Source organism: Meleagris gallopavo, chromosome 1 (genome assembly GCF_905368555.1).
Source record: "Meleagris gallopavo chromosome 1, MGAL_WU_HG_1.1, whole genome shotgun sequence".
In the NCBI taxonomy this organism is placed as follows: domain Eukaryota; kingdom Metazoa; phylum Chordata; class Aves; order Galliformes; family Phasianidae; genus Meleagris; species Meleagris gallopavo.
The window spans coordinates 48,747,495-48,989,545 of record NC_139404.1 but is presented as its reverse complement, the minus strand read 5'-3'; the positions used below and the strand labels follow the sequence as shown (position 1 = coordinate 48,989,545).

General features: G+C 48.5%; 17 protein-coding genes and 2 long non-coding RNA genes across 47 annotated transcripts; 9 read left to right on the top strand and 10 right to left on the bottom strand.

The window, feature by feature from the left end:
- The first annotated feature begins 4,870 nt into the window (after window positions 1-4,870).
- Window positions 4,871-26,586, top strand: TEF (TEF transcription factor, PAR bZIP family member). Of its 2 annotated transcripts, none has more exons than XM_003202295.5 (5): window positions 4,871-5,209; window positions 14,860-15,183; window positions 16,539-16,759; window positions 17,384-17,595; window positions 19,480-26,586. In XM_003202295.5, the coding sequence occupies exons 1-5, from the start codon at window positions 5,107-5,109 to the stop codon at window positions 19,499-19,501; spliced, it is 882 nt and encodes a 293-aa protein (XP_003202343.1). In that variant the 5' UTR covers window positions 4,871-5,106; the 3' UTR covers window positions 19,502-26,586. The 2 variants fall into 2 exon arrangements, with proteins under 2 accessions (XP_003202343.1, XP_085081778.1); XM_085225652.1 differs by lacking the exon at window positions 4,871-5,209 and adding an exon at window positions 9,481-9,822.
- Window positions 8,322-9,533, bottom strand: LOC146545302 (uncharacterized). Its single transcript, XR_014883761.1, has 2 exons — window positions 9,223-9,533; window positions 8,322-8,878 (listed from the first exon to the last, which is right to left on the bottom strand). It is a non-coding gene; the product is annotated as an uncharacterized LOC146545302 (long non-coding RNA).
- Window positions 11,040-12,940, top strand: LOC146545301 (uncharacterized). The gene is made up of 2 exons (XR_014883760.1): window positions 11,040-12,122; window positions 12,421-12,940. It is a non-coding gene; the product is annotated as an uncharacterized LOC146545301 (long non-coding RNA).
- Window positions 26,587-36,735: 10,149 nt separating the features above from the next.
- Window positions 36,736-43,619, bottom strand: TOB2 (transducer of ERBB2, 2). Its single transcript, XM_085225640.1, has 2 exons — window positions 43,277-43,619; window positions 36,736-40,431 (listed from the first exon to the last, which is right to left on the bottom strand). Exon 2 carries the CDS (start codon window positions 40,343-40,345, stop codon window positions 39,323-39,325), a length of 1,023 nt encoding a protein of 340 aa, XP_085081766.1. The 5' UTR covers window positions 40,346-40,431; window positions 43,277-43,619; the 3' UTR covers window positions 36,736-39,322.
- A 4,434-nt stretch (window positions 43,620-48,053) lies between these two features.
- On the bottom strand, window positions 48,054-53,795 carry PHF5A (PHD finger protein 5A). The gene is made up of 4 exons (XM_003202297.4): window positions 53,585-53,795; window positions 53,288-53,311; window positions 51,841-52,007; window positions 48,054-48,747 (listed from the first exon to the last, which is right to left on the bottom strand). Exons 1-4 carry the CDS (start codon window positions 53,634-53,636, stop codon window positions 48,658-48,660), a joined length of 333 nt encoding a protein of 110 aa, XP_003202345.1. The 5' UTR covers window positions 53,637-53,795; the 3' UTR covers window positions 48,054-48,657.
- Window positions 53,796-53,845: 50 nt separating this feature from the next.
- On the top strand, window positions 53,846-74,971 carry ACO2 (aconitase 2). The gene is made up of 18 exons (XM_010710428.4): window positions 53,846-53,998; window positions 59,331-59,473; window positions 60,561-60,819; window positions 63,037-63,129; window positions 64,837-64,995; window positions 65,383-65,533; window positions 66,814-66,918; window positions 67,157-67,248; window positions 67,507-67,612; window positions 68,890-69,047; window positions 69,800-69,873; window positions 70,561-70,672; window positions 70,867-70,989; window positions 71,178-71,333; window positions 72,440-72,631; window positions 73,511-73,643; window positions 73,948-74,069; window positions 74,471-74,971. The coding sequence occupies exons 1-18, from the start codon at window positions 53,963-53,965 to the stop codon at window positions 74,612-74,614; spliced, it is 2,358 nt and encodes a 785-aa protein (XP_010708730.1). The 5' UTR covers window positions 53,846-53,962; the 3' UTR covers window positions 74,615-74,971.
- A 1,025-nt stretch (window positions 74,972-75,996) lies between these two features.
- POLR3H (RNA polymerase III subunit H) lies at window positions 75,997-82,631 on the bottom strand. 3 transcript variants are annotated; one of them, XM_003202298.4, is made up of 7 exons: window positions 82,502-82,631; window positions 82,113-82,231; window positions 80,950-81,046; window positions 79,341-79,427; window positions 78,324-78,387; window positions 77,540-77,747; window positions 75,997-76,868 (listed from the first exon to the last, which is right to left on the bottom strand). In XM_003202298.4, exons 2-7 carry the CDS (start codon window positions 82,221-82,223, stop codon window positions 76,815-76,817), a joined length of 621 nt encoding a protein of 206 aa, XP_003202346.2. In that variant the 5' UTR covers window positions 82,224-82,231; window positions 82,502-82,631; the 3' UTR covers window positions 75,997-76,814. The 3 variants fall into 3 exon arrangements, with proteins under 3 accessions (XP_003202346.2, XP_085081732.1, XP_085081737.1); XM_085225606.1 differs by having other exon boundaries at window positions 75,997-77,747; XM_085225611.1 differs by having other exon boundaries at window positions 75,997-77,747; window positions 82,513-82,602.
- Window positions 82,632-86,350: 3,719 nt separating this feature from the next.
- CSDC2 (cold shock domain containing C2) lies at window positions 86,351-90,923 on the top strand. Its single transcript, XM_085225580.1, has 4 exons — window positions 86,351-86,569; window positions 89,037-89,284; window positions 89,369-89,491; window positions 89,718-90,923. The coding sequence occupies exons 2-4, from the start codon at window positions 89,109-89,111 to the stop codon at window positions 89,878-89,880; spliced, it is 462 nt and encodes a 153-aa protein (XP_085081706.1). The 5' UTR covers window positions 86,351-86,569; window positions 89,037-89,108; the 3' UTR covers window positions 89,881-90,923.
- A 431-nt stretch (window positions 90,924-91,354) lies between these two features.
- On the bottom strand, window positions 91,355-97,014 carry PMM1 (phosphomannomutase 1). Its single transcript, XM_019611367.2, has 8 exons — window positions 96,855-97,014; window positions 96,646-96,763; window positions 96,116-96,192; window positions 95,788-95,879; window positions 95,227-95,326; window positions 94,915-94,990; window positions 93,306-93,421; window positions 91,355-93,096 (listed from the first exon to the last, which is right to left on the bottom strand). Exons 1-8 carry the CDS (start codon window positions 96,981-96,983, stop codon window positions 92,974-92,976), a joined length of 831 nt encoding a protein of 276 aa, XP_019466912.2. The 5' UTR covers window positions 96,984-97,014; the 3' UTR covers window positions 91,355-92,973.
- A 1,229-nt stretch (window positions 97,015-98,243) lies between these two features.
- Window positions 98,244-111,521, bottom strand: DESI1 (desumoylating isopeptidase 1). The gene is made up of 6 exons (XM_003202300.5): window positions 111,289-111,521; window positions 104,437-104,458; window positions 103,868-103,937; window positions 103,157-103,266; window positions 102,249-102,371; window positions 98,244-101,091 (listed from the first exon to the last, which is right to left on the bottom strand). The coding sequence occupies exons 1-6, from the start codon at window positions 111,377-111,379 to the stop codon at window positions 100,998-101,000; spliced, it is 510 nt and encodes a 169-aa protein (XP_003202348.2). The 5' UTR covers window positions 111,380-111,521; the 3' UTR covers window positions 98,244-100,997.
- A 226-nt stretch (window positions 111,522-111,747) lies between these two features.
- Window positions 111,748-125,005, top strand: XRCC6 (X-ray repair cross complementing 6). 2 transcript variants are annotated; one of them, XM_003202301.5, is made up of 12 exons: window positions 111,749-111,938; window positions 112,036-112,151; window positions 112,313-112,451; window positions 114,969-115,223; window positions 117,348-117,531; window positions 118,882-119,068; window positions 120,290-120,458; window positions 121,026-121,187; window positions 121,429-121,558; window positions 122,793-122,893; window positions 123,841-123,954; window positions 124,530-125,005. In XM_003202301.5, exons 1-12 carry the CDS (start codon window positions 111,848-111,850, stop codon window positions 124,724-124,726), a joined length of 1,845 nt encoding a protein of 614 aa, XP_003202349.1. In that variant the 5' UTR covers window positions 111,749-111,847; the 3' UTR covers window positions 124,727-125,005. The 2 variants fall into 2 exon arrangements, with proteins under 2 accessions (XP_031410114.1, XP_003202349.1); XM_031554254.2 differs by lacking the exons at window positions 112,036-112,151; window positions 112,313-112,451 and having other exon boundaries at window positions 111,748-111,938.
- A 2,316-nt stretch (window positions 125,006-127,321) lies between these two features.
- SNU13 (small nuclear ribonucleoprotein 13) lies at window positions 127,322-130,054 on the bottom strand. The gene is made up of 3 exons (XM_085225590.1): window positions 129,898-130,054; window positions 129,197-129,317; window positions 127,322-128,283 (listed from the first exon to the last, which is right to left on the bottom strand). Exons 1-3 carry the CDS (start codon window positions 129,898-129,900, stop codon window positions 128,021-128,023), a joined length of 387 nt encoding a protein of 128 aa, XP_085081716.1. The 5' UTR covers window positions 129,901-130,054; the 3' UTR covers window positions 127,322-128,020.
- LOC100547556 (coiled-coil domain-containing protein 134) lies at window positions 130,024-171,203 on the top strand. Of its 21 annotated transcripts, XM_085225529.1 has the most exons (34): window positions 130,038-130,195; window positions 130,343-130,466; window positions 132,780-132,830; window positions 134,336-134,409; window positions 135,048-135,153; window positions 135,844-136,047; window positions 137,230-137,360; window positions 137,897-138,011; window positions 138,787-138,903; window positions 139,469-139,568; window positions 141,993-142,127; window positions 142,656-142,770; window positions 144,266-144,360; window positions 144,687-144,828; window positions 145,488-145,599; window positions 146,220-146,280; window positions 147,482-147,579; window positions 148,324-148,498; window positions 148,604-148,751; window positions 149,312-149,584; window positions 152,543-152,708; window positions 154,435-154,539; window positions 156,681-156,791; window positions 157,828-158,009; window positions 160,094-160,175; window positions 160,609-160,811; window positions 161,523-161,604; window positions 163,426-163,532; window positions 168,777-168,894; window positions 169,495-169,616; window positions 169,792-169,876; window positions 170,064-170,245; window positions 170,382-170,453; window positions 170,811-171,203. In XM_085225529.1, exons 1-34 carry the CDS (start codon window positions 130,079-130,081, stop codon window positions 170,934-170,936), a joined length of 4,236 nt encoding a protein of 1,411 aa, XP_085081655.1. In that variant the 5' UTR covers window positions 130,038-130,078; the 3' UTR covers window positions 170,937-171,203. The 21 variants fall into 21 exon arrangements, 19 of the variants coding, with proteins under 19 accessions (XP_085081555.1, XP_085081539.1, XP_085081635.1 ...); XR_014883678.1 differs by lacking the exons at window positions 168,777-168,894; window positions 169,495-169,616; window positions 169,792-169,876; ... (1 more) ...; window positions 170,382-170,453; window positions 170,811-171,203 and adding exons at window positions 164,366-164,497; window positions 164,820-164,929; window positions 166,393-166,724; window positions 166,911-167,094 and having other exon boundaries at window positions 130,024-130,195; window positions 144,263-144,360; window positions 161,523-161,581; XR_014883677.1 differs by lacking the exons at window positions 168,777-168,894; window positions 169,495-169,616; window positions 169,792-169,876; ... (1 more) ...; window positions 170,382-170,453; window positions 170,811-171,203 and adding exons at window positions 164,366-164,497; window positions 164,820-164,929; window positions 166,393-166,724; window positions 166,842-167,094 and having other exon boundaries at window positions 130,024-130,195; window positions 144,263-144,360; window positions 161,523-161,581.
- Window positions 171,204-171,437: 234 nt separating this feature from the next.
- Window positions 171,438-190,571, top strand: SREBF2 (sterol regulatory element binding transcription factor 2). Its single transcript, XM_085225538.1, has 19 exons — window positions 171,438-171,639; window positions 172,601-172,975; window positions 173,062-173,243; window positions 174,651-174,791; window positions 176,772-176,993; window positions 177,745-177,859; window positions 178,043-178,224; window positions 179,133-179,325; window positions 180,020-180,201; window positions 181,280-181,553; window positions 182,866-183,035; window positions 183,169-183,337; window positions 183,847-183,967; window positions 185,256-185,365; window positions 186,206-186,338; window positions 186,613-186,781; window positions 187,500-187,685; window positions 188,018-188,129; window positions 189,185-190,571. The coding sequence occupies exons 1-19, from the start codon at window positions 171,558-171,560 to the stop codon at window positions 189,403-189,405; spliced, it is 3,339 nt and encodes a 1,112-aa protein (XP_085081664.1). The 5' UTR covers window positions 171,438-171,557; the 3' UTR covers window positions 189,406-190,571.
- A 57-nt stretch (window positions 190,572-190,628) lies between these two features.
- On the bottom strand, window positions 190,629-197,027 carry SHISA8 (shisa family member 8). The gene is made up of 4 exons (XM_010710373.4): window positions 195,868-197,027; window positions 191,950-192,074; window positions 191,660-191,806; window positions 190,629-191,067 (listed from the first exon to the last, which is right to left on the bottom strand). The coding sequence occupies exons 1-4, from the start codon at window positions 196,395-196,397 to the stop codon at window positions 190,790-190,792; spliced, it is 1,080 nt and encodes a 359-aa protein (XP_010708675.3). The 5' UTR covers window positions 196,398-197,027; the 3' UTR covers window positions 190,629-190,789.
- Window positions 197,028-203,376: 6,349 nt separating this feature from the next.
- TNFRSF13C (TNF receptor superfamily member 13C) lies at window positions 203,377-207,255 on the bottom strand. The gene is made up of 3 exons (XM_003202316.5): window positions 206,392-207,255; window positions 205,999-206,196; window positions 203,377-205,318 (listed from the first exon to the last, which is right to left on the bottom strand). Exons 1-3 carry the CDS (start codon window positions 206,519-206,521, stop codon window positions 205,005-205,007), a joined length of 642 nt encoding a protein of 213 aa, XP_003202364.1. The 5' UTR covers window positions 206,522-207,255; the 3' UTR covers window positions 203,377-205,004.
- Window positions 207,256-215,083: 7,828 nt separating this feature from the next.
- Window positions 215,084-221,134, bottom strand: CENPM (centromere protein M). Of its 2 annotated transcripts, XM_019614483.2 has the most exons (7): window positions 220,983-221,134; window positions 220,599-220,678; window positions 219,257-219,355; window positions 218,424-218,503; window positions 217,308-217,399; window positions 216,366-216,500; window positions 215,084-215,409 (listed from the first exon to the last, which is right to left on the bottom strand). In XM_019614483.2, the coding sequence occupies exons 1-6, from the start codon at window positions 221,037-221,039 to the stop codon at window positions 216,375-216,377; spliced, it is 534 nt and encodes a 177-aa protein (XP_019470028.2). In that variant the 5' UTR covers window positions 221,040-221,134; the 3' UTR covers window positions 215,084-215,409; window positions 216,366-216,374. The 2 variants fall into 2 exon arrangements, with proteins under 2 accessions (XP_019470028.2, XP_010708659.2); XM_010710357.3 differs by having other exon boundaries at window positions 215,084-216,500.
- Window positions 221,135-223,809: 2,675 nt separating this feature from the next.
- Window positions 223,810-227,349, top strand: SMIM45 (small integral membrane protein 45). 4 transcript variants are annotated; one of them, XM_085225382.1, is made up of 2 exons: window positions 223,810-224,101; window positions 225,812-227,349. In XM_085225382.1, exon 2 carries the CDS (start codon window positions 225,814-225,816, stop codon window positions 226,018-226,020), a length of 207 nt encoding a protein of 68 aa, XP_085081508.1. In that variant the 5' UTR covers window positions 223,810-224,101; window positions 225,812-225,813; the 3' UTR covers window positions 226,021-227,349. The 4 variants fall into 4 exon arrangements, with proteins under 4 accessions (XP_085081508.1, XP_085081505.1, XP_085081494.1 ...); XM_085225379.1 differs by having other exon boundaries at window positions 225,809-227,349; XM_085225368.1 differs by having other exon boundaries at window positions 223,810-224,706.
- Window positions 227,350-229,731: 2,382 nt separating this feature from the next.
- SEPTIN3 (septin 3) lies at window positions 229,732-240,397 on the top strand. The gene is made up of 10 exons (XM_010710348.3): window positions 229,732-229,951; window positions 233,596-233,787; window positions 234,246-234,374; window positions 234,785-234,866; window positions 235,606-235,743; window positions 236,058-236,175; window positions 236,626-236,721; window positions 238,731-238,827; window positions 239,278-239,329; window positions 240,036-240,397. The coding sequence occupies exons 1-10, from the start codon at window positions 229,942-229,944 to the stop codon at window positions 240,169-240,171; spliced, it is 1,050 nt and encodes a 349-aa protein (XP_010708650.1). The 5' UTR covers window positions 229,732-229,941; the 3' UTR covers window positions 240,172-240,397.
- The last annotated feature ends 1,654 nt before the right edge of the window (window positions 240,398-242,051 follow it).

Here is a 242,051-nt window from a genome sequence, read left to right as displayed (position 1 = left end):
AGGGAGTCAGATGGCCTCTGTTTTCCTCAGCCGAATGGCTTGAAGATACCTACAAAGTTGCCGGATGTAGGGATCCAGTGCAGAAGTGGATTTTCAAGAGAGACTTTCAGCAGACTAGATTGTGTCTTGTTGGAAAAGTAGGCATTTATATCGTGGCTTTTGGGGATCAACTGTAGCCAAGCTTTCCAGGCTTCTTGTGAGACTGGCTATTTTCTTTCAGCTTGTGTTCTTCCCCAGACTCAAGCTAACTCTTATCTATCTATTGGGTTCTGATCTCTTGGGCCGCAGCGCTGCAGGGTTCCTTCTCCTACTAGGGGTCACATAGTTCCTGGGAAAGGTGAGTGAGTCTGGGATGGGTTGGCCAAGGGATGGCTGAGATCACTTACAGCCAGCCTCTCTTTTGAGAAGTGGCTGCAGGAACATGCATCTTCCTTGCCATCCCACCCAACCATCTTCCACAGACCCTGGCAGAGACCCAGCAATTGCTGTCCTTGGATTTCCCCATCCTTCCTTAAACACCCTTGTTTTTTGTTGCTCTTGGCATCTCCTGGGCTCTGCCTCCTGCCAAGGGTCTGATAAAGCAAAGGCTTGGAGAGCTCCCAAAGCCAGCTCTGCCTAGGCTCCCTGAGTATTTCTGGAACAGGGAAATGCATAAAAGCAGCTTTAGGTGTCCTTCGTGCGTAGGGCAGCACAACCTTTGGTGACCCTGAGTCCTTCTCACGTTATCTCCCTGCCTAGCACCTACTTTTCTGGCAAATCAGATCACACAGGGAAGGCCACATGCAGAACAACAAAGATGCCGTGAGCCTGGCTGCTGCGTGAGCACCCTAAGAGTTGGGCATGTCTTGGCAGCAGGGTGGGAAGGAAAAGCTCATTAGCTTTTGGCACACATTTTGGGAAACTAGTTTTTAGAAATACTTTTTGCCTCAGGCAGGAGATGTAGGCGATTCCTTCTGCTCAGCTGTGCTGTTTGCTCGGGGTTCCCAGTGCTGTTGATAGGGCTGCAGGAGGTGCCCTGGCTTGCGAAGAAAGCAAAGCTGCTGGCTGCAGTGGGCTGTATCCCTGCACTGGGGAGGTATGGGTACTGAAGGCTGTGCCAGGGCTGGGCCAGCACCAGGGGATACAAATAGAGGGGCTTGCAGCAGCAATCTGTCCTTCTTCAGGTACATGAATCACTCACCAGCCCTCCTCCATGCAGGTATACAGGCATGCGTACATGTGAATGTATGCAATGACCTGTCTGGGGAAGAAGTGGCCCATTAGAAGGTGGGAAGAGAGCTCAGCATAATACCTCATCAAACCTGCCTGTCCATATTCCACATTGCTACCATCAAAAAGGGTTTTATGCATGTATTTCATGCACCTGTCCACTAGCAGCAGCATCTTGAGACTATAGAAGAGACTCCAGGATGTGGGCAGACATTCTTTCAGAAAGGTCGTGGTAAAATTTATCCTGCCAGTCCCTGCCAAAGTGAAAAAAGAACACCTACTAAGCCCAATGCACTATGCAAAAAAATAGTTAAGTTCCCCAGTGGAGGCTCTCATTGGAGCACAGTATTTATTTGTCCTAGGAGCTAGCATGGGAAAAAAAAAATTACGGATGTCTGGAAAGAGGCAGTGACTGACCTCTGGCAAAGGGTTTGCTTGGGCAAGAGAAGAAAGAGGAAACCATTTAACAGGCTGGGTTTTATGAAAGAATTGGGGCTGGAGCCTCCACCCAGACCATGGGGAGTAGGTTTGATCTGCAAGACCTGCAAGAGAAGACCGTGTGAGGTGATATGGAAATTTCCAAATAATGGCTGTGCTGCCAAAGTGGATGCTCTCAAGTGGCTGAAAAAAGAAAGCTGTTTCAAGAGCAGCAGGGCTTGTAAATCTTCTAAGGGTTTCTGCAGGCTTTTATCCTTATTTCCAGGTATACCTCAGAAGAGCAGCAAACCTTATCTGTCACCTCAAAGTCCTCTCAGTACTGCGGGCTTTGCCTGGACCCACACTATTGCCTGCCAGGGGCAATATATGATTTGGGGTCTCAGCTACCAATACACGTTCCCCAGATCAAACAGAATAAAAACCAGCAGTTTTCTTGCTGAGGAGTCATTAATTTGACTCTCTTCTTCCTAGCTTATCTGTCCAGTAGAAAAAATATACTTAAATGTATTTATCCCTTTGTCAAAGTGGATAGTGTGTTGTGGGTAAGGGAGGGGTGAATAGATAGAGGGGATGGACTACACAACAACTGTTGTGTAAGCTTCGTGTCCTTATCAAATCAGACAAAAATGTTGTTTATTTTCTAAGAGAAAACATCCCACTGGATTACTGAGCCAACCTTTCATTTCATCTGAGGAAGCCGAGATAGCAATTAGTAATAATAACCATTAATGCTGCACTTTTGTCAAATATCCTTGCTGCTGGTGGGCTCCCCATAAGCTGTGCTCTCATAACATACAACTAAGCTCCCTTACGAAACTGCAGCCTCACAGTGTGCAGCCAGATGCCACCACACAGTACAAGACCCAAAAGACAATTTTCAGGAGTTCCTGCCCAGGGAGGTACCCAGGCATGCCACTGTCTCATGTTTTGGGACTGAGATTGGCTGTGAAAGACTGGCATGAGGGAAGGCAGCAGAAAGGCAGCTCCAGAAGTTCTACTGATGTGGCCCTTTGAAGAGACCGAGGGAGCATTCCTGGAGCTGAGGGAAAGTTGGTAACATTTAGATCTGTATAAGGAGCCTTCTCACCCAGCTCCTTGCAATAAACAGAGCTGTATCAGAGAAGTCCAAATGTACAAAATAATTCCTTGGAGCCTCAGGGTGTCAGGAAGGCAGATGACCCCTGCAGCAGGTGCTCTGCAATTCCTGCTGCACTTTGGGCCTGTAGAAAGATCCCTGCAAAGACAGCAGGAGAATTAGGGTTTTAAAATGAACATATCCCTGGCTTCTGCAATTTAAATAGTTGTTCCTAGAGTCTGGCTCTCTATGTCATGTTCAATGTACCCTTCTCTGTGGCCACCCATTTAGAGCCAGTGAAGGTTGACTGTGGCTGGTCAAGTGTGTGAGAAAATCTGCTGTGAGTGGCTGACCAGGCTTCTGAGTGATGGAAAAAGCTGCTGAGAGCTCCACTCACATGGAATTACAGTGAAAATAATGAACTGATCTGTAACAGTGCAGCCAGAACAAATTATGCAATCTATGGCCATGCCCACAGTTCTCCATGATGACACAGAGCCAACATTTCAACTCCATTCACTAAAGCAGCTCAAGCTTTCTCCATGTCAGGGACATGAGGGCAGGTGGATGCTCTGCACTGCTGTGATGTTAGTCCATAGAATGATTTCTGTTTCTCCGGGGCTGGATGTTGGGGCAGTGTTGATGCATCCTACCAGTGATGTTACCAAGTTCTTCATAGAATCACAGAATGGTTGGGTTGGAAGAGACCTTAAAGCCCACTCAGTTCCACCCCCATGCCATAGGCAGGGCTGCCCATGGCCCCGTCCATCCTGGCCTTGAACCTCCAGGGATGGGGCACCACAGCTCTCTGGGCAGCCTGTGTCAGTGCCTCACTAGCCTCTGAATTAAGAATTTCCTCTTAATATCTAATCTAAATCTCCTCTCTTTTAGTTTAAAACCTATCACTGCCCATGTAAAACCTTCTCCTGATTGACAGCTTGATTTTCAATTGGTTGTGATCAAGAAGGACACACGGTGTTGGCAGGAGATTTTGTGGACATCGCAAACACAAGATGAGATGTGCCTTCTCAGCTCTATACACAGTAACTTGTAAATGTCCACTGAAATTTAAGAATTCAAGATCTTAAGTGACAGTTTCCTCCCAACAAACCTAATTTGCCAAAGCAATAAATGTCAGCAACAGGACTAGAGGGAATAACCTCAAGTCACACCAGTGGAGGTTCAGGTTGGATATTAGGAAAAATTTCTTCTCCGAAAGAGTGGTCAGGCACTGGCACAGGCTGACAATGGAGGTGGTGGAGTCACCATCCCTGGAGGTGTTTAACAAACACTTATGTTGTACTAAGGGACATGGTTTAGTGAGGAAGTACTGGCAATAGCAGGATAGCTGGACTAGATGACCTTGGAGGTCTTTTCCAACCTTGTGATTCTATGACTCAAACCACTGCAAGACAGGAGCAAAAAGAAACAAAGGCACTTCTGTTCTGATTATCACACTCAGCAAGAGAAGACCCCAGCACATGTAAGCTGCTCCTTGCCAAGCCAGATCCCCATAAAGAAGAGCAGACTTTTTTCCTCCTGTCTCCTGTCCATCCCTCCATACTAAAACAAATCCTTCATTTATAGAAGGGGCTTGCATGCTGAAGATCTTACCTAACCAGCTGTTATCAGAGTATTCTCAGGGTACATGAACTTGCCTCACATCATTTTATTGGATTTCCAATAAAACTCTGTGTCGTTTCTGAAGAGAAATTCTGCACTTGTGCCTGATGCAGACTTGATAAGGAAGATGCCTTTCGCCGTTAATCAGTAGGGACTTAGCATGGACACACAGTAAGTGTTACATCATAGAAAAACAGGTACTATCTGCCTCCCTGACAGCTGGAAAGTTAGCAGGCAGATGCAGGCACGGTGTGTATGTCTCTGTGGGGCAGGGTGGGCAGCTCGTAGCTCCACAGATCCATTTGCTGCTGTGCTCACAGCCAACGTGTGCACCCTGACTGTGCACGCGCTTTTTTTTTTCTTCACAGCGTTTGTATTTATTATAACACCTTGGGCAAGAAAAGGGTGCTGCCTTTTCAAAGTTAGATAACTGGCCCAGTTCTTCGCAGTCGGATTGGCTGCGAGAGGCCCTGTAAAACCGTGCTGGCCAGCAGCCCGGCCCAGCCCTGCTAGGCTGCAAGCGATTTCCACAATTGGCCACTTCAGAGTGGGAGTGGGGGAGGTGAAGACAGCTGGGCAAACTGCATCTCCACCAAGCTGCTTCCCTTCCTCCTCGGGTTTTCTCAGCCGGAGTTATTTGGCAAAGCCTGCTTCGGGTGCCTCCAAACCCCTCTCGTGAGGTCCAGGCGAGTGGGTTGCGGCACTGGCGGTCAGGCTGCTGGCACTCCATTGGCCTCTCTAAAGCAGTCCCGGCGCAGGACATGTCAGTCTGCGACAGCCCTGGGGGCCCTGCCGCCCTGGACTTTCCCGAAGTCCTGAAGTCTCTGCTGGAGTACTCCTTACCCTGGACCAACAAAATGACAGGTAGGACGGAGGGAATGCTTAGGGGTCTGGTTTTTTCTCTTTAAATTGCAATGCGAGAAGGGGGCAGAATTTTGTTCACTGCAAACTTTTCAAGGGTGTGCTTTCTCACCAAGTGAGATGGGGAGTGCTGGGACTGAGTGTGGCGTGCAGCTAGGAATAAAACAGCACTGATGCAATGATTACAAAATCCATCAGGAGTGCTGAGCTCCTGATCCTTTTAATCTAAGCTACTTCTTGAAAGCTTTCTGCACAGAGAAGAATTGGGTACAAACCTTTTTGCTCACATAGGAGTAACTTCCAGGATTTCTGTCTGTCCTATCTAATAGTTAATGAGTGCTCAGTCTCTGGACACTACTGCTCCCCAGATGTGCACTGCCTGGGGTGGGGTGCCCAGCTGGCTGATTCTGTGCAAACTTTGTGCATGATGCTGCAGTTGTTTATCGGTTGGAAGCTGGGGTACAGAACAAAGCAAATGTGTTTTCTTTGCAAGAGCACTTGGGTACTCCTAGGCTTTTCCACTCTTTGTGCAGCCTCCGAGAAAACAAATGGAAATGATCCAAAAAGTTGTTTAGTCTGTGCTTCTGCCGGGCTGACCGATTCTCTCCTGTTGGGCACGCTCCAAGCGCCCATCACATAACTTACGGACTTGATGGATTTGGATGGGATGTCACATGCCCTTGGCAAACTGTTTTTTGGTTGTTGTGTTGTAATGTTTGCTGCCAAGTGCTAGTGAAGTGTGTGGGAACACCTCGACACCACACACTCATGTCCAGGCACGAGCAAGTTGAACTCACCAAAAAGAACCCCCACTGAGTTGACTGTTGGGCAGGGAGCTGCCAGAGGACAAGGCAGGAAGCTCGGCAGTCTTGAGGGGGAGTGTGACCCAAGCTGGGAGCAGAAAAGCCAGGCCCACAGTGCGAAGGGGAGCTTTCCTTTTGCCCTGATTGCCAACAGGAAAGAAGAATGCTGTGGCAATAAAGCAGCTGCCAACACCCGCTGAAATACAGCAAACTTTGTGAGAAAAGGCAAGGGGAAATGCCCATACCTTCTAGAGGCTTATTTTATTACAGTACTCTGTCGCTCCCATCTGTGAGCTTGCTTGGCTCACTCCTTTCCTGAGACTTTGACTGGTATGCTTTACCTGGTGTGCTTACATACCACATGCTGTGAAGCAGGTCATGTTTTCAGGGCTGACTGATGCCCATGTGGAAAGCAGACCTGGCTGGGAGGCAGCAGTAATGGACAGAAGTGGCTCACATGGCACAGAGCCTTGCTGTGGGCTCTGCTGAAGTATGGCTGGCCCTTTGGGACCTCTGGTCTCCACAGCTAGGTGGATTGAACTAATCCAACGGGGGGCTGCTGGCAAGATTGGTCTGTCTGGCAAGTAGGAGTAGGGGCCGTTGGGGATCAATGATTTGCAGAGGGAATAATTTCATTTTAACTGAATGTGGCTTATTTGGCAGCTGAGGTTGCTGTCTTGTGGCAGCTTTCCTCTTCAGTTCTGGGACCACCCTGCCTCTTAGCATCACCTCATGTAACCCTCAGAATTGTGATTATTATGCTGCTTCCCTCCTGTGGCCAGTGTTCCCATCACATCCCACTTCTCACAAAGTTCTGTTCTCCCTCCCAGGTCTCCATATCTACACACCCCTCTGTTTTTGCTGGGTCTTGTCCCTGTGTCTGAAATGAGGCTTCAGACCTCCCAGTAGAGCTTGCTGGACATGTCCCACCCTGTGCTTAGCACTGAGCTACTTTCTTCTTCCCTCCCTGCTGCATCAAAGCTGGGCTGTTCTGCATCATCTGTCCCCGACAGTGACAGCCAAGGCCACTGCATTCCTCTCCTCACATCTCATTGTCCCCCTCTCTTCCTCCTCGGCTGCAGAGCAAAATACCAAGTGTAAAGATCCAGGCAGATCCCAACTCAACCAGGAAGGTACAGCTGATGGAGCAACGTCCACTTTGTGCTGGCAGCAACTTGAATCCCTACTCCCCTAAAGCAGTGAGGAAAAGCTCTCAGAGCAACCTCCCTCCTTGCTGGTGGGGCAGAGCCGACGCCTGGGCAGGGTGCTGTGAGAGGGAACCCACAGGAATGCTCCCCAGGACCTCCTGCCCTCGGGCAGAAAAGCTAACATTGTGCAGGCCGAACCCTCCCCAAACAGAGTCACGAGGCAGTGGCAGTGTAGAGTGAACTTTAGCTTCAGCAGCTACTTAGCTGGGGTGGAAATGGGCTGGAGAAAGAGCGTGATCAGTCTAAAGGGAAAATCCCTGGAGGAAAGGATGCTGACTGGATGTAGCAACCTCCATTCACACAGACATCACCCAGCAAAGTAGCTGCCATTTAGATCTGTGGGGGGGGGATGCACACAGAGCACATTCCTTGAAGGAGCTATGTACTGTACTGACACATAGCATCATCCCTGGGGGCCTCCAGCTGCAACAACAATGGAACAAAGCAACCCAGAGAGCTGTAGCTGAATGGGGAGCCTGCAGCCTGCCCCACTTTGGCCAAGTCCCCTCACCCTATTCATAAGAAGCTGCTGCTTCCCAGCCTTGCTAGGTTGTGTTCTTGTTACCACCTACCATTTAGCTGTTTTCTGGGCAAAGGCTTTACTGTAAACCTTTACTTGCCCCTTGCTGAGCTCCATGTGCTGCCTCTGTCCTGTGTGGTCTGACATCTGTCTTTCATTGTCCCATGTGAAGTGCCATCCCCCTTCCACTCATATGATTATTTCTTCTGCCAGCTGAGCTTGGCAAGGCAGAAGGAGCCTGTGAAAGGCACGTGGCAGCCCTGGAGCACACCAGGCAATGGAGCATGACCTGTTCTGCATGCTTTTGCAGCTGGGTTTATCAGCTGCAATGATACGTTAACCCACACTGCTCCAGCATCCTACATTCACCAGGTGGCCTTCCATGTGAGCTGGCATCGTCAAGGAGATTCTGTCTCCAGCCTATGCAAGAGAAGCAGCTGGTATGTTGGGTAGTGTGTGCTCCATGTCCCTCTGAGTTGGACAAGGGCTTGCTGCAATGAGGTATCAGTGGGGAGCACCTACCACACGTCACTTCCAATCCTGTCCCTTTTTTCTGGGGCACGCAGAGAGGAATTCAGACCTGATTTTGTGTCTCAGTGACCGCTGAGGTTTATTAGAAAGGGTCAAATCAAGCTGTGCTTAGAAACCGCGATGTCTGAAGTTACTTCTGAAGCCTTTGCCCTGGAGGTCTGCAGAAGAACCAAGGCAGCATTACTGTCTTCTGGGAGGAATAGGGCCCTTTCAAGGTGGAACCTTCCTACCCTTTCAGCCGTGGTGCTGCAGGGTGCAGCTGGGGCTCTTGCAGAGGGGCTGTGTGCCCGTTCCTCCAGCTGCTCGCAGCACCGGGCAGGTTTGCTGCAGCCAGCCTTCAGCAAGAGCCTTCAGGAGGCAGCAGCTGCTGACAGCAGAGGCCTGTGTCTGTGGTGCTGTCACTTCTCCGAGCTTGGTTGTTCGGCAGAAGCTCCTCACGCTCTGCCTGTGCTCTGAGCGATGAACTTGGCATACACACATCTCCGTGCGCCTTCAGAAGCTTAAATCCCAGCACGAATCTCTGCTGTTGGAATAGGAGGCAGGCCCTACCAGGACCGCTGAGGGTAGCTGATGTCCCTCCTGGCTGCTCACGCTATCTGGAGCGGCCGCACTGCAATGTAGGGCAGAGGGAGATTAAATCCAGGCCGTGTGAGCACGGCGATCCCGGGCTCTAGACGAGGAATATTTAGGGATCTGCCTGCCAGCGGCGGGGCCTCGCCCCACAGCAACCATCGTTATGATACAGCTCCCCAGCGGCGGGCCTGGGCCCACGGAGATCAGGGCTAGCAAGGGCACTTCGCAGCTACACCGTCTCCACAGCCGCCAACGGTTGCCGAAGGCGAGATGCCGGTGTGTGTGCGGAGGGTGTCTCTCGCTTCTGCGCATGCGCGCCCACCCCGCGAAAGGCGCCGCTCCTCCGCCACCCACGCACGCACGCACTCAGTCCGCCCCTACCTTTAGGAGCAGCTGGCGGTGACGCAGCGCTGTACAGGAGGGGCGAGGGGCGGGGCCTCGCATGCTAATGAGCCGCCGCAGCCTGCCCCTGCACGTGCCCCGGAGGGCGGGGGACGCGTGCCCGCGCCGGCCGCGGCGGGGCGGGGAGGGCGGAGCCCGGCGGCGAGGTCCCGCCCCTAGAGCGGCACGGGCCAATCGGCGCCGCGGAGAGGGCGGGTCGAGTCGCGAGGGCTCGAGTGGGCGGTGCCGCGGCGCTCGTGAATATTGAAGCGAGAGGCGGGCGCGCATGCGCCCTTCCGCTCCAGCTGCTCGGTGTCGCTGGGTCCCGGGGTGCCGCCGCAGCAGCCTGGCGCCTCGCGCCGCGGCCGTCGGCGACCGTTGACAGCCCGTCAGGCGCCCGCCGGCTCGCGGGGAGTATGCCCGGCCGCGCCGCGCACCAGGAGGCGGTGGCGGCGGCGGGAGGAGCGGCAGCGGAGCCCACGGCAGCCGGGGGGAGCGCGGGGGCCGTCGCGCAGCAGCCGGAGCAGCAGGGCCTGGCGGGAGCCTTCCCGCTGGTGCTGAAGAAGCTGATGGAGAACCCCCCGCGGGACGCGCGGCTGGGTGAGCGCGCGTGGGCGGCGGGAGCGCGCGGCACCCCAACCCCCCCCGCTTCCCCTCTCTCCATTCCCATTCCCCTCCTTCCACCGCTCTCCCCTCCCTCTGCCACCGCCGTCCTCCCGCCTTAGGGGCGGGCCCGGTGCGGGTTGGGGGGGGTGGCGATCCGGGGGGCGCCCCCTGCGCTCGTTCTCTCCGCCCCGAGCCCCGCAGCGTGGCGGGGGTTGGGGGGGGGGGGGAGTTGGGGCCGCTCCGGGTGCGTCGGGGCGGCGAGAAACGCTTCAGGTGGGAGGGGTGCGGGGTGTGCCGCGGGAGGCGGCTGCCTCCGTTGCCGCAAAGTTGGGCTGGAAGGAGCCTTCAGGTGCCTCTGTCTGCTCTCAGCACGCTGTGTGGGCAGAGCTGCGCGCCTCGCACCGAGCCTAATCCCCAAGGGTGTGCCCGGTACCTGCGCCGTCCTGCCCGGCCGGGGCTCCTCTGCTCCTGAGGGCAGCGTTGTGCAAACAGGGCTGGCTGCAGCCTTCCCAGTGCAGAGCCGTTGGCGTTTTCTATCTTTGCACAGCACTGCGTAAACCTATTCGTCTCGTGATTCTGGCCAATACCTTTTCTCCTTTCTGCTCTAAAAAAAAAAAATAAATAATAATAATAATAGAGAGGTCAGCCTCGGGTAGAGGTTGGCCGTGTTGCTATGGCACAGGATGCTGCAGTGCATTTTGAATCTCCAACGTTACGGCAGTGCTGAGGTTATTATCCTCACCCAATACCCTTTAGAGGTGACAGTGCTATCAGAAACAACCTCAGGTGGTGTGTGGTGACCAAACAGGATATGGCCGCTTTGTTTTCTACGTCCAGCATTTGGAACTGTGAAATTTTAAAACAAATAAGGATTTTATGCCTTGCACTGCTCTAAAATGAGAAGCATTGAATTCTTTTTGCCTTACCAGATGACCCCGTTCCAGCTTGGGAAGGCACACAGCGTGACCCTGTTAAGCTTATTGGTGGGCCCGCTGAATTCTGATTACCCCTCTCTATTCATGCTGGGATGAAGTTCACACTGTTCCCATTCTTAAATTTCTCCCAGGGCTTCCTTTAATTCACCTGGCACTATGTCATTTCATTTCACGCTTCCTGAAACGTGTTGCTTTGTTTGTTTTGATCTCTCGATGCTTCAATTCTCTGCATGTTTGCAAGACAGAGAAAAAAGGCACCCCTATTAGCAGGTAACTGTTCTTAATTTTACAGAAGACCTGCCAGTACAATTGCAACTACTGACTTCAGAGGATTCTTCTTTTATTTTCTGTTCCTTTACAATGCATGGATGGAGCCAAAGTGTCAGCAGGCTTTCTAAGAAAGGCTCCCGTGTGCTTTGCTTGTTGACAATATACAATTTGGTGTATTATTCTGAGATAAATGGTATCAACTAGCTGCAGTTGTGTCCATTTATAGTCTGCACAAGCTTCCTATGGGTTTTCCAACTGCCCTGGGTAATTCGACTACCCAGTAAGCGAGCAGGCTTTCTAATCCTTCTGAGCAACAGCAGAGGACATCCAGTTCCAACTGAATGCTATCATGAATGCTCTGCCATGTACTGAGTATATGCAACAGCACTTGTTGTAAGTTGTTCTTAAGCAGAGCATAAGGGTTAAATAAAAAAAAATAGTAATTTAAAATAATGAAGTCTGTGGAGTAAGGGAAGAGGATTAATATTTTGGAGCAGGAGTGTAGGTCCTGCCTATTAATAATGAACTGCTGCATACTCTCCAGTCCAAAGGATGCCTTAATCACCAGTTGCATGCTGCTGTGGCAGGAATGCCTCATCAAACATCACAGTAATGGGCATCAGGAGTACATTACTCTACAACCTATCTTGTTGCACTGTCACAAATGGGGCTGAGGATCTGTGGAAGAATCAGCCTTCGACTATACAACATTTTTGGTATAATTTGGCAAAATATTTTTGATGAAGTAGGGCTTCCTCAAAAGTGTGGGTACTGGTAGTGGCCTAAACTTCTGTCTTGTCTTGTGGAAAAACAAGCATGAGCAATAAAGCTCTTTCCAGCTTGCTAAAATGAGTGTTTCCAGCTGTTAGTGACCTGGAGTTCTTGCTTTTCATTACCAGAATTATTTAAGGTAAACTAGTGACCTCTCTTAACAGCAGATGTACAAGCTAGTTAATAGGTCACAGTAGCAGAGTGAGAGGACTAAATTGGACGTGAGCTTTCAGCTGCAGAACTACAGTCCAGATTTACCAGGGTGACCTTGAATCACTGCAAATGGAGCCTCTTAGGATACTGCAGCTCTGCTGTCAGGTAATACCTGTTTACACTATAAATATATTTGGAGAATTAATGTTTCAGGTCCCTGAGCTGGGGCAGGCAGAAACTTTCACCTCAAGATGCAAGAAGTTAATTAGTGTTTCATTAGATATTGTGTACCCAGCAGGATGTTGTGCAGCAGGAAATAAAGATTAAATGAATTGAAAGAAAGCCAGTGGGAAAATGTCAGTGTAAAAATGATCACACAACAGTTCTCTTTTTATGCGTCATGTTTGAAATACATGGGCACTTGGTATGCCTGCTAACGGCTGCTATTTTAATTTTGTTTCAGATATTGCTGCTAGAAGTGAGGGTGGAGAAAGAGGCAGCATAGCTAAACAAAGACGACACTGGAGACTCAGTGCTTGTCCAGTTCTCAACGTGTAGCAAAAGGAAAAGAATCAGGTGGTCCTCTCATGTGAAGAAAGGATTTAATTTGATGTGAGCCAGGGACAATAGCAAGAGGAAGTTGGAAGGTCCGCGGTCTTTTTGGGGTACTAACGTACAGCAGGATGATGGTGCACATCTGTGGGGCTCTGAAAGTTCTTATAAGAGCCACACATGCCTGCAGTATGGCATCTATCTTCTGGGGGGGGAGGGAGGAAGGGAGAGGCTGGAGATACAACAACTAAGCTTTGTATTTTGAGCTGTTGCGTTAGATGTTGCAATGCCCGTGCACTACTGGCTGTGTTAAGACTTGCATTTATAATGGAATACTGATGTTTTTAAGACCAAGGGGTGATGACACTTTGATTCAACATTCACAAGTTGTTTATCATGTTGATAAAAAAATAAAGCGATTTATAAAGAAATCGTTATTGTCACTTGTTTTGTATTGTTATGTACACAAGTCCTTGCACAAATCTGGGTGGTTGTGTTGGGCAATATGCAAACCTTATGGGAATGCAATATCCTAGATTCAAAAGCTTGATGTAAAATGGCTGTTCTGATTTGGTGGAGTGTGCCTCACTAGTGACGTCATCTTTGTATGTGAAACAGAGCAGACAGCATTTCTTTACTTGCTTCAAGTACAAGCTGTTTAGAACATTCAGGCGGTTTGGATCGTGGCTGTTAACCTGAACATTTGCTTTGCCTGGGAAAAGGTAGGGAAGTTAGCAAAGGAGTTTATAGCAGGGATAGGTGTTGGGAGGTGGAAGTTCAGAGGCAGCGGTGTGAAGTTGTGAGGGGAGCACCCCATAGCTGCAAGGAGATAATGTTAGCAAAGCTTACCCTTTAGGTACTTACTGTTAGTCCCAAGTCTGTAGCAGATAAGTATTTTCTTATGTGTTTAGATTAGTAACTATCTCTTGTATAAAATATTTGGGGGATGGTAGATGAAAACGATAATTTATTTTGTATGGCAGTGCTGTTCTTTGAGCCATAAAAAGCTCTTTCAATCTCAGTTCCGTCTCAGCTAAGGCAGCAGTGGAAGGAATGCCAGTTTTATCAAATAGGCTTTATATAAATAGGCTTTTCTGATTTAGAGCACGGTTTCAACCGCACTCCCACCTCGATGAAGTAGAATACTCCTTTAGTAGATTTTAACTGGTCTGGAATATCCTATTGCCAAGGACTTGTGCGTTTTGTCAGGCTGCTGTGTGCAGATGCTGGAGATCCACAGTGCTCCAGTGTATGTTCCTGCAGCCCTTGTTCCCTCAGAGTGGGTATTTATCTGTTTCCTTGATAAGATGCAATTCCCAGTTGGTACAGCTACACCTGGTGACTGTTCCTTTTGATGGCAGCACTGGCTCCAGTAGTCACTGCCCTAACATTGCTTCTGCAGTGCTTCCTTGCAGTGCAGGTAGAATTGCATAGCTATGTGGAGATCTGGATCAGGAACAGAACTTGGACTTTTTTTTGCCGATTTATTTTTATCTCTTAAATTATGTAATTATTCCATAACTTGAGTTTTCTGCTTGGATTCTGTCCCAGACAGTTGTGAAGATTCAGTAGCTATGGGGAATGTAGAAACAGCCATTTTTCAGTATTACATGCTTTGTAGCATAGTAAATGGAGAGCTCATCAGTCTTTTCTGGCCTGGGGGTGGAGATGTGGGAGTATGCCTTATCAGACATCTCCCCAAAGAGTAAAAATTGTATGTAGGTACACTGAGCTATCTATAGTGAACAGCATTTGGAGCTATTACTTTATGTGGACATGCTGAGTCATTTTAGAAAGGAATGCATCTGAAATACTGAACAGTAGTGGTCCAGGTCTCTGATGTGCTGTGGACCCTTCCAGCTGATTTTCAAATGCAATCTGAAAACCCTTATTTACTTCTGAATGTCAATCTAAATTATTCTTCTGCACCTTCTTTCCCTCGTGCATAGAATAAACTACTCTGCTTCCTCAAAGTTCTTTAATGGCTTCCGCTGTAATTCTATGTCAGGACATTCACTTCCCCATCTTCCAGGACAAGTCAGGATAAGACAAATGAACCAGTCTATTTTGCAGTGGCTAGTGAATAATAAGCCAGATGCAGTATTATAGTGTACTTTGGTGAGTTCTCACAGCAGAGTTGATAATCTTCAAGGCTACTCAACTGTGGTCCAGCCCTTGCAGGGAAGCAAAGCACTCCATGCTGAGCTGCATACAAATGTTGCCTTTCAACATCTGCATTTCCAGATCATGTCTTAAGACAGAAATATGGTTTACTGAATTTTCTTCCATGGGATTTTTTTTTTTTTTTTTAAAGCTGCAACTTGTGCAGTGACCTACTTGTATCTTTCAGATAAAGAGAAGAAGATAAAGCTTGAGGAAGATGAGGCGGCAGCTGCCAGCACTATGGCAGTCTCAGCTTCCCTCATGCCACCTATCTGGGACAAAACTATTCCTTACGATGGAGAGTCTTTCCATCTGGAATACATGGATCTGGACGAATTTCTCCTAGAGAATGGAATTCCTTCCAGCCCTACTCACCTGGATTTGAACCAGAATCCACTCATGCCTGTGGCTAAGCTGGAAGAAAAGGAGCCAGCCAGTGCATCCACTGGTTCTCCTGTGTCTTCGTCATCTACTGCCGTCTACCAGCAATCTGAAGCAGCCTCCAGCACAGGTAGATGGAATTGTTTTGATTGTTCTGCTATCAACAGGTGCCTCTTCAGATCCAAGAGGAGGTGTGCTAACCCATTGCTGTTAGCTGTGGCAGGCTAAGTAACAGGAAAGTGCTCAGCGTAGCCTATGTGTCAATTCATGAAGATGCTGCCTCTCGTCTTCCTCAGTCTCCTTACTGGAAAAATGAGTCAGTGTTTATAAGTATTGCAGCCTTTCTCTTTTGAAATCAGTGGAGCTGGAATGCCAGCATAAAGAATTTGTTTTCTTAATTTTGCTTATTTGGTGAGAAGCTGGACGTGTTGTGAATTTAGCTGCTCAGATTGGCTTCTAATAGATTCGATAGGTTGTGCCAAGTCACTTGTACTGCCTTGGTTTGTCCCTCAAATAACAATGCTTAATTGGAAAAAAAATAAATAACAAAGCAGCATTTCCTTGCTGGCCTATGAAACTGGTAAGCTGACCTTTGGAAAAGGTCTATTAGTGGTACAGTTTAATATTCTGTGTTGCTTTGAAGAGAGAATGAAGGAACAAAGAAACAAAACTATGTACTTAAGTGGTACTGAGAGACTTCTGCTTTTCATGAGTAGTGTTGGAGTTTAAACTTCTTAGCCATTAAACTTGCACAGTGCTATTTCAGGAGCAGGGTTTACAGCAAGCATTTTGCTGAGGACCTCCTCCTGGGAACCTGTGCGAAAAGCAAAACGTGAAATTCTTTCTGTAAAGCATAAGGTGTGGTGTTTGTTTGTTTTTTTTCCAGGTGGCATATGAAAAGGTTTATTCATTGATCTCTGCTTCAGATTGCACTGACATTACAAACTTCATGAACTTGAATTGCTAAGTGGTAGATAAATATGTCAAAGTTCATGTGAACACTGTCGGGCAGCTTGTTAGGGCACTTCTGTTCCCATGTGGCACGGTAGTAGCATGTATTTAAATTTGTTTTTAAATGTACACTTCTTTAGTCCTTTGGTAATGCAATTGTCTTACCTTTGAAGGACTTAAGACTGCAGTGTTTGGGCAAGCTGTTTTCTGTGAAGTTTTCAAAGTGACAAATCTCAGGCTGATACAATTTCCATACTTAGAAACACTTGCTGTAGCAATGTTAAATGTGCTCAAGTGCAAAAAGCACTTTGAGGAAGTCTTAGCTTTTGTCCCACACCTGTCTACTCATGTCTGTTAGTCTGGCAGATGTTCCTGGATCTTGTATTACAATGGACATGCAGTACCAAGCATTGCATTAGAGAAATATCAGGTAGAGCTATTAAATGCTAGCTGCAACAACAGAGGTATCCAGTGTGGCTTCTGAGTTAATTCTCTTCATCCTGCTGAATGTGTTGCAACTTCTGTTTTTGCCAGAGTCCCCACCGCAAAATGAGAGAAATACACCCAGCCCCATTGATCCTGACTGTGTAGAAGTTGAGGTGAATTTTAATCCTGACCCTGCTGATTTAGTGCTGTCCAGTGTGCCTGGTGGTGAGCTTTTCAATCCTCGCAAGCACAAGTTTACTGAAGAGGACCTGAAACCACAACCAATGATTAAAAAAGCAAAGAAGGTTTTTGTCCCAGATGAGCAAAAGGTAACAGATTTATTACTGCAGACTTCTCTAGGCTGTGATCAAAATTTTTCACTCTTTGACCAAACACATTCACATATAAAGGTAACATGCTACATGACTGGGGAAAAGCATTGCCAGGAATAGAATTGACAAGTAAACTGCTGTTCTTGCTGGTTTAGTACCATGAGATAATTACCAGGCAGGAGCAACTGAAAATGATACACACAGAAATTAAAAGAACTATCTGGTCACATCCACATCTGCTGCGCTTTGAAGGCCAGCGTATGTATTTGCCCAGCATTATGCCTGCTGTAGCTTTGAGCAGACAAGAAAACGGGCTATTTTTCTTGGAAGTTCATTCTTGAATTGAAATTAAGTCAAGGGCAGGTTTTAATTGGACGGCTTAGTAGCCAAGTCTTTTATTCTCTCCAGTTCTAGCAGCGCATCTTGTTTATGCTAAAGCAAGACTTGTGTGTGATTATGAAATCTTACAGTGCTCTCTTGCCTGTATTTTAGCATCTGAGCCTTATGAACCAATGAAGGAAGCTCTCAAGTATGGAATGTAGTGCCCTTATAGGACGGAGGTATTTATTTGATACAAAATGTCAGGTTGGCATCTTTTTTTCTTATTTCTTTTTGCTCCAGGATGAAAAATACTGGACAAGGCGAAAGAAGAACAATGTGGCAGCAAAGCGTTCCCGTGATGCTCGACGATTAAAGGAGAATCAGATCACAATTCGGGCAGCCTTCCTGGAGAAAGAGAATACGGCCCTGAGGACGGAGGTTGCAGAGCTGCGCAAGGAAGTGGGGCGATGCAAGAACATTGTTTCTAAATACGAGACCAGATACGGACCCTTGTAAGCACACCCCTTTTCCTTGTTAAGGCTCCTTGTTTTAGCCTCTTAGACTTCTCTGCCTTCTGTAGAGACTTTCAGAAATAAAGTTTGTGGAGGCTTTCCCATTTTGCATCTTTAAAAAAAAAAAAAAAAAGTCTGTTGGCAAAACATTCAGACACATTTCCTGATTTTCATGTTGCCCAGAAACTTAATGTCCGTATTTACAACTTTAGCACTAATAGAGCACTTTCTGATGTCATACGAAAGAACAGATTATCCTGTCCAAAGGAATATATATGGATTCCTTGTGACTGGACAGAGCTTTTGCTTTCTGTTCTAATCTCTCTTTTTTTCAATGGAGGGAAAAAAGCAAAGACCAGAGTCCTTTAGGTTCTTTTCTTTTTTCTTTGTCTTTTTTTTTGTTTGTTTGTTTTCAAGAAAATCCTACTCTTCTGTACCTGTGTGCCACCTCCCTGCCCCAGTCAAATTGTGAAACATAATTTTAAGATGTTGCTGTGCAGCATCGTGAAATTCTCCTCTCCCATTTAGAGGCGCTAGAAGGCACTCTCTTCCTGTTGAAGAGGAACAGAGAATCTTTAGGACAGGGAAATGTTCAATCTCTTGTGGACACTGAGATCTCTACCTTAAGCTCTAGGAAAACTACAATCAGTACAGTGTTGGTAAAATACTGCTCAAGCCTCTTGATAGGCTCTAATTCTGGATAACTTCCAGGAGCCTAGAATAGAGAACAGCAGGGAGTCTCTCACTTTACAGATGACTACAGAATAGTTTGTTGTGGATTTTAGGCTGTAATTCTACCACCATCCTTCATTTTTTGTTCCTTGAGGGGAGACTTCTTCCTCGAATTGCTGATGAAGCAGCCTATTCATCATAACTGAGGAGTAAGGGAGAAAAAGAAGTCTGCCTTCTTATGCTGAATTTGAGCCCCATCTGTTAAGGAATTGCTTTTAAAATTTTCACAGAAAATCTTCCATAGCATGAGGAAACAGAGAAACTAGCCACTGTTACTTTGTTACACCTTACCTGTTGTACAAAGTTTTTGTTGTTTTTTTTTTGTTTGTTTGTTTTGGTCCTTTGCCTCCCTAATATGCTATGGAACAAGCTACCAACAGTACACCTCCATATCTCTTGTGTAGCAGTGTATCTAGACTCTCTGTGCCTGCTGGTTCTCTCTCTAGCATGCTTCTTGATAGAAAATTAATATACAAGACTTGCCCTCTTGAAAATAATCCATTCTCAGCACCAAGTGCTGCTTCAACAGTATGTGCTGCTAAAAGAGAACTATGCTGCGTGTGATGTTGGGACCTTCTCCATGACCTCCAGCTGCAAGAACCAGAAGCTTTAACGGAAGTATTTGTGCAGAAGTTCCCTTCTAGACAAGAGAAGCTATCTTAAGATAGCGGTTATGTCAGAACTTCTAAGCTCTGCTTCCTGGGCTAATGCTTCTATTAGGGAGTAACAAGGTAGAAGATGTTGAGGATAGTTTCCAGTTCCCCTCTTGAAATCTGAAAAGAGTGTTGAGGGAAACGAAACAGAGGTTCTGTCCTGTACTAAAGACTTTGTGCCCAGCTTGTCTTTTAAACATAATGGAAAAATTGGTATGAATTTAAACCAATTGTGCGTTGACTTCTTAAGGAAGTGAAGAAGCAGGCTAATCCAGTACAGTTAAAGTAAATGTATGCTTTGATCTCTCTTCCCTTTTTATGTTCTAATTCGACCAGAATGTCTCTTCATACTGTGTTGGTCTGATTTCTTTCAAACATGCTAAAAATGGTCACCCTTTCAGCAGGGGATTTGCTTTCACAGGGTGGTGTGTGGTGGTGGTGATGGTGGGAAGTATATGATAAATAAATTGTCACACTTAACACTTTGCTTTGTTTAAAGTGACTTATCTGATTCCGAGTGATGCAACTTTAAAGACTTTTAAAAACAAAGAAACTAAAAAGCACACATGAATCGCCAGTCTTCAGAGTGAGCAGTGAAATCTTTGAGGTGTCCCAACACAACTGACGATGACCCTGCCTGCCTGCTTGCCTGCAAGTACCCCATCTGAACTACCCAGGGCTGGGCATGATGAAAAGTGCAAAGTCTCCTTAACTCTGTATATGGCTTTCTTATCTGTCTTTCTCACTGTAACTATGAACTACAATAAGCTTACTTACTGGGGTTTTGTCAAGACACTCAAAGTTCATGTTTCAAAGTCTGTTGACAGCCTGTGTGAGTAGTGACTGTTTTGGCACTCGAGTGGATGAAAATAGAGAGATTTATATGGAAGTAAATAGAGAGATTTAAATGGAAGTGTCTGTATATATTAAGAACTGCTATACTTTAAAACTTCTTTCCCCTGCAGTAGAATAAGTTGTACCTAATGCTGCAGCTCGCTTCTGGTACAGCATAGCATCTTGTGGAGTGTTGTGAGTGCAGAATCAAAGACAGCAGTTTGTGATGTGTAAGGCTTCCAGTGCAGAGTAATACAGCAGATGTATTGAAACAATGCAGAAAGCGCCCCGGCGTGCCATATGGAGGCTTGTAAGAAATCTCTATCAAACAACCCATGTAAGAGGAAAAACACTGCTGTAACCTGCCTTCTCATTTTTTTTCAAGGCTCGCTTTCTTTTAATGGTATCTCACTGAAACAAAGCCTGATCTTCTGTTACAAATTAGCAGTCATGGACAAGGTGCTAGTCTGATCCCCGTGTCTTTTGGCAGTGTAAGGCTACCAAGTGAGTATTAGTGCCAGCAAAGCAATGGCTATGAGCTGCCGTGCTGCAATTTGCTCTCTCTTGACTACATGAGAACTGCAGTGGCAGAAGAGTATTTCATCTGTTTGACAAATCTGAAACAGCTAAAGACTTTGCAGAGGTACAGCAGATGCATTAAGTACTAAGACCCTTCCTTGTGCTGGTGTGGGAGAGTAGATGAAAGCTTAGGCAGATTGTGGAGATGATTATTGTGTGTTGAAGATGGGGAAAGTAGGTGGAAGTTCCTTTGTAATAGCTTCATCAGCCAAACAAGAATCTACCTTTATGTTAAGGAAGGTTAAGAGCTATATTTAAGTGGGAAGAACAAGTACTTACTTTCTGGGAAAGTAGCACAGAGCTGAAGCCTGTAAGACAGGAGTGAATGTTTGGTGTATTTGTGCCTGGAGATTGGTGAACAGCATACACCTCGAGAGAAATAATCCAGAAAGCTTTCAGAAGCACAAGTGCCTGAGTTATGAGGCACAACTAGTTACCAGCAAAACCTGACACAACATTGAGCAAGTATTCTGAGTTAGTATTTATCCAAGAGATACCACTCTTCAGAGCAGAAAGGCAAAGAGAAAAAGATGCAAGGCAGCAGATAATGTTGTACCTTCACCTAAAAAATAAAATGCAGGATTTGTAACTTTTTTTTTTTTTTGAAAGCATAACCTTTGTAAAGGGCATATATATTAAATGCACTTACTGACCTGTTATTTGTAATGGACCATGATCTGGAGTGGAGAAAGTATTTTTTAACTTTCATTGGTTACAAAATTATACTGAGTGCACAATCAGAATTTGTGATTCTGAGGTGATCTCTGAGTACCCTCAGATGGATGAATAGCTTAGCTCTGCGTTGCTGAAACATCAGCATATATCACTACCTGGAGCAAATATTGCAGATTCAAATGGATATTTTTGGTATGTCCAGTTTTTCTTTTTCCTTTATTTTGATGATACTGACAGCATGTAAATATAGCAACTCTTTCCATTTATCATTTCTACATTTCCAGTTGGCTTTGGCTATTCTTGAAGGTCATACTTCCTGCTTAAATCAAAAGAATATTGTAACTGGGCAAGGAGTTGCTAATCCTTCATTGGGTCTTGCTGTCTTACTGCTTTAGGAGCATGTTTTAAATGCCTATACATTGTATACAGGACCTGGTTTTGCAGTATGCCACGCTATTTTAAGAGCAAAACAGTAAGAATAGTATGTGCAATTCTGTCTTTTCCTGTCATATCAAAGGTTTATACAGTGGAAACTAACAGTGAATTATATATATATATATATATATTTTATTTCAGAGAAGACTGTTAGTAAATTCTTGTGCTTCCCTGTAGGAAACAGTGCATATCTGCACATCCTGTTTCACGTATCTACAGGTTGCAAAACTGGAAAATCACACTTCGAGATAAATGTGACTGATCTTCTATAGTTGGAGATTTTTGTTGTTGTTGTTAAGAATCAACGTCTTCAAGGTAATAACTACGAAAGGAGTGTGCGCATTGCCAGACGGCTAAGTGATGTGCAGTGCTGATTTCCATTCTCAGCTTTTGCAGTCTTGGGAAGTTGAGCTTACTGCTTCAGAGCGTGCTGCTCCTTTCAGAAAGATTCACTTACAGTCTTGTTTCTTTGACGAGGATGACTATCCTATTTGTAAATGGTAGCTTGGATAGATTTTCCGTAGTGATCGTAAGACCAATATTCTTTTAGCTCAGTCTACGTGTTAAAAGATGCTGAATTGACACTGTTAGTGTCTGAAGTTCTCTAACCTTGGAACGTGCTACATAGAGGCCGTAAGCGTGCCTATTGCCAATATACTCCACTGCATCCAAAAAGGGACCATCTCCAAGGGGAGGGAATAAAGGGAATGCATCTTGGAGCATCACTGCAGGGATTGCCATTAAAGGGAGCTGTTTTTGACAGCTCTACATTCATTAAGAAATAGATTGAAATCAAACAGCCGTTGCACAGCACTAGCTTTCAAAGTGCATAAACTGTTGATATTGGCAATTGACTGTTGTCTTATTCTACAGAAAAACTGACAATGAGTAAGTGATGCACAAAACTTATTGCAGTACTACTTTCGTACGTGACCTTCTAATCCACACAGTTACATTTCCATGCAGCAGTGCATTTCGGTACTTAGTAAGTCCCTAGAACTTTATTCTTTCACCTGATGCCAAGGTCTGCTCCCAGTGAAGCCGCTAACAAAGATCTCGTTAACTTCCATAGGAAAAAGTCTTCGTTCTGATGAGGTGAGCATCAAGCTTTAAGCAAGCACTGGAGCCCTGGGTATATTTGTGTTACTCTGGAGCGCCCTGTGCTGGGATCAGGTGGATGTATCCCTGATTGCAGGTGTCGTGTTCATAAACTGATCCTTCACTTATTTGTTCACGCAGTTTTGATGTTCAGACAGTCTGAAATCTTTTCCCTCCCTCCCCCACTGTGGACAGGGTTAAAAAGCATACTATAAACTTGTGCTGGGAGAAGGAATGTTTTTTGTTGTCTCTTTTTCTTGTTTAGTTATTTCTTTTCTTAAAAAGAATGTTATGTGGCTTTCTACAGTTCTTTTGGTAACGTTTTATGTAATTTCTGACAATTTCCCTTTTCCCTGCTGTGCTTTTTGAAAGCCCAAGGTATTATAACTGTCAAAATCACTTTCAGTGTTACCTGCAGGATTGCTACTGATTTTAACAAATGTGTTTCACATTGAAGGGTGTAGTAGAAGGCCAGCAGTAACAGCTCAATAAAACATTCTTGTGTGGGGATTTTTTTTTTCCCCCAAAACAATGGATTTGCACAGAAGAGAATATTGTTGCTTCAGCCCTGTAAACCTCTTCAGGATAACATGGCTCTGTTCCTTGTGATCAGACGCCTTCATTTTTAGTGAGAGTGAAGGTATCTTGCACCCTTTAAAACCCAGACAGGATTTCATTTGCCCTCACTGTTTTAGCTGATAAGCAAGAGATGAGAAATGCAAACTTAGCTTAATGCATAAATCCTTTTTTTCTTAGTAATCTACATCTAAATCCAAAAGCAGCAAAATAAATTTGTCAGTGCTGTTGTTTTGCCCTTGCAGTACTGGAAGATACTGGCTAGATTTCTAGATTTTCAGCTGATTACTCTGATCTGTATAGCTGCCACTGTAACAGGGTGAAGATGGATAAATTCACAACAAAAGAATGGGAAGAAGGTAGAAAGAGTAAGCATAACTTCTGTGGAGATGCTAACATAACGCTAATCGAGAAACTACAGTGGTTTAATTGTCAATAATGCAGATTTGTCATACGGAATGTTCTTTTTTAACTTGAGAGTATGCTGTCCCCTAGCAAGTCCCTTCTGGAATGCAGATTTCAAGTTGAAGCAACTATGGGGGAAAGGGAATACTTTGAGGAAGATACATATATAGATAAACATAAAAATACCTGTCAAGTAAAGCAGAAAATGGAAGTGGGGAAAACGGTACCACAGGTTACTGACCCAAATTAGGCTGCTGAAACCAAAGCCTCGCTGTTTAAATTCTGCAGCAGTTTGGATCCCCATCCTATAGAAGATTGTTTAGGTTTTAGGAAACTTGTTCAGGTTTGGGAATCTCCTTTTCTTGATCTCGTGCCCGCAGTTCAGAACGAAGTGAAAGGAATACAGAGATGGGGGTGGAGAGTTACCTCAGAAAGGCATGAACAAATAGCTATTGCTTCAACTGAGTGTGCTGTTGTGCCAGGACTTGACCTGCCCCCGTGAACTGATAGTGCTGTGTCGTGAAGAAGTTACTATCTGAGGCCCCAAGTGTTTTAAGACCTCAGTTCTGCATGGGCTGAGCCCTGTATCTATAGAGAACCACATGGACTTCACAGGATCTATTTTTGAATGTGAAGCTCTGTCCAGGCAGTCGGCTGCAGAATTGTGTCCTTAACACCGTCACTTGTAGTTATAAGGCTGTTCATATTAAATGTAATTTGGGTGCCTGTTACATAGCCAAAACCCTTGTTATGTCATTTTCCCAACCAAGGCATGAGCAGAAACCCTTTGCTGTACAACACCTGTAAAAAAAAAAAAAAAAAAAAAAAAAGTACTTCACATCCATCTAGTAAATTAAGGCATGTGATTTTGGTCTGTGGGTCTCAACAAACTTTGCTCGTGTACCTGCCTGAATGTTTCCTTAGATCTGCAGCTGTGGCTCGGTGAGAAGGTATGGCAGCATTTGTTTTCCCCAGGGAGCACAACAGCAGCTCTGATCTGTCACGCTGCAGGTGACCGCTTGCTGCTGGCCAGGATCGTGGAAAGATGCATCCTCTGCACTTTTATGTGAAGTTGTCTCAAATATGGTGATTAACATGACTATTGAAATACTGTATTTTGTATAACTTAGAACGTGTAAATACACTTTTAAAACTGATCTGTTCTATGAAGTAATAAATAAGTGCTTCCATTGTAATTCCTGAATATTGTTAATGCTTTGTGTAGCTTGATTTGGGACGATTTTATTTTTTTCCTAGAGAACTACAGAAATCAAAACCAAGATCGGTGTTGTGGAATTCTAGTCTAGTTGTGATGCTTTCTATCGAGACAAAATGTGTTTAAAAAAAAAAAAAAAAAAAAGAGCTACTTAAGCAGAGAAACTGAGAATTTGAGGGAACTGGTTCTCTTCCAGTCTTTCTTTAAGGGTAGTCACCCATGGCACCAGTAACTGTATTCTTCCCACCTCATTAGCTGAGCAATTAATTTTGTTGTGTGTGAGTAGCATTTGGAAAGTGGCAGTGTTAAATGATTCATAACACTTAGTGATTGAGGAAAATGAAAGGGTTGGTTTTTTTTTTTTTTAACTGTTCCCTCTTTTGGCTTGATCAGATCTGCCTCCACCCTTCAGCCAGACTGCAGCAAGTTGCAATGAAACAGTGAGTGACTGTTACTGAAGCTCATTTGTAACCTGGATAGCCTACATCTCTATTAGATGCGTTATGTACGTAGATGACACGAGTACCCTGTCTTGGTTTTGGAGAGGGAAAGCAATTAACGAGTTGAAGTTTAGCTGGATGCTGCACAGCTGGAACTCTCATCAGCTTTCATGACCTGTTCTATCTTGTGTTAAAAGAGGAACAGTGGAGCAAGCTGGGTTGATGGTTGGACTAAATGATTTTACAGGTCCCTTCCAACCTTAATGATTCTAATCACAAGCAGTCCGTTAGGAGACACCAACGCTTTGAGGAGATGTGGAGACTGGTCTGTCAGTCTTCAGCTAGGAGATCAGCCTGTGATAACAGCCTCTCCAGCCATAACATAACTTCTTTGTCTTCAACGCTGTACTGGAACAGACTTTATCTGGTATCAGCTGCTTCTGTGGTGTTCCATAAACAACAAAGCTACAGCATCTTTTCTAGTGAGCACAGATGATCTCTTCTTCCCCTCCACCCGTGTCCCTAGGCTATAAAATAGCTAAGCATATGTGCAGGGTGTTCAGAAAATTCTGCTCCTATAAGGCTTTTTTAAAGACGTTCAGTTTGAACTAAAAAGTCAGAGGGAACTCCTGACTGCTATATTTGGCCTAAAATTCTGTTTCCTCTTGGATAAAAATATTTTATTTGGCTTCAGACGTGGCACTGATCTGTCCCAGCCGTTCAATGGGATGGATGATAAATCTGCACACTATTTATATGAGAGACAAATGAACCTTAGTTTTACTACGTGTTAACTTGTCTAATCTCTTGGATGCCTACTCCTAAAGGTTGTCTAAATAATTCCTGTAAATGTAGCTGCTTTTCAGAGCAGCCCATGAAGTACACTTGAGATCATTCTGGCTGAGAGATTCTATAGAAACAAAAGAAATAATAAAGATTGTATAGTGGCTGGGTAAAGCTGGATCGCCATAAATGGTTTTAATTCATATATGAATCTTTTGTCCCAAACTACTTACTTTGTACATAGACCTACACACTCTTGGCAGCTGATAGAAGAAAATAAAGGTGCTTAAACAGCAATCAAATGAAGAAAGGGCATTTCACTGTTGCAGAGTTGGTATTATTTTATATTTCCATTTATTACACTTTTTAAATTGTATAAACCACAGATTTGAATTCTCAAAGTCTTCAGCTTGGATTCTGTGAGTAGTTTCAATCCTCTCACCTCTCTGCTCATAACTGGTTTTTAAGAAAAATAAAAGCTTTTGTTTAAAATGTAAAATTTTGACTGTATTAAATTCTGTTAGTACCCTTCCTTTTTAAGAAATAAAAAGTATATTCCACTACACAGAGGTTCAGTAGTTTTGTTCTCTAGATAGCAATCTGTGTGCTGTACACTTCAACTGCCAGCATTACACCTGCAGTTTGCACTGAAGTTGGTAGATGCTGAAGAGCTGATTGCCTTCCGTGACCTCACTGCTGTTCCCACGTGTAACTATTTGGTGTGCAGGTAGCTGCTGTCTGGCTCTCCCTTTCTGAATTAATTGGTTTTAAAACCTGCAAGGTTTTGAGCACAGCTTTTCCATTCCTTCATTTTCAACCTAATTTTGCTTTTTTTTTTTCCCTTCCAAGGGTTGGTAGGTAAAGACCAGCCTAGTGGGAAAGGAATGAAATGCCGTTTATACGCTCAGTGTCTGACTGACTTTCCAGAGGAAGATGCTTAGTTTCCTTGGCCTCTTGCAGTCTATAATAGTTCTATCTGAGATGTATGCTCTCAAGGAAGATGAGGTCACTGGTGTTTTAGTGCATTTGGACTATTTTAGCATACCGTGAAAATGCAGTAAGGTTGGTTTGATTCTTTGCTTTTGTTAAAAGTATCTCATGAAGAGAGTATCTTGTGATTTGGGGGGGTGGGAGCAGGTAGGAAAGAAATGATTTCAAACAGGAAACGTAGATGTTCACTGATTGTTTTCTGACATTTGAGGAAAGGAAGAGGTGTACAGACTAGGCACTATATAAAGTCTATGAAGAGCAGCTTAACCTCTTCTTGAAAAGGGTAATTCTGAAATGAATGCATGAAGACGACTGCGAAGATGACTATCTGCAACTTACCGCGGTGGATTAGCAAATGAATTGGTGTGATTTCGCAGAAGGAAGGAAGTGTAACTGAGTCGCTTTTCCCTGGCTATCTGCCTGAGCCATGATTAGCGATTAGCGATTAGCAGGAAAGCTAAAAAGCTAAACGCTGTGTAGAGGGAGGGGCCTAACCTGTGCTGTGTGTTATAGGCCAAGAACATGACATTGCCGAAACAAAGTACTGCAGTAGAAACTGAGTGGCTACAAGGGTGTGTTGGATGCATCCTCGTACTGCTTCTTGGCTTCAATGCTAGAATCTGTGGGAGATGCTTGGTGTCTGTTCCCTGTCGTGAGCGCAGCTGGCAGCAGTGCAGATGTTGATAATACAGTGCTTTCTTTCCAAGGTGATTTTACGTCCTCTTGCGTGTGTGCGGGATAAGTTTCTAAACATGCCAGCTCTGCACATTGTACTGCTAGTTCCTTTCAGGAAATGGAAGTGCTTTCTCCTACTTGTAGCCATTAGTGATCTGAAAGATGGCAATGGAAAAAAAACAGCCTCCTTCCTGCTATACGCCGGGGGGATCTGCTGACTTCGGGACTTGAACTGTACTCCATTTTCCTCTTTTCTCCTCTGATCTGCAGAGCAGCAGGGAAAGAATCTGTCTTCTGGTTTCTGCTGCTCTGAAATAGCAACTGGAATGCTTTCATTGAGAAATATGCAACAGTTGTGTACACCAAGCTCAGCGTGCTTGCTTGCTGCTAGTTGTGATAGCTGTAGTTATAGTTAGTATAGTTACATACATCTACATGTAGTTAGATGTAGCCATTGGAGAGAACGTTTCAAGGCAGAAGACTGGAGATGCAGTTGTGTAAAGGGTTCAGTCTTTCACCCCGTCCCAGTGCTTGGAGGGGAAGGCATTCAGGAGATGAGGAGGGAGATTGTTGCTGGACTAAGGATTGAAAAAGCAATGGAAGGGAACCAGGAGCAAACCAGTCGTGAGGATTTAAGATAAAAGTCGGCCATTTATGCTGGAATGAGGGGGGGGGCGGGATGTCCCCGGGAAATAATAGCAAAAGGGCAACAGGCGACGACCCTCCTTCCTTCTGAAAAGAGAGGAGGCAGAAGAGGGCTGGGAGATTGCCTCCCCCAGCGCCCGGCTGGGGGCACAGGGCCGGGTCCGGGCCCCTCAGTGCTGCCAAATGGCGGCGAGGCGGTGTCATGGCGGCGGTCTGCCGCCAGATGGCGCTGCGGCAGCGCGCAGGGCTGCTCAAGGGCGCTCCCCCGCGGCTCGCAGTGGGCTGGGTGCCCAGGGAGCGTCTTGACCGCCTCCTGGAGATCCTTCCTGCCGTGTGCTCGGAGGAGCAACAGTAACCCTCTGGCTGGAGGAGGGAGTGACCTTTCTAAGCCTACGGGGAGAGATGGGGAGGACAAGGCAAGGCGGGGAGAAGGGACAGGACGATTTAGGGGTGAGGAGAGGGACAGGTGAGGACGGGAGGCCCGGGGGAGATGGGAAAGTGCAGGGCAGGAGGGCTGAGGAGGATGCTTCCTCTGGGCACCGCCACCCTGCCCTTGTCCCACCGTGGCCGTTGCTCACGACTAGCTCAGCGGGACCACCAGAATTTCTCCCCGTGTGGCCACGCCTGAACGGCTGCACGGCCCAGCTGAGGCTGCGGGAAGAGCTGGGGAAGGAGCGAGGGGGGGGTTAAAAATAGTCCCCTTTGCATTTCTGCAGCTGTCATTCTCAGCTCCCGCCCCGGCTCCTATTTGCACAGCGATGTACGTAATGGGAGACACGTGGGCACGGCCGCTGGCTGGGAGCGGGGACAGCCGTGACATTTAACCGGCACGGCCCGTCCCCACCACTGCCGCAGCCAGGAGACGCCAAGCCGGCCGTGCTGCTCCTGGAAAGGGGCTGTAGGATGGGTTGGGGGCTTCAGAGGGCAAAGCAGCGCTCCGGGTCCCCGTGCTTGCTATGCTGGGCCTGGGCACTGCGCTGTGTGCTCCATCTCTGCCTCCGGTGCAGCCCGGAGCCGCAGATATTGCTGACTCGGGGCAATTCCTGAGCAAACGTGGCATGTGCAGGCAGGTCAGGAGGACGGAGCCTCCCAGCCTATCTCATCCCCAAACACGTCCATCCCTCCCACCTTCTGGCCAGGAACTGAGCCATATGTCTGCTCGCTGTAGGATCCTCTCTTCTTCCAGAGATCACCGGCTTTCACGCTATGTAAGCCGGCAGCCAGACTGCCTGGGGTGATGCGTGAGTCATTGCGGTGCGGTTATTTAAAGTCTGTTCTCTGAGTGCCAGCCACGTGCCTGCACCGCGCAGAAGGAGCAGAAAGCCCCGGAGGAGCCTGGGGTTGGCGTGCAGAGGGACGGCCACAACAACTGTGTCCAAACCCACAGACTCACCGCAGGAGGTGGCCGTGTCATTGCCCACCATTGGTCACTGGCACTGAGTGGTGCTGTGCTTCTCCCAGTGCTGGAACGGGAGCCAGAACCTCAGTCCAAAGCCTCAGAGCAGCTGCAGGCTTCCAACAGCAGTTAGGAAATGGATGTTCTCGCTCGTAAATATTTATGGCATATTCTAACTACTCCCTGATGTTTTCCATTAGGACTGACATCCCAGAGTGATGAGTAAGCCCCAGCCAATGCCCTTCCTGGCACAGCATTACTCTGCTGGGCCCGCAGAGGAGCCTGGCCTGTAGATGAGGCTCTCTCCCTCCTCCCTACTGGCACCACAGGGACGTGGGGTTTAGCAAATGCTGGGGTTAGGTTGGGCCTTGCTGCTGTCCTGCCCTGCTGAGGTGTGCTGGGACCTTCAGGCATCTGCTCTGGGACTGCTTATGGTGCCCCAGAACAGGGCTGGCCCTGCACCTCCATGGGGATCTTCTCACCCCTCGAGGCCACACAGCATATCTTTTCTCATTGATATCATACAGCATTTCACTGAATCATAGAATCATTAGGGTTGAAAAGACTGCTAAGGTCATCCAGTCCAACCACCAACCCGTGTCTGTGACTGCTGAGACCACGTCCCTCAGTGTCACATGTACCCATCAAAAGCATCACAAACGTGTCAGGAAAGATATTGGTGCTAATTGCTCAGTAAGCATTTCTAGAAAAAGCCAGCCCTCCCACTCCTACAAACCACATTACAGCCCCGAACACCACTTCCACCGAAGACCTTGGGCTGCAAGCCCATCTGCAGCTCAAACCTCCCTCTGCTGAGCCCTCCTACGCCGTTACGCTGCATGAGACCTCCGCTCCTTGTTGCTACAGCTGTAGAAGCAGGGGCTGACAGAGCAGGGGAGGGATCGGCGCTGCTCCAAACACGTGCTTTGTGCTCCAACTTAATCTGCTCCAGGCCCTCAGCAGCTGCTGTTTATTGGATCTGCTGTCTGCTGCCAGAAGTCCATGTGAGCCTCGGGACCTTCACTGCAGTGATGGACGTGCTCAGGGTGGAGCAGAGCTCGTGCTGAGCCTGGTCCCAGCAAACAAGCACTGAGATGTTCTCTCATCGTCTTCATTCCACCACTTGGAGAGAGCTCTGGACAGCGAGTAACTGTTGGAGAATGATTTAGGGCATGAAGAATCCTAGAATCATAGAATGGTTTGGGGCTGGAAGGGACCTTAAAGCCCACCCATTTCCAACCCCCTGCCGTCACCCAACGCCCCCATCCATTGTAGAGTTGTTCAAGGCCGAGTTGGGTGGGGCCCTGGGCATCCTGAAAATAGGGAATGCTCTGCAACAAAGCCCAGAGGTGGGTGGCGGGCAGCCTTGTGCTGCGCTCAGGTACGGTGACAGCCTGACACCTTGGTGGCGATGTCGGGAGGATTAAGTCCTGTGGTATTTTTGTAATAGCAGAGCTGTGAATCGCAGCTTCCCGGCTAAATTGCGCTTGAGTAATGCTCTCATGACTTGACTATCTACCCAACATTTTAATTAGTCATTTCTGTCTTCCCTCCCGCGACACTGTATTAAGTACAAAATTATTGTTATTAGCACAAAATGGCTACCCTCACGCCCACACCCTCACAGCTCTTTTCAAGATGGGGCTGTGTTTCAGAGTCAGGGGGTAATCTCCAAAGCATTTTTGAAGCCATTGGAGGAAAAATCACCAACGTGGTAGAAACAGGCTAGAAATCATCCCTCTACTCAACACTGTGAGGCCGCACCTCGAGTGCTGTGTTCAGTTCTGGGCCCCTCACTAAAGAAAGACATGGAGGCCCTGGAGTGTGTCCAGAGAAGGGCAGTGGAGCTGTGAGGGGTCTGGAGCACGAGACTGATGGGGAGCAGCTGAGGGAACTGGGGTTGTTTAGTATGGGGAAAAGGAGCTTATCGCTCTCTACAATGACCTGAAAGGAGGCTGTGGTGAGGTGGGGGTTGGCCTCTTCTCCCAGGTAACAGCGATAGGACAAGAGGGAATAGCATCAAGTTGTGCCAGGAGAGGTTCACATTGGATATTAGGAAACATTTCTTCTCAGAAAGATTGATGCTAGTTGGAACAGACTGCCCAGGGAGGTGATGGAGTATATAAGGAAAGGGTACATGTAGTACTTAGGGACATGGCTTAGTGGGGGGAACTGGTAGTAGGTGGACAGTTGGACTAGATGATCTTAGTGGTCTTTTCCAACCTCATTGATTCCATGAATCTATGAAATAACTCTTTTGCCCCTTTTTTCACAGCTGAGTTGGGGGCTGGCACCCACCGAAGTCAACTAAGTTTGATACTAAGTGCAAGAGAGACAGGGGCACTGAGAAGGACATCTGTGGCAGAGGTACAGGGCAGGAATTTGGCAAGGCAAAGGCCTCTTCCACCACTGAGTGCCCTTGATGCCCCTCTGTCATTGCATTGCAATGACACATCCATGATGTGTCAATGCGCCATTGCCAATTGGCTTCTGATTAAACCCCTCTGGAGTTTAATAAGATTTCCTCCTTCTCTAAACCAGTGGTCATGGGTACGGTCACCCCGGTAATCCCAGGGTAATTTTGGACATCCTGGGAGGGGTGGCAGAGCCTAATGCAGCACCCTTCAAAGGCAGAAGGGTGTTTTGGAGACTTCCAACAAAGCAAGAATCTACCTTGCAAAACCCATTGTCCCAGCGGTGAGCGGAGGCCGGTCTGAAGAAGCCGTCCATCCAGCTCCCTTCATCCCCAGTCCTGCAATCCTCGCATCTGCTGCCTGCTCTGTCATTAGCTCCTGGGCCACTGCCAGTGGCTGTGGCAACACCTGAGCTACTAATTGGGCTATTGCAGCAGCACCAGGAAGCTTGTGCCAGCCGAGCCATGTGCTGCAGCACAGCCTGAGCTCCCACAGCTGTATGCCATGCTGACATTGATAGAAACACCACATTGCTGCATGCAGGTGGCTGTGACCAACTTCCCAAGTTTCCTGGTGGGTGCATTCCCATCTGGTGAATGCTGGTGCCTGTGGTTGCTTTACCTGCTCTCATATCCAGAGAGCTGGGAAACCCTGCTGCACTCCTGGGGTCTTCTCATGGCTGTGGCAGCAGGTACATGCAGTGGCAAACAGATGGAGATGCAGATGCATCCCTTCACTTCCCTTTTTATGGCTTGCCTGGTGAAGAGCATCGGTACCAGGAGGTGCTCCAGGCAGCAGCTGAGCAGGTTGTGCCCAAGGGCAGGAAGACCTGGAGAGGCCCTGCAGACTGCCTTGCTGAGCTAGATCCACCAAGTGACAATTACCTCCTGCAGCAGTAGTTGCCAATTCCCTTGCCAGCATCATCCCCCCAAAAACAGGAAGCCTGGCACTCCAGCTGGTCCAAGCTCCTTGTATCCAGGCCTGGGTACAAGAGGGATGTTGGAGCTGTTGGAGCAGGTGCAGAGGAGGGCACAAAGATGCTGAGAGGGCTGAAGCACCTCTCCTACAAAGACAGGCTGAGGGAGCTGGGCTTGTTCAGCCTGGAGAATAGAAGGCTGTGGAAAGACTTCATTGTGGCCTTCCCTTACTTGAGGGGAGCTTATAAGCAGGAGAAGGAGTGACTTTTTACACGGGCAAATAGTAATAGGACAAAGGGGAATGGCTTTAAGCTAAAAGAGGGGAGATTTAGGTCAGATGTTAGGAAGAAATTCTCTACTCAGAGGGTAGTGAAGCGCTGACACAGCAACCCAGAGAGCTGTGGGTGCCCCATCCCTGGAGGTTCAAGGCCAGGTTGGATTGGGCTCTGGGTAGCTGAGCTGGGGGGTGGCAGCCCTGCCCACAGCACGGGGTGGGACTGGGTGGACACTGAGATCCCTTCCAACCCAACCATCCTGTGATTCTATGGTTCTATGATTCTCTGTACTTGAGACAAAAACAGTGATGTATCTTCATCCAAGACAATATCTAGGGGGAGGTAAAGACTGGATTGATCAAGCCAGCATTCAGGAACTTCTCCATCAAGACACCTTGTTCCTGCCTTTGTGGCTCCATGATGATGATGGGCAGCTGCCACCAGCCCTACGTGTGAGACAGTAGCCTGGGGGAAGGCAGTTGTGCAACTTCAGGGGCCACTGCTGGGGTTACAGATGACTATGTCCAACCCTGACTTGTTCTTGGCTATGCAGCTCTACTGGACAGGCAACAGAAGGGTCCAGTCCACACTGGCCCAGGAGGCTTCACAGGTGACTGCTGTGGTCCCTAAGCGACCCAGTATAACGAGTTCCTCCTGCTTTCCAGGAAAGTTGAGTGATGTGCAGCCGCTGGGGACTTGTGCTGTGTCCCCAGGGCAGCCAGCATTTTGTCCCCAAGCAATGCAGGGCACTGAACACCCAGGCCAAGGTCAGCATGGGGCCATTGGGGTTTTCCCATCTTCTGCCTGGCCATGGGAGGGGACAGGACAGACTCTATGAATGGGAGGACAATGAGATGTGGCGAATGGATTTCTCCTGCAGCAAATGTCAGTCTGGTGCAGCTGTTGTGGAGCAGATGTTGGTTAGATGTGCTATGCTCTGCTTACTACAAAGCTGTTGAAGTTTACTGTAGTCATTGGCTTCCAGAAGGTTTCCACCTATAGGAAGCACTAGTTGGTAAAAAATTTCACAAAGCACACGGGGAAAATACTTCTCAAAGAGTACTTTGGAGAATGAAAATGATTCACTCTAAGATTAAAAATTGACCAGATAGTTTTAATGGGCAAGTTTCTAGTCTAAAGGAATATTGATCCTTGGTAGATGCTTAGCAATGGCATGACTGGGATGGACTGGCCATCCGTCCCCAGCCGTGCCCCTATTTAGGATGAGAAGTAATGGCCTTAAGTTATGCTGAGGGAGGTTCAGATGGTTATGAGGGAAAATTTCTTCTTAGGATGAGTGGTGCTGCAGTGGCACAGGCTGCCCACCAAGGTGGTAGAGTCTCCATCCCTGGAGGTTCCAGAACGGTGTGAATGTGGCACTGAGGGACGTGGTCAGTGGGCATGGTGAGGATGGGCTGGTGGTTGAACTAGGTCTTAGATGTAGATCTTAGTGGTCTTTTCCAACCTTAATGACTCCATCCCTCAGCATCCTCTCTTTTCCGCTCAGGGGACCATGAGAGAGACCAGGAGAGGTGGACGAGTACCAGAGTGCTCTGAGTGACCATGATGGAGTCACGTCCCCTTCTTGGACGTGAACACCTCTGTCCCAGTGCTGGTGATGACAGCACTGCAACTTGGTGCTCATGTCCAGGTGAGAGTTGCCATGCTGAGAGGGCTGCAGCAGCACTGCCCATCACCCCATTACATACTGCCTCCTGTGGGCGTCAGCTTTTTCTGCTGAGAGTCACAGCTGCAACTTCTGCAAGCACTCACTAGCTGATTCACTCCAAGGAAAACTCTGCCCTCAGTGGAAACACCCTGTGGAGCAAGAGGGACGCACTCCCTCATGGAGATCTGCACCAGCAGCATGGCTCCTGTCCCAGCTCAACAAAATCAAGTGGAAAAAAAAAAACTCCTGACAGTGCCCACAGTGGCTTCCTCAGTATTTGGTGAGGAAGGTAAGGGTCCCCGAGGCTCTCCTACAGGCAAAATGCAGACATGAATTTATTTGCAGAGGTCTCACTGCCTTCACTCTCTCCATGGCGATGGGAAAACCTCACGTGTCCCTCCCAGCATGCGCCTGCCAGGCTGGAGTCACTCTTGCTGTTGGCTGTGACCACATGGATTGGCTGCCGCACAAATTGGCTGTCTCCAAGTGGTACAGATAGGAAGCAGCATTCACATTGGCAGGGGCTTTGCAGTGTTTTTCCACATCCTGGTTCTGGCCTAGTGCAAGAGCCAGGGCACAGCAAGGCACCTGTGCAAAGCGGTGTTTGTCTCCAGCTATGCTATGGCCCCAAAGGCTCTGGGGCAGCAGGGAGTGCTCACCAGCCTTGGGTTGCTCTTGGTGGGCCTGTATTTAAAACACAGGCCAGCGCATGGCTGTCTTACAGCTGCCTTTCCAAGCTTGCATAAGGCAGTTGTGCCATGATTGCTGCTGTGACTGGTTGAAAAGTGCAGGGGTAAGCATGGCATTCCCTACCCAAGCTGCCTCCTCCTTAGAGCTGACTGCCTGATGACTCAAGTATCAAGTTTTCCTCCTAGCAGCAGAGCTTCCTGCAATGAACATTTGAATGACATCCCCACACCCTTGCCTTGCTGAAACCACCCCTTGGTTCCAGCAGATGAGCCCCACCTCACTGCCACATATTGCACCCCATTTGGGAACTGACCTGCTCAGCACCCTGGCCTGGTATGACGCTCACAGCTAACACTCACACACCCTGCTAATGCAGACAGGGCAAGGGCAAACACCAGGAACAAGGTGATACCAAGCCATCACCTTAATCCCTGCTCAACTATCAGCTCTGAACTAACTGCAAGCACTGCCCCTCTGCACACCTATGCCCAAAAAGGGCCTGTGTCAGAGCCATGTAAAAAAAAGACAAGGAGCAGGCAGGCACAGCTGCCTTTTTCCATTTCCAGCAACATGGTGAAGGGCAAGAGTTGGTGCACACTTTAGATAAATGATTACAAGGGGTTCAAGACACAAAGGGGAAAAAAAACAGCGTTGTTGCTTAGCACAGCGTGACAGTCACATGGAGCGCAGCGTGCCTGGCTCCCAGGGCTTGCAAACCCAAGGGCAAAGCAGCACCAGGTTCTCCAGGAAGAAATTCAGACCCGAGGGTTGCAGGCTGCCAGGAGCTACTCCTGCTGGCAGCCTGCTGCAGGAAGCCAGCTATTTTGGCAACTGTTTGCCTGAAGGGCCTGGGGGCACTGCAGCCAAAGGCGCTGTTCCCTGCCTTCCCCCTCCCCAGGGCACTGAACCTCACCGCGAGGCAAAGCAGCCACTGCTGTTCCTGGGGAGCTGCCCTTGGCACAAACCCAGGCAGCGCCAGGTGTGCCCAGCACAGCAGCACCTCCATTAGCACATCCCACCAGACAGCAACACATGACGAGCAGTTATTATATCATGCTTTTAATACAAACTTAAAAAAATCTGGAACAATAGAAACTGTACAGATTTGATCAACTTTTTTTTTTTTGTTTTTTTTAACTAAATCTCTAGACACGCCAATGTCCCGTTCCAAAATATTGCACAACATTCTGAATACAAAACTCTGATTGTATTCCTCCTTCGCTACAGAAAAAGAAAAAAGAAAAAAAAAGAAAAAAAATGGAAAAAGAAAAAAAAAAAAAAAAGCCATCAGTCCCCCAAATCCCCCCCCCCTCAAAGCCTCCCCTGTCTCAGAAAGGAACCACCGAAGCACACACAGATCCTCCACCCAGAGCAGCATGGACCTCTACCATTCATTCATTCTCCACAGGGCAACTTCCCATTCACTGCTGGCAGTGGGGTGGGAGGGACAGGAGGAGGCTGAGCAGGGGAGAAAGGAATCTTCACTGCCTTTTTTTTTTTTTAGTTTGTTTGTTTTTTAAGATTTTTTTTTTCCTGAAAAAATATTTTTTCTCTCTCCTCTTTTTAAGAAAAAATCTTGAAAAGAAAAAAATTACAGTTTTTCTTTTTTTTTTTTTACGTTAGAAATATACATATATTATATATACCTCTTGCATTTTACAAACGTAGCAAATTATTCAATACAAACGGACATCAACAAAAAGAACACAAACCCATAAAAAATAAAAGTTAAAAAAAAAAATTTCTCTCTTCTCTCCCTAAGAAACCAGGTAAATTAGTGCAGGTTTTAAAAAATAAAATTGAAGCTGAACGCCTACATCCAAGACTAGAAAAGCCCTGAAAAGGCTGCTAGTTTTCCATCGCTGCCTGACGCCGGGGGAACGCTTCTGAAGCACACTTGTTTAATACAGAGCTTGGTCCCTCCCTCCCCTCGCACCACGGTTCCCAACGTGGCTATGGGGGCAAAGCGGCATCAAAGCTTCACACGCACAGGGTCGGGGCTCCCTGCCTCTCCCCAAAGGTGCCAAAGGGGTCCGCTGTCCCCTGGCAGCGACTGACAGGTGGCACTGCCAGCACTGGGGACAGCCGGGTCCCACGAGCGGGGCCCTGGCAGTCAGTAGCGTGCTCCCAGGGAGAGGGTGGCAGTGGTAACATCCGTAAGTAGGTTAAAAACCAAACAGAATAGGCAAAGAAAGATGCAGATGGCTCAGCTGTTCCTGAGCAGCTTGCTCCAGCCTGGAAACCCGCAGGGCCGAGGCTACGGACGCCATTTTAGGAGAAGCCAAGTGAGCCCGGCCCGCCGTGCCGGTCATAGCCCGATGGCAGCAAGCAGCCTGCTGGGGGCCCGCCCCCGCCAGGGTGGAAATGCTCCTCAGGGTTGTGGCAACGATGGCCCCCCACACCCATCCCGTTGCCTCTGCAAAGGCTCACCGGCAACAACAGGAGGGCTGGCACGCCTTCATCTTGGGTCAAGGAGAGGGGAAAAAGCACAAGCTGCAGACCACCTCCCTGAACAGGGATGTCCTGAAGGAGCACACTGGTACAGCAGCCACAGAAGCGGGTTTCAGAGTGTGCTCCAGAGGCACCGTTTCAAGAGAACTAAACCCCCAGCCTGGCAGGCAGCAAAAAGCTCATTTTTCTTTTAAACTTCAAAAACTGGAGTCTCATGACTGCTTCTCTCCTCTCCGCACTCTTCCGCACTCCCACCACAGCCTCCTTCACACCCAAGGGTCCTCCTGCCCCACCTGGGGGCCCAGACCCTGGCACAGAAGTGACCTGTAGACCACTTACCATTGCCCAAGACAGCAGCTTCAACAACATAGCCCTTTTTCTTCTCCAAAATAGCACTGCCTCTAACTACTGAAAAAAAATCCCCTCTCCAAGATGAAGACAAATCCACAGCCGGCAACAAGAGCTCAAACCTAGGACCAAAGGATCACGAGCGAACGCTCAGTCCTGCAGGTAGGGTGTCCACCAGGAGGGGACAGGATCCAACAGCTCAGCACCACCTCCTCACACAGGGACAGACCTGCAGTGTTTCTATGCTGCAGGGCTATCCTCCGAACCAACCCCAAAAGGGCACAGAAAAGCCCCTTGATTGGTGCACAAAGGGGACTGCTGCCCTCCCATAGCTGGAGATGAGACAGGGCAGCAGGTGCTTCTCAGCACAGACAGAACTGGATGCTAGCCTGGAGCAACAGCAGTGCAGCGGTGTGAACCTCCAGGCACATGAGATGCTCTCCTCCCACACACACAGCAGTAACAGCAAAGCAAGCCCCCCTCATACTGCCTGCCCCTCCTACAGCCAGGTGGGAGTGGAAAGGGAGCATTGTGACCTACACCTGTGCCGATCTGGGACTGGGGAAGGGGGAACACAACCCAAAAGACCAGAGACTCATCTAAAGAGTAAAAAAGTGAGTAGGAGAAAAAGCACAGGGACTGAGATTAAAAAAACAAGTCAGTGCTTCAGGAGCGTTGCCAGCACAGCGCAACAACACTGGGTTCTCTCTTTTTCCAAGAAGCTATATTTATAAGATTTGAATATTTTCTGTATATTTGTTTTCTCTCCCCGTTTTGTTGTTGTTGTTCCCCCCCTCCCTCCCCTGCCCCCAATACTCTCCTTCCCTGCGTTCAGTTGGCCAGGACGACGGGCTGGAAGGACTGGCTGGGATACTGCATGGCGTTCAGATTGTAGCTGAGTCCTTCCACAAAGGGAGACTTCTCCAAGAAGAGGTTGTTGGTGCTGCCGCCGAAGACCTGAGCCATATCAAAGGTGCTGCCTGTGCCAGCATTGAACTGCGACGCTGGAGGGATGCTGCTGGCCTGGCTCTCGCTGGCAACACCATCGAAGAATAGGCTGCTGGCCCCTGGCGAGGCACCGCTGTAAACGAACTCCTTGGCATTGGGGGAGAGCTGCGACTGTGGGGCTTGGCTCCCAGCGCTCCCGACGAAGTTCAGAGAGTGCATGGACAGGGAGAGACCCTTGTGCTTCAGCAGGTTGGTAGTGGGCGACCTGACCATCCGTGGTTGCTGCGTGGCCCCTGCGCCGCCACCCCCTCCTCCGGCCCCTCCGCCTTTCTTCATCTTGGTGGAGCCAAACTTCGTGGCAGCAAATGTGGCAGTGGTGAAGGTGATGGGCTGGGCAGAGCGAGGGATGAAGGTGGGGCTCGGTGACTGGCCGAAAGAGGGGGATGGAGAGTTGGACAGTGAGTTGTCCTGGCTGCCAATGGGGACGAATACCTGGGCGTCAGGGTTGAAGCTGCTCTTGATTTCTTTGTCCAGCTCAGCAGCGCTGCAGCCCTCGCTGTCATCCAGGTAGAGGACCTTAACGGAGCCCTTCTCACCGATCTGGTAAGAGACCTCGAAAGGATCGATCCAGACGCTCAGTTCTTCCGGCACATTGGCACGCACATCCTCCACAGCCAGCCCGCTCCGCTTGGCTGCCAGCTCCACTACTGGGTCCACCGTCTCTCCAATATGAACGCAGCGGTAGCCTGAGCCCTTCAGAGGCTTCTCTGGGTACCAGTGACCCTCATATTTCTTCTTCAGCAGGCGCTCTAGCTCCTCACCGAACAGGTCTGCCCGCCTCCGAGGAAGCTTGTTGTACAGGTATGAGATGATGAAGTTAAGAGCAACTTTAATCTCCAGATGCATACTCCCTTCACAGCAAGCAAGTCAGGGCAGTGTATTAAAAGAGACAAAATGACACACACATAGACAAGATTTGGCTCCAAGCAGACCTAGAAAAAAAGAAAGAAAAGGATGGATGAAGACAAGAAAAATACAGCAACTCTCCACCTACTGAGATAAACAGCCATGCTGTTTCATTAGCAGAAGCGGAACAAGCAACGATGCTCACTAGGCGTCAGCCCAGATTTGCTGGTGCTGCTGGGAAACAGCCTCCCTGGTCCTGTGCAGAAGAAACAGGAGCGTAGCTGCTCCCTGCACAAGCTACGTGTCGTGTACCCATCTTGCTGCCAAAAGCAGGCAAGCCGACTGCCTGCTGTGGCAGAGCTATTTCAGCCAACACGCCTCGCTACGCCCTGGCACCCGGTTGCTTCCAGCACAGTTCCCTGCAGCCACTTCTCCAAGCACACGAGCACCACCTGGAAGCCTCGTGACTCTCTCGGCAGCTCTGCAGGGACCTGTCTGGAGATGGCTCTCCTCGGGAGGCCAGGAGCACCATGTCCTATTGGAACAGGCAGGAGGATAAGGAACAAGAGAGGGTGCACAGGCACCAGCTGCCAGACCATGCTTACTCTCCCTTGACTGGCAGGCACACAGACATCTTATTATGTGTATTCAGTTGAGGCTCAGTCTAGCTGCAAGCCTGAAATCCCAGCTTAATTCAGAAGGGGGCAGGAAACGCGTGCAGGGTCACAAGACACACACGTGCCATCAGCCTGTCCAGCATCGCTCACATCCTTCTCCCTGGGCAGAGAGCAGGTGAGCACTGCCACGGCCAGGTACTGAATAAAAACTGGAACTGCTTGCCGGAGACTGAAGTAATCCTTTCTCTCCTCTCACCCGCCCAAGGAAGTCTTTGAAATTGAGAGAATCCACAAAAGCACCGTGTGAAATCATAACACACACCTCTCCCACAACACTCAGATTTAGGAATAGCGTTTACCTGTGTACAACCCCCAGGTAGGACTGCACCGTGTGTTGTCACCCACCCAGAGCAAGCGCATCCCACAGATACCTGACGAGGAAGCTCGCTTCCAGCAGCCTACATGCCTCTCTGCAGGTGAGCAGAATATCCAGTTTTTAATTGGCAGCTTCGTCAGAGGCTGCTCAGCCTTCAGCTACCCTCACCTTGCTCAAGCAGCCACACCATGCTCAGCTGCCTTCCTAACATGGGCTGCGGGGATGCTCTCACGCAGTGCCCAGCAGTGTTTACAACCTGTGCCAATTATCTGGGGGTGGGGATGGAGCACAAACCTCAGCTGTCAGCATTCCCCCAGAAAAGCAGGAGCCCAGCAACACAGCCCCGCACCCAGGCTAGGAGGAACTGACCAGACTTGTTGGCTTGGGCTGACTGAGTGGACAAGTAGGATTAAATAAGCACATTTTAAGAAAACCCTTAACTATTTTTAGGCTTTATTACTAAGTAAAACAAACAGTAAGTAAAAAACTGCGATTCTGTATGAATCGCAGTCAAAGAAGGCTCAGTTTAAGGAACAAATAGCAAATCCCACAGCCCAAGCTTGCCAATAGCAAGGTCAGTGCTGGAGAAATCCCCTCTGGGTTTAACTGAGCAACATGAGAAACCACTGGAATGAGACCAGGGCCTGACCAAGAATGGATGAACACCGAAGAAAATATAAGAAAGCAGAGCTTCCAGCAGGCAGAAAGGAGGAACCATTTCCAGAAGGCAGAAGCCTCAGGGCTGAGACAGAACCCTGTGCAGAGAAAGGGGCACCGAGCAGAGCCCTGGAGGAGCACAGTGACCTCTCAAAGACGGCTCACAAAGCCCTGTGCTACCCCAAGGGGAAGTTCTAAAAAACCCTGCCTGCTATGAGGCCCCCTAGGAGCGGGCAGCTTGGGACCCCAGAGAATTCAGCAGGAAAATAAACGGCTTCTTGGTAAATCTTTACATCCCGTGTGCTAAATGCTAACCCAGACCTAGCATTAGCGAGAGAGCTGTGGTCAGAGGTGGGGAATGAGGGGTCCCCCACCCTCACCAGCCATCTGCAGGTCCCTTTTCTCTTTCACCGAGTCCTCTTTATAGAGAGACACACTCTGAACCTTCCCTATGAAGGAGACGGGTTAACCAACCCCAAGTCTCACAGGGACACTCCAAAATGCCCAGAGCCACCACTCCCGCCTAACAAGGAGAGGACCCGCTTCCGGGGACCCCTCGAGCTCCTTCCGACACGTATTCACACAGCGACAAGCAAAGAAAAGCCGGGCATACAATCGCTCCGGGGCCGCGCCGCCCCACCCCCCGGGCCGCTCCCCCAGGGCCGGCTGCCCCCGTGCCACCGCCGCCATTACCGCCCAGCCCTGGGGCCGCCTCCCGCCGCGTGGCACTCTGGGAGCTGCAGTCCGCGCTTCCCCCCCGCGCCGCCCCTCTCCCCGTGACCCACTTCCCCCCCGAACTACGACTCCCGGCACGCCCCGCGCGCGGCTCCGCCCGCCGCCCCAGCGCCTCCACTGTGGGGCAGGGCAAAAAATTTTCCACAGCACATGCGCGGTGTGTCACCGCCCGCCCCGGAGCAACGCCCCGAAGCCGGGGACCGCCGGGCAGCCGCCCCCCTCCCTCCTTCTTCTCCTCCTCCTCCCTCTCCCTGTCAGCGAAGCGGTGGGGGGGGGGGGGGGAGAAGGCGACGCGGCCCCCCCTCAGGCCGAGAACCCCGAGGCGGCCCCACGAGAACAGAACTGGGCCTGACCTCCACTCCCGGCAGCAAAGGACAGCCCCGGGCCGCCGGCGGAGCCTTCCCGGCCCCCTCCCCGGCGCAGAGCCGGCGGCGGCTTTGTTAAGCGCGGCCGGGCAGAGCCTGTCGGCCCTGTTAAGACGCACGGAAAGCTCCGGGACGCCGCCCTCGGCCCACCCCGTCGGTCCGAGCCCTCCGCCCCACTCACTGTGTCCTCAGCTCCAGGCTCTGAGGGGGCCGGGGGAGCCCGGGCGCTGCGTGACGCTCTCCGCCCCGTCCCTCGGTTCTCTCTGTCTCCGCCGAGCGCTGCGCTCCCTCCGCGGGGCGGGCCCGGGGGTGGCGTCGCGGCTGTAGGGCCGAAGGTGCCGAGGGACACCCGGAGGTCTGGGTTCGAGTACGGCCGCCGCCTCACCCCCGCCGGCCTGGAGCCGCCCGCGCCCTGGCCCCGAGTGAGCCAACTCACGGCAAACTTTCACCCTTAGCAACCCCGCGCACGGATCCGCGCTCCCGCCCCGCGTGATGCGGCCGCGGAGGGGCGGGCCGGGACTACATCCCCTCCCCTCAGCGCCGCGCGGCTCGCTGAGCCCGCGGGGGAGGGGAAGCAGTTCCTTTTTTTTTTTTTTTTTTTTTTCTTTTCTTTCTTTTTTTCACCCCGTGCAGAGAGGCAAGCAGCACTAGGGAAGGCAGGGGGCGGGGGCCTTAGCGGGGATCAAGCGGCTGACCCGAGAAGGGACCCCCCCCCCTGCCCCGCGGCTTCACTGAGGGGCACACGCGGCTTGGCACCCTGGAGATCCCGCCCCCCCCACCGCCCGTGGTCGCCGATCTCCTGAAAGAACTCTGCGAGGGGAGCAGCCCCCGCCCCGCCGTTCGCGGACTATTTGTTCACAGTGCGCCTGTGCGCTTCCGCCGCCGTGAATAGGGCCGGCCCGGCCACGGCGGAGGCGAGCCGCAAGGTGCGCCGACGGCGGAGTGCTAAAAATAACTGAGGCTTGTTAGCAACAGCCTCCCCATTGGCCGGCCGGGCCCAGCGGCGTGTCCGGATTGGTGCGCTGCCTCAGCGAATGAGCCGAAGGGGGTGTGCGCGCGGGGCGTGGGTGGGCTCGGCGCGGGGTCTGCCGGGAGTTGTAGTTCCCAGCACAGCGAGGCCGGGTTCAAGGTGGTGTGAGAGCCCCAGCTCTGAGTTCTAAAGAATTCCCAAGGAACGTTCCATCGCATAGCGGCGTTTCTCTTGGAATAGGATCTTCTCAGTACACAGCCATACATGCAAACGTTTCTTTCACTGCCTATTTTCAGAATGGTCAAAGACCACCAGAGCAGTTCCCCATCCCCTGGTCAGATAACTTTCCATGGCCACTGCCCCCTGACACCAAATACTGAGCTCCTCTCCTACCCTGCTCCCACAAAGATCCTCAGCACCTTTCTGGACTTTGCTTGTCTTGCCTAAATCAGGAGTCCTTCACCTTAGAATAGAATAATTAAAGTTGGAAAAGACCATTAAGATCATTGAGTTCAATGGTCAGCCCATCCCCACCATGCCTACTGACCATGTCCCTCAGTGCCACATCCACATGGAACACCCTCATGGATGGTGACTGCACCACGTCCCTGGGCAGTCTGTGCCACTGCAGCACCGCTCTTTCTGACAATAAATTCTTCCACATATCCAACCTGAACCTCTCCAGAAGTCTCAAGGACCTGAATCTTTCCTGTATTCTCAGGAACCTGAGGTTTGCCATAGAACAGGGCTACTTTTGGAGCTAGGTTAATCACTTGGAGTTTAACAGGAACTTAGCTACAAAAGAGCTCCCTAACAATCACTTACTTGGCTGGAAACAAAATCACACAGTCAGCCAGCAATCAGGAAATTAAAAAGATGGCATTATTTTTAGCACCGTTCAGAAAAAATGGCAATTACATTGCTAAAATTCTATTGTTGTTTTAATAAGGTGTTACTAAGAGGGTGTTTACACATTAGGACACTTAAAGATATTTGCATCTTGACCACGCTCCTGTAATTACCCAGCTGCGCTGGCCCACGTGTGTGAGGAGGAATCCTGTCCCTGTATCCGCTCCTGCATTCCCGGTCCTGTGGTGTAACATCAAAGCACAGCCACCAAGTCGCACACACAGAGGACAGGAATGGCCCAGCCGCAGGGGCAAGGTAAGTCCTGCTGGGCTCATCAATGCTGAGGAAGGGCAGTGAGGTTGTAATCAGCATAATTAACAACGCCGTATACTCTGAATCCTCTTTACATCCAAGTCACACGACAACCTCAAGGAAATGGATTTCTTTTTCCTGCTATTGAAATAGGCAAAACATCTCCAGCTGATCTCCATAATGAGAAAGCAACATTTCCTCTGCAGGTACGGTTTCTGAAAGCAGGATTTCACCTATGTGCAGGGAAAGCTCAGAGGTAGGCTCAAGGCATCTGCCAGCCCTCAGCACTTTTTAAAGGTCATGTTTCAGGCTCAAGGGTTTTGTTGATGCCCTTGATGAGACGATTCAATGACAGGAGGTGCATTGGAGAGCTGCTGCTGAGCTCAGAACTGAGCTGTGACACGGTGGCTGGCCTTTGGTCGGAAGGGGTGTGTAGAGAACATCCCTGTTTCACAAGGCAGCGATGCCTTGTTAGTACTGGCAACAGAGGCCAATTACCTAATAGGCCAAGAGTTCCCATGTTTCTCCTCCCCCTCTGTATAAACATTTAAAATAAAAGGATTTTTTACTTATTACATAACATCCTTTTGATTGAAGGAAAAAAAAAAAAGCACTAACTTTACCTAGAAAAGTAATAGCAGGAAGATGTTCAGCCTCATGCACTCAGGATTTGCAGCCAGCACTATGGGAGTTCAGCCCCATGGGAAAGGCAGTATCCCTTCCACCTGTCCTTGTCCACTGCCTGCAGCCAGGGAGCCCCTGAATTGCCTGCACCAGGAGCATCAAAGCTGGTGATGCTTCTCCAGAGGCAAACAGCACACAGCAGAACACTCCTCGTCCCGTTCCCTCCCTCATCACTCCTTTACTATGTGCTCTGGGATGCAGTTCTGACAGGAAATCTACTGGACAAGAGTGATTTCAATGAGTTTTGTTCTGTTGCTCTCTTTAGGTAACAAATACTGGTAGCCCTGCATGGGTATCATTCACCAGTGAACAGAAATCATCACCATGCAAGCAAAACTGAGTTTTTCTGGGCTACCCAGCTGTATCCATTACCTTTGTCTGAATAAGCAGCTCCAGGGCAATGTCCCATCCGTGCTCTGAAAGTACCAGAAAGGCAGTGGCACTGAACCGATCTGAGCAGCAGCATTTGGCATTCTCCCCAGAGCTGTCTGAGCAAACAAGGCAAAGGGAAAAGCACCCGTCCCTCCCTCTCTCCACCTGCCCAGTGACTCAGAACAACTAGAAATGGCAGCTTTGCTCTTGCTGCTGCCAAATGCAGACCGATACACCCAGAAGAGCGAGGGCAGCAGGAGTGCCAAGGAAGTAAGTGTGCTCAGCCCTTTTTGGGGGTGAGGGAAGGGATGAGGGCTCTCAGATCTCTATAGCAACCCCTGGTTAAATGGTCAGGAACAAGGGCTGCTCCAAAATTAGATCTTCTAGGTTACTCTGCATTAGAGGCACTAGCTCTGAGAAAAAAGGAATTCAAACTTCATTTCCCACTGGCTTCACTGAATGACATTTCTCATCTAAAAAAACTTCAGGGAAAGAAAAGAAAGCAGAAAAGATATGTACCAACCTTCTGCATTCCTTATGTGATATCCCAGGCAGCCTGACTGAGAGTAACTGATAAATTCTGGTTGAAGTGATAAAGTTCGACGTACAAAAAAAAAATCTCCATGTCATGTACTGGTTTTTAAAGAAATACAGAATTTAACGCAACTGATAATGGCTTTGACATGAGCTTCCCAGTCAGGAACAAGAAACAGCCACTTACTGAGGCAGAAATACTCAAAGAGTGGGTTTGCTGGAACCAGAGAACTGGTTTGCTCCGAGTATATTGGCAAATAGCATCCACATTAGTAAAAATTAACCAGAAGGTGTGCAAGGGAACTGAGGTGCAGGGAAGAAGACATACAGGTTTTCTCAAGACAGCAAAAAGCCTGGAAGAGCAAAATAGAATTCATTGCCGGTGGGGAGGAAGGAACAGCTGAGATAGCTGTAGGACCACTCACAGCTAGAGCCAGCTACAGCAGAAAGAAATGACTTGTTGGGAAAGAAGATCACAGTTTGTCTCCTTGTTTTCTCTTAGCTGAAATACCTAAATGGCTACAACAGGTAGAAGAAACATTTTAATCAGAGAGGAGCTAGAGGAATCAGTACTAGCTTCAGGGGAATAACTGAAATCCCAAAGGTGCCTTATACAGACAGTGACTGCCCTAAATGCAGCACACACTGTGCTTTATGAAGACTTTAAGGCCCATGGGGCATGGTATAGCTCTAATTTAACCATCTGGGGCACACAGGCAGTTATCCCTCTGTGTAAAGGCACCCGTTTCCAGATCTCTGCTGAGCAAACAGACCACTTTTAGCCTGCACTGGTATTTGACAAACAAGCAGCCCCTGGTTTTCAGCATGCATACAGCTAATAGCCTATCACACAATAGTTGGTTTCCAGTTACAGCAGGGAAGGCTTTAACTTATTCACAAGAACAGGACAGCGAGTCAAATAGCTTAGTAGGTTTTAGAAAGGGATTGGATGTTTGCATGGTGAAACAACATCCACAGCCGTTTTAGCCAGGATAAGGGTTACAAGCTCAGCGATCCTCATGCTACGGGACAAAATGGTCAGTGGCTGGGATCACACACACACAAAAGCAATAGCCATTCCCTCAAGCTCCTTGTAGCAAGGTCACATGGCCATAAGCAGACACTGTCAGAAACCTGATAACCTATTGTACAGTTCTAGCTGGGCTAATCCTCTGTGTCCCCAGAAAGCTCCAGGCACAGAACGAACCAGAGAGAAATCCTTCTGTTACACAAAAAATAAAAAACAAGAGAAGTAGCTTTATTGGTATGCATCCTACAGGAGTGGTTACAGAAAGGGCCTTGGATTAATCTGTCAAAGAAAACATGGAACAGCTGCGCTCTCCCTAGGAAAGCACCAGCCACAAATGGTGCTAGCTTTTTCACAGAACAGGGCAGCATGGAAATATACTGGCGGAAGAGATGGGGAGCAGACACACAGGACTGGCCCTCTGTGCTTCAATACCAACGTGTGGGGTGATTTTTAACAGCTGAGAGGAGAGCTGGTAAGTAGGGAAGCAGAGCATTTCTCCACACCAGCAATGGCACTTGGTTTTTACTGAGCCACTCTCCTCCATATGCAAATGATTGCCCACCAGGGTATTTTTTAGCGAGTTGAGACAGCTTCTAGCAAAGCTACTGAAAAAACAAGAGCCAGTCCACATTTACTGTTTCTGATAGTCAGTTCCAATCAGGTTTCAGTCCCTTCTCAGCCCTAAAGATACTACTGAATTTGTACTGCTTTAGAAAACATAGTCAGCTGGTTTTCAATAATAGTAAAGTCCAGAGATGTTCCAAGACCCTCTTGCCAACCTGACAGGAAGTGTAGCCTTGAACAGATAGGATCACCTCTTCTTGAATCCATATTTTTTCCTTTCATAGAAGAGATCTGTCTTGGAACTGCCCAGGTTGACAATCTTAGGGCAACCATCTCTCTGCAAAAAGAAAAGAGAACATGAAGTGGGAGTTGAGCAAACAGAACACCAGCATCACATACACAGTTGTAGGAGACTCATCCCAGGTCCCTCTCCCCCCACCCTGTCCTCAACATGCATTTCAAACACCTGTGTAGGCAGACTGTCCTCAAACTCTGGTTACTATCAGCAAGAAGAAAAAGGATGGATGCCTTTTTAACACTACTCTAGGACAGTCTCCTCCTCAGGGTGAAGATGGAAAACAGCTCGTATAACGGTTTAATGAAAAGGATGCTTGGTGCCTCAAGACTGGATTCTTTCTAAATTAGGATACAGAGGATTTATGAGGCTCAGAGGAATAACCTTTCCCCTCCTTAGCCACAAAGAATCTCGTTGCTTTAGATGTCACTAAGCCACTCTTGTGTTGAGACCACTCTCAGCTGTGACAGCAAAAGCGAATCTCAGATTTCCTGCAGGTTAGATTGATTACTTCAGAGACTATGTGGTCATCTTGGGAGAGGACAGCTATTCAGAGCAGATATGTGGATTAAGATCTTGTACCTGAATTGTGATAGAAAGTATGCAAAAAACAAACAAACAACAAAACCAACAACAACAACAACAAAACATATGCAAGAAGGGGAACATGAGAGCCCCATCTCAGAGGCATAGCTGCAAACACAAATCAGAGACATGCACCTCTCTGCAAACCACAGAACATTTGTCAGTGAGCCACCTGAGCCCAGCATCTGCATAACTCTTGAGGGCAAAACGTTGTGGCTGGCAACAGCAGCTGAGGGGCCCAACAGGCAGAAGAACACGTGTCCTTGACTGTTGCATAAGGCTGAGCGGATTACATCTAGAAAGCCTCTGGGCAGATGTCAGCCGCTGCAGAAACTGCACTCAAGCTGTGCCATCAGTACTGGCTCCTGCATGGGAGAAGTGACCTGCTGGGGAAGGTCTGCATAGTAAAAGTAACAAGAAAAGAGTAGAAGGGAGAAATCAGTTGCTACAACCCATCTCTAGCTACTGTCTTGTTATTCAACTTGGAACCTCAGCAGCAGGACTCTTCCAAGCCTTGCCTCCCACAAACCAGGGTGCCTGTGACAATCTTGACAGCATTACTGCAGGGCTCTGCTTATTCTTCCACCTCCTCACAAGGAGGTAGAATATGAGCATGCTCCTGTCCCCCAAGAAAGGTTTATATTTTGCAACTCAGATCTGTCCTGGATGACAAGGCAGATCTTGGACCTTACCCACAGACAAAACTGAGGTAAAACAATACCTCAATTTCTCTCCAGGGAGGCACAAACCAAGGCTAACCAGGCCCTTTGCGTTGTGTGCCTAAGTGCATTCACCTCCATCATTTTAAGATCTGATTTCTTCCTTCCTGATCCTTTTCAGTCTTCCTCTGAGGATGAAGGAAGATAAGTGCTGTGACTGAAGCCTTAGGGTGGTAGAGCTTCAGGTGCAGAGCTGTCCACCTGTTTTTCCTATTCTATTCAGGTCAGCACCAGCTATTGTAATTGTGATGTGTACCACCTTTGGCTGTTCTTGCTCTGAGCATTCTACACCTGCGCCAGCTCTGTTCAATCCTGCAAGTCAATCTTGTCACTTGCTCTTTTAGATCTGTAAATTCACATTCGCAATAGTTCCTAATATGCGAGTTTGCTGGTACAGAGCAATGGTCTTCTACAGCAGGTTTCATCCAGCTATCAAAATACCTCAATTCTGACTTGCTATTCTGCTCCTCCAGCTCTATATTCTCTATAACCCTCCCTTCCAGAGCAGCAGGCTGTTTTACATCTGAACCTACAGATGAGACTAGATTATGAAAAATACCCATCAGGAATCACTATGAATTGGTAAAAATAAAACACACGTCTATTTTACCAAGTGCCTTGGTTTCACAGACAAGTCAATAGAACTACTGCTTCTCACAGCATTTCCAGATGTAGGAGGCAGCACCACCAACAGCATTTCTATCCACATATAATACTTAGATACTAAGAAAGATTGTGGTCCTGTCAGATCTACTGACTAAATTCAGACGAGGGTTTGCCCTGCAAGACCTCTAGAGAAAATATGAGTGCTGTAGAAAATTAAAGCAGCAGCTCAGTCGGCTGAGCACATTCTTCCAAATCAAACAGAGCTGTTTGTCAGCACACTCTGCTGACATCAAGGTGTGCTGGAGATAGTATTTGCAAAGGATCCAGCCCAAAAACTACACAACCCTTAGTAGATACTCTCCGTCAGGTCCATATTCTGGCATCATGTTTTTGCATCTCCCTATGGTCTTCCTACTACTTCACTGGCAGTCCTTCATGGCTTGCACTCACTGTGATGGATATTATTGCATACCTAGAGAGTGAACATCTGCCTTGTCGCACAGGCACAGCAAGTATCTTTCAGAAAGAGAAGATTAAACTTCTCTTTCTGATTTTTTATTGAAATAAGAAATTAGCAGAAAAGGAGGTGTTTACAATATAGGCCATTGCAGACAAGAATTTAAAAAATTCACACCCCACTGAAATTATACAAGAAATGTTAAGCTTGTAAAAGACAATTAGTGGAGAAAGGACAAAGGACACTAAGAGCTAACTTTACTGAAACACAAAGATAAACACGGGTGGTGATTCTGTAGGCCTTACGGTACCATACATGCCAGTGGCATGATCATACCATGTATGGTATGATCACAGACTCAGTAAGAAGCTGATCCTGCCACTGCCTTTGCAGCATCTAAAATATCTCTGCTGCTGATAAAACCTAGGCTGAGAGATCTAAGTAAGATAACAGCTGAAAGTGATAACAAGCAGCGTGTAGAGGAAGTGAATTGTGAGTATGCATCGCAAAGCACTCAAGGGTCCTCTGGGATGTAGAATCGGGGCACTGCTTGCTATCTCAAAATGCTCCATTAATACTGGGAACCAACAACAAAAAAAGAAAAGTGCAAGGTAATGAAAACCAGTGCCAGTTCTGAGAGCAGAAGCCAAGCATCCAACATCACTATCACTATCAAGCATCCAACACTAATATCACTAGCTTTAAAGATAAGCATCGCTATTAAACAAAGACATAAGCAATTCTACAGGAGACTGGATGACAACGTACATCTTTTTCCTGGATGGTACACTCCTTGCAGTAGTAGGCATCAGACACCCCTGGGCCCCCGCAGATCACACAGCGCCCTTGGTACGAGCCGTAGTTACACTCATCACATATGCGCACGAGGGTGCAAGGCCGCACGTACGAATCACAGATCACACATTTGCCATCACCTGCAAATACAGCAGTCTTTGGTTACAGAACGTCCTTTTTTCCACCCCACATAAAAGAGGAAAAGCCTTCTGGACAAAGAACTTGCCTGTACACTCAAAGACAAGGCACTTAGACTGCAGAACTTTAGCTTACAGGTACAAGCTGCAACATTATATTTGTATACAGACTTCAGAAGCCAACAGCCATGTCATTTGTGATTAGCTAACACTGCTTAAGTCATACCATTACTTTTACTCTGGAAACTTCCCTTAACGTTTCATTTGTGAAAAAATGCCAGATGGCCAGGACTAGCGTCCTTACCTACAAGCAGCAGTGTAAGCATCTCCCAGAGAGCCATACCAACAAAAGTCTGGTGTTACTACCCTCAGAGGAATGGGATATGAGATTGTACTTGTGGTGCTTTTAATCCTTCATCTGTGAGAAGGCCAAAGAAAGGGCAAACTGGCATAAACAGCCACTTCACAGAGTTGCTCTTGCTTTCTCACAAGGAACTGAGTGAAATTCAAGCACTCTTATCATACAGGCAAACAGCCATCAGATGCCATTGACAGACTCTGCTGTGCTGGCCCTAAGCCAAAACTCTGACCTCCAGATGAAAGGCTTCATATCTTATTACCAGTTCCCAAGGCATTTAATCCTGACTCCCACAAACAGCTCATTTAACCTGCTCTTAAATCTCCATCCTGACTGCCCTCAGTTACTACCACTGGGAATCTGTTAAACTTCTGCGTGCTCTTGAAAACAGTTCTGTTGCTTCAGACTGTGCTTCTCCTCACTTTGCTTGTTTTTAAAATTTCCTGGAGCCTAGAAATAGCTGGCTTTCTTGTACTAAGCTCCTTCGAGGATCTAATGATTGACTGTGCTCTTTCTTTGCTGCTATAGGTGAGCACTAGCATGGAACTGTAGGGGTTGGAAGGGATCTCTGGGGATCATCAAATCCAACACTCTTGCTAAAGTAGGTTCCCTGCAGTAGGTTGCACAGATATTTGTTTCTGCATATTCATCTGCTGTAGCTTTAGAAAGCACTTTTTTCCATCCATTTCCCATTCTATTAGATGATGAAGGGAACCCTTCTCAAGCTGGGGAATCAGATTCCAAAAATGTGCTTTTCTTCTTTGAAATCATCAGGCTGATCGCTCTGCATTCTGGATTAGAAGAAATCCATCAATCAAGCACTCATTGTATCCGCAGCCACTGAAACTGCTGCAGCATGAAGAGAAACCAAGCTGCAGGCTCTTACCACAGTGTTGGGTTCTCAAACAACGGAAGATATACTTACATTTTTCACAAAGCCTTCCAATTGCTGTAAGAAGAATTAAAAACAAACATACATTACTTGAGGCAGAAATGGGAACGCGGCTACAGTTAGACCACAAACACAAGCGATGCCTGTCCTCAAGGCACACCCACCCGGCCCACAGTTCCGGCGCACGGCGTCCGGCCAACGGCACCCATCGGCCATAAGGAAACCCGCACGCGGCGCCGCACCGCGAAGGTGCGAAGCTCTCCCTGAGCGGAGAGCTGCGCGCGCGGGCCCGAACGGCCGCCCGACCCCACGTCAAGGTGCGGTACTCACCGACGCCCGCCTGCTTGCGGCAGAAGATGAGATCCGGATGGTGCTTGGCCATGGCGCCGGCGACACTTCTCGGCGCTCTGCCGCCGTGCCCCGGTCCTGGCAGGGGTGTGGAGAGCGTCTGACAAAGCGGCGCTCCGAGAGGGGACGCCGACCCGTAACCGAGCTCTGCGTAGTGCTTCAAGCGCAACCCGTCTCGCCGCTCCCTTCGACCCGGGGGACGGCCGTATCCCCACTCGGGGGTCGCCGCTCTCCCCGCCCGTACCTCCCTGCCAGGACCCGCTCGGCCCCGCCCCTCGGCGCCCCCTCCCACGCGCCGGAGGTATCAAAAGGACCGAGTGACGCCATCGAGGCGCGACTTCATCTTTGTCAGTGCACAAAATGGCGCCGTACTGCGTCCTGGCGGCTCGGCTGCGGGTGAGCGCGGCGGGACGGGCGGGGTCGGGAGAGGCCGGGCGGGGTGGCGGGGTGAGGGCCGCTTCCCGACGGGACGGAGGGCCGAGGAACCGCGGGGCCGCGGGCGGAGGCGTGGGGCCGGATCTCCGCCGTCTCCGCGCGTAGGTCAGCGCGTCCCCGACGCGGCCTGACGCCCGTTTCCATGGCGATGGCGGGGCCGTACCGGCAGAGGCGGCGCGGCCGCCTCGTGGGCCTCGGTGTCGGGCGGGTCCCACTGCCTCCGGGCACCGCTGGCCCTCAAGGTGAGCGCAAGGTGACCGCGCTCGGGTAGGCCGGGAGATCGTGCCTGGGGCCGCGCTTCCTCCTTCCGCGGGCTCCTCCTAATCTCGTGCCGTTAGCTGCGGCTGCCCTTGAGGGGAGCGTGGCGCTCCGCGCCTCCTGCCTGCCCGGCTCCGGGATTGCCGCCCTTCGTGTCCAGGGGGGTCTCTGGATCCGTGTGTTAAAGGGGCCGTGCAAGGCCAGGCAGCCGCATAAATTATCGTTTTATTATTATTATTTTATTTTCTAAATGGCTTGAACCACTGTTCATAGTGATCCTCCCAGTCTTCTTCATCGTGACCTCTAAAACCCACATCTGCCTGTGCTCATCGCAGGCACTACCACACTAAGTACATTATCCCATTCACTGTCTACTCGCTAATAAATGCTTCATTGTTTTCTAAAGCTTAGAAGGCAGATAGAATGCCGTTTTCTCTTGTAGTGCTGCTCGCTGTACTGCCCTCAGTAAGCCACGTGGTGAAGCTGGGAGCTCTGACTGCTCCATTTGCCAGCTGTGACCTTGGGGAGAGTGTTCCCACTCCCAGGGAGCTGCAGCAATAACCTTATCATAGAGTCGTCACGGAATATCTCAGCTTGGAAAGGACACGTAAAGGATCACTGAGTCCAGTGCTTAGAAAGCACTTTGTGAGGAAGGCAGTGAGCATGGAACAGGTTGCCCAGGGCGGTGGGCACAGTACCAAGCTTGCCAGAGTTCAAGAAATGTTTGGAGAACACTCTCACACACTGGGTCTGATTTTTGGGTGGTGCCACATGGAGCCAGGAGTTGGATTTGATGATCCTTATGCATCCCTTCCTTCTCAAGATATTCAGTGATTCTATGATTCTAACTCGTATTTTATATTTCTCTGTTGCTCTCAGTGCAGATGTCTTAGAAAAACATTGCTTTTTTAAGTAAATGTTACAGCATGGTATCATTGCAATTATCTCAGTATATTCATCATTGACTGTTAACTAATTGCTACTTTGCACTTTGAACAGAAACAACTACTGATAAAATGAAGGCAAATCTTTTATTAGAATAATGGGTTGGTTCTCCTTTTATGGTGTGTGCAGTCACATCAGATCATCTGAGTGTGTACTAAAGTAAATATGTGTCAGCTCAGCAAATTTAGTACTCTGGGGGTATTATATGATCAGATTCAAAGTAGACTTTTTTTTCTCCATTTAAGGCACTGTTTCCGATCATTCTGGCTGGTTGCTGTAGGAAGCAAATAATAGTTTCTATCATGTGTAGCAGTTCTAGAGATGTAGTGATAAGGTGGCTCATCTTGCCAGTTGCTGTGGTAATGCCAGCACTGAGCATGGCATAACGTGCTGGTTGTGCTCATCTCACCTCCTAGAACAGGCTTTTGGAGTTGGAACTGGGTAGAAGGCTTATCTTAGAGAGAAATGAATTGGAATTAGCCCAGTTCAGGCTGACAGTCCTATTTATAGTATGGTTCCTGTAAAAGCCCCAGAGGATGGAGGTGTTTTTCACGCTGTTCTGAAAGATGCTTTTGGGAGCCATCTTGTTTCTCAAGCCAAGCTGGCCTAAGGAATGGACAGAAAGAACAGCACTGTGAAACTGACTGAAGAGTCAGGGGTTTGCTGAAGGTCTTGTAGGTACATATAAAAAAGCAATTGCATTTTGTGCTTTGTGTATGTTGGCAAGAAAACCGTGTTGGCTAGAGTTAAACCCATCTTTGGAACGCTAAATTTGGTTGCTCCTTGGAAGTGGGTCTGGGAAAACAGCTTGCATTTACATGTTGATTATACCTTATTGCTTTTTTTAGGCTGAATCGTGGTCAACGTTGGAAACTTGGCTAGTGTTCTTCGATCAGGGAGGAGGAGGAAAAATGATATTTTGGGTTTTAGTTAGAATTTCTAGAAGTGCTTTTTGGAGTAGGAGAGCATGTGGCAAAGTTTCTAGTCTTTTGACTACAGATTTTATGCTTACTGGATGTATCTACCATATTTGATGCCAAAATGTGAGTTTCAAGAATTCAAACTTGCATCTAGACGTTTGCTGCTGTGAGCTAACTACAAGACAGCTGTTTTTTTTTAGATGAGCTTTTAAAGTCCACATAGATAAGAGTAGGCTTTCTTAAGGAGGATTCAAAGATAATGATACCTTTAAGTAAGCTGTCTTTACCAATTCTAGGGGGAAACTTTTTACCTCCCAAAATACAGATAGCCACAGGAGCCCTGCAGTGGTTTCTTTTCTGTTTCTTTCTGAGTAAAGGACACTCGGGTACAGGGAAAACAAATTCAGTGCCAGGTGAGAAGAGCCCGCTGGGCAGCTATTTGCTGGGTACTCAGTCCAGAATCTAATGATGCTGACTATGTACTTCCCATGGCTGTTGTCACTACTCACCAAAAACAAACAAACAAATACCAAACAAACCCCCCGGAGCACTTCTTGTTTCAGGGAAAAGTGGGAGAAAATGAAACTGGAAACTGTCAGTCTTGTGACTTAATCTTGTAGATTTATGGAGGTTGCTCCAAAAGTAATGCCTCCATGGAAACTCCAACAGATTCAAAGAACACAATAGCACTGTCTGAAGGAACAAATTCTCAGCTACAAAACAATTTTTCAATGTAGGCACCACCATTAGCAATGTGTTTTTGCCAGTGCTCATTTCTTTTCCGTAGCTGGCATCTGGAGCTGAGGTGGGGATCAAACAGAAGTCAGCTACTTTGTATAGCTATTACTGTGATTACCATTTGAATGTTTATGTGGTATTCTAATGAATACTGCATTTCACTGAGCCATTTCAGAAAAGTAGTGAAGTGAAGCAAAAAAGTACTCAGAAACTGAGAAGATACTATCTGATTTTTGTCTGATAGGAAGTGGTAGTTGGTTCTCCAGTGGGAAAATCGTTATCTCAAGTCTGACATCTTTGATATATTCTGGAAGTTTTGAGCTTAAACTGCAGCAGGCTGAAATCTGATGACTGCCTTTCATTTGCCCTTCTGTTACAGCAATTCTCTCCCTTGTACCACCATGTTTATTTCAGATTTACTTGGACCAAAATGGTGCGTGGCTGCTAAAATGCTGCAGATGTGCATTGCTCCTACTGAGAGATGTGTATCTAATAGCTTAGGATTGTTTGGTAAGAAAACAGCCAACACCCTTACTGCTAGTGTGCTGGCTGCTATCGCAGAATCACAGAATTGTAGGGGTTGGAAGGGACCTCTAGAGATCATCGAGACCAACCCCCCTGCCAAAGCAGTTCCCTACACCAGGTCGCACAGGTAGGCGTCCAGGCGAGACTTGAATATCTCCAGAGAAAGAGACTCCACAACCTCCCTGGGCAGCCTGTTCCAGTGCTCCGTCACCCTCACCGTGAAGAAGTTCTTACGCACATTCGTGCGAAACTTCCTATGCTGCAGCTTATGTCCATTTCCCCTCGTCCTGTCTCCACGTACCACTGAAAAGAGACTGGCCTCACCACTATGGCCGCCACACCTCAGATATTTATAAACCTGGATCAGGTCCCCTCTCAGTCTTCTTCTAGGGGATATGCTCCAGGCCCTTCACCATCTTTGTGGCCCTCCGCTGGACTCTTTCCAAGAGATCCCTGTCTTTTTTGTACTGGGGAGCCCAGAACTGGACACAGTACTCCAGATGAGGCCTTACCAGGGCAGAGTAGAGGGGGAGGATCACCTCCCTCGACCTGCTGGACACACTCTTTTTAATGCACCCCAGAATGCCATTGGCCTTTTTGGCCACGAGGGCACACTGCTGGCTCATGGCCAACCTGTCGTCCACCATGACGCCCAGGTCCCTCTCTGCAGAGCTCCTCTCCAGCAGCTCATCCCCCAGCCTGTATTGGTGCATGCAGTTATTCCTCCCTAGGTGTAAGACACTAAGCTTGCTTTTGTTGAGCCTCATCCGGTTTCTTACTGCCCAGCTCTCCAGCCTGTCCAGGTCTCGCTGAATGGCAGCACAGCCTTCAGGCATGTCAGCCAATCCTCCCAACTTCGTATCATCAGCAAACTTGCTGAGGGTGGCCACTATCCCCTCATCAAGGTCATTGATGAAGATGTTGAACAAGACCAGACCCAGCACAGGCCCCTGGGGGACACCACTGGTTACAGGTCTCCAGCCAGACTCTGCGCTCTGCCAGTCAGCCAGTTCTCAACCCACCTCACTGTCCACTCGTCTATCCCACACTTCCTCAGCTTTGTTATGCTCTCTCTTGGATTTCCTTAACTTTGCATTGTGGAAAATATTAACAAATGTTATCAAAAAGACAATAAAACAAGAGATTTGGATAAAAATTGGTGACTTTGTCTCTTGGTCTTGATAATTTTAAGCACTGTTTTGAATACTGGTATCAAGAAAGCCACGGGAAAAATATTTACAGGGAGAAATGAAAAAGATGTGATCTAAAGGTTTGATTGGCATTTTTGGTAATGCAGAACGAGTGGTTGGTGCTATGATTCTGTGGTGCCCAAAGGACCTTTGCTCATTTACAGGCATACATACAATCAGACGTACACGAGGGATACCAGGCGTGATGCTGGTGTATTTACTAACCTGTACTTTCCGAAATATTGTCAACATAAACTGGAGAATGAATAGAAAAAGCAGAATTCAGATTAAATTGTTAAGAGGGGCGAGTACTCTGCACTCTTGTCTAGTGTCTGGTTTCAGACTTCCAGCAATGGCAACGGAGACTTTCAAAGGATGTTAAGAAATGCACGTGGCAAATCCTTGCAAGTTTTAGTGGAGGCTGCCCTCTGATTCAGCTTTTAAAGCTGTGTGAAAGCCTTTTAGCTCTAGCACTGACCTGTCTCTTTGAGGTCAGCTGTTGTAAGTGGTGCACAGTCTGTTCTTCTCCCATGTTCCAGAGGACTTTTGTATAGGGACCTTGAACTGAGATCTTGGTGTGTGATGGTGGAGCAGAAAAGTATCTGCTTAGTCCCGTTTGGTGTTGTTTGCTAGCCCAACAGTGTAAACTCAATACCAACGAGTGATTCCAAGTGATACCAGTTCTGGGTTCCAGCACTAACACTCTCCTTTTTCCAGCATGCCCTGAATGGTGGGATACGGCGCTACCATGTTGCATCCGTTCTGTGCCAGCGGGCCAAGGTGGCCATGAGCCACTTTGAGCCTAATGAGTACATAAACTATGAAAAGTTGGAAAAGAACATCAACATCGTCCGTAAGAGGTAAGAATGGAGGACTGAAGAGGGAAAGGGACAGGTCAATGTGCAGAATTTAGCTCTGCAGTAATGGGAAAGGAGGGAAAAGCATCCCAGGGCTCTGGCAAAGGCTGTCTTTATTTGGTGGAGCAGCTTTGAGCCGTGGCAGTTGCAAATATAGTGAAATACGGGTTGTAATGTCTCCATGTGGCAGTGGGGCACAGTGGGAGGGTTGAAGGTTACGATGAAACACTGACATGTAGAGAACCAGGTCAGTGCAGAGGAGGTGCTAGAAAGGGCTTTGTCCTCTTTTATTAACACCTTCCTTTTGGAGTATTTGTATTGGCCCTCACACCTTTCTGGGAAGCAGTGCGTGGGTCGTGGTCATTGTAGGTTAATGCTCCTTTGCGCTTTGACAGTGAATGCTCTCTTGTATTCCACTGTAGGCGTTAGGCACAAAAAGAAGGGCTAGGAATTTGTCATGTATGTAAACATGGTGACCTTAATCTGCTGATAGAGGCTTGTGTGCCTGCTGAGTTGTCATTCCTGCTCCACTTACCTTGTCAGTGGTTTGTAAGATTGTCCTTTGGTCTTTGCATCCTTTGTTAGATGTGCTAACTCTCATTTCAAGTCATAGCATCTGCTCAGTTCCTTCTCACAGGCTCTCACCACTGACAAAAATACGCTCCTCAACTGAGATAGCCAGTAGAACTCTACAGTACCTAAAGGTCTGTGGTTGTGAAACTCTCCTTACTTGTCCTTGTTCTGGTACTTGTGAATTGGGTCTGACCTCTGACTTGCTTCCTCATTCTCTGGCCTGAAGTCTGACCTTGAAAAATGAGCAGTCATTGCTTTACTGTATTGAGAGATTACATAAGAAAGCAAAAGTGACATCAGTCTGTATCCTTTCGAACTTTCTGGGCCGCGCATCTGTTTCAGTGAGCTACCAGTTGATATTTTAATTCTGTGTGATGAGCATGCAGGTGTCTGTATTCACGTCTTAGTAGTCTGAATGGTAAAAGGAAGCAGAGAGTATCTTTATTCAGTTACGTCCTTAAAAGGGCAAATGGTAAAGTAGACAACATGCAGATGCAAAATCCCTTTGTCTCCCCAGGCTTGACCGTCCCCTGACCTTATCTGAGAAGATTGTATATGGACACCTGGATGACCCAGCAAAACAGGAGATTGAGAGAGGCAAGACCTATTTGCGCCTACGGCCTGACCGTGTGGCCATGCAGGATGCCACTGCTCAGATGGCAATGCTGCAGTTCATCAGCAGCGGGCTGCCCAAAGTGGCCGTGCCTTCCACCATCCACTGTGATCACCTCATAGAAGCTCAGTCAGGTGGTGAAAAGGATCTTCGAAGAGCCAAGGTGATTAATGCAGAGACTTAAATTCAGACTGTTTGAAGGCCTCTTTCCACTCTGGGAAGAGATTTTTTAATTTTTTTCCAGAAAGCCATGAAATCAGACATGGTACCAGGTTACCTGTGGTGGTCAGCTCTGTAGGTATGTCAGATGCAGTGAAGAAACTCAGCAGGCAGGACTTTGGGAGTTTTTCAGCTGATTTAAATCATCATATGATTTAAAGAACCCTGAATATGGAAAGAGACTTAATCTGCTAGCAATGGAAGACTAGATCATACGTGTTTTGTACAGTGAAAAGATATTTGAAGTAAAGGAAGAAGAAAAATAAATTTCAGAGGTTAGAAAAGGAAGACAGGTCATGCTAGGGAGTGTGCTGTTTATGCCATGGTATGGCAGCATGGAAAACATCCTGAACATGTCTGTATCACACTGATTTACACTGTAAATGGGCAGCAAATAACTACTTCTGTTTCCCAGACCACTTGCCTGTGATTAGCTGAATGTTTACTGAGGCATGTGCAGCATTCTGGACCAGCAGGGACAGATATAAATATATATGCAGACATGAAGGATATTGTCCTTTATTTGTGAATTCCAGTGTTGTTTGTCCAGCTGCATGTTCACTGAGGGTTTTTTTGTTTGTTTTTTTTTTTAACTTTCCCCTTCACTTTTTTACTGCTTATTCCTCCTTAGAGATTTCTGTCAAATATAGATGCACACACCTCTGTTCCACATACCACAGCAAATCTGCCACGGAAGGACATCATGTTAGTATAGCAGGGAGATGGAGGAAGCCTCCGAGTGGGCACAGCGTGAATCCGTTGCCATAGCTAGAAGGATCTGTGACTTGGATCCTGGTACCAAAACAGAAGAATCTGTCTAGCCCTGTGTTCAGATGGATTTTAAGATTGTAGTCTGTATCTGTTCTCAGAAACTCCTGATGTTGAAATAACTGCTTTTTTTTTTTCTTTTTTTTTTCCCTTCCTTCAGTCTAGAGTAAAGGAACTTACGCTGCCTAGGAGTGAATTAAGGGACTTCTTGCTCTAAGTTTGCCTTAGGCTGAAGTTGTGAGGTTAAGAATTTGGGACCTTACTAAATAAGACAGGAGGTGCAGAGAAGAAAAGAAGCTGTCTTGCTCTCTCCCTTATTCCTGTATTTGTTCTTTGTAGTGCCCGTGGTATTCTGCTGCTGAGCTGAGCAGAGTCCCTCCTCTGCCAGCCACTCTGAGCAGACCAAGTAAAGGTCTTGCCTTCTTCTGACTGTGTTCTGCTTCTGAAGCTGCCAGCTGGCACACTGTGAATGCTGGCAGACCAGAGGGTGGTTTGAATCTGCTCCTGGCTCATCATCGTACTTTACTGAGGGAGAGACGCACAAACAGAGTAAAATGACCTGACTCCCCATGGAAAACAGGGCTTAAAGAACTGTTGCTGCCCCATGGGAAACTTCAGCAAGTGTGTGCTGAGACAGTTCTTCCATTATCCTGGTTTCCTCTTTATTCTGAAACATAGCTGCCTGAGAACAGTTTTTAAGAAACTCTCTTCTGCTAGCGCTTATCTTATCTACTCTGCCACTCTTCTGCCAAGAGTTATCAGAACATACGTACCGTTATACATCCTTGGCAACCGTGGTTATTCTCACAAGCAATTTTCACAGTGTGACCTCTGCAAGTACTGGTGGTAGTGCAGCAAGAAAGGCAGCATTGTGTGAGTCTTTAGCAGGCGACTCAACAGAATGAGAAATGACACCCACCAACTCCTCTGGCAGTGAGCAATTTTCAATTTTATTTCTTCATCCGTAAAAGTAAAGCCAAAATGCTAATCTGAGAGATTAGAGATGTCTGCAAAGCATGTGTAAAACAAAGAAGACAGCTGGCAGAGAAGGAAGGAGGGGTCAGAAGAAGTGAAAAATGGGTTAGAGTACCTTGTGAGAATACAAGAAATAACCAGAGCATTCTCAAATACCTTGTTGGCAGGTATTGGAATTGAAACTAAAAAAGATGTGTTACTGGAGTTACAAGTGGGATGAAATTGAGTGAAATTAATTGGCCTATGATGACAGACTGACACTGATCCCTTTTGGTTTTGGGAGTGATGTGCACCTCCTAGCTGTTCCAAAACCATGGAGCAATCTGTGAACAGGCTTGAGTAGAAGGGAATGTGTTCAAACTCGTGCTTTATGGAAGAATGTGCGTTACTAATATTGTGTGTTTTCCTGTGTGACTAGGACATAAATCAGGAAGTGTACAACTTTCTATCGACGGCTGGTGCCAAGTATGGAGTGGGATTCTGGAAACCTGGATCAGGAATCATTCACCAGGTAACGTATGTACTTGCAGACTTTGAACACCCAGTGACTCTTTTACCTCGTGGTGAAGGGAGAGCACAAACCCTTAGAAATTTCACCAGTTCAGAGGAGCAACTCTCTTTGGGGCAAGAGAATTTTCTTGCTTCCTCTCTTTCAGTTATTTTGATGACAGTGTTTTTATTTAGAGGTTATTTTTGTCAAACTGTAACCTGATGCGTGATTATTGAGTGCCAGCAGCAGGCCATGTGAATCAGAGATCCTTTTCTGTTTTGGTGCTGGCTCATTTTGATATGGTTGGACAATGAAGTGGTGCCATGAAGTGGCTACGTAAAGCTAATATGCATTTCTTTTAGTGTTAAGAAAAGAGGCTTTAGGAATGCACCTTTTAGGGGGTTATTTTATATATATTTTGTTCCATAGTAAACCAAGAAAGTATATGAGGACACCAACTAGAGCAGCTGACTTTTAGTACTCAACAGCACCACATAACTAATTGCTATCTGAACTGGATAAAATACAGAACAGTTTTCAGTAGCTTTCAGGTCTGAGATTATCTTTTTATAGCACTTGCACCTCAAAAGAAAATGACCATCCCAAGATAACTTATCACTTAATGAGGCTTTTTGACTTTTAAAATCAATACCTCTAGCCAGATTTCCCTGACGTGGTCTGGGTTGATTCCCTGTGTATGTCTGTTAGACATTTTACATTGTTCCTGAGCTGCAGGTAGGAAGAATTGAAGTGCAACACAGGCAAAAGGAATGGAGAAGTGTATGGATGACTACTGTTAAACATCCTCTCAACAGGGAGCTTGTGACCAGGCACAGTCAAGAGCTCTCTGCTCTTAGCTATGGAATGACTTACTTTAACTTAGTGTGACACAGCAGAGGAAGGAAATAGAACAAGTGAACTCTCCAAAAGCTTGTGGGAACACTTCGGGTCACTTCTGCTCTGAAGCCAGTCATAATATTTGTCGTGTGGCAACATAGCTACCTACTGTTGTTGCCAGCTTTCTTGTGATTCACTTTTTCTGATTGGAGAAAACCAGACATGCTTTATAGCTTCAGAATCCAGCTCTGGCAAAGTGAGGCCTTGGAAGTGACTTTCTTGTACATTTATGTAAATCTAGAAGTATTAGAGGCAAAGTTTTAGCTTTCTTGATAAAGGGCTAATTGAGTTCTGCCAAGGCTGTTCTGGGGTCAGCAGTGAGGGAAGGGCAGCCTCCTGGTGTATTTGTCAGTTATTCCTCCATGTGATTAGGCTTTGGCCTGCAGCATGGGTTGGAGGGGCCAGTTGGTGTTCTACTGCTGTGGGACCATAAAGTTCTGCAAAAGATCTTGCTGGCACTGGACAGGTGAATTGGCTCGTTCAGCAGTTGAGTCAAGGGGTTGGAGGCTGAGGAACAGATCCCTAAGCTCCAACAAAGCTTGCTGGAAAGAAGTCATCTTCCAGTGGAAAAAGGAACACCGCAGTTTAAGTTTTTGTATTATCTTGGGATGAGCAAGGACCCTTGGGCCAAGACCTGGTACCTTGTACTGTCATCTGAAAGCAATTTGAAATATAGCTGAACTTACGATCCAAAGCAAATTAAATTACTTTCTTGCTACTGAAATCTGCAAATAAAAACTAATCCAGATTCTTGTTCTTGTTGTTTTCCTTGGTGTCTCCCTCCTCCTTACCCAACAAACAAGCAAGCAAACGATCCATTTTTATTTTCAGATCATTCTGGAGAACTACTCCTACCCTGGGGTTATGTTGATTGGCACAGACTCACATACCCCCAATGGAGGTGGCTTGGGGGGAATCTGCATCGGAGTGGGTGGAGCTGATGCTGTAGATGTCATGGCAGGAATCCCTTGGGAGCTCAAATGCCCAAAGGTAGGAGCAAAAGGAATACTAATCCTCTATGTGGCAGGTGAGATTTAGGATACATAAGAAACATACGTTAGGCACTATGTACAATTAATGGTTTAATTTGTAATCGTACATTGGTTCAAACAGCTGGTCTGTGATTCATTGGCAGCTCTGAGTTTCCATTTCCAGCCTTTTTATTCAGAGATTGAGAAAAGTAGGCAAGTAGTGATCTCCCTTCAGTTGGCCCTGTTGTTGGGTTCAGCCCTTGTGCACGTGTTGTGGTATTTCAGGATTTTTCACCCTTTTGGTGTTGTGACTACCCACATTCTGAGAAGTATGAGGAATTATTTTGGCTGCTGAAGGAAAATGATGACAGTATAATATATATATATATATATTTAATGTACTCAGGTTATTGGTGTAAAATTAACTGGCAAGCTTTCTGGCTGGAGTTCTCCTAAAGATGTGATCCTGAAAGTGGCTGGCATCCTCACTGTTAAGGGTGGAACAGGTGCCATCATCGAATACCATGGGCCTGGGGTGGATTCCATCTCTTGCACTGGTAAGACAGCAGGAATCTCTTATCTGGAGCTGAGTGTTGTTGCTGGTGGATGTTATTGCCTGCAGAGGTTGGGAAGGGAATCATACAGAAAGTGTTACATACTCCCTCTTAGCCAGGCTGAGTGATTGCAGTACACTGCAAACTGTCAGTCTGGTTCTCTGCAAACTGGCAGGGGTGTGGGTGATGTGATGAGGTAGCACCCCTCTGAAAAAATAGGCCTCTCTCCATTGAATCTTTTTGTGAAACACTGAACAATTAATTATGAAGAATCCTGTAAGATGATGTTAGGATGAGAATAAGGATGGAAGTATTCTGCTGTATGCTTGGAGGATAAAGATGTCTGGACTGGTAAGGAAGACATTTTCAGTTCAGCCTAAAATAAGCTGTGGACAGAAAGGGAACGTTTGTGACATCTGCTAAAGAAAAACTTCTCCCAAAAGCACAGCAGAGGGAAGACCAGAAAGTAGTAGTTTAACTTGGAGTCTAGTTGACTGTGGGTCTTGTGTGCTTAATTGGAACGTTACAGTTGTCTGTTATGATACTTGTCAGGACAAAAGTATGGGAGGTCTCACTTCCTTTGGCTTAAAATGCAGCATTCAAGCTGGACTTTTCTCTGTTCATATGGCTTGGCTACAATTTGGATAGCTTGGTTTTTACAAACTGAGAGTAATTTAAGATTTTTCTTTTCTTGAATCAGCTGGAGCTGAACTGTGGTATCTGCTTCTAGCCCCCTAAATATAAAACAGCATCTCCTACTGCTTCATGCTGTGTCCTTGAAAAGCACTGGGTGGTCCCAGTGCCACGAGTAAATGGTTTTTTATTGTACTCAATCACCGGAAGCTTTTACTCGACTCATCAAATTTCTCATATAGATAAATGCATTATGGCTCTTCCAGTAAAGATAAATTAGATGCTAGGGAGAGTCTGGACACTCACTGTGGGTAGCAGAGACACTGCTCATTGCTGTAAGTATATCCCCATCAGTGCAGATGGGGAGGAGTCCCTATTAGACCTTCCAGAATCAAGAACTGCTATGGCTTTCAACTCCTTCCTTGTACCAAAGTCTGGTTGCAGACATAGTATTGATCAGAAACATTAGGGACTGAACCAGCCATTATGTAGACAGTGCATCCTGTCTGCGGTGGAGTTAGGTTTTTGTGCCTAATGAACCTGATCTCTCTTGGCTTTGCTATCTTTTCTGTGGTTTGACCTTTGAAGAATTGGATGGTCTTGGACTTGGATCGTTGATCTCATGATCTTTTCTCCCATTCTTCTTCTAGGAATGGCAACAATCTGTAACATGGGGGCTGAAATTGGAGCTACCACCTCAGTCTTCCCTTACAACGCACGGATGAAGAAATACCTGGGCAAGACTGGGCGAGCTGGTAAGAGAGCTTGAGGGTTGAAGTGGGTAGAAGCTTGTGGAGTGAAGGTGTATTCTGGGAGCAGCATCTTCCTGCAGTTTTGTCTGCTGTTACTTCTGACCTTGCATGTACAGGAATGGGGTCTGTAGATTAAGTGCCTGGGGAGATACCTTGCAGACCCTGTGTTCATTGTTCCAGTCGTCTTCTTTTCCCTTGTATTTGTTGCAGTTTTTCAGATCTCCCTTCTTTCTTATTCCAGACATAGCTGCACTGGCAGATGAGTTCCAGCAATACTTGGTGCCAGATGCTGGTTGTCAGTATGACCAGGTGATAGAAATCAACCTCAGTGAGGTAAGGCTTTATTCCTGCTTGCCATCATGGATGTTGTGATGTGACTGTTTGTGTGAATGAGGACTGTACTGGGAGTTGGGTGCAACACCCCTGGCTATCCTAGAACGACACTCAGGTCTGCTCCACCGACAACTCAGGTGTTTGTGTAGGTGAATCCTAAACAGCTTCTGCATGGAGCGGTGAAAGGAGTTTATTTGCTGCTGACTGAGGTTTTTTCTTGGCTACTGTAATTTCTGATTTTGTCACTGTTTCTTAAAGCTGAAGCCACATATCAATGGACCTTTCACACCAGACCTGGCGCACCCTGTGTCAGATGTTGGTGCTGTGGCAGAAAAGGAGGGCTGGCCTGTTGATATCAGAGTTGGTGGGTAGTATTCCTTCTTCTGTCTACATCTTTGTGGCATGAATATTGCTGTTTTGGGATAAGTGGTTCATTGTGTAGCTTGAGGTCCAGTCCCTTAATTACCGCTCAGTAATTACTGCTCCTTTGATTTTGGGTCAGTGTCATTTCTTCATAGGTATATGAACTTTCTGGGAAGTATAGTCTCTTCTCATCCTATACGTGTGGCCTAGGTCTGGGATGGCTGGAGAGATTTTAATTTCAAGAAGCAGGCAAGTTCTTCCCCTTGTTGGGAGCTTTGAAACACTTGGGTAGACAGTAGCGTTATTTGTTGAATAACACTTCTGGTCAAATCCATGCAACAGGCTTTGAACAAAGATCTGTCTGGAGCAGGATTGTGAGTTCTCCCTGCAGATGGCTGTTGAGCTCTCAGGACCCAGGAAAGTTAATACTTGTCCTAAAGAGCAGGCTTGGATACCTGCACACCTGTAGGACTGTAGCCCGTTGGCTGGCTTCTCTTGGGTTGTTCCAGGTGGGAATGAAAAGAATGCAAATACATTGTAAAGGCCACAGTGCAGGTGGGAAACTTGTTATTCACTGCTGTTACAAATAACTTGAAGTAACTTGAAGTGAAGCTTTACTGGTTAGCACTAGAGCACTGTCAGTGCAGCACAGTGTGTCCTCGTGTGGTGTTTGTACCGTAACAAAGGATGCTTTATCCAAGGACTACAGAATGTCTGTACCAAAACTGAATGGTACCTTGGGGTCTAGCCAAGAAAACTGAGGTGAGCTAAGTTGGGTGTGTAAATTTCTCAGAAGAAAAAAAATGTCAATGGGTTCTTTGGCTAGCAAAAAAAAAAGTGTATGCTGAGATGGCTGGAAAACTTGAAATTCAATTTGAATAGTGAGGGACCCACCTCTTTTAATTATTTCTTCAGTTTCTTTTCATCTTGATTTGTAGCCCTTTCTGTATCTCTGGATGAATACCTGAGTGCCTCTCTGTAGTAATCTGCCTAACCAAAGTGCAAGTAGGTGCCACTTTGACCTTGTAAAGCAATAACTAGACTAGTGGCCAGGTAGTGTGTTCTGACATAGCAGCTCCACAACCTGACAAAGATTGCTTGTGACCACAGGATCTTGCTGGGAGGTTTGGCAGTGTTAGCACCTGAAACTGTGTCAGATTCCTTGTTGGTGGAATAGGTTGTCCCTTGTGTTTTCTGCTGAGAGGTGGTCAGGGAGGAGCATCCTGGAACCATGGCTGCAGTAACCACCTTCCTATCTCTCTCTGTCAAACCCCGTAGGCCTGATTGGCAGCTGCACCAACTCCAGCTATGAGGATATGGGACGCTCTGCAGCAGTGGCAAAGCAGGCACTGGCACATGGGTTGAAGTGCAAATCAAAGTTCACAATCACACCAGGCTCAGAGCAGATCCGTGCCACCATTGAAAGGGATGGTTACGTGAGTATGACCACTCTTTATACTTCCAAACAATACATGTTCAGCTTTTCCAGATAATGCTCAGGAGTCTGGAGTGGCTAATGGAAGCCTCTTAAACTTTGTCTTTACTTATCACTAGAGGTGCAATTACTAATCTAGTAACCAGCCTTGTGCTGCTATGCCCCCAGGTCCTGACATTACCTAGACAGTATTTTCATTGGATATGTTAATATTTTTTCTCATTTAAGAACAGTTTGGCATGGGGAGAAAAATATAACAATTTGTTAATTGGTTCTTATAATTAGTAAATGTTGGATGCTGTCACAGCTTGGGGACCAACTATATGAGTCCTTACATGGGCTTCTTCAAAAGCTGCCCTCTTGATTGAATGCTGTTCTGAATGCACTGAGTAGGCACATTCTTGCCTGCACTTTTACTTAATCAATCCTTACACTGACAGGAATTGTGCAGAAAATTAATCAGACCAGCTGCTGCTCTCAGTCAAATATCTGCGTAGCTGAATTGTTCCATTTAAAATAGGCAGAATTGGAAACTTGATGGTAAAGTCTTCCTTTGCTTTTCCGAGTATTAACTTAGAGTTTACTGAGATCAAACCCCATGCATTCATAAGACAGTCTCAAAACTTGGGAGTGAAACAAGGAGAGGAATGTTCTTGGGTAGGTGCTTTGTGAGTGTCCTCTTTTTCTGAAAGAGCAACACCAGAAATGTATTCTGGGCTTCTTACTAGTAATGCAATTGTTGTCTGTTCCCAGGCACAAATCCTGCGAGACGTTGGAGGACTGATTCTTGCCAATGCTTGTGGGCCATGCATTGGCCAATGGGACAGGTAAAGGGAAAGTTGGACCTCTCTCTAGTTTTGTATTTTGTAGTTGTTAGAATGCTCTGTGAAGCCAAATTTGATTGTAAATTCCACACACAAGGAATTAAGCACACCCTAGCCATTGGATGCAGCTGCGTGCTCTGGAGAAGGAGAAATGAAAGACTGCAGATTTAAGCTGAGCCTTTAGACGAATGAAGCTGTAAAAAGACCACACATGTGGCCACATCTGTATGTTTCTGGTAGCAGACAAAACAGAGAGAGAGATTAGTCATCTTCGAGAAGATGGCCTGGAGTTTATTTGTTTCTTTTAAAATAGGATAAGCTATTGGTCTGGCTTCAATCATTGGAGTGGCAGGGAGGAAAATTCCTGATAAGAGGGATGGGAGATACATGCTTTGTCCTTGCTAATGGTGAGGTGTCCAAAGGTACATACTCTAGTAGATAATTGTTCAGACAGTTCAACAGTGCACAACGTGGTCTATGAAAACTACTCTGGGAATCAATGTCTGACTTGGCTTTTCACTGTCCTTGGTTTTGAGTCTGTACTTAAGGGAGGAAAACATGTCTGGGCACTAATTAACATTTCCCAAAGTCAGTGACTGATACCAAAGTCAAGAGTGGGGATTTTAACAGCAAGACATCTAGAAGTAATATTCCTTCTGTATCTGAGGAATGTGTTTCCTTCTTTTACAGGAAGGACATTAAGAAAGGAGAGAAAAACACAATAGTTACATCTTACAACCGGAATTTCACAGGTCGCAATGATGCCAACCCAGAGACTCACGCGTTTGTGACCTCCCCAGAGGTAAGAGACAGCCACAGGGAGCCCGTGGGATAGTTCAGTGTCTTGGGAGCTCATTCTGCCCCCTTAAGAAGGAGACACAGTGTCGCTTGGTGTGTAGTTAAGAGAGCTTTCTGACTCTTATCTTTTAGGCATAGGATTTTCAAGTGAAGAGATGAGAGGAAGACTGTGCATTTAAATTGTCATTTTTCTTTCAGATTGTCACAGCCCTGTCCATTGCTGGCACTCTAAAATTTAACCCTGAGACAGATTTCCTGACAGGAGCAGATGGGAAGAAGTTTAAACTAGAAGCACCTGATGCAGATGAGCTGCCTAAGCTGGTAACTGCTTGGTCTGGGGAGGGAAGGCCTGTCACTGTTTGTTCTTTATGTACAGTTGGGAAGCTTCCATGCACTCACCTCTTCTTAATGTTAAGGCTGTAGTTGGTGCAGTTGCCATTATTATCTTGTTCTCCTCAAGTGATGTTAGGGTTTGCTGAGACTGATATTTTACTTTCTGTTTTTGGAAGGATTTTGACCCAGGCCAGGACACATATCAGTACCCTCCCAAGGATGGCAGTGGACAGCATGTGGATGTGAGCCCCACCAGCCAGCGTCTCCAGCTTCTTGAGCCTTTTGATAAGTGGGATGGCAAGGATCTAGAAGACATGCTGATCCTCATCAAGGTCAGGAGCAAAGAGGGGAACACCAGCTATGGCAGGATTGCTGAGCAGGGATTTGCACATCAATTACTAGAAGCTTTTGGTGTGCCTTGAGCTGTCTGAGATTTTTCCCCTACTGTTGCGTTATTATGGGAAGTGAAAAAAGAGTCTTCCATCTCTTGTGTTGATGTTTCCTTCCAATGCTGCATTTAATGTAACTAAGAGACTTTTCTACTTGGGGCTAGTTGTTAGCTAATATTGTGAAAAATATTAGTTTGTTACACTGTGGAATGTGATCCCACCCATGCCATGCAGTCTGGAGAATTTTTCCCAGTTATAACCATTCATCAGGATCTCTAATACCTAACAGTTTTAAGAGGTATTTTCTCTGAAGCTAGGTTGTTAGAATCTTGTCATCCATCAGTAGTTGTGTTGTTTTACAGGAAGAGAAGCTCTTATTTCATAATAATTAAACATTACATTTCAGTCTCTTAAGGAAGACATGAGTTTCTCCTCCCTCTCTGTGGTGAGTTCACAAAGTAAAAGTTTCAGTTAACACAGTGATAGGTGCAGAAATACAGCCCCTTAGGAATTGTCCTTCAGGAGCATTGTTGGTTCTCCCAAGAGCCATGGTTCCATGCTGAGCTGTGCTTGTTTGACACATTTTGACAATTCCTTTGGAAACACTGTGGGGACTACCAGTAAGAAAGCTGTTCTCTCTGTTGGGAATTCTGTTCCAACAGGCTGAGAAGGCCTGTATACAGACTGGAAACTCAGAGGGGAACACTTGGTGTCTTGCTGAGCTTTTCCAGCAGAGAGTCTGAGCTGTAACAGGAAGAACTTAATTGTTTTTGCTATTTGAACATGCTGCTGAGGGAAGTGAGAACATGGCACAAGATGTTGTGGCTAACCTCATTTTTATACATTTTCCCCTTTGGAATGGGGATCTTTTTTCTAATCAAAGCGTGCAAAATGACCACTGCATTCTGCCTTAGTGTGCCATGATTGTATAACAGATGCAATTGTCTTGGGTTTGTGCTTTTAAAAAGAGATGTGAAGATTCTTTAGAATAAAAAGTGTGAGGAAGCATTGGTAATCCTAATACATTCATCTCTTCTACTACCCATTAGGTAAAAGGGAAATGCACCACTGATCATATTTCTGCTGCTGGACCATGGCTCAAATTCCGTGGCCATTTGGACAACATCTCCAACAACCTGCTCATCGGCGCTATCAACATTGAAAATGGCAAAGCCAACTCTGTGAGGAATGCACTAACCCAGGAGTTTGGGCCTGTCCCAGACACAGCCCGTTACTATAAGGTGGGACTTTGTCCTGATGCATCTGTTTTAAGAGGATGTTTGCACTGTGTGTTCTGCCAAGACCAACAACCTCACCCTACTGCTCAAGTAACAGCAGTTGTGAATTCACTCAGCGCTCAAGATTTTTCTTGGGACTTACTCTGATTGTGACAGTTCTTGTAGGAGGTTCTTTCCCTGCCCGCTGTGAGGCTGAGGGAGGAGGATCTTGTGACCCAGAGGGAACCAGAAACCCTAGATGAAAGGGAGGATGAAAGGGGAAGAACGCTTCTAGGTACTCGCTACTCGCAATATACAGGTGTTTGTGTCACCTGTAAAAAGGTGTGACTGCAACTAAATCCCACCTTCCTATCTAAGCAGATGGACCTCAGTTACTACATAAACCTAAAGAATTAACCCCTGACTAGTCTAACAGTGAAATAAATATCTTGACCCCTTTGTTCTTTAAAACTTGGATCTTCAAGAAGTGGCCTTTCACTCTCTGAACGGGTTGGAAGTGATCTCAAGTGGGATCCTCTGGTAGACTGAAGTTCAAGCTGGAAGTCTGACTTCCAAAAAGTAGAGCAGGGATCACTGCCAGTGTGCGTGCTGCCACAGCACAAGACTGTGTAAAGAAACATGGCGACAAGGATTTGCTCTGGATCCCAAAAGCAATCCTCTTCAGTCCATGTTAGCCAAGGACAGCAATGCCTAACTGCTCTGAAGCTCTCAGTTCCTCTATTTCTGTCCTTCCTTAGAACCAAAGAGAGCCTTCTGGTAGAACATATTATAGCGCAGCAGTGTCAGTAGTGTTGCACTGAAATTAGATGGATTGGGGATGTACTTATTGTAAACTCTCATTTGAGTGGCTGCAGAATTCTAAATCTTTTTCTTGTATCACAGAAAATGGGTGTCAAATGGGCGGTTATTGGGGATGAAAACTATGGTGAGGGATCAAGCCGAGAACACGCAGCCTTGGAGCCACGTCACTTAGGGGGCAGGGTCATCATCACCAAGAGCTTTGCCAGGATCCACGGTAAGCTGCACTTCCCCTGTAGTGTATATCAACAGGATGTTTGGTTTGGATAGAAGAGATGTTTACCTTGCCTCAGGGCTCAATGCCTATGGATGGAAAGGAACTCCATCTGCTGACAGATTGCATGGTCTCATGTCAGGAATGCTGTTACGTACCTGGTTAGATATGGCACAAACAGTGGATATGCTCATTTTGTTCCTGGGTTCGTAATTACTGTTGAACTCCTACTTGGAGAAGCACTGGGCAGCCACAAAGTAATCCTGATCTCCTGCAGTGAGTTGATTCAGTGGTCTGTTCTCTGCAGAAACCAACCTGAAGAAGCAAGGTCTGCTGCCTCTTACTTTTGCGGATCCAGCAGACTACAACAAGATTCATCCTGTGGACAAGCTGAGCATCGTGGGGCTGGCAGACTTTGCTCCTGGAAAGGTACCTGCTTGTCTTGTCATTGCACTTGGGGTCAGGGATGAGCCACTAGTGGAGAACTGTGGAGCTGCGTGCTACGGCCTGAGGTAGCACAGGCAGCAGCGGCCCCGCAACCTTCCAGCCAGAGGGAATGCTGCACACCAGCAATGGGGCCTACAGAGCTGGGGGAATGAGATCATGTTACCCTGACCTGTTACGAGAAAGCCCTCTAGGATATTTTCAGTTCAGACTTGTTGCCTTAGGTAGGAGTGCTCCCTAGAAAGAACTCCAGCCACACTTCTATGTTAAGACCACCACTGTTTCCAGCTTCTTAAAAACATGCAGGGATTTTCCTGTGAGAAGCCTGAGCTAACTTACTCCTTTGAAAAAGAAGGGGGAAAATAAGAACTGTCTTTTTCCTTTAGCCCCTGAAATGCATCATCAAGCATCCCAATGGGAGCCAAGAAACAATCATGTTGAACCACACCTTCAACGAGTCGCAGATTGAGTGGTTCCAGGCTGGCAGTGCCCTGAACAGAATGAAGGAGCTGCAGCAGAAATCAAGCTAAGTGCGCACAATGCCCCCAGTGCACTGGACTCGATTCAGCTCTGGCATTTTCATGAAAGTGCAATTCCATGCCTACTGTTGGAATAAGTGTCTGATCAAATGTAACCATAGCTTCCTTTTTGTTATGGCACTTCCTCTTCACTGACACTATGAAAAGGGAGTGCAGCTAGGCTTACTTTTGTCTTTTAAATTCCCCAGCTCCCTTTTTCTATTTTGGCTCAATTTCAGTTGTCCCACAGTTATTTATATTTGGAAATAACCAGCTAAAGTGGGTTTGTCTGCTCAGTTGGTTGTTTTTTTGCCCATTCACTTTACTGATGGCTAAAGACTTAAAGTGGAAATAAAGACTGTGACCATCTCTTCTGTTTGTGTTATTGTATTCATAATCCTGCTCTTCAGCCCCTTTCCCCTCACTGTTTCTGGGAGGGTGGGAAAGAACTTGGAGAAACACGCTACTGCCTGGTTGCTGTTGTTATGCAAAGACCACGTTTTGGTTTGGTTTTTACACTATGATAAGAACAAACTTGTAAGAACTAAATCATTTATGCAGATTACTGGCATCGTGCAGTAAATTAATTTCCTCTCACACAGCTCACCTTCTCCACAGCAAGAGCGATGCTGAGGATGATTTCATGAGAACGCTCTATGAAGCAGTGAAGCTACTCTGGTGCACTGCTGGGAGCTCTGAGCTGGTGAAATGTGAGCTGAGCACAGCAGCTACCCTACCTGGGATGCTTTCTCTGGAGCAACCAGTATGGAAGACTCTTCGGCTGTTGAGGTTCTAACCTGCATCATCTGAATTCTGACCTCTTAAAAACTGACAGGGATTTTCCCTCATGTTTAGCAGACTGCATGTCTGAGCACCGCTACTGCCCAGCCAGCATTCAGTAAGCTGACTGACTGAGCAGATGGACCTCAGTTACTATGTGAACCTACACAATTCTAGGCTCCCTTTTAATTAGAGTAATGCACCAGGAATAACAGTTCAGAATTAAGGGGCTATAACTACACTGCAGGGAGGGTGCTGGTGACTCAGGCTTTGTTTTCGCAGTTGGAGGTTAGCAGCTCCACTATCCCAGGGAATTACAGCCCCTTCCTGCCAAACGTGGCTGCCTTTGTAATTATGTGCAACATCACCCTCTTGGCATTGGGCCCTGCATAGATTTTACTTGCTGTTTTGTTCCCCTCTTTCCTTTCATTGCTGTTAGAGAGGGTGATGGCAATTGTTTGCTATTGGCTGTTGGAGCAGAGCAAAGCTTTAGTCTCGACACTCAACACTGTCTGCCTTGAAATACAAGTAGCTAGACTGCAGGAGGCAGGTTTTTTTCTTCCTGTGAGGCAGGAAGCTCATCGTTTCTCTAGGAATTGTACAGGAAGGCAGGCTGTGTGGCTTTTACTGTTTATTCCAATTCTAGCATTAACACGCTCCCACAAACATAATTAACTTGCTCAAACACAGGTCCATTTCAGTTCTTAATTATGTATTTTCAGTCAAGCTCCAGCAAAGTTTAGCTCATTCTCAACAAATACAGCCCACCTAGTGCAGTATTTTTGTTCAGCACAATAAGCAGCCTTTCCTTTTCCACGGCCGTCATCTTCACAGAGCCCATTACTTGTGAGTAAACAACTTTCGTTCCAGTTCTCTTTGGCTGTTTTCATCCACTCATTAAGTTCCCCTTCTCTGCAGAACGCTACCACTGCTTCCCTTGCCCTCTCAGCAGAAGGATTTTCCAGATCTCAGTGCCACATCTCTCAGCTCCAGTTTTTTGCTGTTTCTTCTCCAGTTCCTGTCAGAATGGCAGGTTTCTGCCCCTCTAAAATCAAGCTGTCAGGCCAAGGAAACAATACATCTAGACAGGCATTCTTTCCCACTTTCGCTCACTTGAAGTCAACTCCCTTCTTAATTCAGGAGAGCGAAGACCTCCCCAGCTTTCCCTCCAGGGCAGGAGACAAAAGCTCCAGCTGGGTTTGTTGCTGCTGGGCTCAAGGCTTTTTGTCCCTGTAAATTCACTTCTACAGATCAGTGAAGACATTTCTTGAAAGCAACTGTCTTGATCTGGCAGGTTGGAAGCTGAAGGGGAAACAGAATGGCAGGTCTAATTTCTCATTCAGCTTCAAAGAAGCAGTGAGCACCAGCAGGATCCCGCAATCCCCCAAACATCCACTGGAAAGACTCTCTGCGGAGCTGGCACTGATTGCAGCTAGCTGTTTGTCCACCATGACAGGAGTCCCAGGCCTGGTTCACTGATTGATCCCTGCTCACACAGAAAAGAGAGCGTGCAATTGTAAACGGCATACAGGACAAAGGAGTAAATGCAAAAAAATATATATGAAATCTCTCCCCCTTGTGTTGCAGATGAGGCATTCCCTTTTTCCTACCGGATCCCAGCCCAAACTTCTTCAAATCTTGTCAGCAGTACACCAAACCCTCAATACTTGAAAAATCAGCCACTTGCCCACCCCATCCCTGACTCTGCCGACTGCCCCAACCTTCTCCTGCTGTGAGAAAGCCGCTCGTATTGGTTTGGAACCATCTTTCTATGACACTGTACTCAGGGAGGTCTTGTGCCAAAACACGGCATGGGAAAGACTGCTGTGCTGCTGCATAAATCTTGGTGTGGTCTTCCCAGCTCTGTATTTCTTGTATGCTCATTCCTATCTGCAGGTCTTGCATCTCCAGTCTGTTCTCATTCAGCCTGCCAGATGGGAACTCCACCAGCCACAGTGTGTTCTAGCAAAAATACAGCAAACGCAGGGCAACCACAAGAACTGTCTCATTCTTCCCCTTTTGCTCTCCTTTGATTTTGTGACTGTCTTTGTTTCACGGTCAGCTTAAAGCAACCAATTCCTTGGGAAAGGGATGCTACTTTGAGAACAAAATAAACCACAGGCTTTCCAAGACTATAGGAATTATGCACATGGTTACCACAAGAGTGTAGGGTGCTTCCTTCTTCTGGATTTCTTCTGTGGCATTTGAAGTGGAGGCCTCTGCAGAGCTTGGACCTGTTGGTGATGTGTCAACAAAAGTTTCGTCCACAACTCGGAAGCGGATCTCCTCCCCGATGTCCATGTAGAGGTCGTGGGCCCCTTCTTCTGTCTCATATTCCCATACCCACACCTGCTCCGCTTCATCGCTGGCCACGCCAAGGGCTAAGGAAGGAAATGGCATTTCACCTGGCAGATCACTTTTTTACAGTTCTAAGAACCCTCCTGATTCAAAGCCTTTTCACAATCATCTCTCAAACTCCAACATGCTGTCCTACATCACTGTCTGCACATTCCAGCACCGTGGCCTTGTTTCTGATTTTCCTACTTCCAGGTGTATGCTGTTACTCCCCCCCCACCTCCAAAACAAAGCAACCCCTCAGGTTCCCACAAGTAAGGACATTAGACACACCGTGTATCTACACATGTAGCAAACCCTGCATTCTGTCTTCAGCAGCACCGAAGTCTAGAGGCAGGGATTAATGGTGTGGCTGTTTGAGGGACACTGCTATTCATTTTCGTCAGCTGGCACAATGATCCTGCAAAACCTAATAAGCGTGAGGCCTGCCTAGCTGTGATAACAGTCTGTGGGACTTGCCCGACACAACAGCTTAGCTTCTGCCACTGAGCACCTTCATTGTTGCAGCAGTAAATGCCTGCAGGGCCAGCACTGCACAATCTTTTGAAATGAAGTACTAAAGTTATCAAAGGTGATCAAAGGATACAACTTTGCTGGCTGCTGCAGGGATTCTGGTGGGATGACAATATCATCAAAGAATCCAATAGAAACTGCGGAGAAAAGAATTTGATTAAGACTGAAACCATTCTTCACAAATGATGTACCACAGCAATTCCTAAAGTGCAATTCTGGATTCATTTTCCTTCCTCTTTCAGGAAGGACATCCGAGATTACGCACGAATTATTCTTTGAGTCACAATGCTCCGTTTCAGTTGGCAGCAAAGCAAACACCCAGCTAAAGCACATACTGCAACAGAGAGCACACTCTTCGTGGCCACAGGGAAAGGAAAAGGCTGCTTGGAGCAGGACTGGACGTGTTGGCGTTCCAATGAATGAGTCAGATGCTATAGAGGTCTGTGACAGGAAAGAGCTTAGAAATCACAGACCTAACTGTACACTGCTCTTTATTTAACATGTTAGACCAAAACCCACCCTCTAGATCTCATGATGTTGAATTTTATTGCCTAAATTCAGCAACAAATATACCCCTGGGATCCCCAGGATCTCGTCTGCATGGAATACTCCTACAATATCAGAAGGCAATCCATAAGCTATATGCTTCATGAAGTACATGGTTGATCATCTTTCTTATGAAGAATGTCTCCCTGCCATGTCTTCAGATACAGGAATTAATCGCAAATATCCAAGAAACTACAGCAATATATATCAGACCAACAAAATCTGATACTACCACCTTAAAAGAAAACCACCAGAAGTTCCGTCAATTGAAGCGAGAAAATAAATTCAGTCTAGCTCCAGATGGGCTTGGCTGTTCTTCTTGGGCATGCACACGAGTGACAAAGGGAAAGGGGAGTGCAGACAAAACCACAAAGTGCAGGGGAATCTGCCAGGCTCAAGCTACCAATCAGCCTCAGGCTGGAGCAGGGCTGGAGGCAGTACCAGCCTTCAAGCAGCTCACACACAGCATGACAGTGCCTGAAACCACAGTATCCCCAAGTGCACTGCAGCTCTTGCGTCCCTAATGTTAGGAGATGCAGTTTACCATGAACGCCATCCTGACTGCAGCTTTTAATCTCTCCAACCAGAATCTCGTCCAGGAAGGGATGGAAGACCACGTAGCGGAAATGCACTTGAAAGAAAGCACATCTTAATGTTATGTCCGTGTGAGTGAACCATACTCCTTCCACAGGGTGGCAGCCACTAAAACAAAATCCCACATCCTATATGCCCTCTAAAATGTTGCATCCTGCATGCTTTACAGCTTCCTTACAGGTAATGGTGAGTTCAAGAAAACAGGAATCAGTTACGATATGAATTATAGCAGCAGCTGATCAGCAGTTTCCTGTTCTCTGCTCTTCAACATTGCAAGAATTGAAGTTCACAGGATAAAACCATAAAACAAGCAAGGCCTCTGATTCAGTTACAAAAACAAGCATTCCTTGGAGACCAAGAATGTCAGCTGAAATATTGTTTTCCTGCCATATTTCTGCTCTATTTATCTTTGACAGCAATGATTTATTTTCTTCAAATGAAATTATATGGTAAACAATATTATCAAAGTAAGATCCTCTGCCATAATCTTATTTAACCCAAATGAAAAAATCTAGTTATGTTGCTAACTAAGAATTTTGTACTTATAATTATAAGGAAGCCATACTAAGACAACCCCAGCAAAATAAGTCTTAAAAGCTGTTTAACATCGTTTCAACTGTCCATTCCCAGTGCTGCTCTTCTATATAAAACCAAGCACTAGATTGGAGAAGGAGTAATAAGTCCTGCTGCCTGCTAGCAAGTGCTACCCCGGTTCTGAAAGCAGGAGGTTTCTCTGCAAACTCAGAGAACATACTTTCTTGTTTCAGTTCAAGGAGGTTCAAATTTAAGGAAGCAAATGGAGACTAAAGCAAGCAGCAAAGCTTGCCATCCTCCTCAGTATTAGAGAAGCATTTATTTGTAGGGAATAAGCTCTATTGGCATTAAAAATTATGTCTGGGGTGCCACGTGTAGTCAGTCCAGTTCCCTTCTAACAGGGTTACTTCATTTGCTCAAGCATTTACGTATTTACTTACAGCTTTTGCTCAGATTTGCCAAAGCTCAAAAGTAACGAATCATTTCTTATTCCCTCCCCCAAAAAACTCATCTAAAATCCAAAAATGTATGCTGAACCAGATCTGTCTAAGTCTCAAAGACAGATGCAGCAAAGCTTCCAGCTAAGAAAACAGCATCAACTGTTGTGCGAATGTTATATTTAGAAACGTTTCAACATTCCAGGCAGGCAAAATTAGCTTCAAAAAGAAAAAAAAAAAAAATAATGGACAAATGCAAAACAATTAGTATAAATTATTTTCTTTGGAGATTTCTGAGCTTTCTAAGTTAAATTAGCCCCTTCCTTATTGAAGACCTATGGCTGTAACTGTAGGGCAGAGATGGACTGCTAGAGAAGAAAGATGGGACTGCCTACTTAAATATGTATTTCTAACCACAGAAGTGTAATACAAAGGGACTTCTGCCATGATCCTCTCTCTCTTCTAAAGGGAACAGTGAAGGCTGCTAACTTCAGCAAGTCTCTTTAAACTTAATTTATCTAACAACGGGAACTTCATTGACACTTGCAGACCACTAGCCTTCTGCAACTGCCATAACTCAGAACGTACCTTTGGTATGCGACGCGCCATCCCCAGGGAATATGTATGAATCTTCCAATTTTGTAATATCATACAGACAGATGCAGAGACCAACATTGTATACAACCTGCTCAAATTAAAAAGTAATAAAAAAGGCTGTAAATCAACTACCAGGTTAACTCTTTTGAAATTTATATAAACTGCACAGCTTTTAGAAAGAAGGCAACAGAAGGTGGCAAGATGGGAGAGAAGCTGCTTGCATGCACTCCTCCAGCACTAAGCACACTGCATTTCAGGGGAACCCATCTTCTTCAAGTGCTATGAGAGTTTGTGTTCTTACTGGCACTAGAAGGAGTGCTGCTATAAACAGAAATCATTGGGATGATTGTCAATAATGAAAAATGTGACCTGCCACAATAGTAAAGTTGTGAAAGAACACATATCAATTCAGCAGACCCACATCTTGTCCAAAGGCCAAATGCACTTCCTGCCAGCATCCTGAGAAGTTTCTAAGCTTGTCTTTGTCTGAAATTATAATACCTCTGGGCAGACATAAGGAAAACTCCAAGTTTCTCTGCCACTTCACAGCCTACAAAATTTATGGCATCTACCCCTAGTCAGTGGATACAAGATTATTGCTTTTTTTTCTAACCTGCCTGTATAATCTGCTTCCTCGATCATTTTGGGCTGCTCTCCAGAGTCCCCTTCACACTGCCAAGCTGCACTCAGAGCTTTGCACCCCCTGAAAGCTATGTGCCCATCAGCCTAATGGGCTGCACAGGGACTCTGTGACATAACGCTTTCATATACCCCACACTAAAGGGGAAGACTGTGCCACCATACTGTACTCAACACACAGCAAGACAGGTATCACTGCTTTCATTTCTCTTTCAGTATTTTTGTTGTATTTACACTGGCCTGGTTTGCATGTGTTTTTTTCAGGTGGCACTTTGTACTGCCACCCCACACAGAAGATGGCAATGACTCTCTCTCTTTCCATGCCCCTCAGCACCTTCTCTACAGCATGAACACAAGACCCCTATGGGATGGTACACGGCTCCCTCTTTTTTTTCTCTTTGTTTGGGGTTGGCCTTCATATCTAAGCTTTTCTGACGCATGTGTCATTATGCACAAACACAGAAATGCTTTGCTATGTGATGATGCTACGATGCTTACACCACCCTATACATTACCTTATTGGCCAATTTCTTGTTTAGCTCCTCAGCAATGGACTCATTCAGTTTCCTCTCAAATTGCCAGGGAGGAATCCTCACCGTGTCAGTCATCTCCACCAGGACAAACATGGCGGCCTCTGGGGAGACAGGGAGAGAGCACAGCAGCGCCGGGCCGCCTTAGTAACAAGTATTCAGCCCGGACCTTGCCCGAAGCGCGGGGGGGCAGCACTCTGTGTCTTATAAGGGGCAAAGTAAAGAGACGAGTGGGGTTAGAGACCAGTTGGGCAGCTCTCAGCCTCCCCACGAGCCCACAGCCACGCCAGAGCAGGCGCCTAATCGTGTGAGCCCGGAGCAGATAGCAGCAAGCCCACAGAGGCAGCAGAAACCCCTCACCGCCTCAAACCCACCTGACACACACCGAACGCCGCCGCGCGCTGCCCGTCCTCACGGCGACTTCCGGTGTCGGAGCCAATCGCCTTCGGGGGGCGGGGAGACGGATTCTGATTGACGTGTGGCCGGACCTACCGCACGGCTCTGTGCCGTGCGGAGGCCCGGCCCCTGGCTCAGGCGCGAGGCCCGCCTCAGGTGAGGGCGGCCATTTTGTCTTCCTGTGAGAGAGTTAGGAGGTGTCTATTTCTGAGGCGCTCCGTTCCCTAGAGGGCTCAGTTTCGTTAAATAAAACGTGAATCCGTGAAAAATTGTCCACAGCTGCCCGCCTCGTGATATAGGATGTGGAAAACGAGGGGTGGTGCCTGGGACGTGCCCCGAGACATGGAAGGAGCTGTGGGGTGCTTAAAAAAAGACTGAGAAAAACCAACGTGTCTGTGGCTGACAGGCAAAATTGTTCTGTCAGCACCGCGGCTTTGATGCCAACACGATGAGTGTCACCACCCGCACCCTGTGGCAGTGTGTAGCGGGTGGTAATGAGTGCTCGGGATAAGAAATTGTTAAATGTTGAGGTGTCTTGGAGCGGGAAGGGGAAAACGAGGCCACAAATACCGATCTCAGCCTCATTAATAAGAGATCTGTTGTGGCTAAGGAGTTTCTGATCTGTCTGAAATTATCCCTGCTCCACTAGGGTGTCTTCTTTTGTGATGATTAAATGGCCATTCTGCACATTTGATGTGTTGGCATTAAACAGATGATGGAGGATCACTTTTCCTTCCCAGGTCCCTAGGAGGAGTAGTGTTAGTGTCAGTGATGAGCTCTGCACGCACCACTGTCAGGACACCTCACCCCAAATCCACCCCAGCCTACTTCAGGAGCTGTACAAAGAGTCTTTCCCTTCTCCATGGCAGTGGCTGTGCTAATCTGGGTACGGCACAGTTCTGCTGGCATGCTCACCACATCCCTTGCTGTTCTGTCCTGGCCTCATGCAGGTTGGATAATGCTGGGACTGACCTTTAGCTGCAGGTTTTGCAGGTCACTGTAGCTGCCTTTTCAGAAGGTGCTGTAGTTCTTCAGTGTGTCCTTTTTCTGACAGCAGGGGAAGAAATAGCCTTGGTATCACACTAGAAGTTAGGTCGTGTTGATACTAGCAAGGTGATCACTCTGGATGCTTTTGTACATAAGAGCTGGAAGGTTAAGTAGGGGCCGTGGTTCTAGGCAATACAGGGTGAATACCTGTAGTAATACAGGAGACTGGATGAACAAGTGGATTAGGATGGTCACACCACACTTGCATTTCTTGCCTGCCCTTGAGCTAACATTTTTCATGCTTCCAACAGTCACAACCCAATGGGGTCTGCTGGGTGTCCAAAACAAAACAAACACTTCTCCTTCAGCCTGTTGCACAGCCCTGAGCCCCAGCTATGTGACGAGGTCTGCAAGGTATCCCCTCCTTCTGGCCCGTGTCTAATGGATGGCTCATTGGTGTTCCATGAAGCGCAATGGCAGTCATATGAGCTGCACTGCCTTGAGATACCAGGCTACCAGCCCCACTAGCAATTTATCAGCTTCTACCAGAAATATCACGTTCTGTCAGAAATGCTTTCCTGCAGATAACCCCTCTGACTCCAGCATGGTGCACACCTGGAGCATCGGGGATGTGATGGCTGTTGCACTGCTACTGACTGGGTTTTCTCTGTGGAAGAATTCTACATTTCCATCAGCATTGGTCATAAGCATTGTCTCTGATGTAAAAATCTAAAACTAAAACCTAAAAAATCTAAAACTAAAGCCAAATCTTGCCTTGTAAAATGTTGCTGTCTCAACCCTGCTGTAGATAGCACCCAGCAGCATGCTATATTTCACACTGCAGCTAAAGTATTCTGATGTTGGAAACTGTGGGAACAGCCCCATCTTGCTGAGCATTTTCTTTTTGTCCCTATAGTACTGACACGTGAAATAGCCACAAATTCACAGAGGCTGTGCACGCATTTTTGTAACCGTGATGTCTCCAGAGTCTCTCAGTAGTGTTGAGAGCACTGAGGTTTTGCCAGCATATGGGGGCATGGTTCTCTGCTGCTGTTTTTCTGCTGCTTAGAGAAAACCCTAGGCATGTCTCATCCTCACAACTGCAGAAAACTTGAAAACGCAATCTGAAGTTACGTGAAGGCTCAGGAAAATGAAAGAAACCCCCAAATTGTTTTGCTTATGATCTCCTCTGCCTCCACATTCCCAGGTCTTTTGGGGAAAACTGGCTCAGGGATGTTGTAGGCGGAGGTGAGGGATGATTTGCATCTAGGTTGCTGAGCCCTGCTTTGATTGACTCCAAAGGATTTACGTATCTTCTAACGTACAAAGTCCTCCACACTCCTGTCTTTGCTTCTGTCTCCACAGGCATCTCTAGCACCCCCACTCCCACTCTGATCAAAGCTTCCCCTCTTCTCCTTTTATCATTGCTATGCTTTGGACTCCCTGCCTTCTCCATTGCAACGCAAGCCCAGAGCCGTCTGCCAGTCTAATGCGCCTCAAGTTCCCTTCAGAGCCCCCACTGACAGTGCAGGAGAGTCAGCCTGATGCTCTGCGTTGTTTACCACTTGCAGCTGGGCACACAGCTGACCCTGGTGAGGAAGAACAGCTATTGATGATGTTCAGTGTACAATTAAATGAACACCTGGGGAAGAGGAGGGTGTGCCCATGCTGCACGTTCCCAGCGTTCCTCCAGCTCTTCACCCTCCTAGGCTGCTGGGGGTGAGCTGTCACCAGGAGAGAATAGGCTGGCTCAAGAGAAACTTGGACCAGAGACTGGAACAGGTGGCTGCGTTTCTCTTCCGCTACTTTTGCAAGGTTTTGAAGGGATGTCTTGGTGGACGAGCCTTGTGGCATCTGTAGGTGGCAAATGGGACTCGTGTTTGTTGCGGAAAACTTGAAAAGCCTCAACTAGAGGGAGATGGGCACTGACAGAACCCCAAACATGCCAGCCTGGTCCATTCCCCAGGCCAGTATCACCCAACTCCCCAATGGATGCATGCCCATGATGTTTGTAAAAATCTCCTGTGATGGAGACTGGTGCTTACCCAGGCAAAACATTTGAGTAATTAACTGTTTTGTTAGAAAGTGTTTCCTAATATCTAGCATCAGTCTTGCTCCTTGCAAGCCCCATTGCTCCTCAGCCTATCCCCAGCAGACACAACAAACAGTTGATTCCTGTCCTCATTGCAGCGAGTGCTCACATCACACCGTGCCCCCAGGAGAGGAACTCTGGGGGCAATTTATTATGTTGCCTCTCCCCACAGAGATAAGTCTGAAGCACATCCCTATTGGCACAGGGCAGAAGAGAAAGAAAGGATCTTTTGGGATGGGGACCTGCCATATGGCAACTGTAGGGAGGTGATGCTCAAAAAGCAGAATTCCCCTCCTGACCGTACACGCCAGCAGGAAGAAGAAGCAGGACCTGCGCCCCTACGGGATGCAGCATCACCATGTGAGGAATCATGTTGGGCTTGTGTCCCTCTCTTTGCTGCCCAAGCCCGAGCCCCTGATTGTGCCATGGAATGACCGTGCACTGTGGGGTGCAAGGGGCTGCAGGCAGCAGGAGCTGGGGAGAGCTGCAGGAACACCAGCAGGGTTTGGGAAGATGTGGGGAGAGGCTGGAACCCCTCGCTGGGTACACGTGTCCCCCACCACTTTGTCCCCGCAGCCTGCAAGGCTGCCTCGTGCCGTGTCAGGCCGTGCCACCGACGTGGGCATGCGTCACGGTGCTCGAGCAGAACGATGCAGCCCCTCCACTCCCCCCCCTCCGGAACGGCGATGACCAGCCTGATCCCTCCCACCTGCCTGCTCCCCCTGGCCTGGCCCTGACGTCAGGGAAGGCGTGCGGATGCGTGTGTGCAAGCCGCACATCATACACACATCAGGCACCGCAGAGACATCGGGAGGCAGCCGGCAGCCGGCGGTGGAAAAGCCCCCGGAGCCGGGCTACATGCGAGAGCTCTGCTCCTCGCCGGGCAGCAAAGGAGGGCTTCCCCGTCCCCACCGTGCGCTGATGCTCTGCGAACCGCAGCTCCAGGGAGCCCCTCATTGCTAAGGAGGTAAGGGCAGGCACGACGGCCATCGGCTATTGTAGCCAAAGGTTCAGCTTCATGCACGGCGTTTGCTTACAGGGCTGCTTTTTATTTTGGGAGAGGTGTGAGGGTGAAGCGTGGCATCCCTCCTCTGTTCTGCTTATTGCTGATTCCCCAGCAGTTCCCAGACAATGCCTCCTCCGGGGCAGGCAGTGCTGCATGGCCACTGTTGCTGGGGCACACCGTGCTGCCAAACTGGGCTCAGCTGGCACCAGCTCTCCATTCACTGACAGCAGGAGAAAGCGGCGGGTGGAAACCTGTCCTGGTAGAGGTGGGGGATTGAATGAATGTTTCTTTGGGGCTGGCTGCGCTATTCATTCCTGCAGACAGTAAGTTAGATCACAAAGGAGAGAGAAAGGATGAAAGGATGTGGATGGGGACATTTACGTGAGGTCTTTGAGCCGACAATACTCTGATTTAAAATCACAGCCAACCACAACCAGGCAAATCCTCCAAACCCGGTTGTCGGGGAGCGATGCTTTATGCATATATACTCCAAAGGTAAACCAAGCCTCCATGATGGCTTCTCCTCTGGCTTCCTTTGGCTTGTGGCAGCTCTCCCCACAGCCTCCCTGAGAATCCGGCGGTACCGACGGAGGGAGCTTTTTATAATCAATCCATAAAGGTGACATTCATATTTTAGCGCTAACTAGGCTGTATCGTAGGCGAGACGATCTCAGCAAAGATGCTTGGAGTTGTGAGTGTGATTGGCTTAGATGGGGAGGGGAAGCTTTAAGTGTGTGTTCCCAATGAAAGCTGGCTTATCTTTTGTATAGTGATTCATTTCAGCCAAGGGGTTTTTAGCATGCAGGATACGTGGAGGAAATTGTTCCACTCTTATTTAGCTCTTAATGGCATGATCTAGTAACCAAAAAAAGAAGGAGGGGGGCTAAGGGGCTTTCATTAGCATTGGACAGAGACGGCATTTAGAAAACCTGAGAGACGCCGGGACTGCAAGGACAGAGGATGGCTGAACATTTGCTTCCCGGCTGCCCCCTCCTGTTACAACAGCCCCTTTCTGGGTCCAAAAGATAAAACCCACAATTTCACACCCAGCTCCCGGGCCACGCTCCGATTCCCAAAGGGATGGTACAGGGTTGCAGCCCCCTGGAGTGGTGGGAGGCCCAGAACCCCAGGGCTGGGTGAAGGCAAAGGGATCCCAGCGGGGGGAAGGAGCACAAAGAGGAGCTGCGTGGGAGGGCTGGGGGGCTGAGGGAGATGACACCAATTAAATATGGATTGCGGGTGACGCGTGAGGGCTTCGTGTTGCTGCTGCTAATGACCGGGGAGTGACGGTGGCTGGAGCTTCTGGGCCATTGCCTCTCTGTGGGGCTGTGGAGTTAAACCGGGTCACGCCAGCACCTACCCGAGGGTATGTGTTTACGAGGAGTGGGGCAGACAGCGACTTTGTTTGATGAGCTGCATCGTGATGAGCGAGGCTCTTGGATCTGCAGATAAAAGCCGACGTGTCTCCTGCCTGTCTATCCTAATTGGTGCGGGGTTGGTGCACGCGCCCGCTGGCAGCTCTGCATGGAGGCCTTCTCTCAAAGAAACAAGGAGGCGAAACCGTGGCTGTGCCGAGGCGGCGAGTTTGCTGGTCCCCAGCCTGCAGCAGCTTCAGCTGCCCCGAATTTCATCCCCACGGTGTGACTGAGTGCGGGGTGGGTGCAGGGAGGACATACCCACAGCTCCCCTCTGTGGTTTTCCCCATCCCTTTGTTTGCTGCGGGGACTCAGAAAAGGTGGGAATCAGTGCCCCAAGGGATGTGGGCCCCATGGGCCCCTTCTCTGATGTCAGTTTTGCCTCTAAGCATGCTCCTATCTCGCTACTTCTGCTTCTGTGTGGGACCGTGGAGCTGAGACAGCCATGGGCGGTGGGTGAGGAGAATGGGCGTGCTCCTTCCCCACCGTGCCGTCTGCTCCAGAAACCTTTTCCCATGTCCTTGGTGCTTGCTAATTTCGGAGCAGAGGTGACCCCTTTCTTCACGTTCCCCGAGGGCCCTCACCTCTCAGCGTGAGTCAGAAAGCAAATTAAAGGCTCTCTGGGTTTCCTGGCATGCAACCCCAAATACACCACACGGGCGTGAGGGGCTGTGGGGGGCACATTGTGTTGGATGCAGCCACCGAGAGGGAAAGAAATCCGCAGGATGTGGGAGTTCTGAGCAGCTCCAGAGCCAGAAGGCTTAAAAACACACAAAATCCAAAAAATGTCACCAATTAGGACAGCCTGCCTGTGCCTGTGTCAGCTCCTGCTCTTTGGCATGTGACACCTGGCTCCATCCTCCCGCCAATCATCCTGCAGCTGAACGCTGGGGGTTTTCTGCTTCTGGGGGCCAAAACGCTTTAATTCAGGGCTCAAACAGTGTGATGCCAACCAAGAACCTGAGGTTGATGGCTACAGCTGACCTGTAACCACTGCCCCCTTCTCCCTGCAGCTTGCTGAAGCAGACCCCTGCCTGCTGCTCCCCACACCCAGCCCCGAGACGGAGGACCCCGCCGACCCCACCATGTCATCAGAGCCCGGCGCCCCGCCGGCTGTGCCACCTCTGCACTCTCCCAAGTCCCCGGTCTGGCCCACCTTCCCCTTCCAGCGCGAGGGCAGCCGTGTCTGGGAGCGGGGCAACCTTCTACTGCGGGACCTGCCCAGCCCACTGCCCACTAAGAGGACCAGGACCTACTCTGCGTAAGTACCCAGCAGTCCACAGGGGATTCTGGACATGTCTCTCCGGCTGCACGTTCAGACTTCTCCATCCATTCCCTCCTGTAGGACAGCACGTGCTTCTGCCGGGCCCATCTACAAGGGTGTCTGCAAGCAGTTCTCCCGTTCACAGGGCCATGGGTTCATCACTCCAGAGAATGGCACAGAAGACATTTTTGTCCATGTGTCTGAGTAAGTCCACACAGCGCCGGGTATGTGGGGGACAACCGGTGACCCGGGGCTGGGGTGATGCCGTGTCCGTGGGTAATGGTGCATCTATAGCTGATACTCTATCTCCATGTATCTAAGATCCCACTGCAGGTGGGTTTCTCCCATGGTGCTGGGTGCTTTCCTTGGTGCTGGGGGGCTCCATTTCTCGGCCCCACGGCCCCATCGCCTCCCCTCTCCTCTCCCACAGCATCGAGGGGGAGTACGTCCCGGTAGAGGGGGATGAGGTGACATACAAGGTCTGCCCCATCCCTCCCAAGAACCAGAAGTTCCAGGCAGTGGAGGTGGTGCTCACCAACCTGGCGCCCCATACGAAGCATGAGACGTGGTCTGGGCAGATCATCGGCTCCTAGGTGCCTGGGGGGCCTGATGGCTGCTCGCGGGGAGCTTGGGGAAGGCTGGGCTGGCGAAGAGGCTGGGGCCACTCCTCAGCACGCAGGTGTTCACGTTCGGTGTCTTTTCTAAGGTTACAGTTTCCTTTTTGTGTGTGTTTGTACCTGTCTTTCGAGGGGGATGGGGAAAGCGGTGTCCTCCCCACTGACCCCCCAGCTCCTGGGGTAGCACTGAGTCCCACATCCTTGAGCCCAAGGGGAGCGGGAGGACTGATCCTGCCCCCACCCCACTGCAGCCTGGGGCTTGTGGGGGGCTTGTCCTGGCCTCCCCAGCCCTGCTTTGGCCAGATGGGCAAATCACTGTGCCAGGAGGGGACAGCTCAGCCCCTTCTGCCCCCATCGCCCCAGCCCCCCTGGAACCCCATCCTGTGTGTGCCTGTGTGTGTGTGTGTCCGTAGGTCACCGTGGGGCTGAAGGGTTTGGTGATCTCCCTCTACTCATGTTCCACACCGACACCTCCCGCCCCCTCGGTGTAGACAGGGTCTCGTATATAAAGCACAAATTTGTTCTCAGTCCTCTCTGCCATATCTTGGCTAGGTGGGCTCCTGCGGCCTTGGGGACGGGGAAGGGGCACCTGGGGGTTGTGAGATGCGGACGTAGGGATGGCCCCATGCCATGCCCCAGGCAGTTAGCCTGGCCAAGACAAACTCTTGGATTTTTCTTTTTTCTTTTCTTTTTTATTTTTTGGGGAAATAAACTAAAATCCTAGAATTGTTGGTGTTTTTACAACTCTGGTGTGGTTCCTGCCTGTCTGACCTTGTGTCAACCTTTGTAACATTGGCAATAAACCATTAAAAGTGACTTTCCCACGAGCCCTGCCCATCCTGCTTTTTTTGTGTGTAAGTGCACCCTGCAGGAGACCCAGGAAATCCAGGGCTTGCCTCAGACCACCAATGCTGTGCACTGCACCTCAACTTCAGCAGAACTGAGGAGGGCCACAAAGATGCTCAGAGGGCTGGAGCACCTCTCCTGTGAAGACAGGCTGAAGGAGCTGGCTTGTTCAGCTTGGAGGAGGCTGCAGGGAGACCTCACTGCAGCCTTCCAGTACTTTAAACAGAGCTTATACAAAGGATCAACTTTTTAGACAATCTAATAGTGACAGGATGGAGGGAATGGCTTTAAAGTAAAAGAGGGAGATTTAGGTCAGATGTTAGGAAGAAGTACATTATTCAGAAGGCAGTGAGGCAGTGGCACAGGCTGCCCAGAGAGCTGTGGGTGCCCCATCCCTGGGGGATCAAGGCCAGGTTGGATGGGGCCCTGCCCGCAGCACGGGGTGGGACTGGGTGGGCTTTGAGGTCCCTTCTGACCCAACCGTTCTGTGATTCTGATTCCCTGGTCCTGCAGGGCCTGCACCCAACACTTGAGGGCAGAGTAGAGCCTGCAGACAGCACACATTGACAACTGCACATTGTGGTTTCAATAGCATTTGTATACATATATATATATATTTATTTCTTTAAATTTATTTCTAATCTAATAGTTGGAACCAGTCAGACAGGAGCTGCCCATCTCACACAGATACAGAACCATATGGTCCACACCACGAGGCCCATCACATCCACTCACTCACACACCCGTGGGGAGAAACCCGTGGCCGTGCTATGGGGCAAAGGGAAGCCTCCCTGCCTCTGAGAAACTCCAGAGAACCCAATCAGGCTGCAGCTACGGCAGGACAGGTTGTCCCCTCATTCCCAGCACAGGTGGCCCTACAGACAGCACAGGGAGCGAACAGATCACCTCAGCCCCCAGGGCCACCACGGTGCCTTGCAGCCTCATGGCCAAAAAACACAAAAATCCTGCTGACTTGAAATAGACTCACAGGAAAAATAAACCACAGCCTGATCCTCAGTGAAAGAGGAGGAACCACAAAACACGAGGTTCCTCCATGAGGGTTAAAGCGGAGGGTCAAAATGGCGGTCCGTGAAGAGGGCACTCTGCATTCAGGCTTCTCCAACATGTCCCCCCCTCCCACAGAGATTTTGTCTGGGTAGGGAGGAATTTGTGCATTTGCTGGAGATTTCTGGATGCCAGGCCGCTGCACTCATGCAAATTGGACGCGTTACAGACTGATGTGTTTAAGAGGTACCGTCACATGGAGAAGAAAGCACCCACCAGTATTGGTCACACACCACTATAGCGTGAGCAGGGCCAGGCAGCGGGACCAAAGTCCTCTCAGGGACTGTGCAAAGCTGCCCCAGGCCCAGAAGCACCAGCTTTTGCTTTGGTCCCGTGGTTAAAGGGTGGCAGCCATTGGGAAACTTCTCTCTGAGCCCAGCTCCAAGGTAGGGCCATAGCGATGGGCAATGACAGTGCGAGGACAGCAGGAGGAAGCAGGATGTACCAGGAGAGCTGAGCACTGGGAAGGAAGGCGACTTAGTCTGCAATGAATGCCTTGGGTAAGGCTTTCTAGTAACATATCTGCGACACCTGACGGACACACAGATGGGAAGACTGAGCACTGGCAAAGTCTGCCAAGACAGGCTGTGGGGTCTCCTCCTTGGAGACCTCCAGATGCCATACATCCAGATGTAGGTCTGGGCACCCTGCTCCAGGTGTAGGGTTGGGCCAGATGGACCCAAAGGTGCCTCAGCCATGCTGCAATTGTGTGCAGGCTTCTGGGAAATGCCTGGCAAAGGGGGAGGAGAACATGAGAGGTAAATTCCCTTGTGCAGAGGTGTTGAAGAGCAACACAGCAAAACAGAGAAGGGAGAAGGGAAGGATGGACAGACGTGCACACAGACAGATGTGGTTAAATCTGGCCCTGGCATTTGGGTCCAGAAGGCAGGAATGTATCACTGCACACCAAGGCCCCATCTGGCACGACAGAAGTTCTGCTGGAAGAAGGACTGCCTGGTCCCACAGACCTCAGCCACACATTGGGAGTGCCAAAGGGCTGACCAACAACAGCCCCCTTCTGCACATCCCCTGGACTCACACAACAGCTCCTGACCAGCACCGGCAAGTGTTTTTCAGTCTACCCTGAGCAGATTCCTCAAACGAAGGTGCTTTTCCTTGTGGGGGAGAAAAGGGAGGAGGGCTGCAGGGCCCTCACAGTCAGCACTCATTTGCTCTCTCTGGAAAGAAGATTTCACGGCACCGCTGGACCGTGTCCTGGGGGGACTGGACGCTGTGTCCCACTGTCCGGGGGTCGTCATAGATTTCATAATCATTCCCTCCCTGCAGGGGAGCAAAGAACAGGGAAAGCATTAGCAGAGTCTCCTTGGAGAATCCGCATCCTGCAAGGAGCCTCCATTTGCTGCTGCAAACACACAGAGAGCATCCCCCACTCGCACACCACTAAAGGTTCGTGGTGGCCGCTGGAGTACCACAGACACCACTGGGCGAGGAGAAAGCAGCCATGTGAGGGGTGAGCAGGGTGTACTCACAGGGGTGGTCTCGTTCCCAAAGAAGTGGATGGTGTCAAACCTCTCATCATCCAGCACGTTGAGACAGTAGCGTTTGTCCCAGCCCTCTGGGAAGACGTCGAAGCTGATCATGCCACCTGCCAGCAGAATGGTGAGCGTTAGCAGAGTGGCCTTGAGGTGGTGGGATGTCCCTCTACCCCAGGGTTGGAGGTCAACCTGGAGCCCTCCCCATACAGCTGTGCCCCGTGGCTCTCTGGCATGTGATATTAGGAGGCTGCAGATGCTGTTTCTATGACAACAGGCTGAGTGACATCAGCAGGGCTGGGTGACAATAGCAGGGCTCCATGCCACACATGCAAGCAGGCAGCAGCGAGCTGCAGGGGGAGCTGGTAGGGAGGCAACAGACATCCATGTGCTGCTAAGATTTGGAGCTACACCTTGCAGATAGTATCGGTGTGTGCTGTGTCGGGGCAGCAGGGGACAAAGTACATGTTGTCAGCTACTGGCACTGAGAACTCTCCCAGGCTCCTGCATGGACGTCACACTCTCCTGCTTTGGAAATAACTGAAATAAAATGCTGCACTGCATTACATTCTCCCCTTTCATGAGAGCTGGGCAGTGAGAAGGGCTCCTGGTGCCAGCTGGGTGGGGCAGGAAGCCAGTCGGAGTAGGGAGAAGCAAGATACTGAGGACACCAAGCACTGCCCCTTGCCTGGGTACAGCACAGGGCTGCAGCGAGGTCTCCCATCGCTTCCCACCTTCCACAGCCTGGGATGAGGCTCTCAGAGCCAGTTCATCCCACCAGCCTCATTTCCATGTGTCCCTGCCCTCTTGCCCTTTGCCCAGATTTCCACCTTCTTACGTTACACAGAGCTCTGCAGAAGGTCTCTTTCTGGCTTCAGCCCCGTCCCTTAGATAACCTCATTTCTACCCCAATGCTGGCCAGGTTCCAGGATTGCTGAAGCCCCTCCTTAGCTCCCTGCTTTGGCTGTAAAGCACCTCTAGCACCAGAAGCAGCCCTATAAAAGCCCACGACACACAGTGCCAGCTCTTCTTCCAAGTAGAAGGATGTTTCCCTAGCAGCCAGCCCTCCAAACAAAACTCTGAACTGAGAACACGAGGCCCCTTCCTCTCACACCACTGCATTCCTGGAGGAGCCCTGCAGAGGACTGAATGTGCCCGGAGCTCTGCTGGCAGCCCTGCTGCTGTGCTTGAGCCAGAGCAGAGCTGCTGCACAGGGGTGGGCTTAGCAGAGCTATGAGGAATAAGGCACTGGTAGCGTCATGGGACAGAAAGCAGTCGGCTTGGCTGACGCTCAGAGGAAAAACCTATAGCACAGTTTATTCCTAGAATCACAGACTCACTAAGGTTGGAAAAGACCTCTAAGATCATCGAATCCAACCGTCGAGCCATCGCCACCTTGCCACTGACTTGCTGCAAATGCAAGCATGTTCCTCCCATGGCAGCTCTCCAGGAATTGCAGCTTGCTGAGCAGTCTCTGAGGTCTTCCCAGAGAGCACAGCCTCTGGGATCCTGGATGCCCACAGAGATCAGCCTCATTCCCACTCTCTATCCCAGGATTTTAAGGGGAATGCAATGAAGAGGCCATGGCAAAGCCCCCTCTGCTCACCTCGAGAGAAACGTAGCCCTTTGCCAGCAAACTCCCTCTGCAAGGCTGCCACAAACTTCTCCCGGATCCGCTCTTTCTATGGAGGAGAAGGGAAAAGGGTCTGAATCACAGAGTCATTAAGGTTGGAAAGCACATCTAAGGTCATCAAGTCCAACCATCAACCCATCACCTCCAGGAACCTCCAAGCTAAGACACATAGCTTGGAGCTGGTCTCCTATCTCCTTGGGAAGTGGGGGAAGCGGACAAGACTCAAGATCTGTGACAGCGCGAGACCTGCAAAGGGAATAGTGAGCCCAAACTCAACCCACGCACCTTGTCCAGCTCCGAGAATTCGATCCGCTCCTCCAGCGTGCAGCTCCTCCCAATGGGAGAGATGTTCAGCATCCCATTGCGAAACTCAATGAAGGTTCCTCTGCGTGTGGGCAAGGGCACAAGGTTACTGGGGCCTTTACAAGGGCAGGGAGAGAAAAACAGCCCTTCTGAGGTCAGTGCAACCACAGCTGATCTCAGACAGCAGTCTGGTCAAACGTGCCCTCAAAACCAAGGGCTGAGCCCAGAGCTGTCAGGGCTGTTTGACTGCTGCTTGGTTTCTCAACTCAGTGAGGTTCCAGCTCCTAAGTCTCTGTGGATTCAGGGCTGTGGGATTTCTCAAAGCTTCTCTGGACAGCCCATGCTGTCACACAGAGCAGAGCTCAGCGCTGCCCCTCTGCTCCCTGTGAGGAGCTGCAGCCGCCATCAGGCCTCCCCTCAGCTCCTCTGCTCTGCGCTGAGCAAACCAGGGGAGCTCAGCTGCTCCTCATATGCCTTGCCCTCCAGACCCTTCTCCATTTGTAGCCCTCCCCTGGACACCTCTAACAGCTTTATGTCCTTTACCGTTTCTTGGGCAGCTTCAGCAGGGCCATGTAGTTGAGGCAGAAGTTGATGAGGTCCTGCAGCAGCTCCTCTCCCAGGTGGTCCTGAATGGCCTACAAGAGGAGAGGGGTTGAGGAGGAAGCAGTGAGGGGACCATGGAGCAGCAGTCCTCATAGAATCACAGCGCAGTTGGGCTGGAGGGGACCGCAAAGCCCACCCAGTCCCACCCCGTGCCATGGACAGGGCTGCCACCCACCAACTCAGGCTGCCCAGGGCTCCATCCAACCTGGCCAGGGACGCCTCCAGGGATGGGGCATGCCGGAGCCACCTGCATCCGGTGTTGACCCACCTGCTTGGCCACAAGCCGCCCGTTCTTGTACTGCACGGTGCCATTCTCGGCGAAGACGTAGTCAAACTTATCGACGACTGAAAGGGAAAAGGCGAAAGAGAAACAACTTGTACCGCTCGGGTCATCAGAGAGGAGAAGAGGTGCAATGGGGACACCCGGCAGGCCGCACGTCTCCCTGCCCGCGGGCCGCTATCTGTAGCGGGCAGGTGGGCGGCTGACGCAGACGGGCAGCGACCCGACGGTGTCACCGCCCCGGACAAGATAAGCGCACGGAACGTCACGCTCTCGGCCACGTGCGCCCACCGCTCCATCCCCGCCGCGGTGCTCGGCGGCGCGGCGATGGGTTACCTAACGCAGCCCCCGTGCAAACACAGCGCCGCTGACTCAGCCCTCCGAGCTAACGAGGCGGAAGGGAGACCTTAGGACTCGCCGTGCGCTGGGCACGGATCTCGGGGAAGGAAAACGAAGCTCGGGGCGGAGGGCTGCCCTCCCGGCGCCGCGTCTCCCCGCGCCTCGTTCGCGCCGCGCACCTTCGTCGCCCTCTCCCAGCTGCTCGGCGATCTTAGAGTAGTCGGAGCCCCCAACCACGCCGATTTGCACCCTGCCGCGCAGCTCCTGCAGGAAGCGGTCCACCTCCGGTTCGATTTTCTACGGGAGCGGGAGGACGGATGAGAGGGGCCGAGCCTGGCACGCAGCCCCCCGCTTCTCCTTCCTCCCCACCTCCGCCCGGCCCCGCTACCTGCCGAGCCGGCGTCAGCGTCCCGTCCACGTCGAAGAGGCACAGCACCCGGCCCCGCGCCGCCGCCATCCCGCAGCCTCTGCCGGAGCGCAGGGGCGGCCCGGGGGCGGGACTGCGCCGCGGCGCCATCGTGCGGTCGCCGCTCCGGGAGGTGCCCGGCAGCCGCGGGCAGGTGGGAGGTGGGGGCGCAGCGCCGGGACCTGGCACCGCCCCGTGCGTCGGGAGCAGCTCTGCCGCCTCGGGGCGCTTCGTCAGGTGGGGCTTCTGTTCAGGAAGAGCGGTGCTGCATTGGAAAAGGCTGCCCAGGGAGGTGGTGCAGTCACCGTCCCTGGAGGTGTTCCAGAACCGTGTGCATGTGGCACTGAGGGACGTGGTCAGTGGGCATGGTGGGGATGGGCTGGCGGTTGGACTTGAAGATCCTAGGCATCTTTTTCAGTTTTAACGATTCTGTGGTTCTGTGATTCTCAGCCCACCAACAGAGGTGTGATGAACCTCTAGTCCAACCAACCCCTGGATGAGCTGTCTGACCTTCATTCTGCTCATCCCAAGCTGCACCAGCCCTCAGAGAAGGGCTGTTGATCAGCACTTAGCTATGAGCCAGCAGTGTGCCCAGGTGGCCAAGAAGGCCAATGGCATCCTGGCCTGTATCAGCAATAGTGCAGCCAGCAGGAGCAGGGAGGTGGCCGTCCCTCTGTACGCAGCTCTGGTGAGGCCGCATCTTGAGTGCTGTGTTCAGTTCTGGGCCCCTCACTACCAGAAAGACATGGAGGCCCTGGAGTGTGTCCAGAGAAGGGCAACGGAGCTGCGAGGGGTCTGAAGCACAATTCTGATGGGGAGCAGCTGAGGGAACTGGGGTTGTTCAGTCTGGAGGAGGCTTATTGCTCTCCATGACAACCTGAAAGGAGGCTGTAGCGAGGTGAGGCTGGCTTCTTCTCCCAGGTATCAGCGATAGCCAGGGGAGGCTCACGTTGGATATTAGAAAAAAAATCGTAAGAGTGGTGCTGAGACAGGCTGCCCAGAGAGGTAGTGGGATCACCATGCCAGCAGGTGTTTAATAGTAGTAATAGCCACACTGAGGGATGTGGTCTAGAGCAGTCACAGGCAGGGGCTAACAGCTGGACTCAACAGCCTTAGCAGTCTTTCCAACCCTAATGATTCTGTGACCTCAATAACATACTACAGCACTTGCAGAAGTTCCCCAAAACTTCACTAAGAACATATCCCACCAGCAGCCCACACCAAGGGCAGTAGGCGCTGCTGCTTTCCCAAGCAGAACATGGCACAAATTACTGGGATCATTTCTCAGCTTACAACTTCCAGCCAGAAACAGCAGTGAAGTAGATTAAGTAGATTTCTACCTGGGAGGGTGTGTAGAAAGATACATACAAACAGGATTACTTTTTTTAATTGTAATAGAAAAAATCAAAACATCACTTTCTGTCTAAAGATGTTATTAATTAACATTTTTTAAATGGCATGGAGGGAACCCCAGAGATACACAACAGATCAGGAAGCATGACCAAAGGATTCTGTTCCCGTTCAGGAGTGCAGCTGCCCTACCCCTTTGTCAATGAGCTGGCTGAGGTTTGCCACCTCTATACACTTACATACATATCTCATTCTAGTTTATAATCCTATGAGTACATATGGCTGGGAGGAATGGCTTGTGCAAGTTACACCTAAACATCTTTGGAGAAAATGGGTTTCCTAAGAGGCCTAAAGGGTACAAGGGTCTCGTTACCCAGTAAGATCAAATAAACAGGACCTCTTCCTACAGATCCTTTACACACAGAGTAGTTCCGGAGACAAGGAGGCCATCTGGGTGCACCATCACTGCTGCAAACAGAGTACATCTGAGAAGTGTAACCCACTGATAGGTTCTGAAATAGGCAGGCAAGCAGAAACTGGGCTTAGGACCTCTGAAGTGGACACACTTGTCATGAAACAGAGCGCGCAGAGATCAAGGTGCCTGCATTCCCTCTGCTGAGCAGCTGTACCAGCAGATTGCTGTACCTGGAGTGACATTTGCTGAAAGAAACAGCCACAGCTGTGCTGCTGGTGGGTACCAAGATGCATACCCAGATGTTGTGCTGCATTGTATCAGTTTTGGTATACCTGATTGTCTGGGGAAGCTCCATGATGTCTAACGTGCTTCTACATTTTGTGGTATAGTCATATCTGCAGGAAGATAACACACCAATTCCTCTTCACAAAATAGGCATCAAGAGAGTTCAGAGGTGATACACAGACAGCGGAAAAACTAAGCTATGGCTTCTATGGCTTAGCAGAAAGCAAACCTAACAATTGTTCCCCAGAACACCAGAAGGTGCTGTGTGGTAAATGATTTACTACAGAATGCTTTCTGCAAACAGTACATTTTGTTGGGGAGAGTCTGAAAGCTCTTCCATCTACACTAACTGCTACAGCCGTCTCCTAGTCCAGTCCAAATGAAACACTCCAGGAGAAGCTGATGGCACAAGCAGGGACTGAAAGATAAAAAAACAAACACAATCACCACCAAAAACCATTCTGTGGTGCAAAGGCCACCTGCACTGACAGCAGCCACACATAACCACCAAAGGGACAGACAGGATCTGATTTCCACTCATGCTGTGATTCCACAAGGCGCTGAGCGACAGCGCATTGGGCAGAGTGAAAGAACTGCATTTTCCTTCATTCCATCCCCACAAAAATAGTGTTAGTCTGCTCTGACTAACAGCATGAGCAACACACTAATTTGTATTATTCTGAGAGAAAGAGCTCAGCAGGGGAAGGACACCTCCATCAGGTATGCGGTTTCCAGCACAGGAAATTGGAGATGTGGCAGCTGTTGTCACAACAAAGCACTGCACATAGGACCATACATTTGCAGAGACACTTTTTTTCCAGCAGTATCTGAGATGTGCAATGCCCATTTGCAGGACAGTGTTCTGGGGTTTTTCTGATGTTGTTGTGTTTCTTCCTAAGCATCCTTGCTACAGAATTGTTCAGGAAATTAGTGTATATACGTGCACAATAAGAAATCAGTGAGCCTGTTCTTTTCTTCCTGTGATCTTTTTCTGCTGTGAATAACTGCAAAGCTGTAAGAATCTTAAATTAGAAGATGCAGCATTGACACAACCTAATGTCAATCTAAGGACAGGACTGCTTCTCCACGTATCCCAATCAACTAAATTGTTCCACAGGAAACCTTAATTTTACTCTTCCTTGTTTTAAATTTAGGGAGACGTACCACCTGCTTTTCCTCGTGCAGCCCTCTGCGATGTACTTGGCTGCTTTAGAAAGAACAGCAATGTCAGAAACAGCTGGAAGCCTTACCATGTCTGCAATAAAAGACTGAAGGCGGAGTTGGCCTACATCACGTTATCAAGAGACTGCCATGCTGTAACTCTTGCTTACTGAGAAAAAACAGTTCCTATGCAAAGGCAAACAGTTATCAAGGTTCTATACATTGCTTCCATCACTCACGCTCACAAGATTTTGTTCTTTCAGCTGTTGTCTCTCATAACGCTTGGATCTCATGAGTATTTTTCAGATGCAGCCTCCCTCCAACACACACTGAAAGTGACACTGCCTGGTTCAGCTGGGCCACCTTTCTCATTGCTGTGCCACTGCAAATACTCCTATCAAACGAGTTCAGCTTTTCCCCTGAGCAAATAACACAATGTTAATGAAATATGCACAAGACGAGTACTGGGACACCTTTACTTTCTCAGCTACAAGTATCTCCCTTGCTATAGACTGGAGCAAATACCCCCATAATATTGACAGTGACAAGAAAAAGACATATGAGTATGCAAGGGATGGCTAGGACAGCCCCTTTACTTCAAAATGCATAATGGGCTTGAATGCTCACAGAATGAATTCCCACTTCCCAGCAGAGGAATTAGTTAGAAAGTACCACCTAACTTCAGGCAAGACAGCCTTTATAAATTAGCATAATACTATTAGAAATTATGGCAATCTTTTTGGTAGCCTTGTCTTGCATGCACCCTGATAAATCCTCTCCCTAAGAAATTTTAAAACTGGTCTCGTGATTTCCATAGAGTTAATTCAGATGGGAAATTATAAAATAGAAATCTGGAAGATTCGTGCTTAAAAAGGAAGAGGCCTGGTGAGGCTGGGCACAGCAGGGCACTCCTGTTAGCTCTGTCCATTATCCCTGTTAAAGGTATTTCCTCCAGGTGGTTGCAACTGGGTGGTGCTCAGGAAGGGCCGTAAAGCTTGTCCAAAAGGTCTGAAAAGACATAGAAATAAATATTTAAAATAGTTTACTTGAACATTTCCCCCCCCCCCCCCCCCCATTTACAACTCCAATTTGTTCATCAGCTTTCTTCTACAATGTTGGTTTGATTCTAGTATCTCTTTCCACTACAAGCAAAGTAAATTTAACCCATTAAACAGAATTTACTGTTCCATAACTAAACAAAACCAGATTTAAGATTCTTAAAGGTAGTTCTGAGTCCTAACACGCCCACACTGATAATGTGGTAATAGCATGTCTGAAACTGGCTTCAGTAGCTCACACTACTTAAGCATGTGATTGAAATCTGTGTTATGCAACTGCAGTTCTCCACTAAGTATCACATCAATATTAAAGACTCTGCTAGAAGAACAGATCTAGTCTCTTTATAAGACAGTGGTTTAACACACAGAATAATTTCTGTTGCAATCTGTAGCTGCTAGTTTGCTTTTAGGTGTGACTCACTCTGCTACAGACTACATGACAGATCTTAGGAAATAAGAGCCCAGAGTGGAAGACATGTCTCCCAAATGACGTGGTATAGCACTTATAAGGCCTAAATAATGAAGCCCAAATCATCCCACTGAGATCCTTGCTTGCTCAGAGCACAACAAAAATGGTTGAACTGGCCTACCTTTATTTCCTCTCTCCCCATTCTTCTTTCTCACTCATTTCTAGTTCTAAAACTGCAGCTTAAACTTGAAAATTACATCTTCCCTTCTTCTTTGCAGGCAAAACTAACATCTCCAGTGCACTTAAGTGCTTAGAGTATTAGAGGTGATCTCTGAGAGGTACTGATTTCCCAAGACAAAGAAAAAAAAAAAATACAAGAAAAACCCACCAAGAAACAAAAGGCACATTGGCATCACTTTCTGAAAGATCCTTTACCCTTCTTGTCGTATTAAGTAATTATCTTACAAGGGTGTTTCAAGTTAAAGACAGAAAATCAGCTTTCCTTCCCCCTTCTCAGTAATACCAATGCCAGTTAGTACCTGTTGTATAGTATTGTGTTAAAGTAAACAGTATCCTCTCCCTAATCTCACACTGCTTCTCACAGAGAGACAGTACAAACTGGTACTGCTGCCTCTGTCAAATATTTAAGCATCAGCATGAAGCAATACATTACAGAGAGAAGCAGAATGCATACTCACGTGGCAAGAACTTCAGATGGAAGGTCAGTGATGTAGGAAGGGATTTTTCTTCCTGTCAGGAACTGTGCCACTTCATTACTGAAGGTGTTGCAGTTACGTTCAAAGAAGTGGTAAGACTCACTTCTGTGCCACAGGAAAGGGATTGAAATAAGAGACTCAGCAATAAATCTAACAAGCACTAAAACACAGATCGCTACTAAGGAGCATCTCCTTGCATTAGCACTTTTCTCCTCTCCCCAGCAAAGGGCTCTAAGGCAAATAGGTAAAACACAGACATCAATTCACCTGCTAATTTAATTGAATCAGGGTGGAAAAATGACATCTCTCTGCATCACTGATTCTATATGATGGTTTTTTGAAGGTTAAGTGAGGTCAGGTTTCTTCATGTAAAACCACAGAAGGAATAAAGAGAAATCACAGGAATTGTTAGCACTGAAATCCAGCCAGAATACTAAGTGACACCATTTTGTGTTGTGAGAAGTACATGTGATGTTTTAGCAGTCAAGACTTTGTTTTCACTCAGCTGAAAGTTGGCAGCTTTACTACACCTCACCTATGATTCATGAGGCATTATTTTCCAAGATCTTTCATACAGTGCCTTCATTTTCCCTGGTGATCCCCTCAAAGAGATTTCAAGCATTATTCTATTTAAAAAAAAAAAAAAGAAGAAGAAAAAGACTTCCGAGCACAATGCCTTCCCAGCCTAGCTCACGGCTGGCTGGCACACCACAGGGTTGTCTAGCTGTGCATCAGTTCCAGCCTCATCTCTGGAGACTACTAAGTGATAGAATAAGTAGACAAAGCTTTGTGAATGGGACTGGGTTCATAATACTTTCCTCCTTTCTGAACCCCTCTCCTTAGAAGCCTTTTCTTGGTACTCAGATGATACAGTAATAGCTGCTACTTACCGGAACATAGACTCCCCCAAGGAAGAAAGATATTCCAGAAAGATTTCTTCTGTAACTTCAGTGTTCCCCAAGTCAATAACTGAGTCTGGGGGGCCAAGAAGCGTCCCTCCCTGTAGGAATTAACATGCAGAAGACTATTCTAATCATCACACTGAATTATTTTTGGCTCCACTGAATTGAGCCCTCATGGCTTGTATAGGCACAGAAGAAGGAACTTCTAGTGTGTTCATCAAGGAAAGGGCCCTACTGGCCTTCCATTTTCCACTCAGACTGAGAGGCAATGTACTGAAAGCTCTAAGCTCTGACAAAGTTCTGCTTTAAAAGAACCACCCATCAGTTTTACCTCTCCAAGAACAGAAAGGTCTGTTGAAGCATCATGGATTTTTTTCTTTAACCTTGAAAAGGATGCTTTGAGTTGCCAAGCCTTCATGCAAAGAGCATACATACAAAATCAGACAAAGTATCACTGAAAGCAGCTGCAGAAAGAGTCTGTCTACCCAGGACACCATCAGCGGAAGTAACCCTCTAGCCTGTATTTGGCTGAGCTTGAACCCACTGCCCAGTTCTTTTCCTCAGATGGACAGGGCAGCCGCAGGAAGCAGCCATATCTGGCTGAACTCAGAGTTCTCTTCACTTGCTGCTTTTCTGAAGGACACGAGCAAATCCAATGACGTAATTCTATCACAAAGTTAACAGAAAAGTTTAACTTACAGGTGCACAGCTGGAGATTCCCCCAGCGCCGTAGTAGAACTCATCCTTATGGACTATTATGGAGGTGTGCCTGCCACAGAGAATAGAAACAGGTAAGATAAAGGAGATATTTCACCTAGCACATAAAATCAATAGTAAATTCACGTGGTCAAGCACATCATGAAGTAAATAACCTAAAAAGACGATGTGCTTCTGTGACCTGCTGGGACATGAATAGAAATGAAAGCAATAATTATCAAGCCTACTGTAACACACAGGTGGTTGGGAAAGGAGATGCCCAAACACAACACAAAGACAGGAACTTCCACACCAGCACAAGATATCCAGCAGCCTTTCTGCTAAAGGGTTGAGGGTAAAGTTGCAGAGATAGTAGCTCTGTCTCTTGCTTTGATTCTAGAGGTTTAAGCAGCACATGACTATATTTAATCTTACTGGCAGTCTGTATTCAGAAACAGAAAGTGCATCAGTCCCTTTTCACCAAAGTGCTCTTAAGATCCAAAGCATATACTATCTCATACTGATAATGCTTCCTACACCACACATTATGCAATTCAGATCTAGTCACTTACCAGATGCCATCCAGCTGTTTCCCTGCATGCAGAAAAAAAGAAGATAGTTATTAGTAACGTATTTTCCAGCTTTCAGCCTACTTTCTGTCAGTCAGAAGGGATCTTTACCTATCATTCCACCATGTCAGCAAGCCTGAAGATAGGATTTTCACCCCAGTCGCTTCTAAAGCAACAGGATGTCTTTCTTTCAAATAAACTCCTTTGTCAACACCAATGCCTGACTTTTTTCCTCCTGCACACAGATCTGTCAGTGCTATCCTGTCCTATCAGTGCTCAGCTTCCTTGGGCTTCTGTCTACAGAGAAACTAAACCTTTTCAGAAGAATTCAGAGTTCTGCTCTGACTTCACAATTGCAGTTTGCCAGCATAGAGCACTGAGTTTTCTTTTTCAGTAAAAGAGAAGTGATCAGTCTTGAACCAACAATCTATGAAAATAGTCTGTACAATCACCCACCTCATGGCTTTCCTCAGCTCTTAAAAAAGAAGAGCTTAAGCACGTGTCTGCAAGACAAATATAGTTTTGCAATTTATACAAGTTACAAAATTAAACTGTGTGTTTTGTAGAACACAGCAGCAGTAAAGATATGCTTCAGGCACAACGATAGTATGTTTCTGTCTTAGCAAAAGTCCCTTCTGAAATGCTTTAGTTCCCTGACACTTCCAAGTGGGAAATGTGAAGCTCTCCTCATTCAGGGTAGGATCTCAAGATGTAACCACTCTTCAGAGGGTCACCAGCTGCTACTGCTCCTGCCTCAGTTACTTCACCTATCAGAACCCAAGGGCTTGATCCCTGGTACAGTTACCCCTTCGTAAATTTGCATGCAGCAACAGCATGCTATGTTGTTGATCCACTTTTAAGTGACAGAATGTGATCATCTGCAGATGCTTACATGCACAGGGAACCAAAATACAGTAGGGCTGAGGTCGATGATGGGAGCATGAGGATACCACAGTCTTTGCAGCAGTAACTATGCCATCTCTTGGCTTTAACTCAGGATTTGGCTGCATCCCTCAGTGCACTGTCGTCTCTAAAACGACACCATCACTTACTGCAATTGCATTCCCACAGCTTATGTCGCTGAGAAGAGCACTTTCAAAAGGCTGTAATCAGACGCTTAGAATAACAATCAACTATTCCACTGCCAGGCACAGTAGCAGCAGTGGGATGCATTGTTCCCGTGCCTTGTCTTGCAGAAAGCCATTCCCTGCCTGTCCCTACTCAGATCAGCGGCCACAGGAGGCAGAGGCACTCTCCTGCTCCTCTGTCACGGCTGCTGTGGTCTGCAAATCCCAGCAGCTTCCGAGCACTTCCAACAGCTGCAGTTCTTCACAAGTTCTTCCTCTCGGGTAATAATCAAGAAAATCTTTATTACCATCAGAACTGGGCAAAACAGAGGAAGGAAACAGAAGGTAGTCCTCCAGGAGTTTCAAGAAAGGGATGCTTGTGCATCCAAGTAGGAAAAAGTCACTGCTGTAATCTTCTCACTTATCTCTGAAGCAAAACAGGTACAGAAATAGGTACCTGTTTGAGATGAGAGAGGAGGCAGGGAAAAGGTTGCTGGGACAACAAAGACATCAATCAAAGTGAGCATACCCAGTTTAGGTGGGCTGATCTGTCACTGCCACGCATCACAGCCAGGCAGCAAGCATGTTTCACCATTAACCTGCAGAGAAACGTGGGCACGGAGCTGGCTTAAGGCCAAAAGACAGCAGCAGCAATGAGGAAAGTGGGGCAGTGTGTTGCAACACCTCAGTAGGATTTACTGCTTCTTTAGCATCCCACCCAGCTAAGCTGCATTCTCCAGCCTTTGTCCCACACCATCTCCATAACAGCTTTCGTCCTGTGCTCTGGAGCTGCCAGAAAGAAGTGATACCACCACCAGCTCATCAGTAATATCATCTGGGTAGGGTACACAGCACAGCTCTGCATTCAGCAGCTGGCCTAGGACAGGCCCTACTGTGGTCTGTGTAGCTCATGTTCTCTTAATAAGTAATTACACAGTTGTTCACAATAAATCACTGTTTTCCACTACAAATTTGATCTTCACCCTCCAGGGCAGAGAAGCAAGCTGTTTCAAAGGCAGCTCAAACCAGTACTGTATCCATGCTTTTGTATGCTAAATGGAAAAAACTTAATATTTACTTTCATGCACAAACACACACTCTTCCAGCAAACAATAACAAAAGGCTTTCTACAGAGCTGGCAGCTTGCACTGGGGTTCTGCGCGTAGGTGGAAGTCCTGGCAGATTCTGCACATGGTGCTGTCTAGAGCCACATAGAAAAGGGAGCATCAGATCCAGAGATAGTCAGAATTCAATTGCAAGAGGCCCTGGGAAATCTGTTCTCATCTTCAGCTTGGAGTCTCCTTCTGGAGATATTCAAGTCTCGCCTGGACGCCTACCTGTGCGACCTGGTGTAGGGAACTGCTTTGGCAGGGGGGTTGGTCTCGATGATCTCTAGAGGTCCCTTCCAACCCCTACAATTCTGTGATTCTGTGATTCATCTACCCTGGACAGAACTTCTAGAGATCCCTTTTCATCAGCATGGATTTCTGACCGTGCAAAGAGAAACAAACAGGATTCAGGGAAGGAACTTTGCACCAGGCTGTACTGCACTGCTAGAGGCTCCTCTCTGGCAGTTACACACCACATCCATGGTCGACAACAGGCAGCAGCTGCCAGGACAAAAGCAGAACAGCTCTTGGCAGCTCTACCCCAGGGTGTTATGTGAGGTCAGCCCGTGCCAAGGACAGGTTTAATGCTCTAAATGGACCTGCTGTCTTCCAGTTTGTGTGCAGCTCCTGTAAGACACTAACCAGGCTGGCACAGTGGAGAACACATGCCGGATGTGCAGTGCTGCATCCATGGCAGCTGTGCAATCTGTTGCAGAGAACACGATCCCTTTCTGCCACCAGTGGACTGTGCCTGGTCAGACGGATCACTCATGAACACCACGCAAGTCTCTCCGATGCCAACACAGTTGGGCAGTCTCACACTTGAGAGACCTGCCTTTACTAACCACATCTGCACCTCCCAGAGACCAAGGACTGTCAGCGTGCTGCTGCAGCTTTCCGTGCTGCATTGCTGGCTGTGGTCACCTTAACTGCAAACCAAGAGACAGAGGAATCAAAGGCCATCAACTTCTCAAGCGACTCCCTCTCTTGTCATTCAGCAAGAATCCCGATGACATTTGTCTGTTGCATCATCCAAGAGGTTCTACATAAACCTCCATGAACATCATCACCCTCCTCCTGAAGCTTTGCCTCTGCTGGTGATCTTGCTGTAACCTCTTCCCTCAAGCCCAGCCCTTGCACAGACCACGTAACAGCTCACAATCACTCCCACTCCTAAAAAATGGAAGCAAAGCAATCAGGACAGCCTGTATGATGAGTTATGCCTTGCATGCATATACAAAATACATCGCTCACAGCCTCTGCAGGTACAACACACACCTACTGCCCAGCCAGGTAAAAAAATAAAATAAAATAAAAAAATATATATATATATAACTGCAAACTGCTTAGGGAGATCCAATATTTCAGGGGATCTCTACCTGTTAAGCAGGAAAAGGTGTTGCAAATTTAGGTGTAGGCACTCAATCACACAACAATCAGTGCACGTGGTCAAGTTACCAAGTATCAGCTGTCTGGTAGTCTGTCTGTAAGCTCAACCAGCAGTAAGCATGAAGAAACTCAGTTTGATTTCATCTGCTGCCATCACAAGCTAATGGAAGTCCCATTACTTTGCTCTGGTTGCAGATCAAGAACATAGGCGTTAAAGTTGCTGTGCTATAGCTGTATTAGGATAAGAACTCATTAAGCTTTAGAAACCTGATCAATACATGAACTCAAGCCTTCTTTGCTCAGGCACTATTATGGATCTTTTCTGAAGAACAAGTCAATTATACAAAGAGCTGCTTGCTTAAGCATTCCAAATTGTTTGAATGAGACAAAGTATCACCTGGCAACTAAACACGTTTTTTCTTCCCCCCCCCCCCCCCCCAACACAGCTTTCTTACTTATTTAAGCACCATAAATATGAGAAAAAAATACAACACAAAACTCATTAAACAATTTCAAGACCCCCCCAGCTTAGTTATAGGAATGGGGAGAATGAAGTAGTCAGATTTGGTTTTTGTGCTACTGATTTAGGAGATGGCATTCGTGAGGATAAGAAGGCATTATGAAAGAAGAACACAAGCCTGAATAATTTTAGAATACAATCAAGTCAGATTACTTCCATGCTTGGGTTTATCTGTAAGGCCAAGCAAGAGGAAGATTAGATACTTGCCAACCTATTTTACTGGCAGATTTGATTTGTTAATGTGGCCCATGTGATGTAGCATATTTCTTTGCATTTTAAACATCAAGTGAACGCAGAGTTATTAATCCCAATTATTAGACTGAAGAATTGAGACACCAAGGAATTATATAAAGAGATGGGTTCTTAGCTTATCTAATTTAGAGCTTGTTATGCATCCTTCAGCACATGCATACTAGTTCCCAAGCTGTGAAGAAACAACGTGCCTGGAAGCCCAGTATTTTTTAACATTTCTATGCTTGTAGTCCCCAGAAGACAGAAAATTAGCAAATTGGTTTCCTATCAAGGCAGAACTACCTAGTCAGAAACTAAGTATTTCTAGCAGAACACTGCTTTGCATAGCACCGAGATTTCTTAGGCCACGCCATCGATTCCTGCCCTTTTAAAACAAAAAATCATTCTAATTAAATCAAACACTCTCCTCTAGGTGATACCAAACAGAAGGAAAAGACTAACAGACATGGAGAAGTTTGCTTCACTTCCCTTCTTCTTGAGAGAGCAAGAAGTAGGGAAGACTGCAGGAAGGAAATGCACTTGATTTTCATGAAAGCCCTAGCAAGTGCTCTGGAACAAAGCTGAAATGGAAGTCCAGTTACATTCAAGTTAACATTAATTATTACCAGATCACATAGATGGACAGACAAACACAGTCTCAGACTGAATGAAGGAGAAGAACAGTACTTGTAAAGAAAGTAGAGCAACAGCACGCAGAACGTGCCAAATGTGATATCAAAGCCAAGTGAATCCAGTGTTGGGTCATTTATACTTCAAAACAGAAACATTCATTAAAAAGCTTTAGGAAATGCACAGAAAAGCAGCAGGAACAAAAGGAGTCTGGGTAAAAATGAATAAACTTGCCAAGAAAAGTGAAGATGTGCCCAGAAGGCACAACCAAGTCACCCAAAGCCTGCGATGAGCAACACCGCATGGTTCTATTATTCAGGTTCATTCAGCCACAGTGTGGAAAAGTGATCCTGAATGAGTCAGGATAACTTTTAACAGAAAGAGCTGATCCTGGAATGCTGTAACAACATAACACATGATAATGATATATAATGATTTTATATATGATTTTATTATATTTATATAATGATTTTATATATTATTTTATATATTTATATTTTATATAATGATTTTATATATATTTTATATATACCTATATATAGGTAAATCCTATTAGTGCAGCTGAAGACATGGTGTGGTGATGCTCTCACAACAACCAACCTCATGAGGAGCAATTTACTCACCTGAGTATGACTATTTCAATACTCATGGCAATATTACAGAACTAAAGCAAAAACACTGCTTCAAACTTCACATTCTTGGAAAGAACACCATAAGGAGAGATGACAAGTGTTTAGCACCAGGTTATCCAATAAACTCTTTTTGATTTCTGCGTCCTCCCAACATGATGCCAGGGGAGGTTTAGGTTAGATATTAGGAGGAAGTTTTTCACACAGAGGGCGGTGACACACTGGAACAGGTTGCCCAAGGAGGCTGTGGATGCCCCATCCCTGGAGGCATTCAAGGCCAGGCTGGATGTGGCTCTGGGCAGCCTGGTCCGGTGGTTGGCGACCCTGCACATAGCAAGGGGTTGAAACTAGATGATCATTGTGGTCCTTTTCTACCCAGGCCATTCTGTGATTCTATGATGCACAGTTTATGAACATCACTGATATGTGGGGGAAAAAAAAAAAAAAAAAAAAAAAAAGAAGTAGCTATTGATCATCTGAAAGTTAAAGTAGCAGCAGTTTTTGTTGTTAAGTAAAACAAAAAAATAGTAGTTGGGTGCATGAGACAAGCCCATCATTCTCTCATTGGAAAGTTTCTAAAAATAATCTGGAAGCCTGCCAGGCCTGCGTGAAGACAGTTAAATTGAAAGGGAGGGAAACAAAAAAAAAAAAAAACAAAAAAAAACCAACCAACCAAACTACTGTTTGTATCATAGATAACCCAGTCACCGGATCCACGTAACCTCAAGGGCTGTGCACTCTGCCTTGTCACTGTGAGCAGGCAGGCCGTGCTGGCCCTGTTCCACCGGCAGGCCTTGAGTTCCTGGGCGGCACACAACACAGCACTTCCCACACTGACGGGAGACGCGGGCAGGTTTTTAAGCTTTCCTTTTCATGACTTGACTGCTACACGTTTAGCATCAAGCTGTTTCGAGCACACAGTTACAAACTGAAAGCTGCTCGGACAGCATAAAATACACCAGCGATGAAGTCACACGCCGCTAGCTTTCACGTGGAAATCAGAAAGCTGGCAGACCCTGAGGGTGGGTGAGGAGAGCTACAAAGCCATCACAACTCAATTTACAGGAAGGTTTCCACAATGACATTGGCAACCGATTCCTGCACAAGTCTACGCCCGGACCAACACTCTGAAACGAGGCCGGTCAGTATTAGTTCGAACAATCGAACCACGGGCCTGACAATGAAGACGTGGGCCTGACTGCAGGCGCAGCCGTTCCACCGACCCGGGTCCCGCAGCCCCGCCCCGCTCAGGCCCGAGGCCGGCCCCGTTCGGTGCTTACCCAGCATGAGGGGGCTGAGGCGGCGGGCCATGCCCTTGGACAGGTCGTACACGTACAGCTTCACAGGGTGCAGCGCCGGCGGCTCCTCCATGGGGACGCGCGGCCGCCCGCCTTGAGGCGGAGAAGAAGGGACAGAGACGCGGCACCGAACGCCGCTGCTGGGCCGGCGTTAAGAACGGAGGGCGCAACGCCACCTCTGCGCATGCGCCTCCTCACTGCGCCGTTATGCGGCGCCGCTGTTCCGGAGGGGCGGTTCCGGAGGCGAGTGGGCGGGACTTTAGAAACGTCAATCGGTCATTGGCTGAGGCTTGCTGCTTCTTCCGGAGTTGGCGTCGGAGCGGGCAGGGAGCTCCCGCCTTGTTTTCCTTCCCGCAACCAATCCTCGTCGAGATAAGGGCGTGGCTACCCATGGGGGGGCGGGGCGAGGCCCCTTCGTGCCTCGTCATTGGCTAGAGTGGCGAGGGAGGCGGGGATTTCAGATGAGTGACGGTCCGCGGCCATCGGCGCGTGGCGACGGAGGTTGAGGGAGCTTTGAGCGGCGGTTCCCTGGGCAGCGGCCATGGCCGACTGGGTGTCCTATTATCGTGGCGACGGGCCGGACGAGGAGGAGGACGGCGAGCAGCAGGAGGAGGAGGGACAGGAGGCTGTCGGTAAGATACCTTCCCCTCGGCCGAGGGCAGCTCGTGGCTGCGGTCCCTCAGCGGGCGCCCCGGGCGTTGATGCGGCTGCCTTTCCCCCTCAACGTAGCGGACCACAGGTTCTCGGGGCGGGACAGCTTGATTTTCTTGGTCGACGCCTCGAAGGCCATGTTCGAGCCCTACGAGGATGAAGAGGCGGCCACTCCCTTTGACATGACCATGCAGGTGAGGAAGGCAGGGCGGTTGTGGCCCTCCGAGGGCCCTCTGCCTTCAGCACGTAGCTGCTGCAGTCTGCCCGTCGGAACCGCTGATTGCCAAAGGCTGCACTTTGTATTGTTACTGCCCCTCGTTTTCTTCACGTTTTGACCCCTGTACTTTCTTTTCAGTGCATCCGGAATGTGTACACCAGCAAAATTATTAGTAGTGACAAGGATTTCTTAAGTGTTGTGTTCTATGGCACGGAGAACAACAAGAACTCTGCAGGCTTCAAGCATGTCTATGTCCTTCAGGAGCTGGACAATCCAGGTAGAGGAGTAAAGGGGTATGAAGATTTGCGTGAGGAAATCTGTGTAGTGTTGCTAGTAACTGGTCTCTCTGAAAACAGCTGTCAAGTAAATGGAAAAGTTCTTGTTTCTGAGATGTGTTTTGGGAGGAGAGAGTGACCTGGATGTGTTAGCTGATAGCCATCTGAACATGAACCAGCAGTGTGCCCAGGTGGCCAAGAAGGCCAGCGGCATCCTGGCTTGTATCAGCAATAGCACAGCCAGCAGGAGCAGGGAGGTGACTGACCCTCTTTACTCAGATCTGATGAGACTGCACTTCAAGTGCTGTGTTCAGTTCTGGGCCCCTCACTACCAGAAAGACATGGAGGCCCTGGAGTGTGTCCAGAGAAGGGCAACGGAGCTGCAAGGGGTCTGAAGCACAATTCTGATGGGGAGCAGCTGAGGGAACTGGGGTTGTTCAGTCTGGAGGAGGCTTATTGCTCTCCATGACAACCTGAAAGGAGGCTGTAGCGAGGTGAGGCTGGCTTCTTCTCCCAGGTAACACTGAAAGGGTGAGGGGGAATGGTTGTTCAAGTTGTCTATGAGGAAAAACCTGCTCTAAAAGAGCAGTGTTGCAGTGGCAAAGGCTGCCCGGGGAGGTGGTGCAGTCACCGTCCCTGGAGGTGTTCCAGAACCGTGTGTCTGTGGCACTGAGGACATGGTCAGTGCGCATGGTGGGGATGGGTTTATAGACAGACTAAATTGTCTTATTAGTGTTTTAAAACCTTAATGATTCAATGATTGAGTAATGTAGAGGAATTTTAAAAACATTGTGGGAGCTTAGCCTTTTCTGTTATACCTGGTTCTGATTGCCTTTCTATGTCTGTTTCATTTTTTTTATCTATTTTACTGTGGTCATCCTCTTGCAGTCTCTTAAAGAGGGTCTCAGCAGAACTCTTGAAGACCCATCATGTGCTGGCCACACTTCAGAATAAGGCTCAGTCTTGATAAGGCACCAGAAATGACAACTAATGGAGAATATCACAGAATCACAGAATGGCTGAGGTTAGAAGAGACCTCTGGAAGCCATCTTTATCCAACCCCAACGCTCAATCAGGGTCAGTTAGAACAGGTTGTACAATTCGTTAACTGAGTGTTCTTTCTCTTATTTTCATAACAAATACTTGATATTTGCTTTTCTATTTTGTTAGGATTACACAGAATGTGCTTGTTAACAGAAGTGCCAGTTGGTAAATTGGAGAAGATACCGGGGGGAGTGCAACAAAGACATGTTAGGAGCTACAAATTCTATGACAGCTGAGAGTCTTGTAGGGGAACTCTGTCAACTGGCTGTATCTCTGGGGAGGAGGTTTCATTTCATTTTCTTAATTAGGAGCTGCAAGTTAGTGTTCTTGCTCTCATGCTTTGGTAAGCCTGGGTTCCCCTGCAAGAACTGTGCCTTGTCCTAGTTTCGGAACTAATTACAAGTGGGACCTGACAAGACTGCCCTAGGTTCTTCTTCCTTCTTTGGCAGTATCTTAGGCTTCTCACTCATCCTTTTTCCTTCTCTTTCCCTGTTTGCCCTTTTTCTCTGCATTAGAGGTAGTAGCTTTGTCCTGCTTATAAAGATAGCTAATTTGAAAGGGAGACGTTGTGGGAAAGGAAGTGTATTTACTGTCATTGGAGAGATGTGTGCTCTGGAGAAGGGAGACATTATAGTTAGTTATGTAGTTATTATGAAAATTAATGCTATTAATTTAAGGAATGTTGAGCATGAAAATAAAATAGCAAATGCACAAAAAAAGACATTTTTGGGTGTGATTTCAAGATTGCTATTGAATTTGAGTGAAGGATGAAAGAAGAAACTCTGCAGATTGCAGCAGCTGAAAAATGAAAGCTTATTGTCTTTTGTAGAGTTGTAGAAGAAGACAGGAGAATTACTTTCAGGTGGGTGGGAGAAGGAGTGATACTTGGGCTGGAGTGATCCATAGGGATTTTAAAAGGCCATTGGTACATGCTCTGAACATTGCTGGAGCCCTTGTGGTTATCTGGGCTGAATCCAACGTCTGGAGTGATACTGTCAAGCATGCAGCACAAGGGAGCAGGAGGAGTTCTCTCTCTTCCCAACCTGCCATGGAGATGCAGGATGTATTTCAGCCTTGTTGCTTTTTGCTGGCGGCACAGTGGTCTGCCATTCCTCTGCAGGGGGTGCAACTGCTGTGTTTCCTAATGAGAACTTATGCTTTCAATGCAGAGGGTGCGTGATTCTTTGATCCCTGCCTGTTTCCTGCAACAGAAGGTGCCCCACATTTACGCTAGGTCACTTTGCGTTCTCTTGGCCTTTGCAGGTGCTTTCAACTGATAACCAGCTTACAATGTTGAAAATGTTAGTGTATCTCAAACAGTTTTCTCAGACAGGCGGTAGAAAGGCACCACTGTAGAGCTGCTGAAGGATGTCAATCAGATAACAGCTGCAGGAAACTCTCAGTGCTTCTTTAGAAGAGTTTGCAATACTTCTTTCAGAATTTCTGATGTTTGCAAATGCTATTATTTCCCATAGGTGCAAAGCGTATTCTGGAGCTGGACCAGTACAGGGGAGATGAAGGACGATTACTTTTCCGTGAGTCCTTTGGCCACAATGCTGACTATTCACTGGGTGAAGCGCTCTGGGCCTGCTCTAATCTCTTCAGCAATGTCCAAGTCAGACTGAGCCACAAAAGGATCATGCTTTTCACCAACGAGGATAACCCTCATGCCAATGATAATGCTAAGGCCAAGCTGGCCAGGACCAGAGCTGGTGATCTGAGAGACACAGGTCAGTATTCTCCCCTTTAACAGAAGTCTCTAATTTCAGGCAGAATAAAAGTGATGTGACCTTGCAGCAGGTATTAACTGCATTGCAAGATTGTGCTGGAAAAAAAATATAGAACTATCAAAACTAAGGAAACTTTCTGATGCTTTCTGTGGAGGATGATTTCAAAAATAATGCTTTCTATTATGTTGGCCCACGATGTCAGAGGTGGATGTTGGCACTGTGGTCTTAGAGATTGAAGCTTCCTACAGATATTCTGTGGCATCTTGTTGCTGTGTGACAGATGGCAGCAGAGGGGCAGTCTGACAAAATGGTGTCTGACATGGAGGTGCACGTGAGGAAAAGGTGTGTCATTGAATTCCTCCATGTGGAAAAAAAGGCACCCATTGACGTTCATCAACACTTGCAGAATGTTTATGGGGACCAAACAGTGGATGTGAGCACAGAGAGGCAGGGGGTGGTGCGTTTTAGCAGTTGTGACAGCAACGTGAAGGACAAGGCACGTTCCAGACGCCATGCACAGCTGTCACAGCATGAAATGAAGAGTGTCTCAGTCATCTCACCCTTGTGAATCGTCAGATTACATCTGGGGAGCTGTGTACAGATCTGAATATCAGCTTCAATTGGAAACGATGTTGCCAACGATGTTGGCAAAGTTGGTGCCAGCTGGGTCCCGCGAATGCTCACACAGGAACAGAAGGAACATCATATGCAAGTATATCAAGACCTGTTGAACCAATAGAGGCTGAAGGTAACAGTTTCCTGTATTGCATCATTACTGGTGATGAGACGTGGTGTCACCACTACAAGCTGGAGTCAAAAAAGGCAGTCCATGGAGCAGCAACATGTGGATTCACATTGAAGAAAAGGTTTAAGATATAGTCTCTGTCAGGTAAACTGTTGTGTGGTCTTTTGGGATAGGAAACTGGTGGTCCTTCTGTATTTCTGGGAATTTGGACAATCAACTCTGACTGCTGCATCGTGTTGCTGACTAAGATGAAAACTCAAACTTCCAGAGTCAGACCAGAGGAGAAGACAGCCTTTCTCTTGCAACATAGTAATGCCATGTCCCCTGGCACTTTGAGGACTGTGAAGCACATTTCAGTCTTGGCTTCAACATGAATCAGTCTTGACTGAACTATGCTTCTACACCCACTGATTAGTCCAGATTTGGCACCTTCTGACTTCCATCTGTTCAGGCTGATGAAAGATGGACTGTGTGGGCAACATTTTACTAGTTACAACCATCATAGCAGCTGTGAACAGATTTCTACATGTGGCATGCAGACTCTTGTTCACTGCTGACAAAAATGCATAGTTTATGGTGGTGACTGTTGAAAAATAGTGTTTTGTAGCTGAGAATTTGCTCTGTCAAATAGTGTAATTGTACTCTTTGTATCTGTTGTAACTTCCATGGAAATAAACATGAGGCATTAATTTTGGAGCAACCTTTGGAAACCAGGTTGGATGACTGGTTTCCAACTATGAACACTTATTTTCTAGGGCTGCTCTATTTTCTTATCATAAATCAGAATTGTCCATGGAAAACAAAGTGTACTTTATTTCATTGTTCCACCATTTTCCAGGATGGGAATAATAACACTAGAGAGGGAAATAACAGCACCAAGTCAATGCAAAAGGAAGGTTGCTTTAATGATTGCACTTTGAATTAGCTGAAGAGCAGCAACCTGAGCTCAGAGACTGCAGAGCAAACGTTTCGTTAGTTCAGCTATGCAGCTGAGATAGCCACTGTTTTTGGAATTTAGCATATGTTCTAGATGTAGAAGCTGTAAGCATCCTTGATGCATTAGACCTTAACACTGGGAAAAGGGAACTGTTGAAGTCATTTCTTCTCTCTCTGCCTGAAGTAAGAGTATGAGCTTGTCAGAGCTGTTTCATGCACAAAGTTGTCCAGATTCTTAATTAGGGAGGGAACATTTTCCACGCTACATTGCTTTGACTGAAGCTGAAGAAAGTCTTTTGCTTCTTTCCCTTGAAACTTCCCTATGTGGTGCAGATGGGACAATTTGGTGCTACTTTTGGTCAGGCAGAAAAAACTGAGGAACATGCCAATGTAAAAAAAAGCAGCTTATGTGATCCTCGTCCTGTTTTTTGCTTTGTTTCTAGGTATTATCCTGGACTTGATGCACTTGAAGAAGCTCGGAGGGTTCGATATCTCTTTGTTCTACAGGGACATCATCAACATAGCAGAGGATGAGGACCTTGGGATCCAGCCTGATGAGTCAGGGAAACTGGAGCATCTCATGAAGAAAGTACGAGCAAAGGAGGCAAGGAAACGAGCTTTAGTCAGGTGTGTGCCTAGCTGTTGTACGTCATTCAACAGAGGCAACTGGCTGTTATTTTTAGACTGCATCTCACCTTCTTCTTCTGGAATGATTGGCATCAGTGCTTAAATTTTTCAGTATTAATTCCTCAGTTTGAGTTGGTGTTTCTTCTTAGCTTCCAAGGATATTTGGCCTTGGTGGATGACAAATTGAGAGTGAAAGTAGATCTCTTTTTTTGCACCGTGTGAATCTCCTTTATTAACCTTGGTCAGAAATTATCATCATGAAAAATGACATCATTGCCAAAGTAAAACACCTGCGAAGAAGTCTGCAACATACGGTGTAAAATGTTCAGTTTATAGTGCAACCTGATTGAAAGGAGGCTTTGCTTACTTGTGTTAACTTAGGAAAAAGTTGATCTCAGTGTGACTGGTAGGTATTCTGTCCTATTATTTAACAGATACGTGTGGCCAGTATGTCTGTGCACTTGGTATGGATTCACACAGCCTTGATACTTCTGATCTCCTACTGAAAGATTAGAAATGCTTACAGAGAGATTAAAGGGATCTTGACAGAGCGGATAGAAAGTATTTTTGGAACCACCTACTTCATAACAGTTGTTTTTTACCAAATGAATTCTTAACAGGTTGATGTGGGTTCACAGTAAATGAATGACCTTTGCAGCCTGATGTTTTTTACAATATATGAAAAAAAAAAAATCCAACTTCAGCTGTTGTCACTGGCATTGTCCTGTTTGCAACTTTATTTTCCTCTTCTGAGAATGTTCCTCAAGTTTTCTAATACCTGAGGAGGAAGAATCCTTGCCAGTGATATCTTTGAGATGAGAGCAAATAACATTCACTGTAATCCACCATTCTGCACTCAGAACTTGACGACTGCCTCCAATTTTAAACTTTTTCTTACGAATTTTTGTCAAAGTTTGGATTTTTTATCATGGTATTGTTTGTCTTGATGGTGTTCTTTTGGGGAGTTTTACTCTCTGCTGGAGCAGGTGTGTGAATTCATAGGTGACGCTGTGTTAAGCAAAAGTGAGATGCCCAACCATAAACTTGTGCTGTGCTCTATCTGGGTGTAGCTGCCCTTCCAAGCGAAAAACGTGGAAGAAATATGTTACATTAACTGTGCTTAACTAGTCTTTATGACCAGAAGTGATGTAATTAATTCCAAGAATGTTTATATGTGATTGAAATTATGAAGCAAGTAATGTTTCAGTTACACCTGTGATTTTAGGGGAGGGAAGATAAAGGAGATTGGAGAAAATAAGTTATATGGGAAGATGACTTTTTTTTTTTTTTTTTTTTGCAAAAGTGATCCTTCAGAAGTCTCAAGTCTGCCTTCTGCTTCTTTTTACACAGGTTAAATCTGTATTTGAACAAAGATCTGTCTTTCTCTGTTGGTGTTTACAACCTTATTCAAAAAGCTTACAAGCCATATCCAGTGAAACTTTATCGGGAAACTAATGAACCTGTTAAAACAAAAACAAGAGTGTTTAATGGAAAAACAGGCAGTTTGCTTCTGCCTAGTGATACAAAAAAGGCTCAGGTAATGTAGTGGTTGTGTGCCTTCTCACTCTGTGATTTTGGGGTGGTGGTGGTGGGGAGAAGCTCAACCTTTTACTGCTTTTGTTTATATTTCTTTCAGGATGAGATAGGGGAGTATTTACATCTGTATGCTCTTTGGGTTAGTGCAGTCATTTTGTAAGCTGTGCAGAGAGAGAGTGGGTTGTTTCTGTGGTGTGATACTCCAGGGAAAGCAGAGCTGCTGGTGGTAGCGTGTCCAGGAGCACAGGTCATTTCTTTCTGTAAGGCAGCACTGGGTTGTCAGAGCCTTGTGCTGCGCTGTTGGTAGTATCTCTTGAGTCATTAGGAACAAATTTTGACCACTTTATTAAACATACAAATGTAAATCACAGAGGGGTTGTTCTTTTCCAAAGAAAAAAAAGGAGCACAGCAGCTTTATTCTTTATGTTTTTTTTTATTCTTTGCTTTGTCTTCCTGCTTGATAGTTAGTCTGATGTAGATTGAATGCTTTTTCCTCTCTGCTCAGGCACAGCCTTACTTCAAAATAGAATAGGCAGTTGCTAAATGTATTGGCACAAGTGCACTTTGTTTCCTTCCATGCAAAAGGCTCATGAAATTGTACTCTAAGATTGATTGTTATTTTTATTTATACTGAACAGTAATTTTTTGAAATAAAATACAGATGAGCAGAGAGCTGAGCAGTAAGACCTTACATGTCTAACTTCTGGAGGTTGACTATAATGTTTTCATTTTTATGATATATGAATGATGCTTCAAAAGCATTGCTTTTTGGTTTCTGTTTTTGTCAGGAATGAGTAGCTGATGTTTGTCTGCTAAAGCAAGTTTAGAGCCACGGTTTGGTCAGGATCTCTGGAAGTATCTGCTCCAACAGTGCAGAGCAAGACTCACAAAACTGCATCAGGTTATTCAGGGCTTGTTTGGGCCAGCTCTGAGTAACTGCAAGGATGAGATGTGACAGTCTCTCTGTGCCAGGGCTCAACCACTGGCTTAGGAAATTGCATTTTTCTAATGTTCAGTCCAAATTTCCCCTGGGACAGTGGTTGCAGACTATGACCAACAATTTTAAGTGTGCCCCGATGAGGAGAATTCGCCCTGTTTTGTCTATAACTGCCTTTCCAGTAGTGGAAGACAGCAGTTGCCTTCCCTTCTTTACCTGTCTCATCCAGTTTTTCTTCTGCTAGCATCAGAACTACCTGTTCTTCTCTGTCTCCTTCTAATTTAGACATATGGAAGCCGCCAGATTGTGATGGAGAAAGAGGAAACCGAAGAAGTGAAACGGTTTGATTCTCCGGGCTTGTTTCTGATTGGCTTCAAACCACTTTCAATGCTAAAACAGCACCACCATATCAGGCCCTCCCAGTTCATATATCCTGAAGAGTCCCTAGTAACTGGTAAGCACAGGTAGCAAGAGAAGATTCACACCTTGCATTAGGGTAACCACCTGTTCCATAAATTATTGGAGTGGTGACTGAGTCTAAAATCTTTGTCTAACTTAAGAACATGCCAATATTAAAATGTATAGAAATAAGTATTACTGCCCCTCTCAGTTGCAGTTATTTTTGTTTTCTTCAGCAGAGGAGAGCTGATTGGGCAGGGAAGAATATTGCAATCTGAATTATTAATTTGTTGCTTTTGGAAAAGGTCCTACGGTGTGCTGCTATTCCTGTGTTCCACCATACCAGAGAGATGCTTTGGAGATACGTGTTTCCAGTTTTCAACCTTGCTTCATTTCTCAAGCATTAGTGATTTTAGTTCTTTGCCCAGAACTCACACTGTTCTGGTCAGGAGAGATAATGGCATTGTAGAGATTTCCATCTTCCAACAGTTGTTTTTTTAACATCGGAAATAGTGCGAGTATTGCAAAGAAGTCACAGCATCAAATCTGTAATGTCTGGCGTTACATTCTGGAACAAAGGAGCAAATCTGTCAATCTGACCAGTGCAGTCTTTACTTCGCAGGCAGTACAACTCTGTTTAATGCCTTGTTGATGAAGTGCTTGGAGAAAGAGGTGATGGCACTGTGCAGATACATCGCCCGCCGGAATACTCCCCCTCGCTTTGTGGCCCTGGTTCCTCAGGAGGAAGAGTTGGATGAGCAGAAAGTGCAGATAGCTCCTCCAGGTATGGGGAGAGATGTTGCCTTTCCCTCTGACTGCTTTGTTGGGTGCAGTCAGCATCACATTTGCTATGTTTCAAATACTGTCCCCTTGTAGGTACTGGGAGGTATTACTGATTGTGCTGCATAGGGCAAAATAACAAGCTGGTCTGGGGTGTCATCAGACCTATCTGATAATCTTGCTTTTTCCCCTAAATTCAGATTTTGAGGCCATGGTTCTCTTGCTCTCTCTGTCCTGTGTATTAGGTTTCCACATCATTTTCCTACCATATGCAGACGATAAACGGAACGTTGATTTTACAGAAAAGGTACCAGCCAATCGAGAACAGGTGGATAAAATGAAGGAGATCATTCAAAAACTCCGCTTCAAATACAGGTACATGGAGATAAACAGTGTGTGGGATGCACGTAGGGAAGGAAGCTCAACATTATTGCTTTCTTTACTGCACACATTTTTCAGCCGTATTGTCCACAAGATGAGATTTTGATGCATGTATTGACTAAATAGCTTTAATTGGGATGTTGCTTCATAGCTACTAGTTTAATAGGCTCTGGCATTCTTCAGCAAGTCTACAGTAAATGTTCTAGGAAGCCATAGTTATAAATACATTGATTGTTTTCCAATCAACTGCTTAATGATCCATACTTGGCGGCCGAGCAGAGCGCCTTAAAGGTTGTGATTGCAGTAGATGTAAGACTTTGAAGTGGTCTTTAGCTTTGATCTGGATTCTGTTCCATGATATGGTCAAGCATCACCATGTGAATATTTTTGTTCTTTTTTAAATATTAGGGATGTGTCAATTATTAGTTTAGATAACTCAGCAAGCCTTGCTCCTCCATTTCACAATGCAGTGTCCTGCATATAGAAGCTACACATACATTTTTACTCAAGGGCTTAAAGTATACCTCAGGTGTGGGAGAACACTTTGTCTCCCAAACACAAATGTGTCCCTTACCTCACAGTGTCATTGCTGCAGGCACACACATAAAATGCATTCAGTGAGGAAACCTTCAAGAGACAATGATTTGCACAAGCAAATTGCTTCCCTTTGCATTAATCTTGTGCAAACTTATTTCTCAATCATTCTGAAATGACCAGGCATCATCTGCTTTATGTAGCATGTTCTGGAATTCTTCATAGTATTGCTCTTGGTTTCTGAGTTGTTGTAATTTGTTGCAGATATCACATTTTATTTTGCCAATCTATTGCAGATCAGGCCTGGATCTTTCAAATGAGCGTGTGCTAGAGAGAATAGCTGGGCCTTTTTTGTCATAACCAGGATAAATTTCAGGAGGGGGACTTCTATGGGACTTTAAAATAAGTGGGACATAAAAAGTTGTATGTAGAAAGTAGCACAGTAGTGCAGAATGCCAGTCTCTCTATTTATCTCATATAGCTTTCTAAGTCTCCCACAGCTACCTAACACATTTGGTATACATGACAGGATGGTGACTCAGCAGGTAAACTGAAAAGAGAATACGTGATTCTTCTGGTGAGGTGGATTGATTTGTGGGAAAGAGGGAAGTTTGACTTTGAAATAGACTGGTGGCAGATCTTATGTCTTAGATTCCTGGCAGCATGCACTGAAAATCTGGGGAATTCTTGACAGGACTGACAGCTTTGAGAACCCAGTTTTGCAGCAGCACTTCAGGAATCTGGAGGCTTTGGCGCTGGATATGCTGGAACCAGAACAAGCTGAGGATCTTACAAGTGAGAATTACTGGTAGATGTGGGGGAGGGTGGGTTTGAGGACTCCTGACTTTGTCTATTCTAAGTCAGAGTTTTGGTGCTACAAAACCAAATGCCTTTTAAAAGAATGTTTTAGTGGTGTTGTGTTCCAAGATGCAGAATTATGGATGTTTCTATTCTGAAATACAAAAACCTTAATTTCTTACACTGTCAGCAAAAAGGAGAAAGGAAAAATTTTCACTTTACACTCCAAAACTGAAATTTAATTCCCCTTTCCTTCCTCCATCTTTTTTTTTTCTTTTCTTTTGACGACAAACATTTTCTCTGCAATTCCTGTCTTCAAGAGTCTAATAGTATTCCAACCTGATGAGGAGGCAGAGCTCCTTACAGAATTGTTCTGCCAGGAGGCAATGTTGCCACCTGGTGGCTGTGACAATTTCTCAGAACACCTATCAAAGGCTACAAACCTACTCCTGAAGGAAAAGTTTTATTTGGTTTGGTTTTAAATTTTGTTCTAATCTAATCTAGGAATAGTGTTAGAGAAGCTGCTTATTTCCTATGAAGTGATATCTAACCAATAATCTGGGACCCTCTGCTAGATATTGTACAAATACATGACAGAAACAAGTTCTGCCTCAATCTATTTGTAATCTTAGGTAATAAACTGTTGCATTTTAAACGTCCAAGATTAGACCTAGCTAGCAGTGCCACCAACAAGATCTTCTCTATCACTTCTACCATCTAAGTTTTGTTCCATGTATATATTTAACAGTTCAGGGATATGTGCGTATGTATAACACAAATCCTTGATGTTATCAAGAGCTGTGAATTTCTCATTTGTGATTATCGTAACAAAGCTCTTTGCATTTTGCATGTTTGCAAGATGCTGGCATGGTTGCTTTTACAGAAGGAAAATTGTATCGGGCAATTTGCTTTTCTTGAGGGGACAAATCTTTCTCTTTTGCCAGTGCCGAAGACTGAAGAGATGAGCCGCAGGCTGGGCAACCTGGTGGAGGAGTTCAAGCAGCTGGTTTATCCTCCTGACTACAACCCTGAAGGGAAGGCTGCAAAGCGAAAACAAGGCAAGTAAAGGCAGTGCAGATACACAACACGGTGTCTGTATTATTTTCAGTTGAGGCTTCTGCATTTTCGGTTTTCAGTGATTCACAGGGAGCAGAGAATACTGTGGTATCAAGCTGGAGAACTGCTAGAATGAGAAACTGCCTAGTGAAAACCTAGAGTGGTATAAAAGAAATTCATGCCTTCAGTCTGTATGCTGGGTGAGGAAGCAGACTTTTATGCATGGACAATTTTGCAAGTGCAAGATGACCATTTTGGGGAATAAGTGTCAAAGTAATGCTCAGGTCCAGCTGTGGTTTGGGAAAGTGCAAAACTGTGCATAAAGCAGGAGTGTCAGCTGAATTCCCTATGTGAACACAGAGTTTTGTCCTTGAGTTTGAGATCACTGCTATAAGTGAAATACCGGATAGTTTACATATTGACACCTACTTTAGAAAAAACACTGAGTGAGTGAGTATGTAGATGGCCATTAAAATATCATTCTAATGGCTATTAACTTGGTATGTATAAGAAATGCTGATGTCTTTCAGTTGTGAAAATTTTGAAAATAATGGTGATATAAAATTTGTCTTTCCAGCTGGTGATGGTCAAGCAGAAAAGAAGCCCAAGACAGAAATCTCAGAAGATTCACTGAGGAGTTACGTGCAGAATGGCACTCTGGGCAAGCTCACTGTCTCTGCTCTGAAGGATATGTGCAGGCATTACAGGCTGAGGAGCGGGGGGAAGAAGCAGGAGCTCATAGATGCACTGACTGAATACTTCAGTGGGCGCTAAGCAGGAATGGAAGGCCATGGTTGACTTCCACTTGCTTAAAGTTGCGGTTGTTGTACTTGAATTGTGAGTTTGCTTAATCTTGCCACAGAGGAGAAGCAATGGTTGCTGAATCTAGCACTGGAGAAACTTCCGACTTGTAGTTTTTGAACATTTCTGCAAACTCAGATACTGTTCACAGTAGCAGAATTAAATGTCCTGCTAACTCAGGTTGCTCACAGATCACAGTAGTGCCTTTCTGGTTTTTTAATAAAGTTATTTTGGACTTTTTTCTTTGCACCACCAGCTGTAGCATCTTTTCATCACGAAGACAGCAAAATTCACTTAAATAAAAAGCAGATCATTTGTGTGACACCACATGAACACATGCGGCAGATCAAGTCTGTCTGCCAACAGAGGATGTAAACACAGGGGTTTACTTTGCTGCCAGCATCAGTGCTTATCATCAAATTGTGTTCTTTTCCCCCATCGGTGTTATACAGATTACTAGCAGATCACAAAAGAGAGAATCATTACTAGTGATCAGGAGCAACACTTCATAGAGCTGCTGAGCCAGGTCTTCCTTTTTTAAATGGTAAAGAAGAAAAAAAGTCATGTTCCGTGGAAAACTGCAAGCACTTATCCAAGGTAAATTACTGAGATGGCATAGTGCTTTTCTACCTCTGTAGTGAGTACGAGTCAGAGTATTATACAAGTTCCTGTGCCAAAACCTGTGCTCAAAAGTAGCAGATTGTGGAGAGTAACCCTTGATTGTTACTCAGAGTATTTTTTAAATCATACTGATGAAGCTGCATCTGGGGTTCTACGTCTTGTTTTTTAAACTTTCATCCTTGGGATGTCCCACTTGTGTTGCAGCACAAGATGAGTTAAAATGATAACTTAGTGGCTAGCTGAACTGTAACTTAGCACTGAATGCAGTCGTGGAATACATGAGGTATTTTGGTCTGCACGGTGTTTGCATTCAGCAGATTCCCGTTTGGCACACTCCATTAGGCAACTTACTGAAGAGTTAAGTTGTATATTAAGGTCATGGCTGTGCTGTGAGCGCAGAATATGTATTGGGAGCCAGCTGAAAACAGCCTGAGAACTGCAACCACTCTAGCTGTACCATTACACTGCCCACTTCCACCTGCAGTGCTTCGAAAGAGCAGCTAACATACTGAGCCCTGCAGATTGAAACTCATGTCTTACTTTCAATCTGCTTGCATTATGATTGATAGGTATTAATAAAGAATGTCTAAGCAATAAATTCTTTTTGCCCTTAGGTGGAGAAGTTACTGTAAATGCTTGTCTTAGCAAGGCCTGAATTGAGTGCAATATAATAATGAGACTACCTTAATTTTGTGAGTTTTCCTATCCTGGATGCCCTTGTTAGCTTCTGTCTTGGCTTGCTAACCCCCAGGCACAGTATGTTCCAGGCTTTAGATAATTATGTTTCTTCTAGGTTATTACATCTCCCTTTCTTCTTTTTAAAGCAGGCTATTGCATTAAGCATAAGTTTACCAGGAATGGCGATGGAAGGCTTCAAAGCAGAAAATTAGCTTTATTTACTCTAGAATCCTTTATTTCTGTTTCGTATGTGCTTTGTTTTACATTAGCTGTCTTGGCACGATACAGATAGGGCAAACTGTGGTTTTAAATGACTAGCTCAGAGATCAGAACTGGTAGATGGAACAGCAGGCTTTCCAAAATTTGTACAAACAACAGGGTTCTGAGATCTTTGTATACATGACAGTAATATTCTTGCTAAGATGAATTTATCAGCCCTTTACAAAAAGGTACAATTTGTCTTAAGTCTTGCGTGAGCTGCTTTCATCTGCTTCAGATATACTTAATAAAAGGTATGCAGTTGGTACCACTGTGAGAATGTTACACAACTTATTTTCCCTTCTGCTGTTGTACCTATTGGTCTTTCCACTCTAGTTTTCCTTTCTGCCTTGGAAAGGTGGGAGGCACAGCTGAGCTGGGCAGCCACACAAGGAGACAAAATGCTGGGGATAAGCTTCCAGCTGTTAAGTCCAGGCATCCTGCACAAGACAAATTTGGTATGATCCACTCCAATGCAGAAGTTTGCATTTCTGCTCAAAACAGAATTATGATTTGTAACACAACATGCACTGAACTACAGCTAGCTCCATAAAACCACACCAGATCCAGAATGCTGGTGGTGCGTTCATGCTTTTCAAGATCATGAAATTATGTGACCTTCTTGAGTCATAGGTTGTTTTATCTGAGAAATCACTTTGTCCACTGTTGTCTTGGCTACGACTTAAAGGGCTGATCTTCAGGCACATAACTATAGTGCAGTAGCTTCTCTAAAAGCGTGAGATCATTTTTACAGTTTTTGGCCAGATGTACAGTACTTATCAGACATAGCAAGCTGCTCTCTACCCAAGAATATGTTTTGTATTTAAATGTCTTAAGAAGCCCAAACTTTGCAGATCATTGTTGCAATCCATGCAAAGAAAACTGAGGGAATATTGATCTACTACACCATGATGGCCTTTAGGCTATCTCTGAGCAGTTCAGCTTGAAAAGTAGAACACTTCAGTTAGCAAGTGCTTTCCCGAGGGAATGACAATTCTGGACGTTCCTGTATTTAGATTTGTCAGTAATTTTATTTTCTTTTTTAAAAAAAAAAACAACCAGCATTTAAAAATAAGTGAAATTAGAGATTTCCCCTTGTGCACTGCCGTACGACTTCAGCTCCCTATATACCTCTTAGAGAAGTCTCTAGCCTGATCTGAAGGAAGAGTTGTGCTATGTGTACTGATCCTGGCTCTACCAGCTGCTACACAGTAGCCACAGTCCTATGCTTGGTCTATGCTGCTTCACTTCAAAGCAACAACTCCTGCAGCCCAAATACACGCATTGTGCTGCGGAACCAACATACCTTATTCCCCCATGGAGTAAACCATTCTGAAACAGAGAGATACACCTGTTAGACGCTGAAGTATTAGGAAGCTAGTGGGTAGGTTACAAAAGCCCTGAGCAGGCAGATGTGGAGATAGGCGGGGATTTTTTTTTTTTTTTTCTTTTAAATGTCAAGCAGTAATACAGTTGTACTATCACTTTTCAAGAAGTAATACAACAAGAATGGGTGTTGGAGTGGAATAATAGAAAAAGGGAGGGGAGAAGAGGCAGAGACACTTTAAGAATTAAGCCACTATTGAACAAAAATGTGATTTTTGAAATGGAACATTGATATCAAAACTATAATGTCATCAACTAAAGCTAGACATTATTCCCCCTGACTTCACCATTACCCATTCCACACACACTCAAACTCATGGGCGCTCAGACCAACAGTCTCTCTATAGCTTGCTGTACAGACTGGATCTGAGGCTTTAGCTGCGATCCCTCCTTGATAGTGATGGAGCAGGCGATGACAGGCCGGGAAACCCCACACGCCCGGCCCAGGGCCTGCTTGGAGCGCACGAACACATAAGGAACATTCTTGTCCTCGCAGAGAAGAGGGAGGTGCAGGATGATCTCCAACGGTTCAGCATCGGCAGCCATCACAATGAACTCTGCTATTCCTCGGTTCAGTGTTTTGGTGGCTGTAAAAAGAAACTAAAAGTAAGTCTACGTTCCATGAAGCGCATTGCATGAACAACATTAAAAGATGCTGAAGTCAGCATGAGCAAGAAGGCAGGCCAAAGAATACTGTTATAGCTACAGGGCCATGTAATAGCACAGCTCCAAGTCCAAAATGAACAATTTGCAGTCAGCAGCGCACCCATGAGAGGAAGAAGGCTGACCCTTGAGTGCCAACAGCAGGTCCCAGGGAGGGATTATTCAGAGGGTCACATCTAGACTACCGCACCCAGCTCCACACCTTGAGAGATTCACAAAGGAGTGAGGCCAGCACAGGGTTAGCAGCTGGTGCACTCCATAGATGAGACCAAGAGAGCTGAATCTGTGCATACTGGAGAAGAACCAGCCAAGGTGGGATGGAGGAGAATAACTGCTGCCTTCTGCCACTCCAAGGAGACTGCAGAAAGGATGGAGCCAGGTTATCCCCATGAGCGCACAGTATAAAGGACAAGTTGTAGACTTTGACTGTTCTGGTGTGAGAGCAGTTTAAGCCACAGGAGACACTGTGGAGTTTCCATGCTTAAGGTTTTTTTGTTTGTTTTTTTTCAAATAAAGCTTAAGCAGATAAAGCCCTGAGCAGCTTGATCCAGCTGTGAAAGGTGCCATTCTCTGAGCGGACTGCGCTACAGAGCTCCCCTCAAACCCCAGTTATCTTATGATTTTAAGCTGGCAAGGCACCTAGTCATCCCATTGCCACATCACAAATGATCACAGTACATGCACCAGGAACACAGTCCGAGCATCTAGGAGGAGGAAAGAGAGGGATACTCATGACAGCCAGAGCTATATAATATCCACGGCTCACAGCTGGAGAAAAAAATACAATCTCCAGCCACAGCTTCCCACGGCATTCCCAGCATGCCTTGCTGGTCCCACCTTCGTTGGCTCCTTTGCGTAGCTGCTTGTAGTTGCAGGACTGTTGCACGAGGTCCAGCAGTGTCTTGGTGAGCTGTGCGTCAGCCAGTGGGTAAGCTTTGGGGTTCACCTCTGCCTCACTCTAGAAACAGGAGAAAGGAAAAGATGGGAGAGTGGTATATCAGGGGCAAAGGAGTTTGTTCCATGGGACATTAGAGATGCAGCAAGTCCACCACGTGTAGTGCATCACAGAATCCCTATGGTTGAAAAAGTGCTCCAGGATCACCCAGCCCAACCTTCAGCTCACCCCCACCATGCACACTGACCACGTCCCTCAGTGCCACATCCACACGGCCCTGGAACACCTCCAAGATCGGCGACCCCACCATCTCCCTGGGCAGCCCGTGCCACCGCAGCACCACTCCTTATAAATGCTTCCTGATACCTAACCTTAATGTTCCTTGGCGCAACTTGAGGCAATCACCTCTCATCCTATAGCTACTATCTGGAAGAAGAGGCTGCCCGCACCTCGCCACAACCTCCTTTCAGGCACCTACGCATACGTATATCACGTACATCAGCCCACAACCCACCCCTAGATGCCCCTCGGCGCAGCCCCACGCAGCGCGGCCCCCACGTGCTCCCCGCCCGGCCGCCTCCTGCCTGGGCATGGAAGCGGACCCCTCCCCCGGACATCCCGCATCTCCCCCGGCCCCGCTCACCATGGCGGCGGCGGCGGCGGCGCGGTGCAGCTTTCAGCGCGGCGCGAGAACGCACGGGGCCCAACGCTCCTGCGCGCAGCGGGCCGCACGCCGCCGGAACTGAGGGCACGGCGGAGGGAAGTAGGCGGGCCGGGCTTCGCCGAGAGCCCTACCCACCGCGCGCCCTAGCGGCCGTGGGGCCATGGCGGCGGGCTGCGAGAGGCTGCGCGACCGGCACGGCGCGCGGTGGACCTTGCCGTTCCGGCCGCCGCTGTGTCTCGCCTGTGCCGTGGAGACCTTGGGCGATGGCGGAGCCTCGGTGGGGCTTCCCTTCCGTCTAAGCCTTGGTACCCCAAGCAGCCCGCTCCTGCGTTGAGGCAGGGACTCGGGGCACGCGGGGTGACGCTTTTACTGCCGCGATAAGCGTTGGGGCGGCCTGGCGCTCACGGTTGTCTTCCACCCGCAGCTGGTGCGGAGGAAGCACGCGCTGTCCCGTCTGCGCGATGCCCTGGCATGGCAGGCGCTGCCGGTCGTCCAGCTGCTGGCTCCAGACGAGAGGGGCTGCCTCTGTCTGATAGGAACGCTCTTCGGTAAGAGCTCCCACACGGCCTAACACAGCACCAAGGAGTGCCCTATTTGTAGGCTTGGGTTGGAAGGGACCTCAAAGCCCGCCCCGTGCCGTGTGCAGGGCTGTCTTCCACCAGCTCAGGCTGCCCAGGGCCCCATCCAACCTGGCCTTGAACTTCCAGGGATGGGGCACCCACAGCAATCTGGGCAGTTGTGCCAGCCCCTCACTGCCTTTTTAGTGACAGTTTTACCTGACTTCTAGTCTAAATGTCCCCTCTTTTAGTTGAAAACTGTTCCACCTTGTCTTAAAGCTATCTACCCATGTGAAAAATCAGTCCCGTCTGCTTGTAAGCTTCTTTGAAGTACTGGAAGGCCACAGTGAGGTCTCCCTGCAAGCTTTTCTTCTCCAGGTTGAACAAGCCCAGCTCCCTCAGCCTGTCTTCATAGGAAAGGTGCTCCAGCCCTTTTAGCATTTTGTGGCCTTCTCTGGACCCTCTCCAACAGCCCCACATACTTCTCGTGCTGAGTCCCCAGGCGTAGATGTGGTGCTCCAGTTGGGGCCTTACAAAGGCAGAGCAGAGGAGGACAATCACCTCGTTCATCCTGCTGGCCACCCTTCTTCTGGTGCAGCCCAGGATACTGTCGGCCTTCTGTGCTACAGGAGCATGCAGCTGGTTCATGTCCAGCTTTTCATCCATCAGGATTCCCAAGTCCTTCTCCTCAGAGCTGCTCTCAATGAGTTATTCTCCCAGTCTGCAAACATATCTGGGATTTCTCTGACCCAGGCTTTTCCACATTCAACTCCCCCCCAAAAATGGCAATAGACCACTGAAATACCCAATCTCATACTTCCACCAATGTTCTCCTTTACACATTGCTATTCCCCACGGAAAAGGGTCTGTCATTCCAAATAGAGCAGGGTAATTAATTTCCCTCTTCCCCAAGGAGCAGAACTGGCATGTTAATAAACTCCCACAGCTTTCCTAAGCATCTTGACAGATCTTTAAAGTCTTTACGGGAAACTGAGTGCTCTGGCTTCTGGCTCTTCCCAGAACACCCTCTGTTCTGGTCTCATGCCTCAATGCCTTCTCATCTTGTGGCACTACATGAAGATCCACACAGAAATGGAAGCGTGAATTTAAAAAGGATGTTATAGGATTTACTATCAAATGGTACAGTATTTCTTTCCCCCACTGTCATTTTATATTTGTTGAAATCCCTCTAGCCGTAGGACTACAACACCTGTTTCTTCCTGGTGGGTCAGCCTCCCAGCAGAACACAGTGTTCAGAGAGATGTCAGAAAGTGCCTTCAGTCCCTTAGATCTCGAACATCTCTCACTGTTTCTGTTTGCACAGCAATGCTGTGAGTAAGGTCTTTGAAATATCTAAAATCCTGTCAGAGGAGAAATAATGGTGTAAATGAGGGAATGGTCAGACAGCAAGAGAAAGGTGGAGGGTGTGAATGCAAATGCTTTCAAAGAGCAATTATACTGGGTTCCTTGAAGTCCACGGTCTCATTTGCACATCACAGATATGTGCTTTGTGCGAGGTGACTTACAAGCTCCTTCCCTTGCCACAACACTGAATAATTCAAGCTGCGTTTCCCAGCTGGTTTCCCAGCACAAACTGTGCTTTGCACATTGGAAACAGCTTTATTAGAATGTTGTGCAGGTTTCATTCTCTTGGTCACACAAATTTTTATTGAGCACTGTCTGCACACAATCCTATACAGATGTGGAGGGAGTAGTGCTTACGGCCAGTTCACTCCTACACTGTAGGATCCTAAACCATATATCCCAGAAGACAGAGCTGTACTTGCATTTCAGTGCTATGTTTTTAAATCATCAGTCTGTGTGCCTCTCTGAAAAGGTACACAGTTAAATTTTTAGGGGCCAGCTTTGCTGTAATTGATTGGCATTTTCAGTAGAGGGAGAAAACTTGGTGATGAGTAAGAATAAGGGTAAGATAAGAAGGATATCTCATAGCTGGGCTTTGACTCCTATCATTCTGCAGTGTTGTAATTCAGATGTATGATGCTGGAACATGCAGTGGTGTTCGCAGTTTCGTGTTTACCTACATAGATGGAGCCACTGACTTCAACTACAAAGCACATAAATTCTGAGAGAACAGAACACCTCATGCCTCTTTTTCCTGGTTATGAGGGCACCTTTTGCAGAATCCACCCTCTTCTGACAGGGTCAGATTGGCCTCTTGCGAAGCAGGGGGAAACAAACTGGTACTGAAATAATGTGCAGCTATTTTTACAAGAAGGCTTTACAGCACCAACGATCACAAGCAAAAATGAGTTCTGCAATTGATTGTGCTTTATCTTTTAGGGATGTGTCATGCTGTGGAGGACAGCGATACCCAGGACCGGTTTGGAGAAGGTGAGGTGCAGATTCTGTGTGCCAGTCAGTGGCAGTCTGTGAGAGGCGTCCATCTTGTCTGATAGCTCAGCTTCTGCACAGCTTGAATTGAGGAGAGCTGTTTTCTATCAGTTGCAAAAGTGTTAAGCAGACCATTCCAATATTTTGTGGTGTGTACATGTGAAGTGTGCGTGCATTTAAATGTTAGCATTTCTCCCTTGAGTTCTATGTGTGCCATCAGATGAGTAGCACTTGTAAATAAAGCCCCATCTTTGAACCTGACCAAATGGAAATCTTCATATTGGCTTCACTGAGCTTTGGAATCTAGTGCTTTCTCCTCAGGACAAACAGTATTTGGGACGTAGCTGTATAGCTTCTAGGTTCCTCTCTCTTAGCAGTCCTTCATTTGTAATCTGGAAACGCCTGCAGGGCTGAGAAGGGATGTCTGCAGTCCTATTAACCTTGGGCGTCTCTGCTGAGTCTTGTGATATTCACAGAGCAGCGATTTCCTCCTGTCCAGCCATGAGAGATGAAAGGAGGTGTGACCAGCTCCTTTCAGAGAGGTATCAGTTTTCAGACACGTGCTTGAAAAGTGTTGCAAAGGTGAGAGATCTTTCTGTCAGGATGCGGTTTTGCTGAGAGATGGATAATTTCAAACAGAGGAATTTTAACTTAATGACACCTAATTATTGAATGTTCTTAGAAATAGAATGTTCTTAGAAACTCTGAGAATTCCAGGCAGGAAGGGGCTATTAAAGCACCTATATATCATCTGCCTCAAAATACGCCTCCGCTCAGAAAGTTGGCCCTTCATCTAAAGTAGGTCTCCTAGATAAACTCACAGTATTGCCCTGGATATACCAAGAGGTGGTACACCTAGAAGTCTCTCTCTCTCTTTTTTTTTTTTAAATGCTTTCTTAGAATAAGAGTAAAAAGAATGTGTTAGAGTACAGTGTGCCCTGTTTGAAATGAGTCATGCCATGACAAGAAAATATATCCAAACTAACTTTATCAGATCGTATGGAGTGATATTCTGTACTGTGTCTCAGTTAAGAGTCACAAAGATAAGTAGGGCCTCAATTTATGGAAAGGTGTAGGGGATACCTGTGTATGTATGTCTGGTAGACTGTAATGTTACCTTCTCTGCAAGGCTGTTTTTAAAGGCCAGTTTTCATACTGTAGGATGCCCACTCTATTCAAATATCAGATTTTTTCACGGTTTCAAACGTGGGCTTTGTTTCCTTCCTTCCTTATATTTACTTGATGTCCTGATAGACCCTTTGTCATTTCCATGTGTGGGTTGTGGTGCTGTTCCAACAGGATTGCTGCTGTAATGTTGCTGCAGAGAGCCTCAGCTGGGCTATCAGAACTAATAGCATTGGGGCTCTGCTGTTTCCCTGCACTCTCAGCAGCCCCATGTTCATTTAATGGCTAAGCTCTTTGCTCACTGGTCTGCTAAAGCCCTGTGGAGGATGGATTGTGAGTGCTCTTCAATGTGAATTACTGATCCCATTTCTTCTGCCTAGTTCTTGTGCAGCTTATAGTGGAGCTGAAGTCAGAGCAGTACTTGCGCTGCATTCTGGATGAAAGCCAAAAAGAGGTCAGTGAAGATGAATTCTCTGCCCTTCCCTTCAGTTCTTCAGAGGTTGAAGAGATGAGAATGAGAGGCCCTGCGAGACTGCAGCTACTGGTTTGGGATGCAGCTTCTACTGTAGTGGGATGTCCTAATGCCAGTTCCCCTGCTGTGATTTTGGCATTGGCGTCTTCTCTGGAGTTTTCCTATTGCTCTCATGGCACGCTGTAGCTGTATGGCTTCATAATGCTTTAATGAAAACTGTGTGCCTTTCCCAGATTCTTCTTTTCCTCCTTTCCTGTGTCAGTGAAATGAGGAGCTTTCACAGCCTTCTGCTGTCTTCTTTCCTAAGTTTGTGGTGGTCCTGCGGGGTACAAAAAATTGAGAAATAGCAAAAGCAGGGAGAAATTCGGCCGGTTCGTCTGCTCTTACAGGAGCTGGAGGGGAAAGGGGCAACAAGAAAGAGATTTCTTGGATAAAGAAACACTGCTGCATTTGGGGGATTTTAGGTGTGTTCAGAGTTATCCTCTGATTTATCCTAAATGGTGAAAAAGATCTGGTTTAGGTGAAGATCCTGTTTTGGAGAGAGCATATTGGTTTTCGTGTCTTTCTGACTGTGTACTGTGTGCTCAGCTGTGAAACATTTCCTTCCTCTGTCTCTACAGCTGTGCAAGGCAACTACCGGGAGAGGCAGCCTGCCCACGTTTACTCTCTTGGGCAAACTAGCAGATGCTGTCCCAGTCTTTGCTGACATACTGGTGGTCGAGCACAGTGAGTAGCCTGTCACGCTCCACTGAAGAGTTGTAGTCACAGCACCAACACACATAAGCATGCACGCACTGTCTTTCCCCTGCTGCGTGCATTTACAAAGGTTACACAAGAATCCTGTCCCTGAAGATGAAGTGGCACGCAGACCTCCTGGGTTGCTGGTCAGTACCTCAGTAGTAGGCTTGGTGGTGTGCTCTTAGCCATCCTGACAAAAACAGCCTCTGAGTGTTTGTAGGTATGCCTTGGGGGCAATATATGTTTTGTTTTCCTCTCCTTGGTTCAGCTTCTGGGGTCCGGTGAGCATACTTAGCTATTTGTAGAGGTGGTGGTGGTGGAAATCTCTATGGTGAACAGTTTTCTCCTTGGGCCATTTTTTACTGTACCTCTGCTCAGAGACTCTTAGAAGCATTCCCAATGTCCATGAATGTTTGACTGGATCAGAGGGAGAAACAGTGGTGAGGTAGCACAACATCCATTGGTATTTGTTAATCTATGTACACCAGTCTGTGCAGTGGGCTTGTGCAAGTTGTACTGGTTTTGACTGAGAGACAATATTGTAAGTGGCTGTGTGGTGCCTACTGGATTTAAATCACAGCACAGGTTTTTGAGGGAAATAGGCTGATGCTTTAAAAAAGTCAGTTTACAAGTCAGCTCATTGGTATGAATGTTTGCCATTTCTGTTCCTCACACTAGGTAATTTAGTGGATCATCTGCTGATGGGCTTGATGTACCCAAATGAAGGTGTAAAGGCTGCTGTCTGTTACTTGTATGGCAAGCTGTACTCCTCTCCTGTTGGCACAGAAAAGCTCTCAGCACACTTTGAAGAAAGGCTGTGTGGCCTCTTCTTGAATACTTTTGGCCATGCGCAGACAAAGGAGCTGCAGGTTAATTGCTTGGGTAAGGCACTGCTGAGAGAAACTGCAAGGTGCAAGGGAAGGCTCAGAGCAAAGCAGAAATCCTTGGATGGTTTAGGTACCCTGATGTGGGTCGGGCTTTAGAGGAGCTGTTTTTCTGCTCGTTTGAAGCAATCGATCTTTTCTGTTACTAGACAGCAGTGAAGTAACCCTGACCTGCTGTTGTGCTCCTCCAGCCTCTGTTGTCCCTAAAGCCCCATGGTTGCCTAGCACTGATTAATCTTCAGAGTTTCCTCAGGGTTTGCCCTGTGATTTGACTTGTCTGAATATGATGCTACCAGACTCAAACTGCCTGAATGCAAGCACACTGCACAGACCAGGTGGGTTTTGTATAGCACCACAACAGAATAACATATGGAAAGATCAGTTTTGAGCATTTATTCTTCACATTGCACTTACCAGCTGTTGGTAGAGAGCACAATTTCAGCCTTCCTGACGCTGCTTGGTTGCAAGCCATCCAAGGATTTCCTTTTCCTTGTAGGATGCAAGTAGGAATTGGATTGCTCCTCAGGTCTACTCAACTGCTAGGAAAGGATGATGATTTCTTTGAAAGTTGATCTCACGCCTTATCCCTTGTGAATTTGTGCCGATATGTACAGATGATTTGCATCAATATCTGTAGCAGTGCTCTATACTTTTATACTGAAGGTGTTGTTTTTTTTTTTTTTTTTTGGTATGTGTGGATGTCCTTTAACAAAATGCAGCCATTTCAGCAAGAGCCTATGAAAGCAGAAAGGGAAGATAAATGCCACGGCTCTAGGAAGTATTCCAGGGAAAATATCTAGTTAACTGTTTGGTCCTTGGCTGTAGCATGGTGAAAAATGCAAATTAAGAGCTCTCTAAAGAAACAATTTAAGGGGAAAGTACTGTAGCACAGAAGACAAGTAGAAGGCTCAAGGAGTCATTTACTACTGCACATACAGATCTCTCAGGAACGGGGAGCAATCAGACCTGGCAAAAAGAACCAATAACAAGGGGTTGCCAGATGCATAGCTCATGGCATTTTCTGTATATGTAAGTCAGAAGAAGCTTGCTCAACTTGAAGTTAGGGTCTTTGCTCAGAGTGCTGGAAAGAGAAGGAAACTGACAAGTCTTTGGCTGTAAGTACTTCTGAATTAATCCCATGTCCATTTTACGATGCTCACTTTTGCTCCCCTTTTTGCAGGTTTGCTGAAGGAGCTGCTGAAATCTGACCGTTTTGTATCCATTCTTATGAATAATTCAAAACCAGAAGAAGAATCTGAAAACTCTGATTTATTAGAAGGGGAAAATCCACTTCCACTCATTCTCAAAAAGGTGATTGATGAAGTAGTCTTACAGCATGCAACCTATGACTTTTTAACACATTGTCTCTTGTTCTGAGGTGAATTGTTAGTAGATGTAGGAGTTTGATAGCCTGTATTGAATTTTTATTTGAGGCGTTTGGGTGCTGTTGCCAACAATGATCAGCAGTAGAGACTGCAGTGGAAAATTTGGACACCACCATAGATCTCTTTATTGTTCATTCCTGTATCCTGGAGTTTTCCTTGTGGCCTCAGCTGATTTTACTCACTGACACTTAAGTCCTGATACAGCTCTGTTAGTGCCAACATGACTAAATATCGAGGTGGAGTTATTCCTATTCATAATATTATTTATTGTGGTTCCCATACTGTATTTTGAGTGCATTTAATCCAGTATTTTATCTTGCTTTGCCAAGTTTGACCAATGAAATGCGTGTTAAAAGAGAGACCTTCATTTATGTTTACATTTTTTATATTTAGAGAAAACTGTTAGTACTCATACCTGCACAGTTGACTTCTTCTCTCCTTTTTGCTTTTGTTTCATGACAGCTTTTGTTGACCAGAGATGAGATGTTACAGGCAGCAAGCTCTCACTGTATGGCTGCAGTGCTGGTTCACTCTCCCAGCAGATATGCTCCTGCCTTTATCCATGCTGATGTCCCAGGTGAAGAAGTGCAATAACATTGTATTGTCCGTCTTCCTGGCTTTTTGTTCTAGGAATCAGTCTGGCTCCTTGAAATCCATAGGTCACATAATCTATGCAGTGACCTTTTAGTATCAGTAGAAATGTTTAATGTGATTTTAGAAACAGTAGTGAAGAATGAGTTTTCAATTGAAAGTGTAGAAGTAGTTGTCAACTTGCAAAATGGGATTTCCTCAGCAAGAATCTGGGCAAGGAACCTCTTGAAGCATAGGTGCAAAGTCTAAACTGACTGGGTTTCCATCTCATCTTACTAAACGTTGTGAATTTTCATAGAATTTGATCTAGTAGATCTGGCTTTGGAATATAGCTTTAGGAGATGGTTTGTTGTTCACTCTATTCCCAGAAGACAGAAGTGCTTTGATTTTGCAAATTCTTTGTGAGATGTGAAAGTTGTTAGGAAAAAAAAAGATCACCGCATCTGTGTTAAAGCTTGCTTTGTGACTTCATTTACCCCAGAGGCTAGAGCCACAATTCAGCTCCTGCCTGTTAAGTTTGTGCTGGGAAGAAGCCTGCCTGGGGGACTCTGCTCTCCAGTCACCGTGTTTTGAAGGCTAGCATGCCTCTGAGTATCCACTCCATCCTCCATTCCTTCCATTTCGTAATACATCCATTCTCCCTCTGGCTGTCAGTATGATTCCTGCTTTCTTCCTCCTTCCTCTGCTCTGTTCTAGGAGCAGCTTTGCCATGCTGTGAGCCTCTTACCAGGGTGACCTTCTTTGTATGTGTGTTTTCACAGAATTCCTTTTTGAGTGCCTCATGTGCAGCAGTGAAATTCTCATCTGGTCAGTGTATTGCTCGCTGCTTCTCCTCACTGAAGAGCGCCTTTTCTTCTCCAAGTGTCACACAGTGTATGGTGAGTCATCGGCCCTTCTGACAGTGACCGCGAGTAATATTGCTGGCATTTGTTGTGCCTCCAGCTGAATTTCAGCGCTTTACACACAATCACAGTTTCTAGTCAGGATGGATAAAGGACTGAAAATGAGTACCTATCAGCTGCGTTTGTGGTGTCTGCCGCGGCTTGAATTTACAGTGTCGCTGTCCTAATGAGTTTCTGATGAGCGTGCATCCACTGTAATAACCGGTTGTCGTGAGTGTTGCTATAACCTCACTGCTAGTAATAGCCAGTTATCAGGAGTTACTGCTAGGTATCTCTGTGGAGATGTCAAAGGTGGATTTAGGAAGAAAGGCCAAATTACTTCCGTTCTTCTGGACTTCCCTTCAGCAGTGGGAGCTGATGCCTGTTATCAGGGAGCTGAAAGAAAATGATGGCTTGGGCAGTTGTTTCAGCCGGTGGCTCAGAAGAATGATTGTTCAAATCTTCCTTCCTTTCAAATATTTGTTTTTCTCCCATCCTGGAATTTTGGAGCGGGGAGGGGGGTGTTAAAATCTTCTTCTGTAACTTCTCTTGAACATTGCAGGCATAGAATCTCTGGTGAGGAGTCTCCAGGATGTCCTGCAGTTGAACAATGTGGAGTTACACAAGCAAGGGCTCCTGCTCTTCACTGAAATAGTGAAACGGTAAGGGGTTGCCCCTGTCAGGCTCACAGATGCAGAGTTTGGTGCCCTAAAATGGAAACTGTTGTGCTTTTAAGTTCTTTTTCCTAGGCCAAATATCTGCACTTCTTGAGCCCTTGTGTTTAGTCCTGAGAAGAACAGCCTGATAGCTTGCCTTCTTTGTGCACATTTCCACCAGTACATCTGCCTCTCCCTGCTTCCTTGGCAGTCTGGGGAGTGAATTCTCCTTTCATCTGTAGGCATAAAAGGAGGCAAAGCCTAGGAAAGTTCAGGTGTATGTGAGCCAGCTGGCTCCTGCTAAGTGACAAAACGGAGCATGTAAATTCCATGGCTTCTAGTCCTCTGTCTTCATCTGAGCTAAATTCAAACAGCAAAAACAAATTCCAGGCCGAACTATTAATGCGTTCTGTCAGTTTCTCCCCTTGTTTTCTGCTAAGGAATAACATACTCTGGCTTGTTTTTCTTCTGTGCTTCCTGTTCCTGCCTGTATGATCTTGTTCATGTCGTGTTGTGCTAGTGACAGAATCTTGTTTTTGCCACTTAGGTCCCCCAAGAGAGCCCTAGAGCTGAATTTTGGAAATGTCAGTCAATTTTTGTAGCAAGTGGTAGGGTAAAAAGGAGAAAGAACAGTGTGATGAGGCCAGTGTGGGATCTGTCAGAAAGAGAAACCAAAACGTGGGAAACACTAATTACAGCATTTACACTTGTAAAATAAAGAGAGTGCTCTATGCAATTACTCTCATTATCTAGCATACACGTCCTGTTTCTCAGAGGCTTACATTTGAAATACCATTTTATTTTAAATTGTATCATATGGAGAAAATGGTCTCATGCTGGAACATCTCTTGGTTTTCCTTGCAGCTGGGTTCTCTTACTCTGTAATTGACCCCCACGCTCTGATGTTATCCAGACAAGATGTACTGCCTCTGTTGGCACTGTCAGAAGTGTCAGGAACGGTGGGTAGCTCTCTGTGGAGTGCTTTTCTCTCCCAGCACAACCAGAGTGGCGTGCAGAGTTTGGGATCCAAGACAAGGGGCTGCAGGAAGGTGCAGGAGTTCAGTATTTAATGCATTTGTTTCCCTGGCCCTGCAGATATCATAGTACACCATATTGCAAGTGGGTTTGTGCCTCTTGGGTGAGTCAGCAGTACTCCTCCATCCCTTCTTCCCTGTGTGAGTCAGTGAAGATTTTTTTTCCTGCTGTGTTTTACCTCAGAGGGTCAGTGATTAAAGGAAGGAAGTAGAAGAGATTAATAAAAATGGAGTGTAAGTAGAAACAACTTGAAGTTCAGCACATATGACTTGGGCCAGAGGCTGATCCTGGTGCCTGCATTCCCTGGCCTTATCCCTGTCTTGCCCACCTCTCTGCCCTTTCTCACAGCAGAACGTAAAGTGACTGCCAAGCTGGATTTGCTCCCACTGAGTGGCTAAAGAGTGGCTCTGCCTCTGTTCACTTTTTGCCCTGCAGCTGAGCTACTAATTTAATTTCTATTGCAGTTGATTCTTCTCTCCCATTTGCGCATGGGAGCACGTGCTCCTGGCTTGCCTTAGTCTTGTCATGTCTATGAAAATGGAGTAATGGGGAATACTCTGGCTTCCAAGTCTGGCTGCTATCATGCTCTGCTTCTTTTCTTGCTTTGCTTTTGGAGATGCTTTCTGGCAGACCATTAATGCCTCTTTTCCAAGTGTAGCTGCTTACCTTCTCCTCTCTTTCATGAAAGTACCTGACTTTCCAGGAGTCAGATGAGCACAGTCTGCCATTCGTACATCTTTGCCCAGTAATGGGATTAATGGCTTGTCATCCTTCCATGCTCTCATGCTGAATGCTCAAAGTCATTGGGTCACAAGGTGAGCAGATGACCAAAATGGTCACTGTCAAGAAAAAATGTCAAAGCAATTGAATTATGGTTGTTTTTGTTTTTTCCTGTTTATTTTTCAAGTTCTTGAAAGTCCCTGTCCTGGCAGCATCTGGCAGTAGAATCACTGCAGGACTGCTGGAGAAGCTATTCTCTTGGCATTGTCCTTCTTCTAGTATGGTAGTGCTTGCTTGTTTACTCAGAAATATGAATTGCTAGATGAACCTACAAATGCCAGAGCAGATGGCCTCAGCATAAATTCCTATACAGGGGCTATGTTTTGCAGAGCCTCTTTTTTCATGTGTTTTTCATGTCAGTATGTGCGGGCACAGTACAAAGTCATTCAGACTGTAGGTTCTTTTCATCATAGTAGGACTCCAGTTCACTCTTTGTAGCAAACCCTCCACCTACTCAAGTTTGAGACTGCATCCTTGTGAGCAGCTGGCTCTGAATACTAAAAATCGTGGCTGGAACCACGTGGCTCTTCACTCCGTTTGGACAAATAAGGAGAGGGCAATACAGTTACTTAACCTGACAATATTCTCCTTGCTTACTCTGTTTCCTCTTTGCAGGCAACCGGTGGAAATTAAATTATTCACGAACCGAGGTATATGTATAGATGCCATTGATGTTTTGATGAAGACAGTGGACTGCCCAGTGCTGGAGGTGGTAGTGGAGGCTGTGAAAGCTGTGGCAGCTTTTCTGAGGTAGGCAGGAAAGTATTTACAGGCTTTTCTTCAGATAGATCTGAAGAAATGTTGGTCTCTGCAGCTCCCCTGAGTCTGTGTGGGTGAGTGTGCTCTGCAGTGGGAATTCTGGCTGAGATAGGCATGGGTACAGCAGAGCTAGCTTCCCACCCACCTGCCAGGGCTGCCAGGGTGATGAAGCTGTGGTAGGCAGCAAGCTGCAGCAGCAAGGACCTAGCATCTCCGTCAGGCTTGTTCTGCAGCTGCTGTGACTTTGGCACACTGTGGCCCATCCAGACAGATAAGAGCAAATATAAGACTATGAACGGTTAAGTAGTGCTTGATTGTAGTGGGAATCTGTGATGCTGAATGCAATGAGGGTGTGTTTGGGTTCATGTTCAGACCTCCTGACATTTGTGTGCTGTACTGGAGAGAGATGGCAGTGGCATATTGCTTTCCAAAGATAAGTTAGTTCTGCTGGTGTTGCCTTCTCATATGGAATGTTCCCAGCTGAGAACGTGTTCACTGTCTTTCTTTCTGCTTGTTCAGGAAGGATCATCTGAACTCCCCTCCAGTCCCATATGAAAATCTGCAGAAACTACTGGAGGCAGTGCTGAAGCGGTGTGGCGACCTTTCCCCACCACACACTAGCAACAAGCATGAAGTAAGTCAAGAGATACTGTGCACTTTAGTAGTACCAAGCAGGACAGGGATGATCCTGTGACTGTTGTAGTCTCTGGTGTTTCTTTTGATCGTCATGGCCTGAGTTGGTAACAATCTTTACGTATGAAGGTGGGTGCTGGTGAGTGCTTTTTCTAAGACAGTGAAAATATGTGGAGCACCATTTTAGTATACTGCTCTCTTTACATGTTCAGTGCTGCAAGGTAATTTGAACCTCCCCTTCTTTAGGCCCCCGCCTTGTAGGCTGTGTTAGTCAATCTATTTTTTGGCAATGAATCTCTCTTACTGTGCCTTCAGACCAAGACAGTCACGTTGTATGCACAGTGGTTCCTCAGCAAGGGAATTGGTAGCTGCTATTTGAACTGCAAATTCTTTACTGTTCCTGGAATATGCAGTTAATGTGATGTGCTGCTGGGACCTGTGCACCTGTCAGGAGAGCTCTCTTAACTGATGGCCAGTGACATGACAAGGGCTGAATCTTCTTGCTCTGTGCTTAGGGCCACTTAAGTTTAGATTGCATGTCTGAAGTGGCAAGAACATCTTGTGGGGGTACCAGAACTCCAAATGCTTGTTGAACTGTCCTTAAGTCCACATTGTTTCTTATCTAATGCCTGTCTTCTCTGCCTGGAGAAAACAGGAGAGCTTTCTGCCTCATTGGTAGATGTTGGTCAGTCTGTTTGTTTGTGCACACAGAGCATTGTGTCCCATTCAGGATAAAAAACTTTACAGAAAGAAAGTTAGGCAAGACAGTAATAACATCCAGTCTGTGTTTAGTGAGTGTAAAGGGGAAATGATTGTAGCTGTGATTAGGTGTCACAGCTAAATATAAGGGGAAATATAAGTTCTGAACTGTCAGGCACCAATGCATTGCTGTGTCTTCCTCTGGTAGTAGTCAGAGAAGACCACCATGGCTTGTTAAGATTTAATGGCAGATTTTGAGTTCCGAGTGGTTTGTTCACAGTTTGGGCAGATAACAAATTCTGACCTGGAAGTTGGCTTCTGGCTGAACTCAGTAGGATGCTGTGTTAGAACAAAGGCCAGTATGTGGATAATTTCTTACAGATCTGAGCCTAAGTAGTGATTTCTGAGCAGGGAGAGGAACTGTTCAGTGTTGTGTGAAGAGTAAGTGGAAGGAACAAAATTAAAAAAAAAAAAACACCCAAGTTTTCCCAGAAGGGCTTGAAGCTGAGCAGCTTAAAACTCAGATTAGACCGAGCCATGGCAATACAGGCTATACTGCCCAAGGGATATAGCAGTGCAGAACTGGTGGATTTATAATTCTGTTTTTCATAGAAAGAGCAGTGTAAATCTTTTAATTCTGCCTTTTCCAGGGCGAGCACAATGATAAAAAACATCTATGCAAAGGAAGTGATTGAAGTATGTTGTTCCTCCTACTGCTGGTATCAAAGAGGAAATCAGTTTTTCTTTTTTCTGGCAACAGTGAATATAACATTTTGAAAACTTCTGTCCTTTAGCAGAGTGATCTCCTGTTATCGATGTCCCAGAGTAGAGTTTCTTGGAAACATGGACAGCTATTACTCAACACTCTGGAAAGTTTCAGAAATGCTTGCAGGTGAGGACAAGGGAGGAATATGGATGGATATTATATGCGTGTCTATCCATCTTAGGGAGTGGGAATCTCAGTCCTTGTGACTCAGTTCCTTTGTCAAACCCCACCACTGAAATTCACAGGTGGGTTCAATGCGTGGCACTTGTCAGTTAAACAATAGGAGAAATACTTAGTGACAGTGAAAATTTTGTCACACCTGTTTGTGTCTCCTAAGAAATGTGATTCAGACCTATCAGGTTCTCTCATGTCTTTGGTCACTGAAGAACTGCTTGACTGTTGGTGATGTATGAGTGTTTCTCTCTCCTCTGGTACCTGCTATGTGTTTGTAGGTTAGCAGTGGAATTACAGAGTGACCCCATGGCCCAGGAGAATGCTTTCACTGCTCCCTGTTCAGAGAGCAAGGAGACGCTGAACAACTTTTCTGAGTTCCTGTTGAGGATCTGTGACAGTCTCTGCATCCCCATGGTCATGGTAGAATTGCTTTTGGAATTGTTCTGTTCCTTGGGTACCTGGAAAGGTGCTCTCAAGCACCAACAGTAGGTGGCATAAGTCTTTTTGGGAAGAGAGCTCGTAGAGTAAACCTAGAATAGCAGAGGCATTTGCCACCTCTCCAGAGCTGACTTTGATATTTATTATATAGTTCATGCAAATGGGAGTATATAGTCTCAGAGGGTGGAGGAATTCACAGTGCTGTTTCTTGCTCATTGAATTTGGGTAAAAATTAATGGACTGTGGTAAAATTGCCCAGTGACCTTCAGCAAGGGTGAGCTGAGTTGTTCTGCTCTAAACATTTTAGTGCTGGACTTAAATGCTTGCGTTTGCCACTGCCCAATAAAACTTTGAAGCACAGGTATTAAGTGCTATTAAAGTCAGCTGCACATCAGTGTATATCTTGTGTTGCATGCTGTGCCAGAGTTTAGCCCTCGGATCTTCAAGAGCAGTTATGTGGGCAGTTACAGGCTTATAGGGGCAGTAATGTTAGTTGCTGCAGGCATTTTGGTGGAAAAATTGTTCCTCCATTTGTTTGGACTTACGAATCTAACTTTCTGGGAGGGCAGGAGACAGGAGGCAAGCTGCAGCTTTCAGTGTGTATTGTGTATCGCTCATCTGTTCCTTTCTTCCTTCTGCAGAACTACCTGGAAAGAGCTGTCAGCTCCTCAGTGATGGAGGTTTTCATCTCAGCACTTAATACCCTCTTTACAGTGGTGCCAAACATGCGAGATAAGTTCTCCAAAAAGCTGGGTATGGGGATGGTGTGGAATCATGCTCTCTGTGCTGTTAACTGATGGAACTTCCTGCAGCAGCATGTTGCAGAGGCAGGGAGCTTAACCAGAGTGTTTGTGGGGGATTATGTGACATGGTTGTATGAGTAAGAATGGAGTGCAGTCATGATCAGTAGGATGAGAGGATTATTTGGTCTAGCAATAGTGATTGGATAGATTTTATTTTTGATAATTAAATTATATCAGCTTCATCTTTTCCCCTGGAACATTCAGAATTGGTTGTTCCTGTGGATAGACACTCTGCTGGAATTGTTGGTGGGCATTCATCGTGTGGAATTCTTATTCACTCTGTCTATTTCTTGCTGTTTGTGCATCAGAGAGATGATGCAGATTTCCTCTCTTCTGAACATGTAGATCTTCCTTTCTCTTTCTGAGAAGACAAACAAAACTCAGAGTCCTCTCCAAGCTAAACTTGAAATAGTTTACCGTGGGAGAGGAAGCCTAAAATGTATTCTTACTGAGATGGCCTGCCCTATTCACTAGATTTGTGTGGAGATGATTAGGGTGCTGGTCTTCTGTTTTGCCTTATGATACATATTCTGTGCTCCTTTGACGTTTGTGTTCTTGCTTTCTCTATAGCATCCTCCTGCTTCATCCGACTGACACTGGAGCTGAAAGCCAGATTTTGCTCTGTACAAAGGTATCGTTGTATGTGCATTGTGAGCAAGTCAAAAATTTCCAGACAGAAAAGCAGATCATGCCTAATTTAATTGCACCTGAATTAAACAACGGAGGCTAAAAGACTCAAGAGCAAAATATAAACACTTTACCGTCTGTGGAAAAGCTGGATGTGTGAGAAGGGAGAATCAGTCAGGAAGGGCAAGGGTAAATTTTCACAGCTTTGTGAGAATCCTGAGCTCCACTGTAAACTGTGCATACAGAGATAAAGCAGCCTGACTTTTAAATAGTGAAGTTAGTGGGTGTTTTGTAATGAAGTAACAGTAGTATGAGTTCCATCTGAACCCTGGCTTCCAATACATATATTACCACTACTTTTGTTCCCTGTGCCATCATATTATGTAAGAAAGGGAAGGGAGGAGGAAGACTTCAGCAGGAGGCATTGCAAAGAATGTTCTGTAGCAGAGGTTATGATTTCTAGATTGAGGAGGACTGAGGGAGTCTTCCTTTTGGTCTACAGAGATGTTTTACCTCCTCTTTCCTGTGACTGCATCTAATTAAAAGAGTAAACAAAATACACAGCACCCTCATCCAGGTTACTGGTTTGGGCATACTTGTGCGTGTGTGGGGTCATCTAGGTTTCTAAATGCAATAGTGTACAATACAAGGATGCTGTGGTACACTGCAAAGTTGTTTAATTACGTGCTGTTGGAATAACTGGACAAAAAGAAATACCTAGAAATAGAGCTGTTCTCACCTATTTAGTCTTGATATTCTTCCTTGTTCATCCCTGTAAACGACCCTGTAAAAAAAGATTTGCAGTGGTAAACTCCTCAGGGGTGTTTGCCAGTGGAATCAATTATTGGGAGCCACCCTCATACAGCCTTCTTTGCACAGTTCAGGGCCCTGCACTTTCAAGACTTCCTGTGAATATAGGATTTGAGGTTTGTGAGAGTATCCCACTGTATTCATGTCATCCCAAGGCATCTAAAATCACTGTTGTCATCATTACTTGCACCTGCCATGTCTGAGAGCTGACTGTTCTCTGGGAACTCTTGATTTTCCTGGAAGCCCAGGTTGGCTCTTGGAGTCCAGTTGTGACAGAGCAGGTTCTTGAATATGATCAGTGAGTAAACCAAAGTCCTGGCAGATAATTTGTGACACTGGAAGTGTAAAGAGGGTGTTTCTAGCCTTCTTACTGTATTTTCTGCTCTTCTTTACAGTAATCCTGCCTTGAATCAGGCCTGCTCCAGCTTCCTCTTCAACTTGTGCCTGAGCCTTTACTCTGCCACAGAGAAGGAGAGAATTTCTTCTCAAGAAAGCAAGTTTGGGGTTTAGTGGCCAGCCTCTATCTAGGCAAATTAAAAAAAAAAGAAAGGGAAAGAAAAGATGAAGGAAGGGATGGGACACAGGAACATGTATGAGTTCTATTTAGAGATTTCTTTCTAGCTTTTTAAGAATGAATCAATTGAGATGAAAGCCAGAGAATGGTTTTAGAAGAGTTTGACTTTACTTGAATGAATATGTGCCTATGATTTTGTTTACATGGTGACATTTATTAGCACAACTGTGCATGGATTAACTACAATATTAGTTGCCACAGAGTCACCCTTATCTGGGAATTCAAGTCCTTTTTTCCTTCTGACATACTCTATTTTTCCTGTCTATACTGCAGCTTTGCATTATAGGTAAGGCCCAGATAAGTAAGACGAAAGCCTCCACATCACAAAATTTACTTTTCTACTGGCAGTGGTTGGTCACTGTACTTATCATTATCATAACACACTTATCATCAGCAAAGAGCTGAGAACCTCAAACAGAAGTTTCTTTTCATCCCCGGGGCTAGCTCTATTATATCAAATCTTACGCCTGTATTCACACCAAGTGATGGAGATGCACTTGCTGTTTCATGTACTGTTTGCAGACTGTGAGGTACTAAGTTGGCCTTGGTATCTCTTATATCAGGAGCTTCACTAATTTAACATGCTTGAGTTACAGGCAGGATAGGTGCTTCAGTCCCCTCTGTTTGTCTTCCCCTGTCTGCTCATATTAGTTTTATTTCTAGAGCAAGAGATATCTGAGCTCCTGCAGAAGAGTCTACCTCAATTAAACTACACAGTTGCAGAAAGCCTTCTTCTCCTGGCAGAAAACCCTGAACCTCTCTCCTTGGATCAGTCTCTTTGCAACCACCAACACTGCTTCATACTCCTCTTATACTTTGCCTACAGCCTTGGAGACAGGTGAGCCAAGAGCATACAATGCAAGTGGTTATGTGGCCATCACACGCATGTATCAGTGGGTAAGGCATGTCTGATTTGTTTCTGCTCCAATCTCCTTGATTGCAGATTTGTCCCAGAAGCTGAATTGTTTTTAGCCATAAGAAATTTTCTCCTGGTAACACAAGACCATCGAGACTGGCCCCCTCCATACATACTCAGAGCTGTGCTTTACCTTCTTGCTGTCTGTCAGGACAAAGGCAAAGCCCTGGACTCGGTAAAAGATTTCTTTCTTAACACTTGAACCCTTTTTGTTAAAGATTTTCTCAGCTCTCATCAACCCTCTTGCAGAAAGTAATTTGATACATGCAGTCAGTGATGAATGAGTGAGGAGAGTGTGATGCATATACACTCTGGAAAGTTAACTGTGAAAAGCCACTAGGGGATATAGATTTGATTGAATAAACTTGTGTCTGCGTGGGAAGCGTAAATGTGTTGGATAGGCTGTGAATTCACGTACAGAATATTATGAATTTCATAGCTCCAGTCTCCTGAACACATCCACAGCTCTGCAGCAGGCTTTCTAGTGTTCCCATATGGGCCTTTGCTGCTGCACAGCTTTGAGCACTGCATAAAGCCTACAAGTTTCTTAGCCTTTGTGATGCAAATGGGCTTCACAAAATGACGTTTAACTGATATATTTGATTGTCTAGTTAAAAGGCAATGTGATTGTTTTTCACAGTAAAATCTCACTGCTTTGGCTTTTAGATATTCACTACCTGGCAGTTATTTTGTTGTCTCCCCACCTCCCCCTTTCCCCTCCCACACATTTACCAGAGGTCATTGTGTACCGTAAAGAGGATCCTGGATAATCTCCCAGATCTGAGCTTGGTCTACATTCATTGTCCTCTGCTGCTGAAATTCTTCCTGCACTATCCTGAACTTATGGGCAGATTTGGGCACCAGGTCCTGCAGCTCTGGTTTTCTTGGGAAGACTGCAGTCATATGGAGATTGAAGAAACTGCTTTTGGCACGTCTGATCAGCTGAACAATGCTAACCCTTTACTTCCCATTCTGAAGAGCAATTCCAGCATTTTACTTATTTTACTGGTATGTGACTCACAAGGACTGACTGTTATCCTGACTGTAACTTAGGGGGACCACTTAGGGCTTTTTGGTTATTAAAGCACTTAGTGCTGCTGTTCTGAGGCCAAAGATTCTGCTAGAAGGGCCTGTGAGTTTATACACAGGCTTCCACCTTGCATCAAGCCTGATAACAGCAAATGAGATTGTGAGTATATGCTACCTCTTTCTCTGTCATGATTCACTGTGAGAGAAAGGGAATTTTGAGAATTGGCTAGGAAGGGATCTGAAGGGTGCTGCTGATGTCTACCTTGCAAAGAAATCATGGGCTTTTCCCTTTCTCTATCCAGACACGCAGCTGGATAGTCTTTTGGGGCAGCCTTTTAAGAAGTTGCTTTGCTAATTTAGAAGCAATGGTATCCTACTAATAGATGAGAAGGATATGAGGAACAAAGAACTTTCAAAAGCAGCGTGCAGTGAGCAGGTCTTGAGGGCATGGATTTCTGTTTGCTTGGGTCTTTTCTTTTATTTGTTTTTAACTGGAGAGCCTCGTCAGAGATTTTTGCACTGCTCGGAGTTTTCAAGACTGCAAGTAGCACACTGCATTGCTCTTAAAAGTTAAAATACAAAACTCAGAGGTCTTCACTCACTTCCACCTCTCCCACCTGCCCTGTCACCCCTGCATTGGTGGCCACTTGTTCCATGACTGCCTAGCCAGTTGCATAAGTAAATCCTTGTTATTTCCACACAAGAACACAAGATTTACATTTATGGCAAAAGCTAACAGCTGTGATGTTTCTTCTCTAGCCTGTTAAAGTAGGAATTTTTTAGATTCTACATATGTTTGATGTATCATCAAAAATAGAAACCAATGTCAGCAAACAGGCGTTTGCTGACAGTCTATGTTTGAAACCAGGTTTGATTCTGAGTGGGCACCCTTGTGGTGTTACAAACTGGCATGTGTTTGTTCTAACCTTAGATACTATAAAGTAAATTTTAATATCCCAGATTATGGAAATGACTGACAGAAGGGCTTTTCCATCAGGCAGTTCTTTAACAGTTGGGGAGATATTACAGTGTAGGTGACAGAATCCAAGCTTTTATAGTATTGCCAGAGCCATAGTAAAAGTGATCAATGAGTTGACAAATTAGTGCAAATTAACAAAAAGTGTTCCAAGAGACTCGTCTATCCTGTTACCTTTGGCAATAGTTCTGGAGCCTATCACTCCACAAACTAAAAATATACATCACAGATCTATCACTACACAAAAGGGAAATGATGGCTCCTTCTCTGAATCATGCAGCATTCCTACTTTCCCCTTTCCTGTCCTGCCATGTACTTGTGCAGAAATACATTAATTTAGCTCTGTCCCAGTCTGTAAAGTGAGTTGTAATAAATCACAAGCTTTGACAGTCTACCTCTAAGCTAGGGAAGAGCATAATCAATCTGAATTTAGATGGCCTAATAAAACAGTGCAATGTCCTGAAATAAATATACTGTCAGAAATAAACAAAACTTATGAGGTGAATAACCTCAGCTTGAGAATCCACTAGTGAAATGGAAAGGCCTCTGCATGGTGGGGTGAAACAAAAATGAATGCCCTTCCAAGGATGATTTATTTGCTTTCTGCTTTTAATAAAAGTCTGGATTATATAGAACAGATGGTTGGTGGCTTCATCTGAGACCTTGAGATCCTGAGTAGGGAGGAAAATGTTAACACAGTGATGCATTTACCAGTGTCAGGAAGGCTGTGGCCCTCGGTTAGCACTATTTTGTGCTAGGTGTGTTCACCTGGGGTGAACGTGGTAGTGATCACACACTGTCCCACTTGTCTTCTCCATGCTCCAGATCTGAGCTGATCTCTCAGAGAGTGGTTACAGGATACTGATATTAGATTACATTCTTGAATGTTATATGGAGTAGATATATGTAAGTGGAGCAGATTGTGCAGACAACTCTCAGGCCTTTATTCCTGAATGTCTCGGATGTGGGCAAGCTAAAGGCTTTTTTTTTTTTTTTTTTCCTGGCAGAAGCAGCCTGTTCTTACCTTAACTGCATTTCTTGAGTACGGGTTCCCAAAGATAGTAGGAAAAGGCTTAGGGCAGGCTCTAGGGTTGGTAACAGTGCTCAGACCAGTTTTTGTTCCTGCTTACCTCATTCTGCCGTGCCATTTGCAATGCAGTAGCCAGGACTACTGGGAGAGGAATGGCAGTGCTGATGTAATTTATGTTGACTATCTCATTATGTCAGCACTATGGGGCATTTTCTGCCTTGTCTTTATGGAACTGCATCTATACATGCTGTGCAGGTATATTTAATATTAAACACCTTAGCAACAAACAAATGCCCAAATTAAGGCTACTGGCTGTGGGATTTAGCTCAGAGACTCCAGACAGAGCTCTTTATTCAGGAAGGCTTGTGGGCTGAATGCTGTATACATGACTCTTCCATTTTCGGTGACTGAGTGATTACTTGTCTGGTTTATGTACATTTCATGCAGCTTAGCTGTTGTGTTGCTGTTGTAGATAGTAGGCTGCCAACCTCAGTCTTCTGAAAATGACTAATTACGAACTGACTCACAAGCTTGATTTTAGGCAAGCATCTTAATATGCAGCCTGATTTTTCAAAACAACAAGGAGAGCAGAAGTGCCAGAGGCTCTGCGTTCTTGGAAACAGGGCCCTGGCTTTGTGAAATCATTTTTCTAAAGCCTTGACCTTAAAAAATGTTTCCTCTACGCTTTTGTGCTGGACTGGGGTGTTCCATAGCCAAGTAGATTCTTTAAACAGGATATTAGTCAGCGATGCCTATCAGAAGAAAGTCCTCCTATTTTATCCAGTACTCCATTTAATCAGGACATAGTCAATCTGAACAGTGCTTTATTAGAATGTTTCCCAAGACACCAGATTAGCATAATGGTATTAAATAGAGGTGATTTTTCCCTAATCAGGGCAGAAAGATAATGTGTGTGTTTCTTTCCTCCCAGGACCTGGTCTGCTCAAGTTCTGTGGAGGTGGCTCAGAAGGTGTTGATGGCTCTAAGGACCTTTCTGGAAAAAAATGAGGATGTATTTGTCTGTGACCTCCTCCGGAATCAGTTCCTACAGATTCTGCAGCAGCTACTTGTAGAGAGTAGCTCAGCCTCCTTACAAGGTGACTCCCCTCTTTGACTTGGGTCTTGTTGTATTGTCAACTAACCAGAGAGGTGGCTGGCATCATACAGTCTGGGATGAAGTGTTTTTGAGCTGCTGACATAGCTTTGGTACTTATCTACATGAGGAAACATACAAACAGAACTGTACTTATTTAATTTTCTTATCCAGAGATTCTTGTTTTGAAGTGTCTTTTTCAGATTTAAGTTTGTTCTTTTATTGAGGTATGATTGTTAAACTGAGCCTAGGTATTCACATGGAGAGCTGTGCTGGTAAGTATTCCTGAAAGACAGAATCCTTTCTGCTTCCTCTCTGTGCAAGACAGTTGGGTATGCCTGAGTTCAGATGGTTTACAGAGCACAGAGGCTGGGCACAGACATCATTTGAATCATTCATGATATTGATCCCCAAACAGGATCTGTGATATTATCAGACTTTACAATTCTGTTAATTCTTTCAAACTTTTAGCAGGGTTATGATTGGAGAAAATCTCTGTTTTCCTTACCAGCCCTGGCAGTGGAGTAGGGACTGTTATCCTATCACTAACGATGCTGTGCAAAGCTGCCTGTGAGCCTGAAATGAAAAAGGGAGCAGAGCTAGAATGTCTTCAGCTTTTAGGAGTCCTGGATAGGAGTCCAGAGCAGCTTTTGGCTGTCCTTGAGGGGGGCACTAACACCACTAACTGTTCTTGCCCAAAGTTGGTATGAAAGCTTGAAAGGGGCAGTTGTTTTGCCCTAGCTTGAGGAAAGTCTAGTAGGCTGGAGTAGAGGGGATGTTAAAGTAGGAGCATGATAGTATATAATGCTTTGAGATATGCATAAAGAAGACAATGTTGGCATCTGCTAGATCTATCTTTTTTGGAATTGTACACATCATGAATTAATTAGAAAGGTTACTGGCAGCCTCATCCACAAAGGCAAATTCATCAAGAACATAGTAATGTTTAAGATACCTGTAAATATTCTGTCGTCAGAACTGAAAACTCTTAAGCCTTTATGGAGCTATTTTCTGGAAATGAGTGTTGCTTGCTATAGGTATGGCTCTGTTCAATACGAAATCCTTACCTGTTTGCAGTGCTGTAGAGGATAATAAGCTAGAATCACAGCGTATTACCCTATAGTTATTAGGGAGGGATATGTTTGCTCTGGGAAGCCGGTACTCTGAACAGCCCCATTCTTGCATACAGACCTGCCACGTTGGCCTCTAATCTCTCATGTCTCTGTTCTGCCCAGTGGCAATTTTCCAGCCTCACAAGATGCAGAACAAATGTTGCGCAGCCAAGTATTCTGAGCTTCTGGGCTGCTGTCGAGGTATAGGCTGCTAGTGATGGTCAAGTAGATGGGAAAAGGGTTGTTTGGAATGGGCTGGTGATTCTAGCTTATTAAATATATTAATTTGAACGTGTAATGACCATACCTCTTACATGGTTCATTAAGGGCATAAATAATGACCCTAGCCTCTTTTCCAGTTATTCCTACAGCGGTACTGGCAGGATCCAGCATGTAATTTAGACCAACCCACAGTTCTAGAAAGGGGGCCTGGTCCAAAGGAACTGCAGAGATGAGAATGAGGTTGGGAGGATATAGGTGTGTTTCGGTGTGGAGAAGGGGAATATTTGCTCCTTAACTCACTCTCCTTCCTGAGCCACAAAGTTAACAATTCTCGGCACACTTAGAGGTAGAATGTTAAAGTTCATTGACAAACTGAACTGTCAGTGTCCTTCATAGCTAACAGGAACCTGCCCATTTTGCTGAGCCTCCTATTCCTGGTGCAGCTGCGGAGCAAGGGCATGAGGGAGCTGGACAGCACAGACTTCAAGCTGCTTCACCAAGGTGACTTTGTGTGCATCCATCTGCTCCCAGGGGATTTTGATCTGTTTCAGTAGTTAGTACACAAGATGATTAGGGGCTGGCTCTTGGTCTTCTGAGAGGTGCCTTGCATTACACTTACTGTTGTTTTATGATACTTTCATAGATGAAGTGTTGCAAAGAGCTCTTGTTACCAGTTTAGGCGACAAAATACATTTTTTCTGCCTCTTGCTTTTGCAATACATTTTTTGTTTGAAAACCTCAGAAGGTGGCTGAAATATTCTTGTGGCCATGACTCGATTTCAGAGCCTGTAACTGTTGTTGATGTGATACATGATGTGCTGACGTGCTCTGCGTATTGCCCTTCCCCATCCATGCTTGGTGTTGTGGTTTAGCCCAGCCGGCATCTAAAGACCACACAGCTCACACCCCCTCCAAGTGGGATGAGGGAGATACTGGAAACAAAATAGAACTGGAAACAAAAATGGGTTGAGATAAAAACTATTTACTGAGACAGAAAAGTGGAAACAAATATGCAATGATAACAAGATATATATATACCCTCAATGCAATTACTTGCCACCTGATAACTGACACCCTACTACCAGCACAAAGTCTCACCACCCATCCGACTGAAATACAACAACCCCTGTGTAGTGACTGCCCCCAACCAACTCCCTACAGCTTTACAGGTTTTCACATGATGTTACTTGGTATGGAACAACCCTGTGCCTAATTCACGCTGTCATGGCTCCGCTGTTTGGCTGAAACCAGGACACTTGCTAGCACAGCACTGAGATCCTGGCCCCAGGGGTGTCCTATGAACCAGCCAGCAGCCTAGTGTAGCCAGACTTCCCCTGGGATATGAATCCAAATTATATTGGTCCCAGCTATTGGCAGGACTTGCCTGCTCCACCCCTGAGACGTAGAAGAGAGGAGTGTGTTTGTTTATTCCACATATCCTGACCTGCTCTTGTCTGCTGATGGTTAGTAGATGACTATTCCTCTCTTGCCTGGCAACTGGAGATTCGTGCAGGCCATCAATGAAGGATGCTAGAAGAATGTTCAGCTGATCCATTCTCTCACCTCTTTCTGCTCTGTCAAATTGATTTCTACAGAAGACTTTGAAGGGCTATCACTTTGAATTAGAAATGTTCCATGTTTCAAGGCTGCCTGTGTTGTCCTTGTAAGGAAGCGGTGTTTCTCAGACATTCATTAGCTAAGGGAACTGGGACTGTGAAAGAATCATGTCCTTTTTTATACCGGCTCTTCTTAGCCTCTGTAATTTCAGAGTACAGCTTAGCTGCTCTCAGAAGTCACAAGCTCCTTCTGCTTTTTCTTTCTGTTCTGTTTTGTTTTCCTACACAGCTCTCTCTCTGCCCCAGCCACCCCTTCATTCCCTGTTTTATTCCTCAGCCTATGTTCTTGAAGGAAGAGTGCTCTTCTCTGATGAGGCCTACATAAAACCAGCCTGTAGATGGAAGGGGTTTAGGGAGGCATGTCAATCTGTTTTTTTTTTGTTTGTTTGTTTGTTTTTGACAACTGCTTACTTAGAATTTAAGCTTTCCAAAAGATCTCCTATGATAGCGCTGCTGAGCCCTGCAGTCCTGCATTTCCCTCACAAATTCTTGCTAAACACTGTTCCTAAATATTTGGTGCTTCCAGCAGGCACGGTGCGTTTATTACTTCTGTGAGCAGTCTGTGAGGGTGGAGAAGCAGAGCTCTTCCTACCATCCTCTGGTCTGGTTATTGGTCACCATGTGAAATGGGCATGTGGCTTCTTATGGTCTATCCAGTATTAGGATCAAATTTGCTCAATGGAAATGGGTAACTTATCTAATAGTCTGTAGTTCTTGGATTCATTACTGCCCATTGTGGTGTATGCCCTTTAATATTCCCTTCTCTGTTGTTTTTGTTGTTTGTTTGTTTTGTTTTGTTTTTGTTCCCCCTCCCCACACACACGCCTATTATCATCCTCCAGTACACTGTCTGGTCTAAAGCAGACTCTCTAGGGCCCGTTGCTTTGTCTGTACCACGCTCTGTTTAATTTTGCTTCAGGTTGTGTTGCTCTTGTCTGAATTCACTCCCAACTGACTGATTTCTTTCTTGTGCTGAGGTGCTGCATTATGTTGGTGTCTGTGTTACGTGTGTTCTTTTGTTTCCAGTCAGTAACCTCTGTGGGAAATGCAGGCCGAAAGACATAGACCTCCTGCAGCCATCCTTGAATTTTCTGTACTGTAGCCTTCATCAGACAACACCTTGTAGTCAACAGAGAGGTGAGGCAAGATTGTATTGATTGGTAAGCTAATCTCTGCAGGGTTCTGGCTTGGCCGTCAGAGATTGTGCTCTAACTGTCTCAGCAGGAAAGGTGGATTTTTCCCCTTTCTGATGCAGCGTTACGGTTAACAAACAACACTTTGTGTTTGGGATGATTTTTTCTTTTTAGATTTGAGGATTTGGTTTTGTTTTTTGTTGCCTTCTGATGATTCAGGAGTTGGCTGCTGAGAGGCAGAACCGCTGTATTTTTTTCCTTCATAAAACACAGCAGCGGGGCTTTGGTGCCTTGTTGAATTGTCCTGGTAATTGCCGTGGTTCAAAAAATTAAACATGAATAGAGGCAGCAATAACCAACCTCCTTGCTGTGTTGGCTGAAGGCTGGTCATTTTATTAGCAGCCTGAGAGGTCGCTCATGCTGTGGGAGATGAATACTGTTATAGCTGGACAGCCGTAACTTGACCAGCCATGGCAGCTAGGGCTGTCTCACAGCAGCAGGGGTGTGCTCTGCAATTCTCTTCTGCTTGTCAAGCTGATTTAACCTGTTACATCCCATCAGCCTCTTTGATTCACAGTGCAGCAGCCCAGATGGGTCTGCCTCTGTGTTGCCAGTTTCTCTGCTTCCACTGCTGTAACCACTCCCACTGGGCACATGCCACCATCCAGCAGTCAGTGTAGAAGTAGAGCACTGGCCACTTCTCTTGTTCAGCAATATCTTAATCCAGCTGGATGGCCTTCACTTCTGCAAATTTCCTGTGCAGGAGGGAAGATTTAGATGTCAGGGGGAAGTTTTTCACTGAGTGTGGTGAGGTGCTTGAACAGGTACCCCACAGAGGTGGATAAATTGTGGATGCCCCATCCCTGCAGGTGTCCAAAGCCAGCTTGGATAGGGCCCTGGGTAGCCTGATTTAGTATGTGATCTAGTGGCTGGCAGCCCTGCCTGTGGCAGGGAGGTTGGAATTGAATGATCCTTGAAGTCCCTTTACAACTTAAGTCATTCTATAATTCTATGATTATGATTCTGTTTCTCCTGTACAGCAGTGGCAGTGCTGCTCTCCAATGTGTCCTTGCTCGAGCTTCTCCAGAAGGTTTTGGAGTGCACCTGGATGTGGTCTTTTCCCTCTGAACCTACTTACCTGTCATCTGAGGATGCCTTGCTAAGCTCAGGATGGCTGCTGGCTGCTTCCCTCTTAATTTATCAGCATCGTTACAACACTGAGGTTAGAGCCATTCTAGTGTTCAGATCCATGGACTTGGGAAAATTTTAAAAAAATAATTCTTTCTTAGCAGGGGAAAGTGGTTTGTTTTGGCCTGGAATCTGCTTGTCCTTGTTGCTTTTTTATTATTGCCTACAAGTTATTCTTTGCTGCATTTCTCCAGCTGGACTGGAAGCTAGCATGTTACCGAAGGGTGAGACACAAATCATTGCAATTAGAGATGGGCAGAAATGCTGGGGTTTGGGCGGGGGGGGGGTAGAAGGGTGGGGAGGGAAACACCATACCCAGCCCTCCTGGTCCAAACTGCTTTCTTCTTCAGGATAGTTTGTCAAGAAAAAAATAGGGGTGGAGGAACAGCTCCCATGTTTTTTTTGTTTGTTTGTTTGTTTTTGTTTTTGTAGTAAAATTATCAATAATCACAGTCCAAACCTCTTACTGTCAAATAAGTACTTAATGTTAGCAAACTCATATGAATTTAGGCAGCTGTCATTGTATTTGATGCTTTGCAGTCCAACAAAAGAGCTAGGCTGGAGCTGTCAGCTGCTATTGGAACTACGAATTAGAGGGAATGGAGAGCTTTTTAATGTGCACACGAGGCAATAACACTTCCTTCTGAAGTACCTACCCAGGCCTGTCTTCCCTCTCTTGTGATGGAGTTAAATAGCGTGTCATGAGTTTTGAACTCCACTTCTGTGGTTATGCCTAGTAGGGTATATTCTTTGGTGCATCTGCTCATGGATGATGAAGTCACATTAAGGGCATGTTTACATAAGCAAAGTAAGCAAAGGTTGTTTTTTTAATGTCGAGGGAAAACTTTTGAAAAGACCAAACTAGGTCAAGTCTGTACCTGTTACTTGATGGCTGTGCTGCTTCTGGTTAAGTGTCACACTGGACTTGTAGAGACCATCAGCTGCATGAGCGTATGGGAAGATCTTCCTGTCTCTGTTTTATTAACTGCTGAGCACAATTTACATTCTCAGTTTTCAGGTCAGGGTTGTGTCTGAATGGTCAGTTGTGTCAGAGTTTCATCTTCTGGGATTGACTCCCAGCTCCTATTGATCCTTGAAGTGCAATCATTTAGTGGCTTATAAACTTGTTTGATTTCATCAATACCTTACTGGCTCGATATGCTATGATCTGCAATCCAGAATACTCCTTGAACCAGAGACATGCAAAGAAATTACAGATACAGATGGCAAATTGAAGTGGTTCAAGGATGTTTGAGTGTTCCTAATCTTCAGAACTTCTGAGCTTCAGTGTTTCTAATCTGCTGAGAGGAAGAAAAGAGGATAGAAAGAGTCACTTTGCCGCTTTCTGCTGCTCAGCATTGCTGAAGCTACAACAGAGCTACTTGAGTGCCTCTGTAGAGAAACCTTGTGATTGCAAATGTGGTTTGTGATTGCAAACCGGTCTGTATTTCTGAGCCTGAAATTCATGGCTTCAAAAATGTGAGTTGACCACATTCACCTCAGGTGTGCATTAATAATAAGGATTTGCCTGGCCGTAGCAAGTTTGTGTCTTAGCTGTGTTACTGCTTTAGCAGAAGCCTGTGGGTAAACATGGGTCACAGGTGGTAGGCTACTAAAGGCTTTGGCTTGCCAGTGCTTGGACAAGTAGCAAGAGCCACTCTGCTACAGCAGGTACTCCTAGCTCTTGTAATGAACATTCCTCTTTTCACAAAGGCAGCTGGAAAGAATTAGCTCTGTGGTCCTGATGCCCATGCTCCTGTACCACCTCTCTGCTTGCTGAAGGGAGCAAGTTTGAACCCCTCTGGGGCTCTGTGGTCCTTCATACCATCACTGCTTGGATGGCTGCTTTGTGATGGTAACAGCGTATTGCAGACTTCCCTCTCAAGCCCACCTTTCCTGTATCCCCGTGTTCCCAAGCTCCTACCTCCTTTATGTACGCCTTTATGTGCTCATCTGTAAGGAGGTTCTTAGCCTTAGGCACTCTGCAGGCTTCCCATACTGAGCAGGCAGGGCCACAGAGCCATGTTGTCACTGCTGGCTTTTGGCTGCCTGGCTCAGTGGCTGAAGCCAAGTTTGGTGATGGCTGTTGCCATTTTTCTTCATTTCATTCTCTTGCAGGTTCACCAGACACTCTCTCTAGACCTAAGACAAGTCCTGAATGCAATCATCTTCAGGAATAAGAAGCCAGTCCTGCTGTTAGGTATTTTGTCTCTGTTATGGGGACTTAACTGGGAGCAGCTGGTTATATAATGTTACAGGCAAGAAGGGAGATCTGGTGACTGTGGGATGGGAAGGTGCAGGTGTTGGTAATCTGGTAGTTTTGAGACTAGATAACAGATTGTGAGCAGTGACAAAGGAAGTCTGGAGTTCTGCTGTTTGTTTGGACAACTCTGTCCTGGCTGACAGTGACATCTGGAACTGAGTGTGAACTGGGACAGTGTCACGTATGGTGGAGGTAAACAAGGGAACTTGCTGCCATTCCTGCCTGCTGTTGTGAGCAGGTGCTGGGCAATTCCACTAGGCCCACAAGTCCAAATTTTTTCTCCTCACCTCTCCCATGCTATTGCACAAGCACCAACATACAGGGCAGGGGAGAGGAAAGCACTGACACATCACTGTGGCTCCCTGTCTAGTGAGCATCGTGCAGTTCCTGAGAGCTATCCTGCAACAGAACTTCTCCTCCCTGCTGGTGACTGTTGTCCAAAACACAGCCCAAGGTGCTACACAATCACAGCCATCGTCACCGGAAGATGCTGCCTTGCACCCCCTCACCACACAGCAAGTCTTCTCCCTTGTTGTCAGTCTGCAGAACCTTTTGGTGCATGTCTATTTGCAGGTATATAAAACACCAATTTTGGAACAACACATATAAACTAACCTGATAAGAAATCACCCTATTGCAGAATGAAAGGGGTCTGCCTTTTCTTTCCTTCTGCCTGTGTTCTCCACCCCTTATAGAAATGTGATGAGGAGGAGGGAAAATGCTCTTGCTGCAGTATGCAAGGCATGGTGTAGTGTGAAAGGACGTAAATCAAGCTATGTAGAACTCCCTACTGCTGAACTGGAGAGCTTAAATTTTGTGTGCTGATGACAACCTCTGTTACCCATCTCCTGCTCTGTGGAGGCTCCACACTCAAAGGGACAGAGGTGGGAAAAATATATCAAATCTCAGCCCCTCCTCTACAGCCCTGGCAAGGTACTTTGGGGGAAAAGTACATCAGCTTACATTTAGTCACTCAAGTGATGTTGGGCTCCAGGGGATGGTACATCGGTTTACATTTAACTCTCTTAAGCAAATTGGGCTCCTATCTTTATTCTTTAGAGACAGTTACTTAATTTTTTCATCTCAGAATAAGTACTCGTGCCTTTGTCTGGCTCCTTGACATGACATATAATTTGCAGTACGTTACATCCTGTGAAGGAGGTGAAGGCTGTTATTTTCCTGTGCTGCATGCTCTTCAGAGCCTGCCACTTTATGAATTTTCCTCTTGCAGTAGCTGTTGACTGCTTGTTTTTTATTCTTTTTTCTCCCCTCTTGGGACTCCAGAAAGACTTGCTGCTTTCTCAAGCTGTGGTTGCCTGCCTGGAAACGTTACTGGAATACCTGTATGTGAGGAACCGGGATGTTGGTAAAGTCTTCCCGTCCTTCCTTCTACTGGGTTTCCTTCTTGCAGTGATTTTGGGCTCTTTGATCTCCATCCTGTAATGTCTTGGAGCATATGCCTAATGCGTTTATGTCCAACAAGAAAAATTATTTGTGTGATCAAAGTTAATTGCGTGCTTTGTGGGATGAAATCACAATGCCTGGTTCCCCTGTAGGAGTCAGCCTTCACTTGGACTGTGAATACCAAGATGTTCTACAGAAGAAAATAGTCACTACCGCCCCATGCCTTAATGTGATAAGAATGAAAGATTTAGGAAATGAAGCAATATAATAGTAGTTAGTCTTTCACTTCCAAGCCAATTTAGCAAACATTTAGACCATAAATATAGAGGAGGGAGGATCTGAATATGATGCGTCTTCCATGCAGTGATGTTGGCCACAGTTTGTCCCTAAGGGATGTGGAGGGAGAAGAGAGTAGTAAACAGCCTCAGAGAATGGAAGCTGGAAATTCTATATTTCCAGGGGCAAATACAGACCTTGGTTTCAGGAGCCCACGTCAGACCAAATGTATACCATATCAGCAGTATAATATATGACAGCGTTGTACAGTTGGGGGAAGAGGAGGCCATTTCTGCTCATTGTCAGCCTCCTGTCACAAAGTAGAGATGCTGGCTGTGTTCATTAAACAGAAAGTTAGTTCTTTGTACTCTGATCTGTTAAAGTCAGTCATGTAAACGCAGAGAAAGAGGGGAATGGAGTGAATGAGCACGAGACAAAAAAGACATAGTTGGGAGAGAGAAAGCTGTTGAATGAAAAGATAATAGTGCAGATGAATGACAGCCAGTAGCTGAAGGGAGTCTACTAAGAGGCTTGTTATGAGGGCATTACACTGATTTGGGATTAAGATAACAAAATGTTTCAGCTGAACCTTTCACTTGGCTGCCTAAATTCTTACTGTGGTGCAGTTCACAACATTGACAACAAGAATCTTCTTATTCTCCCCCAACACTTTACTTGATTTTTTTTTTTGGTGTTGCTTTACCATGGACAAGACTGTTGTAGTGGCAACAGGGAGATTATGTGACTGCCAGTGGAAAAGGAATCTTTCTAAAGCAAAGGGCTCAAACCAATTGGTGAACTGTCAAGGTACAGCAAGTTATATCAGCTGACCTGTTGTAATTGTCCATCACATGCTTTCAGCCAGCAATAAGTACAAAGTAATACAACTTAACTTTAGTGTTCAGTGAGAGATTTTGTACTGTCACAGATGGTGACCTTGAGTCTAACCTCTGTTTATCATATACACTTCTAATTAGAAAGGTTTTCTCTACTGATTGTTCACATTGCTGCCATCAGCCTGGCTGGTCCTTGTAGTATGCTCTGTGATGCAGATCCAGGCTCAGTTTTTGCAGCTTATGCTATAGGTCTTCCTTCATTACCCAAGGAGTATTCTGCAGCTAAATAAAACCCATGGTCAGGAACCTTGTCCTCATATTGAAACCAGAGGGTATTATTTTTAAAACCTTGAGCTAAAGATATTCCCTTACTATTTTATGACATGAATTCCAGGAGAAGGTTTCTCTTCCTGTACAAGCACAAAGGTGGACAAAATGTATTTTGTGTTTTAAAAAGCTGTTAAGCTTTTGTCCTCATGACTAAACTCTTGCCCAAAGAGTGACAGATTTTAAAGCAAGTAAGTACAGAGCAAAAAAACCCCTTAGTGTTCCACAGCTTGGGGTTGAGAAATGAAAATACGAGGTCAGAGTTGAAGACTCCTTTTCTAGATCCAGCCTGTCACTTGACAGATTTTAAAGCTGTCTTTCGGTGGCTTCTCCTTCTCTCCCAGCCCTACATGTTGCTTCACAGCCCTGGCATCGATTCCTGCTCTTGACATTGCTCAATGGGAGCCAGAAGTCAATTCTGCAGCCAGAAATTCTGAGGCTCATGACTTTGGTGAGTGAGGGCAGGGTAGGCTGTTCTGTTTTTTCTTCTATGTTGGTACAGTGCGTCTGAGTTGGTTACTGGAACTTAGTTCCTGCACATACACAATCTTGGATACTGCTGTGGTTTTGTCCGTCACTGTATTTGTGTCCTATAATAACTGTACTTTGAAGTGAATTTCCTTTCCACACTGTGCAGAAACTGACTGCTCTTAGTGAGCACATCCTGTTCTTCTGGTGTTTGTAGCATTGATTTAGCATCACCTAGGACCCCTGGGGAGGAGAGAGGAAGACTACAGAGAATATGCAGCTGCAGTTGTCAGCATGGGAGTGTGCTATGGCTCTTTGGAGAGCAGGGCTTTGCATGATATCACAGCTTCTCTCCCTGTCTTTGGCCTTACGGACCTGACTTTTAAGGTCAGGGAACTACTGCAGAGTATGACCCCGGTGTATCTGGGGCCTATAAGCAGGAGAGGAAGTGTGCTCCTACCCAGCAGAAACACCGATGATAAAGCCCTCACAGCAGTACATGAGAGGAAGGGGTTATTTATGTGAACCTTTTTCTCCAAATAGATGATGTGTCTGTCGATCTTTGTTATTCTTGGTGCACTTTAAAGGGATACTTGGTTCATTTTGATTCTTGCCTGACCTAAACCAAACCAAGTTTCAAGTCGGAGCACCACCAACTTGCACTTCAGTGGTTCTGTTAGAAATGGTATAAAATCAGGCCTGTGATTAGCGTGCTGCAGCATCCTTTAACACAGAAGTGTTCTTTTCAGGTGATGAATCGCTATTGGAGTCTGTGGGTCACTCACTGATTAATGCCTCTCGTTTCCTTTGTTCAAGTTTCTGAAATATCAGAGCAGCAATATCATTTCTCAAAAAGAAATTGGCCAGATTCTCCAAGAAGTGGCAGAAGCCAACTTACTAGAGCTGCCAGAGGCCACATCTCAGGCTCTTCACCTGTTCCTCTGCCAGGTAAGAAAGCAGTGACTGCCTAGGAAAATGAGAAGGGAGTACCCTAAGGGGTTGCTTCAGCTTTTGATGGGGAGTCATAAGGCTTCCTCTGAGGCTATAGTGAGATGATGAGAAATCCTGCAGCTGCTAGCTTGGCCTTGAGTGGTGAAATGAGAACGTGACTGATGCCAGCAGCTGCCTAAACTATGTTGTCAGTATTGTCGTGGGCCCCTTGATCACAGTTTGGAGGTCTCATTGCTCTGGCTGGAGATGCATGAGGAATGTGTGAAAGAAAAACAGTTTGCTGTTCATCTGGAAAACGTTCCTTTTCTTGATTGCTCAGATTCAGAGCAGCCATTGTCAGGTGGAACCAGTGCAGGCACAGACCATTCAGACTTTGCTGGAGCACCTTCCAGAACAGACGAGCACCTGTGCAAAACATCAGGACATTGTGTATCCTTTTGCTGGGCAAATGCCTTTGATAAGAAAAGTGAGGGCGGGAGCTGTAACAGAAGTAGAAGGGATACTTAATCTGCTGCTCCTGGCCATTTTCAGCCAAAGGCAAACAGTGCAAAAAGTTGGCTAGCTTTGAGATGAAATACCTCAACATTCTCAAATTTGAGAAGACATCCGGGAAATGAAGAGACATTTGGGATGAAAGATGGCTGTCTGTGCTGGGATTGCATTAATCTGTAAGGCAGAGATGGTGTAATGAAAGGGGGGCAGGCTGGGGTACCTGCTGACTTCAAAGCAGAAGCGATTCCCATACTGATTTCCCTGGGGGCTGAGCAGCCGCTTAACCTCTGTCTGTGAGCTAACTAGCACTGCTAAGCATGTGAAGTCTTGGCAACCCAAAGGTAACTCAGACACTTTTGAAGTACAGCAAGTGTTCAGAAAACGCTGAGTGGAGTTACTGAATTTCTTTTTGCTTCACATGAGCAGTGGAATCCCCTGCTGAGAACCAAATCCTTCTTCACGGATGGGAGGGAGGGGCAACTCCCAGATTTCTTTTGGGGAAAGAGGGAACCTGATGCCCGTGCTAAATTCAGTATTGTTTATTTCTGAAACTGCCTTCCTGTTATCATCATGCCGTGTTGCATCAAATAGGTAGCAGATATGGAACGGGCCCCAGCAATGATTTCCTGTTGGGTGGGGGACTTCCTCCCTCGTGTCTGTGAGGTGACACTGTCCACCGCCATGGGCAGCATCTGTGGCAGGTGAGGTGTGCATTATCTGTGAGCAGTGGCTTGGCCTTGTGCCTAGTCCTTGTGTGACACTGCCTCTCTGCAATTGGAAGCTGGGGGTGGAAGTTTTCACAGTCAAGACCGTGTAAGCCACATCAAGTTCCTCTTTGCTGGTCTGTATAGGGGTGAGGGAGGGTGGACGGGAGTCTTGTTACATTGCTGGAGTACTTTGGATACCCCTGTTTTATTGAGAAAAAGCTTTCTTCAGGTTTGCCCACATTAACATTCCCCGTGGGTTGGTGAGATTCCATGGTTTGGGAGAGGGGTAGTTTAGTATGATGATACTTATGGGTCCCTTCCAACTCGGGATATTCTACGATTCTACCTCCTGTCAGCACTGTGTCAAATATCCAGTGTCATGCTGGAGTTTCAGCTGTGCCTTCCCCTTGGTTTCCACTCATGCCATCAATGACAGATGTGTGGGCAGTGTGGCAATAGCCCTGTCACAGTGAAGACTTGAAATGAGAAGATGGGGTGCACACAACAGAGTGAAAGAACAGAATGGGAGACAGCATCCTGCCATTTATTCCCTGCAAGTTATAGAGAGGAAGTAGACAAAGGAAGTTAGTTTGTTGTTCAATTTTTGTTGAATATCATTCATAAAGCATAGTTTCTTAAACAGTTCCTCTTTTCGTGTTCTGTTTGGTATGTCACTTAGCTGTCGCTCTGCAGATAGTAAACTGCAGCACTGCTGAATGGCACGTGGTGGGTGAGGTGCTCTCCCTCTGCCTTGCTGGGGGATGGGGCCATCCTTGCTCTGCCCTTCCCAGGGGCCAGCAGGGGGCTGAGGAACGAACTGTGTCTCACCGGGAAGGAGAATCAGAGAATTGTAGTTGGAAAGAACCTTCAAAGGCCACCTGGTCCAACTCCTCCGCAATGAACAGGGACACCTACAACTCGATCAGGGCGTTCAGGGCCCTTCCAGCCTGACTTTGAATGTCCCCAGGGACGGGGTATCCACCACCTCTCCGGGCAACCCGTGCCAATGCCTCGCCAGCCCGATTGTAAACAACTTCTTCCTTACATCCTCTCTAAACCTCCCCTGCTATCATTTGAAACCATTTCCCCTTGTCTTATCCTAGCAGACTCTGCTAAAGAGCCTGTCCCCTTCTTTCTTATAGCCCCCTTTAGATACTGAAAGGCCGCTCTAAGGTCTCCCCGGAGCCCCAGCTCTCAGTCTGTGTTCACAGGGAGGCGTTCCATCCCTCGGGTCATTTCTGTGCCCTCCTCTGGACACGCTCCAGCAGGTCCACGTCTCTCCTGCGCTAAGACCTCCTCATCTGGCCGCAGCACTCCAGTTGAGGTCTCACAGCGCAGAACAAAGAGACAGGATCACCTCCTCCACACCGCCGGTCCCACCGCTCCGGACGCAGCCCGAGGTACGGCGGCCGGCGGGGCGGGGCGGGAGCTCAGGAAGTGACACGGCGGGGCGGGGCGGGAGGCGGTGGCGGCATGGCAGCGCGGCGCTTCTGAGCGCCGCTCCCGGCCCCGCTCCCGGCCCGCAGGTAGGGGGTCGGGGCGGCGCGGGCCGGGCGGGTCAATGCGGGGCGGGCGTGCGGCGACTGCTCCGCGGGACCGGGCCGATGCCGGGCGTCGGAGGGGAGCCGCGGGCTGCTGCCTTAAGCTGCCCCGCACGGCCACACGTTGGCCGCTTCCCGGAGGACCGTGGCACCCTCCGTGCGCGCGAGAGAGGGGCAGCCCGGAGACGCTCAGCCCCGACCAAGCGCTGCTTGGAAGAGGAACTCCATCTCCCTGAGCCCGCGGCCGTGCAGAGCCACCGGGTGCTGCCGAGCCCTCCGCAGGCAGCTCTGTCGCTGGCGGAGATCGCAGAGCTGTGCCGGTGATGTCCCCGAAATACGAGTCCGAGTTTGGCGGGTGAGGGACTCGGAGGCGAGCAGATGTGGCCGTGCCATCGCTGTTCCGCTCGAGCATCTCTGCTGAGCCTCGCGGAGGAATGCCGCGGGAGCAGTCCGGTACCCCGCTTAACTTCTGAAGCTTTCGGTTCGGGCTGTGACATGAGATTGAGCCACGTATGCTTGGCGGTGCGAGGATGGACTCCCGGTGGTGCAGCGGCCCGTCGTTTCCCCGCTCTGTGCTTCTGCACTGAGGAGGGGAAGCGGGGCTGTGCCGTGCCGGTCTCTGAGATGCTCGGTTCGGATGCAGCTCCCTCGGGAGAATCTATAAAGTAATTAAAAAACACGTTAATGGGAACCGCTAACTGTCTATAACAGTGTCTGTCGTGCCTTTGGAAAAGCATATCTAAATTAAGAGAATGGGAGACAGCGAGGCAGACGGGTGGGCTCTGTGTGCAGCAAGCAGCTGGCTGGGGCTGCTGGGGGTCACAGGGGAACTCCTTCCCATCTGCTGCACAGGACAGGCCCTGGCAGCCTGGTGCTTGCTTTTGCAAAGAGGGGAGCAGCTCTGCAGCGTTTCTCTTCACCCAAAGTGAGCATGAAGGCACGAGAAAGGGCTTTTGGGGAGTGTGGAGGAACATCTGCATAGAGGGTTTAGCATCCCTGTGCTTAGGCTTAGCTTAGCTTAGAGAAGGAGGGTCATCGTTTGGGTCATGACCTCATGGTAGAGTCACAGGCAGTGTTCAGATTGCTTAAATTAGGGAAAATTCAGGTAAATCTTCCCCAGTTGTGATGTAGTCTGGGCTGGAGTGTGCATATGGTGTGTGAGTTGATGGGGCTCTGGTGGTGCAGGAACACACCACATTGCTTTTGGCATGGGAAGCACTGAAGGGAACTGCTCAGCAGTGATGGAGTCCCCATCCTTTGGGGGTATTCAGGAAATGTGTGGATGTGGCACTAATAGATGTGGTTTATTGGTAGGACTAGGTCGGTCAGGTTGATTATTCAACTTGTTGATCCCAGCACAGTGCCTTGGTGCTGTGTGTGAGCAGGGGATGGCAGTGGGTGTGCAATGAGGACACGGGAACCACGGTTCTGACCTGGCAGTGGCTGCTTTGTCACCAGTTTTGGGCCCGGTGGGCTGGCAGGACTCCTGTGGGGAACATCTCTGCATTGTCACTGGTTTTGTCTGTTTTGTTCCAGGCTGTGGCCTCCAAGATGGATTTCCTCTGGATCTGCCTCATCCTGTTGGCAGTGGTGCTGCCCGAAGGCAGCCTGGCAGACCTGGAGAAGCAGAGGATGGGCTCTGGATTGGAAATCTGTATCCTTTCCCGTAGTGCCATGCCTCTGTCACGCTCACACCTAAGGAGGCTGTGGAACACTTGCATGTGAGGAGATGGCTCAAGGGGGATGGAGGAGAGAGGAGAGAAAGGCCCTAAGGCTATGCTTATTGCAAACGACATGGGAACAAAGTGTCACATGGCTGCTGGGCATGACCTTGAGCAACCTGACGTTGCTTTGATCCTGCCTAGAGCAGGGCTGACACTGCATGCCTCCAGGGCCCCATATTGCCACCTGCTAGTTCTTGGGCAATACGAAATAGCAACCCCTGCTCAAATGTGGCCCCAGCATCAACCAGCACTGTCGAGCACTTTCCTCGTCACCCTTCTATAGGAGAGAATTGCTAATGAGATGTTGGTGCTGGTACTGAGGCAAATTTTTCAGATAGTGTCTGATGTTCTCCTCATGCAGTGCTCTTTCTTTCTGCTCCTGTGTGCTGAGAGTTAGCAAGCACCCTGTTGGGGTATCTGGAATCCAATCTCTTGGCCCCGATACCCCACTCCCAGAACTGGGCTAAGTCTTTTTGGGAGCAGGCTGTGAGCATGCCCAAAGCCCCGCAGTGCCCTTGACATCACTACAGATAAGAAGCTGTTTGAGGTGAAGCGCAAGGACCAGATGAACGCCCTGAAGAACCTAATCGAGCTCAATGACATTAACCAACAGTATAAAATCATTGACATCATGCTCAAGGGACTCTTCAAAGTGAGTGTGGAGTGGGCTCAGGGTGTTGTGGGGCAGGGATGAGTTTGGGGCACCTGCACAGTGATGTTGGGGAGGGCAGGCAAAAGTAGGGCTCATAGATAAGCAGAAAGGGGAAGGAAGGGACACAGTGAGGCACCCCATGGGATGAGAGGGCAGTGACTGAGGGCTCTTGCAGGTGCTGGAAGACTCCCGGGCTGTACTCATAGCTGCAGATGTGCTCCCAGATGGGCCTTTCCCTCAAGATGAGAAGCTGAAGGATGGTGAGTGCTCCATATCATTTAACCCCCCCTAGCTAGGATCTTGAAGCCTGCATCCTCTCTCCCACTCCTGCCCTTGGGGGTGGTCCCATGTCCATCCTTGGTATCCCATGCCTGGAGATGCCCTAAAGCTGGCATTTTGGGGTCTGTGGGGTGTCCTGCTGATGGGGCTGGTTCCTCTCTTCCTCAGCATACTCCCATGTGGTGGAGAACACAGCCTTCTTCGGGGACGTCGTGCTGCGCTTCCCCAAGATTGTGCACCACTACTTCGACCGCAACTCCAACTGGAACAACCTGATCCGTTGGGGCATCGGCTTCTGCAACCTGACGGGCGTCTTTGAGCAGGGGCCCCACTCCCAGCTCCTGGGGCTGGTACGGCCCTGAGGTCACTTTTGGGGATCTGCAGGGGGCAGGCAGAGGAGAAGAGGCTGATGGAGACTGAGGTGCCTGAGGGGTGGGAGGAGGTGGTGGTCACAGTCTTCCACAGGGGCTTTGCTTTGCTCCACAGATGGCTCAGGAGCTGGGCATCAGTGAGAAGTCCCCCAATTACCGCAATCCCTTCAAAGCTGACCACTCTGAGGTAGGGTGGCCGAGCCACACAGTCTCCCTCTTCTGTGACTCCACTGGGTTTTGGTTGAGTTTTGGTTGAGTTTTGGAGAGTTTTTATTGTTGGGTTTTTACTGGGATTTCGATGGGGTTTGAAGGGTTTTTGTTGGGTTCTGGTTGGGTTATTACTGGGTTTTTGCTGGGCTTTGAAAGGTTTTTGCTGTATTGGGTTTTTGTTGTATTCTAATTGTTTTTTTGTCGGGCTTTGGAGAGTTTTTGTTGGGTTCCGGTGGGTTTGTGCTCTACAGGAGATGCCAAGCTCTAGCTCCACTCTCCCTCAAAACACTGAATTTGTCATTTCCTTCGTACTTCCATCTCCTGCCCACCCCAGTTCTTCCCCAGCGCTGACACCTTCCAGAAGGCGCTGCGTGAGGAGGAGAAGCGACGCCGGAAGGAGGAGAAGCGCAAGGAGATCCGCAAGGGCCCGCGCATCTCTCGCTCGCAGTCTGAGCTGTAGGCCCCGGTGGGCCGGGACCTGCATCGATGCAGCCGCTCCCACCCATGGTTGGGCTGGGGTTGCCCTGTCAGCCGCTTCTGTGAGTTTCAGGGTGGATTTTTGTTTTTCAGCTGATGCGGCCCAGTGGTCCCACAGCCCCAAAGTGGGGCGATCCCCGAGCAGCGGGCGCTGGGGCACCACACGTCAGATGGGTGCAAAGCCGTGTGCTGGGGATGGGGGCATGCGTTGTTTTTCTGGAATAAATCGGAACGGTTGTTATTTTTTTTACGACGAGGCTTCTTGCTCGCTGCCATGGAGAAGGCGGTAGGCAGGGCCGTGGGCGCGGCGCGGGGCTCACGCTCGTGGGCGTGGCCACGCCCCCTTATGAATATGCGGCGCGGGAGGCAGAGGGCGTGGTCTCGCATGCAAATCGCAGCTGCTGATCGCCGACGCGCCATCACGCCACGCGGCGCTGCGCGCTCCTATTGGCTGTCGCCGACCTGGTCCCAATGACACCGCGCGGGGGGGCGGGGCCAGGCAGGTGGGGGCGGGGCCGGGGCGGTGCAAGATGGCGCGGGGCCGGCGGCGCCGGGCTGCTTCCTCCGCTTAGAGCGGGCGGGGAGCGGAGCAGGGCCGTGCGACATGGAGAGCGGTGAGCTGGGCGCCGAGGGCATGGAGACCCTGACTGAGCTGGGCGACGAGCTGACGCTGGGTGACATCGACGGTGAGCGCGGGGCCGGGCGGGAGCGCGGGGCTCGGTGCTGTGCCACGCGTGGGCTACGTGGGAGTGCGGGGAAGCCTCCGTGGCGCGTGTTAGCGGGTTTGAGTCATGCGCGTGACGTCACGGGGAGCAGCATGACGTCAGAGGGCAGCGGGGGGCGAAGCAGTAATTAGTGCCGATCCTAACGAGTGGCCCTGGGGAGGGCCCTGCATCCTGCATGGAATGCTTGGAGCACATCCAACGCATTATGTCCGCCCCTTACCTGCGTAGGGCCACCTGCTCGCAAAATGGCAGTGTCATCGAGTGGGAAAGTGCTGTGTCGTGTGTCCTGGGTGCGGCGTGGGGTGGTGTGGGGACAGCCCTCCTGCCACTCCTTCACCATAGAGCTCAATGCTGCCTCCATACCCGTGTACAGCCCCTGGGGTATCTGTGCCATGTGGGGTCCTGTGTGCCGGGTGTTGGGACGGGGCCAGAGGGAGCTCAGGTGGTCATCTGGGGGCAGTCGGGAGGAAGCTTTGGCTGCAGGATCTCCTTAGGCATACCCATGCATTTCTCAGTTCAAGTTCTGCAAAGCGCTGTTTTCTTGAGTGTGTTTCCCCTATTTCCCTGTGTACCTGAAATTACCCGAAGTCGGGGTGAGTCACCATCCGCATGTCCCGGTGGGGCTTCGTGGGCAGAGGATGGGCGGTGTGAGGCAGCCCTAGGTGGGAGGACGGCTCCTACTGAAGTCATGGGGCTTTTCATCCTCCTCCTCCGAGCGTGAAGATGGGATGCGGATTGGACAAATGGCAATGGGCTGAAAATATTGGATCCTGAACTCTGGGAGTGTTTCAACACTGAGTTACTGGCTACCTCTGGGGCTTCTGAAGCTGCCGCTTCCTCCTGTGCCCACTGCTGGCCTCAGAGTCCTGACCCTGTGTCCCATGGAATCAACCAGCCCAAACGTTCCCTTTTCTTCTTGCAGAGATGCTGCAGTTCGTCAGCAACCAGGCAGGGGACTTTCCAGACCTGTTTTCGGACCCTCTGTGTGGCACCTTCCAGGGTGGTGGCAGCGGTGGTGGCAGTGGCACAGGTGGTGGGGCCCTGGATGCCACACGGCCCTATGGCCAGGCCCAGCAGCCCTTCCCTCCGCCCGCCGCCTCCCCGCAGCTGCAGAGCATCCCGGTGAAGGTGCCCCCAGCCCCACAGCGCCCAGCCCCACTGCTCCAGCCCCGGCCCCAGCTCCAGCCACAGCTCCAGCAGCAGACAGTGATGATCACCCCCACCTTCAGCTCTGCGCCTCAGACCAGGATCATCCAGCAGCCCGTCCTATACCAGAACACGGCCACGAGCTTCCAAGGTAGCGTTGGGGTTGGTTGTATCCGTAGCAGAAAGCTTAGAAGGCCTCAGCACGGTGCAGTCCCTGACGTCTCTCCCTCTTTGCAGTTCTCCAGCCCCAGGTGCAGAGCCTGGTGACGTCCCCCCAGGTGCAGCCGGTCACCATCCAGCAGCAGGTGCAGGCGGTGTCGGCGCCACGTGTGCTGACACAGGCTGCTGGTGGCACCATCCAGGCACTGGCACCTGCCACAGTTCAGACGGTGGCAGCACCGCAGGTCCAGCAGGTGCCGGTAAGTGGAAGTGAAAGAGCCTGGCCCATCCACCTGGCTCTCACCTTTAGTATATATTGATAAGTGTTAGATAAGTGTTTTTTCACTAGGAACACTCCCCGCGGAAAAATTGCTCTGGTTCAACTGTATCAGGAATAACTGTATCAGGAATAACTGTATCAGGAGTGATGTGGTGAGCAGGACTGAGGAGGTAATCCTGCCCCTGTACTCGGCACTGGTGAGACCTCACCTTGAGTACTGTGTTCAGTTTTGGGCACCTCAGTACGGAAAGGACATTGAGGTGCTGGAGCAGGTCCAAAGAAGGGCAACAAGGCTTGTGAAGGGCTTGGAGAACATGCCCTACGAGGAGAGACTGAAGGATCTGGGGCTGGTTAGTCTGGGGAAAAGGAGGCTGAGGGGAGACCTTATTGCTCTCTTCCAATATCTGGAAGGTGCTCACAGCAAGAGCAGGGCTGGTCTCTTCTCGCTAGTGACAGGTGACAGGACGAGGGGAAATGGCCTCAAGTTGTGCCAGGGTAAATTTAGGTTGGATATCAAGAAAAGCTTCTTTACAGAAAGGGTTGTGAAGTACTGGAATGGGCTCCCCAGGGAGGTGGTTGAGTCACCATCCCTGGATGTGTTTAAAGACCACTCAGATGTGGTGCTCAGGGACATGATTTAGCGGAGGGTTGTTAGAGTTAGGGTAGTATGGTTAGGTCATGGTTGGACTTGATGATCTTTAAGGTCTTTTCCAACCTGAGTGATTCTGTGATTCTATGATTCTGTGATTCTGTTTGGGCCCTCTGTAGTGTTCTCTGTATTTGAGAGTCAGTGAGGTACTTGAAAGAGCAACAGCCAGATGTGTCACAGCAAAATAACTGTTTGTTTTGACATCCTCCCAGTTGAATCAGAGGAAGGAACTGCCGCTAGCACTGGGAGGTGCTGTGGCATAAAATCATTAAGGGTGGAAAAGATCAGTAGTATCCAACCGCCAGCCCATTCCCACCATGCCCACTGACCATGTCCTCAGTGCCACATCCACACGGTTCTGGAGCACCTCCAGGGACGGTGACTCCACCACCTCCCTGGGCAGCCTGTGCTGCTGCTGCACTGCTCTTTTGGAGAAGTTGTTTTTCCTAACATCCAACTCGAACCTCCCCTGGCACAACTTGAGGCCATTCCCTCTTGTCCGGTTGCTGTTACCCCCACCCATGTGTTGTACCCTGAGGGCTCCCCCAGCTGACACAGGGAACTTGCTACAGGCAAGGACAGAGGAATCCTTTCATCAGCTCCTTGGTGTTTTTGGGCACTGGCTTACTACTGGTCCCTGATGTCAGCACCAGTGGGTTGTCACTGCCTCTGACCACTGAGAGGAACAGAGCAGTGCGTGCCCGCTCATCCCGTCACCTCTGGCTGTTCCCTGTGCAGGTTCTGGTCCAGCCTCAGATCATCAAGACGGATTCCCTTGTGCTGACCACGCTGAAGGCGGACGGCAATCCTGTTATGGCTGCGGTGCAGAACCCAGCGCTCACCGCGCTCACCACTCCTATCCAGACCACAGCTCTGCAGGTATCACTGTTAATACTCTTCTTCCTCCCCTCAATGACGTTATTTCCTAATACAAGAAGGTTTGGTGTTTGGAGTTCTCCAATGGTGTGGATGGGAGGGGTTCCAAATGCTGCTCTAAACATGTCCAACGTGAGTAATGTGCCCCTTCTGCCAAGGCTGAGAGCACAGACTGTGCATTTTTGGCAGCCTCCCATGGCCAATAAACACAGAGCAAGGGCACGCTCCTGTTTACCTTTTTCTGGCATTACTAGGAGAGGAGTGTGACTGAAGAATTCCATGTGGTTTTTAACCTCTGTGAAAGACGCTTAAAGCTAACTGGCTCAGGATGGTGTGGATCTTTCTCCCTCCGTAGAATCCAATGGCAAAATGTTGAATGTAAAAACTAATTAAACTGCTCCTCAAAGGACATGTGCTGCAAGGGGTTAGGGTCATCATTCAAGATGGCAGCAGTGCTTCAGGGCCATGACTTATCAGCTTGGAGATGCTTGTGCCCCAAAGAGGCTTTTATCACAGCCTTGTGCATTCTGCAGAGGTCCTTCTGTTCAAATATTTACTGCTGGAGATAAGCTTGCAAGCCTGGACTTAACTTCTGTCTGCATAGCACATTGGGGTTTCTATGCCCTTGGTAGCAGCCAGACCAAAATTTTCAGTTTACATGCTGTTAGGTCTCACTTGGTCATGAAGATGAGGCTCATGTGATTGTGTCTGGCAAATACACAACCCACAAAGCATTCTGAATGCATTGAAATATGCTGGAAATTAACTGAGGAAAGATGGAAGACTTAAATTCTCTTATTTGTCAACTTCCAGCTTTAAGTGAACCTACATTCATTTCTGTAATGCCAATTAGAAAACTATATCAGAATTGAAGTCAATTCTTAGTTTGCTTGGGGCTTAATTAGTGTTGCCTGCATCAGTCTGACTTTTAGCGTAAATAACTTTTCCATAGCAACTTCTCTGATTCTGAGTGTGCTTCAGAGAACAGCTGTGCCCTTCCCAATTTTACATTACTGGTTGGAGCAGTCTAAATGATTTCCTTTGATCTGACTGTCCAAGAAGCCCCTCTGTGCAACCATTCTGGTGGAATTCACTATCATTTCTCCTGTAGTACATACTGCTTTGGCTGGGGGGAGATGGTCTGTTTATATCTAAACCATAGAATCATTAAAGTTGGAAAAGACCTGTAGAATCACCTCGTCCAACTGTAAGCCCATCCCCACCATGCCCACTAACTACATCCCTCAGTGCCACATCCACATGGCTCTGGAACAATTCCAGGGACGGTGACTCCACCATCTCTATTACATCCCATCCTGTAATTACTGTTACCTGGGAGAAGATGCCAACCCACCTTGCTACAACCTCCTTTCACGTTGTTGTAGAGAGTGATAGAAGTCCAAGCTCTTCACATCAGTGTGTACCGCTTTGCCTTAATACCTCATCTGAAGTCATTTTGTAGCTTAAAGTAGTTAAGGATCTATTTTTTTCCCCTATTGAATTAATTCTAATTCAAATTAACTTCAAGCTAGAGTTTGTCTTTCCACAGTCAGAACTTCTCTAATGTTATGGGTTCAGAAGTAGCATTGCCTGTTGTAGGTCCAGTGATTTCTTCTTGCATTTGGAGATGTGGGGTAGAAGGACTCTAAAAGCAGGAAGGAGCTTTGGTCCACTTCTCTGTTTAAATTGTGGATGATCAGAACATGGTATTGGTGAAAGGGTGTTGCAGTTATGATACTCTTGGAGAAAAGAGCTTCTTTTACTGTGGGAGGCAGTGTGGATGTTTGTTCCTATGCTACTGTTCCCAGTTGCTTGTGCCAGCTAAGGAACATGGGAGAACAGGAAAACACGGTGTACCTCTTCCTTTTTGAGCTCTGTGGACTTTTCTTGATTCTACTTTTGTTTATTCTGCTTGCTCTTGGCATCATAATCTTGTCTATATTGACTGATTGCTGGTGACACTTTGCTGCGTGGTCTTTGTAGACCCTTGTTGGGAGCAATGGAACCATACTGACCACAATGCCAGTGATGATGGGACAAGAAAAGGTGCCTATCAAACAAGTTCCTGGAGGTGTCAAGCAACCAGACCCACCAAAAGAAGGAGAACGGAGAACAACTCACAACATCATTGAAAAGCGTTACCGATCCTCTATAAATGACAAGATCATTGAGCTGAAGGACCTCATCATGGGGACAGATGCCAAGGTGAAAAAATGTGCAATGAGAGCGAATGTGGTGTCAGGAATACTTGTGTCCTCAGGTGCTCGTTGCTCTATTGGATGGGGCAGATGGATACAGACTGCTGTTAGGAGTATGCACATGCATGTTGCAATAAGATAAAATTTAAAACAGAGTCTTCTTGCACAGAGCTTTCCAATTTGATTCCAGTAAATATTGAGATGTATTGAAGCCACCTTGGACCATGTTTGACCTGTGCTGTTTGCTTTACGTCATGCTGGCAGCCTTTGCTGGAAGCATGTATTTTCATGGGAATGGAGGAGGGACTGAGTAGGGGAGATAACTACTTATGTCAATTAAATGGTGAACCCTGGTTAACTGACAGCAGCTTGCTCCATCATCCTGGAAAAGAGCCATTCACTTCATTTCAAAACTAAGATACTTTCAAAAGACTATTTCTGACTGAAGTCAAGACATGAACTGTTGTAATTGGGATGTTAATCAGTTTTCATTGTACTATCTTTATAAAAATGTTGAAAGATCTCAGATACAAGGACTCAAGCTCTGTTGCCCAGTCCTTATGTGTCTTCCAAAGTGGGATACTTTGGCGCAGAACATGTCCTACTATTCATTTCCTTTTGCTCATGCCAGGAGTCCCTCTACACCCTGCTGTTTGTATCCCTTCTGTAATATGTAGAGTTGTGGTATCCCTATGAGCAAGAGTGACCCTGGAAGCACGTAGTACAAACTGCTTTCTGTGTGTCTTAATTCCTTGCAGATGCACAAGTCTGGAGTCCTGAGAAAAGCCATTGATTACATCAAATACCTGCAGCAGGCCAACCATAAGCTGAGACAGGAGAACATGGTTCTGAAGCTGGCTAACCAGAAAAACAGTAAGTTGTGAGTCTGTGCAGGAAGGAAGTGGTCTGCATGGATGGAGGCTGCCTCTTTCTGTTCTTTGTCATTGGCAGAGGTTGATAGGTGCATGCTGCATTGGGGGTGGCCTGTGTTCTGAGCAGGACTGGCAGGGTATAGGATTGAGAGATGTGTACATGAATGTGTTCTGATTCTTGCAGAACTGTTGAAGGGCATTGACCTAAGCAGTCTGGTTGACAATGACGCGGACCTGAAGATAGATGACTTCAACCAGAATGTTCTTCTGATGTCTCCTCCCGCCTCTGATTCGGGATCACAGGCTGGCTTCTCCCCCTATTCCATTGATTCAGAGCCAGGAAGCCCACTCCTTGATGATGCAAAGGTATTTCTGACTTGATTTGTCAGATTTAGAGTTATTTGAGGGCCACAGTTTGTGTTCTCATAATTCTCAAGAATGGAGCCAGCAGACATCGGGCAAGCAGAGCTGTAGGAGTCAGGCATATATTGTAAGGATGAGGAAGCTGCATGGGAGTGTTTTATTTACTTATTTTGAATGAGTAAGGCTACTTCCTGAGCTGTATTATTTGAGCCATGCCTTAGCTGCTGGAACTGAAGTGCTTAGACTTCAGTACCAGTAGGTTCTCTATAGACTCATTGCCCAGAGAAGTGGTAGATGCCCCGTCCTTGGAGACACCCAAGGTCAGGCTGGAGGGGCTCTGAGCACCCTGATTGAGCTGTAGGTGTCCCTGGTCATTGCAGGGAAGTTGAACTGGATGGGCTTTAAGGGTACCTTCCAACTCAAACGAGACTATGATTCTCATGGGGAATGTTCATGACCCAAATTGCCCGTGGCTTTCAAGAGATAGATATGTTCTATGAATAAAGTAGGAGAACGTGGAAAAGGATGGTGATCTCAGCTGTGGGTAGCAAGACTGTAAGTAACTGCAGTTACAGCAATCTGTTGACTGCCTTTAGCTAATGGGTTTGGAAGAAATGAGTCCTCTTGGAGGCCCTCAGAGAAGAAGTTAGTCTTGGCATAAAGCATGGTTCCAGTCAGTGGTAACTGACGTGACTGGGAGCAGGAGGAAGGTGAAGACACTCGAGTACTTGAGCCTGACCTTACTAAGCAAGGGAAAGCTCCGCTGGAGTTCTTACTGATCTTGATCTTAAATTTTAAAACTTAATTTTTAAAAATTTAAAACTCTTTCCTTCTACATTAGCATTTTCTGTTTTATGGAATGTTAAGCAGTCTTTGTTTTTTCTTCACTCCACTCCACTTAACCTTTGAAGGTTAAGGATGAACCTGACTCTTCTCCTGTGGCTCTTGGCATGGTGGACCGCTCCCGAATCCTCCTGTGTGCCCTGACATTCCTGTGCCTCTCCTTCAATCCTTTGACATCCCTTCTGGATGCCAGAGGGAGCCCAGAGTCTGACAGCCTCACGCGCCATGGCTCTGGCAGGAGCATGCTGACCATTGAGTCAGGTAAAGAGTTGGGGTGATGTGAGTTGGGATCTCTTTGAGGCATCATTGCAAGGGAATTGAATTAGATGGCCTTCAGAGGTCCCTTCCAACTTTAAGGATTCTATGATCTTCACCTTTTATTTGTTTTAAGGCAGCTTAACTGATTTTTGTAACTTATTAAGCTGCAGATGAAGAATTATTTCAGAAACATTGCTGCTATATGTTTAAACTGTTTAGCTTAATGTACTTATTCCATACTGTCAGTAGTTTAGAGGACGGCTCAACTAAAGATGAGCTCAGGGGATTCTGTAGGTGTGTTCTCACTTAGCCAGCTGGTCGACGTACTTCCTCATTGTTGCTTTGTACACCTAATTAAGACTGGAAAATGACCCTGAGGTATTGAATACCAATGGGTGTATCCAATAGCTTTCCTAGAACATCTTGCATTAAGATTATTTTAGAAGCGCTGACTCAGGTTTTGTAAATCAGCCTTGTGAAAACAACTATTTCAGTTAGGTTGGGAATGTTGTGGCTTGGCGTTGATGAAAAGCTGTTGATGCAAGAGCTGTTTCCCAGTAAAATGCAGCCTTTGCAAAACTTGGTATTACAAGTGGCAAACAGAGCCGTATATCCTTGTCGGTCTGGGCTCGTTCTATTGCAGTGTTTTCAGTGTCGGGATCAACGTCTCCCTTTTCTTTCGGGGTGTCTGTTCCAGATGCAGGTGGATGGTTTGGCTGGATGATGCCCACACTGATCCTGTGGCTCGTGAACGGTGTGATAGTCCTCAGCGTGTTTGTGAAGCTCCTCGTGCACGGAGAGCCAGTGACCCGGCTGCACTCGAGGTCATCAGTTGCGTTCTGGAGGCACCGCAAGCAGGCAGACCTGGATCTGGCACGGGTAGGACTGCCTCCTTGCTTTGCATCACATGCGTCTCGTAGGAGGAGGTGTAGGAAAAGTGGCCTAACGAGATGGTGCCTTGGCAAGTGTGTGGTATTTCTGGATTGTATCCAGTCTGATTTGCAGAGAAGTTGGTGGTGCTGGCTTGTCTTGAGCAGATTGCTGTCCTCCCTCAGCCTGAATTAGTGAGCTCTGTCCTTGTGCCTCGCTGTTGCATCTTGCAGCAATCCTTGGAAGCAGGGTATTGGTTTGTGTCCCAGTCCTGGCCACTGCTGCTGGCAAACTATGCTCAAGGGTGTCTTTTTGTAACATGAGCTTGTCCTGATGGTAGCTCAGCGGAAGCTACCAGGTGGCTGCTATTATAGGTTTCATACCAGTCCTCATGGTACCTGGGTGGTGGAATCTTTAGAATCATAGAATGGTTGGGTCAGAAGGGACTTCAAAGCCCACCCAGTCCCACCCCATGCTGTGTGCAGGGCTGCCCAGAGCCCCATCCAACCTGGCCTTGAGTCTCCAGAGATTGGGCACCCACAGCTCTCTGGGCACCTGGGCCAGCACCCTCACCGCCCTCTGAATAAATAATTTCTCCCTAACACCTAACCTGAATGTCCCCTCTTTTAGTTTAAGGCCATTCCCACCTGTTCTGTCACTCTTAGGCCATGTGAAAAGTAGATCTCCTTCATGTTTATAATCTCAAGTACTGGAAGGCTGCAATGAGGTCTCCCCTGGCTAAACGAGTCTAACTGGAATGGGTGTTCGCTGCATCCCCCTGTCCTCCAGCTCTTTTCCATTGTTGAGGCAGCATTTCAGTTCTGACATGGGCACTCTGAAGCTTCTGCCTTGTCTGAGAAGGCAGGAGCTGCTTTCAGCTGGTGCCAGTGTGTCTCCCAGCTGTTGCAGCCATTGCAGGACCCAGCCCTTGTGTAAAATGTGATGTGCTGGGCCGAATTCGGTGTGAGTATCCTAAATTCTGACTTTCCTCATCATTACTTTGTCTTGCTCATAGTGGTGAGGAGGTCCCAGAGCATCTCTCTGGTTGTGCTCTTTGTTGTGTAACCTTTCACCACAATCTTTGCAGGGGGATTTTGCTGCGGCAGCATCAAACCTGCAGACCTGCCTGTCGGTCCTGGGCCGAGCGCTGCCGGCCTCCCGCCTGGACCTGGCCTGCAGCCTCTCCTGGAACGTCATCCGCTACAGCCTGCAGAAGCTGGCACTGGTGCGGTGGCTGCTGAAGAGGACCTCTCACCAGTGGCGGGCCAGAGAGGCCACTGCGGGCTCTGAGGACGAGGCCAAGACCAGCGCTCGGGATGCAGCTCTGGCCTACCACAAGCTCCATCAGCTCCACATCACAGGTAGGGCAGAGGCGGTAGAGCTTGAAAAGTGGGCCCACAATATCCTTATGAGGTTCAGCAAGGCCAAGTGCAAGGTGCTGCATTTGGATCTGTGCAGCTCCAGACATGAGTACAGACTGGGAGAAGAACTCGCTGGGAGCAGCCCTGTGGAGAGGCACTTGGGGGATTTCTGGTGAATGAAAAGCTCAGTGTGAGCCAGCAGTGTGTGCTTGCACCCAGAAGACCAGCAGTATCTTGGGTTGCATCAAAAGAGAGGTGGCCTACAGGTCAAGGGAAGGGATTGTCCCCATCTGCTCTGCCTTTGTGAGGCCCTGCGCAGACTTGGGACCTCAGCTTGGGAAAGATACAGAACTGCTGGAATGTGTCAAGAGGAGGCAATGAAGATGCTCAGAGGGCTGGAGCACCTCTCCTACAAAGACTAGCTGAGGGAGCTGGGCTTGTTCAGCCTGGAGAAGAGAAGGCTGCAGGGAGACCTCATTGCAGCCTTCCAGTGCTTGAGAGGAGTTTGTACGCAGGAGACTGACTATATATAGGTTGTAATAGGACAAGGGGGAATGATCTTAAACTAAAAGAGGAGTGATTTAGGTTAGATGTTAGAGAGAAATAATTTACTTATAGAGCAGTGAGGTGCTTGCATAGGCTGCCTAGAGAGCTGTGGGTGCTCCATCCCTAGAGGTTCAAGGCCAGATTGGATGGAGCCCTGGGCAGCCTGAGCTGGTGAGTCCTGGGGTGGGACTGGGTGGACTCTGAAGTCCCTTCCAACCCAACCATTCTGTGATTCTATGATAAGAATGGCTGAAGCAACTGCAGTGTCACCTTACATGTCCATGAGTCTGCAGAGGTGGCTTAGAGGCTGTCCCATGCAGCCTTTGATAGAATCCAGCCATTTTTCACTGCTGTTTCTTGTTTCTTTTCTGTCACTTGGGAATGCAATGTGAAAGCAGAGGCCAGGGTTAATTGTTGGAGAAAAATCAAATTTGTGAAGCTGTGTGAAGCGCAGATGGCCAGTTGGTGTTGATGTGCTTTGAAAACCTCGGCATGTGCACGTGTACTGAGGAAGTGCTTGAATGTTCCTTGTGAACGGTTGTTTTTGCTGCCTCCCTGGCAAACTAATTTGCAATTTTAATAGGCTACAAGTACATCAGAAATCCAAGCTCAACTTCCTTCTGCTTAATTTTGTTGTGTGAACTGTAGTTACACCATCTTAGCTGGGGTTGTCTGCCTAGGACGATTTCCCAGCAAGTCATGTTACTACAGAGTAGCAGGTGCTGCCATGTCTCAGGTTAACCCTTCTTCTCTCCTGTTGGTGCAGGTAAACTCCCCTCCAGCTCTGCTTACTCCGGTTTGCACATGGCCCTGTGTGCTGTCAATCTGGCTGAGTGTGCTGAAGAAAAGATCCCACCCAGCACAATGGCTGAAATCCACCTGACGGCCGCAGTTGGCTTGAAGACCCGCTGTGGGGGCAAGCTGGGCTTCCTGGCGGTGAGTCACAGTGTTCTCTACCTCTGCAGCTCCATGCAGAGCTCTGGGAAAGGCTGCAAGCTTGGCAGTTCTGGGGTCTGTAGTTATGGTGTGTGGTGGTCTAACTTCCCCTGGGTGCCTCTCCTTTCCTCAGAGCTACTTCCTAAGCCAGGCGCAGAGCCTGTGCAGCTCGGAGCGCAGCGCCATCCCTGACTCACTGCGTTGGCTTTGCCACCCTCTGGGACAGAAGTTCTTTGTGGAGCGAAGCTGGACGGTGAAGTCTGCTACCAAGGAGAGCCTGTACTGCACCCAAAGGAACCCTGGTGAGAGCTGCTTGTGCTCTGGGCATGGGGTTGCCTGCACTTTGTCCTGGGAGCTTCCACTTCGGTGCTTTCTGGCACCAAAGCTGGTGTCTTGGAGAGCGTTCTCCTGCATCTTCATGTGGTCTCATTGAGCAGTTGGAAGGTGCCTCCAGGACTGCAGGAGCTGGCTCTGCCCTGCATATGTCATCTGTTCCTGTCTGGGGTGACCCTGGGGGGTGATGGAGCGTAGCCTCCCCAGAGCATTATCCTTGCTGTTCTACTGGGTGGCTAAAGTATCTCAGGGATGTTTAGCCTTGGGCTGCAGCTGTATACAGCTGATAATTAGAACAGTGATTTAAAAGGCTCTGAAAACTCAGTCTTCAGAAGATTTTGCAGTAATTCCTCAGGAGTTTCCCTCTACTGCTCTTCCTCTCACTCTTAAAGTTCAGATTTTCATGTCTGTATCAGGAGGGGGCTATTGCTGTAGGTAAGAAAATTGTGTTGGATTCGTTCTTTTCCTTTCTCTGTAGCGGATCCCATAGCACAAGTTCATCAGGCGTTTTGTGAGAACCTGCTGGAGAGAGCAGTGGATTCCCTTGTGAAGCCTCAGGCTAGGAAAGAGGTGGTGGGACAAGAGGAGGACGAACCGTGGTAAGTTCCAGTGCTGGGGGTAGCTGTAGATTCTGAAGCAGAGCTGATGGTCACTGAGTGATCTGAGGCAAATGTACAGGTTAGTCTTTAACCAGGACTTGGAATGGCCCCACAGAGCTAACCACCACAGCATGTCAGAAGGGTGAGCTTTGCCTCTTCATATGACAACCGCTGAAGTCTCAGGTGCAATTCTGGCTGTTGTCAGATGTAGTGGGCATTTCTGGTGCCAGCTGGCATGGTACCCATCGATTCCTAAACCGATTGGCACGTTCTCTGCTGAGAATGCAATGTTCAGGGACACTAAAATTAGCGTGCCACTATCGCTTCAGTTGACCAAAGTGTGTGCAGGGTCATAAGGCCTTGGCATGTTGCAGAGTGACCCAGCTGCCTTCCTGTGTTATGCATTCTTGTAACCAAACGAAGCATCGCATGTATTGGCCGTGAAAGTCCATGTGTTGCTCTGTGCGTCCCAAAATAGTGCAGGTAAATGCCTGAGGTGGGAAGGTTCCTTAGTGGTGTCTCCTGGCTGGAAGGACCGGCTTTCCTAATGCAGGGAGCTGTTTCTTCCCCCTCTAGGGGAAGGAGCTCTAGATCCTGCTCTGTAGCATGTCTGAGGAAATTAGATCACTGCCACACTGTCACTTGCATTCATATATATTTGCATATATGCAAATAGTCACTTGCAAAAACATTCTTCAGCTTCTTCTGGAGGCAGTGACTGAAAAGGAGCCTGTAATCAACTCATAACATATGTCCATCAGCAGATTTAAAGCACTGGAGGGGATGCTGGCGGCTTCTGCTCAGTGTCTGTAGAACATGGGGTGCTGACTAAGTGCTAACATGGATCATCTTTCGCTTGAAATGTGTATTACATGGGCTAATCTGCTTTGTGGTATATGCAGAGTGGTCCCTCCTTAGAGAGTGGTGCCACCTTTCGTGAAGGACTTGGGCACAGCTTGCTCCCCTGTCCCTTAATTATGGAGCAAAAACTTTGACAAAGGTCCACTGTAAGTCCCAACATCTCTGTAGCTGTGGTGCAGGTCCTGCAAGGTGCACACAGGCAGATGTGGTGGTACTCCTCAAACTGATCCTGTCCTCCCACTCTCTGGAGGTCTCTTCAGGTCTGACAGTGTTGTGATACCGGTAGAGCCTGAAGTTTCTGCCTCCACCCTCTGCTGTAACGGGCAACCTTGTTTAAAGACATGTTATGACTGATCAGAAATGCCTCCAGGCCTTGGTGCCTCCTTCTTGATGGCACAGTGAAGCTCTGCCTTGCTTCTTGTTTCAGTGAGTTCTCTAGCGCGATGGAATACCTGAAATTGCTCAACTCTTTCCTGGACTCAATGGGAAGTGGAGCACCACCCTTTGCCAGCAGTTCTATGCTGAAATCAGCCCTGGGTAAGTCTGACTGAGCTGAAACTCCACTAGCTGCAGGAAGTGCTGCTGCCACGTGTCTCCCCAGATTTCAAGCTCCAGGCCTGGCTGAAATGCAGTCTGTAGTGGTGGAGGGATGTTTGGCCATGGAGCAGCACTCCCTGATGCACAATGAGGGGAGGAGCACAACCTGTAAACAAGTGGTGGGGAATTCATCTCGCTTGGTGTTGGATGTAGATGGCGTCTGGCCATTCATTGGGATGCTGCTGATGCTCCTCAAAATGCATAGAGCAAACACAGTGGGGAAACTGAATATCCCTTTTTCTAGGGATGCCTTTCAGTTGGAAGGGAAGTCTTGTATTTGAGTCAATATTGCCATGAAACTTAAAGATAGCTCTGGGCAGCAGGTTGTGTATCCTTCGGCCATAGGTTGACTTTGGGGTGTTCTGGGTAGAACGCTGAATAACAGAGGAGTTAATGGATTGGGGTGGTGAGTGCAGAGCCTTGTCAGGATGGGTGTCACGGTGTTTCTAGAGAAGCAGATAGAGTAAGTTCTGGCTGTAGCGAGGTGAGGTTGGCCTCTTCTCCCAGGTAACAGCAATAGAATCAGAGGGAACGGCCTCAAGTTGTGACAGGTAAGGTTCGGGTTGGATATTAGGAAAAAATTCTTCTCAGAAAGAGCGGTGCTGCACTGGCACAGGGGGGTAGTAGAGTTACCATCCCTGGAGGTGTTCCAGAACCATGTGGATGTGGCACTGAGGACATGGTCAGTGGGGATGGGCTTATGGTTGGACTGGGTGATCTTAGAGGTTTTTCCAGCCTTAATGGGTTCTGTGGTTCTAACCCTTGACTCCATTCTTGTAGGCCCAGATGTGGTGTGCAGGTGGTGGTCGGCAGCAGTCGCTATGGCCATTGGTTGGCTCAGAGGGGATGACACAGCTGTGAGGTCACGTTTCAGCGAAGTGGAGCGCCTGCCAAAGTCCCTGGAGATGTCTGAGTGCGTAATGCTGCTCCTCAACTCCCACTCTTCCTTCTCTAGGCTGCAGCCTATGCTGTGCAGCTATGGGCTCCCTGTGTGCTGAGGGTGGGCTTCTAAGAAAGATGGCGGGAGATTTTTTTTATATAGGCTCATGTAGTGATAGAACATGGGGTAATGGCTTCAAACACAAGGAGGGTAGGTTTAGGTGAGAAATAAGGAAGCAATTCCTCCTTATGGAGTGGAGCAGGTGACACTAATGTATTACTTGAAAGCAGGGCTCTTTCTCTTCCAGGAACGCCCTGGTGAAAGCCACCTTCCACCTGTGCAAAGCTATGCAGGCCTCACTGTCATCAAAGGCGGACGGGCAGCAGAGCTCGCTGGGTCACTGTGAGAGGGCCAGCAGCCACCTGTGGAACAGCCTCAACATGAGCAGTGGTGCCTCCAGCACTCCCCTCAGCAATGTAAGGGCTGCGTACCGCAGGCGGTGTGTGATTCGTTGTGGCCTGGTTGTGTCTGTTTTTTCCACTCTTCTTGAGTCTGATAGGAATATGGGGGATGCTTTCACCCTTTCCTTCTAAAGGGCATTGGCATTTTTTTCTATCCCTGCTGTACAGAGGAGCAGTGCTGCAGGTGCTGTCGTTTCCTTCCAGTACCTGCCACCTCTTCTCTGCTGTGTTTCATTTTTTGACCACTTTGGCCTGTGGAAAACCTCCATCTCTGTCAAGCCAGAGGCAGCTGCTGCCACCGGTGAGAAGGGACCTCATTATGTCAGGGCCACTCCATTTCAGGCAGCATCAGAACCCTCTCCTGCATAAGTAGGATGGTGCTGTGCTATTCCTGAGGATGTGTGTTGCTTGTTTCTCTTCTCTCCAGGATCACCTCAAGCTGGAGCTTCCCTGCACAGCTCATGGGGACAGCTCATGTCCCTGTCATTCCTGGGTGGCAGCTGTAGTGCATTGTAGTTGCATTGCATGTGCTGGCAGTAACTGTGCAATGTTCCTGCAGTGCAGTACAGAGGCGCTTTCCATTCGACGGAGCAGGTACTCTCCGAAGGGCAGCTGGAACAGCAAGCATTGCTAGGGGGCAGCAGCAGATGGGGAAAAGGGATTTGGTGAGCTTTGTAGCGCTTCTGTGCTCCTCGCCTGGTGCTGAGCGGTGTCTGCTCTGTGGCTCCCGCAGGTGATCCAGCTGCTGGCCTGTGACCTGCTGCTGTCCCTCCGCACCAGCCTGTGGCAGAAGCAGGCGAGCAGCAGCCAGGCGCTGGGTGAGACCTACCACGCCTCACCCTCTGAGCTCACTGGCTTCCAGCGCGACCTCGGCAGCCTGCGCAAGCTGGCCCACAGTTTCAGGCCTGCATACCGCAAGGTGAGCTTTGGCCCTTGCTCCTAGCAGAGGAGTGGGGAAGGAAAGAGCGGAGCACCACCTCCGTCTGCTCTTCTATTTTCTGCCCTCTTTCTGGTGGTTCAGCCTTCTCCCTTTCCAGGTTGTTCAGTTACATGTCAAAAGCAATTTTTGCTTCTTCTTTTTTTTTTTTTCCCCCAACCTTTTCTGTCTTTCCTCCCTCTTGTCCTGACCTGCAAACTGCAGGCAGGTGGATGTGGGCTCTGCTTGTTGTCAGGGTGTCAGCACTGTGCTGCTGACACAGCTGAGAGCTGCCTCCAGCCTACCCTTAACTACCCACCCTACTGTCCCACCAGGTCTTCCTTCACGAAGCTACCGTGCGCCTGATGGCAGGGGCCAGCCCTACCCGCACCCACCAGCTGCTGGAACACAGTCTCAGGCGCCGCACAACCCAGAGCAGCAAGCAAGGTCAGCATGGGGAGCTGCATTTGGTCGTGGCTATTGGGTGTTGTGGAGAGCCAGCCAGGAGTTGGTATCGGGGCCCATCCTGTTTAGTGTCTTTATTGATTATTTGGATGAGGAGATTGAGTGCGCCCTCAGTAAGTTTGTAGACAACACTAACTTGGGAGGAAGTGTCAATCTGCCTGAGGGTAGGAAGGCACTACAGAGGAACCTGGACAGGCTGGATCTCTGGGCTGAGCCAGTGGGATAAAGTTCAACAAGACCAAGTGCTGGGTCCTGCATTTCGGTCGCTCCATGCAACTCTACAGGCTTGGGGCAGAATAGATGGAAAGCTACGTGGAGGAAAAGGATCTGGGGGTATTGGTTAATGCTCAGCTACACACAAGCCCGCAGTGTACCCAGGTGGCCAAGAAGGCCAATGGCATCCTGGCTTGTATCAGCAATAGTGCAGCCAGTAGGAGCAGAGGTGACCATCCCTCTGTACTTGGCACTGCTGTGTTAAGTTTTGGACCCCTCACTAAAAGAAGAACATGGAGGCTCTGGAGTTGTGTCCAGAGTAGGGCAGCAGAGCTGTGAGGGGTCTGGAGCATGAGTCTGATGTGGAGCAGCTGAGGGAACTGGGGTTGTTCAGTCTGGAGAAGAGCTCAGGGGAGACCTTGTCTCCCTTTACAACAACCTGAAGGGAGGTTGTGGTGAAGTGGAGGTCAGCCTCTACTCACGATAACAGCAATAGGACAAGAGGGAACGGGCTGAAGTTATGCTAGGGGAGGTTCAGGCTGGACACTAGGAACAATTTTTTCTCCAAAAGAGCAGTGCTGCAATGGCACGGGTTACCCAGGGAGGTTGTGGAGTCACCATCCCTGGAGGTGTTCAAGCGAAGGGTAGATGTGGCATTGAGGACATGGTTTAGTGGGCAATACTGGTGGTAGTTGGGTGGTTGGGCCAGATGATATTATTGGTCTTTTCCAGTGTTAATGATTCTGTGATCACCACCATAGCTGGGACTCTGCAAAAGGCGTTCCCTGGGGTGAGCAGCTCCTGTAGCTCTTTTCTGGTTGCAGGGGAGCTGGACACACTGCCAGGGCAGAGGGAAAGAGCCACCGCCATCCTGCTGGCCTGCCGCCACCTCCCACTCTCTTTCCTGTCCTCACCCAGCCAGCGTGCTGTCCTGCTGGCTGAGGCTGCACGCACGCTGGAGAAGGTTGGGGACAAGCGCTCGTGCAACGACTGCCAGCAGATGATTGTCAAGCTGAGTGGGGGCACAGCCATCGCTGCCTCCTAACACCCCGCCAGACCACAGCCTGGACTTCCTCCATGTTGAAGAAGGAAGGGGGGAAAAAAGAGAGGGAGGGAAAAAGAAAAAAAAAGAAAAAAAAAAAAAAAAGAAAAAAAAAATCAGTGCTGTAGGTTAGGGTCATGCCAGTGGGATCATGCTGGGGTGGGAGTGGTGGGAGGGTTTTTGTTTTTGTTTTTTTTAAATCTTGCCCTAGGTGTGGCTTTATTGCCCCTGCACTTTTCGGGGGCACCCAGTAGGGACACCCAGTGGCTGTGCTGGAGTTGCCCATAGGGGCCTGGTGCTGATGCCCTCTGGACTGACCCTACTGGGATCATCAGCTGGGGCCAGTGGTGGGTTTCTGTACCGTTTTTATACCGCTGTTTTTTAATAGGAGTGTTTGTGGCTTTACCAAACAGGGACTGACACAGCAGCCCTCCTCTTCTCCATCTTTCTCCTCATTTCAGCGAGGTGAGGTTGTGGCCAGTCCCCACAGGTGGTGGGAGCAGATGCTGCTGGCTGTGGTGCCTTCATGTCGGTGCAGGTGAAACTGTTAGAAATGGTTTATTTTATTCAGTTCCCAGTCCCAGAACTGAGCCTGTCCCCCAGCCCCTGCACCCCCGGGGCCTGGCAAGCAGTTCACAGCCCTTGTCCTTTCGCACAGGATGTGGCTTTGGGGTCCCAACATGGGAGAAGTGCTATCACCTCCATAACACCCCATGGTGCCCTCCCTCTCCCTTCACAGGGGCACCCCCTGTCCCCACAGAGCCCAGCACAGGGCTCCTGGCTTATCTGTGCTCCTGCCAGGAGTTGCATCCTCCTCCACTTCCTATCTGCTTCCTTTACTAAAATACAGCAGCTCTGACCTGTTGCGACCTCCCAGTTATTTCCCATTGCCCCAGGGATCAGTTTTGTACTTCATTAATTGCGAGGAGGATCTGGAGGCCCTCAGCCTTCCTCTCGTCCCTTATATGAGGAGCTGAAGCCGCCCAGCGCTCTTCCTCTCTGGGGGCTCTTTGCTCCCTTTTTGTACCCTTCCCACCCTCTGTGCCCGTCTATCCCTACAGTTTTTATATGTGTGTGTATATACTGTAACTTTTTTGTTGGTTTTGGGTGGAAGGGAGCTGTTGTTGGCAGCCTACTTCCCTCACCCAATAAAGGTGGTGTCACCGCCATGCCCTGCTCCTCTTCTCTGTCCCCATAGTGCAGCTACACGAGGCCGTACACTTCCATGTGTTTATTAACAAGGGGGAAGCTGGGTGGCGGGGAAGGGGGGACATGAGGCTGTGCAGCCAGGCTGCTGCTTAAGTCCATTGCCTATCCCTGGAGTGAGCTGAGAACAGCCACAACTCGTTGCCTGTCCCCTGGTGATGGCACCTTGCTGGTCCTGGTGTCAGACGGTGACCTCAGTCTTGCTGTTGGTGGCCAGGTGCCGGTGAGCCTGGCCGTACAGCGGTGCCGTGGGCCCAGGCCGGCGCAGGCCCCGGGGGAGGCCTCCTTCCCAGCCCCCTGGAAAGGCAGGGCCCCCTGGTGCTTTGGGGAGGCCTTTGGCCTTGGTGACCCCTTGTGGGGGGCAGCCTTCGGGCCCCTCAGTGGTTGGGAAGGGCAGAGTGCTGGTGGGGGGCACCTCTGGCTCCCCAAAACGCACGTAGAAGTCCTCAGGAATGCTCTCTGCAGGGACAGGGACACTGGTGTCACCCCCGTGGGGCACCCCATCCCTTGGCAGGGGGAAATTGACTGGGAGATGGAGTTGGGGGGTTGAGAGGGGGGCATTGGGGGTCTTCTGGGTGTTGATTGGCTGGGAAGGGGGTGGATTCTAGCTGCTGATTGGTGAGGAGTGTAGGGAGGGATCCTGGGCATTGATTGGCTGGGCAGTGTGGAATGTCCATGGGGGATCCTGCTGTCTGGTTGGGTGGTGCTGCAGGTCTGGGCAGGAGTCTGCATGGTGATTGGCTGGGGAGCGCAGTGCATGCATGGAGAGGGATCCTGGACATTGATTGGCTGGGCAGTGGGTCCATGAGGGGGATGCTGGGCACTTATTGGCCAGGCAGTTGGTCTATGGAGGATGGATCCTGGGTACTAATTAACTGGGCACTAATTGACAGTGCCCATGGGGTGGATAATGGGCACTGATTGGCTGGCAATAGGTCCGTGGAGGAGAATCTGGACATTAATTGGCTGGGCAGTACCGGGGGTCCATTGGAGGATCCTGTGCATTGCCCCCTCCCCATCATGCCCCCATGCCCTCCCACTCCCGGCTCACCTCCAGCCGTGAGCGTGGTGTAGGCAGTGTAGTTGGGGGCTGGTGGGCTCAGGCTGCTGCCCAGTGGCGGGCGCTTGCTGTGGCCATGGGGCCGCCCCAGTGGGGTGACACCAGTACTGTCCACCGCGTTGTTCAGGGGCAACTTGTCTGGGGGCAGAGGTGAGGGCTTAGGGGAGTGCAGAGCCCTCTTAGATGCCTCTGCCTTTTTCCCCCGTGGGCAGCAGCATGCCCAGCAGCATGCTGGCACCTCAGAGAGGCTCTGAGAAGGGACTGGGGAGCCTATGCCTTACCTGTGCTGTTCCTTGGGGGTCCCCGGGGCAGCCCCTCGCCCAGCTGCACCTGCATGCTGCCCATCAGGCCATCAATGTGTTCAGAGGGGCCGTGGCCCGGCTGCTTCAGCAGGTCGGTGAGCGTCCTGGGGAGGGGCACAGGAGCACAGGGCCATCAGGCGATGCTTACATCCCCCATCCCAGACCAGGTGTTCCTATTGCCCCACACCGCAAGCTCAGGGGAGAAGAGGCAGCCCCTTCACTGGAGCCATTTGGGAGCAGGTCCTAGGGAAGGCCCTAGGGAAATGATGAAGGAAGAGGTCTAGCAAGGAGGCTGCGCCAGTGGCCTCTGGAGTTGCCATTCACTGCGTCCTTCCAGTAAGCGATAGCATTAAACATTAAGCACCGTTACATAAGACGCAGCACCCTGCCATTTACTATTCACGCCTGGGGATGCTGCAGCACCGCTGTGACACGGTGGCCATCCCACAGCAGGGCACACACAGCAGGGTGGCCTTCAGTCCTGGTCCTGGGGTGGGACACCGGACTCATGGCTTCATCACGGTGAAAGCCGATGGGCTGCATTAGGCTGAGAGATGCCATCAGGTGGAGGGAGGTTGTCCTTCCACCTCTCCTCAGCACTGGTGAGGCTGCACCTAGAGAGCTGTCTCCTGCAGATTTCCAAGAGCCACCTAGGCACACTGCAGGGAGCAGACAGACCCAGAGCTCCCTGCCCACCTCAGCCCATCACCTGAGCCTCCATCAGCACTGGGCTTTGCAAAGAGGTGTCTCTACCCCATAAACCATCTCCTCCTAAAGATCCATCAGCCTCCTGCAGCCTAGCCCTTTCCTCATCAGAACTCCCAGCCCGTGGGGCTGTACTGGCATGGCCCAGCAGCCTGGGGCTGATGCCAGGCAGCGTGCAGGGCCGGCGGCTCGTGGGGCTGTGGCTGTCACTGCGGGAGCTGCTGCGCTGTCAGCTGCTGCCTCCCTTGCATGTCCCCAGGGCCCAGCACTCACCCAGGCTCGTTTCACCGGGAGGTCCGATGCGATTTGACCTATTTCTTTTTTTTTTTCTTTTTTTTTTTTCCCTCGGGTCTATTTACCAAGCTCGAGCAGTCCTTTAGCTGCGACTTTTCCTCTCCAGATAAATCCATCAGTGCTCTTTTCCACAAACCTGCCCCTGGCCCCAACTGCCCGGACAATAACAGTGAGAGCAGCTCCATTCCCATCCACAAGCCTCAAGCACAAGAGGTTGCCCTGGAGGGCTCCCCATTGTGGTTTTGGAGGACACTGACCCTATTCTGGGAGTTTGGGGAGGCTCAAATCGCATCAACTTAGTTCACCTAAAGGTATGGGATGGCCTCAGAGTGCAGCTCAAGGTGAGGACTGTGGAGCACATCAGCTCATCTTCCTATCTGCAATATGGTACCAGTGAGCCCAGTGAGGTCTCCATCCATCACCGTGGCCATGGGTGCTGGCTGTGGTGCTGGGTTGGCCCTGGCAACCTGGATGCAGTGCACAACTCCACCTGGAAGATCTGGCCAATGGACACAACCTGCACCCCAAAACTGTCCCAGTGTGAGCTCCAGGAGTGAGCAGAGAGGAAAGTTCTGGGGGAGGGAAGAAGACAAGAACATGGTGACATCTCCATTGCATGAGCTGGAATGCCACTTGGTGTCCCTGAGCCACTGGTGCAAAAAATAGAGGTAACAGCATGGGACCTCACCATGAGGGCTTGTTTGGGTATCCCTGGAGATGGGGGCTGGGGCCATCCCAGGAATATCCAGCAGGGTTGGGGCCCTAGAAAGCACAGAGAGACCCAGCCTGTTCCTTGGCTTTTCTACAGAGCCCCCAGACCCCTTTCTGTGGGCCTCCTGTAGGTCTGTACAAGGATGTCCTCATGTGGTAGACACGAGCAGATCCCCCTGCCCTGAAAAGACCCCAACATCGGCAGCCTCAAGAAAAACATGGGCAGGTGTTCCTGACTCACAGAGCCTTGGGCACGCCGAGTGAGCATGGGGACCATGCCAAGTGCTAGCCGAGTAGGAAGGAGTGAGCCTGGCGGAGCCGCCATACGGACCTGCAGAGGCACAGGGACATAGGGGAACCGCAGTGTTTTAGGTGCTGAACCTCTCTCTGGACCCAGCTGTGAGAGCCTGGAGAAGAAGCTGTGTTTGAGGTGGACCACACTGAGTGTGAGCAGCACCAGGAGAGGAAGAACAGTGGCAAAATGGATGGATGGGTGGAAGGATGGGTGGATGGGAACAGGAACCAGTGAGGCCATGCAACAGGGAGCTGGCCCGGGGCCATGCTGCAGCTCCTGAGGAGCAAATGAGAAGCTGCAACCTGCGGCATCAGGCGGGACGCGAGGTTGCAGTGCCCATGCGCGGCAAGAGGCAGGTGGAGATACGGTGCCCAAATGAGATATCTCACATCGGGATAGAGGAGATGGTGGCACCTGGCTGGGACCTTCAGCCACAGATGCACAAGACCCCAGTGCGTGCCAGGACAGAGGCAGGCTCCTGGATTTGTCTCTGAGAGGCACCCAAGGGAAGCTCGTCTCCTCCCGCTCCATATGGTGGTGTCCAAAAAAATCAGTAGCCTCAGGGAAAAAAGGATCTGCTGGGCAATGAGCCGCATGTTCCCCATGCTGGAGCATGCTGGCAGGAACCGGAGTGCATCCTTGGAAGGGGGTGCACAGAACTGGGGGAGACAGCAAATTCCACAGCACCTGGTGGAGCAAGAAGGGATGGGAATAGAGCCAGGGCTAGGTGTCCCCAAGCAGGTCCCCATGCAGGTCTCTGAGGTGGTGGATACAACTAGAGCATCATCCCAGCGAAATAATTTCCTTGCCATGCTAAATTCCCAGAATAAAAGCCCAGGAAGATGTGTTTATGTGTGCACACACGTGTGATGGGGGGGACAAAGAGGGCAGCTCTGAGTCAGAGCCGCAGGGGCAGGGCTGTACCCAGGGGGGCTGTAGCTGCTGTCAGCTGCTGAGAAGTGTTAAACTCATTGAATGTGATCATCAGGGGAGAAAAGTGAAAGGGGGAAAAAAAAAAAAAAGAAAAAAGAGGAAGAGAAACATCAACCCGAGTGGAGGAACATAAGGCAAGGAGGGAGCGAGGGGGACTGCAGCCACCAGCCCTGCCTGTCCCTGTCCTTCTCCCTGTTCCTGTGCCTATCCCTCCCCAGCAGCTGCCCAAAACCACGATTTGGGGGCATAGGACAAGAGCCGTTTGCTTGGAGCAGGAGCTCACATGAGAAGCGAGGGGCTGGCAAGCCCATGGTGTGCAGCTCGAGTCCCCTCCATGGGAGTGACATCCCACCAGGGTACAAGGCACATGCACAGGCAAAAAGCCACTTCCAACAACAAGCGCTCTGCCCACATCATCAGCTGCTGGGGACAGAGGGACAGAACTGAGTCAGGGATGAAGGAGACAAGGGATGGAGGGGATGAGGGATGGAGGGGATGAGAGATAGAGCGAGTGGACAAGGAGTGGAGGGAGTGAGGGATGGAGGGGATGTGAGATGCAGGAGACAAGGGAAGGAGGGGATGAAGGATAGAGGGGATGAAGGGTAAAGGGGACAAGAGATAGAGGGAATGAGGGACAGAAGGGATGAGAGACGGGATGAGGGATGGAGGGGAAGAGAGACAGAGGGGATGAGGGAGGGAAGGGATGAAGGATGGAGGGGATGTTGGACAGAGGGGATGAGAGACAGAGGATATAAGTGACAGAGGGGTGGAGAGATGGGGAGGATGAGGGACAGAGGGAATGAGGGATGAAGAGGACGAGTGACACATAGCTGCCACCACTACCCCTCTGCATGCTAGGGTCTGGGGACTCTCTCATCCCCTTGGGGACGAAGTGACAATGGGGCTCACCCTGTGCATGGGGCCGGGGGAGGTGGGAGCACCGAACGAGAACCCTTTACCTGGAGACCGTCATCTCAGTCTGGGGGCCCTGTGCCTTCTCCAGGCCCAGCTTGGTGAAGATGCCCACCAGCACCATGATGGCCACCACGCCGCAGATGATGTAGACGATCATGTTGGTCTTGTCACGGGTGGGGCCCTCGGGGCTCTCATCCACACGGGCGGGCGGCTGCCCCGTGTTCACCCAGTTGGGGGTGTCGTAGTTGGAGCAGCCGCTCTGGTCCAGCCGCCTGGCCTTGAACTGGCAGCAGAAGCGGTACCCGCAGGTCCCACAGCAGTACTGGTAGATGCCGGCGTTGCAGTTGAAAGGTGGGTCCCACTGCCCCATCACGTCGTAATACCCGCGGCAACGGTCCCCTCCTGGGGTGGGCTCAGTGGGCGCGGGGGCCGTGTCCTCCACCGCCGGTGCCCGGCTGCTGTTACCGCCGTCCCCAGTGCCGGGCTCGGCGCCCCAGCTCCGCTCTAGCAGCACCAGGCAGCAGATGCCCACCACGTAGCTCCGCTCCATCCGCCCGCGGCTCCGGGGGGCCATGGCCACCCCCAGAAGACCGAGCGCTGCTCCACTGGAGGACCCCCCCACCCCGTTCCTCCGTGCACCGTGGGGAGGGTTACAGCTGCTTGCCTGCCCAGCGAGGGCCCCCCCGGAGCAGCCCCATGGCTGGGGGGAAGCCCCGAGGAGGGGATACAAAAAGGGAGGAAAAAAAAGGGGAAAAAATTAAGAAGTGGGGGAAAAAAGTGCACCTCCGCTTCTGTTCACCCAGAAACGGCCAATGGGGTTCTGAGGTGCGAGATGCAGCGGTTCGGGGGTTCGGGAGTTCGGGGGTTCAGGGGTTCGGGGTTCGGGGCTCAGGGCTGGGGCAGAGCCCCCCGCCGGGGCGGGGATGCGGGCAGCGGTCCGGAGCAGCGGGAATCTTCGGTCGCCCCATCCCCGCCGCGCTGCCGGCACCGAGAGAGGGAGGGAAGAAAGGGAGAAGAAAAAATAAGAGCGAAGGAGCGAAAAGCCCTCTGCACCGGGAAGGGAGGGAGGGAGGAGGGCGGCAAGGCACGGCTCGGCAGGGAAACCGGAGAAGCTCCTGCAGCAGCGCTCTGCCGCCCGCCCGCCCGCCCCGCCGGGCGGCACCGAGCCGGCCCGCCCCGTCGGGTGGGGGGACCGCCCCGCGCCCCTCCCGCGCCGCGCAGCTCCGGAGCCCCCCGGGGGGACGAGGGGAGCGGGGCCGCGGGGAGAGCACCACCGCCGGGGAAGGGCGGAGCTGCAGTGCCGGCCCCTGCGAGCCTCCCCATGGGGGCTGCGGCCCCAAGTGACGGTGGTTGGGGCTCCATCGGGCTCCTCATCCAAGGGGCGTCAATACGCAGAGCCATGGCACGGTGTTCTCGATGTCACCTCTTGGCCTTGGGCAAACGCTGGGGATGGCAGCCCCGTTCCCAGCCCTACACACACAGTTGGGCGTTATTCCCCCGCCTGCGCTCAGTGCTGTGGCTGGGAATGGGCTGCAGGGAACCGCACCGCGCAGTGCCCTATATACACTGCGGGAGCATATGTGCGTTTGCCATTAAAATGATAATTGCAAACATTCTGAAGTCGAGATGTGCAAACTCCCCGCTTCCCAACGGCATCGGGTTCAAACCCAAACAGCTTCTTGAAGGGTCGGGAGGGAATTTGTTCAAAGCGAGAGCTTTTTTTTAAAAAAAGAAAATAAATGCATACAGTGTGGGCTGCACAGGGAATCAGCATTTAAACCTGGCTGCGTCACGTGGGGGGGGCATAGACCCCATATGTCCCTTTGGTGTTGACCCCACAGATCCCCCTGGAGCCACCCCAGCATCCACACACAGAGCGACGTTCCAGCACTGGGGATGCAGGAGGGCAGCAGAGCGATCCCATCCGCCCGAGCTCACTGGGCTCAGGTTGGAGCCATATGGCCAGGAACAGCGTGCGGTGTGCCGGCTCCGTGGCAGACTGGCAGAGCTCCACGGGCACAGCGGCCATGCCAGGGCAGTGTGGGGAGATGCCTGCACGCAGCCCTGCCTGATCTGGTAGATAGTTCCTACTGGGCCCTACACAACCTGGACAGGTTGTATTGCTGGGTTAAGGCCCACGGGATGAAATTCAGCAAGACCGAGTGCTGGGTCCTGCACTTTGGTCACAACAACCCCAGATTGCTACAGGCTTGGGGCAGAGTGGCTGGAAAGCTGTATGGAGGAAAAGAATCAGGGGGTGTTTTTTTGGTACTTGGCTGACTATGAGCCAGCAGTGTGCCCAGGTGGCCAAGAAGGCCAATGGCATCCTGGCTTGTATCAGCAATAGTGCAGCCAGCAGGAGCAGGGAGATGACCGTCCGTCACCACTCAGCTCTGGTGATGCTGCACCTCAAATGCTGTGTTCAGTTCTGGGCCCCTCACTACCAGAAAGACATGGAGGCCCTGGAGTGTGTCCAGAGAAGGGCAGCAGAGCTGTGAAGGGTCTGGAGCACGAGTCTGATGGGGAGCAGCTGAGGGAACTGGGGTTATTCAGTCTGAGAAAAAGTTCAGGGGAAACCTCATCACTTTCTACAGTGACCTGAAAGGAGGTTGTGGCGAGGTGGGGGTTGGCCTCTGCTCCCAAGTAACAGCAATAGAACGAGAGCCTCAAGTTGCACCAGGGGAATTTCAGGTTGGATGCTAGGAAAAAGTTCTCAGAAAGAGTGGTGCTGCAGTGGCACAGGCTGCCCAAGGATGTGGTGGAGTCACCATCCCTGGAGGTGTTCCAGAACTGTGTGGATGTGGATATGGTTAGTCGGCACGGTGGGGATGGGCTGACAGTTAGACTAGGTAATCTTAGAGGTCTTTTCCTACCTTTTCCACCTCCAACTCTTGGCCAGCTGCTTTCTGGCCTTTGGTAACCCCACGTGGACCTGCAAGTCAGCTCTGCCCTGAAGCACTGCTTTGCTCCATGAGGTTTGGAGAATTAACAACACCTGAGCAGCCCTTTCACCATCTTCCACATCAGGAGACATTTCCCGCTGCTTCTCCTCAGGGCACAATGCCGTGGCCCTGCTCCCCGCCTGCTTCCTGCCCTCCCAATGGGATGAACATCCCCACCAGGCTGTCACCGTGTCACAGTGTCACCAGTTCACGATGATGTCTTCCCACATCCCTGGAGTATCACTGCAATTTTGGGGTCACTGATGTCAAATGCTGTTGTGCCTCATTGCACCCACGCTGGCAACAGATGCAAACTCGGGGGCTCTCCTTGCACACTTAGACCCATCCCACAGCATCCTTCTAGCCCAGTGTATGTGGCAATCCTGCTCCCCCAAAATGTGTCACCCCTCTCCCACTGGGCTTTAATGAGATGTTAATCGGGGCTGATGCTGCCCAAACGGGGCAGAACTCTCCTGGCTCTGCGGGGCTGCCACGGGTGCACGTGCTCTCAGACAGGCCAGGGCTGCAGCAGCTTTATTCCCTCTTGACCCATTTAAAGCAAGCATCGGTGACTAAGGGAGCTGGCAGTGGGATAAAAATACCTCCCACATGTTCCCTGCGAGGCCAGAGACGGAAATAGGGGTGCCGTCACCTCTCTGGGGACCGGTGGGGGTCACCCACTGTTTCACGATCCCAAAGGACTGACGCTATGCGTGCTGCATCCCACATCACTCTGGGCTTCACGCAGCACTGAGACTGCAGGTGTGAGGTTTGAGCCCCACGTCCTGCAGAGCGGGTACCCAATGCAGCTGTCCCCGCAGGACCCCATGCATCCACCTGCACGGCCCTGCTGCTCGCTGGGTGGAATCCTGCAGCACCAGAGCTAGCGGCTGCGCTGCCCGGAGTGGCAGCCCTCCTTCCTACATCTGCGATTCCAGCTCCGACTGTGTTTTCATCATTCTAATAATAAGCGCAAATATAGTAGGGATGAATCACGAGCTGCGGGTTTCGCCCCTCCTTTCCCCTAAATCCATCTTGAGGGAGTGGGATGGGGGGAAAGGGGGCTGGGACACGGAGGAGACGCGGCGAGGACACAGCACCGTGTCAGTGCCCCCTCCTGGTTGTGATCATCGCACCCGGGAGCCCTCCTGCTTCCCTCCCCTGCACAGCCGTATTGTGCCGAAGCACCATCCAAACCCCAGGGCACTCCCGGAGCATCCCCAGAGCACTGCTGGTCTGCAGCCAGCTGTCCCCATCCACAACCCAGGGGGTTTTGCACCTCTTCACCCCAAGTGCTACAGGTCAACAGCACCCAAACCCCCGGTCACTGTGGGATTTGCCTGCTGGGAACCGCTCGCTTTGTTGCAGGGACCTTTAGCAAATGTTAATGCTTTCTTTTCGCTGGAAAGCTCTCTGGATGATCTGCCAGAACAGATTTCACACGCTTCTCCTAAAATTATGCCCTTTGCTTTCCCAGCACTTGAGAAGAAGCACAGCCAGTCGTGCTGGCATTGTGCGGAGAATGGCTGCATGGGGCCACATGTTAGAGAGGTGAGGGCCAAGCCAACGGGTGGGCTTCCTGCAGCCCCCCCACCTGCACACAGCCCCTGCAGCCCACTGCACCCCCCTGCATCCCCAAAAATCTCCCTGCATCCTGGCATCCCCAGCATCTCATCACATCCTCTCTATATCCCTTGCATCTCTGCATCCTCTGTATCTCCCCACATCTCATCACATCCCCCTGCAGCCCACTGCATCCTCTCTGTATCTCCTACATCCCTGCACCCCCACTACCTCACCACATCCTTGCTGTATGCCCTGCATCCCTTTGCATCTCCATATCTCCTCACATCCCTTTGCATCCTTACATCGCCAGCATTCCCTGTATCCCCCCACACTTCCCTGCATTGCCCCACATTCCCTATGTTCTTCTACATCCCCCTGCATCCCCTGCATCTTACCACATCCCCCTATATCATCCTGCATATCCCCATGCCCATGTTTCCCCCCATCTGTGGCAATCCCACAGGGACCTCCAGTGTAGGACCCTCACCCCTGCAGGGATCTGCCCCCTATCAAGTTTGGGGCTGATTTCTGGCCCCCCTCCAATGTGTGTTACAATCACTGCCATCTGTCCATGGGGACACTCAGGGTTTATACCCTTCCCCGTGTATTCATTTTAGGAAAAGCAGCAGGGGGATGTAGCCCCAGCCCTGCCCTCCCCACACTCAGCAGCGACTCATGAACACCACTACGGCTGTAGTTGGAGCTGATTATGTACATCTTAAGTGACTCATTGGGGAATTTTTATTATTTTATTTTTAATAACTGGCGGTGTCACTACGGGGCATGAAGTTTGCTTGGCTGAGTTTGTTTCAGCAGAGATAAATTATTAAGGAGTTGGAGAGCAAACAAGGAGCACTCCTGGGGAGCCATGACCGTGGGTCATACCTCTCCCTACCCACCCAACATGCCACTCCTGCCCTTCTGTGCCCACATCGCCTGCAGCCAGGATATGCTATTGCTGTGGCCTTCAGCATCACATCTGTCGACACTGAATGGTGGCAGTGACTGCACTGAAACCCTTTGGGCAGCAGGAAGGGATGGGGGAAACTCCTGAAAAAATCCCATTCACTCATCCCTGACCGCAGGCGGCCCCTGCTTGTAAATAGGGCTGAGAGCATCGGGCTCAGCCACAGACGTAGGGTTTTTCCCCGGAGTCCCCCAGCCCCGCTCTCCCCCTCCCAGTGCCGCCGCTGCCATCGATCTGGGCCCAGAATAGCTGCTGCCAGCAGCCGGCCGACGCCGCAGCGCTGCTGGAAGGACATGGTCGGTGCCCCCCTCCTCGCCCTGTGGCCCCCGCGGAGGTGGAGGAGAAAGGGGAAATGGAATAAGGAGGGTGGGAGACAGAGGAGCAGCCTCAGAACAGGATGGGCTGAGTGATGTGCTGCTGGCACCAGAGCTGGTGCCTTCAGGGGGGGCTGCTGGAAGCAGATCCACTTCCACTCCATGCCACTTCCACCCCACTTTCATTTCAACTTCCATTTCCATTCCACTTCCTTTCCATTTCCCTTTCGATTCTATTTCCATTTCTGTTTCCTCTCCATTTTCACTGATTTTTCCATTCCTATTTTCTTTCAATTTCCCAGTCCCATCCCATTCCCATTTCCTTTCTTATATCCATCCCCATATTTATTTCTATTTCCATTTCCATCTCCACCCCATTCCCATTTCCTCTCTATTTCCCATTCCTGTTTCCACCACATTCCTATTCCATCTGAATTCCCATTCCTGTTCCCATCCCATCCCCATCTCTATCCTCATCCCCATTCTCATCCCATCCAAACCCATCCCCATTGCCATCCCCGTTTCTCCCTTCACTCCCACAGACCCACTGGGGCTGCAGCATCCTTTTTCCAATCCTCACTTCCCACCCCTTGTGCCATGGGGCCCCATGGCAGCCCCTCCTCCTGCCCCAAGGAGCCCAGCTCTGTGCACATTGCTCTCACCCAACCCAAGGTGGCTTTTCTTGAGGCCAGAGGGGGGATTTCCCTCTGGGGGTGCTGCTTCAAGTGAGATGCCTGCAGCCCATCTGTGTCCCCCCAGGTGTCACTGGGGCAGGTGGCACCCAAGGGGAGCTCCCAAAACCAACATAGATACCGCTTTCATCATCTCCCAGCGCATCCTTTCAGAAGATGTGTGGGACCAGAATGATACTGACACTGAGAGAAGGAAATGGAGGCTGATTGGAGTGGAGTGGCTTTTGGTGTGTGTTTTTGTGTTGGTATTTTTTTTCAGTCTTTCCTTAAGTGCGAACACCATCTGGCTCCCAAACTCCATCAGCGCTTCCATTCCTGAGGCAGCTTCGCTCTCCCTAATGACTGTCATTACGGAGTAGTAGTGACTATGGACTACAGATGCTGATGAGCAGCATTGGTAAGGCTGTGTCCCAAGACAGACAGTGCACGGAGCTGGGCAGCATTCCCTCTTCAGCCACTTTGGGGAACAGCTGAATAAGATGGGGCCCTTTCCAGCTCAGTGAGTGGAGGGGGCAATCCTTCTCCAACAGAAATGCAGAGCTCTTGGGTTGGATGGGGACAGTGTGGCATCCCACATGGATCTGCAGAGAAACGTGTTGCAGGATTGCGGTGCCCTTTGCTGGCAGGTAGCCCAAGGTGGCACTGTAAGTGTCCTCTGGGGATCCTGACTCACAAAAGTGAGGGGAGAGTGAGGGGAGAGTGGGGGAGAGCGATGTGAGAGTGGGCCTGAGTTGGTGCAGCTGCACCCAAGGGTGAACGAGCAGCAGACATCTTCCCCTCACAACCTGGGGAAGCCTGGGCTTTCCTCACTTTTTGCCCCACTGGTGCCCATAGAATCAAAGAATCAAGACTGGAAAAGACCTCTAGGATCACCTAGACTGATTGTCAGCTCATCTCCACCATGCCCACTAACCATGTCCACGTGGTTCTGGAACACCTTCAGGAATAGTGACCCCAGCACCCCCCTGAGCAGCCCATTCCAATACCCCACCATGGCATCCTGCAAAGGAGAAACACCTGAAGAAATAAGAGCCAGAACCCTTGCCTGAGCAGAAAAAGGTGCTTTGTTCGACAAGATTACAGTTTATTTTCTGGTGTGGAATCTGAACCACACCCATATGTCACAGCTGTAAGAAATGGAAGGGGAGATGCAGCCCCACTGCTCCCTTTGCCTCCTAGCCCTGTTGTCCATGAAGCAGGTTGTTCTGCCTCTCAGTGGTCCTTCTATTACAACCAGGAAGATGATGGAGTCATCTTCCCTAGAGGTGTTCAGAGTGTTCCCAGGGCTGGACTTGATGGACTTCCACCTAATAAGATGTGCAGAGACTGCATCCCCAGCAATGGGGACACATCACGTCTTGAGATGTGTTAGGCATTATCTGGAGCAAGGCTCATCCCAGGAATTGGGTTTAGGTCTGAAAGAGGAGGTGTGGTGAAGAATATAGGCTCATATGCCCAAATGGTTCCCTGTTGGGATGAAGGCAGCAAAGCCAGCTCGGCATCTGTGGCAAGGAGAAGAGGGAGGCATCACCCTCTAACAAGACTGCGTGGTCCTGCAGAGCCAATGCCACTAGATACAATGTCACTGGTCAATCCTTGGATTCCATGGCCACTGACTGAGGATGGCAGAGTCCTCCATCTTCTGAAGGGTGTGATAGGGAGGAGAATCCTCTAGCTGGGGTGTGGGACTGACATTGGTGCTGGTGACATAGGAAGCCAGAGTAAGTGGTGGATGAGGAGCAAAGCTGGGATCTCAGGAGAGAGCATAATCAGCACTGCTAGCTTCATTCCCAAAGCTTCTTGCACAGGTGAGCCATTGGCTTATGCGTGAGCATGGCCATTGAGCTGCCTTGGACTGGCGCTGCTGGTCAATTCTCACGCACAGCAGCCCCCTGAAGACACACACATAAATTAAGTCATCCCTCCCACGCTTGCATCACTCCCTGCTTGGTTGTGTGCAGCACGGGTACATCCATCACTGTGAGTCCTGTCACCACAAGTGACATGCAGTATTTTTGCAGCCACTGTGAGCTGAAGCGATGGTTGTCTGGGGCCATCATGACAAGCTCCTGCAGCCAGTGCTCCTCCCGACCAGCAGTCTCCATTGCCTGCCTCTGGTTCTCACTGACTTCAGTTACCATTGCTCAGAGCAAAGACAGATTTCCACAATTCTTTCCCTTGCTCCCTGCTCAAAAAGACGAATTGTTTCCCATTCCCCAGGCATTCAAGATGCAGAGGGAGTTCCCATGACTGCCCACGGGTGCCTGTCACCAAATAACAATGCCTAAAGGGAGCAGGGATGTAGATGTCACAGCATGAAGGGGACAGGAGAAGCAAAACTGTGCGTAGAGCAGATGCTGGATGAGCTTTTTTCCATAATGCCCCAAGCCATTGGTCAGTAGCAATAATTGAGCTAATGTTGATGGGGTTTGGTCCTAAAGGAACTCCCTGCTTCCCCTCTTGCTGGTCTTCCAGCCCCGTGTCCCTATAAGTGCCCCATTCAGCAGCAGACCCATCTGGACTCCCGAGTTCCATAGCTCAGCAGCTATTGGTAACACAGCATGAATCCTTGGGCTTCCTCTAGTGACTGCAGGCTTGGCTGGGACTCCATAAAAATGGGGAAACATAAAATGCAAAACCCGGTTCTGGTGCAGCTTATGTCCATGCAAGACTTTGTCCCCTAGGGAAGGGCTATGGCTGTCACAGTCTCTCCTCACCCATGCATTCCTGGGTGGTTTTTGTGGTGACTAATGCAGCAGCTCCCAGCTCAGTGGCCGGCAGTGGGAAGCCGTGGCCGTGTTCCTTATGGTGGGGCCAGGTAGTGGCCAGCAGCACCACATCACCCTTGGCATCACCCTGGCAGCACGGCCGCCGCTTTGCTCCATCCCTCTTGGGCGTCCTCAGACCTCCGTTGCGATGTGGGCAGGGGCCTTGTGCTGGGTCAGCATTCCCCTCTGGAGTACTGACATCCAAGCAGCTGGAGCTGGGCAGGGGGCCGGCATCACCCAGGCTTTCTGAGAGAGGGTGAGAAGTGGGGTCAGGGGCTGTGAAGAAAATCCTGGAACAGGGATCTCCCCACCACATTGCTTTGTAGCACATTTTTTTCTCCCAAAATGTAATCGGGGAAGTGCAGCCGTGCACTTGTGCCTCGAGCCTCCTGTGAGCCCGTGCTAGCAGCAAGCACCCGGCATGATTGCTTCCCATTTAAAAATAGACTTGTTTACAAGTAGCAATGGCCACGTGCCTCCCCACACTTGCTGTCGTGGGATTTCTCCCTCTTTTGTTTTCAGTACTGTTCTTGGGGATCCCTGGTGGAGCACAATGACTTCACCTCCTGGAAGTGCCCTGTGGGGAGAGGCACAGCTCTATCCCTTGCCCCAACAATGGTGTCTTCAGGGATGACCCCATAAGATGCTTGGTGCTCTGTGTTCTGCTGATAAGGGCTGTCTCTGACACTGTCAACTCTTTGGGGTGGCAGTGGCATGCAAATGTCAGAGGGTGCTCTGGTGTCAGAGGGAAAACCTTGTGGGGTGCTCACCATGGTACCCCAATTCACATGGCTCCCACTGCGTATTGAGTCCTTTTCATGTTGCCCTGGGGAGAGGGGTGATCTCTGGGGCACCCCAAGGAAGATATAGGAAATCTGAGCCACCCAAGGAGCCAATAGAGTGAGCATGAGCACAAAGTCTCCTACCTTCAACCTCCTGCTCCGTCTTCCTCCTCTTCTTCCTCCGTTTCCCCAGCTTACAGGCAAGGAAGCCCCAGAGGGCAGCCAGAGCCAGGAGGAGCCCCACCAGTGCAGGGATCCCAAAGATCAGAAGGCTGCTGGACAGGTCCATGGAGGGGATGGTGGGCAGTGTGTCTGAACTGGGCACTCCAGGGGCAGGCTCTGCTGTGGTGCAAAATGTCGGCAGGGTCAGAAGGGGCAAAATGGCATTACCAAGGTCTCCCAGCAGTGGGGCTGCAGTCATGGAGCTCCATTCCATCTCCATCTCCACTTCTACCACGACCTACAGGAGGTCCCCTCCAAGCCCACCCCATAGCGTCCTCCAACCCCCCTTCACCACCCAACCCTGGCTGCACTTACTTGTGTTGTCCCCAAATAGCTCGGAGCACATCACGCAGGACCTGGTTAGGGGGTCGAAGCACTGGGAGGAGAGGCAGGAGGCACTGCCGTCTGCTTTTCCTGGGGAGGCCATGGCCGAGCGCTCCTGCATGGCTTGGCGTAGAGCAGCCGCCTGAGTGTGAAATCGCAGAGCCCCAGGGCGGGTGGCAGAGGGAGATGCAGTCTGTCGAGCTGCCTCAGCTCCCCTGGGGCTCCGGGTGCTGCACTTCCCCTGGGGCGGATCTTCGTCCAGGAGGAGGAGGCCAACAACGTACCCACTGACAGCCCCTCTGCTCCAAAATGTAATGCTAAAATCTGTCCTGCCCTGGCCCACTGGTGTCACCTCCCCAGCTGATGTCACCCCCAGCCCCTGAGTGTCTAAGATCTACCCCAGCCTACAACACCAGGATACTTGCTGGCATCCCCTTGCAGAAGCTCCATGGTGGGCCGGTATCCATATGAGCTGTGGGACAGAAATCCCAGGGTCGGGTGCTCTGCCTCACTCCAAGACCGACACAAAAGGGCTGAACCTGCCTGCAACATCCTTCATATCACCAGCTTAGGCTCTTGGCAAGAAGTGTCAAAGCCCCTTGGTGCCATGTCTCCAATTCTTCAGGGGTTTGGAGCTATCTCTGCTCAAAGTAACTGGGAACAAGTCTGGTCCCAAAACCCTCAGAGAGGACTAAATACACCGTGAAGGGCCTCAGGTGTCTCTCATCATGAGCAAGAGATTCCCTGCCACTGACATCCATATGTCAAATCCTGGTGGTTGAGATCTGAAGTATGTAAGGGGTGTATTTCTGCTTTGCAGGCGTCTCTTCTCCATGACAGAATATTTTAGGTCAGAAGGGGCCTCAACGCCCACCCAGTCCCACCCTGTGCTGTGTGCAGGGCTGCCTCCCACCACCTTGAACCTCCAGGGATGGGGCACCCACAGCTCTCTGGGCAGCCTGTGCCACTGTCTCACTGCCCTCTCAGTGAAAATTTTTCCCTCAATGTCTAAACTGGACAAGCATTATGTCCCTTCCTCCTTCATCCCACAGGAAGGGAAGGACCCGGACACAATGCCGGCTCACTCTGCTGAAGGAGGCCTGCCTGCTGCCCGCTGCAGCCCACAGGCTCCTCCCAGCACAGCCTCTTCCTCTCTGGGCACGTTGGCTGGGCAAGTGAAAGTTGTGACCAAAACTGATTGCTGCCCACCAGCTCCACACCCAAGGTGATTTCACTTCCCCTTCCACCTCAGAGCCCAGCGGCCTCCTGTTGTCCATGGCTGGTGCCCGCATGGCTCCATTTTCCCCCAGAGCAGCGCAGCCCTGGCCCGGTGACTCAGTTCTTCCACTTCTGCCTGACTCAAAAGCAAACTCCCCGAGCACACCCTGTACTTCTCTCTTGTTTCAGGGCCCAGTGGTGAACTCAGTGCCCTCTGCATTGCCTCAGGTACCCATAGGTACTGCTTCTCCACTGAGACAACAGGTTTGTGCCTGCTGCCAGCTGTTTTTTCACAAAATCGTTTGAGTTAGAAGGGACTCTTAAAGACCATCCACTCCAACTGCCTTGCAATGAAGAGGGACACCTACAGCTCGATTAGGGTGCTCAGAGCCCCTGCAGCCTGACCTTGGATGTCTCCAGGAATGGGGATCACCACCTCTCTGGGCAACCTGTGCCAGTGTCTCACTCTCCTTATACAGCAAAAAATGTTTTCATTAAATCCCCAATCTAAATCTCCCTATCCCTCATCTTCTGTCCCTCTCCCGTCACCCACTGCTCGTTCCCATTTCCTTCCATGCACGTCTGCTCGTGCCCAGGCCAGGAAAATGATGTTTCAACTCGCACATTGCAGGATTTACTCATGGAGAAAATCACCGCTGACTTCCCCGGCAGCGCTCACGTGTGAGCTGCGCGCTCAGGGCTCCAGCCTCCGCCTCTCCGGCCCTCGTGGCAGCTTTGGGAGTGGGGACAGTGAGGACCTGGTGGCTGGTTAGTGGTGATGGGCTGCTCGCATCTAGGGGCGCTTGATAATAGCATAAATGCATAATTAAAGAGCAGAAAAAATGACTCACTGGATAAGGAAATGTGCTTTTCTTATCTTTGCAGAGAAATGAGTGCCCCGGGAGCTGGGAAGCCTAGCTAACCAAGTGGTTTTATTAAACAAATAAACCAGCAAAAATATCAAAAGAGCTATTTAAAAGTTATGGCTCAATCCTGGAGCTGGAGAGGGCTGTATTTCCACACTGCACGCTCCAGCCCAGGAGCAGGGCCGGCCCTCATCCCCATCCCTCTATGAGCGGTTCCTGCAGCCCCACGGCGGGTGCAGTGACTCACACATGCTCTCAGGGCTGTCTGTGTCAGAAAATATCCACCAAAAGTACACCTTGTGCTCGCGTGCACCGGAAACCCAATGACATGTTGGTTACAGAGGTGTTTATCTAGCAGACCCACTGACCTCAGGACAAACCTCTAACACGTGCAGCTCACATTTGTCCCATTGGCCACAGCCACCTGCATATGGGGTAGGTGAGAGGATGACCTCCCACCCCTTGCCAGTATTTTGATTTTTGGCTTTTGGTTGCACCCTGGGCTGCTTGAGCCAATGCTGTGCGGCGGGTTTGGTTGCAGGGACGGTCGGATGCCAACCTCAAGCTCTTTGCAGCCCTGCAGCACCGATGTAGGCTGCAGCAAAAGGAGAGAGCTACACGTGGCTGGGCACGAGCGTGGCCCCAAGCTGGAATGGGGTGGGGGAGTGAGTGGCTGCTGAGCCCAAAAGGCCCTGCAGCAGTGAGCTTGGCACGACCACGCAGCCGGCCCCAGGCTCTGCTGGCAGCATTCCCTCCAAGTACCCACAGAACACAGAGGGATGGACCGCCACAAGTTGCAACTGTGCATCCATGCAGTGTCCCCCACCACCCCACTGAAAAATATAGAGGATGAGGGCAGTGCAGTTTTTAAGTCCCTTAACCATCTTGTCTCTGAGCTAGCTAACTAGGACTGCAAATCCCTGGTGATAATCACAGACACCATGCCTGCGAGCTTTCCCTCGGACCATTCATTTTGCTTGATGATGCTTTAAAGAGACATCTAATGAGGATAATCTGATTCAAATCCCCTCTGCTTTTGGCTAGGCAGACCAATTTAGTCCCCCTCACACTCTTTCTTCCCCCATGGCTCTCTTTATTTCCCCTTCTCATATGAATCACTCTGGGGTTTCCTTTGCTCTTTGCACTGCTATTTCGATTTTTTGATATGACCACCGCAATCAATATTCACTCAGTTTAGAGCCTCATTAGCATGAAATCAGATTCACTTTTTACTCACATCCTCTTGGCGATACGTTGCTGGATGGCGCTTCAGCTCTTGCATTGGGTGCAGGAACATCACAACCTGGTTACAAACTTTCCTCCTTACCTGATTAAATCAGAACTGCTTACAGGAGATCCGCACACCCGGCCCATAATCAAGTCGAGCTTTGGGGAGGGAGAAGGTCTCAATCACAATTGGCTTTCAACGCAGAGCAGATGGTGAACGTACCGCCTATATAATTTATAGGACACCATCACTACGTATTAGTCCCATGCAGTGGCTGAGCAAAGCCACACCAAAGCTCAGCATGCTAGCAGCAGTTTGGTGCAGGTGAAAGCCCACATGCATCATGGGTGTGTGGGCTGGGGGATGTCACCCATCTGCTTACACCCATGGCACGGGGCAGAGGACATAACCCACCCCAGAGGGGGTTACCAGGATTGGGGCAAACGCCACCCAGCCCACCAACTTGTATACAAAGTAGGTCAGCATTATGCAACATCTGCACACAAGCAGCTCCTCGGCGTTTCCCCAGGAGCAGCTTGCACGCAGCAGCAGGATGGATGCTGGGGTGCTGTGAGGCCAGGCACCAGGCTTTGCTATGCTTCACTCCTTTTGCTGTCTAAAGGGGGTATGAGAAAGAAGGGGACAGACTATTTAACAGGGTCTGTCGGGATAGGACAAGAGGAGATGGTTTCAAGCTAAAAGAGGGGAGATTTAGACTAGATGTAAGGAGAAAAGGTTTTTATAATCAGGGTGGTGAGGCACTGGGGCAAGATGCCCAGAAAAGCAGTGGATCCCCGCCCCTGGAGAAATTCAAGGTCAGGCTGGAGGGGGTCTGAGCACCTTGATCGAGTTGTATGTGTCCCTCTTCATTGCAAGGGAGTTGGACAGGACAGCCTTTAAAGGTCCCTTCCAACTCAAATGATTCTGTGATTTTAGGATTCTCTGCTTGCACAGCTGTGGATACAGTTTGCTGGGACTTCTGAAGCCTGGGAGTGGGTAGGGACAGGCAGAGCTGTGGCACCTCTGTGTCCACAGTGCCGACGACTCCTTCCTCTGCCCTTCACCTCAGCACCTCAGAGCTTCCCCAGCTCCACCACCTTTGATCAGCACAGAGCCCCCGAGTCACAGGGGGATGAGGTTTAATCAAGTAGTGCTGGTCCATGGCTGTGCAGAGAGCCACAGGTAGCTACAGACAGCACCCAGCTGAACACAGCTCCGGCTCCACATCTGTCAGCTCTGCTGAGCTAAAGAAGGAGCAGAGTAGGGGAAAAAAGCCATGTGTATTCATGCTGGGGTGATGCCAACACTGCTGTCAAATGGAGGCAAGCAGCCAGCACAGAGGCGAGGAGAGCTCTGAGCTGACCATTGCCAATAACAACAGCATCTCACGGGCCCCTCAGCCTCCATAAGAGCTTGTGGGTCACGCCATGAGCCCCAGAGCATGGAAGTCAACATGGCACGTTTATCTGGGCTGTTTTAGGTATTGCCAGTGCTCACAGCAATGTCCCTGCATGGTTCCTGCACACAGAACACCCGCCCTTGAGAGCGATGCCTCAGCTGCTCGAGGCACAGCTCACCGCAGCACAGGATGCAGGGGGACAGAGGACACAGCAGCCCACGCACAGGGACCAGCTTTCCCAGGGGGAGGTGGCTTCTCTCTTTGTTTTCATCTTCACCCCACCTCAGCGCTCCTTCCTGTGACGTGCAGAACCCCCGGGGCTCTTGCACCCAGCCCGCAGCTGCACCTGGCCCAGTGGGGACGCGTATGTAAAGCACAGGCTCTTTCACACACCGCTGACTTCCTCTTGCCAAGGACACAGCGAGAAGGATGGCCATGGCTTCCGTGGCCGCCTGCAGAGTCAGCCGTGCCATACGGCCCCTCGTGACGCGGTTAGCCCAAAGGGGACCTCAGCACCACAGCACGTGGCAGCCCCTCCTGAAGCCCGTGGGCCAGGAGCTGCTTGTTTGAGGGGGCTCTGAGCGAGGCACGTCACCCCCCCGAGCCTCCCGCATGCCACTGCTCCTGTGCTCCAGCTTGTCACATCCAAGCCAGCCCGAGGGGATCCATCCTGCCTTGCATCTCCGTGCCGTATTAATATTTAACGGTGAGGGAGAGACAGCCAGAGACTTTGATTTCTCCCACCAGCCAGCTCAAGGACAATTCCTCAGCACGGGGAATTTCAGTGCTTCAGAAGGTGGGTTTGGGCCGGTTCACAACAGAACTCAACCACATTGCATTGCCCCAGGAGAAGGGTGAACTCAATACTCCATGAGAAGGGCAGGAGCTTGGTTGTAGCCCCCTTGCCACAGGGATGGACACCAAGCAGCACAGATGCACTCCTTTACCTTACACCAGAATGATGGCAAACATCAAACTCTGCTCATCAGGACAATGCCGGCCCAGATTTGCAGCCCCAAGGACACTAAAACACAGTGCCAATGTCAACTCACTCCCACTGCAGAGGAGGCAGCTCCTGTTTCATGTGCAGTGCCAGCAAGGCGCAGCGATTTAACACACGTGCCCAGAGTCATGCAAGAGATCAGCTACAGAGACCAAGGGAGCCCAGGGATTCTGGCGCCAGCTCTGGGCTGTGCCAGCTCTTGCTCTCTCTTGCATATAAATCCTTTTTCCCCACCAGTGAAGGACAGCTGGTCAGCGAGCAGAAAGTGGCAGTTGATCAACAGCTGGCAGCGACGTGGCACATCAGCGCAGGGCGGGAAGCAGAGAAGGCTCGGTGAGCAGGGGGAGCTGCCAGGTGACTTGGGCCAGCAGAAGGAGGCAGAGCAGCTGGGGTCTGACCTGAGCAGAGCCCTACAGAGCTTCTATAGAGTCAAGAAAGGCCAGAAACTCCACAGAAGGAAACACTTCCTCTGCTTTCACATTCTTTCCAAGGCATGCAGCAGACCAGACACCTCTGCCACGGCTCTGCAACTCAGGGCAGCACAGCAGAGTCTTTCCTTGCCCCCCTATCCCAGCCAAGCCTCTACCAACTGCAGATCTCATTAAGTAAAGACACTTGGGTTAAACCAAAGATCTCCAAAGCTAATACAAGAGCTGGCCTCAAATCTAAATCTCTACCATCAGTTTCAAGGTTTGGAGGGCAGGCAAATTGCCTGTGCTGAGTTATCTCTGCTGTTGCAGGACAGAGATCATTTACTCCAGGCCCCATAACAGTACACAGCTTCTTTCCCTTGATAACACAGACCGAACATACCATGTGTCTTATTATGCCTAAAAATTGGTCTGATTTAACTAATGCAGTTGCAAACCCAGCAGAAAAAAAAGCTTCTCTTGGAAAACCTGGGCCAACAGAGAGCTATAATCCAAGCAGCTAATGCTAACTGTGCCCATTTGTGCTAAAATCTCTTACAGAGCACCTCCATGAGCAGCTCAGCCAGCCGGCTGAGGACACAAAATCTTCCTCCCGTGGGTCACACTGCAGCAGCAGGCAAGTCCTCATTAAAGCCTCACTCAGCGCTGCATGACCAAAGCTCACTTTAGTGCAACTGGTGTAAGCTCTTCTATGCTAATCAAACTGCTTTTACACTAATTTCACTGGCACACAACTGACAAAAATATGTCCACAAAGTAAAGTAGCCAAAGTGGCAAAGCTCACAGGTACTTTTGCTGGAGAGAGGGAGATTTTTCATTGTAGACCTCCAAAGAAATAGGGAATCGAGGCACAGAAAGATTTAAAAAAAAAAAATCCAGAATATTTCTATTAGTTTAAGTTTCAGCTAGGCTGACAAGCTCTTTTGTGATGTTTGAAGTCGACAGCAGAACCTAAGTGAGTAGCCTTAACTCAACTCCAGGCCCTCCAAACCTCTGTTCTGAATCCAAGTGCTACTTTCATAAGGCCGTTATCAGATATTAGCACTGGCTACTCCATCGAGGTGGGGGCTGCCTCGTCTGCTCAGCATTGTTATGTCCTGTCTGAACTAATAGCTGACAGTTCCTAGAGGTATTTACACAGTTGTAGCTGTAGCTTTAGATGTGTCCCAACGACTTTCAGTTGTAAAACATGATGGACCTGAGACACAGTGTCATATTCTTAGATACGCTCCACTTCCCCTGCCAGTTCTATTAAAGACTTTTTCCTAAAAGTAAGAAAAATATTTGCCCCTAGGTGAAGTGAGACGTTTGCTCTTAAGGAACTAGATTTTATTTTGTAGCAGCTAGGACTCAGCCACCTGTGGGCAGTACCAACAGTACCTCTCTCCTTAGGAAGTGGTAGAAGGAAATACTGTATCTGATCCACTATGTTTGAAGGTGTTGGACAGCAACACATGGGGTGAACCAAAGAAATTTTCATTTTCACCAGTTAAAATACGGTTTTTACCCAAGCCCAGGATTTTTCAGGGGGAACCAGAGAGCAGCCAAGGAGATGAAAGTCTCCCGACCTTAGAGCAGTTGCAAAGAACACACAAGAATCACTCTTTTCTCATTTGGTGCCACAGGCCTTCCTCCCCTCCCCTGACTGCACCTGTACACTGAGAGCGAATTGAAACCAGACTATTCTGAAACACGGTCTCATTTATTCAGAGGAACCCAAAGTCAGAGTGAAGCTCAGCCAGCATAACCAACAGAGAAACTGGTGTTTCAGTCTCTGGTGGTAAAGTCCTTGCAGGCACTGGCAGGATCGCAAAGCAAGCTGAAAGTAGGGCAAACCCATTAAGCTCCCCATCCTTCTTACATGGCCATGAGACTTCACACATCTTTCTCCTCTGGGTTTTAGCCATAGTCCAGCCCTTTTGGACACCATAACACAGCTGAGCGGTTTAGCTCCTTTGTTCCAGCTGACAAACAACCTATCGCTCCCCTGCCAGCAACAATACAACTGGAGCTGGGATTTGTGTGTCCTCTGAGCAAGGATACAGGCTTTGTGTCTTGCTGAGCTGTCTTTGCAAGGACTGCCAACACTCACAGTTGATTAAGCCTGCAATGCTGCTTTCTCCTGCTCATAGACAGATGTCAGAAACAAGCTAAGCAAAACAGCACATGCAGCTACAGCTCCGCACCTAGGAACATTAAAGCAGACTATTAAGGATTAAGTTAAACCGCAGAAGAGCTTAACAGATTCTGTCAGAACTTAATTTCTACCTGATATGCAATTCTGGATAAGAAACAGCCCAGTATTTCAAGAAACAACCTATTCTGTAAGGTGGCTCAATTCAGCTCACGGAAGCATCGTATTTTGAAAGGTTTTGCCACCACCATGTGGTGGAAGCAGTGACTGCAGCCTACTAAGTCACAACTCACAGGACGTTTGAAATGCCAGCAAGGACCAGTTCCTTAGCCTGGTCTAATCGGGAAAAGCACTGATAGGTTTTAGAGCCCACCCCACACACCTAAACAAAGAAATCACACAAATTAATATTATATATTTTATTAATTGAAAACTCCAAAACACACTATTGACAGGCAGTAAGAATAAGGCATGAATTACTGCTGATAGGAAGCTATTAGTTAAACAATTGCACACATCGTATGCCCAACTTGCAAGAGTCACTGTGTGTTTTCAGTACACTGCTATAGTCCAGTTGGCCTTCACCTCGAGTCAGCTGCAGAGTGCAGAGCCTCAGCCCTACAGATGCTAGAGGGAAGAGTGCAGTCCTGCAGCTCTCTGAAGCTGAACTGCCCAGTCTGCAGAGACTTGCTGGAAGCCAGCAACTTCCATTATTCTCAGATTTGATTCTCTGGGAGCATGAGAGAGGAAAAAAAAACAACAACAAAACAGTTCTGTGGTTTTAATTTGGAAACAGGGGCTGATTTTCTATAGCAACTGCATGTTTCTCCAACTGTGGCCTGCTTGTAAAGGCTGGAACCCAAGTACTGCCACATCTATTACAGCACTCCTCATTTCTTAACTCGCAGAAAGTTTGACATCTTCAGAAAGATCTCTCCTTGGTTTGCAGGAGCTGACTTGCAGCAGCACAGCTCACAGCTGTTCAAATCAAATTATTTTGGGCTTAAGAGATAGAGCCTTTTTGTCTAAAGATTTAAAAGAAAGCTAAAGTGCTAGATATCTTCTTCAGTCCCTTCCTTCCTAGTTATGTGCCAGGCATGGAAATGCTGAGCCCTTCAGTGGGCAGATGCTCACACAGCTGGATCATTAACTGCCAATTGCAGCATATCTTGAAGCTGAAGGACTGCCTTTCTCCCTTGTTACTCTCTTGGTGGGGAAACAAAATCTGCAGTGAGGTCCCGCATTAATCCAAGGTGCTATATTTCTGTTGAGAGGAAGCAGAAACCTGCTGCCTCACCTGCTGCCTACAGAAATTAAGACACTCAACCATGGTAAGAAGCATCTAGGATTAGCTGCCTGTTTTACTGAGAGAATATCAGGAGAATATGCTGTTCCTGGCCACTAGCAAAGTGGCTGAAATCCAAAATCCATCACACAGTGGCATTCAAATGTAACAACAGGTAGGCATCCCTAATTCAAACTATCCTCTCCTCACCTATACTTTATTCACTCAATAGGAATCAAAGTTTTTTCATTTTTGTTTTTTAAATAGACTAGCAACTACAAACAGCTCTGGATGAGTGGCTGTAATAAATCCAGCAAGAAAGCTTCCCAATGCAATTCCAACTGCAGCAGCTCAAACGCCTGGAAGTAAAGAAAAAATGATGAATCTGGATAAATTCTCACATCAAGAGGCTAATCACCAGCAGAGTTCCTCATCAGCAAGCTGAAGTACAAGGCAGAAACTCCTGGTACACGACCAGCACAGATCTGTAGCATCCGGAGAAGTCGCTGAGCGGTGGCAACTCGTATCCCTTCCAGCTGGAAACAGAACAGAGAAGTTACTTAATCAATAGGGGGAAAAAAAAGAAAAGCAGTGATTAACCGTGATAAAAGAAAAAACTGGAACCAGCTCTAAGTATGATTCAGAGCTGCTAGTTACAGAAAACACCCATGAGATTCATTTACTCCCTGAATGCTAAAGGAGGGGCAGAGTTATGCCAGCTGAAAACCCTAAGAAAGTTTCAAGTGCTCAAACTCACTGATTCTGATTTGCTGAGAGAGGCAGCAGCAAACAGAAGGACAGCCAAAGGCACAAATATTATCTGCTGATAAGGAACCAATCCCTGATGATGTAATGATTATTAAATGGAAAAGTAAAGGGTGCAACTGCTGCATGCCAACTCCTGTCAGCTTTTCAGACCAAGTGGATAATTGGAAAGAGTAGCAACTCATACTACAAAACAGCATTTGAAGCAACAAAGCTTGGCTAACAGGAGCACTGTGTGGGCAAGGACACACAGCAAACAGCTCTGGGGCTCCCAGAAAGAGAAAACGCTTTGAGGAACAAGTGTACCAAGGCTTTGCACATCAGAGAAGCTTTTCATAACCTGGGCTTGGTTTTCTGAGGCTTTGAAGTAGCACCAGAAGGTGCAGGAAATCTTCAAGACCCATTTCAAGGACAGTCAGACTCTTGTATCTATTCTTGCAGAAAGTCTGGTCTCTGACACCACTTACATGTGGCAACAGCATACGTATGTATATTTATTTCTAATATAATGATGTTACTGAAGATCAGAGAGCAGCAGAATTCCCAAAATCCCTTCAGACGCTAAATAGGCAACTCACCTCTAGCTCACAGAATATCACAGGACTGCAGTAGTCTTCTCCCAGTTTCCAGATGGCATTCATCTCTACACTGCAGTTGTTCACCCTGCCAACTACAGAAGTTTTCTGCATTACAAGTCCCATTATCAACATCCAGTGAAGAAAAGTACCAAGAAATTCTGCATGTACAAAATGATCCACAGCTAATTTTGACAGCATCATAGAAGGTAAAGCAACAGCGAGCAGTACAAACAGAATGGTACAAGATGCACAATGGAATTAGCACAGAAGTCTTCCATAATACTGACAGCAGGAACAGTATCGCCACATTAGTGAGTACTGCAATGTTAACATTTGGGATAAGGGATCAGACAGTACTCTATCAGCAGGACAGAATCTTTCACTCATTAATCAAAAGGCCTGACAGAGCATTCACATCTCCAAGGGCCTCACTCCATCAGGAGAAACGTAGCACAAGACTACACTAAAGCTCTTTCTCACCCTAAATTAGGCCTTCTGAACCCTAAATTCCAGGGACACAGCACTTCTTTTACAACACCCAACAAGATGTGCTGGCCCTCTCAGTTCCTCAGATCTAAAGTAGAGAAGTGATGCAGGAAAGTACTCTCTTCACTCAGGAGAGAGAGAAAGAGAGAATTATATGAGACACAATGGGGCCAGACAGCACACAACAGGGATCACAGTCTTGTACTAAAAACCATACTTAATAGTTTAGTAGCTCATCCACTTAAATTCATTTTATTACCACAGTATCATATGCTCCTCAATGCTAATTGAGACTATTGTTAAGACTGATCTGCCGGAACAGATACAACAGCATTCTGGAATGGCACAGAAAAATAATTATGAATTAATATCACAATTTGTATTCAAGAATGAGGGAAAGCAGATCTGAATGGCAAAAGCAAAAAGGAAAGGGCAAATGAGAGAAGAGAACCCATGTTTTACCCAAGGAAAAAAAATAAGCAAATGAGCTCAGATATATTCAAACAAAGCTTTGATAAATCTACTGGCCGCTTTTGTTCAGTTTCAAATTAAGCCATTCCTTTGCTTTAAGGAACGCAATAGTGAGCTGTTCTGCTCAGAGGGGAGGGAGGGGGCAGATGCCATACGTACCCCCTGTGACAAGGAAGCACACTTTTCCCAGGAAGAATCTGACATCCACATAAGCTAGTGAAGCTTGAACATTCTTCAAGCTGTCAGAAAAGCACAGACAATCCAGTTGGACAGGGAGGTAAAACCAGCACAGCATGAGGACAAAAGGAATAACTTCCAGAAGCACAGTTGGAAAACCCGTGATGTTAACATCTGCTGATTTGTGAGCCAGCAGAATTGCGCTAAGAGCATGGCATCAGGGACCTCTAGACTACCCACAGCTGTTTAATAATCCATAAAATATCCTTTCTACTCAAGACTCAACAGTTAGGCTTAGTTTGAACTGTGTCCTAAAAGGTTTGCGAACGCTAAGCGTCCAAACTCATTAACATCCAGTGAGACTTCAGCACTCCTTAGGCTCTTTCAGAAAAGCAAACCCACACATTTCTGCAGCACCATCTGTGCTGTAAGCATGCAGCTGGGCCTGTCATTTTGGTAAATGAGAGCCCAGGATCATCAGCCAAAAGTTAAGTAAAAAGATGCTGACTTTCGTTATCTAGCAAATCTTTGCTTATGGCCTGGGGACACAAATATGAGACGAAAGACATCAGGCCCTGCAGACCTTTCCTTTCTGACTGGAGACTTACGCAGAGCTGATGCCACATGGCCAGCAGTGCCAGTGAAATGGGAACACGGGCACAGCAGCTGGCTGATTATTACATAGAGATGTTCTATCACAGCAAGTCCTAGGGTTTAAAAAATCCACTGATTCCAACACAATAAAAATGTAGATTTAGGCATGAATTCAAGAAAGAATATCAGTTTGCTCCCTTGTATTTATGCCCTTCTTTTACCTGTATTTGCTCTTGATGTCAATAACAAATGCAATCAGATCTATCCTGGGCCGAAGGTGATCCCTCTCTGGAGGTAAGGGGAGGGACGATGCAAGGTGGCTGAAAGAAAATAAATTTGCCAGTTTAACAAATAGTTTGGCAAGGCAGCATCCACTTAATCATAACCACACAGCCACTGCAGCACACCACATCGCACATAACCAGGAAGCCAGCTAACTATGAAATAATTAGGCACCAAGGAGATACAGAGATTTTTTTGGATTCTTATCTCTCTCTTAAGCCTATTCTGAGCTGCCAGCAACCACGTACTTACTAATCCCAGATGTTTAATAATGGGAGGCTTAACATAAAAAGACTCCTAGAAAAAAAATTGTCTTTATAGATGTGTATAGCAGTCATAGCACTTAACTCCTAATAGACCTTCCCAATGAAGTGAGTTCAGATGCTCCATGAGTATATTTTGCTACTCACTGCTTTCTCAAGTGAGAAATCAGATACATATCGCTTGTATAGCTTTATAGGGGAAGTGCAACTGGGGAAGAGCTCAGTGTTCCTGTGATACCATTACTCCTCCTTTCACTCAGAAGTTACAAGGATAGTTCAGGTGTTCTCTCACACCACAGTGCTACTGCTGATACAGCTGTGGGAGGAAACACAGGGCTTGTATCCCTTCCAAAGGCATCTGTAGTGTACAGAGTATCACAGAATGGATAAGGTTGGAAGGGATCAGGGAAGAATATTAACAGCACCACATTTTTTGGAAGATCATAAAAAAGATAGACTGAAAGAACAAAACTCCCAAAATTTCCATCTCTTTCTCAACATGCTTAATCTCTAGAAGACAAATAAGAAACACTGCTTTTGGCCTCCTTGGAGAGAGCCACTTGTAGCAATTAGTCTTAGAGACTGCACTATTTGCCCCAGTTTTCTTTTATCCACGCAGAGTTTGTAGCTTTGTCTGCCAGTCTCTGAACGAAGGTGTTTTGTTTCCTATAAACAAGGAAGGAAACACTGAACAGAAGCATTCCAAAACAGCACAAGATATGAGCCAAGTGTGACTAAAAGGCATGCTGTAATACAAACACCACCACACACTGATGGTGATATCTGGGGAAAGAGAAACGCCAGGAGCCTCCAGACACACGCTATGAGGTGTCAGTGCGAGGGGACACAAAACCCTGCAATGCCTGTAGGAATTAGGAAATGGGATGTGAAAGTGGCAATTACTTCCATCCCTGCTTCCAGTGACAACCAAACTTCTTTCCCAGAAAGCTGGCCGTGCATTAGTGGGACAGAACCACAAGAAGCGGACCAGCACCACCCTTCCCCCCCGCTCACTCACATGTTGATGTTGAAGTCCTTCTTCTCGCGCAGCATGGCTTCGGCGAGCTGCTGCTGCGGGCCGCCCTCCGCGCCCACCAGCTGCGGGGCGACAGGCAGCGGTCACACAGGGTTAATCTCATTTGCATACAGCAGCTCGGCGGCCTATCCCGGCAAAGGGATGGACCCTCTCATTTGCATACAGCAGCCCGGCGGCCAATCCCGACGGAGCGGGCGGGATCATATCTGCATACAACGGCCCAGCGAAGGGGGAGGAGGGGCGAGGCTACCGCCGCCGTTACGGCCGAGGATATGCCCACCGTGGGGATGAGGAGGGGCCAGCGGATCCGATCCGGGCCGAGAAAGAGCTAGAGGACCGGGGACTCCCGGGGCACCGCACACGTACCAGTATGGTGGCGCAGTTGAGCTCCGGCAGCTTAGCGAAGGGCCGCAGCACCGCCATCCCCGCCGCCGGCCGCGCGGCGATTTGAAAATGGCCGCCTCGAGTGACGTCACGCTGGGGGCGGGGCCGCGCGGCGCGAGCGCGCGCTCGCCGGCGAGCGCGCCGGTGACGTCAGCGGCGAGGCGTTGCTGGCGTTGCGGTCGTTGCGGGTGTTGCGGGTGTGCGGTGGGGCGAAGCTCGGGCTGCGTGGTGGCCGGCTTTAGGAAAGGCTGGTGTCTCGTTCCCGGGGCTGTCCTTGCCCCGGTCTCCGTCCTGGTCTTTCTTGGCTGTCCCCGTGCTTCGCTCGGTGCTGCAAACACACTCCGTGCAAAACCGCGGCGGCCACGGAGCTGTCATCGCACGGAGGAGCTCAACAGTGAGGACGAGGCGTGCAGAAGCCTCGAGACCGGCTCCCCTCCCTGCGCTGCTCGTCGCCCCGCGCTCCGCTCTGCGGAGCTCCCCGTGCGCAGAGACTGACACGGATACGCGGATGCGTTTTCTCCTCCGATGAGCCCTGCGGGAGCTGCGATAGAGGCTGACATCACTCCTGCTTTGATCCTGACAAAGGCAGACGGCTCAGCTCGTCGCCGGCGCCGTGGCAGGTGAAGCAGAAGTGATGGCGGTTATTTCTGGCTGCCGCAGCGGTCGGCAGGGGGAAGGGAGGCTGCGGTCAGGGCAGAGCTCCCCGTGCGCTCTGCTTTTGGCCGAAACAGCGTTCATAGTGCAGTGATGGTTTGGTTGTTGCCGAGTGATGGAAGTATTTGCCAGGCCGAGAAAAGCCACTGCCTTTGTAAAGCCATGGGGAGTTGGCCACGGGAAGGCCTCCTCGGTGGTTGCTGGGTGTCAGCTGGTGGGTGGTGAGACCTCACTGTGCTGGCAGTCAGAGGGCAGTTGTGTTGCTGCTGGTCAGCAGTCTGCAAGTGGTTGCATTGTGACTACCGATATATATATCTATGCAATTATCATTGCCTATCTGTTTCTATGTTCCTCTTCTGTGTTAATAAATATTTTTTATCTCAACCCGCGAGTTCTATTCTGCTTCCAGTTCTCTCCCTCATGGAGAAGTGGGCCCATGAAAACCTAATGAGGTTCAATAAGGCCAAGAGCAGGGTGCTGCACTTGGGTCGGGGCAATCCCACGTATTTATACAAACTGGGGGAAGATCTCCTCGAGAGCAGCCCTGTGAAGCAGGACTTGGGGGCCCTGGTGGATGAGAAGCTGGACATGAGCCAGCAGTGTGTGCTTGCAGCCCAGAAGGCCAACTGTGTTCTGGGCTGCATTGAAGAAGGGGTGGCCAGGAGGAACAGGGAGGTGATTGTCCCCCTCTACTCAGCTCTTGTGAGGCCCCATTTGCAGTACTGTGTCCAGGTCTGGGGCCCCCAGTACAGAAAGGACGTGGAGCTCTTGGAGTGGGTCCAGAGGAGGGCCACTAAGATGATCAGAGGGCTGGAGCAGCCCTCCTATGAGGAAAGGTTGAGGGAACTGGGCTTGGAAAAGAGAAGGTTCCAGGGAGACCTCATTGTGACCTTCTGACCTTCTAGTACTTGAAGATAGTATATAAACAGGAGGGGGAACAGCTGTTTACGAGGATGGGTAGTGATAGAACAAGAGGGAATGGTTTAAAACTGAGACAGGGGAGGTTTAGGTTAGATGTTATGGGGAAGTTTTTCACACAGAGGGTGGTGATGCACTGGAACAGGTTGCCCAAAGAGGTTGTGGATGCCCCATCCCTGGAGGCATTGAAGGCCAGGCTGGATGTGGCTCTGGCAGCCTGGTCTGGTGGCTGGCGACCCTGCACATAGCAGGGGGTTGAAACTAGATGATCATTGTGGTCTTTTCCAACCCAGGCCATTCTATGATTCTATGATTCTATCCCACCTGGGGGACAACATGCAGCCGCATGGTGCTGAGCTGCTGCCAGGTTACGGCACAACTGCACAGTACCTGTGGGTACCCAGGCAACTCCCAGCAGCCCCACGCTGCCAGCAGAGCTTTGTGGGACATGAGTGTGCACATCAGGGTGCCCTCACTCTCTCCCAGCGGGTGCAAGTGATGTAATTTGCTGCAAGTGCATGTTATTAGGGAAACTAATGACATTTCCACATATGTTGCTGGCAACTTCGACTTCCTTTGGCAAAGGCTCCTCCCAGCTGTCTTTAGACTCAGTGTAAGTCAGCTTTTTCTATTATGCTCTTTATTTTAAAGTGTACATTTCTGTGTCTTTTTTTAACAACTCAGTAAATCTTCCCAATGGGTTTCTTGACCCAAAGCCCCAGTGGCAGCCAGAGCTGGGGAGTCTGTGCCTCTTGCTGAGGGTTTTGTCCTCCACCGAGGAACCTGGGGGGGGTTCCGTTGGCACATAAAAACAGGGAGTGTTTACCTGAGGTTTCCTGACTATTTCCTCTTTCTCCACTCAGGGTTGTTTGCCAGGAAGGTCTCATATCAAATCTCTTGTGGATAAAGATGTGACTGCACAAGGACATAGAGGAAGCTGGGGCTGGGAGCAGGCTGTCCAAGGAGGTGGTGGGATCACCATCAGTGGAGTTGCTCAAGAACCATGTGGATGTGGCACTGAGGGACATGGTTAGAGGGTGTGATGGGGGTGGGCTGACAATAGGACTAGATGATCTTAGAGATTTTTTCCAACCTTTAAGATTCAGTTCTATAACCTGATCAGTTCTCCTAGAGTGCATAGTTCCAGGCAGCGTAGCCACTCCTGTGCTGCTGAGCTGCTCCAGCAGGCCCACACACAGGGATTCCTGCCTGGAGCCACTCTTGTGGGCACAGAGCAGGACAGTCTGTGTGTAGGTAGCCTGGGATATGCCAAGTAGCTTGTAGCAGCTGTACTCACAGCGAGAGCTGAGCTGCAGCTGCAGTGTTTCCATGTGGCTGAGCTGCACGTGGCACGTCAGCGCTTGCTTGCTGAGAAACCTCTGATGTGACAGCACCCGAGAAACAATCACACGCAGTGAGCTGTTGCCACGGCACCTGAGGCATGGCTGCACGGGGCTGCAGCAGGCAGAGGGATGGGAAGGAAGCCATGCACAGCCTTGCCTGATAGTGGTGCAGGACAGTGTGGGACGGTGAGTGGCAGTTTGTCACCTGTCATCGGCACCAACAGGAACACGTGGGCCACGGGTTTTTGAGGAGAGGGCTCCCACCTCTTTGCACCTGAAATGCAATCTTCTGCAAAGTCAAACCTTTCCCCTCCTGGGATATAGGGATCTGGGTGTGTACGGGCTCTGCTTTGGGGCTTGGATGGTGCTGCGGTGTTTATTAGCCTCCAAACCCCACTGCAGAGGGCAGCAGGGCTGGAAAAAAAGAATAACGAAGAGAAAGCAAGCAGCTGGGTCGTTCCCATCTCCATCAAAGCTACTGCCAGACTGGGAATGGATTCATGCAGTCTCAGAACCGCTTCTGCCATTATCCCAGTACCGGCTGCAGCGGGGCTGCTCCCAGCTCGGTGGTGGATGCAATTGTCTCTCCTCCGGGTTTGGAGGGGGGGGAGAAGAGGGGGGCTCTGGATGAGCCCCGGGCGCCCCGCGGGAGGAGGCTGCCGCTGTCCCCGCCTCCCGCTGCCGCCCCGCTCTCCGCTTCGCACCGACACCGGCAGAGGCAGCGCGGAGAGCGGCTCCGTTCATCCCGGGGGGGAGCGGCCCCATCCCGCCGCTCGCGGCCGAGGGAGGAGGTAAGGGGGCGGAGGATGTCGGGGGAGGGGGGACGATGCATGGGAACGGGGTGCCCACCTCCGGCCTGGGGGGGGAGGGGGGGCTCTTGCAAAGGGGTGAGTCCACTGCTGTCCATTTGTGCCCCCATCGCCTGCGTGCAGGAAGGCACATCTCTTCTGCGTGGGCATCGCTTCGGCACCGCTGCGTGTCCCATCTCTTGCAGACCCCTTTCCATGCCACTGCTTGCAGAAGGCCCCCCAGGGCTATGGCAGCTGTGGCGCTGTGTCTATGAGAGGCTGCTGGTGCCACACAGAGATGCTAAGATGCACCAGTCCTACGATAGTTAAAGCACATTTAAAATCTGCAGACCTGCTCCAGAAAGGTGACATCTTCTCAAATGAAAGTCCCTCTTTTCAGCACTTGAAAGCAGACGACCGTGGAAGGAAACTGGGATAAACGCTCAGAGATGGCAGCAAAATGGGGGGCAAAGCAAAACACTCTGAAAGCAAAAGAATATGATATGAGGAACCAAAACCTGCTAAGCTCTCTTCTGCCATCATAGCAGAACAGATACATATCCAGAATCTATGCCAATAGGTGGGAGGGAATAGTTTTTTTTTTTTTCCCTCTGATGCTGGCAATTTCTTGCTTATGTTAGCAAGAATCACAGCTCATTTCAGATCTAACTCTGTGCCACAAAATTGTTCATCAGAGGGCAGAAATAGAAGTCACATTCACGTGCTTCCTGCTGGGAGCCTAGGAGCAGGGATGGGGACTTTTGCTGCCAGTGCCACTTAGCATATGAATGCTTCTGGGTGCATTTCAATCCATTGATTGCTGTGGTATTAAAAAAAAAAGCCCACAGACAGAAAGTCCCAAGGGAACCAAAATGAGGCCCAGGCACATGATGGAATCAGAGAATCATAGAACCATACAAAGGTTTGGGTTGGAAGGGACCTCGAAGCCCATCTTGTTCCAAGCCCCTTCATTCACAGCTCTTCTGGGCAATCTGTTGCAGCATCACATGAGCATGAAGTGGGAAGTAGGAGGTGTGGTGGGACCCATTGCTTGTGGCAGAGCTGCTTTCTGGGTGTGCCACAAGCTGTCTTCCCTTTTCTCCAGCAGCCATGCCGCACTTCTTGGACTGGTTTGTGCCTGTGTACCTGATGATCTCCATCCTCATCCTGGTGGGCTTTGGAGCCTGTATTTACTACTTTGAGCCTGGCCTCCAGGAAGCCCACAAGTGGCGAACACAGAGGCCAATCATGGAACGAGACCTTCGGAAGACGCTGATGATTCGGGACAACCTGGCCTTCGGGGTGCCCGAGGTCTGATGTGCCCACCAGGTGGATGGAATGCCAGAGGTGGTGGGACGGCACTCATGCTTTTTGATTTGGGTCTCCTGCTTGCCACTCACCCTCTGGCCGTACGCTCCTCAGGTTTGTACAGCATGGCAGGCTCAGAGCTTTCCATGAGCTTGCAGGCCATCTTCCAGCCAAGAGTTTTTGCTCCTCCCCAGGGATGATGTCACTTCTTGGAGCCATTCACACAAAGGGTCCCACCTGAGCTGGAGCTGCCTGGCTTCTTGGTAGCACCCCAGGAGGTCTCTGCAGGGGTAACAGAATAGGTGAAGCTCTGCCAAATAAAGATTCAGCAAGATCCTGAGACCAACTACTGAAGATGCTCTGCTTTTTGTTGGGGTTTTGGAGATGGAGAACTTCAGAGGCTGGTGTTCACAGACTGATGTTTTCAGGAGCTCTACCTTTGCGTTGAACATTGTTTCTGAAGAGGTTCATCCAAGTCCTGTGTCATGCAGAGCTGCTCTGCAGCTCTCCAGATCTGTCACATAGACCTCTCCCAGTTGCTCACCCTTCTGCTCTCTGCCACTGCATGAGACAGGACACATCTCTGTGAGCTGTCTTCTTCAGTGAGGATAGTCTCCAGCTCTGTGCCACTGTCGCTTGGCTGTCACTTCAGCACAAGCTCAGCCATCCCTTCAACCACATGTCTCTGAGAAGCGACAACACACTTCCCCTCTGTCTGGTTCCTTGAATCAACACAGGTCTCAAGCATTGGGCTGGTGTGAGTGAGCAATATGCCCTTCGTAATTCTATGGGGGTATAAGGCAATTTTTAGCTCCGAGGGTTTTGGCTCAGGAAGGAATGGGTCAGGGCATTCAGGGCATCCTGTAAATATCTGAGGTCTTTCTGGCATGTTTCATCCTCCCAGACTGCAGTAGTACCACTATTACCTTTCCCACCAACACTGTGTACCCTGGCAAGAGCTGTCAGTCTCCATTCCAAGCCAGAGAAGCTGAGACCCATTCAATTCAAACAAGCACTGGGGGTCTTGATGTGAGTGCCCTGGCTGGGTAGCCTCTCTCAGCAGGGAAATGGGGCCAGCAGGTTTACTCATGTGCCAAAATTTGTGCTCACTGTGCTGAGCAAAGGCTCAAAACACAGGTGCAGTCTCACATAGGTGCATTCCATGTTTGTTGTGCCTTGGTTGCTTGGGGCTGGGAAAAGAACTGTGCTGCATGGTACCAAATGCCATCCTCAGTTTTATCAACCACATTCCTGCCCCAGCCCGCTGCCCTGCTCCATGCCATGATCTCTCCACGGCTCACTAAGTACTATTGTCAATAGAGTCCACAACAGAATAAAGGTGTGTGCAAATTGTGTGTCCACTGTGTTGTTTCCCTGGTGTTCCCCCTGGGAGCTGCCTCTAGCCAGGAGCACTCAGTTTGGTTCCTTGAGAGCCCAGCAGCTCTGCATTGGCAGGGTTTCTGCTCTGGGCATGCGGGAGGGGTGTCTGGGAACAATTAAGCCAAAGGCAAATGCTGGCTGAAAGCTGAGACTGTCTGCTCAGTGAGAACTGTGCAGAGAATTTGAGGCAGAGGGGAAGTCTCAGATACTGAATTAAGCTGCATAAAGCACTGGAGAAGACAGTGCTGGAAAACACTGGGCAGCATTAAGTTGCTCTTCTCAAACATTTCATTCCCTTTCGCTGCACAATGTATAGAAATCACAGAATCATTAAGGATGGAAAAGATTTCTAAGATTATTAAGTGCCCACGCCCAACACGTATCCAACCTGAACCTCTCCTGGCGCAACTTGAGACCATCACCTCTCATCCTGTCACTGCTACCTGGAAGCAGAGGCCAACCCCCACCTCACCACAACCTCCTTTCAGGCTGTTGTAGAGAGGCTTTCGAGTAGATGCAGTGAGTGCACTGCCCTAGCATCTTTCCATGGGGTGGTGGTGCCCCTCAGCCTCAGCCCATCCTTCATTTCCTGCTACAGGGACACCACCAACCCAACCCCATCCATGTCTTTGGCCAAGGCCATGTGAAGGCGGTGGAGCATTTGTGTACCATTTGCTTCCTTGCTGGGAGCAGACATTGTTAAAAAGGAATTTGCCATTTGAAAATTAAAAAAAAAAAAAAGAGAGAGGGATACAAAGGGGAAACATTTCAAAAATTCGAAGTGTTTTGCTATCTTTTGTAAATTGTGCTCACTTTGCATGAGAGCCAAGCTGCCATCAGTGGCCCACAAGCACAGAGGCACCACCAAGGAGGACACGGGGTTGTGTGTGGGGCTGCCCCACAGCACGGCCTGACTGCAGTGTCTCTGGGAATGACGGGGGTGGGAGCAGCCGGACAGCGTGTGTGGGGGCACCTTGGGCAGGCCACAAGCGGCCCATTGTGGTGGCTGGAGGCGGGTGATCAGACCGCCCGGGACGACGGTGGCCACTCCTGGTGGAGAGGGCTCAGCTGCCCTCAGCCCTGTGGCGGGTTGGGGTTGGGACCACAGCTGCCTCATCCTGCTGGGCCCGCTGACCTACGCCTTCGCGCCTCCACCTACAGCCCAACATGGATGAGGACGGTGCCTCGGCCCTCTGCCCTCCCACCTCCAGGCTGGCTGGCCCCAGCCGCATCCCAGGCCCCATGCTGCGGCGGACCGGCTCTCCCGGTGCTCCCACCCAGCGGAGCTGCCTCTGGGTCACTCTGCGGCAGGGGGCCGGGGGGGCTCCTTGGCATCGGCCACGAGCCCCAGCCCCCATCACTCCCGTGGCCCCGTGCCCACGGCTCGTGTCAGGACATGGAGGGGCTGAGGTCACACCAGTGGAGAAGATGTCGGGCACTGGGGACCCATGCACTGGTAGGTGTGTGCCGTGAGGTGGGCTGGGGCGCATCAGGGATGCTGTGTGGGGCAGTGTGGGAGCTTGGGGGGTTTCCCCCTCACCCTGACAGAGCTGAGGGGCAGTGGAGAGCCAGGTGTGGGGGATGTATGGAAGGGAATCTTGTCTGTCTTTTTGTGCATCTGTCCCAAGGCAGCTGTACTGGGCACGCTTGTGAGGAATGCCACCGACCCTCAGATCTGGGTGCTGGCATCACCCTGCCAAAATGTTGGTGCCCAGGCACAGCTCAGGCTGGCCACAGCGCGTGGCAGGGACCTTGGAGGAGGAAACACAGAGGGAAAGGGGATCCTGCTCTGAATCAGCCGAATGACCCACACAACTCCCAGACACAACTAGCAGCACCTTGTGCATGTGTGTGCATACATGTACATGCACACACACACATGCACAGGGGACGGCTGTGTCTCTGCACTGGGGGCAGGCAGCCAGCAATTGCAGTGCCAAGGGAGGAGAGGTTTCTCACGCCTCTGCAAGCAGAGCTGAAGGGTAAATGGGTCTTAATGAGCTGTTCACAATTCCCAATTTCCCCTCTCTGTGAGGCCCTGCCGTCCCCTAAAATAAAGAAATATCCAGGCGGGGAGCATGGTTTTTCAGCCACAAAGGGTTAAATACCCCTCTGCAAGCAGGCAGCTAAACTCAGGGATGCTCAGGAGGGAGAAGATGATGTGGGGGGGGGCTGGGGGTGGGTGGCTGTGCGAAGGCCCCCTCATGGTGTGTGGAGCCCATCTGTGGTGCTCCTTCATCCCCACCGCCGTGCCCACCCTGTGGAGAGCAGGAATGGAGCTCGGGAGGGAGCGCGGGCGGGGGGGATTTTGCAGCGATGTTTAATATTCAGGTCACATGACAGTGGCAGCAGGAGCAGCACCAGCATCTCCGCTCAGCTGAAATAGCCACTGGAGAAGGAGGGGAAGGAGAGGGGGTAGAAGAGGACAGGAAAGAAAGAGAGGGGTAAAAGCGGAGTGTTATAGCCCACCGTGCTGCGCCGGCATCAAGCTTAGGACAGTGGGGGCAGAGCCACCCCCTGGGGAGAGTGTTCGCAGACAAAGGAAGCTTCATGTTCAAAGGTAGGATGCTGCGGGCTGGCGGGGCTGGGTGATACTGGAGGGACACTCAGGCTTCTTGTGCCCCCGTACTGCTGGGGATCAGTATCTCCAGAGGGCAGCGGGGAGAATCAGCTTCGTATTTTTCCTTCTCATCTTTCAATGGTAGCACCGAAGGAGCAGGAGTGGGCTTGGTGGTTGTGGTGCTGATGCAGAGTAGCTGTCGCCAGGGGCTGCTCTGAAAGACAGAGATAATCCCAGCTGGTCCAGGGCCGGGAAAGCCCGCGAGCTGCTCTGTCTCTGCCTTGTCCCTTGTTGTTGCTGGGGCAGTGGGGATGTTCTGTGCTGCTCCCCGGGCACCTGTGTGGGAGCTGGTGGGTGGGCTGGGGATAGGCGGCTCTGGTGGGGTGGATGCCCCGATCCTGGGATGCTCAGCATTCCCTCACCTTGGGGTACAGCTGATGATATACCAGCTTTGCCAGCTCCTGCATCTCTGAAGAGGCTTCGGCACATGCTGCCCTAGATTTGGCTGCAGCCAAAGCCCTCTGCAGAGCAGTGAGGGCACATGGAGGAAGGCTGCTGCCAGCAAGGCTGCGGCAGTCCAAAAGGCTGGGATAAGTTCCCCTGCCCAGCTTGAAATACCCTGTGATGCTCAGTCTGGGGAGCAGGGACACAGGTCTGGAGCCATACGGGTGGCAAAGGAGTGTGACACACCAGGGTCAGTGCCTCCAGTCAGGGCAGGAGAGCTGCAGCGAGGCCGTGGATGCGTGGGAGTGAAGCAGCTTTCCCGAGCTGGGAGCTAGGCTGTGGTGGTGGCTGCCTCCTTGCAGCCCCCCCTCCCTCATGCCACTCAGACAAAGGACGTGAAGGCAGGGGGAGGGGATAAGGCCGTATGTAGGTTATCGGGGCTGCTCTGCCACAGGACGTCGTGGATGGAGGTCCCAGTGTCTGAGCTCACAGCTGGTCTGCAGGGCCATTTCTGTCGCGGATGTTGTGCAGTAGTGGTGCCTCTTGCTGGCTGTGGCCTTCAGGGAGATGTTTTGGGGTGCGTTGACAGAGCTGACTGGGGCCTCCCTGTGCACCCACAGCTGCTCTTCTCCCTGCAAGCCCTGATTCCAGGTATGCAGCTCTGCCTGCAGCCAGGGAGCCCATCACCGCAGCCGCCCTCTTAAATCAGCTCTGCTTAGCACACAGAACAAAGCAGCAAGGAAATGGGTGGTAATGCAAACAGCGGATGCAAGTGGTTAACCTTGGCTAACCCTCTTTTCATGACAGCTGCACTGACCATAGCACTGTGTCAATGAATACATTGGAGGGAATGGTCAGTGGGACTATGGGATGTGCCTGGGATGCATAATGCTACCCTTGACCATTCAGTCAGAGCTGTAATGAGGCTTAGCAGCAGCATTAGCATTACAGCCCCTAAACCAGAGCCGTCCCCAGGGGACAAGGCAGACATGTTTCGTGACTTGAGGTGCCCCACAGCTCTCGCTCCAGTCCTGCACGCCCTGACCTCCTGCTGGTTGGCCCTCAGTTGTCTCCTTGGATTCCTCCGTAGGAGCCAAGAGATGGAAAATCATAGCACAAAGCCCTCGGGTATTCCGTTGTAAAATGTGGGCTCCCATTTAGAGAGTGTGTGGGAAGCACCCTACATGGAAGGGGTCTTCTGACCCTGAAATCAGAACTCCCAGACCGACACCACTGATAAACAGTCCAGGAATTATTTAAGAAGACTTCTGGAGCTTTTTTTTCCTGATCCCAGGGCTTTTTATAGGTGCTTGGACTGTTGGGACCTGACTTGGAAATATGTGCTCCAGCCACTCAAGCAATGAAGGCTGCGTAGGGATGACCGAATACTGCAGTGTCCACAGCAGTCAGCAACAGCTGTGGGCAAAGTGTCCCTCAGTGCAGCAAGTTTGAGGTATAGGTTATCAGCCCTATAGCGAGCCCTGACGGTGGCTGCCAGCTCCCTCCTTCCATCTCAACCCTCTCTGCCTTCTCCCAAACTCTGGGATAGGTGGGACCCCAGTGCAGGCTGCTCTGGCAGATTTTGGCAGCTTGTGGCCAGGAACAACAAGCGATGGCTCTGCTTCCCCTCTGCCTTCAGTCCCCTCCATAGTTATCCCAGCATTGAAAAGATATTGAGCAAAGCTGTGTGTGGGCACTGCAAGATTTGGGGCATGGCCAGCCATGTGAGGATAGTACAGGTGGCACAGGACAGGCAGGAGAGGACAAGTGAAGGGTAGGGTAGCAAACAGCTGGCTGACCTGTCTCTCCATGCAGTAGGGTTTTCTGGCTGACAGCAGCTTTGAGAAAGCTGGAAAAAGACACGGGGAGCCTGAGGGGAGGCTCTGTCAGCAGGAGAGTACAGGTGAGCTGTGACGGCTGGAGGAGAGGATTGTGAGAAGTGCTCAGATAGGCAGATCTCCTCTGCCAGCAGAGTGGGGTGTTCCCAACTGCCATCCTGGCTTGGCCAGCACTCTCTCTTGTGCCCTGGTCCACCCCTGATGCTGTTCCGTGGGGAGGAGAGGCAAGGGCATCCTCCAGCAGAGCTGGTTCAAGGCTGAGACTTTCAGGACCACCTATCCATGAACAAAATCTCCCTACTCTCCCCAGCTCCTGGCCTCTTCTAGCTGAGCTCTCCCTGGTGCTGTCAGTGACCCCAATCCATGTGACCCCAAAATGGCAGTCACCTGCCTGGCCACTCGCTTGCTCTTCTGCAGCCAGTGGGATCTGCTGAGAGGAGCAAAAACAAACTCTGCTGAAATGATGGAAAGGGATAATTTAGTGTGAGATAGTTGTATGGAAGTAGCATCTAAAATAAGAGGAGTGCTTACTAAGCAAAAGAGCATGCTGTCTTTGTCCTGGAAAAATAACCATCTAATGAGATAAAGCATAGTAATTAGAGTGGGAGAAGCTCCAGTTTGCAGCTGGTTATATATGAAAGGTACTTGATTCCCATCCCCCTTTCATTTTTCTGTCCAGATCCACCCCTCATGCCTCCCTTTCCCATCATTAACAGCTTCCCTTTGTGCCTTGTCCTCTCCCAACCTCCAGCTTCCTTCTGAGGTGAGTGGGAATTGCTCACTAATGAGGCAAGAGATGGAGATGAATGGCCAAGGCCTGTCCCAAGCTGTGTGTGCCATCATCCAAAAAAGAGTCAGGGAGGCTAGGAAGCCTCAGGGCCTTTCTCTCTGCTGGTTTGTTTCGCATGGAAGAAGCAGGGAGGGGAGGGAGGACAAACCACAGTTTATGAGTAGGCATGACAAACGGCACTGATCTGCAGGCAGGAGGCAAGCGTGGAGGTTGTGGATCCTGGTGAAAACTGGGAGGCAAATCAGGCAGGAGACACACATTGGTGCTCTGGCCCCTGATTAGGAGCCCAGCCAACTTCACTAGGCGTGCTGCTGCTGTTTGGAGATAGCAATCAATATGTTCTATGCTCAAGGAGCCCTGCTTGTCCAATTCCTCATCCACAGTGATATGTAGAAGAGTACGCTGGAAACTCAAGTGGATGTTCCTCCATGAAGAGCCTTACTGCTAAAATCTTGCTGTCCTGTCATGCTCAGCAGCCCTTGAAATGGACATTTAAAGCTACCTTCCACAGGGCAGCAGGGAGGTCCTTATCACACCTGAGTGATGATTTCTCAATCTTTCTCTCTGTGCAGGACCAGTGGAGAACAAAAACGAAGCAGCCATGTCTGAGCTAGTTCCAGAGTCACGACAAAAGCCAGTTGTGCCAATGAAACCTGTGGGCATTAATGCCAACTTACTGGGCTACATTGGTATTGACACCATCATTGAGCAGATGCGCAAGAAGACCATGAAGACAGGCTTCGACTTCAACATTATGGTTGTAGGTAGGCAGGGATTGGTGGAGGACTGGGAACCATGGCTGGATGCACTCCCATGAGGCCAAGTGGGAGAGCAAGCCCTGAAGGGAGGGCATGAAGGATTAGACAGTGCTCACTCACTCTGGAAAAATCATAGAGTCATCAAGGTTGGAAAAGACCACTAAGATCACCCAGTCCAACCATCAGCCCATCCACACCATGCCCACTAACCATGTCCCTCAGTGCCACATCCATACAGCTCTTGAACACCTCCAGGGATGGTGACTCCACCACCTCCTTGGGCAGTCTGTTTCAATGCATCACCACTTTCAGAGAAAAAAAATTTCCTATTATCAACCTAAAATGACACCCTTTACAAGACAGGGAGATACCTACAACACTTCTTCATTCTGGCTCTGTTCTCTGCATCTCTTCCATTGTTGGGCTGTGCCAGATGTTGTAAGCTTCCTCTTTGCAATTCTCAGGTCAAAGTGGGCTGGGAAAGTCTACGCTGGTGAACACCCTCTTCAAATCCCAAGTGAGCCGCAAATCTTCAGGCTGGAACCGGGAAGAGAAGATCCCCAAGACAGTGGAGATCAAAGCTATTGGACACGGTAAGAGCCAGGCTGCTGGGATGCAGGCAAGGCTGATGCTTCTGCCTGGTCATGCAGAAGAACCCAGTACTTTGCTGTAAGGCAGCCCTTTCTCCATGGAAAGTTAAATGAGAAGTGCCAGGATTAGGTGACCTCAGACATAGCCAATGTTTTTCTTATGCAGTGGTGCATTCCACTGATGTCATAAACAAAAGCAAGAGGCAGAAAAAGTGTTAGAGGTATTTCTCTTGCCAAGACATTGGTCTGTGTGTGTGGATTAACCACTGTGATTCCTATCTGCAGACATTTAATGTTCTATACTACTGCACAGGGATGAAGGCAGAATACTCTTGTTCTCTTGTAAGACACATAGACTCATGATGGAGCAGGTCCCCAGGGAGGTGTATGACAATTTGCAATTTCTTTCTCAGTTATTGAAGAAGGTGGGGTCAAAATGAAGCTAACAGTGATCGACACCCCAGGATTTGGAGACCAGATCAACAATGAGAACTGGTGAGTTTTATCTCGTAAGACCTTTATGTCCCATAAGGGGCTGCAGTTATGCCGATACATGAAGTGTTGCTCAGTTACTTACCATTGAAAAATGTCTGGGATCCTGTTGCAGTCAGTAATTGGGATGCAGAATTTTGAGTACCATTTGTTTATGTGTGTGCTCAGAGGTATGTGCACATTAAATAGTGAGTGCCTATTTCTACGCCTTAAAAATCTTGCCCTCACTCAAACACTAGGAAACACCTGCCCTCATTCTGTTCTCAACCCTTCACCCCAAACACAGGTAAAATGCAGCCATGCTGCCAGGAAACCAGGCAAAAAACTGTAATCCCCTTCTCAGACTGAGTTCTACTGAATTCTACATGTGCCCCTTTAGCTGAAAATTGAGCTGTTCTGCCCAGAATCAGGCAATTCAAATTTTTCCAAGATTTCTCACAGAGACCGGTCCCCAGCAGCCCCTTGTCATGGCACCATTGGGTCTTTTCTCCCTTCTTCCACTGATTTAACTGCTGACTTTCATAGCAGTTTGCTCAGTTGGAAAACTCTTAAACATCTCTGGTGGTGATGGGTTGTTTTTTTGTTTTTTTTTTTGTTTGTTTGTTTTTTTTGTTTGTTTATTTGTTTGTTTTTTTCCTTAATGCCAGAGTCTGCTTTAATGCTGTCAGAGCTGGGAATGCTGTAGGCAGAAATCTGAGGAGATTTGTACCTGTCTATTCATCTCTCTCTCCCACCTTAACAGCTGGGAGCCTATTGAGAAATACATCAACGAGCAATATGAAAAATTTTTGAAAGAGGAGGTGAATATTGCAAGGAAGAAACGAATTCCAGACACACGAGTGCACTGCTGCCTCTACTTCATCTCCCCCACGGGCCACTCGTACGTATGCAGTTCCCTGTCCTTCCTCATCCTCTTCATGCCATTGCGGCAGATATACACCCTGTACTGCTGAGTCTCAGTCATGGGACCAGGATTCCTACCAGCTGGGCTGGATACTGTTAGCTTAACTTTAGGCATTGTAGGGCTTGAAAGGGTCTGACAAAGGCAGGAGAAACACCACTGTGCTTTCTTTGGGAGTGGGCAGGATGGATGGGAACATGGAGGCCTCACAGATGCCCTGATGCTGGGAGAGTCACTAGAAGGGCAAGGAGGGTAAAGTGACCCCTTCCATGTTGTTCCTTCTTGGGCTGCAGCCTGCGGCCCTTGGACCTGGAGTTCATGAAACATCTCAGCAAGGTAGTGAACATCATCCCGGTTATTGCCAAGGCTGACACCATGACCTTGGAGGAGAAGACCGAATTCAAACAAAGAGTGAGTATTTCTCCTTCTGCATGGGATCCCTCCCTTTCCTGTCTGGGAGATGGGAGAGATGAGCCGTATCTTTTCTGCTGGGACTGCAGTTCAGTCCCCAGGGCTCTCAGAGTCCAGCTTGGATTGGTGGGTAAGTGAGGCACTGCCCTGAAGATGTAGCTGTCCGTGGCTCTGAGATCAAATCTGTTAGAGAAGGAAGAACAATGGGCATCCCTGTGACATTCCATGATATGTTCTGTCATGGGAATTACAGAGCCAAACAAGCAGATGGGGCTGGGGAAGAAAGATTTGTCACTATTGCCATGTGTCCTCACTTTGCACACCTAGAAGGGACAGTCCTTCCAGCCCTTCCCCACTGGAAAGATGTTCCAGATATGTCTGCCCAACCATCCTGCCTGCCTTCCCTTTAGGTTTGTGTTGCTTTGTGCTCCAAAATTTCTCTCTGCCCAGGTGCGCAAAGAGCTAGAAGTGAATGGGATCGAGTTTTACCCCCAGAAAGAATTTGATGAGGACTTGGAGGATAAAACAGAAAACGACAAAATCAGGGTAGGAAACATTTTATTGTGGGAAGGGAAAGGGTGGTTGAGGGCTGGTCAGATTTAATGAGTGAAACAGACATGTCACTAGGTTTTAACTGCTTTGTGGTCCCTGAGCGAAAGGTGCAACGGACACAAGAGAATGCCATTCATCCTTCCTAGTCATGTCCACAGGGTGCTAGGAAGGCTGAGTGAAAAAGGACTGTACTTCACCTCCTCTCGCTGAATGCCGTTTGGCCTCTGCTAAGGATGAAAGGGACAAGTTCATCCCCTGTCCCAAACAACCTTCTCATGAGCTCAGGCCAAACTCTACCTGAAAAGCAGTTCAGTGCTTTGCCCTGCCAATTCCTATGAGAAAGGATATCTCATTCTTCCTAGCTCAGAAAGGTAGAAACCATCTAATTTCCAGCCTGTGGTTGTTCATGGCCAGGTTGTACCCAGGATTATATGTGTTCTTGTGCAACACTGACTCAAACATTTCTCCTACCTACTGGTCCCATCAGCTAGAGAACAGTCTTATCCTGTGCTGGCCTTCTTCTGGTCAGCTAAATGAGACAAGCTCCTTTGGTCAAGATTCCATTCTCCCGTATTCCATAACCACTTTTTTATGTCCTACTCTAGTTTGATTTGATTTTCTGGCACTGCTGTTGGTACCCAGTACTCCTCTGTCTTTTCTGAGATCTGAACTGCTAAGCCCTTGGACCACATGTGCTCTCTAAACAATCACATCACACTGGTGACTTGTGGTCATCTTGTGACTGACTGGCACATGGGGTCCTTCCGCTCCTTCAGTCATTGCTTGTGCACAAATTCAAAAGTCATAGTAGAACTTCTGGTGTTATTCCCTAAATGCTCTTCTTTGTGCCTCAAACTTACTTAGATTTTCCTGGATAATAACCCAGTCTGCCTCTGTACTGACAACACCTCCTGGCTTTGTGATGCTACTGCATTTAGTTAGTCCACTCATTATTTTTAGGGCTAAACTATTCATGGAAATATTGCCTTCCACATTAGTTGTCAAGAAACTCTAGCAGTAACTAACTGCCTGGCAGCCTGACACTTGCTCTTTCAAGCTCCCTAGCTGCCATAGCCCCAGCAGAAATTCCCACCTCCCCCAGATTCATTAATCATTTCCCATTTGGCAACACATCACAAACGCTCTGGGGGAGACCAGATGGGTTTTGCTTCTCCTCCAAACTGTTACTGTTTGAGAGGAAGGCACCACAATTTGTTCTGCACTTCAGCCTAATTGCTTTGGGTTTGGTAGTCTCACATTTAAGAACTAAACTTAATAATAAAGAGTAAATAATAATAAAGTATAAAATATCCCACTCCTGTGGTAATTGCAATCCCTTCCCAGGTCCAGGGAAGTCTACAAAGCAGGATAAATCTGTGAACAACCAGACAGCCTTATAGATAGTAGAATCTCTCACAGTCTATTCTCTGGAAGCAGGAACTTTCTCCTTGTGTGTAAAGATATCTTGATCTACAGTAGTTTCACCTACTGTCCTGCTTCCCAGGGTCTTCTGGCCTTCCTCAGTACAACCATTTCAGTAATTGAGCTTTGAATATTCATGTGTTCTGTTGAGGGGATTTTGAGATTTTCTAGCAAAGAACTGCAAACTTGATGAGAAATACTCTCTGCAAAGTTTTCCTGTGAGGAGCCCCAGGATGACAGACACTCACCTGGTATGCCAGGTCACCAGACTCCTCTCTGGTCACCTTGCCCTTCAGAAATGCTGGAGATGTGTGCAGAAAAGCTTTACTCCCTTCTCTGGAGCCTTTGGCATTGATGTAAGGTGCACACTAAGCCCAGGGGGTGCAAGAACACAAGTAAAACAAGAGCCCAAAATGCTATGGATAGCAATGATGAGTGAAGTTTTGCTGTGGAGAACCTCCTCCCTTGCAGAAGGCTTTGCATTTGGTGAGGTGCAAGGAGGAGAGGTAGCTAAGGAACAGTGACGGTGCTGCTCTCTGGAACAGGTTTGATAGGTGTCTCCACATGTCTTTCCCTAGCAGGAAAGCATGCCCTTCGCAGTAGTGGGCAGTGACAAGGAGTACCAAGTGAATGGCAAAAGAGTCCTGGGCAGGAAAACACCTTGGGGAATCATTGAAGGTAAAGAAACTCTTGCTTTTGGGAGATAATAACAGGGTCCTGATAACACTTCCCATGGCTACTTTCCCATGCCTTTTGCCTTTGTGGTTGTTTATTTTTTTGTTTGTTTGTTTGTTTGTTTTTTGAAACTGAGCAACAAGAGAACTCTCAAATCGCTCTGCTTGGAGAGAACATTGTCAATGTGGTACCACTATTGCTAACTGGCAGAACCATCCTCAACACCATGGGGTGTGTGAAGCTGATCTCCTTGGTTTTCCTGTGAAAACCCACCTGTGACCACTCAGCGTATCTGCTCAATGCCTGAGAGCTTGTCTGCTGTTCACACAACTGTCCATTCTTTCTGAAGCATGCCACCTGAAACATGCATGTCCCATAGCAATGACCATCCCATGCTCTGTAACCACAAACAGGTTGCAGAACAAATGTAACATTTCCTTGCTTTCTTTTCAGTGGAAAACCTCACTCACTGTGAATTTGCCCTGCTTCGAGATTTTGTCATTAGGTAAGGCCACAGTCATGCCCATGATTTAGGGTTGTTAGTTAGAGTAGTATGGTTAGGTCATGGTTGGACTTAATGATCTTTGAGTTTTTTTCCAGCCCGAGTGATTCTATGATTCTATGATTCTCATCTCTTGATGAGAAGGGAATCTTCCTGAGACCCTCTTAGAGTGAAATAGCCCTTATGGGAGGGAAGATAAATCACTTTTCAGGCAGCAAAATCTTATGTGGGGCAGGGTTGGATTGAGTTTAGGGGTATATACTCTAGTGCCTCTCTTGACCACTATGTCAATTAGGTGCTGGTTTTCACGTATGATCTGGACACATAGAGAAACACAGGGTAATAGCACCTTTCTTTAATCCTATTAATTGCATTAGGTTCCAACAACTTCTAGTTGTTGCTGACATAGGTTTGGATTGAAGTCAGTGATAAAGAATCCACTACCCCATCCTAGACCATCTTTTCAGTGGTGCTGCCCTGTGACAGGGTAGGGGGCACAGCATAGAGACTGCAGTCCATTTCCTGCATCCTGCCTATGCATGTGGAAATTCCATCTCTCTGTTGCATTATGGCACCTGCATAGGAAGAGGGTAAGTTTGCTAACCAGACTGACTGGAGAACTGACTGGTGAATAAAATGATAGACAGAAAGCTAATACTGATAGCACTGATGATGGTTATCATATCCTCTTTCACTTTGTCCCATGCAGGACTCACCTTCAGGACCTGAAAGAAGTGACCCACAACATCCACTATGAGACCTATAGGGCCAAGAGGCTGAATGACAATGGAGGGCTGCCCCCCATGACCTCTGAGACAGAGGAAAACCATGAAAGTAACCTGTGAATGACACCCTTGACATCACCTGCTGTCTCTGGATACGACAACCCACCCCTGCTACCCCTGGCTCTACCACGAGCCTGTCTCTGAAGCATGTGGAGCATCCTCTGTGTGTGTGAGAGGGTGCGTGTGTATGCGTGTGCCTACCTGTGTGCCAGAGGGGGACCAAAGGCATCTTCTCTGCCCTTCCCAAACTGTCCTCATTCTCAGTTTGTATTTTGCACAGTGGACTGTCTGTCATCTTCCTTTCTCTCGTTGTTGTGTCTCAGCTGTGTGTCTTGTCTGGGGGAAATGGGGGTGGGGGAATAACTTATGGAGGCAAGAGGGCTTTGGAAGTGGGAGGTGTGGGGCATGCTGGGGTCCTGTTTTTATTCCTTGGGGATGTGGCATGGAGAGACTTGGGGGCAGATGGCAGAGTCCTTGGTGGGTGGGAAGGTAGCTGACTGCTCAGGGAGGATGGTGGCCCAGCATTTTATCTCCATTTTTTGCTGTGGCTTGCAAAGTGAAATGGCAGCTTGGAAGTGAATAGATGGGAGAAGTGACAGATTGACAGGTTTTGTGGTTCAGGGAAAGTGAGTGGTAGAAGGAGACAGGTTGTGAGTTGTAGCATCTATCTGAGAAACATCAAAGTAATTGGGGGAAAGAGCTATATTTTCCAGAATTAAAGAATAAAAGAACACCAAGATGTCTTTCTTGGTATCCACTGGTGATGGGAACACAAGAAATACCTTCTCCTCACCAAAATATCTGTGTTTGTCACTCCAGCAGCCCCAGCCTGTGCTAATCCCCTGCCTCTCATACAGCTCTCCTGCCTCCCATGTCCTCTCCTTTACTTTTGTCTTCACTCCCTTTTAACCCTCTATAGCTTTCTCCCTTCCTCTCCTTATCTCACTTTCTCTGCTCCCAGCCCTCTTACTCATTTCCTTCAAAATCTTCCCTTTCTCTGAGTCCTTTCCTCCTTCTCCACATTCACCTCTTCCTTATCAACGTGCTTTTGTTGTGTCATATTGAAAAGCTGCTGTTTCACCTCCACTTGGAGGAAGCATGGAGAGAAGGTAAAAACCCATGAGGAGAAATATGCAGAGTTTTACTGGAGGCTAAATTATAGATTTATAGAATCATTATAGTTGGCAAAGATCTCTAAGATCACTTAGTCCAACCATCAACCGACCACCACCATGCCCACTAACCATGTCCACGTGTGCCACATCCACATGATTCTGGAACAACCCCAGGGACAATGACTCTGAGAGGGTTCACAACTGCCCTGAGCATGGCAGTCTGCCCATCATCTAGAATAAGCATGTACCCAGCTGCCAGGGGTTGTACCCCAGAAGAACATCTGGTTGCATTAGCAGTGCACATGCAGAAGGTCATGGTGTGGGATAATAGTGCTGCAAGTACAGGGAAGTATGTTGGGTTGGGATGAGGCTGGAAAGGCTGGCATGATTGAAGCAAAGCCTGAGGTTTGTGGACAGAAATGTTCAGGGCCAGGATGAGAGTGATCCGAGCGTTGCAGAACCATCTAGAAGCTTGTGTTCATATTGTGGCTTTCTGTGGTGCTGTCTTTGCAAAGCAAATGTCTCTTCCATCCCACTCCCATCCATCCACACACATCAGCTCTTCTCAGCACTGCCAGGACATGAAGGTCCTCCCAGCCTTTCTCATCCTATTCCCCCACCACATTCATAGCTTTCAGTGCTTCACACAGCCTCTTACCCACCATCCCACCTCAGCACCAGGCTTCTTCAGCCTTGACAAGAACTTTGCTCCTCACTGCTGTCTGCAGCCACCACAAAGGCCTTGCAGAGGTCACGCTGCTATAGACACATCAGCCGTCGTGGGTCAAGAGCCTCCCAGCTCATGCCACTAGCCAGCCACTTCAG

Bases quoted from the DNA above. Each gene is read 5' to 3' on its own strand.
- TEF (XM_085225652.1), top strand. From the start codon at position 9,639: ATGCCCGGCCGCGCCGCGCACCAGGAGGCGGTGGCGGCGGCGGGAGGA. The intron at 15,184-16,538 runs GTAGATGGAATT...TGTTTTTGCCAG, and splicing joins TGAAGCAGCCTCCAGCACAG to AGTCCCCACCGCAAAATGAG. The intron at 16,760-17,383 runs GTAACAGATTTA...TTTTTGCTCCAG, and splicing joins TTGTCCCAGATGAGCAAAAG to GATGAAAAATACTGGACAAG.
- TOB2 (XM_085225640.1), bottom strand. From the start codon at position 40,345: ATGCATCTGGAGATTAAAGTTGCTCTTAACTTCATCATCTCATACCTG.
- PHF5A (XM_003202297.4), bottom strand. From the start codon at position 53,636: ATGGCCAAGCACCATCCGGATCTCATCTTCTGCCGCAAGCAGGCGGGC. The intron at 53,312-53,584 runs GTGAGTACCGCA...TTCTTCTTACAG, and splicing joins CCGCAAGCAGGCGGGCGTCG to CAATTGGAAGGCTTTGTGAA. The intron at 52,008-53,287 runs GTAAGTATATCT...CTGTATTTGCAG, and splicing joins TGGAAGGCTTTGTGAAAAAT to GTGATGGCAAATGTGTGATC.
- ACO2 (XM_010710428.4), top strand. From the start codon at position 53,963: ATGGCGCCGTACTGCGTCCTGGCGGCTCGGCTGCGG. The intron at 64,996-65,382 runs GTAGGAGCAAAA...TAATGTACTCAG, and splicing joins GGGAGCTCAAATGCCCAAAG to GTTATTGGTGTAAAATTAAC. The intron at 70,673-70,866 runs GTAAGAGACAGC...TTTTTCTTTCAG, and splicing joins CGTTTGTGACCTCCCCAGAG to ATTGTCACAGCCCTGTCCAT.
- POLR3H (XM_085225606.1), bottom strand. From the start codon at position 82,223: ATGTTTGTCCTGGTGGAGATGACTGACACGGTGAGGATTCCTCCCTGG. The intron at 78,388-79,340 runs GTAAACTGCATC...TTTTCTCCGCAG, and splicing joins CAGTCAGGATGGCGTTCATG to TTTCTATTGGATTCTTTGAT. The intron at 77,748-78,323 runs GTATCCTTTGAT...TGGCGTGGCCAG, and splicing joins CTGCAGCAGCCAGCAAAGTT to CGATGAAGCGGAGCAGGTGT.
- CSDC2 (XM_085225580.1), top strand. From the start codon at position 89,109: ATGTCATCAGAGCCCGGCGCCCCGCCGGCTGTGCCACCTCTGCACTCT. The intron at 89,285-89,368 runs GTAAGTACCCAG...TCCCTCCTGTAG, and splicing joins AGGACCAGGACCTACTCTGC to GACAGCACGTGCTTCTGCCG. The intron at 89,492-89,717 runs GTAAGTCCACAC...CCTCTCCCACAG, and splicing joins ATTTTTGTCCATGTGTCTGA to CATCGAGGGGGAGTACGTCC.
- PMM1 (XM_019611367.2), bottom strand. From the start codon at position 96,983: ATGGCGCCGCGGCGCAGTCCCGCCCCCGGGCCGCCCCTGCGCTCCGGC. The intron at 96,193-96,645 runs GTGCGCGGCGCG...TTTCCCTTTCAG, and splicing joins GCTGGGAGAGGGCGACGAAG to TCGTCGATAAGTTTGACTAC. The intron at 93,422-94,914 runs GTGAGCAGAGGG...TTCTGCTGGCAG, and splicing joins AGGGCTACGTTTCTCTCGAG to GTGGCATGATCAGCTTCGAC.
- DESI1 (XM_003202300.5), bottom strand. From the start codon at position 111,379: ATGGAGGAGCCGCCGGCGCTGCACCCTGTGAAGCTGTACGTGTACGAC. The intron at 102,372-103,156 runs GTAAGTAGCAGC...CCTGTGGCACAG, and splicing joins TTGGGGGAGTCTATGTTCCG to AAGTGAGTCTTACCACTTCT. The intron at 101,092-102,248 runs GTGAGTATGCAT...ATGTCTTTTCAG, and splicing joins CCATCTGAAGTTCTTGCCAC to ACCTTTTGGACAAGCTTTAC.
- XRCC6 (XM_003202301.5), top strand. From the start codon at position 111,848: ATGGCCGACTGGGTGTCCTATTATCGTGGCGACGGGCCGGACGAGGAG. The intron at 111,939-112,035 runs GTAAGATACCTT...CCCTCAACGTAG, and splicing joins GGAGGGACAGGAGGCTGTCG to CGGACCACAGGTTCTCGGGG. The intron at 115,224-117,347 runs GTCAGTATTCTC...CTTTGTTTCTAG, and splicing joins TGGTGATCTGAGAGACACAG to GTATTATCCTGGACTTGATG.
- SNU13 (XM_085225590.1), bottom strand. The intron at 128,284-129,196 runs GTGGGACCAGCA...TTCTTTTTACAG, and splicing joins ACGCAAAGGAGCCAACGAAG to CCACCAAAACACTGAACCGA.
- LOC100547556 (XM_085225529.1), top strand. From the start codon at position 130,079: ATGGCGGCGGGCTGCGAGAGGCTGCGCGACCGGCACGGCGCGCGGTGG. The intron at 134,410-135,047 runs GTCAGTGAAGAT...CTGTCTCTACAG, and splicing joins TGGATGAAAGCCAAAAAGAG to CTGTGCAAGGCAACTACCGG. The intron at 148,499-148,603 runs GTGAGCCAAGAG...CCTTGATTGCAG, and splicing joins GCCTACAGCCTTGGAGACAG to ATTTGTCCCAGAAGCTGAAT.
- SREBF2 (XM_085225538.1), top strand. From the start codon at position 171,558: ATGGAGAGCGGTGAGCTGGGCGCCGAGGGCATGGAGACCCTGACTGAG. The intron at 178,225-179,132 runs GTATTTCTGACT...TAACCTTTGAAG, and splicing joins CACTCCTTGATGATGCAAAG to GTTAAGGATGAACCTGACTC. The intron at 188,130-189,184 runs GTCAGCATGGGG...TTCTGGTTGCAG, and splicing joins AACCCAGAGCAGCAAGCAAG to GGGAGCTGGACACACTGCCA.
- SHISA8 (XM_010710373.4), bottom strand. From the start codon at position 196,397: ATGGCCCCCCGGAGCCGCGGGCGGATGGAGCGGAGCTACGTGGTGGGC. The intron at 192,075-195,867 runs GTAAAGGGTTCT...GCCCCTCCCCAG, and splicing joins ACTGAGATGACGGTCTCCAG to GACGCTCACCGACCTGCTGA. The intron at 191,807-191,949 runs GTAAGGCATAGG...CTCTGCCCCCAG, and splicing joins ACCCCCAAGGAACAGCACAG to ACAAGTTGCCCCTGAACAAC.
- TNFRSF13C (XM_003202316.5), bottom strand. From the start codon at position 206,521: ATGCAGGAGCGCTCGGCCATGGCCTCCCCAGGAAAAGCAGACGGCAGT. The intron at 206,197-206,391 runs GTAAGTGCAGCC...TTTGCACCACAG, and splicing joins GCTATTTGGGGACAACACAA to CAGAGCCTGCCCCTGGAGTG. The intron at 205,319-205,998 runs GTAGGAGACTTT...ACCCTCTCTCAG, and splicing joins GACGGAGCAGGAGGTTGAAG to AAAGCCTGGGTGATGCCGGC.
- CENPM (XM_010710357.3), bottom strand. From the start codon at position 221,039: ATGGCGGTGCTGCGGCCCTTCGCTAAGCTGCCGGAGCTCAACTGCGCC. The intron at 220,679-220,982 runs GTACGTGTGCGG...GTCGCCCCGCAG, and splicing joins TCAACTGCGCCACCATACTG to CTGGTGGGCGCGGAGGGCGG. The intron at 218,504-219,256 runs GTAAAAGAAGGG...CTTTTCTGACAG, and splicing joins GACATCAAGAGCAAATACAG to CTTGAAGAATGTTCAAGCTT.
- SMIM45 (XM_085225382.1), top strand. From the start codon at position 225,814: ATGCCGCACTTCTTGGACTGGTTTGTGCCTGTGTACCTGATGATCTCC.
- SEPTIN3 (XM_010710348.3), top strand. The intron at 233,788-234,245 runs GTAGGCAGGGAT...TGCAATTCTCAG, and splicing joins CTTCAACATTATGGTTGTAG to GTCAAAGTGGGCTGGGAAAG. The intron at 238,828-239,277 runs GTAAAGAAACTC...CTTTCTTTTCAG, and splicing joins ACCTTGGGGAATCATTGAAG to TGGAAAACCTCACTCACTGT.